At 42.2% G+C, this 263,198-nt stretch overlaps 3 protein-coding genes across 3 annotated transcripts; all 3 read left to right on the plus strand.

Annotated features, from left to right (window-relative positions):
* Positions 1-21,659: 21,659 nt before the first annotated feature.
* LOC139341535 (adhesion G protein-coupled receptor A3) lies at positions 21,660-175,730 on the plus strand. The gene is made up of 19 exons (XM_070978090.1): positions 21,660-21,877; positions 36,595-36,666; positions 48,859-48,930; positions 51,614-51,685; positions 51,854-51,925; positions 52,330-52,493; positions 58,915-59,128; positions 70,757-70,921; positions 74,907-75,126; positions 75,593-75,742; positions 77,177-77,338; positions 77,680-77,913; positions 124,640-124,850; positions 125,411-125,619; positions 144,955-145,082; positions 152,267-152,390; positions 161,754-161,899; positions 171,158-171,253; positions 171,544-175,730. Exons 1-19 carry the CDS (start codon positions 21,660-21,662, stop codon positions 172,967-172,969), a joined length of 4,155 nt encoding a protein of 1,384 aa, XP_070834191.1. The 3' UTR covers positions 172,970-175,730.
* Positions 175,731-191,505: 15,775 nt separating this feature from the next.
* On the plus strand, positions 191,506-229,660 carry LOC139341317 (kinase non-catalytic C-lobe domain-containing protein 1). The gene is made up of 31 exons (XM_070977793.1): positions 191,506-191,882; positions 195,753-195,951; positions 199,419-199,477; positions 201,432-201,578; positions 203,946-204,063; positions 204,156-204,295; positions 204,715-205,344; positions 206,404-206,518; positions 206,789-206,860; positions 207,049-207,110; positions 207,218-207,376; positions 208,546-208,623; positions 208,745-208,826; positions 209,119-209,311; positions 210,092-210,801; positions 211,680-211,818; positions 214,450-214,712; positions 215,757-216,112; positions 217,023-217,116; positions 217,212-217,309; positions 217,405-217,589; positions 219,581-219,691; positions 219,834-219,981; positions 220,307-220,462; positions 221,784-221,990; positions 222,151-222,233; positions 223,055-223,205; positions 224,527-224,649; positions 224,977-225,036; positions 225,510-225,667; positions 227,887-229,660. Exons 1-31 carry the CDS (start codon positions 191,778-191,780, stop codon positions 228,113-228,115), a joined length of 5,430 nt encoding a protein of 1,809 aa, XP_070833894.1. The 5' UTR covers positions 191,506-191,777; the 3' UTR covers positions 228,116-229,660.
* Positions 229,661-232,844: 3,184 nt separating this feature from the next.
* On the plus strand, positions 232,845-233,994 carry LOC139341715 (homeobox protein vent1-like). The gene is made up of 3 exons (XM_070978360.1): positions 232,845-233,161; positions 233,249-233,481; positions 233,591-233,994. Exons 1-3 carry the CDS (start codon positions 232,897-232,899, stop codon positions 233,831-233,833), a joined length of 741 nt encoding a protein of 246 aa, XP_070834461.1. The 5' UTR covers positions 232,845-232,896; the 3' UTR covers positions 233,834-233,994.
* Positions 233,995-263,198: the final 29,204 nt, after the last annotated feature.

Raw genomic sequence — 263,198 nt, forward strand, 5'->3', positions numbered from 1 at the left:
AGATAATTGAGGTTGAGATAACTGAGTGAACACGTTTTTAGATTGCTAGAATTGATTTTTGTTTTTGTTTTTTGTTTTTGTAGATTTTCTTTTGTTTAAAATTTCCAATCTGTTCGTTTTCAGGACATCTGTAGCTGTGGCTTTTATCTTCTGGAAATTGTTAGTTTTGTTTAGTGTTGTAGCTTAGAAACCCCATAATGTTCAGTATCAAATATTGAATATGTGGAAATGTATGAAATGTATTTAGTTAAATAGATGAATAGGAATACATTATTATTATTATTATTATTATTTATTTATTTTTTAAACTTTATATGTACAGCTCAAAATGCTTCATGTCTGCCAGCTCCTTATCTGCTGCCACTCTCTCCCTCATCTGCACACCTGCTCAGCCAGCCCACACCTGAAACTAATCACTATCAGTGCCATACTTAAGCTGCTCCCTCACGCTCACTCTTCACCAGATTGTTCTAAGCCCTGATGCAAGACTCCAGCAAACTCTCCAACACATATCTCGTTACCGATCCTGCCTGCTTTTGACCTCGCCTGCTCTCCAATCCCCTAATAAAGACCCCTGCTTTGTGACCCCAACTACGACTCTCGCCTAGCCCTCTCTGGTCCAGATTATCTATGTTCTCATGTGCTTCTCTGTCCAGTCAGTGCTGCACTTGGATCCTGGTTTCCCCCATTACTTCACATAAAACAAACAAACAAACAAACAAACAACAACAACAGCAAAAAAAACATAGAATGAACATAAAAACTGGAATAGAAAGTGAATGGAAAATAAGATACAAAATAAAACACAATGAATAGTTGTAATAAAATAAAGTTGATAGAATAGAATACATAAACTGAAAATACATTTTAAAAGAAGTGCAGTGGTGCATAAATATGAGGAAGGACACAAAAGTTCCAGGCCTGTATCAGGAAGTCATGGCTAGTCAAAGGCTGAAATGAAGAGATAAGTCTTTAGCTTTCTTTTAGAAATATTCAGTCTATCTGTAGGTAGTGTGTTCCAGAGCTTTGGGCCATAATGGACAAAGGCTGCATCCCTAATTTTTCTACGGCTGTTGCTGGAAACCTCCAATAAACCAGCAGCAGATGATCACACTGTTCTTGAAGGAAAATCATAAATGACGGAGTTAGTGATGTTAGCATGGTCCTTGTCCATCGGGGGTTTTGTAGGAGGTGAACCTCAAAATCCATCCTGAATGTTACAGAAGACAGTGCTCCTCTCCTCTTGGTTTTGGTTAATAGCCTAGCTACAGAGTTTTGAATGAGCTCTCAGTGTTTTTTCACAACACTCATAAATTGTGCGTTAAAGTAACACAGTCAGCTTGAAATGAAAGATTTATAAATTCTTTATAAATGGTCATACTTTAGGTGTGTTTCTAAGGTGGAAAATGGCATTTTCATCACCTTGTTGATGTGGGACTTGAAACTTAGTTCTGAGTCTCGGATAACGGCAAAACTTGTAATTTTAGTTTTAATCCAGGAAGTTAAATTCCTCAGATTATTAAACAGCATTTCTCCTTTTGTTTTAGGGCTGAGTCGCAGGATTTCAGGTTTGTCCTCATTTAACTTCAAGAAATGATTCCTCACCCATTTATTTATGACAGCCGTGGAGTCTATAGCTGCAGCATTATTTGGCTCAGCACAGATGGACAGTTGTGTATCATCTGCGTAACTATGGAAACTACATTGTGCTCTCTAATGATGTCCACCAGTGGCAGCATGTATAGAGAGAACAGTAATGGACCAAAGCAGCTTCCTTGTGTAAAGGAAGCTGCTCATGTTTTAAACTCAATGAGTTTGACTCTGACGGTTTGGTCTTTTTTGGTTCCCCATCTTATAAGGTTTAATTTTAGTATGAATGATACCAACAGTCTTCAAAGACAGAGGCAGACGTAGAAATAAAGACACTGCAGTTGAAATCTAAAAGGTTTTGTATCTTGTTGGCCACATGCTAGTGTGCACACTGTTTACTGCTTTCATTGTTGAGTATTTACAACCCAATATGTTACCGTTATTCAGTGATAGAATGATCAAATCCACACGCAATGGGTTTGATTTCCTGAAGAGAGAGCAGGTTACCACACCTCTCCCTCAGCAGCTCATGGAGATTCTTGTCCAACATTTCAAACAGACAAGATATTATGCAAATGATGCTGCTAAGTCAAGAAATGTTAGGCATTCAATGAAAAGTGACTCAGAGACTCAGATGATGTACCTCACCGTTGGGCTCTGGAGAATCATTGACCCTCTTCTTGAGGATCTTGATGGCTACGATTTCTTTTGGGTTTTTATGTCTTTGCACTCAGCGACTTCACGAAAGCAGCCGCTAAACCTGAAGCGCTGAAGCTGGTACTCCCTGATTCTGCTGTCCAGCACATCCCAGGGTTGTATATCTGAGAGGCCGGGTCCTTTGACAGAAACATGGACAGAAAATGTGCCGAGTTACCACATTCAGTCAGCTATCAGACGAGTAAAAATACAGATGATTCCCAGATCGTCTGAATGAGGACCACTATTCAGCACAGGCTATTCAAAACTGTTCAAAACTACGACAATAGACTCAAAGCACATTACTGATACTTCATCAATATTTCATTCTGCATATTGTCCCGGGTCTGCCTTCTCACAGAACAGCACATTTTTTGTTAACATCAAGTTTCTCTATCTGGAGCCTAAAAGCTGAGATTTGCTCATAAAACTGATGTAGCCTGATTGAGCTGAATACAGCTGGAGACCAATGTCTCCCTGTGTTTTGTGTCTGTCTGTGTTTTCTCTCTGTGCTCACCCTGATCTCACAGTTTTATTGCAGCAGATGAATTATTATGGTGCTTGCTGACTCAGAGGGCGCTTACTCCTCCTTTATAGGGTAGAGTCTACTGTTCAAAAGGTTGGTGGACAAAAACAAACATCCTCACCTTAACCTAAAATGATTTAACATTAATTGCATCACAAAAAAGCATCTTAAGAATAGATAAGACGGATTTTTGACTTTGTAGAACACAGTGTTGGGGAGGTTACCTTCAAAATGTAATTTTATTACATGTTATAATTACTTTCATTTGAATGAAATAAGTTACTTGCTTCACTTTCACCAGACTATACAGAACAGTGTTATAGTTCACTATATATTATGGTTATATTATGAATTTCTTATACCATAGCCTCAGAAGAACCTGGTCTCCATTTCAGTGTTAGCTCACCTTATGATTAATTTTGACAGGAATTTTGCTGACAAGCAGTTAGAGACCCATTTTTCCTACTTGCACGTCTCATGCAGATACACTCTCGTTTTAATCTATGCAGCTCTGTCTGCACAGGCTCCATGCAGACTCACGTTTCAGCTGTCTCATGAGCGGAACCGTGACCTGAAGCATTTATTAACACTTCAAGTCAAAATGCCAAATAAAAAGCAACTGTATAAATATATTTATCTGCATTTTGCAACCTAGCCGGAGCAGAGTGTGTTGCTCTGTGGTCAGAGGCACACACACACACACACACACACACACACACACACACACACACACACACACACACACACACACACACACACACACACACGTGTTTCCATCATTTTCATGGACATTATACAGAGATACATTATTTCCTGGAGACTTACCCTTCCCTTAACCTAAACCTAGTTTGCTAAAACATTTCCCATAATGCCATGCCGGATTGACTAATTTGCTAATGTTGTTGTGACATTAGCCTTGAACATGTATTTGCAACAAACAGGACATACAATAGATAAAAAGGTGCTGCGGCAGGTGCAACAAGGATTATAAAGGCACATGAATTAAATAATCTGACATTTATAGAGTCAGCAGAGAATAAAGCATCACCAAAGCAGACAAACCAGAGATGTATAAACAATATCAGACTCTCTGTCTCACTGTAACTAGTCCACTCAGCCTCTCTCTGTCCCCCTTCTCTAACTTGAGGGATAATTGTCTAAAACAGCAGAAAGTCCTTGCAGTCCTCACTTAAGGTAAAGGTTCCTCAGTGAAAGTAGAAGTCACCTGGAGGTGGACTACATGGGAAGCATTTTAGCCAGACTCCTCGTGCACCTGTTGATTGGGTGTGTTTGATACGGGTCAATGAGCTTGCTCGCAGGGTGGTGCATTAAATCAGTAATTAATATAAGTTAATTATGCTGCACCCCCCTGACTCTCGGCCAGTGAACATGTCGTTAAATTGACATGTAAGGCATGAGTGTTTTCTCGTGTCAGCTGAGTAGAGTGTCTCCTCTCTGGAGCTGTGCCCTCCTGCAGGGCAGACACACCAGCAGCTCCGTCTCTGCAGCAGCTCCTGACTCCTGACCTGTCTTGTATGCAAGGTTTTTGATCTGCTCTGAATTGTATCTCTGTTGGTGTTTTTACTGCTGACCTCATACATTGTGTTTTCTATTTTTTTTTTTTTTATTGTTGCTGCTTTTGGGTTTTACTGTCTGTACTGTGGTTTATAAGAATTCCTTTTAGAAAGGTGCTCTATAAATTGAGTTTCTCACACAGTTTATCCTGACTTTTTCATGTTTTTACTCTGGAACAGCAGTCTTGAAATGTAGTACGTTTCAATACTTATAATACTGATAAAAATACTCAAAAACATACAAGTAATGTTACAGTAATGAGAGCAAATGTAATTTGTTGGTTTCTTAGAAAAGGCACCTCCAGTTGAATCCTCTTTTTAGGGAATGATCACTTTTACCAATTTTTCAGTATTTCTTTTATTCAATGGACAAATCGCCGTTCATGAGACGTCTTCACTTCACAACCCTGAACCCAAGGCGATGTCTTAAAATTGTCACTAACAATCCAAAACCTGAACATATTCAACTTACAATAATAGGAAACAAATTTAAAGAGCTGGAGGCAGTGAATGTGTGACATTTGTGGTTTATAATTGCTTATAAAAATTGTCAATTAATTTTCTGTCAACCGTCTCGAGTAGTTAATGAGTTGTTCCAGCACTTTATTTCTGTGGTATTTTGCTGTATACAGATATTTAGTGTATTTTCATAGTTTGACAAGTTGTGTTTTCTCTGAACTTATTATGCAGTTTTTAATAACTGTGAGAAATGTCAAAGTGGTCTCTTAGATCATACTGATCAGAGCGGTGTTGGAACATGCGAATGTCGGAGACACACATGAAGGGTTCAGAGCTAAAACACATTACTTTAAGATCCAGCAACTGTGGCAGCTGCATGCTTCCCTTACATATTTCCAGTAGCAGTGGTTGTTTATTGTAAAGACTAATAACTTCACCAATTCCGTCTTGTCATTTTTTCTAAAAGCAAACAAAACCAATTTCCTCTGATCGAGCAGCTTGGAAAACTAAGTAATCTCCACCTGTTCTGTAATGTAGGACACGTTTGCATCCTGTGATATAGCTGAGCGGCTTCCACTGCAAACCGCCTGCTTGCCATGATCGTCATTTTCTGTGACACAGTGAACAGGAGCATGTAAAACTTCAGATATATAACAAATGCACAACACTGCCTGATAACGCACAACACATCCATCATGCCACGCTACACCAGCCAGCAGGTTAAATATCTCCCCGCTTGCAGTGAAATGAACAGCCTGGTGGATATTGTGGGATTGGTGGAAACAAATAGGAGCTTTACTGTACACTGTAAACTAAATTGATTTTCTCCTCTATAAATACAGGTAGCATCAAAGCTTGTTACAGCATCCACGATAAAAGCAGCCGAGCTTTCTGTGCCACAGTGCTAGATTTAATGACACTTGCTGGATTGACAGAACAGGAAAGCTGAACTAAAGCTTTCAGGGTCTGCGCCAATGGCGGATAGTGAAAGACTGAGGTGCTGATGGAGAAGTCATTTGTAATATACTGTATTTATCCCCTTCTGTCAAGATAACAACAAAACAGAGGGATGATGGGTAAAATAGATCTCACATAGTGTCAGCATAGCTTCCTTTGTTTGCAGTAATTAAACCAAGGTGTTGTAATTATTTTGGCAATAATGCATTCATCAGAGTTTCAGCTGTAATTTCCTGCTTTAAACTGGAGACAGTTATTTTAGATGGTATTGAATTAGCAATAAATTACATCATCTTGTACTGTTGCTCTCAGAAATAATCATATAAAATGAAAACTGTGACTAAATTATTTGCTTTCATTTTAAGCATATGTGATTATTACATTATTTTTGCAATAGCTGGAGACAAACATCATATTTGCATTACAATCTTATCCACCCTCCTGTTTTCTGACCCAGAGAAGCAAATCATCAGTCATCACTTCCACGTAGGCTGTGTCATCCTCCACTGTTGCTATCCAGACAGCAATCTAAGTGAGATTTGGCAGCCGCTGGGCTGCGCTCACCTCACCTCGCTGAATCATGATGTATGATGTTTACATAGCCGTAAAATCCCCTCCAGAAATGCAATGCTCACTGCTTCCCCTAATTAAGAGCAAGTGGATATAAACATAGACGCAACCTCAAACAGCAGAGGCACACACACCAGCAGAGGTGATCAGATGCGCAATTATATGTGCATGACTTAACACTCACATAGACACACACGAGGATCAGCTGTGCGTCATGCACACTTGCAGGAAATGCATAAAGACATGTTCACGTAACCTTAGATTAGATAGATATCAGACTGAGTGAGCATCAGGTTCCTGGTCTGTAAACATCAATGAGAACATGCTCAGATCAGACAGATGCCTCCCCTTGTACTCAAACATATAATATGAAGTTATTGATCAATATAAATCCTTTAATATTCCCACTCAAACAAATACTACCTGCCTGTTTCTTCAGTTCATTATATGGGAATGCAGGCATCTGAGGACAGTAAAAGCAGGGTCAGTGTCTTTATCAGTGGGGATGGGAAGGTGTTGAGAGAGCTATGATTTTATTGTCAACGCTTGGGGTGAAGTGTGCGTGCTGCACACACACCTGATGCAGACGTGTCTACACGTGCGCACACACACACACACACACACACACACACACACACACACACACACACACACACACACACACACACACACACACACAACACTCATGCTCAAAGAAGAAGAGGAGCCCTCTCTAGATTAACTTGTCAGTGAGTTTAGGACCACAGTCCTCAGGGCTTGTCTTCTCCTGGGGCAGGTTGGCCGGTTAGCTGCTCCTTTTTATTTACTGAGCTCTTATCTGGCCCTCTGGACCCAGGCAAGTCAAACTAAAATGGGCACAGACAGCTATCTCCAACATGCTGCAAAAAAAAAAAAAAAAAACAGACTTGATGCAGCGTTCAATCTCAAAGTCTTAATTGGAAAGGAGCACTGTTTGTAATGCAGCTGGAAAGGAGTATCCTGCATATTCCATTTTAAAAACAGTTTAATGCTGCATGTGTGTACATTTTAAGTTATTTAAAACTGGATGTTGTTGTAAATAGTTGAAAATTATACAATATTTTTTTCATATAATTGAACTGTGAATGTTTAGGTGTGTTTGGTTTAGTTTGCATTTTTTGACAGAATTTGGATATTTCAGCCATTTATCCTTAACTTTTAGATATTTCAACTATTTTGCCATTACTTTTTGTAACAGCAGAAAGAGGATATGTTCGGTACGCAGAGAGTCGGTTGGTAGATCAGGCAAACAAATGCAGCAAGAAGAGGACAAAGGCGAGGTCAAAGTAAAAGTAACAGAGATCTACCGTACCAGGAAGACGAGACACTAAAGGCTGGAATTTGACAAAGACAAACTGGCAGTCACAGAAGGAGACACACAGACTAAATAGATTAGAAAGGAAAGGACAATGTGGGACAGGTGGAATTAATCAGATTGCAGTAGACAATCACACAGGTGAGAAACACACAAAGGCAGGGAGTGAAGTAGTGAAGAGGACCTGACCCAGGATCCATACGGGTTTGGATCCACGTTTTATGTGGCTGGTGGGGTCCTGCTCAGTGGGCCCAGGGTCTGTTTAACAATTTTGTGTTACCTGAGTGGATCCGAGAAGACCCGGATGTAATCAGACAGCACTGATCACGATGGAGCTGCCGTGTTTGTGTGTGCATTGTAACTTCCAGCATTGTAAAAGTAGGATTAGAAAGTGGGGCCTGAAAGTAAGGTGAAAAAAACACAACAGACTCATCTCAGAGAGCACAGATGATGACAGCAAATTAGCAATGCTAACTCTATAGCACCTGTGGCAATGAACAAGCAATCATTGTTATAGTACAAAGAGGCAGTTGAAGTTATAGTCATGAGGCTAGATGCAACACAATTGCAAAGCTAATCAGCTAATAAGGAGTTGTATTTGTTTTGTGTATTAACAATGCTGTTTCAGTCAGCAGGAGGAATGAGGGAAAACCTGGATGTATTTTACCAGCTTTCTTGGGAAGGAGGATGGATTATGCACAGGCACAGGACAGAAGACTAATGTTTCATTTGGTAAGACACAAAGTTTTGTTTTGAAAACCTGCATGTTAATCTGCGAATAGAATCAGCTGAGAAATCAGTGCTGATCGGGTCTGTGACTCCCAGCCGGGTTCGAGTCCGGCATTTCTCGACTCCTCGTCCAAGCTTTCAAATAACAGGCAGGTCCATTCTGGTTCCAGGTGGGACATTTCCAGGTCTTACCTGGTTATTTGGCACAAATTTTTGGACCTGTGAAGACCTCTGAAGTGAACTATTTGAAATGACACTGTTGGGACCTGGCAGTTTTGTCTCACCCTTGTGTTTCCTTTTCCCTTTTCCCAGTGTGGATCCCAGTGTCTGTCTGCCTGTCTCCCCCCGTCTGTGCAGCTGGGTGTGTCTCACACAAGTGTGACTCCTTTTGAGTGTGCTTTTTGTTACCAGTCAATTTTTGTTGTTTTACTTGCCTTCTTTTTGGTCTGCATCCTTGGATTCAGTCAAAAACTTAGGTGTAAACCATAACAGACACAAGAGGTATTTCAAAATAAAACAGGAAACAATGAATTAATGAATGAAATGAAAAAAAAACAAACATAAGCAGGGCGTAATGTCACATTTAGCTATAACCATTTGGCTAACTATTTCAAACATTTCCTCTTTAATTTTTACTGTTTCAACTTTTTATTAATATGTTTTAATCAACATTTTGTATTACATTTCAGTCATTTATCCATTATGTTTAACTATATCCACTACTTTCAGCTAATAATCCATTACTATAGTTAACTGTTTAGACTTCCCTTTTTGCTCTTTAAGTAGTTTTCAGTAGTAGTTTTAAGTAGTTTTCCCCCCCAGCAATTAGCGCTGAAGGAACCATGGAGTGACACAGTCAAAAGTGGACTACATCTCATTTCAGCCCCAAGAGACAAGAGAGCCTGATGCCTCATGAAATACCTCAACAACCGCTGAGTTAAAAATGTGTCTACTACAGCCTCGCTTGAAACTGACAGGTGTCTGAAAGTGCATGACTGAGGCATAATAATAACATTTCAATGGAAGATGTGCAGCCTGAGTAAAGGTCAAGCTGAATTCTCCATCCCATCAACATAGAAGAGTTGTGCTACAGGCGAAGGGTGAATAAAATTAAATTTGAAAAATGAGATTCTGACCCATTTTCCTGACAGAAGCGGTGTAGCACAAACATTTTTAAATACTGGTAGGCAGCTGCTGCCTTTCATGGACTGGACATCCATGCTATCCAGTGCTACAAGAGTTCATGTCGTGTATATTTATCAGTGCTCATATAAATTAGCCCCATGTAGCAGAACAACATTTAAGCAGAACTGTTAAATTCAAAAGAAAGAGTGAATACAGCTGAGGGAGATACATCAGATGAATGCAAAATCAAGACAGATTAGAATGCATCTCATTTATTCAAGCACTTTGGATCAGTGATGCCTCAGATGTGCACTAGGTCTTAATTTCTCCAACTCATATGAATTAGCAACTTCTCTACAGTGCAAACTTGTTTATCCGTATGAGTCAGAGCGGAGACACAAAGAGTTCAGGGGCTGCTGGAGAGTTTCAGGACGCCTAAACAGGATGAGTAGATGTTCACACATTATGCAAAGCCATGCCTGCTTGTGACCCCTCATCACAGGTTGCATGCAAATGAGTTTTGAGCAGAGCTGAAGACAGATTTACTCATCTCAGATTGTTTCATTTGAATAGTTCTTAATGGTAACATGAAGTATTTCTAAAGAAAATAAATAATACATTGATATCAAATGTCCAAAAATGAATAGGATTTTGTGTCATTTTTTTAATACTTCCAATCCTGGTAATCAACATGTGAACCTTTGTGTGGGTATGGACTCCCAGGTCAATATTGAGCAAAACTGTCAGTTGTTCCTATCATTGTGAAGCAGAATTCACCAAGCGTTGGATTGTTCATTTACTAATAGGAAGGTGAGTGGGGTTTAAACCGTCGTGAGAGGTTAGATTCCCCCTACTATCATCATGATGATGTGTTGTCAGGATGTATACAGTACATAGAAATGCAGTACATCACTGTTTCTAAATGATCCCAAACACATCGTTTGGCATAAACATGTGTTGCATCAGTGCATACACTTCATTGATACTGATTCTAATACTCTGATCTCCTTAAGGAAATTAACAGAACTAAACCACTGACTTCAGAAGTAATAAAGCTTTGAAAAACTGATCATAATTTTTTAAGAAAACTGTGACATTTAGCTCAGTGACTCAGCTCAACATAGCAGTGCAAATTAGAAATTAGAAAAATGGAAAGATTTTCAGCAAAGTTAATTAATGGCTCTTGACTTCCCAAAGCAAAATGTCAGTAATAAAACGTAAGCTTTATCAAACAAATGGGTATTTACATTCACATTATTTTATTTTTCATAGACATAAAATTGTTTCAGTGCTCCAGCCATTCGAGGATAAATGCGGTTTGGCTTAGTGATGACTCTCAGCATACACAATTAGTCGCATAATGTCAAAATACAGTTTTTCTCAGTGTTTATCAGCCCATGACAGAGGCGAGCGGCTGTTAAGCTGTCATCTCATATGATTCATATGTCTGGACTAAAGTCTGTTCTTATAGTTTTCCTCTGATTGTAAGTTCTGTTTTTCTTGGTGGACTGAAGGCAGTCAGAGGCTTGACTGGGATGTTACAGGCCCGCTCTCTCGTCTGCTCAGCTCTGTCACACAATGACAGGATGTGATGTCACACGGTACCAGTCTCCAGGCTGCAGGCAGTTTGGGCTGAGGCCTGCTGGCATTCGGGGTGCCGTGGTGACCAGTTACCCACAAATGAAGAATCTATAAAGAGCTCAGTCTCATTTAAATCCGATGGAAAGAAATCAGAGGGTCAGATGGTTTATTTCAATCCATATTTAGAGCGTCTGCGTACTTCTCTGTGAATATGCTTGTAAAAATTCAGTACACTGTTTATTTTTGAGTGTTTTGTGAATTTTTTGATGTGAAATTTGTGGAATAAAAGGAGGCCGAGTGTGCTCATTTGGCGTCTTCCATGCTGAATGAGTTTCTTTCCACTGGAGGTTCTGAGAATAGCTTGACCCCTTAGTGAAGGACCATCAGGCACATTAGACATGTCAAGCCTCTTTGACGATAAATCCTGGTTGGGCTGTCTCCTCTGAGACTCAGGGACAGACAACACAGAAGTTACTTCAAAAAGTAAACCCATTTCTCAGGCCTAAAACAGACTTCTGTCCATTTTTCGATTGGCAAATCAGCAAATATGCTACCTGTTGGGTCTGAACAGCCAATCATAGGGCTGCTTATGGCCCTGCAGAACCAGCTTCACGACTGACGCCAGGGAATCAGGGTCAACATTTTGCTTGGCATGCGTCCAGTGTCATGAACTGGAGGGAGTGAAAGGGAAGGGAATGGAATGGGGGGGGACGAGAACAGGAAAAAGAGCTAATATTTTTAACTCCTGCAGTGCGTCACAGAGATGTATGGGCCTGTCTGCTGAGGACAAGGGCGGCCAGAAAGAGGAGTATCGTCAGCCAGGATCTTTCATCAGCCTCTGATGTCATTCACAACATACAGTTTGCCTCAGGTAATGTTTCCATAATGTCCAGATGAGGTAGTAAATATCTCCTTGTCTATTTTAATAGCCATATTTTTTATAGCTTTGCTCTTATATACACAGAGACTGAGATGCCGTGCATGTGTGTCTGCCTGCATGAGCTGCTTTCTGTGCATAGACTGTTGATTCAGCTGGAGCCTCCTGACTGCCTGACAGCCAACTGACATCCTCTGTCACTGGGCGCTGGTGTGCAATCATGACTCAATAAGCCCAGGAAATCAGGGGAGAGCAAGAGAGTGAAAAAACACACATCAGGGCCAAGCGGAGTGGAGAGCAGCGGAGCAGAGGTTAGCCGGCCTCGGGGGTATGAGGGCCCCGTCTATGAGCTTCAAGTTACATCCATCTTGTTCCAAGATCTCCCTGGAGAGTACAGTATGTGTGAACATGAGAAACCCTTTGGGGCGAGTTAACTTCAACTAGGGTTAATCTGCTCTCCATAGGAACATGCTGCCCTTACAGCTGCCACATATGTACAGTGTATTTGGTCAAAATCAAGACTGGAATCAGACTTTTTGTCATTTGTTTTACCATAAGGACAGTGTTACTTTCATTTGAAAGTCATAAGTTACTTCAGAATATTTATTTCTAAGTATGACTATCGTTATATCTGGCTATAAATTATGGTAACAGCCTGTTATGGTTTGCACTGTGCTCATTTGCCTCAGAATAACTTGGTTTCTATGATTGTTTTTCACAGCAATTTTGCTGACAAGCTTTGTCAGACGCATTTTTCCTACTTGCATATCTCGTGCATCAGACACACTCTCATTTTTTATTCATTCAGCTTTCTGCACCAGTTAACATTAGGCTAACTGCAAAATCGTTAAAAACCAAGACATTCTAAACAGTAATTAGCTTTGCTCACATTACCACTACGTTCCCCATATCTGTTATCTATAACTGAGTACTGTCTTTTTTTGATGAGCTAACATTTTTGTAAGTTGGTTTGTCATTCCAAATAACTGAATGAGGCAGTAGCTACATCCACTGATGGTAGAAAATAAAAACATAGTTTAGTGGAGTAACAGTTTATGGCAATGATTTCTGAGGGGCAAAATAAAATGGCCTAAAAATGAAGGCAACCTCGCTGTGTGTCACACTGTGTGAAGGCTGAAATCTGCAAACTTCTTTTCCAGTATCAAAATTTCCATTTTTCTTTTTAATCTCACCATTTCTGTAGGTCTAGTCAATGCTCTCTGCCTGTGTACGCCATCAGGTGCGTGCAGAAAACGAAGAGGCTGTTCTTCTGAAGACGTCAGACCCCATCTGTTGAAGCAGCTCTTGGATTCCCTCCTTCATTAACACCAAAGGTTTTCTTGCTAACCGAGTGCAGGACTAAATTAGGACTCATTTTCTTATGTGGGGTAAAAAAAAGTGTTATATGAGCTTGTCCGTGAGAAATATGTTTATTTAAAACTGCCACCCATTAACATTAAAATTAAAGTGAGGGCAGGGAAGGGGTGCTGTGCTCAATAATTCCAGCAAAACCCGGTCGTAAAAATCCTGCAGTTGCTCTGAGGCCCTCTGCTACCTCATCCAAAAACATGGGGGCTGAGATCTTTATTGCCTCATGACAGTTATGTAATAAAGGTAATAAATTCTCTGCTTATTCATGTGTTAAGCTCATGTGGCTATTTAACAGTACACTTGTGCATGAAGTCCGAACTTGTTGAGAGATATATTTCATTGAAACCCTGCCTGGTTTCTCTATATTTTGCAGAGCGACAGGAATGACATGACATGAACAATAAAGTGAAAGAACTTGGCTGATTTGCTTGTTGTATTCCAGTCAATAAAACTTGCCAATGATCTGGTAAGTGAAGAATGAAGCACTGTGGCTCAGACAAGGGTCATTAGCAGCTGCAGATTAGTATATAGAGACAGATGGGTGAAGATTACCTGCAAAAGATGCTGAAAACAGACAGTAGACTGTCACAGAGGAGTGCTTGACAATGGTTTTTGTAAATTTTCAGCAGGTGACAACGTCTGGATTTTCCCCGTTCATTCAGTCTCACCCGTCTGATTCTCAAGTAGTCCAAATTAATTATTCGCAACAGCACTCAAGTCTGTTTTTACCTGTAGTCAGTTGCCAAATACTCAACACGGAGTGCAGTGATGTGGGATAGCCTGGAACACTATCCAGTTTCTGTGCTGGAAGTGGATTTACTCTGCTCTGCCAGTGTGAGTGATTATTATTGGTACAATATATTGTTATGTTGGTTTCTGTGTAACCTTGCCAAGAGCTAACAGAGGCAGCAAATAAAATGCAGGTATGATAGCTGCTCTGTTTTCCAGCTGCAGAATTGGTCAAGGATTCGCTTGTGGAATAAGAAAACCTCCATTTTCTCACAGATGCCCTCGGATTTAATGAGCTCAGCTGTTCAAGGCTATCCGCTGTTTTAGCTAATCTGGGAATGCTCCATGTATGACCCTCTGGTTTTTGAGGTTGTGATTTTTTTTTTTCCCAGCCGATGCCAGCCACACCCCTCCTCCTTGTGCCCACAGCCCGCTGCATCCTCCCAGTCTTTGCTGTGGCAGAGCAGTGGAACATTCTGTCGGGAGGCCGAGCCACACGAGCCAAATAAGCGGTTTTGACCAATTAGAGAGCATTTTGAGCGCAGGGTTCGGTTTGGATGGCAGGCTGAGGAGCAAAAAAAAAAAAAAAAAAAAAGTGTGAAAGCACCGGAGCACTCGGACAGAGGCGGGGGAAAAGGCCACCAGCACAACCTGACCATGAAATATCCATCCAGTGTGTCGCTGCAAAGCTCAGAGTTGCTTCACTCACTTGGCGAACTGTCTCTTGGTGAGGCAGGGCTTAGATGGAGGTTTCTGTGGTGAGCGACATATGCTGTCTTGATTTCCTCCTATCCATCCTCTCTGATGTGGGTGGGAAACAGAAAAGAGATGTTTCTGAATGAAGGCCATGTCGAGGATGAGTGGATTTGCGATGAATTAAGGATGGTTAAAAAAAGAAGCACTTACTGGGCGCACACTGTAGTGCAGCCGGGATGAACTCGGGCCTTGATACACTCGCACCAAAGTGTCCAGCTGTAAGCCCCTCTCAGCAGCTATGAAAAAGACGTCTCCAGAATGAGCCAAAGCGTGTCGTTTTAATGGAGGGGGAGGCAGAGAGATAAAGAGAGATCCACCGACAGGCGTGAAATATCTGCCGTGGGAGAGCTTCGGCTCTGACTCTGTGATGACCTATCTCACCACTGAGAACAAGTAGCAATTATGCTACAGAACTGGGCATGATAGGGCAGTCTATGGGAGCCCTGCCTTTTACCCCTTGCTATTCTAAGTTTACAGCCATCAAGGTCAGAGTTCACATGCAAGCCATCCCTCAGGGCTGTTTTTAGATTCAACCTATCAGACAATACATCTTTGTTTAAAATAAGTCCAAAATAGATTCTGCTAATATCTGTTCATTTTCAACATGTTTTTGCTTTTCTGTTTCCTGTTCATTGTTTGTACTATAAACAGAGAAAAGCCAGTGAGCCAGTGCATAAATCCCCGGTGGTTTTTGTGCGCCATCTTCTAAAGAAGAGTATTATGAAGTGTAGTTACCCCCTTTCCCTAATAAGTCCCAGTATTGTCACTTAATTCCCATATCCAGGATTGGATCACGCCGGCGGGACTGTTTGGCGCATGCAACTCTCTCTCACTCTGTGTGTGTGTGTGTGTGTGTGTGTGTGTGTGTGTGTGTGTGTGTGTGTGTGTGTGTGTGTGTGTGTGCGCTTGTGTGTGTGTGTGAGCGTGCATGCATGTATCCTGCCCTTTCCCAGCTCTGTAAAATAGAGAGAATTGCACACAATCCAAGAAAGACTCAGATGACAAGTAAAGGGAAGCATGGAACTGTTTTTTTATACTACGAAAAATATCAATAGAAATAATCTGTTATTCTAAAATCTTTAAAACGCCACAGGAAAACTTCTTTATACCTCGGGATTGGTGTGATATGTTTTGAAATATTGTTCCTAGCTTTTGAAAAGAGAGCCGGTGTGAGCTCTAAAGGTGCAAGTGAATTTTTTGTGCGCCCTGCTGGTGGATTGTTTTCAATGTTTTGTTTTATGAAAATATATTATTTCAAGAATGGAAACATGATAAAAATGACTTGTTGAAACAGGATTTCTTTTGCAGTGCCCTTCCCCTCCTTCTGCTCTGCCAGTAAACCTTCCCATGGTACTTCATCTCCTCATTGGGTCCCCACTCACGCAGGCCGGATTATGGATGGAGACTAGAATACTTATCAGGCAGAATTCACTGCTGCACCACAGACAGAACTGGGCTACGTATCCTCTGTCTCTCCACCAATACTGTGTGTCAGAACAACAAAATAAAAGCCACAGCAAACAGCCTTGGAGGGCTCAGAGCCCACATAGCTTCCATTGGTGTCAAACCTATTGTTGAGGATCGGCAGACGGCAGTGGAGTGACCTCCATCAACGCTAATGATGACAAACGAGCAAGCTGATGGAATTTCACGATGATCATACTGAGGTGTGAGAAGTCAAAAAACAAGAGAGGAGGTTATGTGCAGCACATTTGTGAGACTTGAGGGGAAATGGGGATTACTAATGAATACTCGACTTATTGTTCGCAGCTTCCCTTGTAAACAATTTAGCTGGAAAAGCTGTCATGTGCATGTTTTGTAAATGAGGTGAAAACGACTGGAGCTCAAAGTCATTGTTGGCATGTGGTCTGTGATGCAGCGCTTATATTCTCAGGCGAGGGAAAATGGAAGAAGACTGCAGAGGCAATAACAATTCCACACTGTCATAATCCTCAGGGGATTAATTCCAGTAGTCCCTGTTTAGATCATTATACATGTTCCAAACCGTCACTGAAGTCCTTGTGCTGTACCCTGGTGGTTGGTGGTCAGTGGGTCCACCCTGCTGCTGTAGGAACACTAACACGCCAGCTCACACCACAGTGTCCGCCATTCTCAAGTTTAAAAGTAGCACTGGTTTCCCAAATCCTCTTGGCACCTTATTATAGTGAGCCGTAGTTTATTGATGGTAAATTCATCCCAAGATCCCCTTTAACCAGGGAAAGGAAGCCAGATTGTTCAGTGTATAACATGTAATTAAATTTGTATTTTATGTTGCTGTTGTACTTGTTGCTCTCTGGTTAGAATTAGCATTATCACTTTTTTGACTGGGGTAGCATGGATCAGATGCTAGCCTCTAAGAGATGTTGGCACAGTCACATACCACATCATCCTTTCCTCTGTTCTCTAAATAAAGTGATGAAGCACTTTTTCAAAAGTGCTTTAAATAAATCTGACTTGATTCAATTTGACTTTTCTTGACCAAAGTCCTCTGGGCCTTACGCTGGTTAAAAGCCATGGGCCCACACTGGCGTTGACTGTGTCACAACAATACATGTCACAGGTGCCCAGTGCCCACTCGCATATCATCAAACCTCCACAAGCACATGTTAACATGTGGAAAAGAAGGACTGTGTGCATATGTGATTACATGTCTGGACAGCTCATGTCTGACTCTGATGTGCCATGACCTTCAGGAATTTGGACATTAACCTGCATCACTTGCCCAAGTTGCAAAGAATGAACAGTAAAGTGCAATAAACTTGAATTAAATTAATAGATTAGATATGAAAAAAAGCATCAAGTTGCAGGCGTGCAAGTGTGAACTGACCAAGTGCATCAGACAAACAAGTGCAATGAAGTTGAAACAGGAAAATATTTTCAGGCTACCAGTGACGCAGGGGTCTTGTCCCCTGCATTGTGTCGTCGAGGACTCTGGAGATTTAACAGTAGGAACCTAAAGAAGAATTGATATCCTACAATATCACACAAATTACACTTGGTGGGTTCAGAAGGCTGAATTTTATACTTTCAAAAAAATCTTTCAACCTGCGATCATTGTATTTATGGCCACTTGGGGGCAGTGCAACAAGCTTTGACAGATGAACATTTTACCAAACAATTTGGACATTTGCACATCCAGATAATTGCATAGCAACATTTCAATAACATTCATTTAGACTCACATGCAAAATGTAAGTCCATTACCCCTTAGGCTTCAATTACTTCCTGAGGGAAATATCTGGCTCTTTAGCTCCTAAGTCTTCCAACATGCTGGTCAGGTAGTGTACAGAGTTTTATTTCAGAGTATTTGTACTAGAAATAGCTGCCAGGTGCACCAAAAATCAACACTGACAAGAGTGGCAAGACTGAGCCAAAAAAAAGTTGCAGGCTATAAAATCGAGCTGAAGGGATCCACAGCGTTGGGTGATAATTGTCTGTGGGTTCATTACTATGAACAACCTCTTTGACATTTCATGTAGACATGAATCCATTGGTCATATAGAATTTGTTCACAGCAGCGACTACAAATATGAAATAAAGGGACTGAGTATGAAGTGCCAATATGTGAATATTATGCAAAAACATTTGGTTTTTAAATGCTATTTCAAAGAATCTGACAGTTTTTTTTACATGGATGTTGATGACATCACATAGAAAACAGGAAGCTTCACATGTTCAGGCAGAAAACATATGTCATTACAGAGCGCATGCTTTGAATTGACATTGTTTTTTGCTTCTTTTTGTGAGGACATTTCAACCTCAGCTGACATTCTTCAAACAAAACACTGACGGAGCATTTCAGTGTCTTTTTACTATTTCACACCCTGCAGATAACACCAATATAAATGATTGTGCTATACAACCAGAAGCCACCTGTCAGGTTTACTAAAAGCCAAAACAACAGCTCTCACCTTCTTTCACGCTATATCAACAACACAGTGAGAACTCCATGAAACCAGAACAAGTTAAAATGCCGTGAGCCCTCATCCCAAAAGTCGTGGAGTAATAATGAGAGTCTGTCATCCTGCTGTAACTTGGCCTCTTCAAGTGGAGCAGGTAAATATTTAGTGAGGACTGTGATTGCTGCCGGCCATGGCCGATTCATCTCTGTCACCGAGTAATAATGGAGAGCCGTGAACACTAATGTGAGAGAGAGAAAAACATGAGAACATGCTCTGCAGAGGAATTGCAGAGCATTGCTTCAGTGCAGTTAACTCCATCCCTCCACTGTGCACTAATGAGTTTTTTTTTTCTTGAGCTAACACTGCAGTCTAAAGGCCTTCTAACACTAGTTTTTAACTGTAAAGTATTTTATAGTCCAACTAATGTTGTTTGTGCAGATTAGCGATCCCATTGAAAACATGTTGTCGGTGTGAAAATGCAGCCTCTGCCAGACAGAAAACCTTTGTAGAACGGGCTTGTGTGCGTGGTTCTGTTTTCCATTAAGAGCATACAAGTAGCTCAGTGAGCAGCCATGGCCCTCATCCAAGGAAATGTTTCTGCAGGCTCCATTAAAGATGGATCACTTCAAATGGTAATGTCAGATACACCAGGTGACTTTCCTATCGGCTCCCAGGGGTCAGCTGGCGGGAAGATCCTTCTCTGCACTTACAGGCACGAGGTAAATATACATCTGTGTAAACAAGCCTGAGTGACAGGTTGAGGGGGCGTCATGGGAGCACAATAAGGAGGGAATAAGGCCTCCATATGTGGATAAACACAGAGGGGAGGGATGTGTCCTGCCCTGCACAGCCTGCTCCTGTCGGGAGAATGTCCATGTTAGCCTGTCAGACAGAAGAATAGGGAACACGGATTGCTTGCAGGGTCAGTGGGAGCGGCTTCAAATCCGCCTTTGTGCTCTCGGGCTTGCGTCGGAGACAATGTGGATAATGAGGGAGGAATTTGGCGCAGGGTGCAGTGCACACACACGCACGCACGCACGCACACACACACATAAACAGGGGAAGCACCTCACCCCAGCTCCGGGGAGCCCAACCAGCCAGCTGTCTCAGCTTCTGTCTCCCCGGGGCAAGACACTTTATACACAGGATCCACCATCAACAGGCATGATTGATGTCACTGGATACACTGTGTGAGCTGTTCAAACTCTCCATCCTCTTATAAGAATAAATGAAACTTCTGGGAGAGCGAGACATCAGGCCTCATTGTAGTTTTGCGTCAAGAGTCATCAAGGGGCAGGGACCGGAAGGGCTTTTATTGGAGTGTTCATGAAAGCTGAAATTATATTTCTGTTGTATTTCATACTTCTCAATCATCATCTTTCATTGACAGACACAATTATTTTCAAGTCACACTCACTTTGTCAGGCACTGCAAGAACATGATGACACTAAGACAGCTAAAACTCTTTCTCCTCAGACCGTTGAAGTCTTTTTTAGTTCAGCTATAAAAAAAAGCAAGCCATTAATCATCTCCACGAGCCCAACATTATGTTACTGTGTCAACCTGGTCACTTTCCAACTCATATTCTTTATTTATTGCCATCATTTAAATGAATGTCAGGTTTACAAGTGTGTCCTTTGCTCGTAAAGGGCTCGATGACTGAAGCAGCTTCTCATTGCTGCTAATCAGAGGAGAGCAATATGGCTTTTGATACATTAACACTACACTGCAATGTGGGAAAGAAAACAGATTTTTTTTTCTCTCTCATTTTATTTTGGAGGATTCAAACGGAAAAAAAAAAGATGTGCATTTGATTTGAATATTTAGGATTCCATATAACTCTCCCAAAATGTAAGTAGGCTATAGAAGTTTTGGAAGCATTGTGGTGATTCAGAAGTGATTCAAGGTTTAGATCATTTTCAGTTTGTGTGCAGGATACAGAAAACGGATACAAACAGTTCCTTTGCAGCTGGTCTTAAGTAAATGAAGAGAATAAAACAAACAGAACTTTTCATCAGGCAGTGGAAATGTTTGTGTTTGAGAAATCATGCCACGCACTGCGCACTGCGCACTGCTGCAGGTCCCGAGGCGGGGCCCAGGGACCTCCAGGGACCCTTGGAGGTGGCAGGGTGGAGAAACAGTATAATTGTTATTTCATGCGGTGATTACTGTTTGGATCAGATTATTTACTCTCCCTTCACTGCAGATGAACAGTTATGTGAAGGGACTGAAAGGAAACAGTCTTTTCTGTTGTGGTTTACTGATATCAGATGTTATCAGATGGGCGTCTGTGGCCTCATGTATTTATTTGGGGTATGAAAGTTTAGGAGCCCACGGTGGAGTCTGTCAGGACTCAGCGGGGAGGGACTTTCTGGACACTGCGCAACAAGTCCGAGGGCGCAAGAAGTGGGTGATGAGAGTGAATGACAACACGGCCTGCAGTTTCTGAGACAAGACACGGATTTTCAGGATTTCTTTTTTTTTCCTAAACCACATATTTGATTTATGCTGCCGCTGGGAAAAGACGTGTCGCAGTAAAGTTTATCCGGACTTTGAGAGCGCGCCGTGGGAAGTTTTTCCGACACATGCCGCAGCACAGAAAACATTTTGGAGGACTTATTCTTTCTAAGAATGGCAAAGGTACAGCGTTTCACATCCCTGATGCTTCTCGTTTCTCTCAGGTTTAATCGCAGAAGTAGCGCTGCAAGTTTCGAGCTGTCAGGAACGCAGCAGGTGACCAGCAGGGCATGAGATGTGGACCGCAGCTCGATCACAGGCTGTACTTTAATGTAACGGAGGGGATGTGAAATGGTCCCGACTAGTCACCGAAGCTGGGAGGATATAACTTGAAAGGAGCGAGTGTTTAAAAGAATCTCGGTCCACCATGAGAGCGCTGAGCTTGCTGTGCGTCATTGTCGGGCTGTGGGAGTCGAGCCTGAGCAACAGAAACTGTCCGGACCTGATCGTTGACAGCTGTCACTGCTCGGCGGAGAGGTCCAAGGACCTGGACAGGCAGCACGTCCGCGTCAAAGTTGTGTGTGATGATGTGGACTTAATGGACACGCTGCCGCCCAGCTTCTTACCCAACAGAACTGTTTCCCTGTAAGTAGTTTATCCCACCACTGCCTACACGTCCTACCCACGGTGACACTAATTAGACACTAATTAAGCCATCAGTGCGTGTCCCAGGGACACCAACCACGATATGGACACAATTTTCAGCTAACTATTTGATCTGGACATAGGAAACACAGTGAGTCCAAAGTTAATTTTTATCTGAAATTGGGATTGTGTCTAGTGGCTGATTTTTTTATTTTATTTTATTTTATTTTTGGGGGGGGGCCTTGGAGCTCTCTTAAGTGCCCCTGGAGATCCTTAAATCCCAGTTAGAGGACCTGAATTCATGGGCAAGAGCATTAAGTGTAATAAATTGATTCCACAAGGTTAAACAGCTTTGCCACAGTTCATCAGGAAGTGTTTTATTCAGGATGAATAAGTTTTTGAGGGACTACACACAAGTGAAATTAATCAATAACTGTAGCTTATATTCTACAGAGTATTATCCTTCAGAAATATTGAGGGGCATACTGATTCCCATAGATTAAAATATCACAATACAATGGCTGAACTCAACTCCAATTTACTCCCCAGAACAATATATTAGAAGTACCGCAGTATGTCATTGAAAGAAAGAAAAACATGAAATATACAAGATGACTTTGATTAGCTTTCATTGAAAACAGATGATTGTCTCCATGCAGTTTTGTCTCTGTACAACATTACAAATAGACCCTTGTTAAGCCATCAGCTAGAATTGCATTATTTTATGTATACTGTTAATATAATTGACTCCCATAATTATTTCCTTGTCCATTATAGTTGAAGCAATTAGTCATGTAATCAATTAGTCCATCGACAGACAATTGACAACAGCTCTGATAAATGATTTGTTGTTTAAGCCATTTAATTAAGCAGCAAGTCCAAGCTGATGCCACGTCTGCTAATTCCAGCTGCTCAAACATGAGGTTTTTCTGCTTCCTCATTTTAAATGGAATATTTTTCAGTTTTGGACGATTGGTCAGACAAAATAAAATATCTGAAGATGTAACCTTGGGCTCTCAGACTGAACAAGTAATGGGAAAAAATAATCAACAGATTAATTGATCAAATAATTTTTATGAAAACCTTTATTTAATCGGTTAATCTCATTGACATTAGGATCTGTGTTGCAATAAAACCTGATTACAGTAGAAAAATAAGGACAGAAATAGGATGCACAGCCAGTCACACTCTAGCACATGGAAATAGCCTCAGAAACAAGCACAAATATCTTGATAAATGTTCCAAAATTAAAAGTTTGAACTCATCTAGTAGGATGTGATGTTACAGGCTTAAGGTCCTTGTAGTTCATTTCATTGATATGGTGCAAACAACTGGATGGTGGTCTTCCCAAATTCAGCCTTTGCTGGTGGGCTATCAACAGCTAACTGGTCCTGGGGTCTGTTCTGATGGACGGTAGTTTCATATGTGAGAAGAGGTGTAATGAGGCAGCTTCAGCAGGAGACTTTCAGAAACAAGAATGGTAGTGTGTAGTCCTTCTTCTGTCAAACCGCTTTGCAGCCATACTGTCAACACTGGAAGATAGTTGGCAGCAGCAACAAGTCCTTGTGAAATCTTGCTTTTTTTCACTGACTTACTGATTGAATTTATCTCAGTGAAAGCTGTAGCTCAGTGCGCCTTTGGACCCTTTGTAGTCCCCAGAACCCGCGTTTGAGAGCCACCATCCCTGCATGAGCCACACTGGAGCCTCACCTGTCTTGTGTTGTTACACTTGCCACCTCTGCATAAATCTTTGCCTTTCACCGCACTCTTTAGGGATATCATTTGCATTGTATTCAAAGTTATTCAAACATAGATTTTGCGATCCGAGGGGGAGAAACCTCCCTTAGTATTCATCTGTTCCTCTCTTGTAGATGAAATAGCACTTCAAACACTTGAGGGGGTTGATAACTTTCCCCACACGTCCCCCCTCTCCCTGCAGATGCACAGATTGACTGCTGGATTAATAGATTGTTTTATTCTTGGAAACTTGAGGCCTGCATTCGAAGTGTAAAAGCAAATACTAAATGTAAAGGCCCTTGACAAGTTACAGCCATCCACTCATTCTGAACTAAGTGCGCAGTTGATTAATGGGAGCACTTTGCTTACTGCAATTTATTTGGAGTGGTGTTTGCTTCCATGTGGGCAGTGGTGCTTTTGCTCTTTTATGTGGAGAACGGTTAAAGGCTTTGTTTTGAGCTCGACATTCATCAAAGCAGGGCTGTTTTGTAACTTGCAGGTACTAACGAAGTTTGATTTTTAAAGTGGTCTACATAGATAACACTAAGACTTGAGGTGTTCTGTAAAAATCTGCAGTAAGCATCAAACTAACTGGTTGCATCTTGAAGCTGCTCTCTCACAGAATGACACCTCAGGACGTTCCTCGGTTCACTTGAGAAATGTGATGTTGTGTGTATGCTGTGTTATGATTAGACCAGTAAAAATAAGCCTATTCCTCACTCAGTCCTATTTCTTGGTAAACTAAATCCTACAGCCGAGCTCTAGCTGGCCAGGAAGCAGTTTTCCTGCGTTAGGAAATGTGACCTTTGTCAGGCTGAAGTGGCCTCCCTGCTCGCTCTTTTGTTTAGATGTGCTGTACAAATAAACAGATATATCAAGGGAAGTATGCACATACCGATCTCTCCCAGTAGACTCCCCTACAAATCTCCTGAATGTCTCCCTCGTGCTCTCTTCATTTTCTCCTGCTTTCAACACCTACATAGACTATGAACTCCTTGTAGAGCCATTTCCTCAATGACAGCTCAAGCACAGTGTGTCAAGTTCAAGTATACTAACCCAGATCCAAATGCCACCTCTAATTAAAGGCACAGATTGAGCTCTGTTGCTTTTCTTTTTGCCCTTTATCGTTGTATCTATAAAATGTTTATGAGGAACGGACCCCACAGTAATGCAGTGCCTTTGGAAATGACAAGAAAAACAACTTAACAAGCGAATAAAAGAACATTAGCATAAATAAAAAAAATGAAAATGAACCACATGCAAGAGCCTGTCAGTAACTCTGTGCAGTACAACATCCTTGATTAACACCAACGACTGTTTTTCTTATCGTCCATGTGGGGGGACCGGAAGTTGAGGAGTTTGGAGCTTGGCCTGACAGCTCTGTTGACCTAGGGACCTATCTGGTGTAATGGTTTTGACGCCACCGAGCAGCAGAGGCACTGCCTCTCTGCAGAGAGCGGCAGCTGAAATTGCAGCCGACACCTGTCTCAGGCAGTGCTAACAGGACGACTCTCTGCATGTCCAGGAGAGAGGAGGGACAGATTGTGGAAGAGACAAGGGGATAGAGTGAAGTTGGGAGATAGACATGGAGAGGCAGTGAAAGAGCCATTAGCGGAACAGAGGGAGTGACAGAGAGGATGCTGGGAAAGTGGGGATGGGAAGTGTTTAGTAAAACGTCACTTGATAGCTGAGACTGAGGCTGATTGAGATGATGTGACAGATTGTTTGGACGGGGAGGCGCTTGTTGCAAAGTAACAGCTGATTGTAACTGCTGCTTCACTGCTGGAACCTGCATGCAGAGATACACACTGTGCGCTTACATAACTGGAAACTGACTTTAAAGTTCTCATAAAGTACGACAACTGCTGCTGTTTTCCCTCCCACTGAGCTGTTGTGTTGCAGCCAGACCTGGTGGCATCATTTGCATATTATTCTCACTACTTATTCTTACCTGCTGAGTTGAGCTGGTCCAGTGTGTGGGCTTTGATTTGACTTTCACAATTTTTCACAGCCCAGAACCTTTCTATAAATTAATTTACAGCGCTATGAATTTTGGCACCTGATTTGGATATTGCTTTAGTACTGTATTAGCTGGAGTTAGTGTTAGTCCTGATAGCAGCAGGTAAAATGCTGTATAATATTATTGCAGTAATATTTCTTTAGCAAACATCAAGCACAGAATTAAGACGGTTAACAGCAGAGTTATTGGACCTGTACTCAATTCTACCAGTAGTAACATGAACGATAGCTGACTAAAAGTAACGTTAAAGCAACAGTAACCAATATTTTTTATTTCAACAATTCATCACGTGACTAAATGTATATGAAAATTGCTTGCAGTGATAAATTTACAGACAATTATATCTTGACTTCGGCCTGTATTAAGTTGCTGTATTAAGTTATTGCTGATGCAAACTGAACATTTAACTGCTGCTGCAGCTTCACATTAAAAGCATTTAATGGGCAAAACATTTGTTGACTTTTATTATGAAATAGCCCAAGGAAATGCAATGTGCTTGCCAGTGAGATTAGCATTGACTGCTATTGTTCATCAAAGATGTGAGGTCATTTTCTGCATCTTTGACAGCAGCTTGGTTTGAAATATTGTAGGGAGTCATTTAACAAGAAGGAGCAGCCACAGAGAGCTGAAGGCTGCACACCAACTTCACAGTGAGGTAACAAACTCCTTTCAGTTTCACCGTGCCCTGCTGTCCACATGCTCATGCCATGTGCAGCATCAGTCACGGTTCCCAGTTGCTCACAGAATGTTGGAAAAGGGCCCATTACTGACTTGTAGTATTAACCCACATTTGCTGTTACCACCAGTAATTACAGGTGTCGCCAAATCAACCAGGAATCTTTGAGTTTGCCACTTTAAAGGGTAACAAAGGAAGTCAATGTTAAGCTTGTGGTTTGTTTCTGTTGCTCCCAAGTGGGAAAAAGAAATGTTACTGCAGGTTCAATGTTAGATCCCTCAATAATCTTAGCTTATCTTTTCATAAATGTCACTGGGCTGGCCTGTCTGTGTTCATGGCTTTCAGTGACTGTGCATTCCTGTAAGCCATTCATCTGCTTACCAAGAACAGCAAGCATTAGCTAACGTCATTGGCACAGAGGTAATGTTACTAAAATGTTGCATGCTGCATATTAGTGTAAAAGGCCAAAGTGGCCAAATCAGCTTCTGAGGAGGAGATACTTTTGCTTTGTTTGTTTTTTTTGCAGTCAGGGGCCACAATGTGCAATTCTGGAGGTTGATTCAATTTGTGGGAAAAAACATCAAAACATGAATTTGTTCATTTGTTTGTTTATATTCCTGTTAAAGCTTTTAAGATTTAGATTGCTTTCATAGTTTCCATCCTCAAAGGTTATTTAGTTTAAAAAAAAGATTGTCAGTGATTATTTTTTTGTTTTAGTTTTCACTGACATAATTAACTAAAATGACATTACTGTTACAGTTTAGGATAATTATATCTTTTCTTCAGGACTCATGAAAAGAAATGAAGCGTAAGCGGTCCTCAAAAGGTATTTTGTGCTTTTTGTTTTAATTCAAATCTATTTTGAATTCACCAAACACTGCAGGGGAGATGCAGTGTTTCTGATTTACTGTACTTTGAGCTGCTGAAAGTGATCCTCTTCTGGGTTTGTGCATGTACTCTCATGGAACCACGCTAAGCTCCTCCAAAGCCCTGTTTGAAGGAGAGAAAATGAGGGCATTTGGTCTGGGCCCAAATCTGGAGGTGTTTGGCATAAAGTAGCCTGCTCTGTGGGCCCTCATCATCATCATCATCCTTTCAGAGACAGACAGGAGGGGCTGTTTGTGGTGTCTAGAGGGAAATGATCAGGACGAGGCTGTAGCTTGCTCCAAACCACTACAAGAACGTGTCAGTCATCATGCCAGCGCAGAGAAGGGCCCAGAAGACACCACAGGAAGCATGGCTGCAAAATAACTGCTGGTTTTATATAATGTGCTGGTGCACTGTAGGTGAACAGTTGCGGCATCATCTGTAGCATGAACGGATGAGTCAGAGGTCAGTATTGATCTGTGTACATCTTTTCTGAACAAACATGGCACATCAGAACACAGTTTATTCTCCTCTTTCTTTTCCTCAAATGGCTTTCTGCATACACTCTTGTTTTTTTTGTATGGCTATAAATATATTTCTGTGTGTTCTTCTCTCCCCTCCTCTCATATTCACTCCCCCTCTCTTATTTTCCTTCGCTGTTATTCCTTTGGGGCTTTTTTCTCGTCTGCCGAGGTGCTGTTTGTGCTCTACCCTCTTCAGAGTTCTGAGTACTTCTACATGAATATTTCATTGACATGCACACATAGCCCGTCCATATTCTCCTGTGCATTACCTCACTGACTAACCCTGTGAGTGCACACAGGATCAAGACATTCGGAGCGTAAAATGCTCTAAATGATATGTCACACATATACATAGAGAGTTAATCTGAAGAGATGTGACCAAAATGACCCTGACACAGTATGCTGTATCTAACATCTCACGCTGTGAGGAGTCATGCCAATCTCTCTTTCTCATTCTGGCTCTCTGTTGGCGTCTCTCTTGCTTATCTCCAGTGATACGGAAGATTCTTTTAAAAAAGGCAAAAGGTTCATCTTTAGATGAGTGCATTCTCCAATATCAGTCGTCTAAGCCCCAGAGGGCGTAATACTTTTAGATCCCCAGCACTTTCCCCCCTGCGATAACTAAAGCCAACAACATTTGCCCTTGTGTTATCTGTGCACTCAAGAACCGTGAGGTCAGGGTCGATCAGTAATGTTGCTGCATGTTCGAAGCTGCCAGTCGACTTAATAGGCAGCTGTTGATTTATCTCTTTAACGCCAGTGGGTTAGTTTTGTCAAGGTTTCTTCCAGGCTTCTGTGAGTGTGTATTGATACATCACTCAGAGATGGTGCAGGTCCAATGGCCTTCAGATTGGCTGTGTGCAAAGCTCTGTATCCAGCGTTCATGTGGCGTGCTCTAAAGAAAAAGCTGATCAGTTCTGCTTTAGATAATAATGATTCACTGATCGAGAGTTCATGACCGCTGGAGGAGAGAGGAGCCTGTAAATTGTGCTATAGCCTTGAAAAACCAAGAATGTGTCAAAACCCAGACTTACCATCTAAAAATATTAGGTAAAGATAAATACAGTGTCTGCCAAGGATACTTCTCTGCTTTGCTATCCCTGCCTCCTCCCTACACCACTGAGTAAATACTAAAGTTACTTAAAGGGTCATAAATTTGAGAGAGCAGAGGAAGGCCAACTTAGAAGCCGGCTGCCTCTTCCCTGCTTCCTGACTCATTGTAGAACAAGGTGATTAAAACTCTGATGCATGTTGCAGGGTGTGATCGCAGTGGCAAGCGTAGTTCTGCTGCCTGTCACAAGATCTTTGGCAGGCCATTATCAGCTCCGTGGGCTGGTGTGTGTGCACATGCATGACTGTGTGTGTGTATGCACACTGTGTTCAACTCAGGAAGGCGCTCTGTGTGGGTGTGTGTATATGTAGGAGTTTTGACACATGTCAGCTTGCATGTTTGTCACTTAAAATGCCTCCTCACCTCATTCGCATGTTGCTCAGCTCAATCAATGGCAGTCATTGATATTATGTGGTCAAATCACATGATGGTGACATCCAGCCAAGTAATTAAATTCAGCTGTAGGGATTTAAGATAAGCCAGCAGTGTCTTTAAATGTGTTTGTTTGTCAAAGGGACAATCAACTTGTATGGTGGATTGCACTGTCCCCTTGCAGCTGGAAGGTGTTGGGTTGGATTCCTGGCTGGAGCAGAGCCCTGTGAAGTTTGCATGTTCTCCCCCTGTTGGTTTCCCTTATCATTAAATCATATTCTTCTGTCCGTACACTTGACCAAGACACCGCTCAGTGGCTTTCAACTGTTCCCAATACCTGAGGCAGGTTAAATTAATGGGATCAATAAAGAACAACTTAACTTATTGGGAGCTGTGTTGCTGTTATCGCTTGCGACTAAAAAAAATCTAGGGATAGTGTACAGGGATCACTTATCAAATCCATTTGGATTCCATCAAATCCAAGTGTAGCCTACTAACTTTGCACTCTTGATTTTTCAAAGGCTTGCTCCAAACACAAGGAAGTCCTGATGCAGAACTATTAAGTTGACATCAAACATGACAGTGATTTGATATGCGCCAATGTTAACCAGAAGATTCTGAGCATTCCGACATGATGCAAGGTTGTTTCACCAGAAATTTATGGATTTCCCTGTTGGTCTTCATGGCTGAGTACAGACACCAGTTTGCAGAGAGCACATCAAGCCCACAACTGGCAAAATTTTATCATGGCAGTTTGCCAAGTTACTCACGGCTAATATAATTTGCCAGTGATGTTTGTCATTCTAACTGGTGAAAGCCAGAGTAGATGCTGCCCACTGATATTACCTTAACATTATTTCAGCCAACTCAGGTGCAATAGATTGTATGGGAATGTATAATATGTGGTGTCGCTCCCTGCGAGGACACATCCGCACGGCAGGAAGTGGGGTGAACTGGCTTGTAGGCTGTGCTACATTTTCCTACATTGCTCATAATTGGCTAATAAAAAAGAGCTCAAGAGATAAAATGTTCAGTCAGGGATTAATTAGCGTGAGAGCTTAGCGATTGCGAGTGTTTTGCCAATTGGGATCTAAAATGAAACCAGCTATTAGACCCCACCCCTTTGCAGGACTAAATCTCTCATGTGCCCTCTTGCTTCCCACCAGGAGAACAATGTTGTTGCTTCTTCTTATTTCTGCTTTTTGATATCTCCTTTTGTGGCGTGAAGACATTCAGGAGTGGCACACCAATGTAAAGATGTAGTGTGAACTTTGAGCCTCCAGTCTCCTGAGCAACAATGAGATTTTTTCTTCACATGATGGTCTGCATGAAGGGAAGGGTCCATCGTGATGTGCTTCACTGTCATGCAGAGACCATGTGAAGCTCTATTAATACATACATCTGTAGGTAACCCCTAAAGCAATGTCTGGTTCCCATCCAAGGTCAATGTTAGTAGATATGAAATGTTATTTTGGTTAGCCGTGTCTAGTAAGCTGATCCTCTAAAATAACAGAGGGTTTGACTGTTTGAAGAAAAGTGGCCAGAAACCATGAGGCCAGCGGATCCAAAGGTTTGTAATAGTTCACATTGTGATCTTTACTCCATTTAGTCTTCATGATTGGTGCGTTGGATGGTGTCTGTTGAAGCTATTTTTGAGTCTGTTCTCCTGTAATAATATAGTTCGATGTCTCTGGTGCGTGGCAGAGCGATGACTTTTTAACTGGACCTCACAGAAATATTCCAGCTGTGGTGTGAAGGGAGAGGGAAAGCCAAAGCTCCTGTTTTAGGGAAGGATTGATGTGAATATCGCTCGCTATGTTCAATCACTGCCACTGCAGCCTCTCAGCCTGAGGACTGAAGCAAACTGTGTCTTTGGAATTAAATTTAGGGGTAAAGCTATAGATTGTTTTCATTATCAGTTAATCTATTGATTGTGTTGTTTCTAAATCTTCAGATTGCTTGTTTCTTCTGATCAACTGCTCAGATTTTTTTTAGTTTTTCAGTTTACTCTCATGTAAGACCAAGAAATGGAACAAATCCTCACATGTGAGAAGCTGGAAGCAGTAAATGATCATTTGTACCTGAAACAGACTTAAATGGTAATCATTTATCAAAATTTTCAGTTGCAACCTCACAATTTTGACCTCACAAAAAGCCAAATTTGTGAGCCCCCCAAGATATGAACTCGTGGTCAGAGGTTTTGTAGGTTTACTATACTTGCTGACTGTAGCTGGCACTGAATCACAGTAGGCAATGACATAAACCATTTGCTGCAGCCCACAGAGACAATACTGTCTCCATGCACTCCTCTGTCATTGAAAGCAGCTTATCCACAGAGAACATAATTGATAATGTAAATACAGAGTTGGACGGACGCTCCAGAAGTTTGTCACAGGCTGTTTACATAATGTTCAATTTTGTTTTTCCTGTGATTTCCTGGACGTTATGCAGAAGCCTGAGATAGGCATGCAGAGGTCGGCAAGCAGACGCACACACACACACAAACACACACACACACACACACACACACACACACACACACACACACACACACACACACACACACACACAGCATAGCACAGCACAGGACACGCTTGAGTTTGCACAAACAGAGGCTGCCTGTCCCTGAGTGGGACGTCCGTCCGCAGAGGGAGGTGTAGCGGTCTGGGGAACAGAAGGGAGACGTGGGACAAAACACAGTGACAGCATTGGTATCCCATGATCTCAGTGTTGACTACCTTCACTTCATCACACCATCCATATGTGGCTTTGAAAAAAGGGCCACTGCAGTTTTCCAGAGCTTAAAGTGACAGTGTTTTTGAATAAGGAAATAAAAGCAAAAAACTCCACCTGGCCTCTGAAATGGAAAATATTGTCAGGGCTGTGGTTATTTTTCAATAAATCTGTGTGTGAAATATTGCGAAATTGACCCACTCAATCTTGCAAGCAGTTTCTCACCATGTCCAGTTGACTCCATGCTGGCTTATATCTGCTGCAATTTTCTGCTCTCGGAGAGCTTCGTGTCAGGACGAATCCAAACTGACAGAGCCCCAGCAGGATATTGATGTCTGGATCAACAACAATAAAAATCCATATGAATTGTTGCTTACACACTTTTGCTCCCTAAATGACCGCCTGTAAATCTCATGGTCCATTCCTACACAGCTTAGGTATTCTGATTGATTTGTGGCAAAAGAGAGGTACTTTGCACACTGAATTTCACAGGCTCCCACATGTTTCATTCCTGTTGGCTAAACCCCACCCCTAATGAATGATTCTCCAATAGCGACTGTAAATAAAACATCAGGCATGTCAAACTTTGGATTTCTCCACATGCTGACTGGTGGACAATGGGCTGAAACAATAACACTAGGGTGATGTCTTTATTATTACCTTCCAAAACCAAAAACACAAGACGCGATGCGTAAGGAATGGATTAAACAGTGTGTTTGTCTGCTCTAAGCTGCAAACATTAGCATGCCTGGCCGACTAACTTACTTCTTACAGTAGTAACCTAGTGTTATTTACAAAGATAAGCAGCATCTTATTGGCTAAGTATATCATTATATGGGATTACTCTCAACCTTTTAGCATTGTTACCAGTAGGGACAATCATGAGCTTATTTAATACATTTACAGGCTTAAAACGTCAGCTGCAGAGGGAGTTTTCAACTAACTCACAGAGTTTTAGCTTCAGCATCACCTCACACTCGCTAAAGCTGCTATGTTATAGCAATAGTGGTCATTTGTGCTGATAAAATCCATGGTCAACGGCTTGAAATAAAAAGCCTGCTTTTGTTTTACTTCTGTAGGAAATTGTTAAAACAATGACTGTGAATTTTGAGCGGCACTGTCTGTTTAACAGGCGTAGCAACAGTAACGAAAGGAGGCAGGGCTTAGTGAACAGTCGATTATCTCATCTAATACTGTTCTGTTCTATGGTATTATACTGTTTGTATCTTGGACAGGCTCTGCTGATTTTGTCCTGCACTCGCTCAGCACTGTCCGTTTTCATTCAGACTGATTTGGCCTCAGTTTCTTTGTAAATGTGTTTAATTCTCAAAGAGTTGAGACGTGATATTCTCAGAAGTTTGCTCTTGGGGCAGACCCAAATGTAAATACAATCTTGGATGTTGACATGAATTTGCTGACACAAGTTCGTGTCCATCCTGGCCTTTTCGCTGAGAGGGGACTTCCTATCTTCAGTCCTGCTTTTCCTGCCAAGACAACTGTTATCACTCTGGGGAGATATGGGTACTTTCCCCAAAGCATATGCATAAGCAAGCTTGTTAGATTGACTAAGAAAATAAACTGCCACAAATGAAAATTGTAGTCTTTACACAATTTTCAAACTTTATTTTTCTTATACTTTTGTGAGCAAATTTTAAGTTCTTTTTGTGAATTTATGACTAGTTTGCATGTCCGTCTATGCAGTGTGTGAGTCTTCACTGTCACATTTTCACTGTATACACTTCCGCTCTGCTCCCTAGCAGTCTGGCCAGCAATCTGCCCATTCAGCACAATGCATTGTGGGATTTCACTGCTTTATCCTATGGTTAAAATTGAGCATACAGTCCCTGCAGCCATAACGAGTATGTCGTCACAGAAGAGACCAGTGACACATCCCAATTACCCGTCTTTCTCTCGACCTGGCCAATCATTCCCAGAACCTTATTAAAAGAAGATGGGAAGATGGTGGAAGAGGGTGGGAGATCTGACCTTGTGGATGAGGTTGTGTGTGTGCGTGTGTGTGTGTGTGGGGGGGTGGGTGTGGTCGTATCTCCTAACAGGAGATACACAACATCACACATGCAAAGAAGGTCTTTTGCCAGATGTCACATGGACATGCAAAAATCCGCACAGACACAGAGCAGCCCTGCAGCGGATGATTTAAGAGCTGGCTGAAGCAATCAATATTTTAGCAGATGTGAAATCCAGAAAAACCATCCAAGGTGTATTTAAAATGATGTGAATCTGGACTGTAGAATAAGTGCAAGATAAATCATTAGCTGCTTGCGCTGTTGTACTCTAGCTTACAGCTCTGTATGAAATTATATGTGTGTGTGTGTGTGTGTGTGTGTGTGTGTGTGTGTGTGTATGAGGAAAGGGAAAGCAAGATATTACATTGTTGAACTTTAAACGACAAGACTAAACCAATAGTTTTGGACAGTTGAATTACAAATAATCAATGCTTCACCTTGATTTTTTAAATACACTTGCAAAATATCTAGTATTGTGTCAGCTAACATATGTTATTTGCATCATTAGCATTCATTTTACACAACAAAGTCAACTCTCCATTTAGTTCTGTTTTAGTCTTCACTAAACTGCTAAATGGTGTTTATCTGTCAGTCTCTAACATTGTGTGCTGGGCCATGTACACTGGGTTTTTATAGCTTTTTTGATTAAAACAGCTGCCTACTGTCCTGATTAGATGGTTGAGGATGAATAAAAACAGCAAAGTTGCTGGTTGTTAAATGAAAACAATGTGCAAAAAGGTGGTTAAACTCTCCATAAACTGCTCAGTTATTTCTCCCAAGTAATGCCACTACAGACAACAGATTTCTTTCTGTCCCATGAAAGTAGGTGACATTACCTATTTTTAACTGGACCCCGTACTTCAAACCAGTGAGAAGAGCGCAAACAAAACATCACAAACACAAATTTCTCAGTTGAAACTGGTCTAACTTTGGTAGGAAAAATTGTGTTTATGGTGGACCCCGCCACCCATAGTGGGAGGCTGATTTGAATAATAAATGTAAAGCCCTTTAAATTTGGGGTAATTTCTGCATACACTCTATTCCTTGTTTCCTTTTTTTTTTTTTTCATTTCATCTATTTGCCTTATGTAAAGTAAAAAATGTTTGAAAGGGTTTTCACAAACCTAGCTTCCCTTGCCTTTAACCACACAAAACAATTGTGACCCGCCACGAGAAAACCAGCAACAAGTCGGCCCAGCACAAGTTGAGTAAACAGCGAAAAATCGCTTTTTTTTTTTAAAAATTAGTGATTTTCATTTTTTTGCAGAGTATGTAAGTTGAAATCATGAAGAAGCCACTCAATGTTTCAAATAACAGTACTGGGGGCCTTAAAACCGTAAACTTTGTATTTGAATTTGGGTTGTTTCAGCGGAAATTCACAGTCCTAGTTGGGGGTGTTTTAATCCTCATGTGGTATACTGCACTACCTGCACTGCCCTGTTGTATCACCGTGTTTCCAGCAGTAACTGACTCTAAGGTGCTTATGTGCGTCTTACTGTGGTCTGGTTATACTGGACAAACATTGTGGTAGTTATTAGCTGGGTGGTTCAGTAGACTTGATCTCGCATCTGAGATGTCTCTTTGTACTCAAGCTGCAGGTAACAAGGGCATTATGTGGTCTAACAAGTCACTGTGGGGTTTTTTCTAACATAACACTGGACTGTGCTATCATATGTGTGTGTGTGTGTGTGTGTGGTTACTCTTCCTGTTACATCAACATTTTTTCATTGTCATTTCTGCAACATTCACGTTAAAGGTTAAAGTTCACCATAGAAGAATGAGGATTAAGGTCGGGAGGTTTTGGAATAAATACTGTCAAAGGAAAGATCGCACATAATAGCAATTTAAGTGTGTGTGTGTGTGTGTGTGTGTGTGTGTGTGTGTGTGTGTGTGTGTGTTTATGTAATGTATTCTTGTTTTTGTTTTCACTCTGCTGTCTTAAGGTGTGAAGGAAAGCTCAAGTCCCAAGGCCCAGTGTGGTGAATAATGTGTGTGTGTGTGTGTGTGTGTGTGTGTGTGTGTGTGTGTGTGTGTGTTTGTGCCTGCCAGTGACATACTCGGTGTGAAGTCCTGTCCAAGCTGCTTTTCGTTTCTTGCCAGACAAATGCATCACTTGAAGAACATATAGTTCCTCTTTCTGCCGTTCAGCAGAGACATAATTCATCTAAAAAAGTGACGACTGTCAGTGAAATAATTCAAACGGAGGCACTGCATCGCCTCTGAATATTAATTCATCACTTTATGATCCCTGTGGTGCGTTTCATTGATTTGTTTGCTGTTGTAATGTGAGCAATGGATGATTGAATTGTGCTGAACTGGCATTTCTTTAAGCTTTTCTATTTAGGCCGATATTTTGACATGGAGGAGTGGAGGATGGGGGTGGGTTGGATCATTACCTATCTTAACCACAAACGGCCATAAACAAGACAGAGACGTGGCTGGGATGAGTAATTTACAGCCACAATCTCATCAGACATAAATCCTTATCTCTTGCCAACATATTGACAGTCAGAGGATAAACAATTTATCAGCATTTGAATAAGTAATTTCCCGCAGCTCTATTTTTGTGAGATTTACAAATGTGCCTCCCTCCACTCGTTGTGTATGCTCACCTTGTCTTCCCTCCCTCGTATCTTTTTGCCCCCAAACAGAAACCTGAGTAACAACAAGATCTCCCTGCTGAGGAATGGCTCCTTCTATGGCTTGGCTGCCCTGGAAAAACTGTGAGTACTTAAATCAGGCTCTCTTTACTGTTTTGTCCTCCCCAGAGTCCTAATAGCTGTCATCACAGGAGCTGTATCGCTCTGTTGCAGGCAAAAGGGGGACATGGTGGGAATTAGGAGATCCTTGTCGGGGTTTACCCTGCACGAAGCTTGCCTGTGGTTTTCACCTTTCAGCCCTTGTGCTTAACCTCAATTGCCACAGTAAATGTCTTAAAATGGATAATATATAGCATCATATAAAGGCATAATGTAGTGCAAGATCTGGGAGCTCTGACAGATGGAGTGACTGCGCCGAATCCATGTCGATGAGCCGCACATCATATGCAATGTCCCAGAGGGCTGTATGCGTGCAGCCTGATGATGAGCTCTTTGATGGCTGCCCTGGTGCTTCCCACTTGCCCCCTGAAGTCAACTATTGATTGCTTTCACCTCCATCCAGCCTACTGATCACTGCTTTTCTACCTGATGGTGACACTGACATTGGCTGATGATGAGGAAATCAGAGAGGGGCTGAAATCACACAGGGAGGATGGCTTGATAATTCTCTCCCTTTCAGTCAATCATCCTCAGATGTATGCATGCACGCTCTCGCTGACACTGAGAAGCACACGTAGTAAGCTCACACACGCACACACAAACACACACACACACACACATACACACACACACACACACACACACACACACACACACACACACACACACACACACACACACACACACACACACACACACACAAGCTACATCAGTAATGGCTTTGAATATTATTACAGTCAGTTGGCCCCCATCTCCCTGAGTACTTGACAGTTAAATTCAGACTGGAATAATGTCAGTAGTATAATTCTACCCCTTTTCCACTCCTTTCTGGGTGGCTGTGACGCTGGTCGACCTATAGGATGATGTCACCTGTCTCCTGGGCCTTATTAGTGCCATTAAACCTTTCTACCCACATCCCTCTAGCTCCAGAGTGATGGAGAGATGATTGCAAGGCTTTAAGGATGCTCTGCCAAAGGTTTGTTGAGGCTGACCTCTTGGAGCAGCAGTTTGCGTGCCCTATCCCTTCCTTCACCTCACTCTCTGGGTACAGCCTGTCCATCCGTCCTGTCACATGCAGCATTTGGCAGAGATATGTTTGTTGCTAGCGGTTGATGCCAAGCCAGGTAGACTCAGTGAGTTGAAAGTGGCAGCCAGATGTTCCCTCGTCTGGCCCAGCCGACTGCCTGCCTGCATGCCTGGCTGGCTGAATTGTGTTGTGGTGGATTGACAGCCGATTGACAAGCTTAATAACGCATGTGTATGTGTTTGCACCACTTGGTCCCAGCTAAGGACCTTTTGGCTAGCATTGAAACATGGTGAGTTTAAAATAATGGGAGAATGTGTTTTATTCATTAAAGGCTCAATGTCAAAACTACGCAACATATTACGTATTCATTGCTGGTAGTGTCTCGCCATGCAGATAATTGTGGTTTCATTTGTCCTGGTTTTGAGACATGTTTCTGCCTTCAACCCAATACAGTGGAGGTGATAGGAATTTTATTGCTCACAGCATTCAAAGTTACTTCTCTAGCCACACTAGCAACTCTATGAAACTGTACATGTGCACAGGCTGCTTTGAATCAGTGGTTCTCAACCTTTTTGGGATGAATGCCCCTCTACTCAGTGCCCACACCTCTTGCTGCCCCCCATCAACGTGAAAGCCATTTGAACCCCTTTATACTGATATTTATGATTGAATTTGTGTATATCACTGGCCTGTTTGAGATGTAGGCCTAACATAGTAGGCAGCTGAACCGTGCTGCTCATGCGGGCTAACCTATTAACATGGGCGCCATTGTGTTGAGTCCGAGTCAGTCCAGGGCTACTCTTGCTGGAACTTCGTAAAGGCATGGAAGACCATTAAAAATACTGTGGTGGTGAATGACTGTTACTGTTGTTGAAACGCCCCCCCTTTGCACCAAAACGCCCCCCTCTCAGCTATTTTGCTCCTAGCACCCCCTGATGAGAAACCCTGAGTTAAATGCTGCCGTCAGCATGCTAACATGCTCACAGTGACAATGCTAACATTCTGATATTGAACAGGTATAAGGTTTACTATCTTCACCATCATCCTTTCGCCAGTTAGCATGCTAACATTTGCTTGTTAGCATCAAAGACTGTATAAAACATGGGCAAAGCCTCTGTGATGTCACCCACAGGTGAGGAACCATTGTGAAGCCCAATGACAGTGGCTCTGACCGTTCCACCTTGGCAGTGCCTGATTCCATCTAACTCCCGGCTAATCCAAAAATGGGCAAAGAGGTGGAGTGTGGGTGGAGCTGAGGGGGTTGAATGATGCCTGATTGCTGATGGCTAGCTGTCACTTTAAGCGGCCATTCCCATAATTATGCAAAACTTTAGACCTGAATATAATTTAAGCAAATAAGTTAAATAAAAATTCAACCCCTGCACAGTTGTCATGAACAGGGAAATTAATTATAGAGACCAAAACCAATTTTTGTTGGCTTAATTTTTCAGCCCCAGATTTTGCCACTTGGGATGAGGGTCCTTCATCTGGAGACCACAAATTCATTAATTTTGATTAATTTTAATTATATGGCAAGGCAATCCATCCATTAATTGTTTAGACATCTCATTTAGAACAAAAGTGGTGGACGAACAAACCGACATTGACATTCCCAGAGCAGATGAAAATTCATTAACAATGCGCCTTTCCAGTTTCTCTGGAGATCCTCAGAACACAGTTTTCATAGGAACTATGTTTGGTAAAAGCAGTCCCCGTGAAAAGTGTCCACAGCTTGTTGTGGATCTTAAATTTCCCACAATGCAACCAGTAGCTTCTTTTTATTAGAAACCTTCCTGCCTGGAAAATGCCCATTTGCCTCACGTTAGTAACGCTGGCTTTTAGTGGGAAATTCAAGCTTAACCAAATCTGAGAAAATAACCCTGGTGATGTGAGTAATTTTCCAAGACTTTAGGCAGCTCCCCCCCAGGAACCTGGGTACATAAAACCAAAACAACAGTATCTGCATGGCTAGATGACACTGAGGGTAAGGAAGACGTGTTTTTCTGTTATTTGGGTAAACCGACCATTTAGTCAAAGGTCAGAGGGTAGGAAGCCATCCATGATGTTGCATCTTGGGCTTTTTTTTTTTTTTTAGCATTGCAGCATATCAGACTTCGCTGTGCGCTCCATCCTAATACTGCCATCATCATTGTGGCATTCAAATAAAGCACAACATCAGCAACTTTATTAATTCCCCAAGGAAAACCCTTTTAATGTGACTTGCCTCAACAGCCCAGATAGTGTCCTCTTAATGGATCCCTGTATGTTGGATGATGGCCTTGATCCCCCCATATGGACACAAGCCCATTACCGTCAGCCAAACTGGGTCCCATGTGAGCAAAGCAGGAACAAAGCCCATCACTGTTCTCCAGGCAGGGGCACTGAATCTAGCTTTTGCCGCTTCATCATGGGTTCCCACCGCAGAGGCTCTCAGCGTGTGAAGAATCTGTGTGAAACGGATGAGGATGGCGCATTTTTCAGTTTTCACACTGATTTCACTGCATCGAATTTGACACCGTGGTGCGATGATGTTTTTTATGGATATATCGGACTGAAAATGCATTTCATTCAGCAAAATCAGATTATTCTTTAGTAGCCGTACATACAATATCTGCACGATCCACACAATGAGTAGAGTCGGAAGAAGAAGAAGAAGAAGCGCTGCAGTCTGTTCCGTGTTTGATTTACACACATAGGATTAAAAACACAAGATATAATTAAACAGACTGCTTTCAGTGTCATACAATGCCACAATAAAACTATAACAATAAACCATTATTTATTATTTATTTATTATTATATAGGGTATTTTCAGATTGTCAAATATACACACTGTTCTCGAAATAAGTCCATTTATATTGTCCACAGGCGCACTGTGTCTTTACAGTAGTGGTTATTTTTATTGTTATGACAGTAGATGTGACAGGATCTTTATTCTTAGCAGACTGTCTAAATGTTTTTTATTGAAAGTAGTCGGTGTATTTTTTAAATGTATTTATTCATTTATTTTTTGTCTGTTTGACCAAACGTCATTTGTCTAGCCTGAGGAATTTGGAGGCAGGCCGGATAGACTGAGTGGACCTCGGCTCAGGGCAGAGACAGTATCAGAATTCAGAATGGCATCTGCAATTGTTCATTCTGAAAAGTAGATGTCAGAGGTGTGAGGAGGTGTCCTTTAAAAAGTTTTGCAGCTCCTGTTGTTGTTGTTGATGTTGTTCCCATCACGGAGGTGACGTTTATTCAGCTTTCCTTGTGAACGCGTCTCCCTGGAGGTGATTGATGAGGGCGTGGCACAATGCTGAAGGACACATCCTCTGGCTGTTTGTGCATAAGAATATATGGCAGGGTGCCGTCCAGACTCTGAGAGCAGACTGCTGGTGAGAGAAGCTCAATGATCACATGATTATAAACCACAGTGACCCCGAGGTTAACCTTAGCAGGTCAAAGGTCAGAGGTTATTCACTGGGACAGCAGAAAAAATGAGAGCATTATTGACCTGTTGGAATCAATAATACTTGATTAAAGAAAAAAAAAATCACTCATAGCTTTTAAATACATATTAGGATGTCTATATTCTTATACAATGATGAAAATTATTTGCTCTTAACTGAGCTTCCTCATCATGAAAATAGAAATGAAATATTTTTTTTGCTCTAAAACTCAAATTATGGACAACTTCATCTTGTACTGATCGAGACAAAAGTGTGTGCTCATTAATCTTTTATTAAGAGCACTGAACAGGTGCAATTAATTCATCTGATTAAAATCACAGAACATATTCTTGGTTAATAGTACAGCTACCTTTTCGATCTATTTTAATTTGTTCAGTTATTTTATAATTATGGCGTAATTGAATCATGTATCTATGATAATTCGGCCTCAGCATGTGCGAGCTTCACTGGTCTTGTGATGCTACAGAGCAGTTGGTGAGTCATTTCAGTAGCATCCTGCATATTTCAGTTTCCTTTATTGACCAAATGTATGTTTTTTCTTGTTTGCCAAAGAGAGGACATGAAATAAGATGAAGCCTTTAATGGATCAAAGCACAGTCTTGAAATATGAATGGTGTCATTGTTAATTAACAGGTGACCGTTGCTGGGTCACAGTTGAGGCAAAACATGTGAGCATGGGTAGAAGCGATTAATTGACCAAGTTTAGAGAGACAGAGAAGACACATTTTTGTTCTGTCTGTACTGTGTTTCACATACAATTAAAAAAAATGACAGATGGATGCTCGAAAAACTGACTTCTGATAGAAGCATTTACAGTATTTATTTCAAGCTTTGGAGTATTGGGAGTTCTTTCTTATTTTGTTTTGTTATGCTATTTGAATAATAGCAAGAGAGCAAGAGGCTTCGCATCAAAAGCATCTCTTGGAAGAATTTGTTTCACACTCGCCTTGAACTTTTGCTTTGTTCTGATAGAAATATCTCATACTGATAGAACAATAGTTCCAAAATAGGATGCAGTTGCTTCACTGTTAACCAAGTAAGTGTCTTCTTCACAGTTTAGATTATCTCAGCGCTTTTTCTCCATCTGCTGTAAAATTGCTTGTGTTGGTGTCATGTGGCTCTTTTAATTTGGAGTGTAGGCTGAAATGAAGGTGTTTTTATGTAAGTGACTTTTCAGCTCCTTTCTTTTCCTCTAATGCTACAGAGGAATCTAAGAAAATCACAGCAAATATCCCATAAGCACTGCTCGTCCACCCACTGGGAGAAAATTGCACTCCAGTGGTGTTTGAGAGATGTTAATCATCGCCCCAACTGGGTTCTGACTGTGGAAATCTTTCAGTGGCAAAGACTCACATCATTTCTTTAAAAACCTGTGGGATTTTGTGTATACTGTAAAAACATGTATGTAAAATATTACCAGTTTTACACTGATGAGTGTTGACTGTTTCAAATGGGCCATTTGATTGTGCTAAATGTCTTACCAAGAGGGTCAGAAAGTTAATTTATGCCTCCTGGTCTTGTGGTGCTTACTGTATGTAACATTTCCATAATGTGCAAACACACACAGTTTGATGCTCTGGCAGCAGTAGCTACAAGCCTGTCACAATGTGTATACATTCAGTCTGTTTAATTGGACTGAACTGTCTGACCGTCCACCTTTTTCCCCTCCTCACTGAGCTTTCAACACGTATTTATTTACAATCTGGTCGGTGTGTTATGTGTCTCAGTGAGTGGTGTAATTCAGAGTGTGTGGTCAGGCCTTCCCTCAAAGCATTTGCAAACTGACCCATGAATATTTAACATGTGAATAAATGGTTTTAATAACAGATTCCGCATTAGCATCAGGGTTGGTGCCAATATACGTCACACTCAGTCTTGTTAACAACAGACCCAGTTAAAGAGTTTTAAAGGGAGACAGGGATGTAAAGTAAGGAAATTTTCTGCATGCTTTTCAGTTGCACTTCTATGAAAAACTGGCTAAAATGCTGTCTGCCTCTATCATGCTAACTCCATTTAGGCTGCAGTAGCTGATTGGTTTAAATAAACGATTAATCTGGAAAATGTTTTTGTGATTAATCATTTAGTTTATGAAAAGTCCATAAAGAAGTGGACCAGACTACAGCCATGCTAGCCACGGTGGATCTGTACTTACAGCTAAATGCTAACATGAGCAACATGCTCACAGTTATGCAGATTTGTAGCAGGCATGACGTTTATGGTGAATATCCTTTGAGTACAAAGTACTGCTGAGGTTGATGGTAATGTTTTTAGTTTAAAAGTTATTTGGTCATAAACCAAAGTTTTGGACACATGCAATTGTTGAACTGATGATGGTCCTAGAAGAAAAGTTAAGGGGTCATCAAAGTTATTACTGTTCATTCTTTGGGGACCATGAATGTGTTATCACATGTCATGGTCGTTCATCCAATAGCTGTTGAGACATATCACTCAAAACCACAAATGTCAACCTACAGAAGAAAAGTAGCCAGTAATCATGAAACTTAGCAGTGTTCATCAGATAAATAAATGTCTAATTTTTATGCCAATATAGTCAGTAAGACGTTGAGATGTTTAATTGCAGAAATCCTCTTTTCATAGAATGCCAATCACAAGTTATGACAACTCAAGGGGCTGTCTTCAAATGTTTTGTTTTGTCCAAGCACAGCACAATCCACCAAATATTCCATTTACAATAATATAAAAAAGAAAAAAGCAGCAAATAATTGGCATTTTTGCAAGTTTCCAAAATTGGTGTAAAATGTCAATTGACCAGTTGTTTTGACTCTAAGCTCCACTTTCTTGTATAAATATAGTAAAGGCATGTGTGTGTGTGTGTGTGTGTGTGTGTGTGTGTGTGTGTGTGTGTGTGTGTGTGTGTGTGTGTGTGTCTTCACTGGTCTGACCTAATTATTAGCCCTCGGATCGGATACTTTGGGATTCTTCTTGTTTACTGAAAACAAGGTGCCTTTACATACACACATCCTGCTCAGGACACCAACATGCCACTGAGAAATATGATACAAGTTATACTAATGAATGTGTGTCATCGTCTCATTTCATTAAGTGCGCATACAATGGAATATGTCATGCAGCATCACTTTCCATTTGGATGAGTGCCCAAGTGGCCGCTGCAGTTTATTTGCTTATGTACTCCATGCAGTATTTGACCTTTTGTGAATCTGATGGTATTTTGATAATAACATCAACATTGAGATCCGTTTAATGAGACTCTGCATGATTAAATACTGTTTGCTATCAAAGAGAAAGCTGTGCTCTGTCTAGGGGCTGTGCCTGGAGCGTGTGTGTGGTCTGGTCAGGGTTGGTGTGTGCATTTGGACTCACACTGAGCGTATGTGTGTGCACACCTCCGTATCAGTGTGATTGTGTGATGTGGTAATCATCTAGTAGATTCAGGGAGGAATCTGCCCATTAGTGTCACATGGTGAGCAGACAGATATCCTCGGGGTCACATGGCTCGGGAGAAATTGAGCAGGCTGAGATATACAGTGCAGTTTAAATTAATTGGGAGGCACTTCAGTAGCTTTTCAAACATTAACCACAAATGTTGGAGTTTATACTGAGGGCTGCTCCTGCTCTTCAAACATGTAGGGCTGGGGGAGTAGAAAATGGTTATTGTTTAAACATTCATCTCATTTGAGCTGCTCCAGCTGTGTCTACAGTGGATATGTGGGGCAAGTCTCCCCAAAGGTAGTTATCATTTGTTTGTGCGTGTACCATAAATTCCCAAATAGTGGCCAGGACTTTTGTTTACCTCATCTGAACAGAGAGACCTTTTTTGAAGCAGGCTACCATCAGAGCCAGTACTTAGATTTTATTCCCCCTGTCAGTATATTTAATATACTGTATATTGAAGACTCTCTGGTTTCTGATTTGCTCCATTTGATGTGCTAAAACATTGTTGATGTGTTCTTTTACTGCAAATTCCGTGCTTTCTATCTGTTTTACATTAAAAGCCTCATAACTTCCTCTGTTCCCTGTAAGGCCTTCATAAGTGAAACACTGGAGGTGAGTACACAGCAAGTGTGTACACATGGCAGCATACAACTATATTATTTTCTGTTAAAAGGACAAACTCAGACCATCAGAGTGATGAGTGGGGCATTGCCCTTTTGTGGCACATATGGAAATAATGTTGTGTATTATGTATGGTACGGTGTGTTTTTGTACAGGGTCCCATAATAAATTGTTGCGGTCACAGGATTGTGAGAGGATCACAGGAAGATAAATGGAAGAATCTGGAGTAATGTTTGCTGCTGCACACTACAATGCAAGTACAACCTAACCAATAAACGCACGCTCGGTCAGTCATGTGGTCTTTGCCTCGCATGTTGTAGCAGCCCTCCCGCTCCATATCGTGGCTAATCATAAATGGGACGTGGAATGTTTTAAAGTAAAAAGCTTTTCTTTTTACCTATAAGCCTATTTTTAGGTTAATGTGTAAAAGCAGCTTCAGAATTAATTTGTTTAGTGGTTAACACAGCAATGAGGCTCCGGGTTTGATTTAGTATGCCACCTGAATTTTCTGTGTAGTGTTTGCAGGTCCTCCCACAGTCCAAAGACAAGCAGGTTAGGTAAACTAAAAGCTCTGAACAGACAATAGGTGGTCATCCTGGTGACCTGTCCAGATGTACCCTCACTCAGTGTGCACTTGGTCCGACTCCAGCTCCTTGTGACCCTGAACAGAATGGATGGAAATAAATCTGGATGGATTTTAAGCTATCTTATGTATGGACTTCGACAGACAGGGGATATGGATCCCAAGGCTAGACCAGTTAGGAACTCATGGCTGTGCCCTTGTTTGTGTGTGTGCATACAGAAGAGGGGGAGAGGGAAACAGACAGGGAGACCTCTTGAACTTATCAGTGCTGCTCCTTCCTAAATGCAAAGGCAGTGATGAAATAAGGGCAAGTGAAATATTAGTAAATACTAAATTCTTCCCAGGGTCCAAAAAAAGGCCACTGTGACACTGTGAAGCCTCTGATGCACTTCAGAGGTGGGTTCCAATACAAACTTCACAATTTGATGTATGCACTGCAAATAAATCTTTCAGTTTGTTTCATCCTGTTTGGAGTAGCAGTGTGTAGAGCCGACTGACAGAGGACATTACAGATCATGCCAGACAGGCAATCACAGAAAGGGATGCTGAATCGACTTTCAAATCGTTTCCTCTGATTGTTGAGACTTTTTGGCATCCATTCTGTTGTATTGTGCAGCAGACCCCTCCCGTCTGGAACTTCAGCATTTTATAACACACCGCGGTAATTCATAACATTTATTTGCAGATACTTGTTGGCTCAGGTCTGTGTTGCCCCCGATGCCGTCGTTTGTTTTATGTGGCTTTAAAAATGACCTCATACAGGAAGCCAGTGAAACAAACAAGGCTACAGTTGGCACTTAATGTAATTCTTTTAAGATAACAATATGTGATAGCTAGCAGAGGGTACATGTTCAGTTTTTAATATTTCAGTTTAAATGTTCTGTTCATTGATTTTCTTGCTTTAGGATGAAAGTTCGGGGCCCCTACAGGCCATTGGAGTTCTCATAAAGGTGTCCTGTAGGACTGTCTCTGCTTTAGGTTGTTTAATGTGCGTTCTAGATATTTTTTGTACTGGAGTATGTTTCCTGTATGTAGACTCACAAAGCAGTGACCTCTGGCCCGTGATAGGCCATCAGTCATAAAGTGGAGAGTTCTGAACATTCAGCAAATTCAGAGATGCCAGAGCAGTGAGCAGCAAGACTGTTCTGGATAAAAGGAGGTGCTGCAGGCACAGAGGATGACCTCCTGACCTTCACCCTCCACCCTTTCTTTTGTAGTATATTGTACATGATCAAAGAGAACTTTGGAGGAGAGGGAGATGAGAGGTAGCCGCCGGCCAACCTGACTGGACCAGGAGGTTAGCCTGTCAGGAAGGCAACTTCAGCGCTCTTCCTAAGGCGTGCTACACCTCGCTGTGTGAATGACGAATCCTGTCTACAGAAAGCTTCATTAATAATTCTGATCTTAAAAAGTCAGCAGAAATAGAATGCTGTTTTTTTTTTCAGGTGTTGAGGTCAAACCAAGAGCACAGTTTCATTCAAATACCAAATCAAGAAAAAGGAAACTTCTGTGAAGTGAAGAATAAATGAAGGAGGTGTGTGCCATTTCTGCTTTGTGGGCTTCCTTTTTTGAGACAAGACCTTTTGTCTGGCCACAACCTGATGGGAGGGTTGTTTGGGAGTCCTAATGGTGCAGACAAAGTGTGTTTTAACCATGGGGCGAACAGTTTAACACAAGATACAGATCATTAACCCGAGATGAGAGTCATTTTTCTGCCGCTAATGATGGCTCATCTTCTGTATATGTAACTAATGCTTTACATTGAACAAATTAGCGCCAGTGACTGCAAAGCAACCACAGTTGAGGCTTGTCATCCAGTACATCCAGTAGTAGTGATGTACACGTCCATGCCTCTAATCTCTAGAGACAGTCTGAATTACTGTATGGATACGAAATCTTTCATTCTCTATTGAATGTAGTATGATGAGTTATTTATCTTCTGCCTTGATTAAGTAAAAGGGGGCATTTTGCTACCAAACGGTCCCAAGTGTCAAATAAATAAGAGTTCTATCATTACTTTTATTGTCACTTTGGGACAGTGGCTTTGTCTTTGATAGTCCCTTCGGTCTTGTTTTGTTTCTCTTGGCTGCCAATGCACTGGCCTGTGTCACTGTTAATTAAAAAAAAGATACGTTTTGGACTGAGTTGAGCTACGTTGTTGCTCACATTTGGAAAAAGGCGCTACCCTTCTTCTCATTCTCATCACACTGGACACACAGTACAAAGTTAAAGGAAACCAAGGACACAATTTCAGGAAGTTTTCTTTGGCCTGCAGAGAAAACCAGAGAGATTTTTTCGAGATCCATTTTTAGTAGCGTCAGAGGTTTTGGGGTGGGCGGTGGGGGTGGACAAGGAGTGCCTTGCTGAAACCGCAACATGTGTGTTTTTGCCTCTTGGCTGGATGTGGTCTGAGTCTTAAGCATGCAGGAAATGGTCTCTGCTGTCCAGCTAACAGGTGCAAGTTAGCTTACTAATGAGTGCCCCCAGTATTACCCCATTTGAAAAATACATGCACAAAGGTGAACATTTAAGTATAAGATAGATTTAAAACATAGCACAAATACTTAAGGTGTCACTTTAATTTCTGTCATTTTGAATGCTTCAGTCTGGACGTGATATTGGTTAAAGCTGTCCTTTATTCAATGTATTGAATCCTTGATTCTGAAGCTGTCCTTCAATCAATTCTCTTGATTCTGCTAGCTTGAAAAGCAGAGTCCTTCTCTTTTAAACTATTATTCTGTGAACTGCACTTGACTGTGTGAACAATATAAACATCCTCATTGTGTTTTGAATTAATCATGTTTCCTTGGAAGGCGTGGGTTTCTCCAGCCAGTAAGCAAGAGCTCAGTGAATTTCACTTTCACAAACTTAATTCCTACATAACGTCTGTGTGGAGAGCAGATAGATAGATAGATAGATAGATAGATAGATAGATAGATAGATAGATAGATAGATAGATAGATAGATAGATAGATAGATAGATAGATAGATAGATAGATAGATATTGCTGACTTTAACTGTCGTCTCTGACTCTGTCTCCCTCTCTGTCTCTTCTCCAGGGACCTGAAGAATAATTTGCTAAGTACAGTGGAGCCCGGGGCCTTCCGTGGCCTGCTGGCTCTGAGGAGACTGTAAGTATGATGAAGCCTTGTAACACCCTTCTTCAAGGGACACAGAGACAAGTTCTCTGCCTTTGGAGACAACATGTGGGAGTGTCCAAAGTACAGAGTGATGAGAGGACTGAATTGTTTAAATGAGGCAAAAGTGCTGAAACTACTATTTGAAGCTTTTCTGAATGTTTTTTGTCCAGGAAATGCAGAGCAAGGGCAAGGCCTTGCTTCACGTTGATATAGACACATTCACAAGTGAGAGCTGCTGGGTGTGACCACACTCTGCGGGGTTTGGGGGTTTTCATGTTTTTGCTAAAGGGCACATCATGTTGTATAAAAGGAGAGCATTTGTCATTCACTTTCTCTGCAGAGATTTGGGGGATTGGAATCACTGATCTGCTGCTGGCTAGTGTATTAAAGCAAGGCTATGTAACCTTTGCTACAGGCACATTGAATTTCCTTCTGTTTCCCATCATTCTTGAGTCAGTCCATTCAAAGCATAGCTTCCTAAAGTGCCAATGGCAGCCCTCAGAAGCATTTTGTGCAGCCCCTGAATGTGACATGACATGCATGCATTATATATTAATCACCTGTGGTCCACTTAAACTCTCACTTTAATGGTTAGAAGCCATGATGAGACCAATCACAAATCCTGTGACAAGTTCATGGATTTTCTTATGCTGCCCTCAATCATATGCTGGCTTCCTGAATTGGCAGTCAGTCTTCAAAACTTTGAGACCCTGTGATTTAAAGACACAACCCACTAGACTGTGTGAAAATGTTCAATAGTAACGCAAGCAGAGAAAAGCTCTAAAGTCAGCACTGATACAGGTACACTGCAAAATGTTTGCTAGCACTAGTCACCATAGTGACTCCCAATGGACTGCTACAACCTGCAAGGCGAGGGTCACAGGACCAAGGGGGTTAGCCGAGCTAGCGTTACCACTAGAGCTAATCTGCAGCTGCTCGACCTTGACTGGCTGCGTGATTAACAGGGTTGCGTAACTTTTTTTTTAAAAAAAAAAAACAATAAATGTTCAAAATCGACACATTTCAGTTGGAACTGATTCTAGAAAAGAATCTTCTTGGTCTATTTGTTTCTGTGGCATTGAGCTGTGCCCTCTTCATCGTGTTTTTTTCTCCACAGACCTTCTGTACAGAGCTGCTTTTTGCTGCGTGACAGACTCACACATTTAAGAACCTGAGGGGAAATTCAGTCATAATTCAACTGTAGCACAGAAACTGAAAAATATTAGCAATCCTTAAATGTGGTTTTCAAAAGCTGTTCTATTTTGAGCTATTTTGAAGCTTTGAAGCAAACTACAGATCTGTAGTTTGTTCCTCTCATGAGCATTGTTTTATATTTGAATAATTATACATTGTTCAAAAAAAGAAGAGGCAAAAGAATAAAGAAACATGGCAGGTTGAAAAACAAACTTTACTGCAAGGAGTTTTACTAATTATTCAAAAAAGCTGTATTATGCAATTAAACCTTCTTCTAAATACAAGTACACAAGGCTAACGAAAGCTAGCAAACAGACACGTTTGAGTGTCAGGTGAGCCTTGCCTTCAGGTTGCAGCAGTCTGTTGAGAGTCTCCCAGTCACCATAAACTACTGGTCATACCAAAACCAAGTAAGGCTGTTACGGCAAAACCTGGAAGTTTATTGAAGAGTGTGTTCTTATTTATGAATAAATCATCATTTGTAAAAGGAAGTTGGCATAATTTCCTCTTTCAAAAGTTAGATGTGTAAGTGTAAATATCTCCAAATGAGTTATTCTAACAATTTTGTCCATCTTTTGTACATCTGAACACTGAGTGAGCCTCACATGTATGGAAGAAGAAATCTACATTTTAGATAACTGTGGGACATTGTTAAAAAATAGGACAGTATGCATGTAAATTGAAACAAAGCTTCTTTATTTCTTCTGGGTTTTATTAACAATATGCAAAGTTACATAAAACTTGAAATGTCTGACAGACTTGCAGCATAAACATACACAAAGTAATGATTTTAGCCACAGAAAAAGTAAAAAGGTTTTTTTCCTTCTGTTTTTGATTTCTTCTACTCGAGTAATTTTCTCGACAATTACTCTCATCCTGGCTTTCTACATATAGGCTTCAGAGTGAGTGGCATGATTGCAGCCTGATAGTTAGTGGGATCTGAGCTGGCAGGGATGCAAGCGGTGAGTTAGCCGTGCTGATTCGGGGCGCGTGTGCGCCAAGCTCGGGGAGCAGCAGAGGGCTAATTTAAGTGCTCCCCAACTGGTGATTACTCGAGTGCTCTGCTTATTTTCCCACAGCTGCTCCAGCAAAGCAGCTCTTTAATTACAGAGTGCAAGGGCACGGAGCCACGGACGCGACAGCGCTCAGCCACTCGCATACGGAAGCCCACTGTATTTGCATGTGTGTGTATGTAGGGCTGTGTGTGTGCCAGCATGGTTATATGAGGAGTCAAAGGTTACAAAAGGTCAGAACAGATATTCCAGGAAATTGAATAGGTGCATGACGATGGTACTGGTTACTAACATAGCTGTCACAGCTGTTTAAGTTCTGTTTCAAGAAGGCATGAAAACAGACACAACACACCGTTTTGCAGGTTATTCCTTTCTAAGTTTTGTTCTGACTACAATATCAGTAAAATTGATGTTCTCCATTTGAACTGAAGGATGCTCTTCTCTTTTTACCATTTTTGTCCTTATAGGGACCTGTCCAACAACAGGATTGGCTGTCTCTCCCCTGAAATGTTTCTCGATCTGGGCAACCTCTCGAAATTGTGAGTAATCTCTAAATTGAAAACATGCGTTGTACTGCTTCAGGCTTAATTTGCGCTGTCTGTACAAAATATTGTGTTTGATGTGGATTTAATAATGTATAGCAAAATTCAGTGATGTGGTCTTCACGCATGTGAGGACTGACCTATACTTTTTTTTTCCACAAACAGGAATTTATCCGGAAACATCTTCTCCACTCTGACTGTGGGACTCTTCACACACCTCGTGGCTCTTAGAGTGCTGTAAGGCAAACACACAAACATCGCGTACATAATACTGGACAGAGTTATTTAAGTTGTGGTTCAAAAAATACATTTAGACTCCAGGCTGCAAGAGCACGGGTAAAAGCCAAGAAAGGCAGCTTTCACTGACTTATTCTAGCGTGAAAGCACAGGTGTAACTAATGACATTAATGATGACTTGCCAGTGACTCAGCATGTACAATGTCTGCACCATGGAAGTGGCACACACAGATTAAATGAAACCATCATTAATTGAATCAATTACACCTGTGTTTTCCCTGTTATGACATGCCAAAATGTCTGCTGTGACAAGCGTGTATGAGTTGAATGAAGTCAAGGAATGGTCGCTCAAATCCAGTTAAACAGGCTCACAGGTTGTAACTGTTGGTTTGTTTTCCCACCAGGCACTTCAGCACTGAGACTTTGTTCTGTGACTGTCAGCTTAAGTGGCTGCTCCTCTGGGCTCGAAGCAGCGCCGTGAGGATTGGCAACGACACGGTGTGTGTGTTTCCCACCCACCTCCACGGACTGGAGTTCCGCAACCTACGTGAACAGCAGCTCAGATGTGGTAAGGACTTACTATAATGCTGTGAGGTTAACAAACCGGGCACTGGGTGACATTTATTAAGCCATAAACTGATGTAGATGTAAGCAGAAGGATGTTAAATTTAAAAGAAATATCAATACTAATATTAAAATCACCTTAAAAGCACTAATTAAAACGCATAAAAACATGTAGAAATGTGTAGAAATAATAAAAAATGAAAATTAACCCACATTATTAGCATTCCTGAAGTTCACTGTATTTTGTTGCTAGCTTTACACCTGATGAGCTGGCACTAGCCTGTAGGGTTAGCCTTTTTGCCAGTAGGAAAGTAACAAAGCTACAATCATATCTATTGAGCTAACGTTTGCTTTACCCAGATACATGTAGCATAGCTCAAACTCAGCATCACATCACCAATAGTCACTAAAAGAAGTAAATGTAATGTTACTTAAGCAAAAATGATTGCCAGAGTATTTAATCTTTTCCTCCATCAGGCTGAATTTGTACCATAAGAAATGATATCCAGAGCCGCCGAATAGATGGCTTTATAATTAGCTTTTTTCTTAATGATTTCATTAATCGACTCTACCTGGCATCCCAGGTGTAAATCAATCCTAGAGTAGAAGACCAGAGTAAAAAGCAACAGGTTTTTGTTCTGAAATGCCTGAAAAGTTTACTTTCTTTGGGGGGAAATATTGTCACATTTTATCAAGTGAAAAAAGAGAATACAGCATATAAATGCTTTTTGGTTTTGTTTATCGTTCAGGAGAGAGGCTGCAGAATTTTCTTGATTTTTCTAGATAAGCATGTTGCCATTGTCAGGACAATTAAAGTACTGTAATAAATGACAACTCCTGAGGGGATTAAGCTGTCATGGAATAATTAGCTTTACTTTTGAAGAGAATGAGAGGAAGTGAAGTGGATCCTGTTACTTATGTAACACCAGGGCTGCGAGGTTCAGCTTGGTGTTTGCTTACTCACTTGAAAACCCTGTAAGAGTACATGATGAAAACTCATTAAGTTTTCCTCTACATATGTGAATATCAGTGCAGCCCTTCACAACCAAATGTTTCAGGCCTTAAAGCCAGATTTGATGGTTTAAGTTTCTTAGCTCTGACACATTCCCATAAGATACCTTAACACTTAAAGAATGCCTCCTGAGACTTCTCATTAGCAAAAAACAGCTTCATTTCACTATCATTGTGTTTTCAAGTGGTTGGCACAATGAGAAGATGATTAAGTAGATTCATTCTGATAATAGGTTTCCCTCGCCACTGTTATCTCTCCCCTGCTGCGAACTGTTTGACAAGCCTAATATAAGGCAATGATTTAGTGCAAAATTGCCAGAGAAAAAGCCCCTGGCCAAAAATTGTCTCAACATTGTCTACAGTCTTTGCCCTATTATGTACCACCTGTTATGGGGGCAGCAGCAGGCTTAGAAGCCAGAGGAAGGGGCATGTGCTTCAGCAGTTGCTGGTTCAAATCTTCAGATCAGCTGACGAGTGTGTGTGCTGGGAACATAAATGAGATGTGCTCTCCTCTGCCTCTCAGATTTCTGTCAAAGTGCTTTCAGCAGAGGATATAACATGAGCTGGTGGTCATTATACTGCAGTTGCTCAGTGGTCAGTGGTAGAAGACTAGAGTTGATCTGGGCAGTTGCCAGGTGTGGAATTCTGAATATGCAGCAAGCAGTTGGGGGAAAGATCAGGTGTGCTCAGCAAAACCTTCTGTTTAATTATAGTTTCCCTTCATGGAAAAACCACACAGTATGATGTGAGTTTGCTCTTACCTGCAGCAGTCGGAAAACAAAGAAGGAAAGACGGAGAATAAAAGGGAGAACACACATTGTAATACTCAAACTCATTCGTCCTTGTTTGATTTTTAAAATGCTTGTGCTCGTTATGTTTTCTTTCAAGAGGCTGACACATTTGTGGAAAAGCAGTTTTAATATGCACACAATTTGCAAAACGAACTGTTCAATCTTTTAAGACTAAATGAGTCTGAAAACATAAGACAGTAGTGTCTCTCAGCCGTGGCTGCATCAGTTTTTAAGCAGAACAAAATGGCCTCTTTACCAACTGGAAGCTGTTAGCTACAGCAAAGAAATCCAAGACTCTACTTTCTTCTTTTCTGAAAGACTGCTTACAGACAGGCAATCTCCACCTGCCTCCCTCCCCATCTTGCCTCTGTTGGGTTCTCCCTGCTCGTGCTGCAGTCCACAGGGGAATTGTATCTCATATGTGATAGAATCATCCTCCTCTTCTCCTTACATCTGGTTCGCGCGGGGGATATTACTCTGGAATGAGAAAACCACTGGTTGGTAGTGGGCTGTGTATGTGTGTGTTTGTGCGTGTGTGCATGTGTGAAGCGAAGGGAGATTACATGAAGATGCGCTGTATGCATGATGTGACACAGTTTGCAGGAAACTAATGAGGAAAAATGTGGCTGAGCCTGCAGCATGTACGTCTTCTCCCCCCTCCAGTTTGTGTTTTTGCATATAGAGACAGCATCATCCTGAGACGTCTGCACCGCAGACATTCACTCTATGTAATCCTAATTGTATGTGTTTTTCATTGACACAGAACAATCCAAAGCAATTACAGGGTAATTCTGCGCAGTGCACAGACAAAGAGCCATGAGTGGTATCCAGAAGCAGGACGAGGAGCGTTCTTTTCCAGCCCTAAAGCATCCATTATGGGATTAACAATGACAACATTCTGGGCTCCCTGCTCTCGCCATGCTTGGATCCATCCGCCTCTCCACAGCACAACTCCATCTTACAATACTGTATTCATTCACTTGGCAACAAGCAATTTTCAATTGGTTACAGTGTGGTGCTCTAACAAGCATGTTTTTAATGTTATTTGATGGTTGTTTTTTCATATGGCTTCATTTTGTAAGAGAAGGTCATATAGCCGTGAAGCCGCTAAGGCTGTGTGGAAGGGATTTTACTCAGCACCTGATGCTAGGCTTTTGTTATCAAGAAAAATGATGGGATTGCATGAAAATATCCCTCTTCCACACTCACATACCGTTGGAAATATTAGTGTTTCCCCTCTGAGGTTTTCCCTCATTGTTTTTATGAAGACGTGTCACAGAAGATGCATCTGTTTCTTTCTCCAGCAGCTCCAGCGTGATGGCTAGCAGATGTCTGCACCATACATTCCAGCAATGCGCCCCGTCCCTATTCAGATACAGGTCGTGTACTGCCTGCAAATGAGGGGGAACGAAGGAGTGTGTGCAGCTTCCTGCCAGGATCAGGTGCTTCCTGTGTTGAGGTCAGGGCAGGCGTCTGTTGGACTCATCTAGCCACGGCCCTCTGGTTCTTTAAAACTGCTGGGATGAGAGCCACAGCACAGACAGAGCTAACATGACATGTTATGCACTGCAGGACAAGCCTCTGCTTTCTAAAGCAGTATTTATTGCATGATGACACAGCAGTGCAATTGCTCTTTATGGGCATCATGTCATTAAATTAAGTTTCACATGCAGGCCCATGTCTTTCAGCCTGTGGCTTGCCTCTAATGATTTCATGCTAGAAAAATATCATGAAATATAACTCAATAGAGTCTGTCATATAGGTCTTTGAAGTTCAGTCACACACCTCCTTTAAAATCAGTTGCTTTGAGAAAGTGATAATGAAGCTACTATTGAACCGGGCATGGGAGCATCAGTCTGAGAATGAGAGTGTCTGCTCGTTTTTTTTTTCCCCAAATAGTTTTGGTCAGGATAAAAATCAGAATTGAAAAGCCAAGCCTTTCACTGTGGAACTAAACAAGGAAAGGAAATATCTGTCATGTATCACATATAGTGTTCTGTCCCTGTCTGACATCATTTGTACAAAAAGCTCTCAGTTGTTAGAAGACTTCAAAATCATGACAGTTACATCAATAACTTTGTAAAGCTAACAAGTGCTGAGACATATGGAGCCTGGCGTTTGCCAGTGAGCGAACAAGAGACTAGACTTTTACAATTAGATTTGATTAATAAATTGATAGATTTAAAGTGATTTTAAAAATTGATGAATTGAATTTGCATTTAAATGATGCAGCAGTAGGGGGTTGCCTTAACTCCCACTGACACAGCTGGTCAGTTAAAGAAGCTGGCCAATCACAGCTCCTGTTGTCTCTCTCAGGGTTGGATGTGCAGTTTTTAGGTGACACAGTGAGTCCACGTAATGTTAAACATGTGTAAGCATCAAAGCAGAAAACGAAGTGTGAGGTGGAGCATGATAGACATACAACTGAGAAAATCAAATAACACAAAGTGAAATGTCTTTGTTCTGATGTTTAAAATTCAGTCAGCAGTTCATCATTCAGACAGAATAAATGAATAAAATGATTACCTTTAATTCATTTATTAATTTGAATTTGACAAAAAGCCCAAAACAACAGTTTGCAGACTCTTATTTGATAGCGAATCGCAGACGGGCCCACCCACTGTAACAAACATGTTGCATTTCCTGTGGCTGCTTCACAACCAAAGCCTCCCTCTGTTCGGCCAGCTGAACACATTTATTGTAAAGCATCAACAGTAGGATGTACCAGTTGCATAAGCGGTGACTTAATACAGCTCTTGGTGTGAAGGGGGTAAACAGTGAGGCTGTTATCAGTTAGATAGAAACATGTTGGATTACCTGGATCTTTTTCCTGTAAGCCCTTCATAAGTGTGAAGGCAGTCGGAAGCCAGTGTGATAATGGCAGACTCCGCCTCTGCCAATAAAAAAAATCCATAATTTATTATCAAAATGAGTTTTAATTTCATTAACAATTTGAAGGAATTTAAGGAATTTGCTGGTCGAACCCTGTAAAAGTCTATACAAAGCCCTGGTGGTCAGGGTGCATCAGTGTTTGTTCCACATGCTGAGCCACACCGCTAACGTACCCTCATTGTCACGCTCTATGTGACATACAGGCGTACGTATCACCGTGTCTCTGTCCCTGCATCTCCTCCTCTCCTCCTCCACACACACTCACACACGCCACCAATAATTGCATTTTGCTCTGGCAGTGTCCAGCGGGTGAAGGCAAGCAGCCACACTTTGATCCTTGGCTCAAAGCATTGTTTCAACAGTATCAGCATCAGCCAAGTCAACAGTCGATGGCCCTCATGCTGTGTCTGCTGTGTGTCACCCGCAGGAGATAACAAAGCCACAGCTACTGTTGCTGAGGACTATCATGGAGTCTTAACGCTCTAACAGGGTCAGCTCCAGTAATTACACAGAGATGTCATCATGAAAAATCCAATATTCGTGTCAGATTTTTAATGTTACTCTTGAAGCAGGGCACTTTTGATCATGGACCTATGATTATGAATTACTTATGTAGAAAATCGAGGTCAATGCTCTGCATGTGTTGATAGCCATGGTTGTTTAGTGGGTTATGTATTACCATAAGTAGTCATGCTAACTACTCTTCTGCTCAAGGAAAATGATAAGTTGTGCGCTGTAGGCACATCATATGACATGAATCTTTCAGTTTTTTTCTTTCCAAGCAATGCACGGCGCAGTAAAAGACTTTATGACCCATGTATCGGATTGCCTGTCAGCAGCAACATCCACAATTGATTGGAATACAAGCAAAGGCAAGGCGCTTGCTTACGCTGCTCTTTGGAGCATGTCCAAGAAAATGTCTTGTACGAACGAACACACTCCAAATGAATACCCAGGGTGGCACGGTGAGCTGGTAAGGCACTAATCCTGAATATTAAAAAACAAACAAGCAAACACATGACCAGTCCATTCTCGCCAGACCAGGCAGCACTGATACATCTCCACGGGTTCATCATGATTAGAGACATTCCATTGTCCATACTTTATCTGCAGTGTGATTAGATCAGTCAGATCAGATTTCTATAAAAATCAAACCCACTCCTATATTCCAGCACTGGACTTAACACTCTCCCCCATCTTCTAATCTCATCTTTATCACAGCCTTATTCTCTGACAAAAAGGCTTGAGGACTTAGCCAGCTGCTAGGTAAGTAATCCTATCACTGGTGTTGCGGCAGGCTTCCATTGTGAACATGTAAGGAGTCAAGGAGAGTCCAGGGGAGCGCTCAAGGCTGTTCTCCTTTATCAGCTGCTGTTCATCTCACACAGCAACAGCAGCTACATGTGGGAACGACGGGGGGAGGAGTGTGACCTTGACAGAATGTGTGTGTGTGTTGACAGTATTTTGGGGGCATGCGCATGTGATGTGCTCATGTATGCAGGGTTGATATGAGCTGATATCAATAATTCTGCATTCTTAAATATTAAGACTGCTGGCAAATCCTGAACACTCAACGTGGAACCCCTAACACATCCATTCTGCCTCTACCTTTTTCTCTCAAGGGATGGAAGAATAACCTTTCGCTCTCTTCCTCTGCCATCCCTCCTCTGGAAGGGGGATGGGAAGGTTTACAAGCTGACCTTCCTGTTTTATCCTCTCCTCATCTTCCAGATGGACCTCTGGAGATGCCCCTCTTCCAGCTCATCCCCTCTCAGAGACAGCTGGTTTTTCGTGGAGACCGTCTACCCCTGCAGTGCACCGCCTCCTACCTGGACCAGTCGGTGGAGCTGTGGTGGCGTCACAACGGCCACATCGTGACCACACAGGAGGACCGGGGCGTCTACGTCGAGGAAACCCTGCTTCACGACTGCTGCCTCCTGACCAGGTACACGCAGAGGAGAGAGGAGGGGGAGGTGAGGAGGGAGGGGGTGAGGGAGTGTGAGCTAAGAGCTGATTAGCTGTTGACTGGCCTGTTGCACTGACTCACATACACACACTTCCAAGATGAAGTCCACCCATGCAGATGAAGTTAAAAAACACACTCAGATAAGCTGCTACATTCAACATGCACATCTGTAGAGTCACATGTCCATTCACACACCCCATCTCTCACTCACCCATTGGAGCTGTGATTTACCTTTTGTTATTGGAGCCCTTGATAAGGATCCGAAAGGACAGGACAGAATTGGCTTGGCAGCATGCCAACACCTCTGAGCAATCTGCGGCTCGTCTCCAGAGGTTGGCCGTCCAGCCGCTCCCTCTGCGCCGGCAGAGCGCAAGCTGATCACACGCTAAGAGGAACAGATGCTGAATCATAATTGCGGCGATAAAGTAGACTGGCAGCACTGGCTTCGCACATTTTTCTGATAGAAGACGCTGCCGCGAGCCTCCATCCTCTTCCTGCCTTTGTTTTGGTGGTGGTCTGCGGCGTGCATGGGTGTGCATGTGTGTGTGCTACAGTAAATGCATTTGACGTAATGCTGTGGCAACAGGGCTCAGATGCAGGAGCACATTGCTGTTGATTACTTTAACTGCTGCCTGTTCTGACTCGACCTCTCTAACATAAATATTGATGGAGTGCTGACAGAAATATGTATTCCTGTGTCAACAGGGCCAGAACGCCTCTTGTTTTGCGGTTTATTTGGCAACAGGAATGCCAGCTGCTTTTCCGCTCCGTATCAGGAAAGGTACACCATTCCCCTGACTGCAAACGCCGCAAATAGTCAATATTTTTTCTTTTCATTATGTACCAGCTCACTGTTTGACATTCTCAGTGATCCCTATGGTGAATGCACTGCCTTGAATAATTGGATTATAGGGTAGAGAGACAACTTTTACTGTCTTTGTGTCTCAGGAGTGATGTTTCTTGGCATGGTTTGTTTTTATTGAGGTATTCATCAATAAGGGTCAATGCAATACTTTCACCACTCAATGTCATTCACTCCTCATTGCCTAATATTACCAACAACGTGGAGACTTACTGTGCTTAAGTTCAAATTTATTGACTTGCACTTCAATAAACTTTTATGCTACTTTATACTTATAGCTCAATACATTTCAAAGATAAATATTAATTCATCATTTTTACAGCAATAGCTGCTAGAGCATACATTCAGCTCTGTAAAAGCATTGAAACGGGAACATTTGCTCGACAGCTACAACAGTAAAATGCTGTTTACACATCACAGCATAAGCAACAAGACATGAATAATATAATATAATATAATATAATATAATATAATATAATATAATATAATATAATATAATATAATATAATATACATTGTACATTTATAATAATGTAACGCTGTAAAGGGTGCTTTTGTTGATTTGGCATTTTCTTGATAATACTGTACTTACTTTAAGCTGCACTAATCCATATTATTACTTTAACAATGGATCAAAAGTGTGAGTAGAAAGAGGTCTAACCAACAGAGAATTATCCACAGTGCTAACAAAGTAAAAAGAAATATTGGACGTTGTGTTGATACAAACACAACTGAAAATGAATGACAGTGCTATTGTTTGCTAACACATTTGTCATATCAACTTTATATGGTCCTAATAATGAATGTTGTCTTGTTCTCTTTTGTGAAAGTTGCAGGGCTTTTATTTTGAATTATTTTTCTTTCTTCTGACTGGTATCAAAAAAAGACACCACGGCATCAACAGACAGACTTTCACAAACACTTTCACCAAATGATGCTATAATCAATACATTTCCGCACAGAGTAGCTTGAAGTCAACGGTATGAACACCACTTCCAACACTGATTATCAATAAACACACAGTAAAACGCACAAATATCATGCAACTTAGTGGCACTGAGGTTGAAAGTCTTTGAAGCCCATCAGAGAGGAAATCCTTGTTTTTCCTTCTAAGGCCTCGTTGTAGGGAGGATCCTGTCTGACACTGACCCTCTGTGTTGGCTGTGTACTGGCTGGTGATGTCTGTCAGTTCTAGCTCCCCATCCCCCCCTCCTCAAAAACAAGCCCTCCAGAATCTTGACTCTACTTTTCCAGCTCCGTGTCCCAACAGAACGTGATGAATTTCTCGTTCCATTCTGATCAGGGCCCACCTCACAATTGCCCACTGCTCTCCTCTTCTGTACACAAATAATGCGATTTTCTCCCCCAAATGAAACCCATTCAGGTCATGTTGCTCTTGGCACCTAAAATGTCTCTCTTTTGTTAAAAACCTGCAAGGAGCAGACATCATTTCCATAGCTGATGAGTGTGTAACAGAGCTCGGTCCAACAAAAACAATCTGCTGTGTCTGGGCTGAACTTCACCCTTCGCCCTGAGCTGTATCTTAAATTGCAGCGTTGAGAGAGACGTGTGGGGGAAATTAAAGTCCTGTGACTTCACTGGTTCAGCACTCGTTAAGTCAAAAAAAAAAAGGCAACTAATGTTCTGGCCTTTGACATGCCAGACGCTGTCGATGCTCGTTTAGCCGCGGCGGACAATATATTAGTCATTATGGCCCGTGTTGATGTCGTTCACCTTGGATAAACGTGCTCTGAGTCAGTCAGCCTCACCCTGCATGCCCCATCAGAGGGGAAAGACTGAATACACAGGATTTAGCGCATGGTTTTAAGCCCTCTTCTGGATTTGTCGCACAGTGTTGCAGCAATGCGAGCGGAGATGCCAAAGCCTCAGTGAAGTGACCTCTTTGAAGGTGAACCCAGTTATTTTCTCAGCTAAATTCTGCTTTTCCTGCTTTAGGCTGCATCAGGCAAGCGGCCAGTGTAGACATTGAAAAAAATGACACGATCTTTTCCTTACTGAAACAGGCATAACGTTATGGAATGTGTTTTGTAACATTTGTTTTGCTTTGTATTTCTGTGTCTTTCAGCTCTCTCCCACTTTCACACTGTGCTGTGTCATTATAGCCTCTTATTTGCTGGCACAGGTGGGCCGATAAGCTGATCCGTTTACATTGCTCACAGTGAGCAGCAGCAAAAAACCAGGCCCCATGAGGCCTGATGATTCTGCGATGTGGGCCAGACTCCTGCTGAGTAATGGTGTCAAGCCAAACTCCCAGTATTAGCTATGCTAGCGGCAGCAGTGGGACCAGCCTGTGATTCATGTTTCATTAATCAAACATTTTAGAGCCCTGTAGCTAGCTACCGCAGACACTTTGGATGTATCGTTCTTAATCTTTTCCATTTTTAATCAGGCTAATCTTGCACAATATGAAGAGGCTGGTTTGGAAATGTTGCTGAAAAGGGAAAGTGTCTCTCCCTGTGTCTCGCTTTGTGTTTCTGTTTGGGATCCCTCTCTTTCTTTTTTTTTTCATATGTATAACTCTCTGCTCCTGCTTCCAAAAAACATTTTTTTTCCTCTTTTAGTGCATTCTACCATGTTTTCTCTAAATCCCTGAATCTGTTGCACTTTTTTGTTGCCGTGACTCATTTTCTCTCTTGAATCTGGCGGACTGTTTACAAGCTTTTGTGCAGCATCTGTTGCTAAGGAGACCAAATTTGATCATATCCCCACATGCAGTTTTACCTCTGGGATCATCACTTAACTACTCGCCAGTTTCAGTCAATAAAGAAGAATAAAAGTTCTTGGTTATATCAGATGAAGTTTAAGTGTTTAAGTGTTGATTATTGGTGGCCTACATAATGTAGAGTAATGGAAAGCGTGTATTAAGACAAGGTGCTAATTGATGGATGCTGCTGCCACAGGAATATGTATATTATGTCAGGGTGAGTTACGGCCCTCTGTGTGTATGTGTGTGTACATATTGAACATATACATGTGCACCTGCATATATGTTTATACAGACAATGTATTGCTCTTCTTGGCATCGAAGTATTCAAGAACACAGTAAACAGACGTAGGCTCAAAAGTGCTCATTTGTAACGCCCCCATAAGCTGTGATAAAACACAAATTCACACACTGTGATCAGCAAGCCTGCATGAAAATGTCCCAGCTCTGGAACATTTGTTGGGTGAAGGGGACAGATTGAAAGTTTACAGTCTCATAAGCAACATTATGTAAAACAAATTGTTAAATATCAGCCCGCAAGCATAAATGTTCCTAATGAGTCCTTGGGGAGCTGCTCCACAATGGTGCAGTGTTACTGTGGATGTAGGTCAGTGCTTTGTGTATGGCTTATGTGTGCCCCTGTCCTACTGCTGCTCACATACTGGGTGATTTCTTCGTATGTTTATTATGTGAGGACAACCTTTTCCTGAAAGCTGGACGGGCTGTTGGACGATTTTCTCCGCTCTCCTTGTTTTGTCTGGGCGCAGCGGTTCACCGGGGACGTTTGTGATCAGGCTGCAGCAGAATTCGCCTTCAGTGGTGAAGTTTTCCGTTGTGAGGCAGGGAGGGAGTAGCAGAGGGAGAGGAGAGGCGGGCAGTTGGGTGTGTTGGGGTGGGTGGGTGTTGGGGGGTATTTCCCTGTGTATTTCCCAGCATTCAGACAGTTGGCCCATGTTCAGCGATGATGTAACTGTCCCCTCTGCAGACTATTCATGAGGAGGTGCAGCAGCTCAGTCTCTCTCACACACACACCTGCATGCATGTGATCACACAATTGCAAGCACACACCAACCCCACCACCCTCATCATTACATCTTCATCACCACTGTTTTATGTAGTGTACAAGGACATCTATTCTTCCAGTCAGAATTAATTATGTGAACGTTCTCGTAAAATATTAATAAATGACTGATAAAGTTTAATGACTCTTGACCACCTTTTTTGAATACAAAGTGTTCTGCTCAAACCAGGCCACTTTAATTTAACAACGATAATAATCTCAAAATCTGTCTACACACCTGGGGGTCCCTTTAGTGACTAGCAAGGTGATGAGAGTTCATCCACAAAGTGCCAAATTATGAGCATACTGTTAATTGCCTACATTCACTTTTCTCGCAGGGTCCGGGGCCTTGATTATTCAGTAGTGCGGCTGTTGAATTTGCAGTCCATACATTAATAAACAAGGCTCTGTGTGGGCATGTGGCATTTCAAAGTCTATCTCAAGTATCATATGCCTACTACAATCACTCCTCGTGATTCAGAAGTGAGACAATAAGAGTAACAACTGCAGTGCTTTTTAATTCAGAAAACATAACATAAGACACAAGTGTGGACAGACGATGCAGATGCAGAAGCAGACAGCAGTCGACTCTGGAAAACTGACATCGAGAAAAATGTGAGAGAATAGCAACAAACAACAACAAAAAAAACTGCCCCGCTCATATCTCGACAAACAAGTAACCCAGGCAGACACCAAAGTAAATGTCGACAAAAGGTTACATCTTTAATGACAGGAAATGGAGTCCTGCTCATAGCAGCTCCAGTTGCTGGCGTCTCTTTAGTAATGCTAACAGCAGTGCCACGAGTGAGCAGCATCAGAGGCGCTAACGTTACTGTTGCATGTCACAGGTGGTCTCTCCTCTCTGTCCTGTTTGTGTGATCAGTGGCTAACTCCACCAGCCCCTGTTCTCTGACGAGGCTGTCATGGTCGATGATGCATTTTCAATATGAGGCTAGGACACAATACAAAGTGAACAGCAGTTTATGTAAAGGTAACCTGTGGAGGTTTTGACTTCTGGTAGTGCGTTTTTCAATGAGTGTGCCCCCATTTTCTTGGTGTCACTCTATTCCACTAATATATACGTAGTGGTGATGTGGTGAGATATGCAGCAATGTGCCAGCAAAGGCAGGAAATAAGAAGACTTATTTTGACATTTCAAAGTCCCATTTGTGATTCCAGTGCACAGAGGGTTACTATGGGACAAGGGGCTGATATTGGACCAGATCAACAATGAACAATGGGAGAAACAGCAGCCAGACAGTTATAGCTCCCTCTAGCACGCTGCCTAAGCACACATTTTTTAAATTTTATTGTATTTTTTTGTGAAAACAGATTTCCACTGGTAATCCTGTGCAAATGATCTTCTTGTTTTTTTTTTGTTTTGTTTTTTTTAATCTAGAGGAAAGAATGAATGAATGCTCAGATTTCTTAAGTTCTGTATTACTAAATCAATATGCAGTCTTCAACTTTCTCCTTCCATTCCTCCCAATATGCTAGCTATATTATCCGTTTAGATTAGGTTTGCAGATGGCACACGTCCTCATTGTGGCTTGTTATGTAACTGTTGCACTGTAGAGATAGCTGGACTGAGCCCAGAGGGTTTCGATTTAAGGCCCATCCACACTTTAAACTCAACTTATGTCCAGTGGAAGAGGGAGGATGTTGTTTTAAAGAGGGAGGTGGAGAAAGAGGCCAAGAGGGAGAGTGAGTGATGTTGAGTGTAAGGTTTAGAATCTCATCTTAAACTACATGTTTGGGTCTACAGACATCATCGCAGTGGGAGCAAGATTGTTGTGAAAAGTTTGCAAAAATTTGTCTCAATGACAATCCTTCAGTCCAAACTATTAAATGATTGGTGCAAAAATCCTTCTAAACTATCTAAAAATGCCCATAAGAGCTTTCCGGACAACTGAAAATGTACTTAAAGGCATGCAGAAACCCTCACATGTGCTCACAGACAGTCACACACACACACACACACACACACACACACACACACACACACACACACACACACACACACACACACACACACACACACACACACTCACACTCCTTCTCTCGCCCAGAATGTCATCATCTCAGTCAAGCGTTCAAATCTGATTTAGGGCCTTTTAGAAAAGCAATCAGAAAAGAGAGCTTTAGTGGAACACAGAAGATGAAATCAGGACTTATTTTATTCATTTTCATAACTCGCCCACAGAAAGTCATTGGAGCAAAGTCACAGGTCTGGTCAGTACAGTGGATGTTCACAGCATTTTCTGATATCCGCTGGTCTTCACTTACAAAACAAACAGCAGTGGAGTCGAGTCAAGTGCAAACCAGAGCACAGTGTTTTCAGTTGGAAATGTTTCTGCATACACAGTCACCTCTCTGGGAGATTCAGAAACGTATTTGGTGTAAGCTTATAGACTGAAGGCCTTTCACTGACAGACTTCATTCAAGGGTCATATTTACTTTCATTTGTTGGCATTAGTATTTTTTTTTGTCATGTATTGAAAACAGATCAGACAATTTTAACCTTAATTCTTACTTAATTTATCAAAAGAGAAATGTACATGAATGCTTTCCAATTGTAGTGATTACAGTAGTTACTTCACTACGACTGTCAGCTCTATATTTAAGTTACATGGCAGTGCCGTTCCCAGTACGTTCTAATGTTCAGCCATGTTAGCATTGTGGCTTCAGGGATGGCAGCGTCGCTCATTCTCTGCATCAGTCTGCCACTTTGGCCCAGACTGAAACATTGAAACGGTAGATTGCATTGTTCCCAGAGGATGAATCCCACTGATTTTGGTGATCCCCTGCCTTTTTTCCTCTTGCACTACCATGAGGTTGACATTTTAGGCTCTGAGTGAAATATCTCCACAACTATTTGATGAATTGCCATTAAATTTGTTCCCCTCATAATAAATTGTAGTGACTTTTAATTGAGTGCCCTCATAAGGTTAAAGAATTAATTTCTGTAATACTTTGGTGTCTGACCAAATACCTACAAAACTGATGGCATACCCATCTCCCTTGGAGGATTTGTGTTTTTGGCTAATTAGCAAATGCTGGCATGCAAATATCACAGCAGCCTGTTAGCATTGTCATTGTGAGCATATTAGCATGCTCAAAGCACCGCTGTGATTAAGTACATCCCCTCAAAGCTGCTACCACGTCTGCATACTCTTTGTCTTGTTGTTGTCATGAATAGCTTGCCGAATGCATCCAACATGGCATTACGTCAAGATAATGCAACACAACTACAGTGGAGATTTGTCAAATTTGTTTTTGGCGAAGGTCGTGTTTGCATGTCAGAATTAAAGAATCAGAAGCAAAGTCCTATTTGGCAGAGGAGGAGGCAAGGATGGCAATTTTTGCCCTCAATAGACCAGAATGCAATGCAGTCCTCTTTTAGATGCTCTTCTTGTGTTCATGTGGGTTGGGCGCTCCCATTCTCTTTCGTATTCCGAGCACATGCAGGTCAGGTGAACTGGAAACTGCCAGCAGGTGTGAAGGCGTTTGTGTTAATGTGTCCTGTGATGGTGTTTCACCCAGTACATGCATGGGCAGGAGCAGGCCTAAAATTATTGTACTAGTAGTAAATATATTGAAATAGAAAAGGGGGGTGGAGAGAGGGGACAAAATGAAGGCATTTAATGTTTCTGAATAAATATTTCTCTCACACCCTCCGAGAAACATTTTCTGGGATTACAGCTTCTCCACATCACAGCCGCTCAGCTGCTAATCATCTTTACTCGGAAAGATTTCAGTTTCTTGTCCAGCCTGTCACTTCTAATTTTAATGTCAACTGTCACACATTTCCATTTTCGAAGCATTGTTCCCCAAGTCGCATTTAAAAACTTCATACAGCATTGTGTGGGTATGCTGTGTCTAGTATTATGAACACAGACAGCTTAATTAAATCACAAAAAAGGCATTAGATCCTTAAGTAGACAAACAGTAAAGTGTGTATTTGCCTACAACTGGATTGCATTTGGAAATTAAACAGTTGGCATTTCTCAAGGAGGTAGCATTTCCATGGTGATAATGCCCGTTGCTTAGCAATTTCCACTGGCTTTTCTCCTTTTTTTTCATGAGGAGTAAAATCCTCAAGATTAGTCGCCTTGGCAAATGGCCTGCATTGGCTCTTTGTCACTGTTTCACCATCCTTTGTTTAATCAGGCATTTTCCATTGAGATAGCAATCGCTGTGACAAAGTAGGAAAGATAAGCACGAGTAATGATCATCTTAACTCACGGCCAACATTTTAAACCACTGCATACACATGCATGCACACGGATTTCTGCAATGAATTAGATATTGTGGGTACAGGTACATGCATTTCCCCTGCAGCTTCCACTGGTTACAGATTCCTCAAGATGTTGCCCTAACCTTAACCCTCCCCACTGCATGACTAACTTAAATCAATATTAATTTCAATTTTCAATTTTATCTATATAGCACCAAAACTAGTGCTGTCAATCGATTAAAATTTTTAATCGCAATTAATCTCATGAATGTCATAGTTAACTCGCAATTAATCACAAATTAATCACACATTTTTATCTATTCTAAATGTCCCATTAATTATAATTTTAATACTGTTATCAAAGTGGATTGGCTTGCTTTGTGCAAATATTTTTTATTGAAAACAATGTGTAGTGTTTTATTTCACACTAACATTCTCACTTTGAGCAGTCATTCACATTTGAATGAATCAAATCTCACACATTTTAACACTGTCAATAAACAGATGAGAAAAAAAATAAATACTTGGTTACAAAAAAGCCCCTTCAACAAGCCTTTCTAAGGGATCAAAACAGGGTGATACAAGATAAAGTTACAAAGTGCACATCATTGTAAACTAGGATTCAGCCTATAGTGCAGTTCAACCATGGCTTAAACTTCCCTTTCTTAAGTTTCCTCTGAACATACAAGCAGTCAGACTATAATGCTCTTCTATTTATTCACCAGAGGTTTATCAACGCAGCCTCTTAATTCTCTCCAGAAAGAATGAACATTACTTGGCTGCAGTAAGATTGTTCTTAGTTGTGGTATCCATATGTCTCTGTCGAAAGCCATCCATTGTCACCTGGTTTTGACAAGGAGGCGGCGGAGCATTCGCCGTGTGTTTGGCCATCAAGTGGTATTTCAGACTGGATGTGCTGCGGTGATAATTCAGTTCACACCGACAATACACACAGATAACTTTGGTCTTGTCAGTCGACCCATCTGGCAACTTTTTGAAACTAAACTTTCCATTCAGAATCTTGTTCGCATCCATTTTGGTGATTCATACTTGACATCCACACAAACCGGTAGCCTACTCTTTTACAGCTAGCAAGCAGGCAAGACCAAACACGTGCGTGGGGCGTGCCAATTGTTTGTTTACAATCGGATCCTGTAGTTTTTCCTAACGTTACTAGCAGTGGCCACAGCTTATGAAAAACTACAAGTTCACTAGGTCACAAAGAGCGTTAATCACGTGATAAAAAAAATGACGCCATTAAAATCGATTTGCGTTAATGTGTTAATAAAGCAATATTTTTGACAGCACTAACGAAAACACAACAGAAGTTGAACAAAACAGAACTCTTTTATCTACAAAGACACAAGAATTCCCTCATGAGAAAGCACTTGGACACAGTGGCGAGAAAAAACTTCCTTTTAACAGGCAGAGGCCTCAGGCAGAACCAGGCTCTGGGTGGGCAGCCATTGGCCTCGACTGGTTGGGTGAGAGAAAGACAGAGAAAAACAGACAGAAATGCAGTCACGTTAACGGTGACAGTGGATGAAATAATAGTAGTAGCAGTTGCAGTGGATGCCAGGCAGGGCCACAGCAGGAGATGTAGCTGTAATCCACAATCCAGATTCAGCCACTGTCCATGGGAACCTGCGAGAAGAGAGACTCCAGGGAAGAAGCTAAGTGAGTGTGTGGATTTCTCTTTATTCCAACACTGTTTAATACTGGTGTGAGTTTGTAGCGCCCCCTAGGGACGGTGGTCCACCGCATATTGTTTCAGTTGGTGGTTATTATTATGACTTGTTGTGCCACGTTTTGACCGGTGAAGCCGAGCTGGTGAGTTCATTTGTATAATAATGTTTGTGTATGATGATTACGAAATGGATAATGTATCTGTGGCATTAATGTAGTGATTTTGTTTACATTTGTGTTTTTCAGTTGATTACCTGCTTCTGTAGCCTACTACTGCTACCTACGGCACGTTCAATGTTTCTACTAGTTCATAGCATGTGTGGAGTTACTAACGAAGAAAATAAACACCTGGAAAAGGACAGAGATTGTGTCGGAGCTGAGTGTGACACTGTTTCATTAGTCAAGATACACCCCGTGCGGTGGGAGTTATTAGATTAACCAAGTTAGTTTAGTAAAACCGGACAGTGAGTAACACGCCATGGTAGGACATGAAAGCGTGCAGATGAAGAGGGAAAGAAGGACAGAGGAGCTCGGTTTATCTCTGAAGGTCCCCCGACAGTCTAATGCTATAGCAGCATAACTAGGGGCTGGTCCAGGACAAACCTGAGCCAGCCCTAACTATAAGCTTTATCAAAAAGGAAAGTTTTAAGCCTACTCTTAAATGTAGAGACAGTGTCTGCCTCCCGGACAAAGACTGGAAGATGGTTCCACAGGAGAGGAGCTTGATAGCTAAATGCTCTGACTCCTGTTCTGCTTTGGAGACTTTAGGAACCATAAGCAGGCCTGCATTCTGGGAACTCAGTGTTCTAGTGGGGAATAAGGAACTATGAGCTCTTTAAGATAAGATAAGGAGAATTTTAAATTCTATTCTAAATCCTTGGCCTCATCCAAAAATAATCCAAACCACCTTAGATTGAAGTCCTAACAAATAGACAATCCTCAGTGTACATTAACCCTAAACCCAAAACCAAATCCTAATCCAGCAGACTGTACTAACCTTTTAATCCAAACACCGCCTCTGTCCTCCTCCTCCTCCAGTGAGGTCATCCTCTCCAACATTGACTTGGGCATTGCTGGCATCTGGGAGTGCCTGGTGACCAGTTCCCGTGGCAACGCTTCTCAGCAGATGGAGATAGTTGTTCTGGAGACGTCGGCACCGTACTGTCCAGCTGACAGAGTCACCAACAACAAGGGAGACTTCAGGTGAGTCACCTCTCAGCAGTCACGTCCGCTCAACCACGTGGGTTTAACTGGTCTCAGTGTCAACTCGAGCATGTTGGTTCAGTGGAAGTGAAAAGGACTGAAGGGGATAGTTTGACATTTTGGGAAATGTGCTGATCACTTTCCTGGCAAGAGTGAAATGAAACAATCAATATCCCTCTAATATCTGTATGGTAGCTACTGTTTAACAAACTGACCGGAAATGGGAAAACAGCTGGCCTGGCTCTGTCCAAAGGCAACAAAATCCTCCTAAAAAAGCCCCCTAAAGCTCACTAATTAACATAATATCTCATTTATTTAATCTGTACCAAAAGTGTAAAACTGATTTCATGAGGGTTTATATGCCAGAAGACATAATCCAGCACGTAACCCATCATAACACCACAACGTGTCATCTTTACAAATGAAACAAGAGATATAATGTGTTAATTAGTGAGCTTTTGAGGTGTTGCTAGGCAGATGTTGTCTGACCTTCGGACAGAGCCAGGCCAGCTGTTTCCTCCTCCAGTGTCTGTGTGAAGCTGAGCTAACCGGCTGCTGCTGGTAGTGTCATATCCATAGTTATTCAGACTATGTTTCTATTTATCTCTTGGAAAGAAAGCGTTTAAGCATATTTTCCAACATTTCTTCTTTTTCTTTTCCTTCAGGTAAAACCATAGCAAAGGTTATATAAACCATATCTGCAAATCTTGAATCTACTTTTCTTTTACCAGCTGTGTAATTAGTGGTAATTGACTGTAATCACTGGTTTTCTAAGCTGCTAAGCAGGAGGTTTCCAGCAAAATAAGGTGATAGTTTAACCTCTAATTTAAGTCCCCAGAAATATTGTCAATTATAGACTCTGCTGTTTAAAATTAATACTCACTCTCTCTGTTATCATCTCTCCATGTACACCACAGTTGAGGTGTAAGTCTTGCCGTTGTTATGCTGCTGTTTGTTCCACCTGGCAAAGATCTGCCCCACTTGGCCTGCCTTGCATCAGATGCGGCTCATTAACTGTCAAAGAGCATATACAGTAGAGTTCTGGTAGTTCATGTATTTCAATAATAAGCAGAAATGTGACATGAAAACCTTTACATACGTTAAAGCTCAGTGTAGTCCAGCTTTATAGCAAGACTACAAAAAAGCACAGGACTTGTTCCTAAACAGAGGATCAAACACCACACGCCTTTATCCGCAGTCAATCCTTTTTTTCTCCTGTCCTCCACTCCTTGTGACCACCTTGAAACCTTGCTGTAGCACACGCTCACATCCTCCACCTCCTCTCCCTCGTGGGTGTGCTGTTGTCATGTACGATCCTTTGTAGCCGCCGTACTTTACAGCCCACTTCCAGTGCAGCAAGCACACAGGCTTTGTTTCTGTTGGAACATTGGAGTAATGGGCTGTAAAATGAGCCCCCTTTTTTGTTGGGGGCGAAATTAACGCCATTTATTACTAAGTAGCTGCTGCTCCTGCTGCAACAACGTGGATGGAGAGAGAGGAGAAAAAGAGAACGGGGTGGGGAGTGGAGAGATGGCAGGTCTCTACCCTCAGAACAGATTACCAGCCTCCTGAGTGCTTTGCTCCTTTATTTTCATTTAGATGGAGTTAAAAGTGTTGCCACATTAAGCATTACTTCTGCTACTTTTCTGCAGCAGGTTTTTGCCGTTGCCTTAAGGAGAAAAGCGCAAAACAGAAGACACATGTTTCTCCTCTGATTGTAGACAAATTGATCAATATGTGTGAGCACAAGAGCTCTTTCCTAAGGCTGCAGAAACACACAAATAAGACATTTAATCCACAGCAGCACCAAGAAACAAAACCTGGACTTCTTACATTATCTGGGAAATGGAGGCTAATGTAGTGGACTAGGAATGTTTGGCTGCCTTTTTACACTCAAATGAGCTTTATTTTATTGAAACACTAACAGGCATCGCCCAGAAAATGAAAGTCCATTTCCCCGTAAAATCACACCATAACAGGTTGGCCAGTAGTGCAGCTCCAAGACTTGGCCCTTGATGACATTATTGACACAGTCTCATTTCTTGCTTCAGAAGAGACTTCACTGAACTTTGCATGGCCACATGAGCAACACTTAAAATGACTCTTTTAGGTTGAATTTCCCATTAAAGAAGGAACAGCCAGGAACAGGTTTCCTTTGCGTATATAGTTCTTTTTCCATCCAAGTTGTGAGATTTATGAGAGGTGAATTAAAGAATCCTGGTCAACATTTAACAGCAGAGGCCGAGATATCCGAACTCGTAGGCCTTTGTAGCTCCAAAACACTGAGGGCTCTATTTTCAATCTTCATAATCTTTGTAGATAACATTACGCCGCCAGTGTGGACCAAAATGGACCGACAATCCAAATCCGCCGGCTGATTATGTTGACACTTCCCCCTACTGCGCCACAACGTCCATCCTGGTGTACCTCTGTGCGCCTCAGTTTACCAAAATACGCCCACCTGCGCTCCCCGAAAAATACGACTGCGCGGGGTGTGCACCTTGTGACCCGCCAACACCCGCGGGGACGAAAATAGAGCCCTGAATCCTACAATTCCCATGGTTCAATTTGTCTTTCTTTACACCTTCCCTGGCTTTCACCCTCCATGCCCCCTAGTTTGTCACAGAAGTTGTCTGCTAGAACAGTGCTCTTCAAAGTGGGGGCCACGGCCGCCAGGGGCCCAGGGGGCACTAGGGGGGCCTCAGAAAATTGGGGGGAAGATAAGAAAAAAAGCAAAAAAAAAAAATTTATTTTTTTTAATTTAATTTTTTTAATTTAATTTAAATCCAATCCTAACCTGCATGACAAAAAATAAGAAACAATGGACACTGCTGGCAGGATATTGTGAACTCAGTAACTTCCATCCATCCATTATCTATACCGCCTCTCCCTTTCGGGGTTGCGGGGGGCTGGAGCCTATCCCAGCTACAATGGGCGAGAGGCGGGGTACACCCTGAAACGGTCGCCAGCCGATTGCAGGGCCACATACAAGGACAAACAAACATTCACACTCACACCTACGGACAATTTAGAGTCATCAATTAACCTAATGAGCATGTTTTTGGTCTGTGGGAGGAAGCCGGAGTACCCGGAGAGAACCCACGCATGCACGGGAAGAACATGCAAACTTCACACAGAAAGGCCCCGCCTGACCCGGGGATCGAATCGGCAACCTTCTTGCTGTGAGGCACGCGCACTACCTGCTGCGCCACCATGCAGCCCTTAATTGAAATCATCATTATAAAATATAATTTAGAAACATATATCATATAGAAAGGTTATTTGTCATGCTCATCTTTCTGATTGCCTGCCAGTCAAAACATCGTTCATGATGTCATGAAGTTGCGTGTAGCCCTTCAATAATTACTGAATAGTGATTAAAAGTAAGAAAATCATTCTAAAAGTTCATGTTTCTTTACATATTTTGTAGCATTGTCGGTGGGTTTGCAAAGGGGGTCCCCGGCCAGAAGCTAATGCTGCTTGGGGGGCCATGGCATGGAAAAGTTTGGGAACCCCTGCGCTAGAACACTTAACCTCCAAACCAATAAGTATATATTTTGGCAAAATTACAGATTTAAGAGAAGCTCATCCAGAATCACAGAATACATTATGCACCAGGCTGAGTGTCACTCCCCGCTGATCTTGATGTGTAGAATTGCTAGAATGCTCCTTTAAGTGCATTCTGTCATTAAAAAAAAGTTTAGTTTCAATGTGCAAAAGTGTGGAAAGACAATAACGTTGATTAATAAAGTTCATAAGTAAAGTTAATTAAGTCAGAATTCATTAATGAGACAACACATTGTTTCACAATCAAGTGTCAGAATCTGGCAGTCTTCTGCAAAAACAATTAGAGCTTGCTTTAAATCAAATATGTAAATTGATCATTTCCAAAGCACAGGGAGTATGAAATTGCCATCTGGTGCAGCGAGTTTAGATTCCTAAACTCACTTTATTCCTGATAATTTGGAGATATCTTGTGTGGCAGGTGGCCAAAGACTTTAGCTGGCATCCTGGCCTTCCTGCCCTGTGTTCCTGCCACCTTTGGCTCTGCCCCCCACCCCTCTGGCAGCGCTCCCCACTCCTCCAGCCAGCGGGAGAAGAAGGCATGGCGGCGCTGCGACCGGGCTGGACGTTGGGCTGAAGAGGACTACACTCAGTGTCCGTATGCCAGTGAACTGACCCGCGTGCTGCATGAGCTCACACAGGTATCACAACACGCAGAGATCTGATTCCCTCCCACATTCTTTCACATCGTCACTGAGGCGCTTTTAATTTGACATCACTGTGATGTTCAACATGTATTTGGCAGACTCCTCAGCCTAACAGCAAGAGTTGATAATTCCTAGAATACAGAAACTCATCTCCACTGATTCATCTGTAGCTTGCAGGTATTTGCGGATCTGTACATGTAAGCCTTTATATACATAATGCAAACTGACTGAGGATGAGCTGTTTCATTCGTCATTACTCACGGGATTACTGTACCACATTAAAGCAATCAAATTCACAAAACTACATGCATGGAATGAAATAGCGTGGCAGTGATTTATTATTTATTGTATGCTGTCAAAGCTGTTTCATGTTATGTCTCTGTTGAATTGTGATGATGGACCATGGGATCATCCTTTCTGAGTATTACTATATGTCCTCTTCTTTTTTTTAAAATTCCAGATAACTATTAATGCCACCAACGCTCAGCCCTTAGGCCAGCAGCTAGTGGCCTTCACCAGCAGGGCGGCACACTTCACTGATGTCATGGATGTCATCTTTGTCACACACCTGGTGGAGAGACTCACGAGGCTGGTGGAGAAGCGTAGAGATGTGAGATGACACAGAGATACATCACAGCCAGTTTACTGATTAACATCTGTGGACCCCTCCTCAGACAACATCCCCTGTGGACTACGACTTGAGCCCAGTTTTTAGCCTGCATTTGTTTACAAATTGTCACCATTAAAAAATGCTGAATTAGCAATGAGCATGTTGCGCAGGGATGCACAGAAAACTACCACGTAAAAATGGGACCTGGAGCTAAAATGAGCGTCTTTATGTGAATTTATCTGTGTCTGTGTTTCACGTGTGTGCTCAGGTTTGAATGAGGTTTGAGTCCTAGAAGGACTACAATTTTTTAACACGAATTGTGGCTTCATGCCTCTCTTTGTGACCACCCTTCAACTCTCCCACTCCTGCCAGGGAGGCATGCATCACAGATTGAAGGACCCACTTATAGTACAAGTCTTTTCTTTTGGCCATCGTCCCACGTTTTTGACTCCAGCTTTAGCTCAGTTTGCAGTTAGCCCAGTGTTTTACTGCTTTATCAAATTGCTAACATGCAGTTTAAGGGGAACTGTACTCATACTGCTACTCCTATTATGACTCACATTTTAATGTGGTCATTCACAGTTGATTTGCCGTTGCGTTAATAAAGGACGAGGTTTATCAGGAAAACTGTTGACTGGCTCACCTAGAGGTAACAATAGTCTCTCAGAGCCTGAATTTAGCAAACAAAAAAGGACACCTCAGTGGTTGTCAGTGATAGGCAGCAGGCAACATGCTGTTGTTCTGGCCTCAATCCTTCAATCGATTCCAGACAGCTTAACTTTTCACCTCATATGCTTTCCTCTTGCCCATGGCAGCGTTGGTCCTGAATGACAATTATGGTTATGAAGATGCATCTCTTTTTGGGCAAGCCGTGTTTTACCTTAAGTGAACTTCTCTTCTGTCTGTGGCCAGAGGCAGTCGGAGGGCTGTACGTCACGCTGAAGGTCAGGTTGTACGAGGGGAAGGGTGTTGAGCTTAGTCAGTGAAAAGAATCAATATTAGCTCTCACTTGTCCAATTACTCATCATAGGTCACTCGGGAGGAGATATTACTAGGAGATACTTAGAGTTTTATCATTCCTAAGACAATGCTGATGAGACCACCCTCATTCATCCAATAAAGAACAGTTGAATGAAGCAACAATGAGAAGTACAGTAAGTAAATAGTGAACTGCCATCCCAAGGAGGTGATTATGCCTCATTGGAGCTGCTAATCTAAATTAAATCTCCCTATAATGAATGAAGCCACCATTGCCTCCCTCACAATTCTGACTGGAGATTATAAATGTGCCTGTTGTTGCGGATATGATTGATGTGCATGATGAGTCTGCCTCCTCATGTGTGTGTGTCTGCGTGTGTCTGTGTGGGGGCGGCTTTGTACTTATGGTTTGTGAAGCTGTGTGCAGAGCACCCATGTCTGCTTGTCTTCTTGCAGCTGGGGGACTATATATCAGACATAGCCAGTAACATGATGCTCGTGGAGGAGCATATCCTGTGGATGGCGCAGAATGAGGCCAGGGCGTGCACCCGGATCGTCCAGTGTGTGGAGCGTATTGCCGACCTGGCGCTGACTGAAGACAATCAGGTCATTTCTAAGGTATGGCTGGACTTTGAAACAGTAACACCGACACTCGCAGCCACAGTCAGACAGGGCAAAGGTTGATTAATTGACTAAATGTCCCATAGCTTTACCTTTTTTCTCGCAGCCTAGAATAATGAGAAGTTAATCTGGCTCAAGCAGATAGCTAGAATAAGGCAAGAGAAAGATAAATTGCTTCCTTTTGTTTCTTCTTGCTTCCGTCTATTTTTTAACCTCCCTGCTGTCACTTGGGATAAAAGCATGTGCTAAATGACTAATATAAAAATCTCTGCCCTCTCTCCAACCCTTCCCCCTCTCTCCCCCACTCCTCATCCTTGGCGTACTCCCCCCGCCTCCAGGTATCTGCTAACATAGCTCTGGAGGCCTTTCTGATCCGGCCATCTAACTTTTTCGGTCTGTCCTGCATGGCTCTTCAGTGGCCCCCCTCGTCCGACACGTCGCCCCTCCCTGACAGCCACTCCCACGCTGACAGGGACAGGAGCAGAGAGCGTGATGCCATGGGGGAATCGTTGCTCAACTTCAAATGCCACACTGTCAACAACAGCGGCTCACCGGCCAGTCAGCTCAGCAAGGTAAGGCGCGAGTTAATAAATGGTGTGAAACTTTCTAAAATACGCTATTCCACTCTTTTGCTTGGCTCTGTTGGCGAAATCCACCGAATTCAGCCTGAGGTCAGGAAACAGTGTTCTTTGAGTGTTTCTCTTTCTCACTCCCAGCGGGTTTTCTTTTTAAAGGCCACACACTTTAGTATTTCTTGACACCGTGTTCAACTGCAGGAGTGAGAGACGAAGGAGAGAAGATGTTCTAACAGAGGAGAAAGAAAGCGACAGAGAGGAATAAAATATGGGAAATAGAGTACAGCTTGTACAGCAGCTCGTGGGCACCATAAAATGAATTCTCCAACACCACACAGGTGAGGCATGTGAGACGGATTACCACCTGCCCTTAAGTCTGTTGTTACCTATTTGTCGCGGCAAGATGACACCTTGTTTGGGTTTGTTGGCATGCCATAGATCAGCTGGTGATAGGTGGGCTTGCACTGGGGGCAGGGCCTGCAAATAGGACAGTAATTTGGGAGTCAGTGAAGGTGGGCCACTTTCCTGTGATGAATAAGATGGCCTTGCATCCCTGTTGCTTTAAATCAGCCACGGCCCCACCGTGGTTCCGGTTTTGGCTGTCCCAAATGACAAATGTCACGTCAACAGACGAGGGGCACTCTGCATCTGCAGACGGCAGGCATAACATTCACCTCCCCTGGCACTTAAGTGGCATAGTTCTGCGGCATTTGAACAGTTTGCAGCCTCTAGCTATTCAGTCCGCAGATGAATTCATCAGCGTGCACGTGAGCATCGCCTCGTCTGTGCATGTAAGTGTGTAAGCAGAAGAGAGCGTATGAGCGTGCCTGCTTATTTCATTTCCCTCCTCTTCTTCTTCTGTGGTGAGACGTTGTCAGGTCTCTGCGGTTTTGTCAGCAATTACAGCGCTTAATTCTAGCTCCAGGCAGTGTGTAGAATGTGTGTATGCATGGATGTATGCATACATGGACAAAACTGCAGCGTTGGAGGTCACTGCACGAATTTGTTCAAAATCACCCATTGATGATTTCCAGATGGGCTTTGTCAAATTAGGAAGCAACTGTGAGGAAGAGAAAACATTTATTTTGGTGAAGTGAAAGCACATATCCATGCTTGCACTTCATAGTTTCGACAGGTTTCTCTTCACTCGCAAAATGAATGCAGACAAGAAATCTGTTGATTTCCCAATGCTAAAACCGGTTTGCTGGGCACAACCCCAACTCTTAGCACTGTGTGTCCTTGAGTAGCATACTTGAACATGAAACTCCCAGTGCGATGGATTTGGCTTTTCAGAAATTCTAAATACAAGAGTATGCGATGATGTGTACTGCACTCAGCTTCTCATCGTTGCCTAATCTCAAGGAAGTGTCTGTGTCTTAAAGCAGCCTAGAAAAGATTCATATTTAAGAAAGAAAACTTCTGTTTGGCTTCTTGGTTTGAGCAACTCTGTTCCTGCTTGCCTTTAATTGCACAAATGTGATGTTTTGCCATATCTTTGTATTAAATGCAGTAGTGCAGTGTAAATATTTTAATTATATATGACATGAGACAGGGGATTCTATTTTCTATATTGATCTATATTATCATTTTTGATTTGTGCAATTACTGTGTGTGAGCTTGAGCTATATGGTGTTTCTCCAGTTTGTTGTTTCTGAGCAACAACAACAACCAGTTAACAAATAAATGGGGTTGTCATCGGGCTAAATAGCAAATATGTACTGCACGATAAAACAGTGAGTGAGGCGACAAACCTTAATTGCGCATCTTCAGGTGCAATGTATAAAAAATCAGCAGTCTGTTTAGTTGATACTAGCAGAATGAATATCATTCGCAGCGTGTCATGCTTATTTCAGCAGTTACACTGAAGAGTAAGTGGCTTCTTTTTCTTGCAGAAAGACAAAAAATGAGGCAGGACAGGCTTGAAGAATGTCACACAAAGATGAAAAGTTATAAATATATAGATACAATAATGAATTGAGAGGGAACTGAATTTGACAACAGCTATCAAAACTCTACTCTAGGAAGGACGATAATGATTGAAGATATGATTGGAACATCTTTCTTGTCTTTTTTGCATGTATATCCAGTTTGTCATGTGAGTCCTGCTCGAAGCTCATTGGCTCTCGCTTTCCTGCGCCAGAACAGTTTCTCCCCCCAAGCTGAAGCTGAGAAGTTTTTACTTGAGCTCTTCTTCACTTTAGTCCACACTTGTATCTATCTCAACTCAATTCATCTCCCTTACATTTGACTTTGCATGCGTTGATGCTGCCTGTAATCACATTTTTCTCTGACTAAAGTAAGACAAATGTTTGTGTGTATGCAGCAAATTTGCTATATTTGAAGTTTTCCATCATGTTATAGAGAAAAAATGTGTTGTGCAATTGCGTCTTCACACAATCACTCACATCCCGACTGCATCTCCTGTATCACCAGTACAAGACAGTGCTCTAAAGTATACATTACAGACTCAAGAAGTGACTCAGGGAGAGTTAGTGTATCACTGGCTAGCTGGCCTGGAGAAATCATATTCATTGTACGGCTGCAGAACATTAGAGGCTAAAGCCACTACTGTATCTCCATTAAGTTAATCTTGATTTAACAAGGCGCGTTGACTGAGAATATCACATAAATGAAGTGCTCAATTTACAGCAGCAGTCTGGGGGAGTGCTTGTAGGTGGACAAAAGGGTCATACATTCAATTTCAGACTCAATAGGTGCTTTATTTGATTATTGCTCAAGTATGTGGAGAGCAGACAATATGCATGTAAACATACTGATGTATTAAGAGGACGACACTTGAAAGAGACATTAATGCAAAGTCATCCAGCACAACAGTCCTTAATAAAAAGAAATTTTATTTAAATGAGTCTTACTGGCAAACTTGCTCTTAAAGACTTGATATATATGGGTCATTTTTAGAAAAAAACATCTGAAAAGGTCAGTTTTTGGGCATGAGATGAAAAAGTGTAATACTATTTCCACCTCATTTAGTGTGCAGAATGAACACAGCTCGTCCTCCCGGGGCAAGTCACACTCTCACACCTACAAGAAGCCCAGTATTCACAGCTCCTGCTCCTCTGGAACAGTTGTAGGGTGAGGAGCGGCGCCTTGCTCGAGAGCACTTTAATGGTAATTACTGAGGGACACGAAAGTGACTTCGACAACCCATAAAGGGCTCTGTTCTATTGAAGCTATCACCACCCTGCAACAGCCTCTGTCTATTTCTCCCCCCTCCTCTGTCTACCTTTCATTGGGCACGTGGGAAAGACTTTGCCAATTACTGCTAATCTGAAAAAGTCTCATTGGCCGAATACTTAAGCACATTCTCTGGCAACCAGTGTCACAAGCAAACACACAGACAAGCATACACAGGCCAAGAATTCATATCCAGTTGGGAAAGCTGACAAAATTTGTTGACAAATGATGAAATTGAATAATGAAAGGTATACTCACCCACCACTTTATTAGATACAGTTTGCTTGTACCGGGTTGGACCCTTGCCTTCAGAACTGCCTCAATTCTTCACGGCATAGATTCAGCAATGTGCTGCAAACATACCTCAGAGGTTTTTGGTCCATGTTGGCATGAAAGCGTCACACAGTTGCTGCAGATTTGTTGACTGCATGTCTATGATGCCAATCTCCCATTGCACCCCATCCCAAAGGTGCTGTATTGGATTGTATTCTGGTGACTGTGGAAGCCTATTTGAGTACAGCGAACTCATTGTCATGTTCAAGAAACCAGTTTAAGATGATTTAAGCTTTGCAACATGGCCAGTAAGCCCATTCACAGAACACTGTACAGTACACCAGCCCACTGATGCATCAACCTACTGGGATTTGTCCCTGTATGCCATTTTGAATCTTTAACACAGTTTTCGACTAAAATATCATGCTGCTAATGTTGACATAATAATAATTTAAGTTGAGGTTTTCTGCTAGTCTCCTACAAACTGTGTGAAGTAAGTCAGGATTGCAAAGTTTTCACCATCAGGAACTTCACTTTTGGTTGGTGCCTATCTTCGATCTTCAGCATCTTGATGAGTTTGTTCTATTGGTTTACAAAACTGCAGCTGAAGGTGTCTTAACCCCGCATGGATATATGGATTTTGTATTTGAATGCTCAAGGTATCAAGTGTTGCCATGACAATAAGTAAACAGCCTCTCAATTGGCTGAGACATATCTCATAATTCAGGGTCTCACAGCAGGCTGCCTAAGCCAGTGTTCAGGGGGAGGACACGTCTATGGAAGGAAAGCTTGTACACCAATTAGTCTTTAAATATATCCAGTAAAAACCACCAAGTATTTGACTGAAGCAGATGTGTAGACGTAGGAGGAGATAGCAGATGTGTAACATCATCTGGGGTTAAAATAAAAAAAGGCGTGAGTAGCCATTCTGAATAAAGAGCCATCTTTTCTCCCAACAGGAAGGCGATGTGCGTGTTCAGAGTGTGAACTTTGTGCGAGATAGATATATTTGGTGTATCAGGAGCACAGAAATAAATGCACCTAATGCACACTCACGCACACACTGACACACTACCCTATGACTCATCAGTTTAACAGCACACTGTGAAGACTGCAATAGACACACAGCAACATTGTGATTAAGCATCAAATTCCACAAAGATACAAACAGGCAGGAAAGAAGGGCGAGTCGGATGCACACTCATGACTCTCCTATAAACCATGCTGTGTTACATTTGGTCGTGAGTTAAGTTTAAACCAGCCGTTTAATTTTTCTTAAAGAGAAAGCGGTGCGAGGAATGCAGTTATTATTATGCTTTGTTAAAATGTGTCAGAAGTGGTGAAAATGTTTGTGTTTAATGGGATTCACACACTGGTGTGGCAAAATGGCTTGATAGCACCCCCTACAAAATTTCAGTGAGGTAGCCCTCACTGTATGTGTCACCTACATGTACAAAGTCTGGAGTCACACGTAAAATCCCAAGACTCAAGAAAATCCTCCTGGAGCCATGCCCTAACAGGCTGTCAGCCATTTTGCCTTTTACAGGTAAAATTTCAGGTAAATTAAATTACAGGTAAATTCCTCGTGGACAATCAGATCAGACTGGATCAGCGCAATGTAAAGACCTCACCAATGAAAAGTTATTATGCTTTTGAGTTGTTGTTGACATGGCTCACAAAACGTGGCATGTCATGGTGTGGTATACACTTGCTATACTGGAACATGACATATAATTTGTGGGTCTTTTTTAGCACCATATAGACAGAGGAAGTGACATTGAACTGCTTTGTGCAGTGTCCAAAACTCTGCTTGCATCTTTAATTCTGGTGATCGTCGCCAAAGCTGATCAACTTGTATGAGCTTATGTGATGTTGACACATGTCTTCATTGACTTCCAACAGCAGTTGGGTGCCTGAGTGTCATTAATAAGAACTGTTACACACAAACTTTTTAAGAAGGGCTTTAAAAGTGATTAATGGGCTTGCTCCTGGAAGCCCTGCAGACTTCCCCATAAACTCGGGCTGCTCCCTCCATCCTCATGTAAGTGACTGACTGGCTGAGTGATCTGCTCTCTGTCTCACTCTGGCAGAAGCTCTGCACCATTTAGAGCCATTTTGGGGCCAACTGGACTAAGACACACAGCATATGGCCCTGCTGTGCCAACACATTGCCAAAAAGTGCCGCAATAAAACATCAGCACCTTACGTAATGTTCTCTATTGCTAAAGGATTTGCCTCCTGATTGATCGTCTGTATTTTCACAGATAGAGTTTGTCAAATGTGAAATTTAGATTGTTATAGAGGAAGACAGTGCAAGTTCTCTTTAACATGGACATCAGTAGTACAAAGCCTAATATTGTACTTGTACACATAGTATAGTAATAGTATGCATGAAGGGGAAAATTATTGCTCTTCAATAGAATCCATAAATCACTCAGGTATCATGAGCATTGCAGTGGCCCAGCGGTCTGATATAACGAGTCCGGCAGGGACTGTGTGTCATCTCCATTTCTTTTCTCAATGTTTCATGTTGCTCACTGTCAGAAACATCAAAACGCAGCAAAAAAGGCATTTTATATTACTATTTAGACCGGGGGTTCTCAAACACATCACTCAAAGGTCCACATATTTATATTTTATTCAAGGTCTGAGGTCTAGAGCGATAGGCGATAACAAAATACTATAAAATCAATTAATTAAGGTCACATCTCTTGTGTTTTAGCCAGCATGAAACCGAGGCAGACAAGACTCAGACAGTTAGTACATATTTATTTCTGCCTCAGACATTTTCTTACAACACTTATGCTAGTTGTAGAAATCATGTCCTAGAGAAAAGGAAACACATTCTGTGTCTGAGATTTGGGAGTGACACTGTGGGAGCTGATAGCAAATTCTCTGGTGTAACGTTAATGTGTGATGTTACACCAGAGAATTTATATATATATATTCATAAGCCCACAGTTCAATTACCAATGAATGAGTCTTTATTATTATAGTAACATTAAATGCACATATTTTCAAGAAAATTCATTAATATTCTGCTGGCTGGATGTGACCCACTGGCTGATTGATATGCTGTTCGGTCCAGATGTCGACTGGAGTTTGGTCTTTGAGATTCTCTAGACCTAAAAATGTACTGAAGCAACCTGGAGCAACTGACGTCTTCGCTGTGTAGGCGCAGGCTGAATGTGATCAGGTCTATGTGACAAAAGAAGGGGGTCCAATCCTGGCTGTGTTCAGGCCCTCTTAAACACGATTGGTATTTGAAAGCAAGACCACGACTCCACAGCCGCACAAACACTTCTCTTTCTGGAGCTAGAGAAAAAATCAGGAGATCACCAAAGTCCACACCTGCCAACACTGAGATTTGAAAATGTTCCAGCACCCCGCCCTGAGCTGTCCCACCACTCTTACCACACACACAACACAAAAGGGCATATAAATTCAGCACTTAATTTATGTATTTATTACTTGAAGGCTATGTACACATGACTTACACATTATGAGACATTTGTGAGACAAGTCAGACAATTGGCAGGAGAGGGTGATTATGAAAATGGATGGCAGAGATACTACAGATACACTCATTGGTGCGCCATGTTTCTGCACCTCTTGAGCACCTCTTAATGATTTGTCACTTTTCCCTCTATACCCAAAGCCATTCATCTTCTGGGCACAGAGTCCATCCAAAAATTGTTGGGGTATTTCAGACTGGACCAGAGTGGTGGATCAACATCCAACCAACCCACCAGCATTTCCATCCTTTACATGCCTAGAACCATGAATTCCTGTGTCTCTTTATGTCGCTCACACATTAGTGCCTATTGACCTTGTAGATTCTCGTATTGTTGGTGATCACACAAAACCAAGTGGCATGATGTTCTGTGTATAGACAAAGAAAGCAATCAGTGTCAGGTTACTGTTCAGTCATTATCTACTTGCTATGAATGCATCAGAATAAGATAAGCGTGCATTCGCTCAAATCGTGCCTGAATATTAACCAAAGTATTCCACTGCTGACCTGATTTTCCATTTAACTGGGTTACTGAATGAGGTGGGGCATTTCCACTTTCATGCTCGATATTTGCATGTTTTATAACCTCTTACACCAAACAAATGCGACAAGCATGTCTTTTTTTCCCACTATTCCCACTAGAGCTTTATATTCACATCTGTGTGTGGTGTATCTCACCCACATATTAATATTACAACATCGTACAGATGTAGAATATGCAAATGAACATTCCTTTTTCTACAGTCACTTACTCTGTGCCATTTGATTGCAGACAGCATTCTTATCTAGCACAGACTTTTTCAAATCTGACATAGCGAATGCTTTGGTTCGTGAATGTTTGCAAAAATCGCCTTAGAAAATGTATGTGTTCTCTGTCTTCTGCCCGGCATCTCAGCTACACAGCTAAAAAGATGCCTTTGACGTTTCAAGTATTTAAAATATGAATACCATCTGCAAGAATTTGAGAAAAGAACAAATTTGTGGCACAGATAAAAATTGTCACACTTTTGAAGCCTTTTTGGGTACTTGAGCTGAAAAAAGATCAGGTTAAGTGATATTTTCAACACTAGGTTGTGCAAATTTAGGTGATTGACAGTTCCAACAGGGTGGTTATGGTGCAATTGCCAGGGTTTTATTAGAGTATTTAAAATAATAACACATTGTACCCTTTAATACAAAGCTATTTCCTTTGGACCCTTTGTCCCAGTTTGCATATGGCCGGTTTGTCTCCAGTCCCCACCAGTCATCGTGAGTCTGTTCACATACAGTATCATCAATATCATCCCTTGATTGCTGTGAAATGGTCATGAAAGAGGGAACATATCTTTCAATTAAATCTACAGACATTTCCATGAGGGGAAAAAATAAAAATAAAAAATCACTATAAATCTCACCTAAGATAACCTCCATCTTGCACTATGAACCTCCTGACTGAGGACATGGCTGAGGCTTTGAATGCAATATTTTACCAGCTGTCAGCTCACTGCCATAACATTCACACAGCTCTGCTTTACCAATGTTAAATAGGAAGCTATGCTATCACAAGCCACAGCTGGCCTGATTGAGGGATGGCTACTAGCTGGTACAGGCCAACTATCTTGCAAAGATTCGAGTAGTCTGTATAACTAATTCCATTTTATTTTCACAAAAAAGGCATTTATGCCCTCCGAAACACTTCAGCAACACACCTTAAGCTGTAGCCCCACATCTCCGCCAACACTGATGTATGATGAGTGGTGTGTCTGTGGGGGAGCACAGACTACTTGGTTTTATCCTGCGACTTTTGGACAAAACCAATACCATGGGTGTGTGACTTTCTGAAGTATGATATATGATAAGTAATTATCTATTTATAATCAGATTGACTCAAAGCATAAAACCATCAGAACTACAAAAATAATGGTAATAATAGTATTTCTATATATATATATATCTGCCTGTGATGATCTCTGCAGTCATTGAAGAACTTTATTGGGAGTCATTGCACAATACCAAAATTAAAATATGATACGACGAGCTATGAGTCATGAGTCAAACTCAGCACATCTCTTCTAATGATAAACGAACTTCAAACAATTTCAGCTTGCGTCCAAAGCTCAGCAGACCTAATGTTAAAAATCTGTACAAAACATCCCCTCAGTGCCCATTAACAGCAGCTCCAAGACAGTTTCAGCTGGCACACAAAAGGCCTGTGCAGCTCTCAAGGTCATGCTCATGTTAGAATAGGCGCCCGCTATTTAGAAATACTTACTGTATAACTTCTCTTTAAATTCCTCCCAAATGCCTCATTCTTGCTCAGGAGGTCATATTTTACCTCCTAATACCACCATAGGTTCTGCAGTTAAAAAACACCTTGAGTATACATCATTAATTTCCCCACATTATTATTTCCTATGTTTATTTGTTATATAATACATTAACTGCACATCTCGTGCGTGTCAGTATATGCTCTGCTGGTACACCGCTTGTACGAATAATTACACTGTGAATTGGGAAGACTGTACTGCTGTACGTTGTGTCCTGTAATCAGTAGTGTTACTTTTCTATATGTCAACACTTTCTGTTGTTTATCTGCTTCTCATCCAAAACTAAATCTTGAAATTTGCAATTAAAATGAGCTTTTGAAAAAGCGCAGTTTTCAACATCTTTTCAGCATCGAGCCTGGTTATTGAGTGTCTGCCGGCTGACCTTTAGCTGGTATCACACTGTTTAATACCACAGTGTCACTCTGTTTGGAACAGATTCGGAACTAATTATCCCTAAATTACACAAACATATGGCATCTTATCCTATTTCCCAAGTCAGTGGGCATTATCCTTGAACTGAATTGCAGAGTGTATGGTTCATTGAGGATGACAGTTTGGGACAATATTTACCACTTTAGATCTCCCTCTTCCTTGTCATTGACAGGTAATTAGTGGATGCCTTTAGGCTGAACGGGTGGAGTATTCCCACCTCCCTCTCTCCTCAGATAGCCTCTCCCTGCTCCACAGAGCTCCACTGCTTTTTAATTACAACCACCCGGCTCTGCGTGGGTGTTTGTTTGTTTGTTTGTTTTTATTTTAGGGGGGGTGTATGTGGATGTGTTTGTGCTTATTGGTGTGAGGGTGTGTTTGGATGTGTGTGTGCGTCAGCTGCCCCCCAGGTTAAGACTCTATCTGGGGACACTGTTGCAGCAGAATAGAGCTGGGGGCTGCCGCACAGTAAGCGAATCCTCTGTGTCAGCACAGGCATCTAAGACACCCAAATATGACCCAGTTTGTCCTTATTCAGTAAACACAGCGCTTTATGAATGTGAATGCCTAATGTCCTGATCATTTTCTTCTAATTGGAATATGTTAGAGATGCCTTGTGTACAGTTCTCTAATAAGCAATGGAGGATTTAAAGTACTTAACTCCTGCATGAACAGTGCAAGGCCTCTTCATCAGCTCATTGACCTGTGTCTCTGTGTGGAGGGGGCACAGAGGAAATCTTCCCTCCATATTTGACATGCAAACAACTGGAGGTTAATTGTATGGGTGCCAGTGTCAAATGGCAATGGCCACTGGATGGGTAGTAAGGTTTTATTAGTTGACATTATGCTTCATAATGAATAGGTGTGTTGTGCATGTGTGCATGGGTGGGTGTACAGTATATATCTGAAAGCACCCATGCATGCTTGCATGTCATTTTAAGGCGCATACATGTACACATGCACACTTGCATCATGTTGCAAAGACGTGACTTAAGCATTTGCAGCTCACATATGACTGAGGCTGCACATCCATGCGGCTGCATTCTGCTCCACAGTGAGAGGGCATATATAGAAATTTTATTCCGTCCCCGAGGAACTGCATCTCTTTTCTCTCTTTGCAGCTCGGTGAAACAAACAGGCCTGTGATGCAGCAGTGAGAGGCCTTGAATGCTAAACACATCATAAGAAAGGAAGGCAGTGGAGAGGAGGAGGAGGGCGGAGACAAAAAGAGACCTGGAATTGAAAAAGAACGAGAAATGATGCGATACAGCAAAAAATGACAAATTAAGAACTGGAAACAGACAGGTGGATGTATCCATGAAATAGGGAGTGAGAAGTGAGATGGAGAGACTTAGCAGAGAACAAGGAATGGTGATATTAAGAGCAGGAGAATGAGAGAAAAATAGTCCTATCAGTGGCTGGAGATCAGCAGGCCTTGGGGACTTCTGTCCATTTCCACAGAATGAGAGACAGAGATTTATTTCCCTTTGTAGAGGAGCGGCGGGGTTTATCCTTTACTTTCTTTGTAGAGTCTTTGCTGGACAAGTTGTCCCTAACTGAATCATTTGTCCAATCCCATCTTTTCTTAAAATACACCCTGGGAGCACCTGGGTCACTTCTGGCTTTAATCGAACCCAGGGAGCACCCACACCTTCATGTTCCTTTTTGCTCCACCTGATGTTTAGCGCAGTGCTTACCAAGCCTGTCTGTTGGCTGCGTTGTCCAATGCAGTCTTTTACTGCTGCACCACGCTGAAGAGATGAATGGAGGCAGTTTCTCATCTCTGACTCTCCTTTTTTTATACATTTAGTCAAGATCTCATTTTCTCTGTGGTGTGCCACACTCTTATCAGGCGAGCCGTAGCGTACTGTCAGCCAGCCACGTCCCGACAGATACTGTAGAAACGACAGCTCCGGCCGGCCCACTGCTTTAGGAAAATAATCCTTTGAAAAATAGGTCATTTTCAATTATGTATTGCATTTTAACAGTGTCCTCTGTAATCATGTCAACGGGAGTATGGTAAAAAGTCTCCCTGCCCGTAGCCACACTGTAAACCCACATCACGTGTAACAGCATCACCTTAAGTGAGCAGAGAAGTTTCACAGTATAGTGTGAAATGGAAAAATCAACCCTCCAAATAAACTTTTAAAACTGTTTTAAACTGACAGAGGAACACTATTTAGGCTCTGATTTCACAAATCAAGGTAGAGGGAGTGAAAAATTTCGGCTTTCAGTTCAGCGTTGCAGTGTGTTTACGCAGGTTGGTGCAGGCCACAGAGCCGACTCCATTCAAAGTCAGACTGTTTGCAGGATTCTGTTACATGGCAGGCAGTGAGCCAAAAGGCCAAATGTGGACTACATATTTTAAGGTTCTTTTTCTTTCTTTTTTTTTTCAACCATGTTCATTTTGTTACCAGACCTCATAAAGGAAAATTTTAGATACTGGTCTGTTGTTATGCCTCTGAGCTGGACGGCAGCATTATGTTTTCAGGTTGTCCGTCCATCTATCCATCGGTCCATCGGTCCATCGGTCCATCGGTCCATCGGTCCATCGGTCCATCGGTCCATCGGTCCATCAGTCCATCCCATTCTCGTGAAAAACACTTTTCTGGCCATTATTCAACTCCATAACTCAGGAACAGAAGGGGAGGTTGTAACCATATTTCACATTTGCTCAGACGCTGAATTGGTGACTCTAATATTGGGTGTCCACCTTCAAACTGGGCTCATTGTGTAGATCTTCTGTGCTGCCAGGTTGAAGGTGTGTGTGAAGCAGCCATGTTTTAGAGTTTGTAGCAGCAACGTCCATATTTGAAGCATTGTGGTCCACCATAAGATCATTGGTTTTGCTGATATTGAGCTTCAGGTGATTGTTAATGCACCATGTGATGGAGGACAGTTGATTGGAAATTCCTTTAAATGCAGCACAGGGCCTGTGTCTCTTAGATTCAATGCACGAATTTTGTGTTTTCTCATGTTCTGATTTCGTTTGATGGCCAATAGTTTTGAAAAAAGGAAAAAAAAAAATATTGTTTGCAGTGCAACTTGCAATGTTTTGGTCCTTGGAACTTCATAAGGTTAAAATTGATTAACGCATTTTGTGTGTGCATGCATGCGTGCGTGTGCGTGTGTGTGTCTGCTGGATTTTTTGGTTCGGTCACAGTCAGAGTTTATGATCCGATCCACGTCTATCAGACTTTCTAGAGTGCAAGAACTTTTTTAGGAAGTATTCCCTGCTGGGTGTTACTGGTTAAAGTTAGAACATGCTGGACTGGGATCTTCAAAGCCAGTAGCAGCACCCTTCTGTGTGCACACCAGCTCTGCATTACTACTAACAAATGCCAGAGTTGAAGCTGACCAGTGAGGAAGAACATTTGCCAGTCAGTCACATCCTGTGAACTTAATGCTCCATCTGTCACAACGTTAAGACTCAGTGAAGCCTGGTGCCCTGTGCTGTGTTCACTGCACCCTCTGAAAATGGGGAAAATATCAGTAATGAAGAAATCGTCGGCAGTGTTATCACAATCTTTCACCATAGTGTAAGTAAAACTGATACACTGGCACAATTACTCTGCTGGTTTAACTTCACTTGCAGGATTGCATGGCCATCTAAAATTGTCTGGCTTCTGAAACCCTAAAGTTTAGAATGCAGACTGAAAATTTGTCGGGCTAAAAACAAGGCAGTTTTCCTGGAAAGTTGAAGCTGATAAAAAGGTTTTCTGCCAACAGTAGCAATATGGTTCATGTCCTAGTGTAACTCTGAAAGTGAATGAGCAACATCTTTCCTCCCTAAACCACAGATGACGCCAGCAGTAGAAGACCGGCCAACATTGGAAGAAGCCTGTTGTAGTGGGCGGCTGCCAGCTGTTTATGTGTGTCACAAAAAAAATGAAGCAAGGCTTTGCTGAAAGCTCCCGCGTGTGCAAAGCAAACCTCATTGAGATAAATAATATAGGTCTAAATTGCAGATCTGATGATTTTAACAGTTTAAATGGCTTAACTTTTGTGACAGCTGCTGACATTTCAGCTCTGAAAGCAGTTAACTGTGCCTCCCGTTGACATGACATTGGGTCATTATGGCCTAGTTGGACTTCCTCTTTCACTACAGTCACATGGCATTCATCATCCTGAGCCCTCTCACTGACACTTATTTGACCCCTCGCTCCAGTAATAAAGAAGTATGTTTTAGCATTGGCATTTTCCAATCTAGACACCAATTACCCCCCCCCCCCCCCACACACACACACGCACACTTATATTTTAGATGCAGCATATTACTTTTTTTTTTACATGAGATTCAAATGTTGCAGATGTTAAAGAACAAGAAGTGCAGATAATAGTGCTAAACCTCTAATATATTAGATGCCGCCCAGAACATTAAATAGAAATATTAAATATATATTGCTCTGCTGCCTACACAGACTATTCTGCCTTTAATATGTACTATTCAATAGCATAAAACACACAAATCCAAGCACATACACACACATACACACACACACACACACACACACACACACACACACACACACACACACACACACACACACACACACACACACACACACACACACATTTTAACTATTCCCCTCACTCGCAGCTCTCCCTCCTCCTTCCCTCATCCTTCTTCTCTGGCTCTTTTCATATGGCTAAAAGCAGCCAACGCTGAGCCAACTGGCTGAGTTTGCCTCCCATGCCTCCCATGCACTACTTAATCTCGCCTGTCCTGCTTTATCTTCCACCTTTGCTTCTGGTCTGCAAATCACCACTCAATTGACTCCCATTTCTATCCTCCTTTCTCTGCCTCTGCCCTCCTCTGTGTCCTGCAGTAGGCGCCTCCTTTCCAAAAGTAGGATGCAGCAGCAGGGAGTCCTTTGCAATCCGTTTCCTTGCTTCCCTGTCTCAGCTTCATACACCCACCCCCCCTTCTCTTGTGTTTCTCTCCATCTGCAAGCTGCTGCTTTCATCCTCCATTCTGCACTACGTGGGGTAATTAGAGGTAAATTAATAGGACATTAAGATGCTCTAAGATCAGGTTGCCCCAGGCCAGGACTCATATGACAGGCATACAGAAAAATGCAAGAATTAACAACTGACTGTTTAGACCTCATATAATGCACACAAAGATGTTCTGGTAAGCCACAGCGTCCCTGCGAACTCAAGTGGAGCAGCTGTTGATATGACAGCATCCATGTAAACCTTGCAGCAAAATGAAAGTTGAGAAATTTAGGTGGTTTATAGCAACCACATGCTTTTGAAACTAGGACCCTGATATCTGTTTGACATCAGCTCGTGTTGCTTGGTTGATGCAGTTCTTTGTTGGAGCGAAATATGTGGAGCTATGAGCATACATTTGTACCTTCTTGGGTAGGAAGCACTGAAAAAGCGTGCATGCTCGGCAACATTCTTTCTATGAACAAAATCTACAAACTCACACAAGAGAAACATATGTTTTTCCAGTAGATCACAGTTTTACAGCCCCCTATGACTGTCATTTCAACATGATCTCTCCTCCTGCGTCCCCCTCTGACTTCCCTGTCTTCTATCGGCTCCATCCGCCTCATGTTTTGAGGAAACGGTCTCCTCTTATACCCGTGAGAAAGAGAGGGAGACATGTCTTTTCTTAATTGCACTGCAGTATGTTTGGATGTTGCACCATCTGTGGAGCTTCTGCTGTTCCCTCAATTAGAATTCTTAGATCAACGAGATTGGAGTTTTACTGCACTGCCAGTGTTTGCTCAGATGGAATCTGCTGCAAGAGCACCGGCTCTCACAAGTTATAATTACAGTAACACTGTGCTCCTCTCTCAACAGTGGGATATCCGTCTCTCTCCCTCTGTATATTTCTCCCTAATTATTGTTATTCCTCATGTGGAAATGGTAGTTTTCTCCCCCCTACTGTATCTGTTACCGCGCTGTGCAAAGCTGTAAATTTGGCATAGCAGTTACGAGTCCTCCCACAGAGTGTCCATAATTTTGGATTTACTGAAACAATATAAGCTGCTTAATTTTGATGAAACGTGTGTGTGTTCCATTCAGGAAGAGTGGAAGAGATAAATATCCATGCTGTGCACACATAGACACAAACACAGCCTGTAACCGTTGTATGCAAGGTTTTGAAGGTATCCGTGGGCATTTAGAGACACTTTCATTGAACCTATATGTACTCTACCATACGCTTCAAAGAAACCCTGCTGCATTTGCTCATTCCATTTGCTTCATTTAGATTAGTGTGAGTTTTGTGAGGGCTAAACTGGCCTGGCTGTTGTCTAAGCAGATTTGTCTGTCATGTGAACTATTCTTGAATCCATGCGCTCATCAACGAGCAATGGTACCACGCAAGTTTTTGAAAAGGTAAATAAACACAAAAGGTGCAGCAAAATGCTGCTTGGCTTACTGTCAGTCACCAGAATTTGATTCCCATGTAGCACTGATGCCTGGATGAATGCAGAATGACAAAGACCAAAACCTTCCAATGAATGAGTTACCTGTCAGTGTATGTAGCTTCCCGTTTCCTGCTCTGGGCTCATTTGTAATGGAGCAGTGTAAGTGCAAAGAAGACCAAAGCTAAAAATGATCTTGAAAGGAGTGTGTCCACATTCAATGCACAGTCTGGAATTCTGCAGCTGGAGATCTGTCAATCAAAACAGTAACAAAGGACAGAGTTTGGTGATGTCATGAAGTAGCATGGGATCATGGGAGTTGTTGTCTTCATTGCTAAAAACCACCACTGAAGATGGAAATTTATCTGATTGTGTTTTTGTTTGCTGTGTTTCCCCAGAAGTTATAGAAACTAGAGAGGGTTAAGACAATATGACGCCATTGTCAGGTGACCAAATGAAACCCACAGTTACCTTGAATAATGTTACAGATTAGTAATAATACAGTCATTTTTAGCATTGAAATGTTCTCTAAAGTGGTGCACTGAGACCAAGAATGTCGGTAGCCTTCCTTATGTTTGGTGTCTTTGGACGGCTGAGGACAGTCATTTAGATTTTTGTCTAAGTGATTCTTCACTTAGTGAAGAGAATGCAATCTGAACAAATTCTAACTCTAATGTCTTTGGGGTTTAATAAGAAAGATATCGACTTCTAGCAGCCGGTAGTTGCTTGTTCTTGGAAAATTAGAAAACTAAGGACAAACCACAGTCTAAAATCCATCATGCTTAGATTAAGGTTACAGGCGCTGGAATCAGATTTGTTTTGATTCCCTATCTGGTGAGATGACAGCTCACCCACACTCTGTCCAGTTAATGAGCTTCTTTTGAGCCTGTGGACCTGTTTACATGCACTGCTGTAATTCTAATTGTGATCCTAAATGAACCAAGCATAAATAAGTTCTGTGCTTCAGGCAAAGCAAACAAAGTCTTGGAATCACTGCATGTTTAGATTAATGCAGAGCATGCACCTATTTTCTTTAAATAGCACCATGTCTGTTAAATATTTGCTGCTGTTATAAATGTTTTACAATGTATATTAATTCAGATGTTGGCTAGTTTACTGTATCTTAAGTGCATTGAAAGAATTTTAAAACTCATAAAGTAGGTTTTCCCAAAGGTGCAGACAGTTATGGTGCAGTAATTTACAGCTGTCTAACAAATCTCCACCTTGTTTTCCTCTTAGGACACCTTTCAGCCCTGTAGCACCATACATTACACATGCTGCATCCACAGTATCCACAATACATGTATTATTCTCTGCTATGACGGCACAAATAAGGAATCCTCGCTCCTCATTCAGGCTCACCTCGTGAGTTCATTGCTGCATCTGCCCACCCACTCCTTCTGCAGTCTTCTTCTCCCACACACTCCTTCACAAACACCCTGTCATCACTTTAGAGTCGGACTCAGAATGCACATTAGTGTAGCTCTCCTCATTGAATTTACTGTAGCTTATTTTGCAATTTCATTGGTTGTCCAAAATTCAATGGTCAGTACGCTCTCGGGCTGCACCAGGGGAATATAAAATGCAGCTAGGAAGACATATAACACATATTCAGCAGTACATTAGAACTTGCCTGCCAACATGGTTCATTTGGGCAATCACAACAATTTCCATCACAGCTGCAGCCAGGCTCTGCATTGCCCTGTTCAGTTGCTCGGGTTTAATCTGCTGTTTATTGTGCATGCCTCTGTAGTAGCATGTGGCCTCTAGTTTACATTTTGTAGGTATTTTGTATTCTGATCCAGATCCCTTCTGATTGGATTGATACCTGCATTGAAATGGCTTGCATGTTGACTCTGTCCAGTCTAATAGCTACCTGCTGTAGATATGGAGCAGGGTTAGGGTTACTGCAGTAATTACAACAGAGGAGAGTGATCCTGCTCCACAGGCCTGGAATGTTAATGGCTTATCAGGCCTGCTGCATATGATTGCAGCTGTAAGACAAGGAAACTGAACTCTGATGTATTGTATGTATTTTAGCTTCCTTCAAGTTGGTTGAAATCAGACTGAACATGTTTGGGTTTATCTTGTCAAAGCTGCATTTATTTGCTGGTTTGTTGTTTATCACGAAGTATGTGTTTCATCAAAGGACAAAAAAAAAAAAAAATTCAGTGCAGAGAGATAGCTCCCTTTGTCTTTTCATGCAAATCAAAGACAAAGGCTATCACATATTTAAGGCAGCAGCACGGTGTATGTGGGATTGACTCAGTAGTAAACTACAGTACCCATGGTCATAGTAATGGAGGAACAGGTCACCCCATTCAACAATGTGGCCCAGTGATGTGTTTTGATTATTTTGACCATCAGTGGAGGAGGGGTGGAGTTTGGTCTTTCATGGGACACAAACCTTATCCTTTAATTCACACATTCTCTTCCTCAAAACCATACTGGGTGGCCTTTAATCACAGATCCATCCGACTAATCACATGCCTGACTCTAGTCAAAGAGCTCATTTTCTTTGGTCTGTGTCTTGTCTCAGATTCACTGTCTTCACTGCATCCATTATGTCAGGAATGCTATCATTGTATTATCCTTGTTCATTAAGAGTATAACTGAATAGCTGTCTGTACTACAGTATCTATTAAGAATCCAGATCACCTGCAGTGTCGAGCAACAGGCCACTGTGATGAACTTCTTTCTAACTGCTAATTAAGGCCAGAATCTGATGCACACTAATTATCAAATGACAGGAAATACACAGGAATTTGTCTTGACGACATGAGTGGAGAAACATTGCACATATGAAGTAAGGGCCAGGAGATGGTTGTTTTATCCAAGAAGATGGAGCACAAGTTCAAATAATATTCCCATCCAGTCTGCATCTGAACACCTGTGTGTCTGTACTGTCAGGAGGAGGGAAGGTAGACTTCCCTAATTATCTTTGCTGCTGTGAGCTTGTTCTTTCTGTTCATCCCTCTCTCACACGCATTGAAGTGTGTCACCTTTTCCCCAGCTGTGTAATCCAGTGTGGCGCTGCTCTGTGTTCTCCTGAAGAGCATAAGCAACTCTCAGCCCCACTAATCCATACTGGAGCTCTCAACTTTTTCTATGCACAGCATCCGACTCAAATCCTAAGACGAGAGATCATCTGTATGTATTTGCCAGCAGCTCGGCTCATCTCGTTAGCTGACTTACTTTGCATTCACTCCGCTTCCAGCCATATTGTTCTGCTACTGTCTGATGACATAAGGTACCTGACAGCCTTCCTCACAGGGCCAGGATGAAAATCCTGGTTGGGAAATACAGAATTCTTTACTTTTGCACTGACCTAAAAGTAGACAAATTTAGATATCATCAGTCTAAAAATATTGAAATTGGCTCATAAAATAATTCAGAGTGTACTTTATAGGATGTTCTCACTGGTAGCTGCAGCCCTCACAGCTAGAATAGCAACTGCTTTGCACTGTAAAGCAGTCCAGCAGATTTCCTAATACGTATGACCCCGCAGCATACAGTGTATGCATTGTGCTTGTGAAGTGTACAGGTATAAAAGTGACAAAATTAAGGAAAGAAAAAAAGTTTGCATGCATATTAAATGTACTTGATTTTTGACTGTGCTGTTCATAGACACTGATGTCCCTCAATGAAGTGCAAAAATGAAATTTAGTGAACTATTCAAGGCTGAAAAGAAATTCAATCAAATTGTGAATTGTGATGATCAGCAAATAGAACAAACAAATAAATGAAGCGTTTTTCTGTGTTTTGTTTGTCAAATGCACGTACACACATGCACAAGTACATGTATGCTCGCATGCATGCACGCACATTAGTGACATGATACAAATTTTGGTTTCACACTATTCTTCCGAAACAAGGCAATGTACCAGGAGAGAGAGACGGGGAAATTAGATTGCTAGCCAGCAAACATAAACAGTGCTGAATTTAAAATACTTTAAAAATTGGCCTTGCAAATGTTGTATGAGGGAGGAAATGCATAGATTTGTTAGTGCTCGATACTCACAGTGCATTTTAGTGAGTAGCACTTAATGTTAACATTCAGGAAACTCCAGAGGACACCTTCAGTTGGCAGCTGCATTTCAATGTAGCAGTATGATTGACACCAGGTATCACTTTCTGGTAGTACAAAAAAAAAAAGAAAAGAAAAGTATAGTCATCTCTTGGATAATAACTATAAGCAGACTAAGAGTCTGCAGCCATGCTAGCGGCTCTTTGAGGCTGTGGGAAGGCACATCAGTGCTATGAGCTAAATACTAATGTCAACTAGGCAACATGCACACAGTGAGAGTGGCAGCATGCTGATGTTTCAAAGGCTATATTAAAATGGTCACCAGCTTAGCTTTCAAATGAAATGGCAATTGTGAGCATTAGGATGGACAACCCGCCATGTTTCACTGCAATCCAATCCAGTTTTTTGTGTGTGACAGTGGTTTCAATATGAACCAAGGTGGCGGCTCGACCAGCCAACTTTTCCACCTGACAGCTCCTGATTTCATTTAGGGTTACCAGCAGCTTGAATTGTTTATCTGTAAGTAAAATGTCTCGAGATTTCCATGAGGTTTGCTCTCATCCCTGCCAAAACTGTTTGATATGAACATCAGAACATAGAACATGTATGCTAATAGTATGTTGTATGGATTTAGGGTGGTAAAATGCTGTAAGACACTTCTAGATTAATCAGCTATCGTTCTGATACTGCACTTGATCATTTACATTCATTATCTCAGAATTAAAGAAATGTGGTAAAGATTAATGCACCAAGTGAAGTAGGGCCCTGTGGATGGACATGGATGGAATCACAGAACTCACCGAATCAGCTGTAAAATGTAGAAATATCTGAAATATGGATGAAGTTTCTAAAAAATTGTGTTTCACTACCATTGAAAGTGTGTTTTCACAGCACCTAAGCTGAATGAACAGAAAAAAAAAAAACTATGTCGCAATGCTACACGCATACGCACACATGCACATACACAGTCATGTGTAAGATGTCCTAAGAGAGACTGAGAGGCTGTGCGCTAGTAAGAGTCACTTCAACAAACTCAGAAGTGCCACCACATCGGCAGAGACATGACCCGAGTTTGTTGAAGACTTCTTGGCTGTGTGAGTGGAGTCACATGGTCTGTTAGACAAAATTTAAAAAAGCTACGTCAGTTTCTGGTCAAGCACTGTAAACAAGGAGGAGCGTTGCCTGAACATCAGACCCACTTACCGGTGTGTTCGAGCTGCACATGGAGGCTGTCCTGCACAAGATCTGTTTGATTAAAAAATAGTGCAATGTTGTGTTCCATCAAATTAACTGATAGTCTTTGAATGTTTTATATTTTTCACTGAAAAATAAAACAGAATCTGGAAAAGATAAAACGGGTGTCACAGGGCCCTAACTGAGCATCTAATAATGAATGAGCTGCTACAGCACGGCTTCTCTTGTGAAAAAAACAACAGAATTATGAAACAAGAAAGTAATGCTTGCGTACTGAGTCCAAACCACACATTTATTTGAATAGACAATGTTTTGATCCCAGCTGAATGTACGTCAGGTGAAAGGTTTGACCCGGAGTCAGTCTGCAGGCTGTGCTGACAAGTGATGACAAGGTTTCTCTTGTGACAGTCCTTGTGGTGCATTTAGGCTGAGGTTTGGCAGGTGGATGGGTGATTTGTGTGCGTCACGCACAAGTTTAGGGGCAGGTGGGGGTCACAACAGTTTAAATAATTCATCCCAAAGGTCTCCAGAACAAGGTGTTTCTGACTGGATTGCAGTACCTCTCCTTTCTGAGCTGCTTCAACAGAGAGGCAGGCAGACAGGGAGATGTGTTTCTGTCCTGGCCAGTGGACAGTAAACGTTCATAATTCATGAGAGTTTGATAAGGAACTAAAAGCCTTCCCTTACTTAGACAAAAAGCAGGTGACAGAGAGGTAGAGTGAAGAGGAGCCAGATGGCAGACAGAGAGGAAAGTCCATCAGGCAGGGATATTAAGGCGTACAGAGCAAAGACACCGAAAGGCAGAGAAAAGGTGAGAGTAATTATAAAAGTGGAGGACTGAGAGGAAGAGTCAGGGTAAGAGATAGAGACAGAGGTAGACATAAATAAAGCATGAATGAACGAGGGAGAGAGAGCGAATTTTAAATGTTTTTTTCTTCTCTTGAGAAAGCTCAGGTTGCCGTTCCCACCACATATCCCAAGATGCCGTTTGTGCCACAAGAGAGTTTTTGAGCAAAACAGTCCAGTACTTAGTCATCCTGCGCAGAAACATGCATAAACCTGGACCAGCAATACTTCAGCAGAAAATAAATTTTTCTCAAGTAGAGGGATTCTGAAGGACATACCCATCCTATAAAGATCCTCTGCTATTGAATTTAAATAGGATGATTATTGTAGACGAGAGATAGGTGGATAGCTCTCAATGCACTTCTGAAAAATACAGAAATTCAGATTTTTTTCCCCTCTTCTGTCCCCATAAGCACTCTGGTTTTTGCAGGTCTTTCTGTGCCTGTGTGTCCCTGGCTCTGCTTCAGTGGCAATGGGCGATCATTAGAGCTCTTTGCTCCTGGCAGCCGCACAGTGGTCCGAGGATCTTACTGTTGTCTGGAAAGCACGGAGCAGCAGCCAATCCCACCGGACTACAGGAGGAGAGGAGGCGCGAGCCGTGCTCCTTGTGCAATGATTGGTGCATTGTTTCAAGGCGCTCGCTGCCTGGCAGATTGACAGCTTGGGATGCATTGAAGGAGGGCGATAGGAAGGGGAGAAGGTGAGCAGTGAAGGATGGAAGGAATAAAAAAAAAGAAAATGCAAGCGGCTGCTGTCTGCTGCTCTCTTAGATAACAGATTTCTTTGCAGTTTTACTTAGTTTTAGTGGAGATTTGATGAGATCTGAGTGATTCTGCAGGTAGAGGTGCGCTTCCATGATATGTAAGGTCTCTCTTGAGGAAACAGAAACCAGAGGTTACTAATTCCAGTTTATTGCAGTTCATGTGTTATTTTCGTAGTTTCGGCCACCATTTCTATCATTGTGGGCATCAAAGTAATTCACTTTCTTAAACCTCTCCCCTGAGCAGGGATTGTTCAATCATGGCTTAGCATTCATGACAAGGCAAGGCAGGCTTGTCAAGGTTTGGAGGGTTCGGAGGGTGGTGTCTCCTTTTTAAGCCTTTCCAAAACAAAAGAGAAATTGTAAGGAATAGATTAACCAATGTGTTTCTCTGCTCTGACGTTTCCTTGTTCCCATGGTGTCTATGCAGATGATCAACAGGAGGGGATGTTGACTGTTGAAAAAGTCAGTCAGAGACAGCATTTTAAGCCAACTTTTAGATGTAATGTTAGCTTAATTAGTTGGCTAGCTACTAGATATGGTAAAATGTGCAAGCAACAGTTTCAGCTGGGAAAACTGATGGTAGCTGGCTAGAAACGAGAAGATGCTTTTGCCAATTAATGTCTGAAATCAAGGTTTACTGTTTCACAAGAGCTGCCGGTGGTACATCAGCCACCGTTATCACTGTAATGTGTATGTACTGTGTGAAAACAGAAAGCTTGATGGGTAACAGTAACTAATATAAAATAGGACTTAGCCAAACAGTTGCTGGGATGCAGAAGCACTTTCCCAATGGGTACACAAACAGATGCAGTCACACAATCAGAGACAGTAACAATCAGAGGTAGTAAACAAGCCAACAGTTCAGTTGCACTTCCAAAACCTTTTCATTTCGATGAGCAGAGCTCAGTTGGAAAAAGTGTAACATTACCTGTTTAGGTTAGCAACAGAGAAAGACTTGGTGATTAGACCCCACTGAGCATCTTCATGGACACAGGAGATACAGGACAGGATCTAGATGTTCACTGTGGTGGTGTAAAACCAGCAGGCAGAAGATGGAAACTCTCAGTTGAGTCACCCTGAACATCCTGATGGGAATGATGGTGATGGGGAGGTGGTGGGTTGCACAGTGGCAGGTGTGACAGGATTGCACTGGTATTTAAAGAACAGCATCCAGGGAACAATTTGCTCCCAGAACGTTGACAGAAAGAAACAAGAATCCATCAATGAAGAGGACTGTGACATTGTGGAAAAGTGAAAGTGGCGGAGAACATCAGAGCGGAAAGAAACACCCTGAGAGGAACAGGCAAAACAGGAGAGAGAAGATTTATTGAATTTGCAAAAGATTCATTTGGAGGTAAAGCTTAAAGGAAGTGCATCCAGACAGCTGCTAAAAATCCCTCATTGCACAGGGAAGCTGTGGCTGGGCACAGCCGTGCTCGGTACAGTACACTGCCAGCTGTAAGCTGGTGGATGATCTTAGTTGATTAACTTGGTTGGTACAAATATCTTTACTGAAAAGGATCAATGGCAACAATAACAAAAGTGATCCTTTAATATAGCTGTCTTAAAGCATATATCTACTGGTATATAAGAGTCTTATACACTGTTTTAATTCTGTGCACAGTTTAGTGTGTGTGCCCAGCTGCGCCATGTGTTGATGGGGCAAGCGGCTTTATGAAAATGACACGGGTATGTGACATGGAGATCTCTTATTTCCTCATTCCTTAGGACATGCATTGTCACATCCCATTATGGTGCAGCGGTATTGGGAATAGAACGGGCCCTGACAGACTGAGATGAATTTAGATGTAGCGATCTTGTCCGGGATAAGCTTTAATAGATTACATTTTATGGTGATGCGGCCTGTCCCTTGTCGCTCAATGTGCACTTATCCTCTGAGCTTTACACATGCATGGTTGCACAAACACACAATCCCAAACAAACACACACACCCGCCCTCTCTCATCAGGACTCTATCCGTCCCGATCGCTTCCTCACTGTCTATTACTCTGTCTCTCTCTTGTCACTTCATCACAATATTTTGTTGGGTGTTTGGCTTTCGCTCTCCACCTGTGTCTCCTCTCTGAGGAGATTTGGAGGCTCCCTGAGTGATGCTTCTGTTTGCTTTGGCATTAAGGATTCAGATGGGCTAATGCTAACGGCACCATAATTGCGAGGATTGAATACGGTGTTGTTCTGATTCGCCCTTGTCTCTCCACTCTATTTTTATCAGGACAGGCCCCGGAGCAGCAGGGTTGTTAGCAGCTAATGGTGGCAAAGCAACAAAAACCTCAAATTACGTTTGGCACTCGGGATTTAATAGTTCAATAAAAATCACTTTTACCCACCACCGCCCTCCTGCCCACCCATCCTACCAACCAACCTCCTCCACACCAATGGTCTTTTTCCAGCTCCTCACATCTGTGCAAGTGCACTCCAAAACCACTCTCCATGTAGGTTTAAGCTTTTTTACGGCTGTGTTGCCATCCACTCTCCAGATAGCTTTCCAGTTAAGACAATTGGCTCCAGATGATGTGGCTTTAACTTGCTGGAGCACTGACTTTCAGCTCAGTTCCTCCTCCTCCTCAGTTACCCATCGTTCACAGCAAACTTCTTTTGATTCTGGTGAGCACCACATCAAATCCCAATCGGTCCTCCCTGCGAAGGAGCCTCAGTCAATATTATTGTGGCGAATGATTTTATTCTAGGGTGAGTGACTTCACGCTTGTGTTGTTTCACTGTACCTGAGTGACCTTGATGAACATGGTTGAATCTCTATAGTGGTTTGATTTATGTCATTGAGTGTATAATATGAGCATGTGTATGAGTCACATTTTAAACCAAATTTGGGGGACAGATATACTCAGACTAGATCACATACGTTATTCACCACATTGTTTTCAGAACTTCTGAATATGAAGCAAAGATTGATGCTTCAGCACTCATTCAAACCTTTTCTGCCTCCTCTGGGAAAATCCAGTTCCTCCCAATCCAGCCAGTCATAATTTATTCATTAAAAGCCGTTATCTGATTATCTCCATTAATCAGTGGCGTGTGTTCCTGTAAACAGAGCGTGAGGACAAAGAAGAGATCCACCTGAACTTGATTCCAGCTCCTCACGCCTGCGGCGCAGGAGGAGAGCCAGCAAGATTTGGGTTGTGAGCGAGCGCGAGCGTCGATTAAGAATTTATAATGTGAGAAGTGGGGGTGGATAGGGCCCGTGTAACAGGGGACACTAAACAAAACAAGCCAGTGCCAAACATGGAGCCAAGCCTCTCCTCAAGCTCATGAATAATGTAGCAGAGGAAAACACTACATTCTGTTGTCACACCACAGCAGTAAACAGACAATTAACATAATAAGACACACACACATGAACCACACAGTGGAAGGTGTCCCCTTGCCATGCTAATTGTGACAAAGCTCTGCAAATGAACTGAGTTGCATACAGGTGAATCCAAATCTCACAATACAGTACGGAAAATAACTTTTGTTTTTTCTCTTTGTTGGCCCTCTTTGCAGACTTTCAGTTTACCCTGCTTTGAAAATCTGTCCTCCAAAAAGTATCTTTGTTCTATAGTTATCCTAATGCCCTCATTCTTATTCAGTCCAGGCCCTCTCATAGATTTCCTTATTCAGTACTTATTTGAATGGGATTTTCAAGGCTGCTCTCCTCCCACTGCAAGTGGAGGATTTACTTTAGTTATCATCACTAGGCGGTGGTGTAGTATCACTGATGTTCTCCTCATTTATTTGGGCCAATTAAGGCATTAGCCTACAAAACAGGGTCAAATTTGGGGCAGGGTCAGATTCTCTTGAGTCACGGTCTGCTGGCTTTTGTTTACATCTTGGAGGTAGCACATCTTACCCTAAACATAACCCAATTTTCTTACCCCTTTCTCTTATACTGAAGCGCTTTCAACTTTTTTCTAATGTGAAGCACAGGTCCCTCTTGTTCTATTGTAACCATGAAAAAAGTGTAAAATGATACATTGACCGCAGTGACAAATGCATTACGTTTCTTGTGACTGGTTAATAATGAAAGCCACCCCTTGTTCTGCCACTTGAACACATATAATGTGAGCCAGCTGCAGGGAGAGTGAACAGTCAACAGTGAGTCTGTTATCAATAAGATATAATTACGAACAGTATCTCTGGATTACATTCATTGTTTCCTGTGGATGCCTCCTGTGTGTTTGAATGCAGTTCAGGAATGGCGGACTCCACCACTAACAATGAAAACGTCTACAAAGAGATAATCACAGACAGTAAATACATCGAACGCCATTACTGAAGATCTGTAGACCATAAGTATGAAGTATCACAAACAGGGTTTATTTCTTTGTCAGGTAACAGTGTCAGTTTGCTCAGGAGCCTCTGGCTAGTGAGGAGGCCATAGCAAAGAGAATGTATTGATAAAATATCTTACCATGGTTTTGCACTGACAAGAATCTTGTTCCCTCCAGGAGCACTGATTGACAGAGGTGTTTACAGACACTGGACTCTTTGGGGCATTTATCTGGGTCCTGCAGCCCCTGGAGTGTACTTTGGCCTGGATATGCAGCTTTGGAAGGAGCTGTAGTTGTAAATGAGAAGGTAGATGTGATACATCGTGGCCTTGAGGAAAGCGATGGATAGCAGAGTGTGTTAGGTTAAGTTTTGTAGATATAGACTTAGGCTGGAGTTCCCATGGGGAGACAACAAAGGTCGATGGTGTTGGGGATCGCATGAGGAGTCAGTTGTGTGTTATCCAGCGCACCTCTCTCTTTCTCTCTCCCTCCCCTGCCCTGGGACCAGGGACTGAGGGCTGTCTATGGAAGGTCATGGAGATAAGGTGGAATGTTGTTCGGCTGGGCAGATAGGGAACTGCTGCAATTACTGCCACGTCAATGGAAGGGCCTTTAAATATCTGCTGCTTACTGAGGAGGGGAGGTGGGGACACCTCCTGCCAATTGCTCCCTTTGTTAATCGTGAAAAATAAATTTTCAATGAGATGTTTAATTTTATATTCATTTTTAAACCTTGTTTTTCCTTCAACCATGTTGGCATGACTGTAATGTTCTTCCCAAATGTTGTCCAGGCTTTTCTCTTTAAACAGCTCTTTAGTATTAGGTCATTTAATTCTATTTATCCTAAATTTTATCATGAATTATCACTGAGAGGAACAAAAAATGAACATATGATATGAATATACAATTCAAAAACAGTCTCAGTGACACAGTCCAAAACACTTCAAAACACTGGTACCACAAACCAGTAAAACAAAAAAGAGCAAAAACAAAAAAAAAGATCAGTAGTCAGTTCATCGTGAACATTGGTGGGATTTTCTGCAACAGCTGCAACATTGAGCACAATAAAATATGGGTATTTTCTTCAGTGGAGAGACGTTCACAGCAAGAAGGTCACCGGTTCGATTCCCAGGTCGGGCCTTTCTGTGTGAAGTTTGCATGTTCTTCCCGTGCATGTGTGGGTTCTCTCCGGGCACTCCGGCTTCCTCCCAAAGACATGCTCATTAGGTTAATTGGTGAGTCTGGTATGAGTGTGTGAGCGTGAATGGTTGTTTGTGTATATGTGTTGCCCTGCGATCGACTGGCGACCGGTCCAGGGTGTACCCCACCTCTCGCCCGTTGACAGCTGGGATAGGCTCCCGCGGCCCTGAAAGGGATAAGCGGCATAGAAAATGGATGGATGTTTATTAGTTATTGAAACACTTTTTTTTAAGCTAGTTGTTGCCATGGTGAATGTGACATCAGGTAATAGCTGTGCGCGGGGTCCTTTCACTGTAGCAGATCTGACGTAGGCAGCAATGAAATCAGAACAAAAGTGGTCAGCTGACACCTTGAAGACGCATAATAGACACAGATGTGAAGACTGATGCATCTCGGCTGTCAACTTGTGATCATGTCACCCATGACACGTGTTAATTGCAGGTGTAAAAAGGGTCCTAGTGACTGATCCAGTACCACATCCAACATTCTCTCACATTTGCTACGTCATCTTCTAGCTTGTCAGTTAATATATGCTGTTTAGATCATTAACACTGATCAACTGATTATGCTGTAATATTATAGTAGGCATACAGTAAAAATACATAACAAAACCTCTTTGGAAACTCATCAGGCAAAATTAGGTCTTCTCTAAACCTCCATATTGGTGTGCTGCTTACAGAGGTTTTTTCACATCTGAAGGTCAAACTATTGGCTGTGTGAAATTACATTTGATTCCTCAGTGGTGTATGTATTGTGTGGATGAAGGACAGCAGTGAATGTTTGGTGCATTGTGGTCAAATGGAACAAATTACAGGTGATACAGCACCTCTACAGTATGCACAAGTGCATGCCTGGACAGATACATGCAAGTGTATTCACAGATTGTCTCACACTGATTTCATTTCTCACATCGTCTCTGTGTTTCTGTCTGTCCCCCTCTGACTCTCACTCTCACGCCTTAATCCGGGATCTGAGGCGAGGAGGTACCTGAGGTGCTTTAGCTGAGTGAAAATTACATTTACACTGACATGGAAAGGCAGGTCCATCCCTGGAGTGGAACTAAAGTCTGCCTGGTACTAGCCGCTGTCAAGCAGCCATTCTCATAGAAATCTCCCTGGAGCCTGCAGGTTTGCAGTTCACTTTTAAGCAGCTTGTTTGAGGGAGACATGTCACAATTGCCACCATGGTCTCATTGAGCTGCTTTTTCATTGTCTCATCTGCTGCCTTCCTGCACTTTGGTTGTGTATGTATGTATGTATGTATGTATGTGTGTGTGTGTGTGTGTGTGTGTGTGTGTGTGTGTGTGTGTGTGTGTGTGTGTGTGTGTGTGTGTGTGTGTATATATATATATATATATATATATATATATATATATATATATATATATATATATATATATATATATATATATATATATATATATATATATATATATATATATGCCTGAAGCACATTCTGCTCCTCTTCTCTTGTCTGATTTGATTGTTGGTGATATCACCTTCTCTCCTGTCTCAGCTGGAATCTATTGTGCACATGCGTGGCATACAAGACTAAAGAGTCCTGATAGCTGTGCACCAACATGTGATAATTCATATCTGACCTACGAAGAGTTTTATGTTACAACAATACAGAGGGAAAACCCAGCAGTTCTTAAGCAAAATGAAAGACATCTGATGTACATGCAGTCATTAAAGATGACCATAATACTGTAGTGGTTTGCATTTTACACACACGCTGGGACTGCAGTTGCTAGCACTGGTTTTAAGCACTAATATATATTATTTACATGAACAATGGATCAAATGATTTGTGTGTAAAGCAAAAGTGTCACTTGTTACAAACCTACTGAGAATTAGCACCAAAACTATGTAGAATCTGTCAATCTATTTTGAATCATTTTGTTTTCTATCAGAAAACAGCGACTGCTTATCATGCTCATCAAATGCTCATCACGGCTTCTTAGAGTCAAAGGTTTCATCAGGTGTCTATTTTGTCCAACCAACATTTGAGAAGCTGGAGCCCGCAAAGTTTAGCACTTGTACTTGGAAAAATAACTAATTAATATCCATTATGAAAGTGGTTGCAGATACAATTTTCTGTCAACTAATCAACTAATTGATTTTTCAGCTATTTGTTTCAGCATGACTGGACATAAAGAATCAGAAGAATAATTGCTTAGTTTGCATGAGCAGTGATGACCACCAAGGCTGTATAGACAAAGAAAATAGTGCCACCTATTGAAACACAAACTTTATCAATAGATAATTAAAGGGAAAACCTCACAGTAGCCTGTTTGACTGACAACTAAACTATTGGAAAAGCAGTTCACAAACTCAACAGGAAGCACTTTGCTCAGTGCTGTCAGCAGTATTTTTTTTAAAATATCATGGGGACGACCTCTTTCAGGACTCAGAACCCTAAAGTGATATTGTTTGAGTAGAGGAGCACTAAGTAGCCAGTTTGACTTTTAAATTAATCTGAGGTCAAAGCAAGGAGCAAATCTTTGTATCCACCCTTACACTGCTGCTTCGGTCGGTTCTCTCACTGTAATGCCGCCTTGATGACAGCGCTAACCTCTTCTGAAAAGAGTGGCTGAGACAGACTCACTGCCATAAAGTGACCAATTAGCTCCCACCCCTGAGATCCATGTAGCTCGGATGCTGTGGCATGGCAGCGCTCGCTGGGGGCATGTGGCAGGCTCTTTAGTCTGATGGAGCTGGAGATGACCAGCAGTGGTAGCCCGGGGTCAAAGGATCGCAGACAAACAGCTAGATAGTATCTCCCTCAGGACAGAGGGCACAGCAGCAATGAACTTCTAGGTATAAATCACCTTCCCACACACACCCCCATTCCCTCCACTATTACCACAGCTTAATCCCACTCCAGTTGTGACACTGGAGAGGGGAGTCAAGGTGGAGTATGTCTCGTGCCTCTTCATTGAAATACCACACCGTATGTCCATGCATGCCTTATGATGTTTATTCAGCCGAGTTAAAAGAGCTCTCTCAGGATGATGGATATAATCTTGTACAGATTATATATGTGATCCAGTCTTATGATATACATTTTCTTTCAAATTTACCAATGGTGCAAGATAATTGAATATTTTATTTGACAGAGGTGTACGTGAGAATGACGTGACACCTCTCATGAACATGAAGGAATCTTTATGAATGTTTTGGTCAACTGTGCCATTTTGAATGCAAAGTTGACACTGACGTGTCTTTGTTACAATAACACGACATGACATGACCCAAGACAACTATGTCTGACACTGAGCAAAATGGGACCTTGTAGCACCGGGGAGTGTTCGTGTTTCTTTCCAAAGAGCATGCTGCAAGTGTATCTGATGCTGCGTTCAGTCCCAGTCCGGCTGTGTTCACTGGGAAGCTGCTGAGCCCGGTTCTGGTGCCAGCTCGTCCTTCTGAGTCCTTCTGAGAACTTCTATCTACACAGCTAACTGAGCTAACTAGCTAACCGCTCCGATGCTGTGTCACGGTGGGGCTCGCTGAGGGCATGTGGCAGGCTCTTTAGTCTGATGGAGCTGGAGATAACCAGCAGTGGTAGTCTCAGGTCAAAGGATCGCAGACAAACAGCTAGATAGTGTCTCTGTCAGGACAGAGGGCACAGCAGCTATGAGCTTGTTGGTATAAATCACCCTCCCACACACATTTCACCACACGTTGCATCACCACAGCTTAATCCCACTCCAGTCTGACTCTGGAGAGGAGAGTCAAGGTGGAGTATGCCTTGTGCCTGCCGTGCTGAATGTCCATGCATGCATTATGGTCTCTATTTAGCTGTTGGTCTTGCTGGGTTAAATAAGCTCTCTCTGGATGATGTTGTGATGTTTTCATGTTGTGCTTAGTCTTAAGATAGAAATTGTCCTTCAGCTTTACCAATAGATAATAAAATATTTGACACTTTAGTCTTGAGTCAGCTAAGAGGACTGCTATCTGCACAGCTAACTGAGCAAAACTAGCTGCAGCAGTGCTCCACTTGTGCAGAGGCGCTAATGCAGGAAATACCATTTCTTGCATAATGTTACTTTAAATTATTTAAAAACATTTTACAGTGTAGTAAAAGTTAATGACATCTTTATGACAAGTACCAAATTGTGGCTAAGGTCAAGGAAATTATTCATGAAACAATTATAATGGTCTCATGACAGCCAGTGTCAAACCAGCCACATATGACACTTTAATGTGATGTTAACACATGAAGCTAAATAGTTTCTATAAATTTGATTATTAGGCCTGCAACAGCATTGTGATGACAGGTTATATTGTCTTGGATAATGTCAAAAGACATTGACAGGCGTCGTGTCAGTCTTATGCACATCCTTTCAAATGTAATGTTACCAAATATTTCCATTGAAATAAAAAAATTATTTCAAGAAAGTTCTCCTTTAAACAAAAGGTTTTTACCCACTTATTCCCTCATCTCTGTCTTCTGACACACACACGTATGTGTGTTAAAACTAGCGACCAGTGTGCATACAGAGAGTTTACATGTAGCAAACAGACAGTTTACTTGATCTCTTCTAGAGAGTGGAGTCTTAAAGAATGGATGGTACTCAGTGAAAAAGATCCAAACTGCTGTATATGCTCCTGAGCTAAGGTGGAGAGGTAAATCATTGATTGCACGGTCCAACTTGGAACAAGCACAAAAATCAATCAAAAAGCATGCCTTCAAATCTCTTTGTTCTACCTTTTTTCAAGACTCTAAAGCCTGAATCAAGAATGATTGTAGCATTCTGAGGCAAATGTTAAAGGTGTGCTGAGACAAAGGTCAGTGGGTTGTTAACACCATTACTTTGCTTGTTCCCTAATCAGTGTGAAAACAAATCTCTGATGAATGACTTCTCTCCCTCTCATCCCTCTGTCTCTGTCTCTGTGGTCACTGTGTACACTAAGTGGAATGGCTAATAAGTCCCTGTTGGGTTACATGGCTTATTCCCACCTAATCACTTTTTGAGACAGAATCTTCAAAGTGTGCCCTCTTGTCTGATGCTAATCTGGGCCAAGTGGGGGCTCTGTAGATGGATGAGCGTGGGCTGTGGGTAGATTGGCTCGAGTTAGCCCTGCTCCATCCAAATCATCTGTCCGTTTATTTCAGTAATGTGGGATGGGTGAAAACCTGATAAATGATATCTAACGCTGACATTATGATGTGCAGCCAGTGAATGCAGATCCTGACCTTGGGCCTGGTCAAAGAAGTAAAATGATGCATTTGATTTATGTGTTTGGTGACAAATCTGGAGAAAAAAAAAATGTGTCAGATTAACTAGAAATGAAAAAGACTCATGATGAAATGGATTAGCAGACAGTGCTATAAGGCTCCCATCAGAGTCTCAATATAAACACTACTTTAAGGAATTGAAGACTGTCGAGACACTTTGCAGTACTTTAGGACTTGCAGGGCTTTATATTTGTGTAGTATTCTTAGTCATCCAGACAGCAGGACAGCTTAAAACACTGGACCTGTTATAAAATTAGCTCTGATGTTGCATTCCTTTTTTCACATTTGCAGATGTCTCATGAATAACTTAGTCCTTCCTTTTGACACCTTTGCAGTGACACATCACTTGGTGAGGTGATGACCTGCACCCTCACATGGACCAATAAGCATAGAAAAGTGCAGAGGCACTCATAATTTGCATTACTTCTTGGTGCATATTGTGGCTCGATGTAGTCCTTATATGTAGCACATACTGTATGAGACCCATTAAAATGACATAAAGAAGGTATTTATACCTCCAATCATCAACTAAGATCATTAATCATCAAGATCATTTAGGTAATTACCAACATAAAGCAACGCAAATACAGCTTCATGTCAGTTTTATTCAAAACTTGACTTAGAAAGTTCGACAAAATAGAAAAATTGACAGTATGTTCACACATTTCTCTATCAAATCTTTTCTTAATTTATTGATTACTTGTTTGGTCCAGAAGTGTTAGAAAATAGACAATCACAGTTTCAGCATCATCATCCATCCACCATCCATCACAGTTTCACAGAGTCCAATACGATGTCTTCAAATGTCTTGTTTCATCCAGACAACAGTCTAACAGGTTGATTCCACCGGGCATGGCTCTGTTCCTTTTTGTCCACCCTCCTTCACTTCCTGTGTTTTCCCGCCTATGTGATTGTCTGATTGCTTTCACCTGTTCCTTGTTAGTCTTCCTCCTCTGTGTATTTCAGCCCGGCTTTTTCAGCTCAGCCTACGTTTACACGTAACAGGGTATTTTGGAAAACGGCCGCTGATCTTAAGTATTTTCAGTCGCATGTTGTGACGTTTCAGAACCTATAACGCTGTTTAAACCTGTTTACACGCCAGCACAAAGCCGGCATTTTCAGAAATCTCCACTTTGGCTAATGTTTTTATCGTTGTCCGTGTAAAAAATACTGTTTGCGTGTAAACAAGGGGCCAAACCGCATGAAAACATATGTGTTTTCCCTAATTGTAAACGTAGGCTCAGTCTTCACTAGATCGTCTTCATACCTCATAATTCAAGTGTTCCTGCCTCCAGTTTCCCAGTCTTTTGCAGTTTTTTTTTTTTATTTTGTTTTGCTTGTTCTACAGATTTGCTGGTTTTTTGTTTTTTGGGGGTGGGGGGTGGGGGGGTTGGATTTATAGACTCTATGCCCTGTTTCTGTAGATTTCTTTTTCTTTTCTTTTTTTTTTTTTTGAATTATTACTTTGGTTTCAACTTTTACCAGCCTCACCCTCCTGTAAGTCTTTGTTTGGTTGCCATCTTGTGTTCATAAATCTATTGAATGGCACCAGCTCCTCTGCATTTGGATTCAGTCCTTTGTTTCCTTTGTTGTTTGTTGATTTGGTCAATTTGGTTTCTTGATTTTCCTGCTTCTGTGTAGTTAAATAGCTTTTTTTTTTTTTTTCCGTCTGTTTTTACAATTCACTTTATGCACAGGGTGTTTTATTTTGAAATTGACTGGATGCTCTGTGCTGCTCCTGTGTGCCAGTTCCTGCCTTGCTCTGTGCAGCTTGATGTGGCTTCTGTCAAAAATAGGTTAGGCGCATATTTTAAGAGGAGAAACACGGAGAGCCACTTCTGGGACACTTCTGAAACTCGGTGCGGCACATCTGGTGGAATCACAAGCGTGGCCACGTCACAGCCAGAACGTAACACATCAAGCCGTAAAACCCAAAGATGTTCAGCTTATTATCATAGAATACAGAAAAAGCAGCAAATGTTCACATTTAGAACCGGCAGAGAAGCTGTCAACTGAGAATTCAGTTCAGTATTTTTTGCTAAAAAAAATAACGCGATTATTGAAGTACTTGCCATTTTCTGTCTGTCAACTAATCAGTTAATTGACTAATCATCTTAGCTGTGTTTGCTGGTGTATAGTAGCCACATAACTCCCTGTCCAGAGTGTTGTGCCTCATAGAATTCTAGAATTATTTATTCCTGTTGTCCATGACCTGATAACACAAAGCACATTCATGCAGGCTGAAAGTGAGAAAATAATCATTGGCCAAAAATCTGAATTAAATGTGCTCTGTGTGAAGGGGCAGAATGGCAGCTCAGCGGTTAGCACTGCTGTCACCTTACAATGAGAAGGCTGTCATATCTGTTACCTCTCTGTGTGTGGACCCAGGGAGACCTCCAGGTCTGTTGGGATAGATTTCAGCACCCAGTCACTCTGATCTGGAATCGTTTAAGGGTTTAAAATGCTTAACATGTAATCTCAGTAGTAGTAGTAGTAGTAGAGTCCTGCCGGGGTCCTCTGTTGCATGTCATTCCACATTTCTCTCTCATCATTTACTGTTAGCTGTTTAATAAAGTCAGCCAATTCTCCCGTGAAGGAATAATCAGCTAAAGAAAATTGATGTTTGGATGTGCGTCTGTAAGCATGTGCCTCCTATGGTGTATTTTTAGCACTTTATGTAAAGTATACCTTTGGGCTACTGCCTACACAGTGCATTTGGAATTTAGCCTCTTATTTAAGACACTTTTAAGTCACATGCGCATATCACTAGTTCAGACCACCTCTACTACATGGCTCTGGGCAGCGTTTTGCTACGATTGTGCTAAACAGGCAGTCAATTGACGCCAGCTTATTACCCCTGTTTAACAGATTAAATGGCTGACAAATCGAGTGCAGATCCCAGGGGATTTCATTTGCTCAAAGTAAGCTCAGATCATCATCTTTTTATCATCTTATTAAGGGAATGGCATTTCCCATCATGGCCATCACCATCATGGTGCTGCAGAAACTGCCGCCATCATTTTCATTGGACTTATGGTCCTGATTGAGAAATACAAGCCTCCCTCTCCTCTTTTCACTACATGTATGAGTCTATTGGCTCTCTTCCCACTGTAGCTGGAGGAGGGTGGGGGGGGTTGACTCTGGATGGGACCTTCATTGATCAAAACATGGAGGGGGATGGGGGAAAGCTGAACAGCTAGAGTGAGCTGATTATGGTAATGCTTCAACAGATCGATTAAAGGGATGTGCGTTTGAGGCACAAGAGCGCTCCAATAAATCCTCCGTGCTACCCTTGCTTGCGGTGAAGTGTCTTGGATTTCTCAGCATGACCAAGAGTGGCAGACTTGCACAGAATACCAAACAGCAACTGTGGACAAACACATCAAAAGTGCCTGCATTACACAAACACTAGATAAAAATGAGGAATAGTTGATTTCTTCTCACATTAACAAACTCGTATCAATCCCTAAAACAATTATGTGTTTCTGTCAATTGTGAAAAATAAAATAAAGCATGCGCACAGCTGCAATTACAGTTCCCTCTGTCTTATGTGAAAAGACAGTATGGTTATACATGTGGAAACCTCAACTGAAATGTATGTTTTGTCTCAAATGCTAACCACCAGTTTGGCATTTTTGGAAATATGCTTATTCGCTGTCTTGCCCAGAGTTGGATGAGAAGATCGATACCACTCTCATATCTGTCTGTTCGGTATGAAGCTGCAGCCAGGAGCTAGCCTGGTTCTGTCCAAAGGCATAAAAATCTACCTCACAATACCCACCTTCCTCGTTTAACTCTCAGCAAGAAGGCGAATGAAGTTATTTTCAAGAAGTCAGACTACCCCTTCAAAGGTGACTCTGAAAAGTTTGTAGCTTGCTCCACTTGCGGAGGACAACAGTAGCTCAGGTTAAGCCCTGTCTACACAGGAGGCGTTTCAGGCGTGGTTTTCAGTCATCATTCTCACACGTGTCTGACAGAACAGATAGGCGACTATATCAATCAATATGGCTGTCTACACGGGCCATGTAATGGCTCGCGTCATATGCACATCACCACAACCTGAGGCATTTCTTTACCCTTCTTTACCCTTCAAGTCAGTTTTTCTTTTTCTTTTTTTATGTGTATAACTGCACTGTTCGCGTGTTGGGCCCTGAGTGCTGCCAAAATGTGGGTGACCTGCACTCAGCATTGTGCCTGAATGTTTCCAGTGTAGACACAAACCTCTGTCTGAAGCTATTGCTGCTGCTGCTCTGCCAACATGCTGTAGACAGTACGTTAGAGGTCTTCACGGGTCCTAAAGTTTGAACAGGTCTCAGTGAAAACCGACCAAACGAAGGTGCAGTAAAATTCATTTTCAACTAAAGGGAACCAAACCAAGGTCACATCTGCTGCAAGAGCTGAGGATAAGTAGATCAGATTCAAAATGTGGTCAAACCAAACAGACCCAAATAGAGAGGAAGCACCAACACTGGCAGGGGGATGCAGAGGTGGAACAGACTGAATTGTTTTGTTCCAAGTTTTGTGAAACCTGAAGTCAAGTCCTGAGTTCAGACCAAGTCCTAAACAAGTTATTATTTTTCTCTCTATTTATTTTCAAATGCATTCACTTCAACTGTTCGTCCTATTTAAAACAATACTTAATCCCATTCACATCACCATACCCTCTCAGACACACTCAGCAACTCTTTTTCTTTGTTCCTAAAACTAATAAAGAATTTGGCAGACATGCTTTCAAATTTAAAGCCCCTCAGATTGGAACTCTCTATCCAACAATATACGCACAATCAGTTCATTTAGCTTTTTCAAGAATTCCATATTTTGTCTTCTTAAAACATCCTGTAACTGCTTTTAATGGTTGTGATGTATTTTATTGTGGTTGCTGTTGCTGTTACTATTCGTGGCATATTATTGTATATTAGTGCTTTTGCTGTACTGTGGACAGTGTAGTAATGGTGTGTTATATTATTGATGTCATTACATAGTATCGCTATTACTTTTAATACTGATATTAATGTCGACATTATTACTATACCACGTGCTTTGTGTGGGTACTGTGGGTCTGGGGAATGATGTGGGGATGGGGTGGTAACTGAGAGCCTGTGAATGCTGTTTGTGACTGTGTTGTTGTATTGTTCTGTATGTTTTCTGTTGGACCCCCTTGAAAACGAGATGGTTCATCTCAAGGAGCTATCCATTAATAAATTTTCGAACTCTCTGCTGTTCTGCACCTCCAAACACACCTTTCTCGCCTGTTCATGCAAAATGATCGGCTGCTGTTGGATTCTATGGAATTTTTTTTCGAAGCGATTGGAATCCGTTAATCCACAGCTAACATCCTCTGCTCAGACACAAGTTGCAAACATTTCAGAGCCTATGAAATAACTGAATAACATGTTTCCAGCTGTGACTGTGTGAAGAAACACAACCTTTATTCACTTAAAAATGTGGAGGCTAACATTTTAATAAAGCCAATGTTATGGGTCTAAGCACAGTGGGCGGAAGCTTTACTCTGGGTGGGTTTGGTGAAAGCACAAACACACACACATCCATGTACAGGAACCGCTCAGTACATCCTTGTCTTTAACTGAGATGCTTGGTGCAAATACTTTTCACCTCCAGATCCTGACTTCTAAACCTGCTCCATGCTGGCCATCTGTTACCAAAGACATTTCTTCTGCTCTCGGCTGTTTCAAGCTCAAGCTATCATAAGTGTACCTTCACAGGCCTCATGCAATGATATCTGACACACAGAGACAAACAATATAGGAGCGTAATAAACTTTCATTTTTGCCAGTGAGTTCATCATGAGCCTGATGAGATAAAGATGACCACCAAAGCCATTACAGTTTTATTTGGTGCAGCTGAAGGATTAGTGGGAAGGGATTAATATGGTAAAAGGAGGCCATAAATATACGGCCCTCTCCCTCTCTCCTTTTTCTGTGCTTTAATTTCCTTCCCACATCCCCTACATTTGTCCTGGCAATGCCCAAGGGCATTTTCTAGACAAGACGTTTAAATGAAAATGAGAGAACAGGCCATTGAAGACAATCACATCTCCACACAATGCTAATAATACCTTAAATACACTTAAGATAAGCAACATCTCTTTTTGAATTCTCATGTATTCATATATTTCATTCATTTGAAATTGCTGGGTTGGTTAATAAAATGGCTCCATAACTGACAATTAAGATCTCTTTTTAACTGTGCAGCACCACCTGATTGTTCTTGAAATCATTCTAGTATCAAGGCTTTTATGATGACTTGCCAATCAACGTTCTGAGCCTTTGCCTTTACACACAGGGTTGCAGGATGAATTTCATGTTGTTGTGTTGGTCCTGGCTCACAGGACGTGTGTGTGTGTGTGTGTGTGTGTGTGTGTGTGTGTGTGTGTGTGTGTGTGTGTGTGTGTTGTGTTTGCATCTTGATTGGTTCACCGCCTTCCTGCTGCAGGGTTCAGCAGAAAGCAGCCAGCCTGTTGCATCACATACCTCGATGATGGGACCACAGAAGCCCCATTATGCTGCTTAGACGCTTTCTTCTCCCCGGCGTGATTTGTCTTTGCTATGCAGACAGCGACGACCCCTGGACCCCGGCAGCACCTCATTCATTTACACGACGGCATGTGTGTGTAGGTGCAATGCAAGGGATGATATGGTCTGAAGCTCAGCGCCGCCATGTAGGAAAAACCCTATGGAGCCGCTGCCTCTGTTGAATTACCATTAACAGGCAGCTCTCAAACTACATCGATAAATTACATCATGACGCTTGCGAGAAAATTACGCTTTCCGAGGGCCTGATCAAATCACATATAAAAATTTCATTGCGTCTGCTTTTTTTTTTTTTTTATCTTTTAAATCTTAACAGTTTGATCTATGCTGAAGACAAGGGTGAGAGGGTGGTTAATCATGCTCCCAAATGGAGGTCTGCAGCCAGCCATCCCACTGTAGCATGGTGTAATCCGGTTTTGCTGATGAATGACCCCCAGCTCCCCACAGCCATGCATATTCATGCATACCCATGTTAGTGTAAAGGCACTTAGCACATGAAGCGCCCGCTAGCCCCCGACTCTGCCACTGTGGAGGAAATTGTTAAGTCAGATTCATAAGCAGGTTTCCATGGAGACACTTAGACAGCACTAGCTAGGTATAGCTTCTAGCCACTGAATCATAAACGGGAGGCGGCACTATGGGGTAGCATATCTCACTGGTTATTACTACCAGCTAATGCACACTATACATCATAGACAGGACGTGTGTGTGTTTGTGTTACAGCAGTTGGATTCATCACAGCATGAACTTTAGGGTCACACTCGACAGCTTAATTATTTCATTCCAGTTAATTTGCAGAGTTCACCTTCTTCCCTCAAACTGCAAACTGTTTGATGGCATACGTTTATGAGATCAATACTTGGCCTTGGCTTGCCAAAACTGAGAGCTATGTCATAAACACCACACGTGCAGAAAATCAAATAGCGACTCAAAAGTAATTGAATGATTCAATCTGCGGAGCACACACACCAGTTCACTTTCATTTCACCTCCGAGCTGAATCTCATATTACAATCTGAAAAGGCCCAAAGAGACCGCAATTGTCTACCACCTCTCTAAAATGGAGATCTGCTTTAATCACATTGTTCAAGTGGAGTGAACACCTTCTGGTTAAATCTACGGTTCTGATGGCAACGCGAGGGACAGACAAAGTAGTGACATTTTGATATCAGTGCAGTACAGTTGTCTCTGGCTCGGGACGCACTGTGTCTGAAATAACACCGTCCGACAGGTGGAACAAAAGTGAGAAATCTATTGATGAATCTGTGGCTCAACATGACCTTGATTGTATCGCTTTCTTGTCATTTCTTCCCGCAGGCCCACTGACCCAAAACAACCGTGAGCTAATCTGGGAGTAATTGAAAAAACTCTTAGATGTACTGAACTAAAGGGAGCTCATACATTTATCCATCCAGCAGTCCAAATAGAGGGGACAGGACCCCGCAGCCTAATCCAGAGTTATGACTGTCTTTCACCTCTCAGGCAGCGCTTGCACACCCACTTTGTGTGATCGCCAACTGTTATTGCTGCACCAAATGATCGCCCATTAATCCTGTCTCCCTGCCCTGCAGCTGAATCAAACTTGAGAAGCGTGAGCGTGGGAGAGAAAATGTGGCGATAGTAAAGCACGACTTGGGCCGACTCCAAAAGGACCACGCTGCTGTTTGTGCATGTGTGTGGGTGAAATCCTTCCTCAACCGACGGTAAAAAGGTGTATTGTTATGGGCCGGATGCTGACTCTTTTCTTGGGATTCCAGTCATGCCAGTTCAGTCTTACTCTGAAACAGGCCAATTATAGCTCGTTCAGCAGTATTCAGGGTGAGCATGTTGGTGAATAAACAGGTAATGAATGGTTTAGAGACTGAATGAATACATGAATAGATAAAAGACTCTGTCATTGGTTCTCTGTGGAGAGCATTTTCCTCACCTCCAATGGACAAGAATATGAATTTACTTAATGAGGCATCCAAACTTTTACTCTATTCATTAACACTGAGAGAATAGAGACTCACATGTCACGTTCTCAGTATTGATTTCTTACACCACAACATCTGAAACACAATTTTGGAATATTATTTACCTGCATTTCCACATGTTTGGTTCACATTGAACTGCTTACAGTATATCTTCTTAGCCAAAGCTTTTGAAGCTAAAACCAGAGAGGAGACCTGTTCTCATCAAGACACAATCCCTTTAGGTGTGTCAGCTAAACTGGAATTTAACTGAAATGAAATTGAAGATCACTGATAGAGTCAAATTTCCCCTTTAAGACATTAAAGACTGGGCGATATTGAAGGGCTGGGTCATCCAAATTGCAAAATGACATATTTTCTCAAATACCATCCAGCAGAGGATTCTCCTTATCAGGCTACTGCTGTATTATGGTATTACCTGGAGAAATAAAACCCAAACTATCTGCACGGTTTGATACCACCAGAGGTAAATTAGAATATGTTATTTTGTGATTTGGGTGAACTGACCCCAAGAATAAATGGGAGATGACTCAGAGGAGTGTTTTTTCTTTGTGTGCCCAAATTGTTTTTTACCGTCACAGCGCCGCATGAAAATATGCACTGAGTCACAGTTGTCTTTGCCTTCACCAAGAATGGGCATGTACTGTTGGCTCCGCTGACGTGGCATCAGGAGACTGATGAGACAAACTCTGATGACACGTTTCTGGTTAGGGAGGAATATGAGAGAGAAAGAGTCATATATTTGCATGAGTTTGTGCTGAAAGTGTGTGGATTTCCCCTCTAAGATTTGTTCCTTGTCAACGACTTGGCTCCTTCTGAATCACCCTGCAGCTAATATATTAGTTATGGTATTACACACAATAAATCCATTAATTTGTAATCCACAATGCCTTTTTAATCAAACAATGTTGTCCATCTGTTGCAGCCTCTTGGATGTTTTTGCTAAGACACAACCCTGTGATGTGACAGTTTGAGTCAGAGCTGACTGAGAAGAGTGTAGCTGACAGCTGAAGCACAGCTCTGCCTCTCCAAAGAGCCTGATTTCCTGCTTCAAATCTGTTCAAATTGTCCCCCCACCCCCACCCCCACCCCAACCAACACAACCTGTCTGGAGGAAACAGACTCTTGTTGGCATGGCAACCTCGTAGGACTGTGTTTAATTTCTCTTGATAAGTAATGCTAACAACGCTACAACATAATGAAGCTCAAGAGGAAAAACGCCTTTTAAGCTGCAACCATGGCAATCACTTTTGTAGAATTATGTTTCCTTTGTTTATATTTTTAATATGGGGCATAGAAACATGTTCAAACCTCAAAAGTAGCTCCAGCAGAGGAGAGCTCTTTGCTAAATGTTGCTTGTGAGCAAACTGTGATTTATTTTCAGGCTCCAAAACATCATGGGTAGAAATGACCCCCTGAAGTTTCCTGATGTCTACCTATTTGTCATGGTCGCTGTGTCTTTGGCCACGTCGGCGCTGACAGGACTGCCAGTGATTACAAAAAAGAAATATGCAAATCTCCCATCGTGCTCGTCAGCAGTTCCTCTCGGCTGGGGCCGAGCTCAGCAAGATGCCCTTTGAGCTAAATTCATTTCATTTAGAGTTAATTTTCAAGTTGCCGCCTGTGCAAATAAATAAATGTATCTCTCCCACAGATATATCAACAAAGGCACAGAGCTGTAGCTTTTTCTAATTTTGGATTACACAATAAAAGAAAAAAAAATACTCACCAGCTTCCTTAATTTTCACCTCTTTGTCTAAACACATTCCACAGTAATCCCCTGAAGTCAAGGAGCCATGTTTAAGCGTGATGTTTATGCTGTGATTTGGTGGCTGCCCCGGGTCAAACACCGCTGTTGTGTTTTGCCCTGCAGGCTGTTATGCAGCTTTGTGGTTTCGATCAGGCAGGGCCGCGCATCACGGAGCAGGTGGAGGAGGGCGGCGGGAGGGAGGTGGACGAGAGGGAACAGCCTGAAATAGGAGGTGACTGCCGGCATTCACCTGGATGCCCTCTGTAAGGAAAGGAATAAGAGGGGAAAAAAACGGAAAAGCAGAGTGATCCTGAGGCTTGAGCGAGAGACGGAGGGCAGTGTGTGATTATGGTTACTAAGGCTACAGCATGCTGCCCCACTGGACAGGGAGGGGCTTGGAGGAAGGTCAGACGGCTGAGGTACAAGCAGCTAAATCAACTCTGAAGTGTGAGGTCCCTGGTGGCGTTGGGGCTGAGGAAATGTAGCTGTTTAGGTTGCTCAGGAGGAACATAGATTGTCGCTTGGAACGGGACCTTGTGCACGCTGAGGCTTGTAGCACACCCTCTGGGCTGTAAATCCCTTTGATACACCACATAAAAGAGGATAAAAGATGTAAAAAGAGATGAGGAGACAAGTACACAAGATAAGATTTCTTTTTGTGAGCTGTACGCCGTGAAAATGAAGGCGACGACAAAGGTCGCCTGACATTTGTGTTCGATGTATGAGAAGGGGCCCCTCGGACAGCTCGCAGGGCCCTCTCACGAATTGGCATAGATGCTCAAATCCTCCCTGCCTCGATCCCTGATGTCTGTATCCAATGATGCCCTGGAAACAGACTGCCAAGCTTAAGCTGTTTGGAGAAAGGAAATGATGCAACATAAATTTCGAGGCGAGGATTCTCTGTCTTTCTTCCTCTTCCCTCACACACACATGCTGCGGGATGAAAATCAATAGCCTTCAAGAGTGAGTCAATGCAGAAACTAATAGCTAACAAACCCAATGCTGTAAAATCACCGCTGGCTCCTCACACACGATGGGTGTAATGTAAAGGAATAGTGCTTAAGCACGCCGTCACTCTTTGTCACCTATAGAATTATTTTCCGGGATAATAGAAGGGCCGGGAGGATCAAATCAGCTCATCTGAGGGGCCCATGAAGCCTGTCATCGCCAGGGCGCCCACATTTAACAACCACCACAACACTGCAGCAAGCGTAAGAAACATCAGAATTGACAAAGGCGCTCTTTTTTAACCCGATGAAGAAATTTGGCCATCTTTCTCCCCGACATTGATTGGGCTGAACGTCTGACTAAGCAGCTCCCCATTAACTGTAAGGGCACTTTATGGGCATCCACATCCATCTCGGGCAGGAAGCTTCCCTCCCCTTTAGGCTCAAAGTGCTGATCCTCTCACGCTGGAGGGCGACGCCACTGAAAGCTGGACAAAACAGTTTTCATTTGAAAGGCGAGCCGCCGTGTAACACGCTCATTACCTTTATGAACATGTATCATCATCAGCCTCATTGTTAGCATCGTTCTGGTTTAGGGTCACTTACTGGAAAAGTTAGTTTTTGTGTCTTCCCAAAAATCTGTGATACAGGAATGTGTTCCTGGTCTGTGTTGTTTGTTTAATCACTTCTTATGAAATTAATAAAAAGGATGTGAGCCTGTTTTCCATAAAAGGTTTCATACCCACATGAAGTTCAGTGACCAGAAGAGCAACACTTTTGTGAATGAAGCACAGCTGAGATCATGTGTATAAAAGCCTCTTCTTTTCAACGGAGTGTTTATGTGCCCCTGCATGAACACTGTAGTGCCTGGTCTATTTTTATGTATGAAATATTGAACAGATTAGAGCCTGTGCAGCTGATAGGATGCGTGGAGTGGAGCGTGTGGCCACATGCATAGGTCTTTTACGCTGACAGTACCACTTTGGAAGCCTTTTTTTCTGATTAGACTTGATCTTGTGGCAGGGTTAAGTGCTGCCTGTCCTGTCCTAAGTGCAGGCAGTCACCGGTCCACACAACCTCGAACAACATTTCTGTCCACCAGGGGCGTCGATTCACTAAAGCCTGAGCTGTGGCAAAGTTCCTGCAGCTGTTGTTATCATGCAGCCTCAAAAGCCTTGATCCTGATTTGAGCGCAGATGTTCTTGGGACAGGACGGGCATAGACTCCTGCTGAATATTGTACTTCAGTATAGAAAATGATTGGCTACAGGTCATAACAGATCAGAGGGACTGTGGATCTTGAATGCAACTCTGATGAGATTTTTGGGAATGGCTGCCCAGGGGATTTTTTTTTCCCCTTTGCAGTTACAGCAATAAAAAACTAGTTTACAAGATCAAATTGGATTCACTTGTGCTCAAAGATGGCGTGTGCCTACACCTTGACATACCCAAGCCATGCCATTTCTCCCAGAAACCCTTTTTCCCCCTCAAACGATGCCAGGGATATTTTTCGGGGGTTCTCCAGTGTTTATAATCGGTGAAAAGAAGATAAAGTCAGACCGGTTGTCTCTTTAAATCAAGCTGCAGTGTTGATGTGCCCTCAAGCTGAAATGGTAAGAACCATTTCCACCTCTGCGGCAGGGAGCCTGACCAAATAGGCGCACTAGAGCGCTTCAAACGTGATTCTCATTCCCTTGGTCACTTGTGGTCTATGGTCGCCTCCACTCCTGGAGAGGAAAGCAGTTTGTCAGTCTTTTTTTCTATGGGAGTTTTTTTTTTTTTCTGCGCATCTCGGAGACATTATTTAATTTTTATTTTCCTCTCTTTTTTTGTTCCATCCGCAGAACTCAGTGGCAGTCGCCTCAATCCATTTACCGCTGGCTGGTACGCCTATCTCCTCCTCTGCGCTGCAATCTGTTGATAACTCCACTTGCAAGCTGCAGTTTATTGTGTTTCGCAATGGGAAACTCTTTCCTTGCACGGGGAATTCGTCAAATCTCGCAGATGATGGGAAGCGTAGGAGCGTTTCAACACCAGTTGCTTTCACCAAATTAGGTAAGAGGAAATCCATTTTGATCACCGTGCCCGTGATGTCAACGCTGTACTGTATTGCCACTCGGACTACATGTTTACACACACACGCGCACACACACACACACACACACACACACACACACACACACACACACACACACACACACACACACACACACACACATTCTCAGTTTGTTCTGCGCAACATGTTGGCACACAAGCTTGACCGCCTAGTGTGCATGTTGCTCGAATAAATCCAAACTCAATGAATCCGTGACTGTTTTGTGTCTTTTCAGTGAATGAAATAACACACTGCACTTCACTGCTACGTCCCTGTTTCTGGGGGGGCTTCTTTAGGTTTCTATTTGAGATGAAAGTTTACCTGCAACACTTCACACAACAGTCTGTCAACTGCAGTAACAGTCTGACACTTGAGCAACATAATGCGCGCGCGCTCGTGTGCGTTGTGCATGCAGGAGTTTGTATGTGAATGCGCGCGCCCATGTCCACGCTTCTTTTGCCACAGCACTTACAGACTTTCCACTTGGTTTCCTTAATTGAATGTCTTGCTTTTCTTGCAGATGGGTGCAGCCTCGGGAGCGCCGTGCACACCGTTACTATTGCTCTCAGGCACTTCGCACTGGGTGTAGACCCCACCGCAGCCTATTGGGATTTTGACCTGCTGGATGGACACGGTGGCTGGAGGGCAGAGGGCTGCCACATAACAGGCTCCGGGGGCAACACGACCACTATTCATTGCACCCATCATAATAACTTTGCTGTGCTAATGGTGAGTAGTCTACTGTGTGGTACCAGTGTCATTCATTTTAGCACAACCATGCCCCCACATAACGTGTCTGCTGCTGCTTAGGGTGTATTATGGATCAAATGCACCATGGAATAGATGGAGTCACGTGTTTTAAGAAGCACTTCATGCAGGGACCTTTAAAAGCTTCCTTTATTGTTGCTCTTCAGCAGAGGGAAAGGATTTGTCAAATGCGCTACGGGGATTTATTGGCTTTGGAGTATGCGCTACACTAAATTCCCTCATATCCTGGAAATGAGAAGTTGCGTGTGTTGTATAGTCTGCCACCTTTTTCCAAAAAGCAGCACAGCAGCTGAAATAGAAGCGATGCTCAAGAGAAGGAGCGCCGTGTCAGGAGCTATTCGCCTCCGAGCGCAAGTGGTGTGCTAATTGGCTGCAACCATCTCCGAGCAAAAATGTTGGACTGGAAAGCATAGCATCGTTCATCTGTATCGCTCAAGTTGGTCTCGTCGCCGCCGAGATGCCTTTTCCTGACGACGTCCCTCTGTTCAAATTGATTTCATGAGGATAATACCAAAAGCGCAATGGCATCGCATCGCCCAGTCGCTCCATAGAGCCGCTGCGCCTGGTCCGCTCTTTTGGATGAAAAGAAATCCTCCGGATGTTTACCGAAGAGTGGGATTCGTTAGACTGGGAGGTCAGTTCTCAGTAGAGCATGAAAAGTGTTGTGCTTGAGATGTCGGTGCTTTCCGAGTTGCCTTTTTACCTGCATATTTTATGAAGCCGCTGTTCAATTCCGTTGTTGTTCGTGTTCCTAAGCTGGCTCGAGAAAAAAAAAAAAGCCGCATAGGAATGGGAAAGAGTTGGGTACAGAGAGAAAGCGGCATACAAAAACGGCATGGGGTACTCTGAGGGAGAGTGGGGCGTCTGTGGAGAATACTAAGCTGTTGTCAGAAGGAGAGCAGATGTCAGATTATCATTGTGCATGTATTTTTCTATCAAACACGGGCTTGGGAAGGCGCACCGTCAATAGGCACCTTGTGGCTCTCGGAATAAAGCGAGATCGGCAATTTTGTCAAATTTGCTGGCAGCAGATTGATTTGAACTTCAAGACACGTCCGACAAGTAGAAGGCAGTGGTAGCGATGGTGGAAAGCCGTCACAGGATTGTCCACATTAAGGTCTTACGTGAGCGTTTGCACCGGGGATTGCGCGTCTACTAATGCAGTCACCACACCCGCCTGGTCTCTGCAGTGCCCGAGAAAAGGACCCTTATTTACGGACTCGTGACATCATTCTCCTGTTGGCCTCGTCTAAAATTCTGTATATTGCAACAATGACCCTTTTAGCCTAGCTTCTGCAAGTACTAGACCTGTTGCATAATCTTTTCATGTCAAACTGAGAGGAATTGCTCATCACTGGCTGACTGCAACTTGTCCATTTTTAATTTACATTATTTGCAAGTAAGGAGCCTCCATCAGTGGAGCTCTCATTTGTAACTCATGCAGTGAACGCACTGGAATAACATTAAAGCCACTGCTGTGGTGTTCTGAAGGAGATACAGGGTGGCAAGTTGCAAAGTCTATATGACCAAAGTTAGACAATTCAGCTGCTGTGGCAATGTTACAAAAGGTGACAGAGGTGTTTGCATTTTGTGAGTGTGAAGTGTGTATGTTGTACCCTGATGTCAGCAGTTACACCGACGTCTTATACAGCTGTATCACCTTCCTTGCTTCTAAATGGTGGAGCTGAATTCCTCCTTAGAACAGCTGTCTGCAGTATACAGCGTAAGAATCCATCTCATGATGCATCTGTGATGTTGAGCAAACTGACAGAGGGTTAGCCACAAAGCATGACAGCTTTGAAAGATGAATAATGCAACAAAATCATTTCAAAGAATATGGGTGACGAGGGGGGGAAATGATGCCTGAAAGGCACAATGCAATATCCAATTCCTGTTGATCCAGACTCTTTCACATTCATTTCTTATGGGGCTAGTGAGAGCCTGTGTGTGTGTACGACAGTGAGTGTGCATGCTTGGCCTTGTGTGTGTGTGTGTGTGTGTGTGTGTGTGTGTGTGTGTGTGTGTGTGTGTGTGTGTGTGTGTGTGTGTGTGTGTGTGTGTGTGTGTAGATGTGTATTACTCCCATTGTGGGCACATAAATGTGTTTACACAGTCACATTTTGAGGACTTGCCTTCCTTATTGGAACCAACTACAAGTCCCCATAATGTGAAACATTCAGTTTTAGGGTGAAGATGTCCAGGAAAGTCAACAGAATGTCCCCAGAAGTGATGGAGACACAACATGTGTGCGTGTGTGTGTGCGTGTGTGTGTGCGTGTGCATGTGTGTGTGGGGATGATTAGTCCACAAATAGCATGACAACCTAAAACAATTGTCCCTGGGGGCGGAGGTTTCAGATATAAAATGTGCTTTAATAAGGATCTTTTTGCCTAGGCTCAGAAAGAATTACATGGTGGAGAATCTCCCTCCCCTGGCTTTGTGATCAGAATGCCGAATAACCGACTTGGGACAGGATCTGTGTCGAAAAACTCGACAGCAACAGCCTGTAAAGCTTTTGTTTGGGCATATCTTACGCTCCCCCTGCTGAACATTGGTAGGTGTGGTACATGCATCATGCTATCTTTCTGTCGTCCTTGCATTAGAGAGCAGGGGAATTACTGACCTGTTACACTGAAGCTAGCGCTGCAGATTGTTTCACGCGTGAGTCAGGTATTGAAAGACGCCATGCCTCTGTTGGGGATTATTTTTTTATTTCCTGCACTGGGCTGAACTTGAAGCTGTGAGAAAGCAGCCGTTCCACATTTCAGCACCGGGGACAGTTCCCATGCATTTCCCCGTCTCCCTCCCACCCCCCCTCCACCCCCCGCAGGCCTGTGTCTGTCTGAAGGGAGGGCTGACTCACTCGTTTACAGCAATGCAGCCTCATCATCTGTCTTCATTGCACTGACAGGCCTCACCCCCACCCGCCACCCTCCTTTAACCCCCTCCAAAACACACACCTCTGGGATCCCACTGTGTACTGTAAGTTCTTGCTGTCTCACTTGCAGGTAATTCTATTTATTTATTTATTCATTGAGGTGATAATGCAGATGAAGGATTAACATTTGATTGCTGCAACGCTCCACACTGTTTAATATGCAGGAGCAGACCTTTAGAATGAGAGACACATGGAGGGGGTGGCTGGCTTTTGTAAGTATCCAATCATAACAAAAGCCCTAAGGCCACGGACCAATAAGAAAAGAGCTGTTCAGAGATGTATCCCACACACTGTACGAGATAAAATGAATATGTGAAGTGAAGTGGATTCCTGGAAACAAGAGGCTCCTCTCATGATGGCTCTGCATCACAGTTTAGAGCTGAGAACAGGTGATGTGTTGAGCACGGTCTCATGCAGTGAGGATGTAATTGTGGATGAAGGTGTCTACATTTGATATTGGATATTATTGGTTAGTGTTGATGGTGGTTTGCAGGGAAAACAATGAAAAAGACAAATAAACAGAGAGAATAGGCCGTGGTGCAAAAGTATTCAAATGCTTTACTGCAGTAAAAGTACCAGAAAATTACTGTAAAAATACAACTAGTAAGATTTCTGCATTCAAAATCTCATTCAGGTAAAAGTATTATTTGCAAAATGTGCTTAAATATATGAAGTATCAGAAAGTAAAAGGTCATTCTGCAGGAAAATGGCCACTGTGACTGATAGTTTGTGAAAGATGTGGTAGTGGCATTTAACTGTTGTAACTGACTGAGTTAGAGATAGTTTTAACTATATTGCAGTGCTCAGAATTCAGTTTCTTAGTCCATTTGTTCCCTGCCTGGGGACTGAGCCCCTCCAAAGTGTCGCATGATAAATAGATCTGTGGGGTTGTGAGATGAAAGAATAAAAAGCATAGTGTCAGTGTTTTCTTTATTTATTGATTTCTTTATTTTTTTAGGATACTTTTACCTATTTGGAGCTCTAACAGGTATTTAAATGAGTCCATCTGACAAGTCAAGTTGTGAAATGTCTCTTTTGGATGATCTGCTGTGGTGGAAATGTGACAAGACGCCCTAACTACTGCTTTTCCAGAAGTCTGTCTTATTGCAGCCGTGGTCAGTGAGGCCAGTAAGAGAAATCATGTGGCCTCATTCAAGAACCACTCAATCAAACAGATCTGTTGTTTCTCACAGAGGAAGCCTTTAATGCCCTCATCTGAATCAGCGTTCATTCAAATGAGTTCCTGAAATCGGCTGTAAAATTAAGATTTTGTTCATTGACCTCTTTTCTCAGTCTGAGGCTTTGTGCTCTCAGTAGGCGTATCTGCTGTTTCAGAATCACCAAACAGACCACAGTTCACTTGTCTTTGTGGCTGCACCTCCATCTTGAGCCAAACCAACCAAGACAGGATCCCATCTTGATACATTAGTTCTCATTGGCTGAGCCTTCTACGGGCTCGATACCCGTGTGACATTACTGCTGACTGCTGAGGCTGACCACAAGGTCTTGTCTACCACACAGAGGAACAAAATACAGGAGAATTACTATATGAATCCATCCATCAATTCTCTGAACTGTTTATCCTGATGACTGTGAGAATGCAGAAATAATCAGGCTGCTCTTTACAAACACTATATTAGCTCTGCTTTGTTTATTTCTCCAATGTTTATTGCCTTCTGAATCACTATCATTGTCACTCAAAAGGTAGTAACTGAGAGGAAATGAAGGATGAATGGGTGGAGGTAGAATCAGAAAGCCAGAGGAGACGCCAACTGACTGGATTACTTTCTCAAAAAACATCCTTTAAAGGGAGTTGTTTATTCAAATTCAATCTACATGTGGTGTTTTCTTGTTTAGCAATTTTGTCTAATACACACAATGTAATTTGTGCAGGATACGATATGTAGCTAATCGAAAATAACCTCCTGTTTTCTTGTTTATGCCTCCTTTTCTCTGTCTATTTTTCGGCATGTGGCAGTTTCAAAGTTGTGTGTCCTCATTAGTCTTTTGTCCACATGCTTGCTCAGGGCAGACATAATGAGACAACAAGCTGGTTTTCAGTGTTCACCCACAAGCTCCAGCTTCACTGGGGTTAACGTCTCCCTCATGCCCTGGACTTTTCTATCTCTGAGACATTTTCATACTAAAGGAGCTTTGGTGTGTGTGTTTAAGGAGATGAAGGGATTTACAGTGATAATGACGATGACCTGTTTAGATATGCAGCCGCGTCTCAAAGCACTGTGTTGGCATTTTCTGTTGATATGCATTGTAGTGGGAGAGGAAGAGGAAAGGGGTGATGACAGACTGTGATATCAACAGAGGAGGGAGATGCCTTGTGGGTGTGTGTGAGCTGGTAGTGGATTAAAAAAAAGGAGGTCTGTGTTAGAAGAACAGGCCACCATACAATACACACCTCTTAGCCTCTCGAGAGCCTTTTTGATACAAAAGGGCTCTTGCAAGAGCAGTAAAGTGGCAACCTGACTGTGATAACAAGATTCCAGGAAGTCACTGCTTCCTGTGACTGCACATAACCTGCCATAAAATCACAACCTGTCATTTTCTTCAGTTTTTGGACACGTTAAACAAAGAGATATGACATTTTAATTAGTGAGCTTTAGATTATGGATCAAGCTGTTTAGAAGGATAGCAGTTTGCAGTCTTTATGCTCAGCTAAGCTAACCATCTGCTGGCTTTAGCTGCATATTTGCCAAACAGAAAGCAAATGAATGTATTGATATGTACTTGGCGGTGTATGGACTTGATTTTGGGTGGCATCCATGTAGTTTTAGTTACAGATGTTGATAAAATCATTAGAGAGGCCTCTTCTCTGCAATGTGACGTGATGTTCAGTGGTTGTAGAGAACCACAAACGTAACCACAGCACGAGTAAGCAGTAATGCGTAATGTGTGTTTGTGTTCAGCTTTGTCATGATTACGCAGCTTACGCCAATTCATAGAGCGAATGCTAATTGTTTGCGGCCCACTCATCATCAGCTACCTTTCACCCTTTACCTCACTTGCACTCGTTCCAAGCGCGGCAGCTGACAGACGAGCACTAATCCACCTCCATCCGTGAGTCGGCAGCCACGCAGCCTCCTCACCATCCTCTGGCTTCACCAGCTACACCGAGGCTTAGTTCTGTGCTGTGCTGTGTGAACTAACTGCACATGAGTTGAGGTTTGGCTTAGGTTAATATTTAATACATGCACTCATGTTCCATTTGTAAGCATTAACTGAAATTTGATGTCAGGCATGATTACTTTAGCACATGGGGACTGCTTTGTGTCTGTGTGTGTGTGAAGGGTGTGTGTGTGCTCGCTGCAACCACATCGCCACTGCAGACTTTTTTTTTTTGTTGCTCCTGTTCTCATTTAACCTCAGTGTTTGCTGACTGCGGACTTGCTTTGGTGTGAAAGCGGAATGGTCTGGCGCATCCAGCAGTTCCCCCCTGTACTCCCAGAACAGATTGCTGCTGGCCAGTAACCTGACATGTGATGCAGATTGTTTTCTCCCTGACTAATGAGTTCAGAGCTCACAAACCACCATTTATCTCAGACATCAACAGTTTTGCCCTGGCATTGCCAGAGTAAGCCAATACTTACTATTGGCCCTTTTCCCTGACGCTCTGTATTGAATGCTCTATTTTTAATGCAGTGTGTATCCCACTTTTAGCCTGCATACAAATTGCATTGCTTTAACCTATTGTTATTCAAATTATGTATGCTCCTCAGCTAAGTGTATGAAAGATTATAATAGTGCTCCTTGCAGCAGAAGGGATTGTTGCACTTAAGGTGTCTGCCTACGTGTGTGTGTGTGTGTGTGTGTGTGTGTGTGTGTGTGTGTGTGTGTGTGTGTGTGTGTGTGTGTGTGTGTGTGTGTGTGTGTGTGTGTGTGTAATGAAAGTTAATAGGCTATTCGGGGGTCTCACTGTTTTGATGTTGTTTATATACAGTCAGTGATTAATTGGCAGCTCAAATTGTGCTAGGCTTTTCACAGAGAGGCAAACTGCTTGCTTGAAATGTAAAACTGTCCTTGCCGACGAGCTGTGTGTTTATGAAAGATGATGATGTAGATGCATTTTGGTTTTATTTCCAAGTTGATGATTTTGGCACTTGGATAAGATATAAATGAGTTTTTTTTATGGCAGTACTGCGAGGACTCGCATACATCTACTGCACAGTCTATGATTAGTCAAAAATTATTAAAATGAAACAGTTCCCACTTGTCCTTTTGCATGTGACAGCGGGCAGTTGACATGCATGATTCATGTCCTGGAACACTGTTGGTACACACCGTCTCGACCAAACAGCGCTCAAACAAAGAGAAAAAAAAAAAAGAAGCGTTCACATCATAATATGGCATCTGATCTGAAATTGTCCTTGTTCAAATGTCCCCCACCCCCTCCACCACCACCACCAGCTGTTCCCTAGTCGACAGTGCGACCCTCTGTGAACCCCAGAGACAGCTTGGTAGAAATGAGGGCATGCCATGTAAACAGCCTCCCTCTCTCTGTCTCTGTCTTTCTCTTTCCCTCGCTCTGCCTCAGTTTGGAGTTTCTGTCACTGGTCTTCAATTGGGTGCTGTATTTGTGCGCTGCATTTAACCGAACCGGACAGCACCTCATTTGCACAATGCTGGCCGGTCTAGACAAACACATTAACAGCTTATTTTTTTTCTCTATTAGGGAAGTGTAGAAAGTGATCCAGCCCTGTGGCTGGCTGGATGTTTGGCTGGCTGGCTGGCTGCATGTCCACCTCAGTTGTCAGCCAAGACGGTAGCTCCCAGAATGCTCGCCTCTGCCCTTCCATTTCGCTGCTGCTGCCAGGCCCCGATTAGCAAAAGTATATCACCAGAAAAGCAGAAAAGGCCAAGGGTTAAAGGCAGCCGTCATTTTCATAATAGACTCAAATAAATTAAACTCTTGCACATGGCTCATTGTACATCATGGCATTTTCTGTCACAACCAATCATGATCACCTAGACCTTTGACATTTAACCTCATGGCCTAATGCTTTGTTAGAGTACATTCCTCTCCTTAGCACAAGCAGAGTACAGCCATGGCCTGCAGTTGCGTCTTTTTTTAATCTACTGTAAGGGTGTGGATGTGCTGCAGCAGCTGATGCTGCTGCTGGTTGCTAGGCATGTTATTAGGCAGCAGCTATTGATGCAATGTGGCCCCCTGTGCACTCCTAGGAGGAAGATAAGGACAGCAGAAAATAAGACTTGCGTCATTTGAAGGGGGAGCGATAACAAAGCAGGTCTGTCTTTTGGCAAGGTCTATTAACAGCCCTTCAGATATTAGTCAGAGGTCTCACAGTGTTGATTTTTTTAGGATGTGATATTAATGTACACATCTCACTGTTTCATGCAGGACAGTATTCTCTTGTTAGCTGTAGTAGAACTGCCAAGGATTTGCTAGATTACACCCAACTTCGCAAAGTATTCACAATTTTCAATTTTTTTTATATTCAATCATGCACTACAAGACCACCTGATGATATCTGGCACAGACAATTCCACAGACAGAGCAGTGCAATGTGCATTTTCCACTCTGTAAGGATGCACCAAGAACTGGTAAGAACCATGCATTTAGCAAGAAGAGAGCAACCTTACATGATAACGCTGGTGATATTCATTTTCTTTCCTTTTGTCTGCAAATTCAGTGGAAAACAAAAAAACAAAAACTAACAGTGTGTTCATCCATCTAACAAGTACTCCCTGTGTAGCCATGGGTGACATGTTCCTGTTTCAAATGCACCGTCCTGATACTGTAGATATTCACTCGTGCATATTAATCCGCAGCTAAAATTAGTCCCAATTAATGCAGTATATACTCCTGAGTAACATTTGGTAAAACCACAGTTCCCAGCTGTTTTCAGGAATTACTGAGCCCTTTTTGAAAAATACATTTTAAAGATTTACATCTGCATTAAAAGCAAATGGTCTTGGGACAGATTACCACACACGAGTTGGGGAAGTAGGATTACTGTGGTTGTGGTCTTTTCATGGGATTTTGTTGACAGTAAGAAAAGCACAAAATAATGCCAGCCTGATCCTTGAAGGAGGATTGGAACTAGTGATTTTACTACTTCGATCTTGGCTCATAAGGGGGGTCGATCATGCAAAAACAGGGCTGCAGCTATCATCCAAGACTATGAACTGACTCCTGACAGTGGTTGGTGGAAGGGGAATGGTAGAGGGTTTAAAATGATGGAAAACTGCAGCAACATCTAAGATTAAGTGTCAAAAATCTCAAAAACCTCAAGTCACATTTCTTTGCAGAGCTCAATATCACATATAATGTCTTATGGTGCTTTACAGGCAAGCAACAAGGAATAACTCCTCAAACAACCTGAGCACATGAAGAAAAAAAAAAGGAAGAAACCTCAGGAGAGTCCATTCAAAGAGAGATTCTTCCTCCTTGGACAGCAGGGTGTGCAAGCTGCTGTAGGTGGAAAAATGGCTTTTGAAAATGAACAGAAAATCAGAATAGTAACAGAAAGAACACAATACGCAGCAAATGGATTAGAATTGAACAATGCGATCATACAATCTGTAATCTGAAACAAGAAGTCCAATTAAGTAAGTCTAAGGAAAGGCTCCGGTGAAATGAGACCAATAAAATAAGTCCAATCTAACAGATCCACAGATCTAATATCAGGTCTTCAGATTGTTCCATGTCCAACACGGCAGCTGTGGTGCGGTCAGTGGGCAGTTTGGAGTGGCAGCAAGGTAGGTTGAAAGATTGTTGGGAGCCAGCTCTTCCAGACACTCTGGATTGTTTTTCCTTGATGCTGCAGAACATAACAATGTTAGCCTGATAGATCTCAACAGAGATTCATTTAAAAAGGAAAACAAATTCCCATTTCTCTCTCTGTCTCCATTTCAGCATTAGCTCATGTGTACTGTCACCATGCGTGTTCAGGAGTATGTCAGAGTGGGTAAGGAAACAGGCATGTCTAAAAATACATGTCAGAGTGACTGAATGAGTGAGTGAATCACAGATCCGTAGACGGGCCTTTGTATCGCCGTGTTTCAAATTCAAAACTCTGAGCGATGCACTCAGTTATCAAAGGTGAAAACTAATCTTAGCACTGAAATTTCCTCCTCCTCCAACGCCCCGATGCTTTGCCTTTGCCTTACAAATGGCCCTAACGAAATGCAAACATGTAAATTGCCGGTGGAGGAGATGGAGCGTCCGCTTAGGTCTCAATGGCACAGATAGCACAACTGTCAGATGGTAAAATGGAACTGGGCTGAGATCACGGCAAGCAATCTGTAATCAAAAATGGAGGAAATTGCATCGATGGGGGATGGAGGGTTGGGGAAAGAGGCTGAGGGAGAGATCTGAGTCAGGCATACAGTAGCTTCCTGGGCTGAAGAGGTAATGACTTACCTATCTGTTCTTCTCTCTCCATCTGTCTCCACAGTTTTTGTCTATATAATCACTCTTCATATCCTTATCTCCCCTATCAATGCTTTCCGTTGTTGCCACTGCTACGTACAAGCTGTTTTCTGTTAGATGCACTACATAACATATTCTTCATGCATTTAGTCTTTGCACGGTTGGCTGCATTCATTCAGAGCATCCCTCACCCCTCCCGTTCCCTTTCAGCAAGTCTCTCTCAGGGGGCTAGATGCTGCCACAGTTAGAGAACATGGCAGCAACAGTCCAGCACTGGTTACACTTCCTGACAGCACTTCAAACAGCATCTCTACAAAGCATTCGTTTTTTTTTTTAAAGTGTTTGTTTTTGCTTTTCAGGGAGGTGGTGGCAAGACCCCTCACTGGCAAACATGCATTTTATTCCAAAGAGATGTGGTAACAGTGCGGCTTCTGTTGCGATACAAATAGAGCCATTAAATGCCCAACATTACACAGTTGCTTTTTATGTAGTCTGCCAGCACTAGAAGGGCTGTTAGAGGTTTGTAGTGGAGACAGAGAGAGAGCCTCTGAAAATGGTGGACAGCAACAGATGTGTGTGTGAGAGAGAGCTCTGTAAATGCACCAGCGTGGTGCTGTTAAGCACCACACAGACAAACCTAAGCTTATTTACCTGCTGAGACCTCCATTGCCAGAGTGCAATGCATTCTGCTAGAGGCTGTTTGCATTGTGTTGCATGCAGAGGATGGGTTTACAGTGCATCCTCTCTGCCGCGCCGTCCTTAAGTGTTAACAGAGCAGAACCTGTGGAGCACTGGCCTATTGTCATTCATTGTTACCGGACAAAAATGGCACGTTTTGGTACAACGTATCGACCTGCATGGGAACGAGGTGCGGACCGGTGTAATGTATGCTCCCACTCTGCGTGCTGAACAGCATGCCATCTCAGGGAGCTGAGAACAGAGCGTGAGCAGTGTGTGTAAGAGGGCCAAGGTGTTACAGGCATGTTACTGGCACTGTGTGTGTGTGTGTGTGTGTGTGTGTGTGTGTGTGTGTGTGTGTGTGTGTGTGTGTGTGTGTGTGTGTGTGTGTGTGTGTGTGTGTTTCTCTTGTGTGTGCTTCTGTGTTCATGCCTGTGACTATGAGTGTGCGTGTATGTGCACACTTGAGAGCACACACAGAGCACCATCCATTGAACATTCTGTAGTGTGTAGTGATTGGAAGAGATGAGTCACCCCGCTTAGACAACACCTAGTAACCATTGCTCTCTATGCCTCTGCACACATACATGTACAAAGACGGTGAGAGGCATGATGTTGGCAAGGGTTTCAGGTTTGTTCATATATTCACTCTAAAACAACAAAAATAGACTCATTCCAGCCGATTCCTCCTCTCAGATTTATTTCTATTGATTCACGTTTCCAGACTGAGAAGATGGAAGGTTTTGCCATCTTGTTTGGGGTAAAAATCTCAGCTTGAATCAAGGGTTGGGTTCTTGTGACTGCTGTGTAGTACTGTGGTTTATAACCAAATGCCTGCAAAACTGATGGCATTCCCATCAACATCAGCTGTGTTGAATGCTTATTAGCAACTGTCAGCATACTAAGATGATGAACTGAGGTGGTGATCATGGTAACCACTGTGTCGTCTTAGCATGTTGGCACTGTCGTACTGAACATCATAGATATGGAAGTTAGCATTTTGCTCAAAGCACTTCTCTGCAGCCTCACACACTCGTGGCTGTATACTCAGTCGTTATTATTCAAAAAATCATTTATATGTTCCAACTGATGTCGATCAGTCTGAAAAATGAATGTTACAACCTTCATGAAGGGACCATTGTATTAGACATTAGTTTCAGCTGGGTGTACCTAATAAACTGGCTACTGACTGCATATTCGATAAGCAGTGTGAAAGCATTTGGATTCAGTCTCAGCTTCAGATCTACTAAAAGGCTATTGAGGCCTTCCTCTACATTAAACATATCAGTGAAGAGAAAGTTGGTGCTCCTCCATAAACACCAGTCAGCTTGTGGTCAGACTGGGTAGCTCCCAGTCGCGAGTGTGTTTACTTGCATGAGAGTGAAAGGAGGCATCTTGCTCAGTAAATCTGTCCTGGATATATAGACAATTCCAGCGTCTCCACCCTGTTATTAACAGTTGTCTTCTCCCTGATTTCACATTTGTTTCTATTGATTCATTCTGCAGACTTGAGTATTCACGTCTCTTTCTTTGGGGGGGGGGGGGGGGGGGGGGGGGGTATGCCTACAGTGAATTATGAGCTTGTACTTTGTTTGCAAGGTTGAGCCGTGCACAAGGCTCATTTATTTGATAGTCACACTTTAAATATCTCCACGGAACAGCGATTACAATAACTTCTGTATAGGAATTTGAATAGCCTAAAGCTAAATACAACACTTCTAATCAGAGGCTCCACAGAAATTAATGCTAATGAAACAATGCCCCCTTGATGTTTGAGGAGATAGATACAGCACGGCTGATATGTCTGAGCCTCAAATGACAGTGCTCATCTAGAGGGGCTTCATCTTTTATGCCGAGCGAGGTTCCTCATCAGTTCATAATGTTTGTTGATTTGATGGATGTGTACTTGATTCTGTGTGATCTGATTACTCATTTTGCGATGAGTCTTGTTTGCCTCCGCTGTTAAACATTCGCCGGGCGAGGTGCTGATTATGAGCATGACCGTATCTCAAAGCTACGAGCTGAGTGACAGCCACAAGGTACGGCTGAAGCATTGATGACCCGCGTTAATGGTGCATGACCATTTTTCTGACTGTTGTCAAGTCCAGAGGTTATTCTGTCGTGCCGCTGTCCTGTCTCTCTCTGTTATCCGGTGGTGTACGGGCAAGCTGGAGTGGGTTTGATTTGCACACTCACTCCAGTTCTGTTCCAGCGTTCGCGCGGCCACTCAAGGATGATGAAATACAGTGCTGGATGGGAGCTGGGAGCCCGCAGGCTGTTCACTAGAGGATTTTAATTTTGTTTTTCTCTCAGTCCCTTTCTCTTCCCTCTCTCCCACAATGTTTGTGCATTCTTGCGTGCACCAATGTGATTACAACAGGGAAAGGAGCACATTTGCAAGGACATATGTCACAGATTGTCTTACAGATTCTGCGGTTTCAACAGCATCAATTAAAAGCAAAATGCATTAAATTCACAAGAGTCTGGGAATTATTTGCCTGTAAGTTCTATAGGTTGTGCAGCTCATCGTCACGGCTAAACGCCAGCCTAAAACAAGACACTGAGCCTGTAAGTCCTCTCAGATCAACGGAGTATTTGTCCCATTTTATTTTGCAGGCCTGATAACCTTGCACCCACTGTGCCTGTGCGCTGAGATTATGGATCAAGTTTAATTGACTCTGGTAATCTGATTTTGGCATGGGGAGGGAGGATCCTGGATTAAAGTTGTAACTACAACACAAACAGGAGATCAGGGGCCTGTTTAGCTGCTGAGGCTAGGGGACAATGGAGGCATGTTTAGACATAACATGCCACTGCTAATCCAGAATAGGCTAAGATAAAATGCCCTATATGGTAATACTGTTGCATCTCTGTAATGAATTGCGCTGTCAGAGAGCCGGTCACATTGTCCTGCTGCACAGACACAGTAATAAAGTAACCACAGTGCTGTGATGTAATACAATAGCAGTAATGACAATAACTGGAGTGGAGGAATCACATTTGAAGCTGGTTGCTCCTGTCCCTACCTCACTTTCTGCTATTGGCTTCTGCAGGAAGAGTACAACAGGGAAGAGTAGTTTAGAGCATGCTGCGAGCTACGCCAATGGCCTATCAGTCATCATGACAGCCAGACCAACAAGGGAATTGCAACTTTACAGTCTGTATCTGTTGCACAGCACAGAGAGATCTATACATAACTTGAATATACAAGATAGGAGTCAATGTAAAACTCAAACATAGCAGCAACCGTCAATACACATATACAAGAAAATCTGCGTAGGCTGAAAGAGAATGATTAGGAAGTGTATAATGAGAAGAGTGCTGGAAAGCTGTAGCATTTGAGTCAGTGTTCTGTATAAGTATTGTGCATTCATCCCACTCCAGCCTTCTCTTCTGAATGTGCTGCAGCAGTTTGGCCCACATCACCCCAGGAGCATAAACACTGCATCTAGGAACCATATGAACAATGTGTTCAGGGCACCCTGTCGTCCGCCTCCCCGTTTTTCTTTGGGCCCATCCATCTGCTGAAAGGGACAGTCTCCCTTCATCCTTCTTCTTTTTTCCTCTCTATTCTCCCCCAGCTCTGCCTTCTGTAAGGTCTTTTTTTTAACCTTTATTTGTCCAGAGGAGGGTTCTGCTGAGCATGCATGCTCTATTCCAGCTTTGCCCTTCTTCGCTTTCATTCTATGCCGCTGCATATGCTGCCCCATAAAACAGCAGTTCCTCTACTGTTGGCCTCTGAGCAGCTGCTCGGCACCTTGCACAAAGGTACCTCTGTAGTAGTTGTTGAAGCAGGGTTGTTAGTCATTCACTTTCAGGCAGCCTGGCTCTCCCAGCCAGCCAGCTTCTTCTCAGACCTTTAGGCTACTGCTGTCCTTCTTTGTCTGGTCTGGTCCACCAGCACTTCTGTTTGAAATGTTTGTTAGCCTCATGAAATTGGCTTGCATAGATTTTGTGGTGCTCCTGTAGGCTGCAACCAATGATTACTTTTTTTTTGTCTTTGATAAATTGATTTTGTTATGTATTATTATTATATTATTATATTTTTGTGTGTATAAAATGCCAGGAAGTGGTGGGAAATGACTGTCGAAGCCTAAAGTGGCATCTTCTCTTTGCTTGTTTAGTCTGATCAACACAAAGGCATTCAATTTATAGTAATACAAAATAGAGAAACGGAGCAAATACTCAAGTTGGAGAAGCTGGCACCTGGTAATGATGATTTTGCTTGAGAAGTGACTTAAATTCTAAGCATATAGAGTAGATGCAGATTGATTTGATGTCCATCGACTAGTCGATAAATTGTTTCAGCTGTGTATTTGTCTGCTCCAGGTGTTGATGGAGGTTAACATGTTACATTTCTGTCACATCACTAATAGCTCGATTGTTTTGCCTGTTTATAGGTGCAAAAAAGTATCTTTTAAAAAATCCTCCCTGAATCCTGCCAGGAGGTAAATTTGGAAATACTTGAGCTCACCGAAAATAGCACGTATTGAGTCATCACTGAATGTGTTAATATCTCTTACAGCAGTAAATCCAGACCTCAGCAGGTCCCGTGTGTAAATGTCCTGTCCTACTGTTCAGATATGATATATATATCGACAGCCCAGCTTGGACGGTGATGTTAGCCTGGGAACAGTGCATTCTGCTGTGAGCAGGGCTCAACGCACTCAAAATGTGTTTCAAGTATGTCCTAAATTAAGCATCACTTAAAACACTCTCACAATGCAGTGTTTGAGAGAAATGGAAGAGCTACTTGAAAGTGCAAAAAGTGAAAAGATAAAGAAATTCTTAAAAATGCAGTTTCTGTTTTTTTCAAAGTTGCAGTTCATTTGACATTTGTCTGCCCAGCTTTTGTGGCCACTGTATTGATTTCATGCATAGTGAAAGCCAGTATACAGCTTTGTAGTTATAAGGCACAGGTATGGTTTTGTGAGTAAACACTTCCGAGATGCATGACGTCTTATGGATTTGGAGAAAAGCAGCTCGGTGCTCAGCTGTGGGCTGCTAAGAAATGGTTAAAGACTCCGGAGGCAAGAGGCTGACACTCTCAGTCAACGTTATAAGCCCGGTGATGATGATAATATGGTCCATGGGAATGTTTCACTTCCTCCCTCGCACCTAAAACCGTTTAAGCGCATCCGTCACTAGCCACGAGCTGCTCAATATGTCTGAGCACGATTTTATTTTCACTGATGCATTAACTGATTCCCATGGACACGTTTTCTCTTTGACCTTTAGTTAAGTTTGTTTGTGTGAGGCTATTTTTCCTGATCTAAACTCCTGTGAAGAGTTATTCGCTCTTTAATTATATAAATCAGCTTACTGACTTAAAAGCTTCATTTCAGATGGAGTTTGAGCTGAAGCTTCAGGCCATGATTTTTTTTAATTTTTTTTTTCAAGCAACATCAATTCATTGAGCTGTAATTAACACCAGTTTTCATTGTCCTTCCGTGACATCGCTCCGAGGACAAATGCAAGTTTAATCATTCCATGTAAATCTCTAACTACCAAATTATGTGAAGCTGTTTTTGGAATTTTTGGAATATGTTTGTCATATGTTTTCCTCTCTCGCTGCTTTCTTTCTTTCCTCCTCTATCTGTCTGTGTGCTCCCGCACTCTCAAACGATGGAGCATTTTATTGCTCAGGTCTAATTACACTCCTCTCTCCAGCTCTTCCCCCATCCCTCCCTCGTGTCATTTTTTTGATTTTCTGACCAGGCTAGAAGCTGCAAAATCATAAATGTCTGTATTTTTGAAGATCGATGATCCCGTAGATTTTTCTTCAACTCCTTTTCAAAGTTGGCAGGAGTGGCTCTTTAGAGATATCATGGTTAGAACATTAAAACTGGTCTAATCAATATTTTTATATTATCAATGGATCAAATGGTTACATGTATGTAAAAGGTTATCACCCAAAGGTTACAGCTCTACAAAAACTCTGGTAAGCCCACTGTACACTACTGTTAGCACCAAACAACAGACACACAAAGTTAGCAGCTGGGTAGTGAAGAAAGTGGAGCTTTTAACAGCTAAAGAGGGAGACATTTCTCTCAGGAGTTGGTGGAGATCAAAACAGAACTGAAAGGAAAGTAAACATTCATCAAGTGGACACACTTCCAAATCAGTGTTGTAAAGATAATTTTGACATTTACATGGATTAAATTATGTCCCACAACAAAAATCTACTCAGATTTGGGAGGATCTGCATTCTGATGTCAGTGCAGCATCAAGATGGCCAACAGGCTGACAAGGCAGACTCAATTTCTGTGTACATAGGTGTGAGACCAAATGTACAAATTATAGGCAACATGAAAAGTATATTGTATGTGTGTGTTATTCAGTCTGATTTGCCTAATTTTCCAAGCTTTAGAAACAGAATTAGCTCATCCTTTGACTCAGGCCAACAGTCTCATTTTCATCACACCAAAAGAAATCAAGATTTTGTGTCACACAGTCTCACAAAGGTGCAAACAGGTTATCATGTACAGTAGACCATCATCTCCCAGATCACACATCAAATACACTCTACCGTCTTCACTCAGGCCGAGATGGTCATGGAGCTGTCCAAAGAGTGTTTTTAGGGGGTCCGTGTGGAAAACACCTTCACCAGCTGACTTTTTTTTTTTTTTTTTAACATTTTGACATTTTTGACATTTTTTGACAATTTTTTCTTTGACATTGCAGCGGACTATTTTCAACCACAACCCTGAAAAATCTTGTGAACTAGTTCGGAGGGCATGCTGTCATTTGCAGATTATGTTAGAGCAAATAAACATACTGTTAAATTTACAGCTGAGTACTGCTCCTACTGTAGGTGTGAATGTGAGACTAAATGGATAACGTGCCCAAGGTGTACTCTGGGAGCTGGAAAAAGGCTTCAGCCTACCATGACCCTGTCCAGGGCAACTGGGTACATATGATGGATGGATGGATGGATGGATGGATGGATGGATGGATGGATGGATGGATGGATGGATGGATGGATGGAGAGCAGGCTTTAGTGTATGAGAAGTGATGTATTTCATGTTCAAGCAAACATTCAGAACAACCTCTGCAAATTCTGAATCTGTGGCAATCAGCTATCCAAGGAAGTACAGAGGGTAATGACTGCTTGTACCTCCAAAAAGCCCAACTCTTTCACCTCCCATTTCCATTTTCCTCCTTAAATACACAGGAAAGGCTTTGTTAGACTCAGCGATGTGGGTTGGCCTTAGCGTCGCTACACTCTCCTGTGCGACATCCCCCCAGCGTCCTGTTCCGCAAACCTTTTATTCTGTCGTAGGCCACTATTTTACAACTGTACTCCTAACTGCCCAGCTGAAGGTTACGACCTCTCGCAGGGCCCGGCTGGCTCATCGGCCTTTGGATAAACATGGAATGGAGAGAATATCCCACTTGGCTACTCACCGAGACAATGATGGAGTCAGACAGCGTGTATGCGGATCACTCTCGTAGACACAAACTCACACTGAGCTGGCGGGGGTATGGAGATAAGGTGTGCTTTATTTAGCAGCGTCAACACAATGGAGCCTAAATCGTGACATCACTGTTGGCTCCACACAGAGCGAGAGCGGCGGAGTGCATGTGGGAAGGGTGTAATGGGAGTTTACACTAGCTTGTTTTGTCTCTTAATACAACAGATCTAAAGCTTCCAGAGACAACGATAAATTATGTAGTAAAAAGTTGAAGCTGTAGCTGTCAAAATATGTGCTGTAAGAGTTGAAGAAGTTTGTCTTGTAGAATAAATTACAAAGCAAATTGACTGTGATGTTGATAAGGGCTTAATGAGTGTCTGTGAACAATGTGTCTTTGAGAGACACAAAAAGCGACTTCACTTTTTGTTGTCATTTTTTTCTTATTGCCTGGCTGCTATCCATTTTTGTTTTGCTTTTTATGTTGGCAGACTATGGAAGATTATACTATTGTTGCACTCAGTCGCTCTGGCTAAGAGTGTCAGCTAAACGCCTGAAATGCAAAAATGTAAATGCAGGGGGAAGAATATTCACTCGACAGGGTTGTTACTCTTTTATGCTGATTTGGACAGTGTTCTAACTCGAGACATTTCCTTGACACTCATTTGTATTTTGCTTGCATATCTCGTCAGTGCAGTATACTGTGCCTATGCATATGGAGAGCTCATCAGCTTTGTCTTGGGGTGGATTGTCGGAAATGCTGTCATTGTGCAGGCCGAGGTCTTGCTCACTGATTATTTTCATGATACTGTATTCATGATGACTTTTGCCTGATCCCCACTTTCTCTCTATTTTATGCCTTAGGATCTGAAGAAGGTGCTGTCTTTCCCCCCATACCCTGTGGAGTTTTTGCACCCGGTCGTGTATGCCTGCACAGCGGTCATGTTGCTCTGCCTCTTCGCCTCCATCATCACGTACATAGTGCACCACAGGTAAGAAGAGACGCACCACTTCAATTCCGTTGAAGTGTACATTTAAATCTGAAGCCTCTGCTGCCTGTCGCGCCCTAATTTCAAATCACAGCCATCAACTTCATTTCCACATCTGGACAGTTGGGCAGATGCTTATGTAATCTCTTCATTTCTTGCCCTTTCTCCTTCCTGGTTTACAGTTTGCTTTTGAGTCCTCTGTCATAGATCCTGGGCTGACGGTGGTGTGAGTCAGACACTTTAGGCTGGCGTAAAGCACTGCAGCCTGTCTGACTAAGAGGATTTAAAACACACACAGATGTGTGTCCATGTGTGTGTGTGTTTCAGATAGTTGTAGGAGAAAAGTATGCTTCTAATGGATTTCGAAGTGGTGCTCTGGGCACCTTTCTTCCTTGTATTCCATGTGGAGATAAGGACAGTGGCTTGACTCTGTGGCATCTGTCTGCTCCTCTAATGTTCCTCTGCAGTGGATGCTGTTATTTAAGCAGGGGGGAAGCTGCCATATCATCTCAGCACGCCAATTCATCATCTGTTGTTCTTGTAGAGCATGAGTCACTTTGTCATGTCTGTGGCATTAATGTGATATTATTGTAATAGCTCTCCATCCATTTTAATATAAACGTAAAAGTCTCAAATGTCTCATGTTGAAAATAATGTTGTTTTGTTATTAGAATGACACTCTTTACTGATATTTCCTCAGACAGATATTTCTTTTTAATTCATGTCCTGACTGTGACTAAAGCAGAACATATGAAACTGTGAATGCGCTGCAGCTTTCGCAGATTGCATCCATCTGTGTCACCTGGGACAGAGACAGGGTGCGTCCTTCTGCAGTCAGACAGTGATGACAGCATCTGGGGCTCCAAACAGCAGCATCACTTTCTGACGTCTAGCACTGCAGCACCGACTGAAGAAAAAATTGGAAATTGCAATACAGACAAGGAGCAGTTTCAGAAATGCTGCAGAATGAGATATTTGATTCAAGTGAAATGTAAACAAACAGCAGTGGATATTCTGCTGTGCTGTGCAGAATTAGTGGCCTAAAAATCAAGTTGTAAGTAATTTTTTAATTGTATCTAATATTACAAGTGAAACACAATGCAAAAAATATACACAGCCATTAGGATTAAACACATGTTTGTTAGGTAAAAATCCCCAACTGGAGGAAATGATAGTAATGCACCACTGCCTGCATGAAGGAAAAAAAACAAACAAACATCTTCCTTTTTTAAATTCATCTTCAGATAAACATTATAGGTGCTAAACTGTAGTGGTTGTAAAATAACACAGTTCTGAGCTGATAAGTATATAAAAAGACTGTTTCAACAGGTATTGTACTCGACTTTCAAGCATATTTCACAACTTAATCAAATCAAGTCAAGGAATTAGGAGAAAATAAAATCGTTACGTGTGTAATAATGCAATGATGCCCTCTTATAGTTTTGCTAAATGTGTACTTTGAGAGCAGACATAGTGAGTACATGTACGTGCACATTAGTATCCCTGGTTTTGTTCATATTTGAAGTGTGAAGCGTGAGAAACCTGGTTATTCATATCCAGTATCCAGGTTCGCGATTGTCTGCCTGCAGGTGCGTCTTCATTCCTGAGCAGCTCTGTCAGTTATTGCTTTACAGACTTCAGTTCCCTCGGCTGGTGCAAATTGTTTGGTTGTCTCAACCTGCATTGAACACAGTGCTGGATTTAGCTTCTTCACCACATCACCGGTAATGAAAAGTGAGAGCGCCAATACCATTTATGATCTGCATTACTGAAGTCAGACTTTCCTTTTATTTCAGTGTGTTGATCATCATTACATCATGTGCCTTCATTTTTTTGACTGAATTTCTCACTACTTAGTTGATGACGCACCTGTGAGCCTGGCAGAGAATGATCAGAAATCTGGAGAAGGTGTTTACACATAACAGCATCCCAGTTTGCATGTGGTTCGTCAAACTGGGACGAGGTTTGAAGAACCTTATCCCAAGGCAGATTCCTGAAACCAGGATGAATAATATGCTTTTCTGGGGAAAGCATAACCAAGATATTCTAACAATCTGATTGCAACCAGGATATTTATGCTCACGTAAATGCACTCCTTCATCACAAAGTGCTATTCAGAGCAAAAAGACATTAATTCCAGTCCAAACTAGAGTGAGAGCAAGCCCATATTTAAGATATGAAGCCAGAGCTTTTGTCTGTCACACACAGGGGACGGTTAGAGGGTTTTCTTTCAAGTGTGCTCACATTAACAAACTCCCAACACCTCCTCGTCCTCCACACCTCCCTCTAGGCACCCCCCAGAACTAAAACACATCTCCGTTTAGTAACACTCGAGTTGTGTAGTATCACTCCAGCTGACTGACAGTATCCAACCCGTGAAGGACTGCGTGTTAAATGGGCAGAATGCGAGGGAGGCTAGGCACAGTAGATTGTGCATGCTTGAATTTGTCACTTTCTCACTTGAGCTCACTAACACAAACACACATGCATAAATATATGCATACAGTATGTGCTGTTGGTTCGCTCTCTGCCAGCGAGATAAGCCAAGAGAGAATCTGTGATTATGGGCACAGAGCTGATGCATGATGTATGAGCCTAGTAAAGAACATAGTGGTGGGTATCGTGTCTTTGAACGCAGAATCCTTTGAACCCAATTGGCACAATTTACGTCAAAAGTATTCCCAGTGTTATGACTCAGTCAAAATAGGAACACACTGATGTCATGCACATACTGATCAGAGGAACTTAGTTTTCCCAGTGGTCATCTATGTTCAACGAGGATAATCTTAGAATTCATATGAAAAGGATGTTTTTCGTATAACTTCAGATCACATCACAGTTAGTTAATTGATTGACTTTTTCTATTGCGTGGAAAATAATGCATTTGATTGTTGTCTGTAGATGCATTATGGTGCAAATGACTCTCCATGGTGCAAGTGAACCAAAATGTAAACACATGCTGTATAGGCTAAAAAATCCAGGCTCAGATAGAGCTTTAAAAGGCATGCTTGTGTTTTAATTTTTGCAATGCAGCATGCTTTGTTATTTTTTGGTAATGACCGCTCTCTCCTCTTGTCTCCTCTCATGATATGTCCTTGGATCCATAGAGCACCTGTTTTCTGATACCTGCTATCGTAAAGTAGCACTCATCAGCCATTCTGCTGGCATTTGCTCTCTCCATAAACATTACTCTGTTTACGTCAGACAAAGCATGATGGGAATGTTGGTGGAAAACCCTTAAATAACCTGGAATTGAATCCCACAAAAGGAGAAAAACAATAGGAAAGAAAAATGACAATTAGTTTTTTATGTTTTGCACTATCCACACAATCTGTGACAGGAAGGAGTTTCATAAGCCTTTGATTAAAGGGAACAGTTAATAAAGGCTATTTCAACATGTGTGCTGGCTGATTATGTTTATTGAAAAGTAATGGACATAACAAAAACACAAGAGAGCAAATGTAGAGCTGGGTGATTATACCATTTATCAGTTTTTCGTGGAATCATAATGACAGTATGTTGTTAAATTAACAAGTAACAAAATATAACACTTAAAGCTGCTCTTCGTAATATTTTATCTTAACAATGGATCAGCTGACTATGTGCAGTGCAGAGGTCACTGATCCAACTGTATTTCCCCTCAGTTCTGCAGAGGTTTGTAGCGTCTTTCAGCTAGTTGTTTTGGTTTTACAGCCTGCAGTTCTACTGTTTTGGTTCAGTCTCACAGCTCTCATCAGTGCTTGCAGCCACAGCAGTCTGCTGCTTTCTATGAAAAAGCTCAGATAAACCTACTGAACAATGCCTGCCCAGGGCTAAACATCAGACACACAATGTTAGCAACTTGCCAGTGAGCATAGTAGAGCAATTAGCAGCTACAGAGCCATTTCCCTCTGGAGGTGGTTGAGACCAAAAATGAGTTGGACTTATACTTATATCTGTGAGTTTAATCTCGTATGATAGAGTGAAACACAGTTAATTGCTCTGAACATGACTTATTATATGCTATTTTATATGTGACTTACCATCTTGTGCTGTACGGTGGCACAGCAGGTAGTGCGCGTGCCTGAAGTTTGCATGTTCTTCCCATGCATGCGTGGGTTCTCTCCGGGTACTCCAGCTTCCTCCCACAGACCAAAAACACGCTCATTAGGTTAATTGGTGACTGTAAAATTGCCCCTAGGTGTGAGTGTGTGTGTGTGAATGGTTGGTTGTTTGTGCCCTGTGATCGACTGGCGACCGGTCCAGGGTGTACCCCGCCTCTCGCCCGTAGACGGCTGGGATAGCGCCCCCCACAACCCCGAAAGGGATATGCGGTATAGAAAATGGATGGATGGACTTACCATCTTGTCAGACATCTATTGGTACTGGGAATATTTTTTATATGGTTATCATGCTCCATCATAATTAGCATGAAACCACTTCCATTTCGCCATTGAACAGCACTACTACCTATGGTTTATTGGACTTATCAGCATGTTTGGAACGTGTCTCCCACCAATGAAACGGCTTGGCTGAATCTACCCATTGTATAATGTGTCATATTATACTGTCCATAGCTTTATTGTCCTTTACATTTGGCTCAGCTCTGGGTACTGGGTGAGAGAGTAGATGCAGAGAGAAGACAGTTTTACTCCCCTTCTCGCTCCGGGAGATGGGGATATGGAGGGTTGCCAGGTTAATGTACTTGACCCAATGAAAGCCCAAAGCAGAGCCTATGAAAACCCCCTTCCAGGGAGGCCAGGAGCTGGCCTGATTTATGGCCTCTTTGCTGGATGGAGTTCAGCACTAGGACCGCGGCAGAGGCATTGACAACAGCAGTTTTAACTCTCCCTCCCCTTACCCAGAGCAGCGAAGCCCGGCCCCAGACACGCCTCATAGCTCACTGCTGAGCCACTGCTTCATCTACAGTTGGCTCACGTGCAGCCGGGGCTCCACTCCTCCATTTTGGGGAGTGGAGATTTCCAGCACTGGGTTATATAATTTCAAATGGTGACAGTGACTGTATGTATAAAAAGGAGGGAACTGACACAGGAGAGTAATTAAAAGAATCGATGGTGTGTTAATTCACACAGCTCGATAAATATGTTAGTATTGTCTGACCTATTTAGCCTATTTTCCAACAGCCTGATGGAAATGGTAATGTGGGTTAAGTGCCCTGCCTAAGGCTGTGCTACCCGCCGGCTGATGCCATATTTCGTAAAGTGGATATGAGTGCCTAGTTTTACATTGTGAAAACTTCAATCGGCCCAGCCAACTGGAAGCAATCTCTTTTTATTTCATCATCAAACCAGCAGATTCCTGTTTGTGTGCATGTACCACAGCGTGTACAGTATGTGAGAAAGTGTGTGAGAGAGCTGTGTAGGACAGCTGTACGCTGAATAACACCCTGAGTTATTACTACGAATCTGTGAATAACCCTTTGCCTGAGGTCCGTCATTCTAAAATTATACAGCGTGTTACCATTTTGTCAACTGAGGATTTGAATTATTTGGAACCTGTTTTATGCTACTGTGTCATCCACTGTGTGACTGTAGGATTTGACCTTTTGAAAAGGTGCATGCATCTGAAAACTGATACTCTGGATTTTTTTATCACTCTGTTTTCATTGAAGATTTTAAACAACATCCCTGAATGCTAGTCCTCTGAAAGTTCAATCACAATGAACTCAAAAGCAGTACATGTCTGTCACTCAGTCAAGCATCTAGTATAGATCTTCTTTGAATGTTTGTTTTGTTTTAGCGTTTTCACAAAGGAAGTCTTATGAGGAAGCCATTTGTTTCTTGTAGAAACACATGCCGGGGAAATTCTGTTGTTATAGACAGCAGTAATGGATAATAGAAATATACTGTCTTGTGCGATGCACAGTAGAGAATATATAACACAGAAGAAATAATAATGTAAGCACAGTACAAAATTATGTAATATTGCACAGGATATTTGCACACATGTAATTAATATTAGCAAAATGTTAAACATGAATAACCCAGTGGTGCAAAAACAGTAGGTTTCTGAAACAGTGCTATGTTAAGTGATGTTGAGAGCTAAATGTTAAAAGGTGCTGGAGTTAAACAGTCTCACAGCTGCTGGAATGAAGGACCAGTTTGTCCCGTCTTTTTCTGTCCCTCTCAGAGCTCCCACAGCCCCAGCAGACCACTGCGTAGAAAATTGCAGATGCCACCACGGTGTTGTAAAATGTTCTTAACAGTGTCCTGCAGACTCCAAAGGACCTCATTCTTCTGAGAGATGAAGCCGTCTTTTGCCTTTCTTGTACAGGGCCTTTGTGTGGTCAGTCCAGTCCAGTTTGTGACAAAAGACATGATGTTGTTATCGTAGTGTGACACTGTAGACAATCCTCTCAGCGTGCACCAGGACCACAGACTCATGAGCAGAATTCACAGGCAGTGTTGTATGTGTTCTACTGTGTTTTACTGTGATTTCTACAATGTTCCACAATGCCATTTTGTAATACAGTCAGTTATTGATGAGTGAATGTGGTTAGAAAATTAGTGATGTTTGCATGATTGATGACAAACCCAGGCAAAGGTACCTAATCAAATTCGATGAGTTGATGGCAAAAATTCTGCTCTTGTTGAAATTTTTAAGTGTTTCCAGTGAGACTCAAAACCCCAAAGTTACCTTCCACAAGCTAAAAATAGTGTGTGTGAAGTGTGGTCTGGTGAAAATACAACATGGTTGTATTTGATGTGTGAACAACCCTTTGCTTCCCTCTGCTAAATGTTTTGCCTGAACTTAAAGAAAGTTTCTGTTAGATGAAAAGAACAATGTTGACTCAGACTTGAAACTATTTAGCAGGAATCACTGCTTCTTTAAAGTTGAGCCAAGGTTAAGACATGTTCAGTGTACTTTAAAATATTCTATTATTCAGCACATGTATTGGCAGTGGAGTATGTAATAGCTTGTTTGCACTACTCAAACTCTATGAGCAGCATTTCCCAGGCTCTCCTGTGGCTGTTAATCTATATGGCAGTAGCAAGGTAAAAGAAAAGGGCAATTTATGCAGACCTTGTAAAAGACTGGCTTAAATCACACTTGAAGTGACTGATGGGCAATGTACCTTGAAAACTGAATCTCAATGAGATTTTACTTTATGATAAATCACAAAACACTGTGGGATATGCTATGTACGTGCTAATTTGTTTGATTCTTGGTCTTTTTTTTTTTGGCAGCGCAATCCGCATCAGTCGGAAGGGATGGCATATGCTTCTCAACTTCTGTTTCCACACGGCTCTGACCTTTGCTGTGTTTGCCGGCGGCATCAATCGAATCAAATACCCCATCATCTGTCAAGCAGTAAGTGCATTCCCTTTTCATTCATCCCACTCTCAAAGCTTTTCAGAAAATTGACTGTGAATGTATTCAGGTATTGGCAACCAGAGCCCTGATTGCAGTACGTGGATGTATAGTAACCCAGCTTGTCTTTCATGCCTCAGCGGCATGTATGGCCTGGTCACTCTTTTAGTCATGTGTCAACACAATGAGCCCTGATGATTCAGGCTTTCCGATCATGGATGAACTCACTCTCTGTCTCTCTATTGTCTATTTGTGCCCACATTTATTGCCTAGGGTCAGTGGTGGGTGTGACAGTATATAACACATTTTCTGGTCATCAGAAGTTCAAATGAATATGTTTCTTTTTTCAGCTCATGTTCATGAAATGACAGTAGAACAGGTATTGATGATATTTTTATTTGGAACACTCGTGCACACAGAAATAAAAGGCTGTCAGTGGTCACACTCATGCACAGTTGGCTGTAGGTGTCAGTGAAGGGTCGATGGTGTTCCCACGCCCTGTCCAAAGCTTGCAGATGATAGTTTCAGTGCTCACTGTTTGAGTTTCCTCACCAGATCCACTTGTGTATTATCCCCCTTTTTTTTTAGCCATACGTGTCTCTAGGATGTCAGTTTTTCACTTATCTTGTGAAATATTTCACATCTGTTAGAAGGATTTGGTGCAGATTTGGTTTTCTGATTAAATTTAGCAAATCTGAAGACATTCAAGTTAACCTTAAATGTACTTTGTGTTTAATGGCTAATCAGTAAATATTGGCAGTAATCAAATTAAGATATTGAACATTATACTGCTGAACATCAGCATGTTTTCATTGTCATTGTTCATTCTGTCGCCTTTTGGTTGAAGATTAGCTTTACTCTCACTGTCATCAAGCTTCGTCTCTCTGTATCTATATGGGTGTAGCTTGTAATTGAGGCCTTTTGGTGGCACGGTGGAACAAGTGGTAACAGTGTCACCTCACAGCTAGAAGGTCCCAGTTCGAATCCCGCTGTGGGCGCTGGTGGCGTGTCCTCCACCATGCCTTCAGTGCCTGCTGCTCGAGGAAAAAGAGCCTTTCTGTGTGGAGTTTGCATGTTCTCCCCGTATCCTCCTGGGGTATCCTCCATAAAATATACCCCCACTAAAAAAATGACGAATGAGAGTTGGGTCCCCGGGCATGATGTCGGCTGGCAGCCCGCCGCTCCTGGTCTGCCGCAGAGGAAGGACGACTCACTGTGTGTTGTGACAATAAAAGTTTCTTTCTTTCTTTCTTTCTTTCTTTCTTTCTTTCTTTCTTTCTTTCTTTCTTTCTTTCTTTCTTTCTTCCAGCATGTTTTCAGCTCTTTCGTACATAAAGAGAAATAGCTGGCTTTAAGTTTGCACAATATGAATCAACAAAGGGGAAAAAGTGCCTGTCTAAACCCCCTCTGACAATACCATCTCGTGCTGCCTTAGATGATGGATTTAGGGAAGCCAGCTCGATCTTGTGATGCAGCAGTGCGTCCCTGCAGTTCGACTTTCTGACCCTTTGCAATCAATGTGTGGTCACATGGGCGATGCCTCCATCTCTGCAGCCCACAGTTATGAATGAGTGAGCCAAACTTGAGGAGGGACATTTGGGATGTCATGATAGGTTTGGAAACAGGTCAGAGAAAAGCTTTCTCGCCTGCTGGAACCTCGCTATTTTTAGGCTATTATAGCACAAACATGGAGGCATATGGAATGATAATGTAGATTTTAAATAGAGAATATAGAGCTTTGCAAAGGAACTGGGAACACCAAAAAGATTCTTGTTATTTGTGCCTTGCTGATAATTGGAGTTTGTTGTTGATGGAAACAGCAAAACCATTTTGACGTGACAGATGAGAGATGGCACGTGTTTGAGGAAGTCAAAGTCTGTGTCAAGATAAGAGTCAGTGTCAAAAAGAGAGAAAGTGAGAATAAAAAATAATATGTATCTTTTTTTTCTTTAACTTTTTCACATGGTTGGAAAGCCATATGGTCCTGGTGGATTTCCTTTCCAGTTGATTGATGGTTGGACCTGTGCAGGTTGTGAGCATGAAATATCAGCTGGAGGAGAGCATCCTCTACTGTCAGCTCACCTCAGCAGGGAGGCATTTACTGTATGTAGCCACAAAGAGATTGATGTACACCGCTTTTCTACTTCTCACTCACCGTTTCAACCGCCTTCACTCACTTCCTGTTTTCTATCAATGGGCCTTGTTTGCTCCCTTTATTGTGAGCTGCAGCGCGTTTGGGGCTCGGCTTCCTCTCCTGCTGTCACGAGCACTTTAGGTGGCCCCTTATTCCATCGTGTAAAGACTGCACCTCTACATGCTGGAATGCAGAGCCTCATATTTCATGCCAGCCAGCTTTGCCTGAGCTGCCGAGCAGCCGGCTCACTGACAGGGAAGTCTTTAAAAAGTCACCACTGGTGTCACAGCCATCAAGTCTTCCTCCACGACTGTAGCTGACACAAAATGGCTGGTGTTGTCGTGAAATGCAGCTTCTCTCACTCTACCTGCTCCTGCCGTTTAACATCACATTAATAACTTCACCATATATAGTAGCAATTCAGCTTGTCGCTCTGCTGAGCTTGAGAATGCGGTTCATGCTCCTCACCATTGTTTACATAGTGTATTGATTAAATTAATTAGAGACATGCTTTGTTAAGGGTTCATAAGTTGTGGCTAGAGCTGAACAATAATTTGGAAGTCTGATATTAACAGTTGGCATTTTTTAAAATCGCATATCAGCTAATATGTGGCTGAAAATTAACAAGAAGTTGCAGAACAGAAATGCCAAATATATCTGAAGTAATAATAGTAATAATAATAATAATAGTAATTGATCTATCAATATTGCCTCAACAATCCAGTATCACTTGAACTCTAGTTGTGATTAATGGCCTTATTGATGGTTAATTAATTAAGCAATTACTAAGAGGAACTTTTGGCTGCTACTCCCTATAAAGCTCCATAAAGCAGAGAGGAGCGGCAGAGTCCGATGATAATTCTCCATAGGTTCCTCTCACATGTCTGTTTTCACACTGTCCCTTGATATGTTGTTACTATAAAAAAAATGGATTATAGCTGCTTTAATGCTTTATCGACCAGTAGGAAGACATCATGTGGCTGGTGTGTTGTCTCTGTTTTCCAGCTCTTCAACAGCTCATGATTGCTTATTTAAAATGAGAATCCAGTTTTATTAACTGACTAGCATTTATTACTGAAGTTGATGACTAATCATAAAGTAAATCATTTATAACTGGTAATATGTTTTTCACTGTGTAATAATAAGCCATCAGAGACCTGCAGTTATAAATGTCAATAATTCATTGTTAAATGACTACAGTGATCCATCAGTTTAATCAGTTGTTAACTGATGTATTTTGGTTTGGATATTCTCTGTTTTTTAAAATATAAATGATTGAACTGTTCGTTGAAGTTGTGATGCATTAAAGATCCGTCCAAAAGGACTTCTCACAATGACTGAAAGCTATTGCTTTTAAATGCTTACTACTGTGATCTATACAGCATTATTACATGATTAATTAACAATAAATAAATCCATTGCCTACAGCTTATGCTATTCATATGGTGTGCCTATGTCTTATTAGAGGAGTGGACCCTAAAAAAACCTGAGTCATTCAGTGGGTGTTGGTCCAGGTGTTGTTGACAAAGCCATGTAACGCAGTTGGCCCTGCTCTTGCTCTTTAACTTATTTAGCATTCATTCATCTATCTAATTTTGTCCCAGGGCCGTTGGGTGTTTCTCGCTGCTCCTCCTTTACCCAATCACTGCTAACAGGACGACTCTCTGCAGAATTGGGCAGGAGCCCAGATTGTCTGCTGTTCCACTGGGATCGAAGCAGGCCCCACCAGAAACAATTTGGGATAATTACAGGACTGCTTGAGGAGATGTGTGATCGCACGGCGCACACAACATTGGCCTACACACATTCAAATGCACACAGTCATACACGCAGTGCCTGCTGAGTTCTCTGTACTCCCCCCAATCATCCCACCTCCCCTCTATGCACACACACACACACACACACACACACACACCCTCCCTCCTCCTCCCAGGGGGACACATAAGTACATGCTCTCCCTCCAACAGGAGGAACTTCAAGGAGCTCTGAAACTAGCTCTGGCAGCTCTCGCAGCAGTTCAAGCATGCACTCCCCACCCAGCCCTCCGCCCCTCACCCTCCTCGCTTACCATCTCCACCTGCATCCCGCACTCATTTTCCCTCTCTCTATCTGTATGCCACTCTTCGGTCTCGCACCGCCTCCCCGCCCACTGTGGCGCTGTCGCTATGCAGCATCCGACGTCTTTAAGTCAAAGTCATCTCTGATCTCTATTTCTATCTTTCTCTTCCAGCGAGGCTCGTTTTGTCGTTGATTTGAGCAACACCCCAGCTGTCACACCACAGTTTCTGTTTGCCTGTATTAAGCAGCGGAACAACATACAGTATATCCCCTCACCTTACCTCACCTTGCCTCAGACCATCAAAGTGTGGATCTCAGTTGATTGTTCAGTGAGTCTGACCACCGTTAAATAACCCATTAATTTAGCAAAGAACTTGTCTAAGGATGTTGGCCTAGATCTGAGGTTACATCCAACTGTCAGCTTAAAGATGCTTTACAGAGGATTTTCTCATTAGTGTGCCACTGTGAAATTAGTTGTGACGGCAAACGCTAAGGAAAAAAAAAAAAAAAAAGCTCTAGACATTACAGTATCTGCAGTGATTTGCTTTGTGCTTGCAATGGGTCCAATTTGAGTGTTCCTGAGCTCATTTCCCCACATGTAAAAGGCTTCCGGTAGACTGGTTACTTATGCATCAAAAACAGTAGGGAGCCAATATAATGAATATGCCCATAGAAGACAGCTGGACTTTTGAATTTAGCACTGTTAGCATATGCAAACAATTCATCTGACAGTGTTATTGTTACAGAAAATTCTACTCCTCACTCAAGCTAAGAGGGGCCAGTCTAAATCCAAAAACTGAGTATAAAGCAGAAGAAAAAGGTCGGATGCACACGTCAATTAAATAGCTAACAGGTTAGAATTTGACTCCTTTTGACTAACTGAACATTTGAGGTCTAGAACATGCAACCAGGTACAGTTTTCTCCTCCTGGCAATTTGATTTACCGTCTGGTAAATCTTCCCTGAGCTTGCCATCTGCACTCCTCTGTTTTGTACTCTTTAACTGTCTGCTCCAGTTATTACACTGTTTTTGGATTATTTTACAGTGTTGGTAGTGTTTGTGTTTTTACTGGTGTACATCATTGCACTGTTTAGTGTTGCCTGACTCACTCTCTTTACACTGACTTACACTGTTGGCAGACTTTGAATGATATTTGGGGCGCTTAGTGATATCAGGTAACTGTTTCACACAGCTGTCACAGAACATCTCAGATTTCTCTTGTGCATCTGATATGTTTCATGATTATGTTGGAATTGTTTGAAATGAAAGAAAAAGGAGCAGAATGTATGAATGAGTTAAATGAAGGACATCTGAAGGAGATTTCTTCATTTCTCATCGTTAAAATTCACATTTTCTCTTTCTACTGATAAACACACAAATATTGAAGGTTAAACATACACTTAGTTGCCCATTGATTACTAATGAATGCTAATACAACAGTCCTGCAATAAATCCTCCCCTCATGGAGCTGTAGTTTATGTTGCTGTTGAATTCTATTGCATTACCCCAGAGCTGTAGACGTTAGACTTGGACTCAAGTTGGACTCGAGTCGCAAAAATCTGAACTAGCAACTCGACTTGGACTCACCTGCTGTGCAACTCGGCCTCAAATGGGTGAAGACTTGAGACTTAGGGCAAAGATCTGAGGAGTTTGACTTGATAAGTATTGAAAAATGCTGTACTGGATGTAGTTATGTCTTTTGGAGGTCTAGCAAACTGTCAAGAAGAATTAGCATAACCTGGGTGCACATAGCGTCTCCACGCACACACACCTTTAGTTGCAGCTGCTGTCACAGAATAAATGAATAAAACTCTAAACTCAGATATGAGAAATTAGCCTTTAATTCCAAAAACAAGTAGTCTATGCATGAGTAGCTCCCCCTCTTCTTATCCAACACATTGTCGCCTTACAGCTGAACAAATGATGTATTTATGATTATTCTTGCTTTTAGTTGTCAAGAGCAACTTTTTTAAATATTTATTTATATTTATATATTAAAAATATATTATTAATATGCTTTAATTTATCTACTGTATTCATTATTAGAAATAACTATCCTCTACATGAGGGATGAAAAATACTTAAAACGACTTTCTATAAATGCTCCTACAGCTGAGTGATAAATTATCTTCACTGCTGAAAAGACCGTTTGAAATGACAGAAACCTACCTGCCACCCATGTGTAATGGTTCCTGCTTCTTGCAGATCATAATCCTCAGAGCACTATCTAACTATTAAAACTGAACCATGCTAGTTCAGTTGAATACAGTGCGATATGTCTGTGTGTGCACTCAACTAATGATGGTTTGCCTTTCAGGGCTTTGGATTTAATTGTATTAAACATGACATCGTTGTCACATTACACAGGTGAACATGAAAGGGCACTTACCTTAAAGCACCGCAAAGCTAACTAGCTAGCAATGGCTAACAAGCCGACTGTATGTTGTGATGTGACACATTAGAGTGCTAACTTACTAGCTTACTGCTCTGCATTTGTTTTAATGGCCCCATGTGTATGCAAACTGTTCAAAATTACTGTTTGGCTGTCACAATTCCATGAGTCTGAATCAAACCGCTCGTTTAGGATTGTGGGTGTGCAGTTTCATTTATTTATGCAACAGTGACACCCATCTAAAAGAGGGAGGCTGAGGTGACAGGAGCTGTGGGGGCTTAATGGGAACACATTGATCAGGTTTTCTGGGGCCGATTCCAGCTCCTGTTTTGTTAACTGTGCCGTCATTGTGCTGCTCACTGATCCCATCACTCACTGAAATTATGTATTTACGCAGATTGTCTACCAACAAAGGCACATCAGGTGAAAGCACACAGCAACTATGAATAGTAAAATATCAAAATGCGACTGTGTTTAGTAGACTGTCCTAATCAACCTTCCCATGGGTTGATTAATTACAGATCTCATCTATGCTTAATTCAGTTAATCCAACATTTTCCTCAGGTATGTACCTGCTTATATAGACTGGCAGTCTCGTGAAAAAAATATGTATGACAAGTTCAGTGGAAGATCAGCAAAAAGGGGTGTGAGAAAACAGGCCATTTATCATTTCCTTTCAAAACATCCCATACAAGCGTTTTCTGATCCAAAACCCTGATCAGCAGGATGACTTTCAAAATAAAAATGATTCCCATGACTGTTTTCTAATCTGCTACCACTACAGTCAAGGTTTGAAGTTGGAAGATTAACTGAAATGGCATTATTTTTCAGGTTAGGTGAAAGTGACATTGACTGTTATTAGCAGGCGACAGGATGTGAACGGTGGTCTCCGCTGTCAAAGTAAAACGCTTGGCTGACCTCCACCAGAAGAGATGCCTCAAAGAACAGTCATTCAGACACTTACAGAGGGATTTGTGTCGAGAAAATGTAGATGTGTGTTATTTTCAGCACATAAATAAATAGAACTTTTTCTCGTCTGACTGGCATTTTGTGATTTCCCATTTGTTGTTGGAGGACGATGGTGGTTTTGGCTTTGGCATCATTATTTGCTTGCTCACTAGCCTAAAATACATGGGTGTGTTCATCATGGGATTTTGTATTTGGCTTGTATTGACTGCCTCATTGACTATCTCTGTGCAGGGTTGTTCCAACAGGTAATGTGAGGCGAGTGTTATTGCTAACCACACTGTGATTTTCACACCAGAACTGTCAGCTGGTGAATTGAGAGGGCTGACTGGTAAAGAGCCACTTTCTCCCACACAGTCAAGATCTGACCCACCACTCTGACAGGAACTTAGAATGGCTTTCTTTCAACCAGGGAGATAATTGCATTGTTGCAAGTTGCCTCTGAGGGCTCTTTGTGAGTGAGGATGTCCAAAACCTGACCTAATGTCAATCTAAATTACCAAAGAGATTGGATACATAGGATAGGCCACTGAAATTTATGTATATAGCTAGAGTCCCTGTATCGTGACTCACAAGCTAGTTTCACAATGAGAAACTTGGACTACATTTTATACAGTATTTCATTGTAATATATCAATGCTAGAGACTTCCACGAGGCATATCCAACTTGAAAAATGGGACTAAATGGGTTAATTGCAGATTATTACTGCATGCTTGATGTGCAGTCTGCTTTATGTGATCTGCATGAGATATCTTGACAAACCGCCAGATGGACAACATGGCTGTATTATTTTATGCTTCCCACATTAGATGTTTGTTTGATCAGGAAGATGAAACTGTAAAACAATGTGTGAAGACATTAATCATCCACCCTACAGTCCCATTCTTGTTCATTTGAGATCCCATCCTCCCGCCTTATTGCCATATTACAACACATTTCCTTTCTGTCTGGTCTTGGCACTAATGAAGCTCTGAAGTGTGCGGACTCTGCAGCAGTGATTGACTTACCACCCGCTCTCTGCTCTCTAAGCAGCTCAAGGACACTTCCAATTAGCATCTGGACTCTGGTACACTAGCTTCGGTCCCTAGGCCTATCAGGCTGGAGAGATGCTGTTTGATTGGATATCTCAGGTTGTCAGTACGTCATGAACAGAATGGCTGGGTGGAGAAAAGGCTCAGTGCATTTTAATTTCCCCCCTCCATTCTCCTTTGTCTCTCCCTCTTTTTTTGTAACCCCTGTCCCTCCACTCGTTCTATGAGCTGGCAAAGCCTTTAAACAAAGTTAGATCAGTTCCCTCATTCAAACACAATTCATGAATATTAAAATGAGGAAGAGCGGAGATATGTGTACAGTGTGTTTTGGAAAACAATCACGCGCTGATAGTTGTCAACGTGACTGTCATTTATATTCAGATTTATTATTCACAGTGCGCACTTTGTGTCCTCTAACTCAACTGATAAGGAGCTGCTCAGTATCCACAAGTATAACCTCACCATAATGCTCTTATCCCAAACAACCTTGATGATTCAATAGCACTTTTTGAACTTGTCTTCCCATTCTTGTATTATTGTCTTTTAGTGAAGGATAAGACAAAACAGGCAGGTCTAGAAGGAAAATGTCTGTGGAGACACCCTTGGATTGACATTGATGATGTTTCTGAGAGAGGAGTGGCAGCTCTTCCTGAACATCTTTTCTTTGAGTTACAGGAATGTAATGAAGTCTGACATTTTTCAGAGAGACATGCTGTACAGTAAGCAAAGTTCATAAAAGTCAAAGAAATAACTTGATGTACCTTCTTTCACCCTATATCAGGTCGGGGTCGTGCTGCACTACTCCTCTCTGTCGACCATGCTGTGGCTCGGGGTGACGGCCAGGAACATTTATAAACAGGTGACCAAGAAGCCTCCGCAGAGCCAAGATGGTGACCCGCCTCCGCCCCCTAGACAGCCCCTGTTGAGGTAAGCACAAATGCCTACGCAGCCCTCCTCAACCCTGACTGCCTCTAGATGGAAAAATACGCACACCAGTGTACGTGTGCACGTGTTTTTGTGCCTCTGTGTGTGTGTGTGTGTGTGAGCAGTGTTTTTGATTTTTATTGCACTCTTACTGCCTCTTGCTGTGTGTGTATCATCAAAGGCCAAGGGCCGCTCCACTGCACAATTATTTGCTTTCTTATTTCATTTTTTTGTCAGTGCACGACCTGACTGAGACTGTGAGATGTAAGTAGAAGTCTTATACAATTACAGGCTATTCCTGTCCCAGCTTCCAGTTTTTATTTTAAGGTGGAAAAAAATATTTGAAGGTTCAGTATTCAAAATTATGGACAAAAAAAACAAAAACAAAAACATGTGCAACTAATGCATCACATAAATTACTTTTTTAGATCGCTGATGGGGTTGGACAGAAGAAAAAGTTATATAAGACAAATTTATGTACATTTTCTTTGAACTGAATCTTTGTGTTCTTTGTGATCGAGTGCAGAGTTTTACCTTCTTGATCCCACAAATATTATTTAAATGAAACCATCTGAGAAATTTAAAGGTGAACTCACTCTTTGCTAACACCTCACAGAAAGCTGAAATGTGAGAAGTGGCCTCAAAGGGTCACCAGCCAAAACTGTTGGAGACCCCTCATTTAATCTATAATAATGTATTTTATTTAAAGATTGTCATATGTTTTTCATGTAAAATCTTAATCTGAAAAGAAACTAGTGGCTCCATCTGAAAGGTAGAAGTATGAGCAAGCATTTAATGGAAGTGGTCAAGTACAAGCAGTCAGTGATTTATTACATTTTAGCAGCGGGGATGGCCCAATGGGAGCACCCGCTGCTCCCACATCACCAACCAACACCCACCCATGTACACCTCCCAAGCTTGGTCTGTGGGTGTGTTTCAGCAGCACAGATGCTGCTGAATGATGGTGGAAATTTGATAGCAATGTTGCAGGAACACTGCAAGCAGCAGTGTGTCTGTGTGTGTTCCTCTTACTCTTCTGCAAATACACATTGGTAGTCGTCACTTTGATCATGAAGGTTACACTACTCTGTAAAGTATATTAGCTACATTATAGTATAGATTGGAGTATTTAGAGTATATAGTTTATAAAAGATTATAGATCCGAGACAAAACTGACAGAAGGCTGAGACAGAGGGAAAAAGGCACAATTACAAATCCGTCTGCTACCTCAGCACCACGGACAGCTCCATGGATTTATCAATACGCAGCACAGTTAGGCGACTGATATTTCACAGCCTTGGTTGAGGCCATTGATTCTAACTTGCACAAACCTCTGTCAGATAAGAATCAATGAGTCAGGCAGACGAGACTAATAAATTAAACCAAAAAACCCCTCTGCCCCTTCACTCTCTGCTACTGGGGGATGGAGGGGAGGGATGACAGGTGAATGGGGGGTGAAGGGGGATGCAATTTGGTTATTTTGCTAACAAGAGGGATGATATCTCCCCTCATCCTCCCTCAAATTGCCTTCTGAGTACAAGTGCTTCAAAATTATACCACAGTACAATACTTGAAAAGTCATACTTAATTACTTTCCACCACTGATTTTAAGCTACATAGCAAGTTTTTACCATAGAAATGTGAAACGTCTTATTTTTTTTTTAATTGCAGATCTCAAAATTTGTGGCCTAAATGTGTATTTAGTGTTGTGTGCATTTTACAGGTTACTTTGTCCTTCTCTTGCCTTCATACGCAGTGGAGTGTGTACTCAGCTATGTATTTTAACACATTGTTGATTTATGCTATCTTGTGTATTTTTCAGGAGTTTGCTGGCTCATGTTTCCTTTAGAGGACAACAGTAGCTTTACACAGATGAGCACACGTTTCTCTGCACAGACATCCACGGCTAGTTTGCATTCTTTTAAGCATCTGGCTTCGTTCACTCTGTGGTGACATAGTTGTCTGGTCTTCCTGTTTATACCATTTGGCTCTCCTTCTGGATTTCTCCCATGTTTGTAATTCTCATGTTAGGGAATTACATTTTTAATCTGAGTCACTGTCTGCCATGAGGAAAAAAGTTTGGGTTTCAAACGGTAATGATTCATTTAATGTGAGAATTAATCTCCAATCTCTGGCTGCTAACTGCTGCAGATTGGAGGAGTCGAGTGGATTCCTTTTAATCAGTCAAACTTCTAAATTTAGGTCTTTTTTAGCTCATTCAAGGTACAAACTGCTGCTTAGCAACAATAACTCTGACAGATGGGTTGTATAAGACTGACAAGCATCTGTCTGAGGTCTCTCTATAACATTCTCGATATCAGTTAACTTAGTATGAATAACTACAGTATTAATGTCACTCATCCGTAGCACTCAGTGGAGCTTTCCCGTCTTTCTCTGCTGAGCTTGTCTGGTCTTCTATTTTGGGATTCTTATGAAGTTCAAAAACAGTTTAACTGAGGCACTTTAAATAAAGCAGCGATGGGGTTTTGGGAGCTGTGGAGAACTGACTCGCAGGTAATGGTGATGGCAACGCTCACCATGAGCGTTGCCATCACCATTACCTGTGGCTTTTAATACCCAATTAATCATCGTTATCATGTGTACCTGTACTTGTATTAACTGTAAGAAAATAGAAAAAAAAAAAAAAGTATATAATTTGCAAAAATCATATTACATATTTGTGTTTAGAATGAAAACAAGCATCCATAGGACTGTAAATTAGTATGATACTCATCTCAAGTAAATTAATAGTCACAATAAACAAGCTATGATGCTCAGCTGCACCATCTGCATCAAAACTAGTTAGCAAATGAGCAGAAAACTCAAGAAACTCAAAATACTGAGCTAAACAGTTAAACCGTTGAAATGATTACCTAAAATGCATAAATAGGTGAAATAAAGTAGGATAAGCATGCTTAAGCTCATCTGATGGGGATGTAGACATACATCATCCACAAAATGTGACACAACTGCCCTCACCTGACAATGATTTGGATTTTTTTTTGTCATTTTTATATATTTTCTGAAATATATTGATACACACCAGGCATTTGTTAGAGGATAATATTTGGAATGACTGAACTGGGTGTGTAGTAAATGTCTTTGCTCAGATGTTCAGTTTGAGGCGTCTTACTACCCTCTGAGGTAAAAAGAATGGAGGGCAGATGAATGTCAGGAGGAGGAGGAAGGATGAAGAAGCGATTGACTTAAAACAACCTGTTACTATGGCATCACCTCAAAGCTATTACTACCCAATTACCTCAATCACCCAGGAGGCTGCTCAGCCAGGAGCTTTATCACACATCTAAATGTATTTAACCTTTTGACCCGTTTAATTCCTCCTCACTGAGACGCACACATCAGATTGAATTTCTGCTTTTTGTCATTTTTTTCTTCCACGCATTCTCCATGTCATTCCTTTCCTGCTTACTCACAACATTTGGCATGTTTAAGAGGATCGGCTTTTGGACACATACAGTCCGCGCTCTTCCTCTGCGGGGAGAAGGTGCTGTGTGAGCTCTTCTGCACATTGCAACTGTGCCGCAGGGCTGAACTCCAGAAGCTTCAACTAGAAATCCTTTTAAGGGAAGGTTTAAGAGCAGAGATACGGAGGCAAACAGAAGGTTAACCATAACAAATGCCTGTTTGTCATTTAATCTTGTATTCAGTTTTTGAGTGTCATTTTCTGAAAGCAGCTGGAAAATATCAAGTGCCGTTTCAGTTGCTTGAATTTTCTTGAACTTTATGAAATATTTTGAAGATACAGTGGATGACCCCACAGGAGAAAAGAATTTAAATTTTGGGGAGTTGCACTGGATATGAACCCTGCTGGAATACCTTACCCACTTGTTTTCTATAGGGTGCTTTAGAGGATTATTGTAGCACAAGCAGCACTCACATGGACATTTATCACCCTGAAACTAATATCTATAAAAATCTATGAATGAGCTGTATCATATGTCTGACGTTATTAAAACTGCAATCTGCTCAATAATGCATTCCTGCAGAGTTGCTGCAGAGTTAAAGTCACTGGGGATAAGGACCCCACCAGATAAGGATCCCCTCAACCTATAAGCAGCACTTTCCTTGCAAGACAAATCCTCAGACACCTGCGTGATTGGATGGTTTTAATATGGAACATTCTCGAGGCTCTCCCATCATGCACCGCTTGTGAATGAGATAATTTGTCTGGGGGCAGGCGAAGGGATCGTGTGGCGCAGCAGTCGAGTTGATCCACAGTGATTGACTGTAATGCTCCCTGTCAGACAGGCTCATGCAATGAGACTTAGCAGCTGGAGACAAATCAATTTCTCCTCCTAGCATCCCCCCCCCCCCCCCCCCCCCCAACAGCCACCCTATTCCTCCTCATCTAACTCTTTGCCTGTCCCTCCACTGCTGACAGCATCTGATGGCATATCCAGCAGACCATCACACTGACCTTTGTCAGAAGTCTGCTGCACTGTGTTGGACCTCACACCTTAAACGCCTCTGTTCGTACTATTAAGTGACAGTCATCCTGTGGGATGGGTGCAGATTATTTCTCTAAAGCAACACTTTTTCCCCTCTAGTATAGAATTTCCAACATGTGTTGAATGTCACCACTAGCATGTCTTCCTAGTCGTCGTTATTGATAATTGCAAAGAGCCAGATTCACTTCTTGAAAAGCACAGTCTGAGATGCAGAATAGAATAATATTGCATAGATCTGCTTCTCTCTGGTTATGGATGTTTTTGGAAGAGCTATTTTTAGACTAAGCTTTTGAAAGGGAAATGGCTAGTATTAGTGGCTGGTGATGCATAACCTATGAGATACGCGTATTCAAAAAATGAAATGGTCTAGTGAGGTGGAACATCTCTCTAAAATCATAAAATGGCCCATCTCCTCTGGAAAGAACATGAAGTTAATACTAGGCCGCTACATGTTGCAGCTTTAAAGCAAAAACTCAACATTTTGAGAAATGCTGAGTCAGATGAGAATGACACCACTCTCAGTTAGCTTCGCTTAGACATCGAGCTTGACCGTGTCCATAGGGTCGCAATATGTGCCCAGCCAAGAAACTGTTTTTACAGATTAAATGTGATATAATATCTTAATTTGTGAGCTTTAGGATTGCTATTAGACAAATTTTGTTACCCTTGGACAGAGCCAGACTAGCTGTTTCCCGTTTCTAGTCTTTATGCTAAGCTAGGCTGACCGACTGCTGGCACTAACTTCACATCTCACAGCAGTGATGTCGATCTCTTTATTTAACGCTCAGCAAGTGAATGAATAAGCAAATCTCACAAAACTATTGCTTTGAAATGAGCTCACTTGTTCATTAAAGGGCATTCAGACGTGACAGATTTTTGTTTAAAGGGGTGCATACATTAGTGTTGCATAGTCCAGCCTTGCCCAAAAGCATTTGGCCTCTGCTGGAGCTGTATGGCCATCAGTTGTCCCCAGCTATGCATATCCTGGACCAGGTCCAGAGAGAGGACACTTCATAGCCACAAAACAGAGGACAGTGCATACGCAGAGGAACAAGGGTGGGAGGGGAGTCACAGTGTAGCTGCTGGCTGAAAGGCACTTCAGGGTCTATTTATATCAGATGATTGCTGTTCCTAAACTCACTCAAAAGCACAACTCTGCATACACAGCCATTTTGTTAGAGTTTGAAGGCCTTCTTCAATAGAATGGCAACCAAAAAAAGTGCTTGAGTGTGTCAGAGTGCAGGCATTGTGTGTGTGTGTGTGTGTGTGTGTGTGTGTGTGTGTGTGTGTGTGTGTGTGTGTGTGTGTGTGTGTGTGTGTGTGTGTGTGTGTGTGTGTGTGTGTGTGTGTGTTCACCCAAGAGCAAGTGCATTGGCAAGAATTTTAATGGGAAAGAAGTGCCTTCCTGCATAAAAACGGGGGAGCATGTAGACAGTAATTTGATCACACGTGCCATATATTTTTTTGCATGTACACTACATGTGTTTTCTTGAGCAGAGGAGCTGCAGGAAACACAAACAGGCTTTTCTAGAGGGGATAAAAGCGAATGAGGGTTATAAAGCACAGGGTGCTTTACCATCCACTAGTTCTTCTCATTTATGCTTATCTGGCTGACGGGTGTGTAAATGGCTTTCTGTTGAAGGAGAGTCCCCTGGGGGAACCGTTCCACTCAGAGACAGTGACAGGCTGGTAATGCCGCCACCCCCAACCCCCCCTCGCCTCCCCTCCAACCACCCAACCACCCCTCGCCAACCAGCCCAGACAAACATCTTGATTGTAATTGAATTTTTGGAACGGGCACTGTGTGACGGAGGACAGATTGGGAGAGAAGGGATGGAAGTGAGGCAACTGAGGATGAAGATGGAGGAAGATGGAGTGGTGGAAAGGTTAGAGCAGTGACAGAGGTTGAGATTGAACAGGAAGGAAGAGGAAATAGCACAATGTTGTAGAGGAAAGTGGATGACAGTGCAGAGAGCGAGGACAAGGACAGGGCAGAGAGGGAGCTGCTGGGGATTAGCTTTGTTTCTGCAGGGGATTCTTAAGGCTCATGATATGTATGGACTGTGATACTTGTCTGGGTGCTTGTGTGTACTTGAAGAATTTAAAAGTATTTTCACTTGGTGGCAGATCAGGGCTGAATCATCCCAAGCTAACATCAGAATACTTTCCTCGATAGTTGAGGGGGTTACAGTAGTGTTTTTGTTAGGAAAGCAGCAACTTATTAGTTTCTCATCAAAACTTTCTGCCCTTGTTCTTGTCATTCGTTCAGAGTCTGCAGCTGACATTACTTCACATTCTGATTCACTGCCCTTGCTGTTCATGTGTTTAATTGCGTCTTGCAGACGTGCATTTTTAATATCTGAGGATGCTCACAACCAGCGCTCTGAAGGAACGTGTAATATGCTGAGCAGCAATGATGCACAGACAAATGTGCAGCTGAAAGTCAGCATCTGCGTTTTTGAAGCATGTTAGATGTCGTTCGCTTGTCTGTTCTACAGTCTTTTCTACAGACAAGCAAACTGTACGAGTCTGTTCTACAGAACAGACAAGCTTCAGATTTATCAAATGTAACAATCCACAGTGAATCCGAGAGATGTGGTGATTATCAGACTTCGGCTGCAGCTGTGCAGTGCAGCTCTGAGTTTTCCTGTCTTGCAAAGAGTCAGGTTTTCTGTCTTTCCCACATTAACCTATAAAGGCCTTGTTAACCATCTATAATAATCTTTCAAGGCGCACACTTTCATGATGAACTTTACAGTGTCACTGTGAGCATATTTTATTTATTTGATTTTATTTAACCTTTATTTAACCAGGAATATGCCAACTGAGATTCAAAATCTCTTTTATGAGAGAACGCTGGCCAAGACAGCAGCAAACAAGTTTCATATAAAAGAACAAACAACAGACAAAACAGAGAGCTGAAAAAGTCTAAAGGTACAGTGTACAAGGAATCAATACATAACAACAAGGCTGTTTTGTACCTGTATATTCCTCATAGAGTTTATTTAAGATCTGGTTTGTTCACTGAGTTTTTGATAACAGTGAGCCTCAAGGATCCTGTGCTGCACACAGGACAGCTGGTTCTGAGGACAGTGATGCCATTACGAAGTCAGTTTTGTGTTTTTGTGAAGGATCCACACTTCAGACAGTGAAAAAAAAATCATTACAACAGCTTATGAAGTCTTCAGTATGGTTTATATGAGAAGAGGAGAACTATTGAAAGCATAAGCCTACCCACATGAATTGTTTGTTGTATGCTGGTGTGCCATTCAAAGTATCTGTCGTCTGTATGGAAGGAGAAAATATGCCAAACTAATATGAGGGTACAGTCTTGAAATTAAAATTTATGTCCATGTTATACTGTTGTCAGAAATGTCTGATGCTTGGGAAGAAACACTGACTTTACATTCAGTAAGATAAGATAAGATAAGATAAGATAAGATAAGATAAGATAAGATAAGATAAGATAAGATAAGATAAGATAAGATAAGACCTCATACGATACAGTATGATATGATATGATATGATATGATATGATATGATATGATATGATATGATATGATATGATATGATATGATATGATATGATAAGACTTTTTTGATCCCACACCGGGGAAATTAAATAAGCAAGAATAAGCAAAAAGGGTCGAGATAAATAGAATCAAGGATACAGAATAAAAGATCAACTATGTATATGTACATTCATGTACAGATTATTAAAATACTAATTTCCATTAAAAATACCACTGCCCATAAAAATACTATTGCCAATATTCTTATGAGAAAAACTATCAGTGCCATATGTTGAAATTGTACTTGAGAAATACTGTTGCACATATGGATAATAGAAACAGTGTTATTGCACAGTTGAAAAAATATACAACAAATTAAAAGTTGCACCAGATGCAATGGATAATGTGAGCATGTATTAGCATAAATAACAGTAGTGCAAAAAACTGTAGGTTTATGATGTAGAATTGGGGAAAACATCACATGATGCTGGAGTTAAACAGTCTGACAGCTGGTGGAATGAAGGACCTGTGGTAGCGTTCTTTCTTACAGACTGGATGCAGCAGTCTGTTACTGAAGGAGCTGCTTAAGCCCCGTACTGTCGCATGCAGGGGGGGATGGGGTTGTCCATGATCAATGTCAGCTTGGCTAACAGCCTCCTCTCATCCACCTCCTCGATGGTGTCCAGAGGGCAGTCCAGGACAGAGCCTGCTCTCCCGACCTGTTTGTTCAGTCTTTAGTGTCCCCTTCTCAAATCCAGGCTTCTCTTCACGTCTCCTGAGCTGCTGTGAACAGCAGATGTTGTAAATTGCAGCAATGAGCGCTGACAAGTTAATCATGCTTACATTGACAGGAAACAGATTTGTTTTCATAGTGAAATTCACGCTTTGATTTGCAGCAAAGAAAACAAACTGTAGGTGTGATTGCGCCCATTGAGAGCGATCACAGACACATTGACAAGCTCAGAAGTAGCACGTTGGTCTTCTGATTTTTTGGGGCCGGTGATATTTGAGGAGAGGAGAAAGGAGAGCTAACGCAGTTATTCGGGGTCAACCAAGAGCTTCACTCACTGCACAAGTCTGTAATCTAATCTGTCACTTTGTCTGTTTGGATCTTTTCTTATTGTCTCTCGCATGTGTCTAAATCTGTTTCTGAGTCATATTTTGATAGTGTGCTGTTGCAATCTAGATGTGAGATACAGGAATTGTAAATGCATTTTCATGGCAATGTTCTTGCACTTTTTTATTCTCTTTGCCTCTGTTTGTCCCTCTATCGCCTCTCAGATTTTATTTGGTCAGTGGTGGAGTGCCCCTCATCATCTGCGGGGTCACGGCAGCCGTCAATATAGACAACTATGGCAGTGGGGAGCAAGCGCCATAGTAAGTCTAAGATTTGCTTCTGCTCTCAAGGTTGAATTACACCCTGTGTTTTCCCCATTAGATGTTAATTATTTTCAGAAATAAACCTTCATTTATGTGTATACATATGACATGCTTATATTAATGCTGTTTGAACTGTGTGTACAGTATACCGTATGCAGAGAAAAAGGTTTCACTGGAAACATGTTAAAACAAGTGATAGAATTTGTATCATTTAGGATCCGCTGATTTAAATGAATGTGAACATAAATCAATGTATTACAATGCACTGGTATTCATGTGTGTTGCAGCTGCTGGATGGCATGGGAGCCCAGTCTGGGAGCCTTCTTTGGCCCTGTGGCCTTCATTGTCCTGGTTACATGCATCTACTTCCTCTGTACCTTCATCCAGCTGCGGCGGCACCCCGAAAAAAAGTACGAGCTCAAACAGCTGACGGAGGAGCAGCAAAGGCTAGCCGCCGTCGACGTGCCAACCCACTGCCACCAGGGAGCTGAGCCTGGGGCCCTGGCAGCACCACCCAGTGGGAGCCACTGCCCCGCCGGCTGCCCTGGTGTTCCCATCAACCCCGCGCTGCTGGCCAATGAGCACTCCTTCAAGGCTCAGTTACGAACGGCAGCCTTCACCCTTTTCCTGTTCCTGGCTACCTGGACTTTCGGGGCACTGGCCGTGTCGCAGGGTCACTTCCTGGACATGATCTTCAGCTGCCTTTACGGTGCCTTCTCCGTCACCCTTGGCCTCTTCATCCTCATCCATCACTGCGCCAAGCGTGATGATGTCTGGCATTGCTGGTGTTCCTGTTGTCCCGGACGACGCGCCAATGCCTGCTCTGGTGCCCATGGGCCTGCTCAAGCGCGGCCCAAGGTCAACGTGAATGGAGATACCCCTGGGCATGGCCATGGTCACAGCCACTGCCACCACGACTCACCATGTCAGGGAAAAGCACTGATAAGCTGCAGTCACGGCAGTTTAGGTCATTGTAAACACGCCGCCCTTCCATCCTCGCAAAATCATGTGACGTGTCTGGCACCTGTGACGCCGTGCTGCGCCGCCCTGCATAGCCAGCAGCTCATGGAAGAGGAGCCAGCAGCTACACATGTGCTGCTACACGCTGACCCAGAGGGTTACCGGCCAGGGATCCAGTTGCACCCCTGCCTAAAGAGCAGCACCAGGACTAAAGGCCGTCACTTGAGCCGCCGGGCCGGGGCCGGTGCTTGCGGAGCCGGGAGTGAGAGGGAGTACGCCTATCACATCCCGTCCAGCGTGGATGGAGGCAGCGTGCACAGCTCACACACAGACAGCCCCCACAGCACACATGAGCGCCATGCCCACATCTGTCCACATCTGGCCCACGAAGGCCACCATGATGGGCATCACACATGCCACGCTGCTGCAGCCACCACGCACGAGGCCCTGGCATGCCATAATCCCTGCCACAGGCATATCTGCTGTGCCAAGGCAGACCTTTTCCCTTCTCTGTGTCCGGCAGAGGCTGGCGACACAGGCGTCTTCCTGTGTGGCTGCGGCAAAGTGGCTGAGCAGGACCCAATGACAGCACATCATCTGGAGATGCACGCCCCGCGCAGACAATCCTTCCCCCAGAACCCGCCCAATCAGAATGGGATTCTAAAGGGGGGCCTCCACGAAGGACTCCTATACACCTCGGACAGCACAGGGAATATACGCACTGGACCCTGGAAGAATGAAACTACTGTGTAGTGCGGGTAGGAAAAACAGGGGATAATAGGCAGCCGTGCCTCATCCCGCCAAAAATAAACTCCGGCCTCCCTTTCTAGAATACAAAAAAGAAAAAAAAAGAATTGAACAGCATTTTAAACATCACAATCAGCGTGGGATGTTTTTATTTTAATGTCCTCATGTTTTTATGTGTGCTGTTTTACTGTACAGATATCTCGTAAATGCTCCCTGAAGAGCCTCCATACACAGAACAGAATCTCTCTAAACCAAGAAGAATTTGTGAAATGTGTGTCACATCATGCCATCAGATGTAATTGAAGGTATTTCCACTGTTCCATACTACTACAGATCTCTCTATATATACAAGAAAATGAATGGTTGTATGTATGAATATGTGTGTTAGTGCTCAAAGGCAACACGCTGCAAGATTTTTTTACACTTTCTGAAATCTGAATCCATCAAATAGTCCACGATGACAGTGAACCTTCAGTACTTTTGGCATCCATGTTTTAGACAACTAAACCAGCAATTTTAGACTTCACCGGTATTTTTGCCATTCAGTCAAGCAACTGTGAATATCTGCTAGAGATTTTCTAAATAATATACAGATACTGTCGCTTGACAGAGATGTGTGGATGCCAGTTAAGTTGTGAAAATTCAGAGAAACAGAAAAAGAGAAGTGAAATTAGGCATCCTCTTCCAGGTTGGTATTGATCGTGCTGTCTGTATGTTGTCTTCACTGTTGTGTTCCTTTTTTTTCTGGAGAGAAGTAAATAACAGCAGCATCAACAGCAACAGTGTGGCCATTGTGAAAAGAGAGCTGATGTCATTGAGTCATTGGATCCAGTGCGATTCTTCTGAACACTGAGCCAGGTCCTCACAGCGAGCTCATTGCCAAATTAGTGTGCAGCTTTTTTATTCTCCTCAGCTCAGCTCGCACAGGCTATCAAACTTTTTTAAAATCACTCACATGTTTTAGGAAAAAAATGTGAATGTGATTATAGAAGAAACAATAAGCTGATTTGGGAAACCTGCCTGTGACCAATGTCCTATAATTTTCCCTCTTATTAAAACTAATAAAACATTTTAGCCAACTTCACCCACTCTTAGCTACAGCCACAAAATGACACATGGCAGAAATGAGTGCAGATGCAATCCCTTTATATGTTATTTATTTTTAATTTCTCTCTTAAAAGCTACAAAGCATGCATGCCTTGCTTTATGTAGCTGTGCGCTATATTTTAATAGTGTAAATGAATGCTCTTCCATGAACATATTTGCCTCGACCTGATAGGACTGCTGCAGCTTGCCATGTGTCATTTTTCTCACACTCTTGGATTAAGCCTAGTTCCCAACAAATGCTGTATTATTTCCTACTCGTAATCTCCATTTGACGACGCTTTAAGCTTAGGTTTATCGTAAAATCCAGACCAGAAAATCGTAATGCTCTTGGATCTGCTTTGGTTGATAGCTTGTGTCAGGAGAGGCCAAGGTTGAAGTATGGATCGTTTTCTTTTTTGTTACTATGAAGGTCACATTCTCTTTGAAGAATTGCTACTCAAAAGAGGAGAAGAGGCTCTGTATTGACTGAGAGGCACTTGTTTGTTTTATGAATGATATTGAGTATGATACTCCAGACAAAACCATCCTACATTTCATCAGAAAAGCCAAACTTAAAAAAATGTACACCCAAGCAGCGCATATAATCTCACAGCAAACCCTGCTCTCGGCATGCACACCATCTCTTTATCCATCTTGTGCACTCTTGTCTGTGTATATAGAACCAGTTTCTGATTAATTATTTTATATGAGATTTAAGATATTTAAGAATAAAAAAAGTCTATATGTAAAGAAAGTTGTATGGGAAAAAAAAACTGACCTCTCAATGTTAATACTCAGTATCTGAGTTTAGAAATGTCCTTTTTGTTTTCAAATGCCTTTTTCTGTTGCAGTTTTAGTTGATGTCATAAAGTATGCAGACTCGCCGTGTGTTGTGAGACTTATCCTGTCATATCAGATCTAGAAATGCACTATCCATAATAATAACATTTGGCCTGCCAGAATAGAACTGGTCCCTCACAGTCTGTTTATTATAGAAAAGTGTGTTCAGACAGAAGTATTTGAATTAAAAAAGAGACTTCTGCAGACAAGAAAAGAGCAACATCAATGTGATACTCCCTTTATTTGGACGGTAGGCTTTGAATAGTGAAAGGAGACATCAAGGATGATGCATGAACCTCATAGCTTTGCACAGGGCCACTGGAGTTATTTCCAGGGTCTAGGACAAAATGGGATGTTATGGGCCCATCTTATGAGTCATAAAACACTGGCCCACAATTGATCAAACAATATGGGCTCCTTTGAGCCACCGTAGATGCGTGCAGTCAGTGGCCCTGGCTTTCTAGTTATTGGAAAGGGATTTGTAACAGTATCACAACAAAACATCTCAAACCAGCCTCTCCTGCTAAACCCACATTAAACTGAGGGAACATTGGTCTAGGTTAATTGCTGTACAACATGTGTATTTGCTGGTGGTGTGTTTTAGGAGCAGCCTGGGCTTTGCAGTGTCTGTGAGGCGATGTGTTTGGTATCATAGGCCACTGTAGGCCAACTTCTTTGTTGTCATCAGTAGCAGATGTACTGCCCTAAACAAGCTTGCTGACTTAGTTTCAGCTCACCAGACGGCTGCTGGAATATTCACCTGTGGTACTGTGACAAAACCTAAAGCCAGTTTTCACTTTTTTCTACATTGACACAGATTCCAATAAATGTATTTTTTCACCATGCAATGGATGAGAGCATCTTTGGTTTGTGTGTGTGTATGTGTGTTTGTGTGTGTCTGCCACGTGTGTGCAGAGAGTGCATTTAACGCTGATGACGATGAATGTGAGTGAAAGAAAAAGCCTGTTTTTATTTCTCAATTCTCGCCGTAATGTGTTTATTTCTTCTGACGGCATGATGGAGATTGAGATGCCTTACGGAGCCACCACAGGGGAGGAATTCAAATGATAGCAGGCTTGACTGCTGCTGTGTGCGTGTGTGCGTGTGTGTGTGTTTGTACACATACATGCACAGGCATCCACATGTGCACGCGTCACCCAGAAAATGAGACAGTGTGTCTTCCGTGCATCCCAAATCACACCTAGGTTTGGCAGGCCATGAAATGCCTGAACACGTTTAATATGCAGCTGGAGGTTTTTTTTTCTTTTCCGAGGCCACACGACTCCCCCTCCCCACCATCAGATTATTCGTCTGACTGAAAGCCATGTGAAATGTCAGACCCCATCTCTCCTTCTCTGTCTGCTGTGAAGACTCAGACTGAACATGTACTGCAGGGTGTCCATGAAAGGTGAGTCCTGGACGTCTGAAGCCAGCATCTTTCCCAAAGCACAGAATGATTTTGTGTGCTGCACTGCCAAGTGAGCTGCAGTGGTGATTAAATAGATAATTAGTATAAGGCTATGATGGCTTTAATTACCAGGGGTGTCTTTGAACCAATAATGTGCTTTTCCCAGAAAGTGCTGTCGCTTACAGAGAGTCAGTAAAACAAAAGGATGCTTCACTATGAGGTTTTAAGACTGCAGGCCGTGGTAGGTTGGACCAGTGGTTGGTGAAGGGAGAAATTGGCCCAGGACGGCATCTGTTTCATTAAAAATTTATCTGGTTTAAGTAACACAGATGTGTGTTTATGATACAATTAACTGTGTTTTAATTTCCTGTTGTAATAAATGGGTTTGTAAATAGAGAGTATGAGCAGAGAGAAGGCGAGATGAAGAGACAGTGTCCCACTTTCAATGCATACATCCTCCTGAGGAGACTAGATGTTGCATGTATGTGGTTGTTTTTCTGTGTGCAAGAGAAATCAGATGTGGAACAGGGAATCCATACGTACAGTCTGATTTGATTTCATTGAGGCTTTCATGTAATGATGGAGGAGGTTCACGTGTGATCGAGTGCTTGATTTTTGAGTCTCTTTGTTGGCCCATCTCTTGACACTTGTGGAAAATGCTTTTGTCTTTCACTGACAGGTTTCTTCAAGGGTGTAGATCAATCCGACAATGTATGGCACACAAATGGATGATGTTTTTCCTTAATGTGGACACATGTATGCTTTGTCTTAAGTAATCACAAATCATATTCAATTTCTCACAGGCTGCGTTCTCCTGTCTCTGAATGCCTTGGGCTCCCTCGCTCCGTTTTTACCCCTCGCGTGTTTAGTAATTCTCTCTCCACCCTAATAACAAAGCCAGCTCTTTCAGCACCAGCCTTGGCAGACAAGGCTTGCGATGGAAGGCTGTGATCGTCATGCTAATGCCGTCCTTGACTTAAATAACATGCGGGAGACTGGCAGTGTGGGAGAGCGAGGCAGGGCGGGAGAGCAAGGCAGAGCTGCAGAGTGAATGGAGGGAGGCAGAGAGGGGGGATTTGGATGGATAGTTTGAGGCTTATGGGAAGAAAGAAACAGAAGGAGTGAGGTGGAGAGATCAAAGAGGAAGAGAAGACAGAAAGAGGTGGGCAAAACTTCTTATTAGATATCATCACTTGGTTTCTTGGAAGCTACGTTTCTAATGGGTGTGTGTGCGTCCATGAAATTTCTCTGTGTGTTGGAATGTGTGTGTCTGACTTAATTTCTGTCTAAGGCTACGGTAGTGATGGAAACTATTTAAGAGCATGAGACACAGATTTTTAGCCATTTCCTCATCTTTGTTCAGCCTGTGAAAACTGTTGTAGGCTATGATTGCTTCTGCAGTTCAGGTCCAGCTTAAACAGGTCAGAGAAAACAACCCTTGTGATGTCATAATGATGTCATCGGGGTTATCTTGCTTGCATTTGGAGGCTTTAGCATGTGTTACAAACTGGGGGCATGGAGTTTAAAAGACGTGGGCATTTACGAGGCAGGAAGGGCCTAATGAAAAAATTAATTTAATGGCATTATGGGAAAGGGTTTTGAAGCTTTACCCACAGGGACTAAAATACATCTCTGCTAGCTGAGCTCTTCTTCATAGAGATTGACCATTTCTTAAGTCCTTATACTTTGCAGGTTTATAATAATACCTCCATGGACAATTTTTAGATACTTATTTTCTATTTTATGCTAGAATATCAATTATTGACACTTTGGCTGCTCTGGCCATCCAGCACATTCTCATCTCAGTGATGCACAAAGCCTTCCACACATAGTTAATGCTGTGAAACATCACAGTTTGGTTAGGTTTAGGCACCAAAACTACAGTCTCCTGCTTCTTGCTCTTTATACTACATCACCTCACTCTGGGCATTTAATACTCCTGTGGATGGGTTTACAGCGGAGTTCGATGAAAGCCTGTGAGTCTCATACAGATGCTTAAGGATACATTTTGCTTCTCTATGACACGCAGAGGGGTGTGACAAAGCATCAGTATTTGACACTCTGGGAATGACACCAGGCTCGGTGTTGTGCATGCTGGCTCACTGTCACACTGTCATGCCTTACAGGGACACTTGAGTAGCACAGAGCCTTCATCAGTGTTATTAGTAACACCTGTAATTTGTCCTGCTGCTGCTCTGGTAGGTAATAGTAATTGCAAACTTAATCAGCAGTTATTTGGACTCGTGTCTTCAGTCAAATGTAAGTCCAATATTCACTCTTCTTTCAGCTCTTTTTGGGGTCTTTAATTTGCTAAATGCTCCACTATCTTTCGCCTGCCGTGGGTAGAAATGACAGCACTAGTGCAGTCAGCCGATAACTTTCTGGGTTTGTCACTATGAGTGGCAGTTTCAGCGTTACAAATTGTAATTTAATCTATTGTTCATATAAATACTGATTGATGCTGCTATACATAAAGAGCTGAACACCACCCTTCGACTGTATGGTAGCATTAGTGATGATGCAGTCATAGTGACATAGCAATTGACAGTGATGTATACGCCTATGAAGCATATTGCTCTGTCATCCATTATTCACTTGGAAGAAACCGTCTACTTTTCCTTACTCAGACTTGTAGTTGTTTGCCTGCCGGGCAAAGGATAGGACGTATGTTAATGCAGCACACAGGGGCTCCAGACATGGGAAAAAAACCGGTTCTATTGGTTTATTTGGTTGTCATAGCTGTGTTTTGCCTCAGTATATGCCTCTCTGCAGAGGTTGCCTTCCAGCCAATCGCTATCTCTCAGCTTCCCCACAAGAAGACCTCTGAAAACTTACATCACTTGTCAAAGCACATGAAAGTAATGAACAAAAACCCCAACCTATTTTACCGCGCTCAACCCCATTCTGCTATTTCACAGTGGCTTACTGTCAACACAGCCACACCTGATTCCCAGTGTATGATGTGACAATCTGAGGTAGCTCCTCATTCTGAAGAAGGAACGGCTGAGTGACATGTCTGAATATTCCCTGTAACTTCTTTTCTTGTCACAGCCATTGGCCCCTGCTGCGATACTGAATTTCTTAATGCATCAAATCCTTTGTGAGTATTGTGATGCATGCCAAAGACTGACTCAGGTAAGTGTGAATACTACCGCGCTCTCTAACTCAAAGCTGTGTGTTGGGTTCGGAAGGAGCCAGCGACTGCCAATCTGTGTTGTTCTATGTGTTTGATAGTCCTGTATCTCCCCTCCCACCCCCGCAGCCCCTATTTGTTATTTATAGCTTCCTCTAATGGTGATGCAACATGGTACAACTGGAAGGGAGCAAAGAATCATGTGATGGTTTTAATGCAACAATCCAGTGGATTATGGGGGCCTAAGAGGCTGCTACTGCAGTCTGTAGCATCAAGGCTCCAACATGACAGTCAGGCTGGGCTGAAGCCGACCAGCTCCTTCCCCTCCTCCCCCCTCGTCCTCCCTCCTTCAGTGGAGAGAGAACAGGACAGCTGGGGACGGCATGGTGGGCAGAGGACCAGGGAGCAGGGAGGAGAATGGAGAGGATGGAGAGGGAGGAGGGAAGCCAGGAGATTATGCTACAGTAGCTGTTTGTTATGGCTGTGTTAAATCCTACACACCACCTCTGTATCCAGACAATGAAAATTCATCCTCTGAAAGGAGAAAGAATCATTTATAAAGAGCAAACTGATTGGAGTTATCCCCTATTTGATTTTTTTTTTTTTTTTTTAAACACTGCAACAGCTCGACAGTTTGTCATGTTTGGAATCACACAACAATTTATTTTTATTTTTTTTTACTTTAATTGGTTGATAAAATAAATAAATGTGTCTTCACGCACGTTTAATCATTTTCTGTGCCCTGTTTTCCCCAAGCAACATTTCCAATTTCCCTTATTCTTCCATGATAATGAGAGCTGTGAGTCCATGTATGTGTAGGGCAGGTCTTGGTCTGGCATTCAGATTGTATAACATCAGCTGTGATGCTATAGAGCTGCAGAGAGCTTTCATCACACAACTACATCTGACAATGCAGGGAATGTTAATAGCCAGTATAAAAGCTTAAAGCTCCCCTCCAGATATGTGTTAAGATGTATATATATATAAAAAAAACCCACTGTACTTTGACTAATAGTGTGTTTCTGATCTGATTTTTCCATAAAATAAATTCTATTTTGTTAAAATTCTGAACATTCTGAAAATTCTTCCTCATTAAACTCATTAAGGAAAATCCCAAATCTATGATCATGCAAATAAGTGTCCTTTCTACTTTAGAGAAAAATCCCTTCTCAGTGTTTGTGTATTGGAGGAGTCAGGTTTCCATGTCACTTTTGGACCAGGATCAGCTCCCAAACTATTTGTGATGTCACAAATAATGCTTGTATGTCCACCGCTGAAAACTGGATTTTCAGCACAGTTCATTTTTTTCCACTAATGAGTTCTGGAAATCTCAGATTGTACTTGTGCACTTGACTCTTAAAGGCTTTAAGCTTGCAGCCAAATGTGCAAATGTGAGTTCTGACATGGAGAAACATTCAGAGAGCTCCTCATGCTTTTCCTCTCGCTGTGACAGAAATCAGGGCCTCGCTAAAATGAAAGTCATGCGTTGTAGGAGCTGCAGAAACTGTTTCAGTTCACTCACAGAATGAAAACAGTGATGTTAATGCATGATGTAATGTAGCTGGTAGCGCCTTTGATTGTCAACAATTTAAGCGCACTGAAACATTTGATTTCCAGTCCTGTCTTTGGTTTCAAATTAGTCTTTTTCTGCTCTCTATACAGGAATGCCATCTAGTGGTTAAAACTGGTAACTTGAGGTGTTGAAGGACAAGTGGATGTCAGTGGATAGCCTTTATTTACAGCATGTGTGAGGTGATGACAGGTCATCAGGCAGATTAATGCATGAGCTGGTTTCCTCTTTGTGGTGGGAGAAGGTTTTCTTACAGAAAGAGAAACTCATCATAAACCACATGAGAGATGATCTCTGCGACTGCTACTGCCAGACAAAAAACACAAACAAGGATTATGCAAATGGTTGAGTTCAAAACATGAGTCATCTTGAAATTTCCACATGTATGGGAGTGTAATTGCAAGACTTATCTGCGAGGCACAAAATATTGTCTTGGCCAAGTGCAGCAGAAACATCGGGGCATTGATCTCGGCTCTCCAATTGGCGTCCTGCTTATGCCGAGACAGGCCTATTTAATAGATTTTTATTAAGTGAAACATTAGCCAGCTTAAGTAATTAAGTGTTGAGATGGAGATGAAAAATGGCGAGTCTCGCTGAACTCCAGCCCCCAGCCAAATGCAAATGCATGCAGGGATACACTCAAAGTCCTTCCTTTCTCTCTTCCTGTGAAGCATTATCATGTGGCAAGTCCATGGGCGACGTTCATAAATGTTTGTTCTGCTGTAACAGCTCAAGTTTTATTGCAGCTAGTTAACCTGCGTTCATAGCCGAGATTATGCCGGTATATTGTTTTGTCTGCAAGGCCTGATGAATATGCATTTCTTTCCCTCCCTGACTTTTATGCCCAAGTGCTTCCTCACCCTCACGCAAGCACACACACACACACACACACACACACACACTCAAATATGCACAGGGCACTTTCGGCAGCAGTACTGATCCACACACATACAATGCTGTTTACACACAGCTGCCTTTCAGAATTGCAAAGCATTCAGTAACTCACCTCACTGGAGATGCATTTTTCATTCCTTTAGACATTTATTGGTATGTACTGCAGTGATGTTGCTGCTGTGGCTGATGAACTAACTAACCTGCTATTTGACATGTTTTTTAGGATTTTATAAAGCTTTAGTTGATGGTGAAAATATTCTAATTATAATCAGAATTTTTGATAATCTGAAACTAAAGCATTGAGCATTATATCCTCAAGACTGTAAATTAAAAACTTCACTGTAGAAAGGACAAAAAGATCAGTCCACAGTATCACACAGAAATGCAATAATGACAGAGATGACACAAAACTGATGAAACATAGAGAATTACATTTAAAAGAAACAAAAGTTAAGGAAGCACACACAAATTAGCAGTTAGTAGTTCTATTTTGTGCATGCTACATTCTAATAGGCTTCATTATTTGTTTATCCCATTGTGGCTTTGCCTCAGGACCTAATCAGAGAGATCTTTGCACTCACTGTCCAATCAGGAGGTGGAAATCACACAGTATAAAACCCAACGACACTCCCTGCTCATCTCCCTTTTTCACTCAGCCACCTGTTCTACCTCACCTCATGAGAGACCAAGCTCTGCTCCATCTGCACCTCATCATTGCCATCCTTTGATAGCCGTAACGCCTGCTTATGCAGCCTTGGCTGGTGGCACCAAGCCCACTGGAGGATTCCTACCCTCACTTCCCCATGAACGACAGGGGCAATTCGTGATCCTTCCGCACTAGACGGGTGCCAGCGTGGAGGCAGCAACAGCTCCCTGGTGCTCCAAACTCTTGGGTGAGTATGATGAGGGTACGTGAGGAGGAGGACCACCCATTTTCCATTATAGCAAGCACATTTCTTGGACAAGCATGTAGTGATGCTATAGAGGCTAATCTAGCATGTAGAATTTGCCACAACAGTGACAGAGGTATCCTGATCCCGTTTGGCCTGATGTTGGCTGCTCACTTGCTGGTGCTCCTTGAGCTGCTGCACATGAGAAATCTCCAGCGGTGGTTTATGTGGCTGAGGTTGTATCCAAAAAATTATAAACTCCGCTGGCTCTGAATCCTGTGCCAGGTGCTTCCCAGATCTAGTCCGAATGACAGTAGTAACCCCTGGTTAATCCCAGAGCTGCCAACAGTATGAGCAGCTGTCCAATCCTGGGACAGTGCTTTGTGGTTTGGTGGTGGAGAAGGTGAAGTTGATTGGTTGATTTATTTAGGCGTCCTTGTTGCTGTGGTCTTCACAATCCAAAACAGATGGGCCCCCTCCACCTCCGGGGTGTAGGTCTGGTACTCGTGAGCTTCTTTTGTCCCTGGCTATGGCTAAGAGAGCACCTTATTTGTGCGTCCTTCATGCATGCCTGTCAGTGGGGATGAGGGAGGGGTGGAGCTTCAACCAAACCTGTAGTTCCAGCCTAAGGTTATAACCTCCGCCTTCTGGTCCACAGGTCCAGGGTCATTCAGCTGAGGGCCTCCCCTGTCACCGAAATATGGAAGTCCAGGAAGCTCCATTGTTCGCTCAACAGTTTAGTAACTCATTGCATACGTGTTTCTATTCATAGAATCTGTGAAGCAATAGGTCCTGCCCTGCTGACAGGACTCAGGGAGCACTACGGCGGGGACATTGCCTCATCCATTGTCCTGTTCAGAATCCTTTCAGTGGAGGTCATCTGCCTGGCCGTGTCTTGGTCCTCCTCGTCCCCCTTGGTGCAGTCATAACTCAGGGATATGACATGTGACTCTGTGTCTCAGTCAGTGCTTAGTGCTATGTGTGTGGAGGCACTTGAGTGAGTGCAAAGGTCTGTCTCAAGTGCCAAGGAGGAGCCTCGAAGGGAACAAACAAATAGCAAAGCCCGTTACAGGGCTATGCTGTCGCTCATAGAGCTGGAGTTGCATCCAGTAATTAATGTTTTCTGTTTACAGTGTATCCATGGACGAACTATGACTGAAGGAGTGGTAAGCTGAAGAAAATTTAGAAACATGATGATTGTCAGGTATGTTCTGCATTTTTTTGCAGGATTTCTAAGCAGATTTATAGAAGTTTATTTGTGATGGGATTCACAGATAATGATACCTCTGGAAACATGTCTGTGTATTCTGATTTGACTGATTACTCGAATGCTTACACTTTTGAAGCTAATTGCCAGCTGAATCAGCTGGACGGACTAACTTCCTGGCATGCACCTTTACTGTCTCTCACCCCTCACACAGTAATTTAGTCTTCCTGTTAATCTTTTCCACTGTGTTTCTCTAAAAGGTTTACTGGGCCTCTGGGTAAGAGGTAATAGCACGTAATGTTGTGTTTTCCTGCCTCACTTTCAAACACTGTTTTGATATTTGAGTGTGCAACAATGCTTGCTAAAAGAAATGAGCTTGACAGCAAAACTGGACTGCAACCAGCAGATATTAATACATCCATGACTAAGGCGTACAAGGCACACAGCCATTCTGCAATAAGGACAAGGCTGTTAGCGATTCGTTGTCACTGCACTAACTAATTTGTGTTTGATAAGTGCTGGCCATGGAGCAGCCACAGAAGCCTATATATAACAAAGTACAACATGTAAATAAACATATTGTTATTGTGAGTCATGGAAAAAAAAAATGATATTGGTAACTATGTATTGTAGGTTTGTTTAATGTAAATGTTATGAATTACCAATCTGTGTTACTTCAATGACAAAAGTCTCTGGAGACCTGAGGTACTGCATGTTTAACTGAACACCCACACACTTAGAATTCAAACTGAGTCACTGTGATCTGATTCACTGAGCTGAAATGTGTATTTTAAGATTTTCTTTTAAACCGTCAACTGCCCTCCACCAGCTGCAGAAGCAACATAGAGACCTAAAGCATCTCCCCCACAGCTCTCAGTCCTGTCCACGGGGATAGCTTTCAACTTCCTGTAGTAACTACAGGAATCAAGACTGTTTCCATTTCTTTGCTTTTGCTGTGTTTCCTTCTGTAATCCCCAGATATTACTGTAGGTCAACCCACAGAAAGCTTGTCACACTTAATGAAATTGGAAGAGTTACAAGTCAAGCAAAGTTGCCTTGTAGCAAGTGTTTTACTGTGCGCCTTTGTGGGCGTCTCCATGCTGTTTCTGTGCACACGGTTTGTGTACTTCCTCTTTCGGTCAAAGTTAGTTTTTCTACTTTTTAACAAGGTCTGGAAAACAGATGTCACCATGGTTTATCAGATACATCTCTCTTTGTGGACGTCTGAACCCTGAACACATATTTTAAAGAGGAGCCGATGAGTGTGAAGGTGAGAGCACGACAGACTTTTGGGAATGCCAAAGCAATCTGTGGTAAAGCTACACCTTCAAAACACTGCAGGCTACAACCTGCAGCGTAACATCACTGTGATTGGCCCCTATGCAAATACTTGTTCTTTCTTTCATCAGCATTTATGGCATTGACTACAATAAATACCACAGGACAACTTTGATGTATAACATGTTTCAGATGTTTACAGTTTACGGTTCCATTTTTAGCCGTCTCCTGTCAATACCTGCTGACATGACAATCATCGCTGGCAGATCTTATCAGCTGCAACCTGCTCGCTAATTAAGCTAAAGTTAGCTCCCTGTGGTGTTGAAAACATTGTTTCCAGTTGACTTTTTAATGTTTGCATGGCTCATTTTACAGTGAGTCTTAAATATATACACTTGAAGGCCACATACATGATAACATTTCAGGGGACTGAGGCTAAAGCTGCAGGCAGCATCCGCATTGTCTGATGATCCATGAAGAAAATATGAACATAAAGCATTGCAGTCCAGAGTTAGTTAGTACAGTATTCAAAGCATGACAAGGAACATACTTGTTTGCAGGGTAGAAATTGAGATTTGTGAGGAGGTGAAGCCTTAAATGATCTAAATGTTGAACATCACATTAGAAAAGTGAATAAAGTGTCACTCTCTCCTGTAATGTTCGTCTGTCTGGTGTGTGTAAGAAAGGTATCGGTAAGTTACAGCTCGTACAGAACGCAGCAGCGTGTGTTCTGATGAAAACCAGACAGCGAGCCCACATTACTCCCATCTTAAAATCTTTACATTGGTTTCCTGTCTGTCGCAGAATTCATTTTAAATTTCTTCTATTGGTTTTTTAATTGCTGAATGTTTGATATACAAATGAAAATTCACATAAAAACAGGTTGATGGAAACGCCATAGAGGTAACATTAGAGTGCCTAGTTCTAGTGTACACCAGCAAACATTACACATTTCCTTTAACTTCTCTTTAGCCTTCTATGATTTTGCTGCCACTGGTATAAATCTGAAATGTAAAGAAAAGGACTATGGGGATAAAACATTTGCATATTCGCAGCGTAAAATCAATACTATATGCTGCTATGGTTTCAGCTGGTTCCACACTTCGCTCTTGCTCATTTAAAAACAACGCTCCAGTAGACTTCATGCACAGCTCAACATCCCAAAGCCTTTCTGCTTTGCTAAGTCACATATTCTCACAGGAGCTTCACCGCCGAGACTCAACCCTGAGCTACTCTTTTGGAGCATCATATTTGAACTGTCGACTCTTGTCAAACTTTTGATACCTCACAGGGGGGTTTTTTCTGGGCCACATCTGCCGGTATTCACCGTTCCCCAAGGGCAGACAACTGTCCACACGCTTGACCTTCCAGCTTCGTCATGGCTCTGCTCTCTAACAATAGTGTCCAGACAGCAGAGGTCAACCAGCCTGGGATACAGCCCTCTTTTTCTATTTGTGTGGGTTTTGGTGTCTGTTATTTACTGGTGTGCATTGGCTTTATCAATAAATGAGTCCAATAAGCAGTGCAACTTTAGCTTTTTAAAAACGTTTAGTTCACTGCTCATTGCTGCATGGAAATGATATTTACTGTCAGACAGTGCGGCTCAGTGCGGTCGACACATTTATCAAGACACATACGACCAAATGTGAGTCAGCTACGATCCATGTATTTCATGATTTGGCCAGATTTTGGAGGTGCAGGCAATTTTAGGTAAAGACTCAGCTCCAGCCAGCAGGACGTCTGCCAGCTTTCATAATATTTTGCCAGATGGAACTAGATCACTGTACCTGGGTCAGCCCTGGGAGATATTTCATCAAAAGTCCAATAATAAGGCCACCGTTGTTCCAAGCTATTTTGGCTACTTTTGGATGGATTTTGGATGAGGTTTCTGCTGCGTCATGTCTCACTTACATCACCCTCTGGAATCATTTTGCAAACTCTATTGAATTAACTAGTGTCTGACCCTGCTCCAGTTAATGTCACATGTGTAATTAGAATTGTTTTTTGTTTTAGAAGTGAGACTTTTATTTTGCACTGATTTGAGTCCCAGAAGTAAAGCCACTGTTTTCATTAAAAAAAAAAAAAAAGCAGGTTTCACTTCAACACAACATACCCAAACAAAAAGATGAAAACAAAAGATGCTTTGTTATTATCTCAATCCCGTTTTATGTTTTCACACCCTTATCTTACATTTCTGCTACGATGGTTAAACATTTTTGGACCCAAAAGCATAACTCACAGATGGCAGATGGAGTGTTCTTGCTTGACTTGTCAGGCAGACATCTGCAACAGGTAGGCAGTCAAAACAGGCAACCAGTTTCCAAAGTGCAGAAACTCACAGGCAGATTATTAAAAAAGGGAGGCAGGGGTCCACAGCAGAGCAGGCAGAAAACAGGGAGGAAACAGGCTGGGAAGCTGTGGTTTGGATGGCTCGGATCTGAAATCTGATCAGCGTGTAGCAGGAGGCTAAATGAGGAATGAGAAGCAGGGGTGGGGGTGGGGATCAGGGCAACTGCAAGATGGGAGTGACATGATCTGGAATGACAAGTGAGTTTGTGACCGGCAGGCAAAATAAACAGGAAAGAGAACAATGAATCAACAGAGGAGGAGGAGAGACTCTGGGAATGATCTCAAAGGATGCTGCTCACTCTCTGTTTTACATTTTTAATCTTGCATCACTGGCTGCACTCCAGTGCATGATATCACTGCTCCCATCCGCTGTAAAAGACAAAACACCGGCTCTGACATCACTGATGGGGGTGTGGCATAGAGTGCCCACAAACTGAGAAGAGCCTTGGGAAGAAATCTAGCTAAATTTGAATGGATGAAAGTTAGAATTTAAAATCAAAAGAGTACGTTCATGTCTAAAATATGAGAATAGACAAAACTGACTTTGAATCCAATGTCAAGCTCATCTCCACTGAGTGCCGCCTCACTCTAAATGATTCAGCCGTGCAGCAGTGAAGAGTTGTGAAGTATTTCCACAATCGGAGCTAATCCTTTTGAAGATGAAATACCTCTGAATGTATCTCTCAGTTGGCTGCTGTACAATGCCAACAAGGATCAAACAGTGCCTTGTTCTCCAGTAATAAGTCATTGAGGGGATATGCCAGAATATGTATGATCTCATTAATTGCCTGGCTGCTGAAGTAAAAGCATTTTCCTCTATTATCTCTGCATGCCAGAACGCAGAGCAGTCAACAAATCTAATAGTGGCTCCCCTCTGCCTGACCAGAGAGGCCTCTCTATCACTGCTCAGCAGCCACAGGGCACCGCCGGCATAATAGCAATCTCATTCCCTGCCACCCCGGGCTCAGCTGGCACCCAGACAGGCTCTCCATCATCACTAGCATGCAGCACAAGATCATATTCAAACAGAGTGGGCAATTAAGATGGATCAAAGTGTATACAAATAGTATTGATCTGGAACAAGTGCGCAGGAGTGTGACTGCATTAGTAATATGAAAGAGGAAGGGCTGCTTTCCTCAGAGGGCTGGCATTCTTTGTACCGTGTCAGTAAAATGAAGTACATCTGCAGGATGCGACCAGGTACTGTCAGGGCGTTCTCCTGCTACAGACCAGCTGGTTTTCTGAAAGTCAAGACTTTGCCTCCAAAGTAGGTCACCAACTCAGGGCTGTGGCTTAAATCTAGAATATGACAAGACTGAGAAATTCTTCAAAGCCTGGACACATATCAGTGAAGCAAGAAGACTGGGCCCATTTTTCATTTAATAATCAGTGTTTGACAGAACGTGTGGGAAAGACTGCTAACAAGTAGATGGTCAGCTCATCTGAATTAGAATAAATGAATAGATAAAAAGTCTCAACATCAACAGTGCTGTGGAGGTGAATACAATTTTTTGTGTGTTGCTCAGAACTTAAGAATGACATGTCTTCAATAAACAATAAAAATCAATAAAGCCTCTGTTACTCTGTATAATTCACAGAACAGGCTGTCAGCAGTTTCCATAGGCTCTGCTTATATAGTAGCAGTAGGAAAAAGCTGAAATGGAAATTGTGGAACTTTGGAAATCGTTCTGTACTCAGTCTGAAGATTTCAAGATAAACAGTATCTGAAATCCAAAAATATCCCCATGGCTACCAGCAGGTGTCATGATGGCAGCCAGTTCATTATAGCTTTGTGTCTATCAGCTGCTAACATCTCTGACATGCGTTTTCCACAGCACACATTTGGACTTGTCACGCCTGGAGCAGCACAGTTGTGCAATTAATGCAATTAATGATTGCTGCATTTGATTTAGGTGTTCATGCCACATTTATGTCATATAGACACTACAGTGGTTTTGAGATTCCAACTTGTAAACATGGTTTCAGTCAACATCCAAGTCACAGTTAATACAGGAAAAGCTGGATTTTCTAAAAGCTCTGACATATACAAGTTGTTGTTTCATAATAGACCTTTTTCATGGCAGACATGTTAACTTGTCACAGCAGGAAAAGCACAGGTGTGATTGATAAAAATGACTGGTCCTGGTGCTGTGCATGATGGCGCTCTGTCATGGCTCAGTGCAGTGGCTCTCACACTGGGAACACAGAGCCACTTTGAGGGGAGAGGATGATCAGGGGAAAAATGTGGATTGAAACAAAGTTGAAAGTATGATTCATGTAAGGAAATCAAACCGCAGCAGTTTGCTGATGTTGTCCTGCTGGCCTTTATTTCAGAAACATTCAGTTTGGATCCTTTTGTATTAGTTAGTTTCCCAGTTAATGATTGTTAAAAACTGTGAGGTAGGTGGCACGATCGTTTTTCTGTTTCTGAAAGGGGGACACTTGATGAAGCTGAACCACGGTAATTGAAATGTGTTTCACTTGACAAGTTAAAATGCCTGCCATGAAAAAGATCTATATGTCTGAAAACCAGACAAACATGGACATCTAACATCAGGCAAAAGGTGTTCATTACGGTTAAATCCAGACTGAGGGTTACATTGTCTGTGGAAAGTATTTTTAACTCTAACACAACCCTTTCTGTAATCATACATCATACTCTGCTGTGAACGTGGTCTTAGGCCCTGGAATTGTGCATCAAAGCGTGCTTTACTTGACATTTTACCAAGACATCATTAATGGTATTGGTTTCAAAATGTCTGCTGTGAAACAGATAATTCAGACCGCTGCCTCCCTGTCCAGCTTTTGTCCCCAGTGTGTTCCTGCCTTTAATCATGAGCGCCACACATCATCACACCTGCTCCTAATGCCCTCATTGGCTCCCTCAGTATATGCCTGCCTTCCAGCACCAGTACTCTGCCATACCAGCCCAGTGTTCCAGTCTTCTGTCTAACTTTTTGGTCTTTGTGGACTGATGGTTGCCTGCTTTTGTGTCTTTAGACATAGTGGTTGCCTGTTATGTCTGCCTGTTGTTGAACCTCTTTCCGTTCAGCTCCCCCTGTAAACTCTACTCTTACTTGACCTGTTCTGCCTGCGAGCCTTTGAATCCACAACCTGCTTACCTGAGTTGCTACACCAGGCTTACGGAGCACCTGCTTGAATGGTGACACCTACACACTTTCACAGTACTCAGATCCTTTACTTAAAAGTAAAAGTACTAACACCACACTGTAAAAATACTCAATTACAAGTCTTCCATTGAAAATTGAAAATACTGAAAGCATAATCAAGAAAATGTTTTCAAAGTATAAAAAGGTAAAAATACTCAGTGCAGAAAAATGTGCCCTGTTACTGTTGAATATCTAGATTTTTATTTCTCATGCATTCATGTAAAAGTAGGATTTTACTGCTGTGCTTGGTTGAAGTGGAGCTATTCTAATCTATTTTGCATCAGACTCTAAGTAATGAATATTTTAATGATGGACTGATCTGCTGACTATTTCCTCCATCAATCTGTTGGTGGTTTGGTTTGTAAAAATTGTGAAGAGTGAGAAATGGCGTCACAGTTAACCTTGTTTTGTCCAGCCAATAGTCCAAACCTCAAAAATCTTACAAATAAATTCAAATGCAGTACAGTGGACTAATGCAGCTAACAGCACATATTAAGGCCATCACCCCCTCAGTGAAAGCGGGCAGAGTAAGAGGAGATAACGAGCGCTAAGTGGAGGCTGTGAGTCACGCTGTGGACGGAGGCGTGCAGCCAGCTGGAGCATGCAGGCAGCAGCTCTCTCCGCTCAGCCTGCACCGGCTGCTCCGCGGGGAGGGCGGCAAGCAGACAACTGCAGCTCATGATCGCCCTCCACTGTGTCGCCTGTTTCTGTGGAGGAGTAGTAGCCATGACAGCCTCAAACACCGGTCAGCATCCCCCTCCACCTCCTCCCACAGCACGCTGGAGACGGTCGATTCAGGCGCATTGCTGTGCTTCCCCCGCTTCCCCCGCCGAGTGTCCCGCAGTGACCATCAACTGACTGCCGGACTGCAGCGACCAGTCGAACCCCGGTACATTTATACCCAGAGATGCCACCTGCCTCTCCTAGAAACATTGCTGTCTGGGCTGAAATTCTTCGATTTACTTCTTGAGGGAATCAAAGTTGCTGCAATGGAGACTTCGGAGAGTGATGCAGCGGTAACACACTTGGGGAGAGCTGAGGAAAGAGACGGGTATTATGATCTGGAGCATCTGCCCCCACTGCTGGAGGATGAGGTGAGACAGAGGGTGATCTATGAAGAAGTGACATTTACATGTTATCATTTTTTTGTCATGTTTTTAAAAAAGGTTAATTGCCTAATGTTACTGCAAGTTTGCATGACAAGAAACCTGTTTCATCACAGCAGCTTGTCGATGAAGTCCCCAGTGTTCTTGCATGTCTTTCATATTGAGTTAAAGATAGATTACATGATTTTCATAAATGCACCATTGATCTTTTTCTTCAAAAAGTCAGTGGCACGAGCTTTCCGAAGGCCCTGGAGCATTAGAGTATTTGATTTGCACATGAGCTGCATCATGACTTAGAAGTTGTCAGTTCATGGTAAAGGTCTGCAGCAGAAGGCAGTGACACTGCTTGTAAGCATTTCGCTTAAAAAGCATATAAAGAAAATAAAAGCACTTTAGTAACAATTTTAGACACACTTATTAAGTTAAAGTAGTGCAGTCTAGTTGTTCCAAGAAGGATCGGGGCCCCTCTGAAGCCTCACAGGATAAATCTGGGGGGCCTGAGAAGGTTACTGTAGTTCTGCTACATGGACTTGTATTCATTCTTTGTTCTTTAGACTGCATCTTTGCTTCTTTTGTGAAATATTGCTTCGTTTTACCTCTTTGAGACTTGAACAGCTACTTAAATGAAACTGTCTGACAAGTTTACTGGGCAGATCACTCTTTGGTTGAACTGCTAACAACTCGTATCACAAATGAGACGAGGGGCTCCAACCAAACATCTCTTTTAAGGTGTCACAAGCTAAAATCAAGCCAGTGTCTTGTGTTCTATAAGCTCATCATATGGTAAATGGTAAATGGGATGCATTTATTTACTGCCTTCTTAGTCCCCCGACCACAGCTTTGACACATGCAACGTTCACCCATTCAGACACACGCACACACACACCGATGAAACAGCATCAGGAGCAATTTGCAGTTCAGTATCTATAATGTAAAATCTTACAGTAGTTCTTAATTCACGAAGTTAAATCTTAATATGAATTGTGTCAAATAAATGCAGTATAGTAAAAAGTACAATATTTCCCTCTGTTATATAAAGTCACAGAAATACTGAAGTGGAGAATAAAAAGCCAATAAATTGTAGATGTGAACTTTTGTAGGTAGCTTTTTTCAAATTGTAACTTATTACTTGGTTAATTGAGAGATGCAAAATTTAGTTCGTAGTTTCATAGACATTTTCAGCAGAAATGTTGCATGAGATCAAGGATGAGACAATACCATGCACTGACTGTCAGTAAATAAACAAAATACAGAAACTTCAGTGAAACAAACAGATCAGTCCCAGCGTGCAGAGACGGGAAGCCTCATCAGAACCTTGGAGCTCCGAGGCAAACTTATGTAGGACAGCACATTTAACTTGAGGGGGGTGAGAGAGATTTCTAACTTTCCTCTGCACTGTTCTCAAGGGAAACCGTCTATTTATGGGGCCGGTGCTGCTGCTGCTGCTGCTTGAAGTGGCACTTTCCTGCCCTGTAATTGTGCTCTACCCTACTAAATCCCATCGATATGCTTTGTTCACAAATGGCTGCAACTCTCCCGCACCTGTGTGAGTCAGAAAGCAAAACAGATGCAGCCACTTGGGATTTTCAGTAGCTGAATGTCAAAGATCACAGGCAATAAAAGCAAAGGGAATAAGTTCCCATTCACAGATGCTCTGCTGTGGTATAAATTATGTCATGAGAGGAAAAAAAGTTGATGGTAATGGACATAGTGTTTGACAGTTGCTGCTTTGTGATGCCCCACACCCCCCGCCTCCACCCCTCTGTCTGAGTCAAGGCCAGCTTTTGTGTCCACTTGCAAACCGAACAGAAGATCCTGTAATTATCCTGCATGCTGAGTGGAATCTCTGAGATCACTGCATTTGCAGAGATAAATGGGGCCTTTTGGTAATAGTGGATCACAGATGATGTAGTGTGTTCATGGGGCTGTGCAGAGTCACTCCATGGCATAAAAAAAGTGTGTGTGTGTGCAGGATGTAATGTACTATGAGTGCCAAATGCCCTTCTTACTGAAGAAAATTTAGGATTTTCTGCTGGTAGAGAAGTGGGTCGCTGTTCAAGGTGCCGTAGTTGATAAAATTAAACATATCTTGTGATGCCTTCAAATAAATGAAATGCCTCCTATGGCAGGGGTACTCACAGTGTCTGTAAATCCAGACCATACTTTTATCTAATAACTTTGCTGTCAGTGCTGTAAGCTTACATGTCCCTCTAATGAGATCATTTCCACCAAACTAAGACATTTTCCAATGATTTTGTCCTGTTAGTTTTATTTTATGAAGTTTTAGCCCACAAGTGTTGTCCTGAAAATGCAGGCCAGCTTTTTTATAAGACTTTGAAATGTGTTCCTGGCAGCCTGTTGTTCACTAATGAAAATCAATCTGTCAGTTTTTATTTTAGTAAAAAGGTCCACATGTCTGATATTGCAATTTCATGCAAACTGCCTGGCTCATGCTGCAGTCATGTGTCACACTGTGCATTAACCCGATGTACAGTTCATACAGATGTAGGATTCTTTGTAATATCACTGCTTAGGGACCACAAACTACCAGCCTGTGACACAAATTCCCAGCATGTTATGTTGATGATTTAATTTAGCATGGCTGCAAATCAGAGCAAATATAGGCTCTTTATTTAACATTGACAACACTGACCAAAAACAGATGTTCCCATTTGGTTACCTTATCTGCATTTTTCTGTGTCGTCCTATCTGTATCTTTGCTTCTTTAAGCTGCCGTGCTGCTGCTGCTGCTGTTACATCACTGCGTTATCACTGTGTTATGTAGTGCCCTTCTCCATCCAAGAATCCACCTGTAGGGTCTAGTTTCTCCAGGGTTTAGGCAGAACTTTATAATCACTCCTCAGTGTCCCTCTGTGCTGCAGGGAGTGACGAGGTCAGAGCCTTAACACCACACTTTGCTTTGCACACTCTGTATTTACATTTTAATAAATCCGCTCCGCATGAGTGAGCTGACTGAAATGCAGCTGAAAGCAGGGACGTTTTTGTAAACTCTTCTTTGATGGTGCATTTAGGTGCTGATGGAGTTGAAGCAAACATGAATCCTCTGCACTTTGGTCCCATAATTAAAATGGATGATATGCTCTGAAAATACTCAAGTCAATTTTATTTATATAGCACAATATTACGAATCACAAATTTGCCTCAGTTGGCTTTACAGTGTGTACAGTACTACACCTTCTATCCTTAGACCTTTGATTTGGATAAGGAAAAACTACCCCCCAAAAACCCTTTAAATGGGGGAAAAGGGCAGAATGCTCCTAAAGAGCAACAGTGGAGGGATCCCTCCAGGACAGACGGACGGACGGACGGACAGACAGTAGATGTTGTGTGGACACAATAGAACAACGCAAACTCTCAACATGGACAAACAGGATGACAAAAGTTTGAATAGATTGTAAATATATATGAAGAATATGGATCCCAGAGGCTGCTGAACAGCTTCAGTGCCTGCAGAGTCCTCACTACACTGGAAGACCTCTCTAAAGTGGCTGAATCCTCATGTTAAACTGACCTGCCAGACCAGACTTAAAATGTAGTTCCTCATTAACATTTGTACCAGTACCAGAGCAGGCCTCCCCTTTAAATTTGTTAATGGTCTAAGATATTTAAACAACCTAAATTGTTTTTTCAAACTTGCACAGCACAAGCGTGAATGTGTCTACACAGTGTATGTGTGTGTGTATGCTTACCTGGACGTACTTGGGTGTGTGTGTGTGTGTGTGTGTGTGTGTGTGTGTGTGTGTGTGTGTGTGTGTGTGTGCGTGCGTGCGTGCGTGCGTGCGTGCGTGTGTGTGTGTGTGTGCGTGTGTGTGTGTGTGTGTGTATGTATCTCCACAGGAGAATGTGTCTCTGGCAGACATCCTCTCTCTGCGGGACAGCTGTCTGTCTGAGGACGAGGTGTGGGCTGTGTGTGCAGAGTGTGTTCTGGCACTGCAGAGCATCAGACCCTCCCACCTCTTCCACACCCTGTGTATAACACCAGACACTCTGGCCTTCAACGCCCATGGGAATGTTTGCTTCATGGAGCAGCTCAGTGGTGAGTCTACAGCATGGACACACTGACATTTATATATTGGTGCAATATTCAAACCACTTTGAGGACATTTTATACCCACTGATTCGCACTTACCTTATTTACCTACATTTTTGCAGCTTTTTGCATGATATTAGCCTCAGCATATTGTGACTCTCTATTGTTTCTTCCTGTAACCAATGGCTGGGCTGTGAGATCTGGCATGCTACTGATCAAACAGACTGGCAACGTTTAAACATATTTTTCTTATTCTATTTTGAGACACAGCCGATTAGATCAGATCTGCATTGCAGATTTTAAATGTGAACTTAACTGCAGTTTAAACTGTGGCTGACACAGATAGAAGGCACCTTTTTCTCTTCAGTGATTAGTTACCCTGATCTTTATCAGTCTACATTTGCAAGTTCCTGCTCGATAATACTCTGTCAGCATCTCACTGGATCTGTCAGGCTGGCCTGAGGTCTGCAGGTCTGCTCTGATTTGCACAGAGGACATGATTCTTCTTCATAATGCTGTAAGGCGAATGAAAAACAGCCTATCAGGAGTGATCGTCCCTCACCTCTTCTCCCTCCTCCCTTTTTGTCATTCCTCTCTGTCTGGTGTTTTGAATTTTTCTTTCTCATTTCTTCTCTGTGCAGTCTCCATCACTTACACCAGCACTTGTGCATATGTGTATACACACACACACTCTAGCACGCACTTACTCCATGTCCTGATGCCACACATCAGAAATTGATAAGCATTGATTACATCACACTAGAGTTGCTAGGGGGAGCGTTGTTGTGGTAACCGCTCAGTTAGCCTATCAGCAGTCAACCTGCACTCTCACACACACGCAAACATGCACACACACGTACATATTACGCAGCCAGCATGGCCTGCTTTAAAGTGTTGCATCCATTTATCTCCACACAAATCTTCAATCAGTAATAGAGACACTTTGAGGAGATGTTTTGATTACGGTGTCAGATAAAATCCTTCGCAGCCTCATTTGTTGTCATGCTTTATTGGATTGTGTTCAGTCCATCGGCTATGATTCATCCTGTGGAGAGAGAGAAAAAAAAGCAGTGCCCACGTTACCCCTCTTGTGTTAGTTGTTCATGCTGAGCACTGTGCATTTATATCATTAATCATAACACTATGCTCTCCACTTTACTTGCTGTACAGTTTCCTATTGATTCCACTTAATTGAAGTCTTTGTGCCATAGCGATAACATTTCAAGCTGATTCACACTTCAGCAGCCAATCCCATGCTCACACACAAACAGACTCTCCCTGTAAGGCTGTGTACTAGAGTGACCTTGAGGGCTGTGGTGATGAATCTCTGTTGCTGCACCGACTCATCAATAGAGTTCATTTCAGTTAATTAATTACTGCAGTAATAGCAGGAAGGTACTTGTATGTGACTGTGGGTGATGTGGCAGGGCTGGCATCACCGAAGTACTCAGCCAGAGCAACACAGTGTCCTCTAACGGTTTTCATACGGTGATGACGGAGAAAAATTGCTAATTTTCCCAAGAGGTTTAGCAATGCAAGCTGTTCCATTTGTGATAAATTGGGACTGGCCGTGCTCTGTGGGAAATGTGATCAGCCTATTTGGAAAGTGCGTTGAATCAGTAATATTGCTCAGCTCATACTACCTGTTGTGTTGAAATGCTGTAGGCATACATGACTCACCAAGCTCTCACCATCACCCTGGAGGCATCTGCGTCACTGACAATGGCTGTCTTTTTTTCTCTTCACTGCCTACTTCACAATGTTTTGGAGCTTCCTGACTACATAGGGTTTAAATGTCTTATCCTCCTCTTCTGCTCCTTTTATGTTTGTTTGTTTGAACTGGCAACCTCTGTGAGACAAGAGGAGATGAAAAAAAGCAAAAGAGGGGAGGGAAAAAGATGTGCGGAGAGGAATGAGGAAAAGAGGAGAGAGAAAATATAATGAAAGGAGAGAAGAGGAGGGAAAGGAAGAGGGAGCATAGGTGAGTAAAGGAAAGGAAAAGAAGAGGACACCAGATGAAAAAGGCTGAGGAGGAGAGGAATTTAAGGATGCAAGGAGAAGAAAAGAGAAGGAAAGGTTGGGACTGATAGGGAAAGGAAATGAAAAGGTGAGAGGAAAGAAATGAAAAAGGAGACAACGATGTCAAAGGGGCTCAGGAGGAGAGGAGAGGAAAAGAATGGTAGGTGAAGGAAATAAAAAAGAGAAGAAGGAAAAGAAGGAAAGGAAAAGACATGGAAGGAGAGAAGAAAGAAAAGAGGTGAGGAAATGAAAATAGGAAAGAAAAGGAATGGCAGGAAGGGAAAGGAAAGTGGGGAGATGAAAGGAAAAAGGAAAGGACAGGATAAGAACAGGAAGGAATGTCAAGTATTGAACAAGAGGACAGGAGAGGAAACTAATAAGGTGAGGACAGGAGATCAAAGGGAGGGAAAGGAAATTAAAAAAAGGGGAGGAGACAAGAGGAGATGGGAAAACAAAGATAAGTGAGTGAAGAGGAGATGAGTGGAAAGGAAAGATTATAGTAAAAGAATGGGAAGGAGGGAGGAAAGAAGTGAGGTAAGCAAAGGAATGAAAGCAAGGGAATGTGGAGAGGAAAGAGATGAGAGGAGAGGAATGGGAAAGAAATCAAAAATGGAGAGGTGAGGAAAGGAAAAATGAGATAAGGCTAAGGAGGAGAGGAAGCTAAAGAGTTGAGGAGAGGGGAGGAAAGCTAGGGAAATGGGGGAGATGACTAGTAAAGGAAAGGAAATAGAGACAAGGAGAAGAAAACAAAGATGAGAGGAATGGGATGAAAAAGAAAAGAAACAAAGAGAATGGAAGAGAAGGGACGAGGAGAGGAATGGAAAGGAAAGGAAAAAGGGAAAAATGTGGGAGGAGAAATGGACACCTACACCTGGGAGGGGATATCACAACTCCAGTAGACAAACCCAGATCTGTCATGACCCACTTTACTCCCTTCCTTCCCCTTTTTCTCCTCTCTCTCTCTTGCTCTCTCCCCCTACCTCTCCATGTCCCCCCCCTCATCCTCTCTTATCCTACGTCCAGCTGAGGGAGCTCATGTTTGTGACCATGTTTTCATGTATCTGTGTGTCCTGCTTGTTGCCCGTCTGTGCAGTGGCCTATTTCAGGAGGAGGCTGCAGCACTGCTCCTCAGTGGCTGCTTCATGTGCTGATCTGCAGATAGCTCCTGTCTTGTTTGTCTGGGATTATCTCTGACACATGAATTATGCAAATGGTGGGAAGCGGTTACGCTAGCTCACTGGACTGTTGTGGTTTAGCATGTGGGGAACATATTCTTCTGATTTGCATCTCATTACAGTGGATGCTTAACAAGTAGGTTACAGTAGAGATTTGACATGGCAGTACATCAGAGTGTTAACATCAAACGACGTTTGTTCCCTTTTGATGACATTATGGTATACGCCTTTTCACACATACTTAATGGTGTAGCTAATTGGTATGCTTCCATCCTGCAGATGATCCAGAAGGCTCCTTTGTGCCTCCCGAGTTTGACAACACAGGCAGCACGTTTGAGGTGAGAAATATCAAATCTTATAGATTTGAATCTGGGCACAGTTGCACAGTCACCCCTGGGAGTTCCTCAGGACAGCACACAGTGACGGGCACCTTGGTGATGTTTGCTGAGGCAGAGGAGAGCGTTGCTCGCTCCCTTTCCTCACCTAAATTTCCCCACAGAAGCCAGCAATCATTCAGCTACAAGCTGACCTCTGCCACCCCCATCCGATCACGTGGATTCAGGAAGAGGCAGTACTCTAACAAAGTAACAGTGCAGCACTGTCGGGTCCTGGTGAGTGATCACCTGGTGTGGGCCTTAAGCAGGGCTCAGTGTTTCTTAATTAATCAGCTCTACAACCAGGACTTTTGAAGTGATATACAACTGAACTTTTAAATGCTTTCAGTGTATGTATAATAAGAAGTCTTCATGTAGTCCCACATTGTTATGACCTTCTGTGGGTAGATTCTTCCTCATTTTCAACAGAAACAGTCTGGATCAGAGTTACTGGAACCTTCCACTAACTCTACTCTTATCTCTATTTAGGTCGATCCAAATTTGGACAGTGGAGGAAAGCTACTAAGTACATTTGCTCAAATACTGTGTTCCATTTTACAGAACTTTATACTTCTGCTCTACTACCTTCAGAAGGAAATGTTCAACAGACACCTTATGATGTATTAATACAGAATTAATACACCCAGCGGCATATTAAGTAATGAAGACCTGCCCCACCTTTACTGCAGCATTAAAGATAGACGGTATTCACTGTTCAATCTGCACATCATGTCTCACAAGAAGAACACACAAAACAAACAGAGTGGACGTGCACTGTGGTCATGTAAGGACATATTCACTCATGCAACAGTAATTATAGTCTAATAAAATCATACATATCATTCTGAAATGGGCCGTTCTGCACGATGAGTACTATTGTGATGCTAATTCTGATGCATGCATGTATGATGTATGCATGATTTTCAGTTGGAACAAAGCATTTCTAGACGTGTATTGATATCTAAAATACCGTCCTACTCTAATTTTGGATCAGGTCTAATTATCTCTCAAGTTTGTTTGGATCAGCAATGACTGTCCTGAAGGCTCTCTCTCCCTCTCTCCCTCTGAATATCTCATTATTCTCAGTGACTATGTGGGTTTAATAAATGTTGAAATCAATTATTTATGCTTTTTCAGAGTGGGTCTCTGTAACCGTTATATTCCTCTTTAGTGACCTCTCTATACATCTTGCCTGTACCACCGTGCTATAGGGGCAGCCTCTGTGAAAAGCTCTGATGTGACTGGATTGAAAAGCCTTCAGGTTCCACAGCAGAACTGCAGAATCAAAATGTGAAGCTCACACGCTGCCACTGAGTGGTGTCACTGTTCACACCATCACATGAATAAATTTGCAGTCGACTTATGTAACCGAATTTCCAAATAAACAGCGCGTTCTGATTTTGTTGCATGTCAAAATACATGATGTGTGAAACGACGAAGCTCTCCTTCACTTGTTTTTCTCAAGTGTGTTTTTCTCAAGGGAGATATTACACAGAGTAACAGCATGAGCAAAACAGGAGTTAAGACCTTCAGCTGAGTGTTTACTCTTCTATTTTGGTGACCCACACTGGGATCCGCCTTGCACATGTGTTTACCACATAAGTATGGGTGCAGTCCACTTCAATTGTTGGAAGTGATCGTTACGTCTGAGATGTGAACTCAGAAGCGCCTGCTTCAAATCCACTCCTGCCTCAGAGCCGACCATAATATCCAGTGTCAGTGTAGCAAAGCAAAACAAAAGCTCCGTCATATGTACAATACATGACAATTACTGGCCAAAATGGGAAGAGGATCCTGTATTTTTTGGCTTTCTCTCCAGTCATTCACAGATTCAGATCCCTGTACCTGCTGTAGATTCACAGCTGCAGCTGGTTCCTGGTGAACATCGTATTTTCTCCTCCTTTCTTTGTCGCTGCAGGGCCACGTTTACTCTCTGGGCTCTACGCTTTCTGCCGCACTGAACTTTGTCATTGAGCCAGAGCTGGAAGCAGAGCTGGGGGAAGAAATCCAGAGACTCCTGGAGCAGATGCAGGAGGAGAAGCCAGAAGACAGGCCGCTCCTGCAGGTATAAAAACCCTGCCCGCTGTTCTTTACTGCTCGGATGATTTATAGAGAGCTGCATGGCTTTAACATCAGGAGGCAGGTGTAGAATGCTGAGTTTAATTCGCTTGAACAATTGAGTTGTAATGTTCAGATGAAAGAACATTTTCTGTAATAAAGTCATTAAGTGTTTAGTTGAGTGTTAAATTAAGTTTATTGCAATTGGTTTTTTTGGGGGGGGGGTTCGGCATTTCAAGAAAAAATTACTTAAAAGTCACATTAGAAAATAATGCGTAAATAAGTAAAGTAGAATGTGATCAGTCAGATATATTCTTAGAGTATTTGTGATACATAATATCTCCATTTTCTTTTTAGCAGCCACATGGGGAATCTTCAGTACCCACAAATAAATAAATAACATGGGCATAAAACAAACTGAGATGAAGCCCTACAGAAATACATGAATGTAATTTTAAGATGATCGTGTGTATCAGCCATGATAATGTCCTTCCTGTATAGCACAGCCCCCCCATTCCTTTTACAGTCATGAGGGTCCTTTTGAAGATTTAAATGTTCTTACAGTTAATTATGGCTGAAGCATTAATTTAAGTCTTTTCTCTTATGACTGTTAGATAAAGTATTGCAGTGAGTCGGTGCTCTTGAGCAGCATCAAGTGGAAATGCTGTGTCACTGCAAATTACACACAGTGTGAGTGGCCTGCACTGTTACAGTCAGACAGTCAGAAGCTTCGCTGTCAATCAGTCCCAACAATATACAATGCAATTCCAATGATATGTGTTATTATAATTACCATAAAGTTAATGATAATGAAAACAGATTTCTATAACCTTTCATTCAAAATGCAGCTCCAAGTGCCCAAAATAGAAAAGAGTGGGGAGGCTATACTTGTACTGAACAGTGTCATAGATTCTAACATGACATGAAGATATGTGACCCAAAAAGAAATAATGGCCCAATGGGAGGGTTAGTGTTAGGGGCTAGTTGGCTAACCTGAATGCTTCCAGGTGTGAATGTGTGACTGTGATCTGGGTGTTCTTAAAAAAATAGAGTGCAGCTTTCAGTGAAACCCCTCTAAATAAATATATATTTAAAAAGAAAAATGCTTTGCCACTGTAGCCTCAGCAGAGCCTGGTCTGACAGTGTTAGCTTACTTTATAACAGGTTTTGAAAGGAATTTTGCTGATAAGCTTATTGGATGCGTTTTTCCTGCTTTCCTACTCTCTGGTTTAAATCTTTGCAGTTCTGTCTGCACAGGCTTCATGCAGACTCACGTTTCAGCTGTGTCTCACAGGCATAACCCTGACCTGAAGCATTTATTCACACCTTCAACAATATGCACAAATGGGATCACACACACACACACACACACACACACACACACACACACACACACACACACACACTCACTCACTCACTCACTCACTCACTTCTTTTACACCAAGTTTGTTGATTGCTGGAGCTGTGGTGACAGCCTACATTTCCCATCATACTATGCTTCTGCTTATTCCTGTGCTGGTTTATACTTTTAACCTTTAGTGAGGTGATGTTATTAATTACAGAGTTTTTTGAGTTCTTGTTCTCTGAATTTCATTAAAGGGTTGACATTGGACAGCTGCTGAATACTTGATAGGTGGCCGTTATGTGATATAGTGATAACATTAACAAAATAATTTTAGTATTAGCGAGGAGGGATGACAGGTTAACACGGGGATGGATTCTCCCCTTTCCCACCCTTAAATCGCCTAGTGTCAGTAGTTCACTTAGTAAGTGTGTTACAAGATTCACAGAACACCGTTGCACATTTTAGATTCATTTTCATCATGTGGGGAAGCAATTAATCAAATACACAACCATAAAAAAAAGAGTGATCTTTGCACACAGGTGTGCAGACAGGTTGGTGTATAATAGAATAAGTGATAAATAAGAGCAACAGAAACCAGCTCCCACACACTGTTGACACTTACAGTAAATTTGAGGGGTTCAAACTTGTCACCTTTCAGCAAAATTTGCCAAGAAAACAAGTACTAGCCAATCATAGGCAGAGTAGGCCAGGTCGTGACTTGTAAATGTACAAATGTGAAATCACTCATTCCAAATTATAATTGACTTTGACAGCTACATGCTCGAGTCAGCATCCATTGTGTTCTGCCTTTCTTAAAACACACAAATGCTTCCAAAGGCAACTGGACTTGTTAGTGCTTTCTAGAAGCACAAACAAGTCCAGTACCATGACCTTGATGAATGAGAATCTTCACAGACCTTTCCTAAAACAACACAGATTTGTCCAGAAGTATTTTTCCAAAGTAGAACATAGTCATTTTATGTGTTTTATTTAGAATACTGTAAACCTGCATGTTTAATACTGCCACAGGACATCCTCTCTCTGGCTGAAGCCCGGCTGTCTCATACCTCCTCTGCAGCCGTGTGCCGGAAACTGTCTTCAGTTGGCCGACGGGTGCTCTCCATCGAATCGGTGTCAACCTTTCAAGGTCAGTTATCATCAACTTAATTTACGTATGCCACTGTTGGGTATCTGCTGTGTTTTCTCCCAGTACTAATTGCTCTCTTTGTATATCCACAGATGGACAGGAAGGCTCCTGGGAGGCAAGATGGCAGCATCCCAAACCCAGATGTCTGCTTAAAAGACTGAGCTCAGATGACAATACCAAAGACCTGTGTGCTGACAGCTCTGTTAAAGCAAATGGTCTGTCCCGGCAGCAGGTATGTGACATATGTGTTAGGTAGCTGCTGCTCTGGAGGAAGAAATATTTTAATACAATTCTTCCTCATTGACGTCTGTTATCCACACCTCATTAAAATCCAGGGTCAGAGTGGATCTCTGATGCTAAAAGTTAATTATACACTGTTTGGTGAAAGACAGTTTTCCATCTGGAGACAATAAACATTGGCCACACATTAATGTTCTGATGTGGCACAAAAACATCTATCAAATATATCATTTAAATTTGAAGTAAGCTGATCATCTGTGGCTTCCATGAATTAACCAAGGTTAGGGGGTTAGGGTTAGGGTTAGGGTTATCTAGACCTTATTCTTTGTTTGTGCCATAAATGTATAATTGAGATTATTCCTGCATTCAACAGCTGGCACAAATGAGTGTGTACTAAAACTGAATCTGCAGGTGTGCGGAGGCTGGGATTCCTCTCTGTGGGCGGAGGACATGGATGGCAGTGAAGAAGACGGCATGATCTTGGCAGATGACTTCGACTGCAGGTCCCACAATAGCTCCCCAGTGAGGAGGAGAGCCCAGCAGAGGCTGACCCGGGTGAGGGGGGCTCTGAACCGCTCCTGCTCTGTCCCAGACTCCAACAACCCCCCTTGTCTTTCCCACCCAGCTCACGGAGATATCAGCGTCCCTGTATCTGACCTCACTGAGATAGGAGCGGATGAAAGCTTGAGCTGCAAGTCTGTGTGGAGTAACAGACTTCAAAGACTCAACAAGTCCTGTGAGTCTTACCCATACAGTAGCACTGAGGATTGTGGGAACTCAGATGTGGATAACCAAATGTCACAGGGACAAGAGAAGGCTTCAGAGACACTGTGCAGTGGAAAAACAAAGATTCAAGGATTCCATGAAAGTGAATCTAACAACTGCACCCAGGATTCAGCATCTTCCTGTACTTCCTGTCAGGAGCTGGAACTGGAACAGGACTCTCGTTGGGAGCAGAGCTCAATGAACCACAGACTCTACATTCCTAATAACCACATGACCAAAAGCATGCTGTGCCTCAATGAAGAATCTCAGGATGAGGTTAGCCAGTGCCAGATGGCTCTCAGCTCTGAGTCTGCAGTTGCATCTCAGATTATTTCTCACAGCCATGTCTGCTGCTGTTATGTCCACTAAAGAGTTGACTGTCTGTAAAAAAAAACCCAAAAAGAGTAGCTTTGAAAGCGAGAAACATGAAAGGGGTTCTTGTGGTGGGGTTGTAGGTCAGTTCAGAAATGGCAACAGATGGATTAACTAGATTTTTTAAAGACGGTATCCTCTCAAAAGTACTGAGTCGTCAGTTGAAAAGAAGCAAAGTTAAGATGAATAAACAGCTGATAGACTGACAAAATAATCTTAACTCAAGGTCCACGCTTTCAGCCATATCTCACAGTCTTCATCAGCAGACTGAGTTTGCGGGCTTGACATGGACATTTTTCTGTAATGTGTAATGTGATAACATTTTAAGATTAAATTTTGTCTACTAGGTTCGCTACCATTTCCAACGTCATCTTCAACTTTCACTCTCAAGCTGTTTTTTTAGCTTTACAGGTAGCCAGCAAGCTAAGTAGCTAATGTTAGCGAAGGAAAATATTGCTAAGATCAGTCAGTAAGTACATTTGGGTTACTTCACACCTTCTGACTGCAAAAATAAGTTTGCCTGAGACATGATGCTGGGCTCTGCTTAGGTTTTTTAAAATTTATTATGGCCATTAAATTCTGTTTCTTCCTGTTGTGAAACTTTTGAACATACTGAGTAATACATGTCTGTCAGAACAGTTACTCAGAACTTCTTGTCTGCATGAATCTACTGAATTATGTATGAATGCATTTTTGCAGGGAAGTGTTCAGTCTCAAAGAGACAGAGTATTCAGGTGCTCAGCGTTAATACGCCAAAGCAATCTGCAAAAGTGGAGGAGTGGGCACTTCCTTTAAGACAAATCATCGCTGAATGTTGGAACATTCAAAAATGGAGTTTGAGAAAGTCAGGTTAGGGATTAGTTCAGTTTGAGTTAAGTAGGCCTTCTGAGGGATCATCTTAAGCTCCGAAGTCTGTAACTCATTCCTTTTTTAAAAGAGGTTTGTTCTTTATTTTCTATCCAGTGGATCTCTCTAAGAGAGTTACTTACTCGGTGTGGACGGAGGCTGACAGTTAATGAGCTCTGGGCTCTGTGCTACACCTGCCTGTCCTCACTGCAGACCTACAGTGACTTTCCAGGTGATTTCAACCCCTTCATGCATGAAATCAGCACTCAAGTGTTTCATATTAACTGCTCTTGAAAGAATAATTGAGATTCCAACATGGTATGTAAGAGCACACATCGTATTGTATACATATATATTTTATTGAAGCACCAACTCTGACTATTAATGTTGGACTTATAGAGGGAAATACTCAGAGCAAAGAGGAAAAAGAGGTTATGCTATATGTCTTGCATTTTGTTGCCCACAATGTTTCTGTGCAGCTGATTTCTCTCTTTTCCATCAGCCTATTTATGCCTGGACACAGTGCACGTGGGCTGCAAGGGAGAAGTACTTTTCTTGAAACCTAAAAACATAGGTAAGTTTACTCAGCTCTTATATTGTCTGTGCTGCTGTAGAGCAATCAAGCCCAGCAGAGTAACATTCTTCCATTTGTTTAAAATGTGAATGTTAAAGGATAGACACACTCCTCAGTGAAGTATACAAGCAAACAGTGTCCGGAGGCTTTTGTTGGCTTCAACAACTCACTTTCGTTGTTCTTGGCAGGATCCCGAGATGACTTTTATCTTGCTCCTGAATATCAAGAACATGGAATTGTGACTGAAAAGGTCTGCCTGTCCGAACTGCTTATGTCTATTTTTAAAACTAACTTTGGCTGATGGCTTGCTGTGGTAGTAGCTTTCTCGCTCTTCTGTTCTTTTCTCTATTGCTCCAGGTTTGTGTGTACGGGGTTGCTGCTATTCTCTGGGCTACAGCCAAGTTCAGTTTATCACCTAATCAAAAACTGGCAATGCCTCGCAAACTGAAGAGACTGCTCCTGGAGATGGCAAAGAGGACGCCCATTGAGAGACCTTCCATCATCATGGCCAAAAAAGTATTTTTATTGAGCATTTTCTCTTCCCATTGTGCCTGTTTATCGCCTTTAACACAAAGTGGGCTGTGTTTTGAACTGAAACCTGGTTGAGAAAGAACAGGGCGGCAGGTTAAACAGACACCTCCACTCCCACTTACCTTTCATACTCTGAACAGTGTTGGAGATAGAAGAAGTGGAACTGCAGGAGTAGAAGGATACAGACTTGGTGGTTTTACCTGCCGATTCATGCCCACTAAGTTTCTGAAAACCCTTGAACCGTAGATGCTAGATTAGTATAGTGGAATTTGTCCAATATGTTGTTTTATGAGCACACGCCTGCAAAACGAATGGTGCTCCAATCAGCCTCAGTTGTGCTTTATGTTCAGTGCTGATTAGAAAATGTTTAGCTAGCTAGAGTTAGCTCTGTGAGGTCGTACTTTGTTTTAAATGTTAAATGCTAATGTCAACATGTTAACATGGTAAATATGACCTGCCAAACATTGGCATGTTAGCATTGTCATTGTGAGCATGTTAGCATGCTGACATTAGCATTTAGCACAGCCTCACAGAGCTGCTAGCATGGCGGTAGAGTTGTTGATTATGTGAGGAAGGTTCTGCTTATTAATTGTTTCCTATGATTATGCTTTCATGTTGAAAGTAAAGAGGAAAAAAAGGATTCTTAATCATTTTACAGTTCTTTTTTTTTCTATTTATTTTCTATTTTTCTGTTCTCTTTTGCAATGCTGGCTTACTTTAATTTGCCCTCCTGTCTTATGTCTCGCTCGGGAAGGCACTTTGAATTACATTTCCTCGGTTGAAAAGTTCTCCATAAATAAAGGCCGATTTGATTTTGCATATCAAGGTGCAGATATCACAACTTCAGAGAAGAGCCCCATTTCAAATGGGCATATTCTTTTAGAAAGAAAATCATGTGTCATTGAAATAGAGAGAATCCAATTTGGAAAAGTGCTTTGTCATTTTGCCTCCTAAAAGATACCATAATTTACTTTTATTGTTATGCTGTCAGTCATTTTTTAAAAGTAGCTGTTAGTTTTCCAAATCCTGTGTGTTTTATTTTTAACCAAACACTTCAGCTATTTCAGGCCAGAATTAATTCCAACATTACTGGTGATTGTGTGTGAAGTGTCCTCTGTTGTTATCACTCTTGTTTTTATGTGGATCTCCTCCAGAGCTGTCGTGACTACTTATCACGTCAAGGGACAAATGCTGAGACCGTCTGGAACAACCTGATCAGCCGAGTTCACCCGGTACAGCTTCCTTTAATGTGTATTATTTAAGCCTCTTTATCAGAGTGAGTCAGTTTATGTTTGGTCTCCTCTGGCTGCCTTCTACGATTTCTCTCTATAGTTAATCTCCATTTTCTTTCAGCCAGCGTCCAGTGATGCAGATGATTTGAGTGCAACTGATGCTCAGCAAAGCTCGTATGAAGAGTCTGCACAAAACAACAGTGGTAGGACAGCTTCATTTTAGTATGGATGACCCTCATGCAATATAGTTTACCTTGAAATGAACAATGAACATTTGTAAACTAAATGTGGCAAATATTAGGAAGAGCCTTTGAATTGTGCCATGAAGAGGCATAGCCAGTTTCTTTATACACCTAGCATTCAGGACAGAGGAAGTTTCAGTCAAGAAACCAGTGTGGCTGTCAGCTGGGATCATATTTTGTGTGATTTACCAATGTGCATTGCATGAGACAATATCACTGATATTGTATCTGGCATTGTTGTAACTGTGTGTAGGCTTTGTGCCCATGGCCACTGAGAGCCGACTGGCTCCTGTGCCTGGCCCTGTTCCCCACAGCTATCCAGCCAACAAGGAACTCCAACTCCCAGAGGCCTTCACTTCCACTGCCACACACTTCACCCCCATCATCCTGACCAATGAAGGGGACTCAGAGGAGGAGAGCCAACAGCTTGGAACTGCTGTTGAAGGGTAGGCTGTTCCAGAAAATTATACCTACCTTTTTTTTTTTTTTTTTTTTTTAGTTATTATGCCACATCTGTTTTAAATAGCACTTTTCCAAAAAAGTCATTTCATAAAAATTAGAAGTGTAGTTTGACATTTTGAAGCAGCTGTGCCAGAACCTCTAATGCTTACTAATTAGCATGCTGTGTTTCATTTGCTTAAGTACATATACTGAAGTGTAAAATGACAAGTTATGGTTTTACAAGGCATTGTGTGCTGCACTGTTTCTCAGCCAGCTGTCTTCCTGCTGGCGCCACAGTGTGGCCACTACATCAAAACAAGGCCTTAAAGCCCAACTCTGGTTCTGGGAGTCTAGGCAGGGTGCAGTGACTTCCTGAAGTCTCCACTCGTTGCCTGGCAACCTCACAGAAACAACAAGACTCCAGCCAGTCACTGTGGTAGCCAAGAAATAGTCCAGCAAATCACCCACAACGGCAAATTGTTGTTTTAACACTTAAGCTATTGTACTAATAAGAAAAACAAGATATAATGTGTCAAATAGTGAGCTGCAGCTTCATATTTAACGACAGATATCTCATAGATCTGATACAACCCTCAGCAAGAAAGAGAACAAGCATCTTTCCAGAACTGTTGAACTATTTCTTTAAAGGACAGAAACAAAATGAAAAGGAATTTAAATAATTAAAAAGAAGAAATGAAATAAAGGAAACACAGTAATACTAATACCTACCCGAAATGCTTCAGAGCTTTAAAGGAAAGGCTTATCAGGCATTGTTTATTTTACAGGACTGTGGATGGATTCACAAAAAGCACTGAACACATCGAGGAAAGGTGTCTTGATTTCACCTCACCCTCTGATTACCCATATCCTACACAGACTGAACCCAATCTACATACACAGGAGTTTCCTGTCAGTCAGGCAGCTGGAACTACAACCGCCAGTGACAAGATGCTGGTCAACTCTACTTCTACTCTCCCTGATATTTCCTGTCTTGAAGTCTCTCTTCCTCAGCCATTATCCACTAACCTCAATGGATGTAGTGTTTTCAACAATTACCTCTTCCGTCAAGATCCCACAACAGGACATCTTTCCCTAGTGCCTGTGCAGGTTAGGGCTCCAGAGCCTCTACTTGGCCTGGATATAAATCTCTCCCTGGTCCCACAGCCTTTGCAGGGACTAATCACAGTTCCAGAGAACTCTGATGGTCCATTTATTAACTGTCGAAATGTGCCTGTGAGACCTGAACCCCAGGATTATGGCCCACCATCATCTTATTTCAAAGGTAACTCCATCATCTCAAACAGCCCCTTGGAGCACAGTGTTCCCAGAGCTGACAATGGACAGACAAATCCAGGAACAGAAGGTGAGCACCAGCCGTCCCCCAAGTCCACCTCGCCTAAAGTCCACCCTGCCCTGCAAGAGGTGATTGACCTGCTCAAGGGAGAGTTTTCACTCGATGGGTATTTGGACAATGGGCATGAGGACATTGTCATGGGTATGTATCTTTAGTTGACTGGAGTATCATTTTATTATTGCTTCATTTGCTTCACACTGCAAGTGTGCAGTAGATGTAGTTAGGTGTCCGTACTACATCTACTGCACACTGTATTTGTACATCATGCAGTGATTCCCTGACAGGGGTTCTGTGCAGATCCTAGGGAGTACACGGAAAGATAATTTAGTAGCTAAAGTGATAAAAAATATCACCATTCATTACAAAGAAATCAGTACCACAGGCCTACTGTATGTGCACTCACTCAAACGTTTTCCCTCTGTAATAGGTTCTTCTTGATTATGATACATATCTAGGAATGTTTACATTCAGTTCACTAGTTCTGCAAAGATTCCAAGAATATATTCACACAATATACCCCTATGTTTACATAAAGATCTAGAGAATGTTCCTGTAAGTTTCCATTAAAATAATGTTCTGTGTGTCTGGCTCATGATGTAGGCTTGTATATACACACACAAACATATACACAGTATACTATATATAAAATATATACGCACATGTGTTCTAATGTCCATTGCAGAAAGAGTATACACTGTGAAGTCAGACAGTTCTCCTCTCTGATAGCAGACTGAGCTGTTGGGATGTCCCTAGGTGGAGAGAAAAGATAAAGCTCTATCTCATGTACAACTCTCACAGTATCCATTGACGTCAGTAAACGATGCAGCTGCGATGTTACAGAGAACAGACACCCTTTTGTCTAAGAAAGTTAAAAAAATCTCCATAATGTTGCTTTAGCAGGTTGAGCTCCTCGACTGCAGGTATTTTTGAATGTAACAATACAGCGTTGACTCACTTCATAATCCAGTCTGGATTACAGACATGTTCGTGTAGAAAATCATCTTTTTCTCTTTTCCGAGGGGAGTACATCTTCTCTTTGAAGGACCTCCAGTACCACACGTTTGCCAGTGTTGTCAAGGAGAGGTTCAGTGATTTGTACTGGGAAGACGACTTGCTGGGTGTATTGCACTGCCTGGTTAACTACAGCCCATCCACACTGTGAGTAGGACTTGAAACACTTGTGTGTGTGTTCGTCTTTCAACATTTCTTCAGTACAAAGGAAATACTGTCAGTGAAGCCAGTGTCACAGCTTGCTGCTTTGGTCCACTGTTATCCTCAGTTTCTGTTTACTCAGTCAAGACAGCAGGTTGAAATGTCTGTTTGTGCCATTAGCTGTACATCCTGCTGAAATGAGATATAAATTGGTAACACCGTATAATACGGGTACAAAACACATGCTTAAATACTGCACTGTGAGTGTATGTCTTTATTTAACACTTAATGGATCGTCAGTTACTGAACATTAACTAACCTTTACTTCATACATTGATTTATATGTCACAATTAGCTGAAATTCTGTTGTATCCAGGGGTGCACGTAACTTCTTACGTCAGGTACTCAGGTGAGTATCAGGAGGCAGTACCAGCTGATTGTTACACACCCCATACACACATGATCTTGATAAACGCTTCAACTTCCTGCATGGTAGATGATGGGATGCACTTCCCAGTCCCTTTTGAGCCTCCGATTAAGCATACAGCTGACTTTGGGTCAAATGTGTCAGACGTGACCTGCACTTTTTATAATGTGAAAATCCCCTCACAGGAGAAAAACATCACACAAAGATTGCTGTTATTCTTCATTCAACTTGTTTCACCATGTAGCACGCAGGCCACTCCTTTTCTGCCTGACTAGCTTGTTTGTTAGCGGTAGCTTGTGGCACTTTCCTGTGCTCCTTACTCTTTTCATGTTTATCAAATAATGGATGATTGAAATTCCTCGAGCCTGTATGAAACACACCTGTTCTGTCTGCTAGATGTGGATGTGAACAGCATGTCTTGCACCACATTTCAGTGGGCTCAGCTTCAAGCCACAGCACATGTTGCAGCCACTTTTCAGAGAAAAAGTCTTCCCCTGTTCATTTTCCATTTGGCCTTTCCATGTAGTTGGCAAATGCTGAAAGTATATGCTTAATATTCCATTGTTAATTGGATATCTGTGGAGATTAAGAATGTGGAGGCATCACCTTTGACAAAAACTGTCATGTGCATTTCTTTTTACTGTTTTGACATTTAAAATATTGGAAGGATTAGCTGCAGATCAGCTGACTGATAATTGATAGCTGCAGCCCTAATGTATATGTGACTGATATGTCATATGTCAGGAGGATCGCAGGTCACAGTTGCATCTGATTATTAGTCTGGTTTCAGACATGAATAACTGCTAATACCTCAGATTTGTCAGAGATTTCAATACTAATGGAGTGAAAATTAAATGTCAATACTCATCAGGCTACCTGTACCTGATAATGCCAATAGAGCCCTATCAAAGCGGGACCAGTGCACAGTAAATAGCATGTTTCACACTCTATTTTCACACATGCGTAAACCCAGGTGGAGCACTCTTTGTTAGCACTGCAGCAGCTCAGTTTTACAGTGAGTGGTTTTAAATAGTGACAGGCTTCTTTATCTATTATCTATTATCCTTTATCATCATTTTACATATTACAACATGTGTAAAGCTCCATGCGTATTTGTTTTAATGACTGAATCGTCCACAGCTCAGATTCTGATTCAGAAGTTCTTTTCTTATTACCATGAATTTGTTTTTAATCCTCAGAATAAATGGATGTTTTCCAGTGGGTGGATTGTCTAATAAATCAAACCAGCACAATGATCCTACATTATGAGTTAAAGAGATTATCTTTGGTGTCAGAATAATTACCCCAATTTAAAAGGGATATCTTGTTAACAGTAAAACAGCCACTGCTTCTGTCTAAACAGTGAGATGCCCAAATTTGGCTGCTTGTGGTCAGATTTTCTCTTTATTTATGAATGTATTTTTAATTTATTCTAATGTGGGTTCAGCACAACAGGCGCTCACAGTGATCCGGTCCTCAGTGAACATGACCTTTCCTCTGCTGCACGCTTACATATTGCACTCATACGCCGCATTCAAATCAGCATTAATACAACATGCACTTCATACATAAATTTCAGTGTGCATCTTAAACCGTCCCTATGGTAACAGCTTTGCAGTATGTTTGTTAGTGCCGGGGAGAATGTCTGGCTACACTAAAGATGTTGGGGGGGTGAAGTGTATGACTGAATAGACATGTGAATGCAACAATGCCATGCCACGCACTTCTCTCTTTAAACGTACACTACACATAGCAAAGCCTGTCATTTCTCGTCTCTTTATCCAGCTGTTGCCATGCTCTAATGCTCAGGGCAATGTGTGGAGAGGCCATTCATCTGCTGTGGTAGGGAGACATTACAGCTGACAGACACTCTTATTCTGCCAGTGGGCTTGTTCACAGGGCACAGCTGTGGAGGGTTATTTTTTCCACTGTTCCAGGTTCTCTGAGGGGATAGAGGGAGGGGTGGTCCACTCACACTCTGCGATTGGTGTGATGTGCAAGTGCATCTGATCTGCAAGATGTCTGAAATGAGTCTTTGATGGCTTTCTTGTTCTCACATTAAATCAGAAAAGCTGCGTTGCTGTAAAGGTTGTATGCTGTATTCTTCTTCCTTGTTTTGCTCATTTCTTCCATTTTTCTTCACCTAAGTGCTATTTGTCGCTAGCTTTTAACACAGTGTGTTTTTCTCTGCCCTAATGTGCCTCCTGCAGGGGCTCTAATGAGCAGCCTCCATCAAAGGCTGTGAAAAGGGCAGTCCTTACCCAACCCTTGATAGCCACCGTCTGGGCAGGGAAGAGGGAAGTTTGCCTGCATGGTTGTCTCGACCTGAATGGAAACATTCACACGTCCAGTCCTGCTGCTGCTGTGGATTCATGGGAGGGAAGCGAGGCCCAGTCGTGTCATGGAGAAAATGAGGCTGCGCTTGAAGATTTTGAATTAAGATCGGAGGAGAGTCAACACTGCATCTGTCAAGGTAGGAGATAGACTTGGATACTCAATCTCAGTCATGGGGAAATCCATGTGTTGGGTTGAGTTCTGTTAGCCGGCAGTTAGTCAGCTAAATATATAATACACAATCTATGAGTTTTATATTCTTTTAATGCTAATATTTGAGAACTAAAACTTTAAGAAAGTGCTTAAAGTAAAAACACTCAAAATGCAGAAAAGTGGCCACTGTTTTCCTCTTTTATATATCATTATTACTGATGCATTATGATACTACTGAGCAGTAGCATTTTACTGTTGTTGTAGGTCAATGTGGAGCAAATCTGTTATGCTGTTGGGTAGTCGCATCTATAACAGCGTGTCGTATTTTAGAATTGGCTCATATGACTCATACTTTCTTTTTAACTCCTCAAGCAAAGTGCCTAAATAAACTGCAGGATTTTTTTGGCTTTGATTAGTCGATTCAATACTGGTTTCTACTTTGAAAGAAAACCTATTGAGTCCCAAACCATCTGTGATGTTTTGATATATTTCACTTTATTTGGCTGCTGACTGAAGTCATGAGAGCTGTGACTGGCTGTTGGACGCTGTTCTTAAGACTGGAGCACATTCATAAGAGTCCAAGGCATGCTAGCAAACTAAAGATTTCTTCTCCTCTGGAACTCATTCCTGGCCAGTGACAGTCACAAGCGCACACACACGCAGACACACACACACACACACATCTGCGGTTTGCACTTTGCATTATGTGTTGCCATTCTACACTTTGATCTCAATTTGTTGTGCCATTAAAATATGCTGGAATGGGGTGTTTTGGGATCTTTATTAGAACAGATAAAAAAGATACTCGAGATAAAAAAAATTGAATTGCCTTTAAGCTCATCTGTTAAACAGTGGATGCATTGTGCAGCCAAGATAGGCTTCGCAACAAATACCCCCAGCCCACCCTGGGACCTCTCTGTGTTTATTCTCCACAAATCCACTTTGTTTTTTTGCTGTCCATGTGATTCAGTCACCCTCTATTTCTCTTCTCTCACCCTTCTCTCTCCACCGTCCCTGTTAACTGGTCGAGGCGTGAGCACTGACGGTTCGGACACAGGGGTTATGGAGGGAGGAGATCATTCAGCAGGGGGCAGCGATGAAAGCCCCTCTGAAGCAGAATTTCTGTCGGAGAGAGAGGAAGGCCCGACTGGAGCCCAGTACGAACAGATGAGTCCCGACTGCTCGGAGGACATGGAGGACAGTGATTCTCTGGCGTCAGAGCAACTCCTCTTGCCTGGATCCAGAACAGAGGGATCGGGGCTCAGCTTCAGTCCAGCCTGGGCCCTAGCCTTCTTTGGAGAAGATTGTTTTAGTCCAGAGGTGATGCAGTATGCAGTGAATCTGGGGCAGCACACAGGATCTCCGTGTCTGGATGTGAAGACACAGGTGGGTAAACCTGTGAAGCTTTCTGCCTGTGAGTCATGTTTGACCTTAACCCTACAGCACGTGGCCGAACAGCGGACTGCGTCAAGCTTCTGACTGATATGTTATTTTTATTTCTTTCATTCTATTACTCTGATCAGTTGTCAAAATTGTTTTTTTGTTTGTTTTTTTTGTGCGGTGCATGTTGCAGTAGGATGAGAGTGAGTTGTGTGTGAATGCAGAGGCTGATTTTCATCATGGAACGGATGAAAAGGTTTTCAGCAAAAAAAAAAAAATCAAAAGAAAGAGAAAAATATATATTCTCTAATTTCATTTCTTCTGTTTCGTGACTTTATTTTTCTTAAATGCAGATTGATTTGCTCTGACTTCATTAAGTGTTTTCATTTGTTCTCTATGCATTTTATTGATGTATAATGTTACATCCTAGATTGTATTCAGCTCTTCACCTAAGTGCAGGAATTATCTTTCTATTTGCAATGAAGTGGGACACAGGGTTTGGGCTAAATAGGATGAGAACATGTGGGGGGACTCTAAGATAATTGGCGTTTTATTCTCTCCAAACTGGATCTGAATATTAATATGTTGAACTTAGCCCTTGGCAAAGGAAGTTATTATAATTTGTAAAAGAATATTAATGAATAGTCTTTGTGTTTGCACACTTTGATGGCACCACTGCTCCTTCAGATGGTTTGTGTAACAGCTAATAACACACGTTAGCAGCAGCGCTGCCGCGACTTCTCTCTCATTTCACTTCAAAAGAGTTGTTGCGTTCTGTTGCCACGGTGAGGAGAGCGAAAAGGAAACAAAGCGCTGCTCCACACACACTGGAAAGACCCGAAGGCTTCGTTCAGTGAAAGGCATGTGGTGTTATTCTCGGGCCTTTTGTATGATTTGTGTGATTTCCTTTGAACAGGAACTGCAGCAGCAGCTGATTATTGAAACACGGAATCTAAAGAAAACCAGAAATTTCTACCAAAAGCTGATACAGCAAGAGAGAAAAAACAAAGGTTGGCTAGCCGTTTCATGACTCTACAAGTATACATACATACCTGACATGTGTCGCTTCCATTATGATCTTTAAAACACTGTATGCGTCCTAAAGATTCTGAGAGCAAACTGATGCTGTCCAAACTCAAGTCCCAGTTTGAAGAACTCCGTTCCAAAGTGGTCTTCCTGGATTGTGTGAAGAGATATCTTGAGGTACTGACAAAGCTCGACTTTTCCCAACACTGCTGTTTCTCATTCATTTCCCAGCAACTTCCATCTATTTGATATGATGTCCTGTATCCCTGCAGGTTCTGAGTGTGGACCAGTGGGGATTAGAGGTTTCGTTACTGCCGTCTTTGGCTGTCTGTGGACCTGGATCCCTGGACCTCCAATCCTCAGAGGACCCGGCTGTTCTGAGCTTTGGTACGAGCAAAGGGAAGACCACTCTGCAAGCTGGCTCTCCTCTGGGCCTCATGGCTTACCTCTACGCCAGGTACTACTGATGAGGCTGTGAATTAGGAATGTGCTCGCCCTTCTCTGGTCAGTTGGTCGTATGAGTTGCAATGATGTGTTGTGCAGCCTGTGTGATCAGTCTTTTATTTCAGTCTATTATTTAACCTCCCTGCAGATTTTGATCCATCCAGCAAATGGATTTCACAAGAACTCCAATCAGAAAATTAACAAATTACAGCAGGAAACTGAAGAAGGCTTTGTATTATTGTTTGTACAACAGATGTGTTTTTCCTAAAATAAGGACTTCCATTATACCTCATCTCACACCAGTGTTTTACTGGTATCTTGGATGTTTTTGGCAATTTTAACAGCAACTGAAATATCTGAACAATTATTTGATGGATTAACGTGAAGTTTGGTATTGACATCCATGGCCCAAAGAAGATGATCCCTGGACTTTTCATCTACTGCCACCAGCAGCTCAGCATTGACTCGGTTTGATGACCATATAGCTTCCACCAATGCACCAATGTGCTTCAGTTCAGCCTCACAGAGCTGCTCCTGTGGCTGTACACCCTTAATCTTATTTATAAACTGTTGAAGGATAAAGATGGCATTAAACTATGTTTTCTTATTGTCAAGATATCCCATGAGCAGACAATGTGTCACTAATTTCTAACTTTCCTGCCCACATGGCACTCATTTCCAAGACCAGTCATTCTTACTGAAGAAAAAAATCTTTAAAAATGAGACACAAATGTATATTTCATTTTTAAAAAGGCTCATTTTCCTAAATAGTTTTTAGCAAATATTACGTTTGTTGGTAATTATTTCCAGCTGCAGATTAATAAACATTAGCTCCAGTGAGTATTTACAGCAGCAAGACAGAGTGTGTGGGATCGTCTCAAAATAACCTACAGTTAGTAGGTGTGTGTTCATGGTAGTGAAGGAACACACTTCTGAGCACGTCAGTGTGGTAAAATACACAAAGCTGCGCATTTACTGGAAACACAGTCCATAATTTTGCTATTAAGCTTAACAATACGAGTACAGTAAAAGTCTTATTCCTCATACAGTACCAGATACATTTAGGTTGTAATTCGTCTCTCCAGCTCTCCACTCCACTGCCGTTCTGTCTGTCATGCTCTCTGTGTGTATCCTGTATGTCTGTGTTGAGGCTTGTGGTGTCACTAACACAAATCTTCTGTAAGCAACAGTAACACTATCACTGCTGCTCTTAAGTCTGACATTTCAGCATCTGGTTTGTATCTGTTGCCATGGGAAACGGCATCAACAATCAGTGAAACAGGGACACCACGCGTAAATGTTTGAACCACTTTTGGTTCCCTCTGCCTCAAGCTGAAGCTGTTCTCTTTGATAAGGCTTGTTTAGCATCTTGGGAAATATTCGTATTATGACTTGTGTATGTGCTTTTCCTTGTTCTGGCCTCTGACATTGTTCTGTTTTGTCCTGAGACCAAACCACTCCTACGCGCCTGAACATTGCGTATCTTCATGAATTCCCATTGTGCGGCAGCTCACATGAGACCCACTACCACCAAAAGTTGTCATGATTTGGGAGGACTTTGGTATGATACAGCTCCCTCACACTGAAAGGGGCCATTTAACAGTAGCAAGGATGCCTGAGGCACATCTCTTTTATGACCATGTGGTCTGAGAGTGCTTGAAGGGCCCGCCAGGAGGATTACTAGTAATATGTTACATTTATCTGATGCATTCATCCACAGTGACTTATAATAAGTGCATTCCACCAGGAAGATACAACCCATACATTGCAAGAAGTACATTGCTGAACTGCTTTCAGTGCTGCGTTTAGTGACACTAGGAGATAAAGAGGTTGTTTTGTTTGGTGTTAAAGGAATATGCTAGGAACTGGATAGACAAGATGTGTTGCCATAGGCTGCTATATTCCTTAATTTGCAGTGTTTCACAATGAATTTGATTGAGGAGTGTTATTAAACTGTGTTGATTTCTGAACCTTTCAATGTCACTCTGTTCCTTTTCCTAATAGAAATGCTGCTGTGGAAGGCTACATCCAGCAGTTCCTGTATACCTATCGTTTTTTCTCTACTCCTGAGCAGTTACTGCAGTTCATCATGGACAAATTCATCAGCGCTGCAAGGTACTGTACACGTAGAGCGTCATGATTACACAGAGAAACATCCTCGTATAGTAGAGTACGTCAGTAAAACCCATGAGAATCTCCATTGCAGCCTCTCCTCTTGCAATGATGATATAACAATGATGTTTGTTTTCCTTGCCAGACAAGGTCCAAACATGTCCGGAGACAGTGAAAAGATCTTCCATCGCAGTTTGGACGTGCTGCAGTTCTGGATCACAGACTGTAGACAGGTGGACTTCACACCAAAGTCCAGCCTTGTGGATATGGTCGAAACCTTCCTTAACACTGAGGTAAACATATAAGCATGCATTTTGCACAGTTCTTTCCAGAGATGCCTGAGTTTTCTCTCTAGGTGATCAATATAATCAGTGTTTGAAAAGACCTTCGCCCACTGGATGTTTAGAAGGTAAAATATTTCATGTAGTATACAAGTATACAACTCCTCCTGTGCAACGTGGTATTACATGACAGATCATAGCAAAGTGCATCAGTTTAAATGTGTTTTTGCTCTAAGATGTTGGAGATGTTTAACAGTGACCGGATTTTCTTACGCGCTCTCTCATAATGAAACGCGCAGTGGACATTCTGTAGTTGCCTCATTTTGTTTTCGCGCAGGTGATTCCAGTCGACAGCCGAGGGGAGGCCCTCCTTGCTGCTCTCCACAGCTCTCCTTGTATGACTTGGAGCCAAAGAAGAGGAAGCCTGATCAGCTTTGAGGAAGACGATGATTCTGCCTGTATGCATTCATCTACGGAGGACCTTGGCAGAAAGGTCAGTGTGCTGCCAAGTCATGTGCTTTGTTTGGATTTTGTGAATACTTTCTTCTAACTCCCAATGTTCTAAGGCTTTCTGTAGTGCTCAGCTCCGATACAGGACAATGGAAACAGTATTCATTTTGCACTTGGATGTTATGTTGTACCAGCAGGTCCTTGTTTATTAGTCCAAGATTTTCTGGCCTGAGCTTTTACTTCTGTTGGGGACAACAAACTCACAAACACTTTCCTGCCAAAATCTATACCCAACAGCTAAACTTAAGTTGGGCACATATGCAAACTCTGTTAGGTTTTTGTTCTGACTCTGCGCCAGCGACAGCCGTGGCCACAGGCATTATGTTTCCTTGTTGTCCATCCCATTCTCATGAGCACAATATCTCAGGAGCATATTGAGGGAATTTCTTTAAATTTGGCACGAACATCCTCTTGGACTGATTAAGATTTTGTGATCAAAGGTCACAATGACCACACAAAACACGTTTTTGGCTTTAACTCCAATTCATATGCTAATTATGGCAACATTCACACAAATGTCTAATATGATAAAATTATGAACTGATGGCATTTTCTATCCAAAAGGTCAAATGCCAGCTTCACTGTGACATCATAATGTTCTGCAAAAACACTTTTTTGGCCATCATTCAACACCATAACTCAGAAACAGAAGGGGAGTTTGTGACCATGTTTCACATTTACTGGGCTCATTGTGTAGATCTTCTGTGCTGCAGGCTTGAAGATGTGTGTGAAGCAGCCACGTTTTACAATTTGTAGCTTCTTTGCAACAACATCCATATTTGAAGCATTGTAGTCCAACACAGGCTCTTTGGTTGTGCTGATATTGAGCTTCAGGTGGTTGTTGTTGCACCATGTGATGAAGCTCTCTATCAGTCCTCTGTACTCCTCTGGAAAAACAGCCTCTAAGTGAAGACAACATGTTTCTCACTGGAAATTATTCACTGGAATAGTGATAATTTCTATTCTGCCAAAGAATACGTTTCATACCTTTTCATTATGTTCCTTCACTTCATATGCTGGAGGAGTGTGGACTGACATGGATGTAAACTGCAATTTAACTGGTTGATGGAGGCAGACATCATGGTAATTGTAGTTTAGAGAGTATCTGTTGCACCCTGACTTTCTCATATTAAGTAAACTTAATTTGAAATATAAATCTCATTTATTGATTCTACTGTCTTGCTGCTGTTGCAGAAGAGCACTCTGCATGAACTACAAATTCCTCCATTACTGTATTATCAGTGTGTTTTTCATTATCCAGAGCATTTATCCTTGCTTGTCACATCTTTTTCTCAACTATTCAGTGGAGATTCTCAAGAGTAGTGGAGCCTTCTGCATCGCTGCCCAAAGAGAAGGCCTTCAGCATTTCCGCAGCCCTGCCCATGCCTTGCTACGGCTCGATGGTGGATGACCTCTCTGGTGTCTGTCTGCACGGTGAGGAGCGACTCCCCTTCAGCCAGATTGAATGCAGCGCACAGCACGCAGCCCAGCAGCTCACCCTCCTGCAGCAGGTGAACATACTGCGCAGTCTGCTCCTCCACCTTGCACTCAAATTGTTGTTGTCTTCTTTTACCACTAGAGGGAGACATGCCTCAGTTAATGGAGAGTAAAACCCATTTTGATACTGTCAACTCCTGATCTAATGTTGGAGTTTTACCTTCTGTAACACAGGAAATGTTCCAAGGATGTCATCCAGTGCATTTCCTTAACTCCAGAACACAAGGAGTCAGGGACAAAGTCTTGACCCCAAACAAGTGAGTATTTTTTACTTGTTTTACATACAGACATGTCAAAAGAAAAAAAAATGCCAGAACAGCATTAATGTTCCTTGGATTAGAGTCTCCGAGTCTCTGAAATCTGCTAGAGGGAGGAACACAACAAGAAATCTTCCATAACATATCCCTTCATTTGGTATTCTGATGATGGAGCTCATGCCACTCCAAAATCTCCCACTGGTGTTCACTTGGGTTGAGAGCCGGTGACTCTGAAGGCCACAGCACTTGATTTGTGTCATCTCCATTCAGTTTGGTCTTTGTTCCTGTTGGGAAGCATCTGCATTCTTTATGTTTCTCCACTGACTGATTCTAATTTTTCCTTTAATCTGTCACATGTCTTTATGTGTGGAGTCTACTGTCCTTCGTACCTTTTTTCCTCTTCTTCTGCACAGTATGTGAGGTCCTGTTGACATGGTAACGTGTGTGTCAATATGTGCACAGTGAAGGGAACAGTGAACTGTCACTATGTATCTGCAGCAGCATCTGCCAGACTTATACAGCATAATGTGTGTCAGCAGGATAATCCAGTCACTATCATTATAACAGCACTTCAGTTCCACCATAAATGATGCAGACCACTGGGTTGTTGACAACCTAAAGTGACAGTTTCAAGTTGCTTTATTCCAACCAACAGTTCAAACCCCAACAACATAAAAAAGAGAAGGCAACTCTTCTTGATAAATGACTGAAACAACATTTCTGGCAATTAATTTTCTGATAATTAACTAATCAATTTATTATTGTTTCAGTAATAATTTCTGGTATCAAATTTTCTGCCTCCGTGTTTCCCCTCCTGCCAGGAATGTGTCTCAGCACGTGTCGCCAGCAGAGGGCAGCAGTCAGCCTGTGACTGAGGGACCATCAGACAGCTACCTCCAGCAGCTGCTCACATATGCTGACAGTGTCTCCAACTGGATCTCAGCTGAAATAGTCATCTGTGACTCCGTCAAGGTGAGAAGAGACATTTCTCATCACAGTAAACATGGTCAGCTGGAAGAGAAGGCAGCCTTTACCGTCACAGTCCAGGCTTTGATTTCTCATCGGATATGGACTCTCGCGTCAGTTGCAGAATTTCCCCACATGTGCATCTGTTGCTTCTCCAGTCTCATGGTTGAATGGTTTATAGACAGTTAGGAACAAGAACATATGGGTCTGAAACCTGAAACGGCTCTTTATTGAATGTTCTTTTAGAGGCTTCATAAGCTACCATTTGTGCCTTACTAGATTCTGATAAACCCATACAATAAGTTCTTCTCCTTCTTCTCCATTATTGTTGTTGTTATTATTATTATTATTACACTGTACAATAGCAACTTAAACAGTTAATCCACCAACCTCACAAACCCCAATATTTCGCATATTATCTGCACTACTGCAATACCGCACATACGGTCTACAGACTACATTTATTTATGTTTAAAGTTATGTTATGTTTAAGGTTTATTTATCATCTGAAACTGCACATTTTTTATTGTAAATACTTGTTTGTATCCTTAGTTGTATTGTATTTTTATTATATTATATTATATTATATTATATTATATTATATTATATTATATTATATTATATTATATTATATGTATTATACATTATAATACATATTATCTAACTGTATATGTAGTTAAATTCACTGCTGTTATTCCTGTCTATATTTTTTGTCACTTTTTTGTTACTTTTTAAAAAAATTCTTGTATTCTATGGTCATCTGTATGTTTAATTGCTACTGCAACAAAATAATTTCCCAAATTGGGATCAATAAAGAAGCAGTCTAAAGTCTAAAGCTTCAGCTTCGGCTTAAATGTCCACTGCCTTCATTACGTGTATTTCAACTGCTTTCACCTCTTCCTCTTTAGATGACATTTCAATTGCTTACATTTTGCACACTTCACCTGACAGTTCAGCTGCTTTCAGTGCTGCCACACAAGCTGACAGTTGACTGCTTACAGAGCTTAAACCTGAAATGAACACTCTAAGTGCTTTCAATGCTTTACCTTAAACTGCAACTCTTATTCAGCATCTCAGGTGCAATTAACATTTAAACTTTTTTTAACCTGTTCACACTGTTTGGCCCTTTGTCAGCAATAGCCAAGCACACTTGCGTTGAACAATGCACTGACAGCACTGACTGCTCGTTGTGTTTTTCTTATTTTTCCGGTGGACATCATTATGCAGCCTCCTGTAGTCCCAGGAAAAGCAGACTACTGTAGCATTTGCATTTTGCTTCATTTAGCATTTTCTCATGTTTTTCATTCAAAACTCTCCTCTCTTTCAGACACAAGTTGCTTTGCTGACCAAGTATCTGTGGATGGGGAAACACTGCTATGAATCAAGGAACTTTGCCACAGCCATGCAGGTCCTCAGAGGTCTGGAGAATGTGATTGTCAGGCAATTACCAGTAAGGCTGCATCTCATAAATTCCCCCTCACTTCTGTGATAAGTCAGATGCTCTCAAGCTAAATGTTTTCTTCAGCTGTGATAGAATGAGGTGGTTTTTAATTAGTCTGACAAACAATAAATTAGCATTAATACATTAAAATAAGAAAGTGTGCGCATAGTGAGGAGACCCATGAATAGGAGTAATTTTAAAAAACTCACAATTACATTTCCATATTTCCAACTGAAGGCAGCTTGTATTCATTGACTCTTGTGTTGCCATTGAAACCAGGCTGTAGTTACTCTTCATTTTGGAGCTACTAAATAAAACTTCCTCTCTTGCCAACAGGCTTGGAAACATCTGTCTTCCAAGGTGTGTGAGATCCTGGAGGAGCTACGAGCAGTGCAGGTGTGTGTGCGTGTGTGTGTGTGTGTGTATGTAGGCATGTTTGAGAGCAAGCACACACGTCTGTTGTTTGTAACTGAAGGCTAGGCTGGTCACATATTGTGAAACTGGGCTGCAGGGCAAACAAATCAATAGAAAAACAGCTTCAAGCAACTCGCCTGTGTGCTGAGGGCTTACAGCTGGCTCTGCTTCTCAAAGTTACCTTCGAAAGTACCTGATGCATCAAACATTATGCGTCACACTCTTACCAACTTTGCTATTTAGCAGAAATTAAGAGAAACAATTTTATGCTCTCTTGGTTTTGAAATGCAAAGACGCTAAATTTGTTAAAAATCCTTGATGAGTCTTTCAGTCATATTACACCGCTACATTGGACATGCTTTATTACTACATCAGGCACCTGGGACTTTGGCTTAATTGGAAAATTTATAAATTTTCTATTCCAGCAAAAACTAATTTATTTGCTCTCTCCGCAGGTGTTTCTGAAGAGTGACGACCTGTGTCTCATGAGGGGAGAACACACGAAGAGGAGGCCCACCCTGCCGTCGGTGCACATATTGGCCATGCACGTCCAGCAGCTGGAGATCAGAGCCTTCACACTCACTACGGGAGCTTACAAGTGGACCAAGCTCAGGTGAGGGGAAAGCGGGATCATTTAGTATAGATCGTACAGTATAGACATTCAGCTGCAGGAACCAGAAGCAAAACGTTTAATTCCTCCTTTCACACAATTGCTCATAGTTGGAAATACGTCTAAATTTGAGGCAGATATGAGATTGGAAGACTATCTTTAGTTTTGATAAGACAAGACGAATTAAGATAGAAATTTCTTGACCCAGTTACAGCAGTAATGGCAAGAATAAACAATGAGATGTGGAAAAAAGTGCCATCTTCGACTGGGTTACTTTATTGTGGAGCATCAGCTGAATGTTTCTATCATGAACGTTTTCTCTAGTATTGATGGTTGATTTATCAGTGCGATGATATTAACATTATTTGCACTCTTACTGCAGCTTCTCTGATCTGGCTGCTAAAAAGAGAAGCACAGTATACGACTTGGATAGACAGAGGGCAGAAAAATGAAGACAACTAATGATCAATAAACTAGCTGATTATTGCTTAGTTGGTCTCATTATTTTTATTATATACATATTCATTTTTATTACTATACATAATAATAGTCACAATTAATGGGTGACAATTAATTAATTATTGTAATAATGAGTCAGTTTCATGGGAAACTGGAATGATGTTGTTTATATCTGGTTTAATGAACCTCATGAAGGCATTTGATAGGAGAAGAATGAGCCTTCCATCTAACAAGCCTGGAAAAGCTTTGGTTGGATCACAAAAACTTTCCAGTCCACTCTTGTGAAAATCATGCATAGTTCAACAGTAAAACTACATTAAATACAAAATGAGACTCCACTGTGTCCACCAAACTCAGACATTTTCTGTCATGATATCATATTTTTATGTATGCACACTGACACGAGGTGAGCACAAGCATCACTTTTCCAGCTACAGGACTCAAAACATGCCTGTTCCCAGTGGAGACAGAGAGTTCAGACAGAGGCATGTTCTTGCTGCTGAGAAAGATGAGGTGGATAGATACCGTGCATGTATAAACCACAAAAAATAAATAAATAATATTAAAAAAAAAAAATCCTGATGGGAAGCAAACTGGTTCCTAACCTGGGGGTCCTGATCTCCACTGAGGGTTGCCAATGCTTCACAGGGAGGTCACAAGGCCTTCTTTTTATTTCAGGGGTGTTGAGAAATGTGCAATAGGCCGACACGTCTCAGCTTTTCATTTATTTCTGGGAAGAAAAGTAAATTAAATAGTTAATTTTCAGGTTTGGATTTTTATTTAAGACATAAGTTCACATGGTAAAGGCATGATGAGAGACCTGAACACAAGATAAATTCATAGAGGCTTCATTCTCGTCCTGCATTAGAAAAGTACACAAGTAAAGTAAACACTGAATTTGTCAAAAAAAAAAAAAAAAAAAAAAAAAAAAAAGACTATTAAGGTCTTCATGTATAAGTTTTATAAATTAAAAAAACACATAATATTAAAAGTTCCTAAAATGTTGTAAAACTCACCTCGGATGCAATTTTACAGGAAGTAATCTGTTCAGAATTCATCCAAATGGCTCGTTTTACACAAACTTCTGCAGTTAGTTCGTTTAGGGATAAAGGCTGAGAACCACAGCTCCATCATTACAACCATGATTTGCACTGATTTTCTTTTGTTCGAGGTGTGATATTAATGAAATCTGCGTACAGCCAGTGAAATTACCCTGGTACCTATCCCTGCAGTGACACCATATATTAACAGTTAGTGTCATTTACCGATAATTAGCTCTCTCCCCATCCTAAGCATCCATCTATGACGAAGTCGGCCAACTCGCTATGAGGACGCGTTTTCCTGTGTCCTTCTCCTTCACTCCAATATGTCTGACCAGATGCTGAGGTCACAGCGAGTGGCGGTTGGATGGTAATGGCACAGCTGTTGAATTTGGGTTGTTGGTAGGGGTGCCAGTGTTGCACCAGATGGCGCCTGTGGGATGGGGTTTGATTGGAAAAGAGGTTTCAGGCCAGATGCTGAGAGGCGACTGGCTGTATCCAGATGCTGGGGTCAGGAGATCTAGCAGGGAAAGGCAGAGACACAGCTGGTTACTGTGGACCCAGAGTTATCCCCACTCTCTCCAAATTAGGTCACAGACAAAGCGGATGATACTGCTGAGAAATTTCAGGTGTAATATGCACCTAGACATCAGTTCTTTTCATGTTTTTACATTTCCTTTTGTTATTTCAATTTCATGTCACTCTCATCCATCTCGGCTCAAGGAGCATAGCAAAGGTTGTGAGTCAGGTCCACGCCTTCCAGGAGGCTGCATGCTCCTACACCCCTGACCGGAAGCTGCAGGCCTACCTTCGACAGCGCATCGCCCGGCTCGCCACCTCTGACATCCACCTCTTAGCCGCCGACAACGATGCCAACTTCCAGCAGTCCAGCGAGCGACAAACCCGGCGGATCCAGGACAAGCTGAGGAGGGTTAAGGCCACGTTCCAGTGAGCTGTGCCCCAGTCACATCTCACTGCCCAGAGCCAGACACCACCAGCAGGTCAACACCCCGCGTCCAAACCCAGACTGAGGATTCATGCTTAAGCCACGGCCCACAGATGCCTCTGCTGTAGTGGCAGCAGAGCCTTGTGGGCCGGAAAACTTTTTTCAGCCGTTCACTCTTTGTCAAAGGGGCCCCTTAACTTGAGTCAATAATGTCACTTTAGACTTTCAGCCAAAACTTTATTTAAAACACGTAGTTTCCTTTACAAATCTATACAGTTTGATATTAGCCTTTTTCTCCGCTAACGAGAAGGAATGGGCTTGTTTGTAATTTGCGATGATTCTTCCTCGGCTCATATGCTATTTTTTAATCATCACTTGTGAGTTGACCTTTAAATGTAGCTGTTAAAGCCTCTGCGTAATTGTACATGGGCTGAACGTGACAGCAGTGCAGAATGCCTCTCCATTATCATGACTGGGTTACTTACATGGCTCAGCAGGCAACTGCACCAGGGCCCAAGACCCCCATTGGCCCCCAAAAGCCACAGGTCCACTGTGTAGCAATGTGGTAATACAATCTGATTCCAAAAAAGTTTGGACGCTGTGTAAAACAAATAAAAAGAATGTGAATATTTGGTAATCCTTTTTGACATATACTCAGAAGATGAATCTCATTGATTTGACGATCTCTGACATGGCCTCCAGTGCCACCATGAGGTTCACATTTGTGGTTTTCAGTGAAATGTCACAAAAACCTTTGAATGAATTGCCATGAAGTCTGTATCAGATAAACATGCCCCATTAGGCCTGAATTGTGATAACTCTGGTGAACTTCAATCACAAGACACAAACATTTAAAAAGGAGCACCCACTCAGTGAAAGGCATTCATGGTTTTGCACTTGTTTGTGGTTGCGTGCATATTCCTTGATTGGACTATATTACTTATATTGCCACACAGCAAACCAGAGGACACATGTCATCCCAGCAGAAGAATCCTGTGCACACTGCACAGTACTGGGATGGAATGTGGGGTATTGATCCAGCCATATCAAACATCTGTTCAATGCTGCTGAGGTGTGTCTGGCTTGTAGGAGATAAAGTAATGCACAATGTATTAAATTAACAGTTTATTGATCGCATATTTTGCTTAACCTACAACACGTAGCTTCTGTTTGTTTATCCATTAGGAGTTCACCAAATGAGATTTATATGATTAGATTGGTTAATTGATTTCCAAAATTAATCCAATTTAAACAGCACAATGTGGAATGATAGCATTTATTGTCAATAGTATGTCATGAAGGGCCAAAGCTAGACAAGCTTATTGTCATGACCGTACCTTACCATCAAACAGAAAATGATAAAACATAATGGGATGTCAGTGTGCAAAATGTAATTTGAGGGATGATGTTCAGTCCGTGTCTGTTTTTCTATTTTCCTGCCCGCTCTCTCTCGTCCATGGTCCTCTGCCGTGAAACACACCATGGAGATGGAATGTGACGTGCTATGAAGATTTGCTTAATTTAGCCAAATAAATGAGATTTTATAAGCCCCGTCTTGCCAAAGCGTATTCTTGTCAGACAATATCTGTGATAGACTGGCTGTATGGCAGGTTACACACTGTTCATCCACCGGGGGATGTGGAACGTGGTGGCAGCTGCTGAGACTGGTCCTCCTCTCCTCCTATAGGGAATTAATGATAACAACTTCAGAGTGAAATCAGGAAGCTTTCTGGCATTTGCTGTGGTTGAATGGCTGTGTTATATTTTAAGCCAGTTCACAAACCTGAGCGTGAGGACACTTCATTACTTTGTCTTAATATTTGAATATGTGCATCATCCAGGCAAATGTAACCCTTGTATTTTATTGACATTGGCATCATTTCCTCAATATTTGGGGCTCTGCAGACTCTGCAGCTATATGTGTAAAAATAATATGAATAATTTCAAAATAGTTTTCCTTTTTTTCTTTCCTTCTCGCCTTACTAAAACCCTTTCCTTTGCCTCAAACAAGGCTTGCACTTTTGACGAAGTTGTCTAAATATTCACATATGGATTATAATTATATAAACTCAGAAAATATTTCATGTTTTGTCTGTTGTATGGGCCATGCAACAAGGAATGTACAGTATTTTGCCATGCATAGTGATATTAGGTATATGTTTGGGGTCATGTAGTCAGACCTCTTTGTGTGTTATAAGGCTCCAATCAAAACAGATTTGTTTGTGATTTGTAGTGCTGTCTGAACAGTAAGACTGGACTTAATTTTCATAAAATAGTATGAAGTTCACTTCAGTATTTTCATTTCATGCTACCTTACACTTCTGTTTCATTACATTTAGGATGAATGTTTCACTGTTTAGCCCACAGCATTTATCTGACAGCTATGCTTGCTTTAAATTTTACAGCCAAAACCTAACCATGTCATAGAAGACACACTGGTATAGATGACTCTGTCCAGCTGTGTATCAGGTATACTGATGCATTTGCATCACTTCAACCTTCTACAACATTAAAATGCTGCTTACACGTTTATTCATTTGTATTAGAATCCAAAACAATGCTGACAGAGGACGCACTGCCCACTGAGCAAAGCACAGCAATTAAACGTATACTTGATGAAGGACTTGCACTCATAATTGAGTATTTATACATTGGTATTGCTAGTGTCATTTAAGTCAACGTCTGACTTCTTCCACCACTGACATGGGATCTCCAGGACATGAATACCGTGGGAAGGCTCATAAAAGAATATCTAGAAACTTGAAAATGTGTTGATTTTATTTATCATGGGAGCTATGAAAGACACCTGATTACTATGCCATTTCCAAACAGCACAAAAATACCTATTAGATAACTTGCTCTATTCGGGCTCTGAGGTCCCAGTAAATCAGAAAACAGTCACTTGTTGCAGCCTTTCCTCTGGCAGAGCCCAGGCGAGCATGAGCTGAGGAAATAGGCGCAGTGTGAAGGCGGCGTCCGGGCGCTTTTTATTGTTATCTAACGGGATCAGGGCGCATCTTCAAAGCTTTAGAGATAAAGAGCCCCAGAAGGCTGAAGGGACTCCTGCCTCCACAGGCGACAGGTCACCGATAAAAGAGACAGCTAGGACCGGCCTCTTATCGGCTTTGTCATGACTACACGATCAGTTAAGTGACGTTTAGCCTGAGCGGCTGCGCGCTGCCCGGTGGAGGGACGCGATGTGATCTGTCAGTCAGCGTGTCTCCAGTTTACTCACAGGCTGCAAATTTCAAACTTGAAGAAAGGTCTAAGTTCTTCATTTCTCTTCAGTGACTGTGTGAAGGTCATACCTGCTTCATTGCTTATGTGATATGCATGTGCAGCCATTGGTATGTCAAGCAGCGCATTGAAGGATTACCTCATCTCTCTGTTGGCTTGTTTGCGCTCACTCAGCTTCCTCGCAGCTTGTTTTAGCATATTTACATTTGAAGGGGTCGACAATCAGCCGTAATTGTGTTGCTACTCTAATACCTTTGATCTGTAATGTATGCCAAAATGCTGGCGCCGGCACTCACCAGGCTATCAAAGACATGTCAACACTGACGCACGGAGGCCTCCCTGTGTCTCTGCGTCGGGCTGAAGATCTCACAAGTAAAATGCGTTCAGTGTGGGGGGCCTATGAAACGATCACGATGGCTGTATGAATGGCTTATATCTCAGTCTCATATCTCACCCCAGATCAAGTCACATGTTCTTACAGAATGAGTTGCGGTTAATAGATTCATTATTAGGAGCAGCTCCTGAAATAATGTCATAATATTCCGTGGTGGTAGAAATATTCACATCATTTACTGTAAGAGCAACACCACCCTGTAAAAACACTAGTCCTATAGTCCGCATTTTAAAAGTAAAAGTACACAATATATTGGCAATACAAAGTACTTAAGCCATTGGCAGTGATGATGCCATGATTGTTGGGTTTGTAAAAATTCTGAAAATAGAGACAAACGCTGTCACAAAGTCACATCTGAGAAGCTAGAACCATGAAATATTGGGCATTTTAATCGACTATTGTCAGCTGGATACTTGGATCTAGAACAGATAAATCAAGTAAAAAAATCATCTGAAATGTAGTGGAGTAAAAGTCGAAAGCAGTATAAGAAAAGACGCAAATAAAATATAAGTACTTGAGTAAATGTTATATTCATGTTACATGTTTTTTTGAGTTTCGTCTCTAGCAATGCAGCCTGGCCGTGTCTTGTGTATAACGTTTCAATCTGGGAGTTAACTAATCATTAGATTTGTGGAAAAAATATTAGCTCCTGAAATGTAATTCAGTTAAAGTCTAAAATGGAAATAAGCAAGGAAAGCTCTGAATCAGACACCGTCAGGCCGATATTGACCTCTACTTTCTATTGGAAAACCTTTATTGTTAAAAATGAGAGCGTTAACTGAGCCAGTCTAACTGGACATGTTAACACGTTTCCTCCTGTATGCAGCAGCTACTTGAAAGTCTCCACCTCTGCAAAGAGATGCAGCTGTTTCTGCAGGGCCCCCAGTTTCAGTCGGGGCAGACAAATGTATGAGCTCAGGAGGGTTCTCACAGACTCGGCGGCGCCAGGTCTTCACACACTCACAGGATATGTAAAGACTTCAATAACGAGCCATTAACCCCTAATCATCGGGATCGATCAGGCGTTAACAAGGGCCTATACATATGCAAATCGAAGGGCCAGGGCCCCATAAAAGCCGAGCCTCGACGGGAAACGCCACCACACACTCCCTCTAACATTTGGTGGATTTACAGGTCACCGAGCAGCGCAGTGAACATGGTGAAATACTTTTCAGTGGACTGGCTGGCCCAGAGCCATCACAGCACCGCGCCGACAGAGGACCACGGAGCTGGCATGGATACTGCGCCGACCTGCAGACCCCATATTCCCTGCATGGTGCAGCCGCGCCCCCCGACTTTTGGCAAGAGTTACCTACAGCCAAAACTCAAAGCATCAAAGCCCGCTGAACACATGGAGAGCAGCGGACAGCAGGACTCCAGCCTGTGCTCACCTCTGCATCCAACAAGCTGCGCCTCACCAAGTAAGTAGCCCGAGGCTCCGAACTTTAAACCAGTAATTCAGACTTGACGCACACGCAGTGTTTGTAACCGGACGTTTACTTTTTCAGTTTCAGAAATCAGTGGATATTCCTCCGGTTACGAGAGCGAGGCTGCTTCCTCTGAATGTCTCTCAGTGGATGAGGGAAGCGAGCTGGAGAAAGACGGAGCGCAGCGCCGTGTGCGCACCAAGTTCACCCCCGAGCAGATCAGCAGACTGGAAAAGATCTTCAACAAGCACAAATACCTGGACGCTGGAGAGCGAGTGAAGACGGCGCAGAAGCTCGGCCTCACAGAAACTCAGGTAGGACGAGATCTCTCAATACAAACACGCCACTGTTTATTTTACAGTTCATGGCTGAGTGTCCATTCTGCATCGCTCCAACACTAACTTTATTGTTGCTGTCTCTCAGGTGAGGACCTGGTTCCAGAACAGAAGGATGAAGCTGAAACGGGAGGTGCAGGACTACCTCGCTCCCCAAGTCCCACCGGCGATGTTTCAACCTCTGCCCCCGGTTCAGTACTATGGCATGGGCGGACAGCGACCTCACTACCCCGCCACCGGCCAGGCCGTTTACCCGCAGCTGGTCCTCCAGCAGCAGATGCCCCCTCGCCACCCTCCTCATCGCATGATCCACGGCCCATATTTCTACTGAAGAACTGTTGGATTTTCCCACTGAAACACTTACAATCCAAAGAAGTGCAATCCAGAGTTTTATTCGATGTGCGATTTTAATTATATTTTATATATTAAAAAATGTATATAATTTACACAAAAGTCTATTTATCATTGAATAAAGTTTATCTTCTATACTGTAATACTGGACTCTACGTATTCATTGTTTGCACACACAACATTTAAGCTAGGAGATGTAGGCCTGGCAACTATGCTGCCAGCATGGGATATCTTATAGATAAAGCTGATGATATCATCTGTATGGCAGGATTAGTTCAATGGGAGAGATCATCCCGACTTTCATCTGAAGGCTTGATGAGGCTGGAAGAAAGAACTGATAAAGATAGCAGTTGTGCATTAACCTTAAGTGTTCCTATCAGAACTCATTGTATGGATCTCCTGCTTTGATTCTCACATAATATCGAGCTGGTGGGAGACCAGAGCCCAGTCAAATCAATCCGTATCAACAAATCCTGCAAAATTAGATCACTGAGGATTATGCATTGTGTATATACTTTCATAACACAGTCACCACAGGCGCAACATCAAATTCCTGATGAGCGGCTCATACAGACATTGTGGGTTTTGCCTCACCTGTCAACAAAGACCGACCATATGCTCGGCTTTCATATGCGTCGTTTGTCTCCATCTCTGCACTTCAAACGCCAGCTAACGGGGAGATCATGGTCAACAATTAGTCCTAATTAAGGCGCTCATTGATGAGTTTACACTTCCCGCAGGAGTCCTCCGGCCTGGCTCCAGAGAGTCTGGGGTTTTGTGAGGATAACGAATCTGACCTCTGGTTTGAAGCCTGAAACCTGATTGTGTGATGAGATTTGGAGATAGCAAACTTGATCCACAACTACCTTAAGATTATTAGAAGCTGCAAATTGAAGATCCTGTATTCACAATTAGTCTCTGGATTATTTTAGCTCAGGATGTTATTCTAAAAGCCAAAATACATGTTAGACAGATGCAGAGAAATAATTGATACAGTTAACATAATTTTGCTAGAAATACTGAACTTTTAGCTTTGCAGACTAGTTGTTGCATGAGGTTTGAAGGTGCCCAGAAGCACTTCAGCAAATGTCTCATTCAGGTTAGTCAACAAAGATCAAACGCAGCTTTCTCGCTTTCTGACTGCGGTCACACCCACCCGGTCCCACCATAACAAAGGCTTTATCACCAGGTCGCTTGATGCTCAGCTGGGCGCGTCTGGCTGCATCAGCAAAACATAATCACGGATCTGACAGCCCGGATTGAGAAATTTTGACTGGGGGGGGGGGGGGGGGGGGGGGGGGTGAAATTGTTCCATGGTATGGGAAACGGAATTCTTAAAACCTTTATTTGGCCAGTGGCGCAATATTAGTCAAAGCCTTCTAGAAACAGTTTCATCTGACAGAATTCAGGAGCGGATGTTCCTCCTGAATCACTTTATGCAGAGATCTTTTAGTCTGAGATGCCAGGTAACTGATACTCAGACTCACTGGCGCCAGAGCATCTCAGCCAGCCATGGACGTGAGAAAAACCACAGCCCAGCATCTATTAACCTCAATTACAACGACCATCAAGCTTCTATCGTTCCGCTGAGATCTCTTTGCATATGCAAATAAAGACATGTGTCCGTCCTATAATAGCGTCTAAGACTCACCCGTCGGGCATCAACACGGACCTACACACTCATCAAGATCATACGACAAAACAGGATGGCAAACTTCTCCATTGAATGGCTTTCCAAAAGTTATTATGAAGAGGTGACTTCTCATTCAAAAGTTCATAGAGAAATGGAGGAATTTACAAAAGCACCAAGGAGCCAATACTTTCCGACCTCGCCAAACAGTAAGTTCACTGATAGTTTAAGTCTTCAGATCAACGGCCTGTTGTGTGAGTGTTCATCGTGACTACATGATTGAAATGCTCGGTTCTTCCCTCCAGATAGTTGCGGTGACACTTCGGGGTCTGAGAGCGAGGTTGGGGATGACAGCGAGGGAGAAGCCACGCAACAACGACGGATGAGGACCAAGTTCACCACCGAGCAGATCAGCAAACTGGAGCGCACTTTCAGAGAGCACAGATACCTGGGAGCCATGCAGAGGAGGGCGGTAGCTGAGAGGCTGAACCTCTCCGAAACTCAGGTGGGTCTCCAGGCCTCCAGTGACATATCCGAGAAAGTCACAACAAAGTGAGGAACAGCTGATTTTCATTGGTTTGGGTTCAGTTGCTCTTTTATAGTTATGCACTTGGATGTAAAACATCTGTAAAGTACAGTGTGGGCTCCGGGTGTGTGTCAGTAAAAGCAGTGATTATAACTCAGCTCACCACAGAGTACATTCATTACTGTCTGCCTTGTATTTCCCAGGTGAAAACGTGGTTCCAGAACAGGCGGATGAGGCTGAAGCGGGAGGTCCAGGATCTGCGCCCTGACTTTCTGTCGGTCCCGGCCGCTCTGCTGCCGCCTCTGCTGTTTCAGCACCCCGTCCTGAGTGGACAGCTCCCCGCCAGCTGCGGCTTCTACCCGCAGCTGCAGCCGCCCCGCAGGTCGGCTTTGCCCGCTGCTGCGCACCGGCACCGCTCCCTCCCAGTCATCATGTCCCCACACTTCTACTGACCCTTTTTTTTTTATTTCCCCCCAAAAATGTTCGTCTAGAATCTAGATGTTGTTCCACTGCTCTCTCTAAAGGAGGGGATTAAAAGCTGTGGATGTATGTAACATGTCTGAAGCACTACAGTATAGGCCCATGTACTGATGTAACTGTATGATTAAAATAATGTAAATGTATTTTACGCATAATTAAAATAGAATGAAAGAATACAAACGGAAACTTTTTTGTGTTTCAACCAAAATTGCTTGGCATTTTCTCCAGCTGCTATCCAGTACTTGAATAATCTTACCATCAAAAATTCCATCCTGAGTCATGGCATATAACGCACACGGACTTTTTAGTGGCGCACTTTGTAGGCGATCTTTGGAATAGCTTCATTATTCACTAAATGTTTTTATCCTCCCTCGAGAACTAATACGAAAAATAAGTGAAAACACAGGGTGGCAATGAACTCTGCAGGTGAACAGCGAGGTCACATCAGAAGCCAGGAGATCCAGTGTGTTGCCATCTGTTACGACACTGACGCTCCCTGTAACAAAGGAACAAACGGCGCACCATACTGTGATCATATTGTGCTTTATTCACTCTTTTTCTTACGCCGCCCTTAAGAGATCAGTTCTCTCCCACCCAGGACACCTACTTGTGTGAGTAACAGGCACATATAACGCTAAATAGATCGATAAATCCCAGGAGCAGATTGGGGTGTTCCAGGCCCTGACGCGCCAGGCGCTCACAAGATCCTGTCTCCGCCTGCTTCAGGCAAATATTTTCATTTGGCGTCCGGTGGCATGGCTCCAAGCTGTGATCGCTCTCCTCTCCTTGTAGATTTGCATCTTCAAAGGGACATCAAAGCCTGGATAACTGCTAGATCATTGAGATCCATTGAGCTCTATTGTCTCCCGATTGAACAATTCGCACTCACTCGAGAGACGCGGAGGAGCGGCGCCCTCCAGTCTGCTCAAGGTGTATATTGCCTCACGTTAAAGTCATTAGGTGGCACCAGCTAAAGAGGCAACTGATTGAGTCACTCTGTCATAAAGCGGCTATCCCTTGTTCACTTATGATTTGCAATTCGAATTCAGAATAGGAAAGGCCTGCTGCTGGAGTGATTACATTCACTGCAGGTTATCAGACACTGACATATGCTGCTGTGTCATTCAGATCTGAGCTCCGTTGGCAGATTTTATGCTCTGCAGCCACACATCTGATTCAAAGGTGGTTTGGGGTTATTCAGCAACGCCCTCTCTGTATGTGCAAGTACACTCAAGAAGAAAATACTGACACCTCCCACCAGGAGGCACAATTATCAAAGGAGAAGATTAGAATTCCATGCATCAGTAACTCCTATAATGAGAGGAACATTATTCATTTAAAGGCTTATTGGACCATATATCCATTTATGCTGCACTTCTATACAAAGCACCAGACAGTGCAAGGCCTCCGTCTGCAGCATTAGCTGGGTTTGTTCCTGGCACTGATGGCAGCATGAGCGTCGATAAATGATCCATTGTGAGAGGGCAAAGAATCAGTGGCTTGGATGACAATGAGTGTTTCACTGATCCCTTTGAATCAAGTGAGTGGCCAGGTGAAGAGGTGCGAACAGTATCACTAAAGCTGCAGCTGGATGGCAGCAGACAGACTGGAGCCAAGGCTGGATGATGGGAGGAGGCCAAAGGTTGTTCAGTGAGAGAGCCGCTAATGACATCTCCAAAAGCAACTGATGATTGTAGTGATGGAGTAACTCTGCTTACAGTATATTGGTTTTCAGGCATGTGACTTCAGCTGTTCTGCATGTGGAATTAGTTTTAGGATTCTGTGAAAAATCACTAAAGTGAATGTGTAGTCAATTATGAAAATGATAAGTGGTGGAAGGTAACTAAGTACAGGCACTCAAGTACTGTACTTAGCACAAATTGAAGATAAATGTACTTTATTTGAGTATCTTCTTCTCACTTCTGCTCCAGTACATTTCACTGGGAAATACTCTACTTTTTACTTCTCTACATTCAACTGACAGTTTTAGTCACTAGTTACTTTACAAATCAAGATTTTTTGCACACAAAACAGCTGAAAGAACGGGTTGATTAATCAATTTACAGAAGATTAACTAATGGTTTACGTGTGGTTTAAGTAATTTTTCGTTCTAAACTACCAAACATATCATGGTTCCAGCTTCAGGAGTCTGGATCAGTGGCTGGACAAAACAAGCATTGTGAAGATCAATCAATTAATTGAGAAAACAATCAGCAGTTGAAACCATAACGGAAATGATCATTATTTGAAATCCTACACAAAATCATTAGAAATGAGCTGCACCTCAGCCAGCTACAACAGCAAAATCCTGCTATTAAATTACTGCATGAGCAACAATAATCTATACTGTATGATAGTCTAACAGTTAGAGGGGACATTTTTCTCCATACTTTAAGTCAGTTTTCCTGATTATACCAAAATTCTTTTACTTAAGTAACAATACAATGCAGGACTTTGATGTGGAGTGTTTTGACAATGTAGTATTCAGACATTTGTTTAAGTAAATGATCTTAATCCTTCCTGCACCACTGCATATAAGAGTTTGATGAATGAAAAGTTATCTTTTGTCACTGGTGTGAAATGACTAAATACGGTGACCCAAGTAAGCTGAAGTACAGTTTTGAAGTACCCGTACTCTTATATTCCATTACATTTCAGAAGGAAATGTTGCACTATTTACACAACTGCATTATGTCCCAGACAAAGTCAGAAGTTACTCTGCAGGTTAACATTTTACATAAAAAAGCCCTTATGATAGGTTTATATGAGAGAGTATACTGCTAAAGATTAAACCAGTGAAGCAGACCACCAAGATAACATTTCCCCTCTAAACTCCTCACATGGTTTCATTTGAATGACTGTAAAACAATTCAGTATTTCACGGAAAAGCAAAGATTCAGTCTAAAAATGTTCTCTCCTATTGGTCATCTCACCCCTCCTGAGATTTATCTTGTGACCCTTTGGAGGGGCCTGACCTGTAGGACGGGAGCCACTGGACTAAATCACCTAACTGTGTATACAGTAGTTAAAACAAGCAGCACCTCCAGCAGCTGCAACAGTAAAATGCTGCTTATGCACGTACGCATCAACAATCAAAAAAATTTATATATAATATCAGTCACAAGGATCATTTTCCTGTAGAATGAGTATTTATTTTAAAATGTTTGATACTATTTAGCTGCTAATACTTTTTACCTTTTCACTGAAGTACGCTTCTGAATCCAGAAATGTACTTGTAAAGGACTATTTTTATATTTTTGGTATTTTCACATTTTGATCTATCCATGAGGAGTGAAATGGATCATTTATAGCATAGTACTGACAGTCTCATGTTTGGCTTGAAAAACATAGAAGAACAAATGGAAGCTTTACTAGACCATAGACCAAAAGGCTGTGGTGCCTGACTTCATGGAGTTAAAGCAGCAATACTGAAGCAAATTTCTTGGGCACTGTTGCCCATCAGAATTGCCCCCCCAAAATTGCCCAGTGTATCAGTACCCTAAGTCATTTATGTGCATGTACAAATAATCCACTCATATTTGCATTTGTGCCAAGAACAAATGGTTCAGATTGTCTGATTCAGCCTCCTCGACTAAAAGACCACATTACTAACAGCCTAAAGAGTCAGAATACATAAATGTCAAACCCAGTATTTAATGCCAAGATTTCTTTATTCAAACGCAACAGCAAAAACAAATTATTCAAAGGTAAACAAATGAACAATAATGCATCATAAATGTGACATCGGTTCACTGCACACACACAAAGTCATCATGGATGAATGTGATCAAATTTGAGTTATGATATTACATAAAAACAAATATCACAGAAATCACATCTAAACAGGAAGTCCATGGCAGGCTGGAGCCCACTGTGCATGTGTGTGTGTGTGTGTGTGTGTGTGTGTGTGTGTGTGTGTGTGTGTGTGTGCGTACGTGCTTTGAGGTCAGCTGTCATGCGGAGAGGCTGATGAAATGGCCGTCTGCCTGGTGGAATACCTCTGCAGCCCCATTTTCCCATGCCCTATGCCTCTTTAAAGTTACATCTGAAAAAGGTATATGCATAGGAAAAAGGAACAGCGAGTGCAAAGATCCCTGTTGCCCTGTCGCTGCACGCCGGAGCCTGGAGGGCAGGGATGAGAAAAGCTCGTCAGTTACAAGAGTGCATGAACAAGAGAAATAATAACTGACATATTCCTTGACTGTATGCGTGGGTGAGATCGCTTGACATCTAGAAGCAGCAGGATTTGGCTGCTGGATCTAAAAATGAAACAAAATGCATATTCTAGCTTTAAAAATGAAATAAATCTGTTAATAAAAATGATATTAAAAAATAAAATAAAAATGAAATATTTGATTGACATTTTTCTAGTCTCTGACTAAAACGAATGAAGCGTGGAGAGGACTTACCCTGTAAGGCTCCAGATGAGTCTGCCCTGGGAAGCCACCTCCACTTGGCCATTTATCCCTCCTCAGGGACCTTGAAGATGTTTGAGAAAGACAAAGTAGCTGTTGTATGTGCTCATTCAGCACTTCTCCTCCCTTTTGGTTTGAAGCCATGGCGAAACACCTGTGGACACCACAGATGGAGTCTGGAGAAAAGACGAAAGAAAAACAAAACTGTTGACTACATGACGCTGATACACACAGCTCTGATGGCCGTGCAAAGTTCATTGTCTGTTATGCCCAAATCCCGGTAGTTAACGGTGAACTTGTTACACTTATTATCTCCTGTGCTGCAGACGTCAGAGCAGAGCGTGGAAGAAAGGAAGCGTTCAGGACGGCTCGTTCCTGCTGCTGGAGAAGCTTCTTATCTGTTCAGGGTTTTTTCGCTCTCTTTCTCTCTCCCACAAGAGGGGCCCCCATGCTTTTTAGCACTCAAGGTCTCCAGACAAGGACTCTCAGGGTGTGCTGAAGTGAGACTCTGACACACACATGCAGACACACACGGGCTGCGTGCTGTGTAGCGCAGGGAGTGTTATGGCATGTCAAGGCCAGTGCAACCAGCCGAAGATGAAACTGTGCTCTTTTCTCTGAACCTCTGAGTTTGCACCATTAAGAGCAGCAGTCATACATCACAGGCTTCAGTACAGGTGGATCTGTCTTACACCATCATGGTGGCCAGGTTGAGGTCATCTCACACCGCGCTGTGTAGAAGTACAAATCTCAAGGTATCTAAAGATGCTGATGATGAGCAGGAGAGTTTATTGGAGTAATATCTGGGTTGCTTTACTTTATTATCGTCACATATGTTCATTCATAACTGAACTTAAATGTGCGCTGCCCAAACTTCATTCATGCAGGAGGCTGATGTGCTCTGAATCAACAGGAATCATCAGTGTTACGACGTTAAGAAGCTATTCAAGTTTGAACAGAAATGGTTTGAAAATATATCTTATAAAAACCAAAATGAATGGTGTGTATGCGTATTAAACAAGAGTAAGCCCGTGAATCATAGGTCACATCTCACCTATTTAAAAGTTTCGAGATTCAGATTGAAAATTAGAATCGGGAGGAAAACAGATTATGTGAGCTGTCTGCATGTACTTGTTGATTTAAGAGTCAGTTTTCTATGAAATGCTGTGACAAAATCCTGAAATATTCTGGTGTACAGATAATACACAAGCTGAGTGACTGCTGAGTTTCGATGTGTTTAAGTTTTTCCTTTAAAGCCTGGAAAAGAAGAGCAGACTGTTTAACTAATGCACTCTAATTTCTTCAGTATGATAATTATACAGTGAGTGTTAGGGCATTATACATTCTGCTGTAGATTGGAAGCCTGATTGGAAAATATATTTTAACTGATTCACTTTATTTTTAGTTTCTTCGTAGTCAGTTTGAAAAAGTGTATGTGGCTTTATGGACTTTGTTTTTATGAATTTGTCAGATCTTATAAGCCCATGTGGGCCAGCAAAGCTGCATACATGACAATAATAAATCATTCATTCATTCATTCCTTTATTATCTGTGTTTCAATAATAAAATGTTTTCTTTTTAAGAGTGTAAGACCGTAGCTTTCCTTGTAGTACGCAGACTAAATCATAGGAATGATATGCTGTCACTACAAAGAAGCTCAGCCTGGCAGACATAAATTGACGTCCTCCAAACAACCACTTGGTGGCAGCAGTTTCAAACCCTGATTGGGGTCAAACACTATTTGTATACAGCATATATAGCATCTATAATGTACTTATAGATTTATGTTTTAATGTAGAATCACATTTGGGTAAGGTTTGTAGTGTATGATGCTGCAATGAGTGGCACAAACAGTGACTGCAGTGAAGTCAAATACCCATCCTGACGGTATCTGAAGGACGCTGTGAGCCGTGCCCCTTCAGTGAGATAAACAGAAAACTATTTGATCAAGGTCTGATGAGCAGCGGCACGTTGTGCTCAGATGGTATGTAGTATGCAGTAGTCATGGAGTGTTTCCATTTTGTGCAACTTTATATTTCAACTCCATGACATCTCAGAAGCAAAAGCACTTTTTAGAATCCATTTGTCTGTCAGCTTTTAAGCAATGTTTGTCCCCTTCCTTTCCAGTGAAAACCATGTATGTCCAAATATGTTGATTTTGAATGTTTGCGATAAACTGAAGGATTAAGTGTTCCTTTATGGGTTGAGAAAATTCTTCTGCTTCTTAAGCTAAATAAACTATTTAAAAAGCCTCTTGGATTAGCTGGAAAATGCATCGTCTCAAAGGTGGAAACATAGCAGTTTTTCAGAGCTCATGAAAAAGAGACTTTTTAGAAATGTGAGGGTCGCACAGGACAGCAGCGCTACAAACATGTGACGATCTTAAAGAATGTGATGCATTGCTGTGGATGAAACATATATAAATGCCTGATAAGTACTTTTACTTTTGATACTTCAACTACATTTTGCTGAAAATGCTGACCTGTAAGTAACTTTTACTTATAGTGGAGTATTTTCACAGTATGGTATTAGTACTTTAAATGAAGTGAAGGATCTGAATACTTCTTCAGCAACTGTCAATATGTACAATACTTAATCCAGCATCCTCCCATCTGTGCTCTTTTGGGCAATCTGCAAAACAAATGGCTAAAACCAACAATGCAAACAAGTGTACTCTGTTTCAGCACTTCCCCCTTCATCAAAATGTTGGACTCATTTGCGCCACATCTCATGAGGGACTGCTTTTAATTAGGTAGACTTTAACATGCAACTTTGAAAATCTACCCCCCCACCCCCTTTTTTTATTTTCCAGAGTGTTTCATTTCAGCGAGGCAATTTTGCAGAGTTAAGCAGAAATGTCTCACTCCACAGAAAAAAGGCAACAAAAGCTGCTTGTTCATCTAAACACATCTGCCACTGAGCAGGAGCGAGTTCACTCAGCACAACATTTCAGAGGCAAAGTGTGGTTTAAGAATTTGACACTTTGACAGGATGAGGGTATGATATTTCCTGAATTGCAACACAACAAACACCTGTAGTTGTGTTCAGGAGTGAATTGGCAGTTTGGGGGCTCTATTATGCTCATTAGCAACAAACGCAGGCTCAGCGTGCTCTCTGAATGCCACGTTTGACTCAGGAATACTTGCTGTGCAGTTTGGTATGTTTGTAGTAAAGAATATGGTGCAAATTACTTTATAGACAACATGCAGTATTACAAGCCGGCCACTTTGGTCTAATATTTCTAGTTCTAGTCAGTTAGTGTAGCCATCGTTACATGTTATCTCTAACAACTACTGGATGAACAGCCATCACAATTTTTTTTTATTGTTATTACTATTATTATTATCATCAATACAGGAATGATCCCCCACTATCACCATGAGGTAGACTTTTTTGGTTTGTAGTTTGTAGCCTGGATTATGTTCAGAGTCAACGGGTCCTTAAATGCATCTGCTGTCATAGGAAGGTGGTTGGGGTGGATGGTGGGTGTATGTAGATCCGGCCCGTGAGACAATTCATTAAATAAATAAATAAATAAATAAATAAATAAATAGAGAAATTACGTTTGTCAATGGTAAATTAAGAAAATAAGATAAAATAGTTGAATGGCGTTCTTACGAGCGGTCTTGAACGCAACGCACGTCAGGGAGCAGCCGATATCACGTCAACGCATCATGGCGCCAGGCAACAATACGGAAGTAGATGCAGATTGTCGTGGTTTTCAAGAGAAATGGACAAACAGTTTCTTTTATGTTGAAGTAAAAAGCCGAGGCAGCGTGTTTGAGTTAGTGTGAATGAAAAAAAAAAAAAATCTCAAGAGTCATTACAGCTACAAACATGCTAAACTGGTTGAGCTACGAGATAAAGCTAACACTCCGGTGAAGTTTGGATGCCCAACAAGCAGCTTTCACAGACCGCAGTCTGACAGGGACACTGTTCTGCAGGCAAGTTTGTGGTGAGCGAGCTAACAGCTAAGAAGCTGGAAATGTATTCACAAGGAGACTTTATGCTGGCAACCAAAGTACATTTATTCCAAAATGTCAGTAGGTCTGGAATAATTCACAGAGATGAAGGAAAGCCTGACGTGGAAAAGCAAGTGTTTGTCTGATTTGACTTTCATGGTGGACATTACCAAGAACTTCAGAGCTGAACCTCAAGCTCCAGCAGCTTCTCAGCTCTCTGCTTTCAAATGGGAAATCATGTGAAGTGAACTTAAAGCAAGTGCAACTGGAAAGAGTCAAACCTGGAAAACCAGCTGTGAGTAGTATCATCATCATCATCGTCATCATCATCATCATCTCCATCTCCTCCTCTACCATCTGACATCAGACAACAACTCATCAAGGAGAAGCCCTTCCAGTCATCACAGAGGTTAGTTTGATATATGTGTTCAGTAACTTAGTATGGCCAGAGGCACTGCCTAGGGAGGACAGAGGGGCCAAGGCCACCCTGATGCACATGCTGGTCCCCCATGTGAGCCCTGTCCTCTACTGTCAGCGCCTAAACATAACCATAAAAAAGCTGAATAATGCTGCAGACAGTTTGAGTGGCTAGTGGTTTGCAAGAAATGAAAAACCTTGACAGTGAACATACATTCAGTATCAACATGTTGGCAACTTGCCAGATGCATTAATGAACATTTCCTCATTATATCAACACAAAACGCAATTCTGTTGGCTTTACGCATCCCTCCAAACATATTTGCTGTTTCTAATTAGCTGTATGTAAACATCATTTGTTGGAGACAGGGCTGCCAGAGGACGAATCCCTTGACTTTTCATCTTGTGTCCCCAGGGGGTCAGAAATTGTACTTTGCACAGACATTCACAGTCCCTAGACAGTCTTTCTTTAGCATCATCAGCAGGGCTGGTTACTCAGTGATAGGCTTTAACTATGGCTTGCATCAGTCTAATAGTCAGACAGGTGATGGCCCCTGTGGACTGTTCGCACTAGCGGTGGCAATTGCTGTTAGCAATAATTATTCTTTCAAAGCAGCTATTTGCACATCCAGCTATCTCACATGCAGGTGAGTTGGGAAGCATCACTTCACTGTGGAGAAAAGACGACGCGCACACTCTTGCTCAGTATCAAAATTTCTTCATCTTACCAACATTTTGGTCCCTCTGGACTTTCATCAAGGGTGTTTCAAACAGTTCTTCCGAAAATAATCTTAAACAGATGTAATTATTCTCCTGTGGGAGTGTTTCTCAATAATTGCCAGTGAGGTGTACAGTCTGCCTCGTGTTCCACATAGGGCTGGGCGATATGGTTGAAAACTCTATTGCGATATAAGTGTTTTATATCGGTCGATATCGATAATTATTGATATTTTTTATGACCTATTTAAAATAAGGACCAGGAGAAAAATACATTCAATTTAAACATTTTTATTTTAAATTTAACCTTCCTCTGATTATAATCCCCTCAGCTATCAAGGCAGAAAGGAAAGGAAATGTCAACACAACAATGGAAAACACTCAAATAATAAATGTAAAAAAAAGTGTAAAAATGTAAACAGAGAGAAACCTGAGAACTTTTTTTCTGCAGGTTTAGTGCAGGAAGTTCACAAGCTGATTCACCTTCTGCTGAATAAAATGTATTCAAATATGTGCAGTGTTTTGTAAACATAGCAGAAACTGAGGTAGACTTGACATCTGTAACATACAAACAAACAAACAAACATGATAGACAGGACAGTAACACTGAACTATAAAACCAGCCTAGACATATGAACAACTTTAGTCACTCTTCTTACTCTAAACATACATGAACTATTCAATTATATTTTTATTACAAGTGTGTTTAAAAAAAAAAAAAAAAGCACGTATAAGAGATGTTTGTAACCTGGCTTCTCCTCAGTGCTCAGTGAAGCATGTCTTTAGCTATATGATATGCCGCTGCCTCCGTTACGTCTTCGTGCCTTTTAGATGATTTGTCATCAGGCACTGAAGCAGATACCTCTGCATGGTGGTCTGCTGCTTGTGCGGTGGTGCTGCGGTTGTTGGACGTTGGCGAATACGGCTGCGTTCCAAAGAGTGAGCGCGGCTAAGGTGGTTAAACAAGTTTGTGGTGTTACCGGTCTTGGTGGGGACGAAAGTCTTGCATAAGTTACAGACCACATTGGTCTGACTACGGTCCGACTTAGAAAATCCAAAAAACTCCATACTGGCGAGCTGACTTTCCCTGTTCTATCGACAATTTCTTTGCTCGCTGCAGGACTCACTTTCTATTTCTCATCTCTTTCGCAACTTCAGGTTTCTTCCGACGAAGAAAAAAAAAAAATTGAATGCTTTATCGAACACATTTTATATTGATATTGATGACGTGTCTATCACAAGACATATCGCTATCGTTTTATCGGCCCAGCCCTAGATCCACATATAAGAAAAAGAAAAGAAAAGAAAGACTTATAAAAACAAATGGCACATGACTCATAATTACAGAGGTTATTTACAGATATTATACTGTCTAACTTGCATTTTACTGAGAGCAAAACCGAGACTGACCGAACATGAAGACCAGTCTAAAGTACCTCTGTCAAACTGGCTCCGAGTCATGAGTTCACTTTGTCCAGTATTTAGGTTTTTGGACAAATATCTGTGAATGATGATATTCACATCAGCCTCAGCTGTGCTTTGTGTTTAGTGGTATGTTAATGCTTTAAACTGAAATACCAGATAAAGAGAAAGCTATTCATTTCTCATCTCTAATAACATACTAACTCTCCTACAGCCAAGGGCTGTGTTTTGGGGCAACAAAAGGGTCTCGAAAACTTATTCAAGAGCAGAAGCACATGAGCTGAACAGTTCCTGTTGGCAGCAAAGCATTCGCCATTATTTGTAAATAATCTGTGCGTGACTTCCTGCTAAAAATCCTGAGCTTTTATCAAACAGTTTGGTTTTCTTCACAATGAGAATTACAGCCTCACTGAGCTGCTGACGCGTGGTCTTGTTGACTAAAGCTGCCCTGGGAGCCATGGTTTCAAATGTTGAGGCATTAAATATTACATTTTTAGCATGTAAAACTAATAAGTTTCTGAACAGTGAAATATAACTCCCCTCATCTCCTGCGTGAACCAGACTGGTCCAAGGTCATTTAGACACAAAGAGTGCTTTCAGTAGCTAAGCCAATGCTAGCCCTTGTTATTATCATAACATTCTTTGTGATGTGAAAAGGCGCCATTGTTGCCAACCTCTGGGAGGCTGTGAGCCAGGATCCCTGTGTCTCCTTCTCCCAGCAGTTAGCAAATTTTAACTTCCCCTCCCTCCATTTCCCTCGCTGTGTTGTGCGGGATGCTGGAGATGCAGTTAAACAGATGGAGACGGGGGGCCTCTCTGGGCCCCTCATGTAGGGGCCAATCTGCGGCAAGCAGGGGGGCTGACAGAATAAGGCCACGGGGAGGTGAGACAAGCGCCTCAGCTGGGTCCTCTGGGGAGTCGGGCCACCGTGCTGCCACCTCTTTTCATCTGTTCAGTGTGGTGTGCGTCTGAGAGAGGAGGATGAGGATGGGAGGAAGAGGATGATAGAGCGCGACGAAAAGCAGTTGAATAAAACAACGATCACAGGAGGTCAGATGCATCTGTGAACGCCAGTCTCTGCTTCTGAAACACAGCTAAGCCACACGAAACTGAAGATACAAACCGATGCAAGCCAGCATTGCCGCACCACGTCTGTGCGGCACGGGCAGTTTGAGTGCATAACCTCATTTTACATTTAAATGAATTTCTGCGGCTTAATTTCACTGCTTGCATCTTTGCAAATTGTCTTTCTCTGCTCTTTTGCAATCTATTTGTGGTTCAGAGTCAAGCTGTAATGGAAACCAGGCAGTGTTTGACCTCAAGCGTTCTCATGACTCTAATTCATGTGCTCATATCATTCAAGGCTGTGGACCACACTGCCTGCAGCCGTCTCCTCTCCTCTTTGACTCCAGGCGTTTACTGTATCTGACACAGAGGAACTGACAAAAAGAAGCAACAGCAGCGGGAGCTTTGGATCTGTGATTGCAGACAGAAGCTTAAAAATTATTGGATTTGTCTGTTTTGTTTTTTTTTAATAGCAATAGATAAGCTGTTTCCATGTATCCTGGAGACATCACAATTCAAAGCTGGACATTTTGTGTATGTGAAAATCATACCATTAAAAGACTTACAGTAGCTCGGGGTTAAATCCATGAAATACTCAATGGAGAACTGACAGAATTAAGCTTGTTGCCCCCCCCCCCCCCCCCCCCCCCCAAAAAAAAAAGAGAAACACCCAGCGTTGCTGCTCTCACTTTCTCTGCCTATGTCTCAATCTCCCGCTCTCTTCCTCCATCCCTGAAGGTGGCTCAATCACACGACAGCAGTGGCTGTCTGTTGTCGTCAAAAGACATTTCAATTTGGCGACCCTCCCACGGGTTCAGGCAAATTATCACTTCAAAAGGCTGCGACTACCCAGGTCGCTCCCAGTGGGGTCGGCACAGTACGCCTCACTATCTCCCGCTCTCTCTCACCCCGCTGTTCAGCAATGCTGATGAGGGCCCAGTCCCCCTTGAGCATGCTTGTCCCTCTATACTAAACAAAACTCTCTCCAGGAGAATAGGGAGCATGCTTCATTATTCTGCACGAGCTGCATAATGTGTTTAATTTGTGCGCGGTGGAATGTGTTGGTAGCTTCTTAACCACTGGAAATGAGCAAATGGGAAACTTGTTGGAATTGCTTAATAGAAGTTTTGACAGGAGATATGCATCACACTGATTCAGAGTTTTTGTGTAAATGATGCACTCTTTTCATTTAGTAGGATAGTTTAATTGTGCAGCTAATACAATTGACTGAGTGGCCAGAAACACTTTACAGGTTTAATCTCAGCTAAATCCAGGTCAATAAACAATGTCTGTCTGACATAATAAATGCTAAAAGCTAATAGAACAACTCCTCTCAAACCTCAGTTTCCTCAGTTTTCTACCCTCAGACAACACCAGGCTAACTGTTTCCCCTTTATGCCAAAGCTAAGCTAAGTGTCTGCTGACTCTAGTTTTATAATCAGCCTACAGGCATGAGAGTGGTATTAATTCTCTCATTTAACAGTTGGCAGGGGAGTGAATACTCACTTTTCCCCAAATTTCAGTTAATACTCAGACAAAGTGGACGAGCTATGTGATGTGCACAAAATAAATACCTGGATGTAAATACGTGAAAATTGCAAAAGCTGCAACAGAAATGAGCTCAGTGAGGTTGTACGGTGCAGGTTATGTCATCCGTTTTCATCAAGACCACATAGTGTTATGTTGGACAGCAGGGACGTTGAAAAGTCACACCGAACTGCTTATTGTCAAATTAATTTTTCAGTTGACTAAAGCTTTTAACAGGCATTCAATCTAATAACACCCACAATGGATCAGGTTCATCCTGGCAACTGTTATTTGTCATATAGCTCTCCATTTACGCTGTGAAATGAAGGCCTTTTTTCATGAAGTGTTCACTATCCAGAGCCCGTTTGGTGGCCAAGGGACATTCGATACACTGCAAACAGTGTCAGTTATGTCATTTTCTTGTTGTTTTTTGCGTTGAGAGATCAGAGTTGAGTCTGTTTCGCAATATTTCTTCCAGTCTGTACCATCATACTGTCTTCTATCTTGAATCGGAATCATTAAAATCACACTCCAGTGAGACATTTGTGTATATGGGGCTTGATGTGAATTGCCTTCCTCAAAGATTAACCCTGAGGCTGTAATACTCTCAGGTAGCAGGTGTGAAAGAGGGGTAAGACACTAAAATCCTTCCTAGTCATTGTAAGTCACCGTGGATAAAGACATTAGCTAAGACCCTAAAATGTGATATAAAATGGAAATGACTCGAGCTATTAACTGCAGTATGAAGCTATGAATTGAAGGACTGGCTTCATTAACGCAGTGAGAAGATCGGCCTGTGTTAGCAGAGACTTAAGCAGGGCTTCAGCTGTTCCACCCTGTAAGTTGTTGTTTTGTTGTTGAATGAATGCTGACGATCCCTCTTTCAGCACGTGTGCAGCTTCTTGTGCATTATTGGAAGGATTGTAACAAGGCTTGTGGTGAGTAAAGCAGACGGTGTTTGGCGGGGAGCTGATAGAGTCATGAGTTGACTGACACAGACTCACCACGGCTTTAATGTGCCCTGCAGCTGTTGCATGGCTGTGTTTGGTTTGATCGTTGTGCGCTAATATGGCAATTCAAGATCAAGCGCTGTTTTATGAAGCATTTAGTGTTTGCGTATCGTTCAGCCCCACCTCTCCGGGTCGCATCTCTGGACCTTTGCTGCACCTGCTGCTGCACGGAAGTTTTAATTAATCAGATTAGCGCAAAATGATTGTCACAATGTTAGGCCTTTTGGTTCCCAGAGAGTTTGAGATCCTTCAGAAGTTGGGACAGGTCATCCACCTGACCACTGGTGACGACAAGGGAACTGGTCCCCGGGTGCCGGTCGGCTGGCAGCCCACCGCTCCTGGTCTGCCACGGAGGAAGGACTGACCAAGGATGGGTTAAAAGCAGAGACAGAATTTCACATATGCATGTTGTGTTGATTGTGACGAATAAAGGATGTCTTCTTCTTTTAAACAATTTGCACGAACAAAGATCGGAATTAAAAAGATGTCTATTCTAATAAATGTGCTGTTTGGAGTCAGTGTGCAGACCTTCGTCTAAAATCAGACATGAAAACATGAGATTATTCATCCTCATTCCTAATCTGGGGATATTGATAATTGAAATTATTTCATTTAGAATGAAATCTGGCTTCATTCAATCAGCATGATTTAAAGGATCTGAAATTCTTATGCAAATCTGTTAAGCTAACTGCAAGATGATTCAAACCAGATGAGAAAATTCAGTTCTCATTAAAGTGATGAGCCACAGTCCACACTCAGGACCGCCATGACAGACACGCACAGCTCGACACAGCTGCAGGTTTGCACATTCAGGCAAGTTTCAGTCAGAACCTGATGAAAACTGGAACAAAGGGTCGGCGTTGCGTCACGTCATTACTGTGGCAGAAACCTTACATTTAGTGGATTATCACCAGTTCAACATTGCTTCTTTTGTGTAGGGTTACTTCATTTTCATCCACGACCCTCCCATCCCCCGTATTCAAACACTTTCACATCACCTTGTGCTGACACACACTGTATGCACACACTCAAACACAAATGGTGTTCCCTCTAGTGCTGCTAAATTAACAGCATGTGAATGTGCTCGCTGTGGATACATGTGCTAAGGGATGAGCCAACCCAGACACAAATAGTAACGCACTACAGCCGCTGATGGAAATGGAAATGCGGCGCTCTGGCTCTGCCTTTCTACACCTAACCTCATGTGGTGGCGTGCTGTGCTGGGGTTGCAGAGGGGAGATGTGAGGGTCGTCAAGCTGCTTCTAGGTTTTGACATTTCTCCAGTTTCGTCTCTCTCTTCCTTTCTGCGAATGTCTCACCCACCGACTGTGGTGAGATCTCTCTCTCTGTATTCTGCTCCCTGGCGTGACTGATGATCAGATGTGGGCATGGGAAAGCGGGGCTGTGGCCTTGCGCGACGGGGGTCTCTCACCTCCTGCCTCCCCCCTCGTCCTCCTCCCACCTCCCTCTCTCCCTTCTAGTCTAGTGATAAGAGTTGTATGAAAGACCTTCCTTTCCGCCGGTGGTGGGAACTCGGAGATAAGGTGGGCGGCGAGGAGACTGCTGGGCCTTCTCCAGGGAACAGGGAGTTCCCAGACTCCTCTGATACTGCTGTACAGAGGGGATGAAGGTTGCAGGGTGTGCATTTTGCGCGGGTGCGGTTAGTATTTGAGGTCCCGTGTTCGCCTTAGTGTGCGCCCCTGAATGCATGTGGTGTTTTTCTCATGCAGCATTATCACAGCTTGTTCAAAGAAAACACCTTTGCTGAAGTTTTCATCAAACAAATGTGTGCTTCCCAAAATACATACCATGCATACTGTCAGCCTGAAACTGTGTGCTGCATCCTTGAGAATCCTGTAGTAGCACAACAGCGCCTAATATCTGATGAAGGTTAATCAAAACACGGGTCGCACTGACCCCGCGCAGAGTAAATTGCCTCGGCCTTGACTCACCGTCTTGCTGTAGCTTTTCGTCTTGGACCACTGTAGTGTATTGTGAAAGAAAGAACTCAGATACATTTTTCTCAAGTTTTAGGAACAGTCAAAGTAATCACAGGCGTCAGAGAGAGGAATAAATCATCAAGATTTATCCCTCAAAGATTTGCCCTTGAACGACTAAGTGGCTGTTGGAAGCAAAAAAAGTTGGCAGTGATCCCTTTTGTGGTCTTATTAGCAAAAATACAGACTCTGTCATGGGAGGCTGCTCATAAATCTTATCTCTTATCTTAAGAAAATTAAAGTTACAGAACATAAATCCAATTGGCCAAAAGGGGAAAGCATGCCGCCATTTTCCACCTCTGCGCCCCCATCCCTCCTCTTCTCAGCCCAGCTCGAAGAAAACTGAAAAAGAACAAACCTGGACTTGATTCCTCCAGCTTTGCCTCTATTTTCCAAGGTTGTTGTCTGTGTTAAGAGGAGGTTAATGAGCTGTCAATCAAATGACCAGGCTTTGATTCATGGGTAGCTAGGGAGGACAGAGTTACTGCTCCAGTGAAACCTGAGCTGTGGTGACAGCTGACGCTTGCAGAAAAAGAAACAAACAGGCACATTTGCATCGCTGTAGTTTTTTTTTTTTTTTTGCTTTTCAGAGCTGCCATCACCTATTCAGTTTGACAGAAAATATGATTATCTCCCTTCCCCCATGTGGTTTATGGTAGGAAAAGAGACAGGATGTGTGTGTGCGTGGTTAGGTAGCAGGGTGGGGAAGGAGTCTGCGGGCGTCTTTGTGCACCTCTCTCCGTTGGATGCACCTCGTGTGTCCCTGACACTTTCTCTCATTATTAGATACACGGCTTCCTGCTGGGGAGGCCAGGTGTTGCTGGGGCTGTCATACATACACCCCCAATCAAGATGCCTCATGCACACAGACACATGCACGCAGACACACACATATCACACCCACACACACATAAAGGACAGATATCAGCCCATCACTGCTACACACAGGAGGTGTTAGATTGTGGTCTGGAGATGTGGAACCTAAACTTCAGGACCTGCTTTTCAGCTAATAGCTATCCAGTCTGTGTGAAATATCAAGATGATGAGGACAGATGTAAAGGGTGGGGTAGCTCAGCATTATAAAGAGGCCTGCAGCATAGAGGAAATCCTCTTGGTGTAACAATACCTGTCTGTAAGGCGAAATGTTTTCTTGACCTTAACGATGAAAGAAGCAGCCTTTAAAATAGTTAAATCTGAGGCCTCCATGACTTATGGCTGTTGTACGTTTTTGTTTTTGTTTTTTTAAGCTGTGTGCAGTTGTGGCGCAAAGTGTTGCGACGGCAGTGCATAGTTGTGATGTTGTTGAATTAGAAAAATTACAGAGGGAAGGTACAGCAAGGAGCTCTAACCTGGCCCCTAAAAGGCCCTCTGGTTTTTGTCAAGCTCATGTTCGCTGACGGGCTGTTCCACAGTACAACCAGTACAAAAGGAAGCCTCTGGCTACATTATTTACTCAAGACATTTACATGAACACCAGGTGTTACGTTGTCACGGTGGACCATTGTTTCCTGCGGACACAAATATTCAGCAGCATCATATTGTACATATTATGCAGCTTCTATTGTTCTAGGCTGAGCGGTACAGGCAGCAGGTCAGCGCTTCTGAATCCATCATTACCAACGTGGATTTGAGGAGTCTTCTGGTCTCTGAACTGGTGTTATTGATGGTGGCGGAGTCTTCCATTTATTCCAATTTATCTAATTGATATCAGCCTCACTGTTTCCTGTTCTGCTCCATGAACAGAGAAACCAGTGGGGCTCCTGTTATATTTCTTCTCAACCAGTGTTTGCTATTGTATTAACTCACACCCACTGTTGCCACGGTAACCACAGGTGTTGCCAAATCAACCAGGACTGACATCTTTAGGATAACATCTTTAAATACATATTGGCTGTCAGAAGATCCAAGAATAAAATGTGCATTTACGATATGCAGAATGGAGGATAAGGAGGTTATTTATTTATTTATTTATTTTTTTGTTAATGTGCGTCAAGTGCTCATATTTCAGTAAAACTCAGGAAGAATGTGCAATGTGTTGCGTAACCCTGATCCTCAGGGAGGCTCTTCACTGTGAAGTCGTCGTGGATGAATTTCTATGATTTATAAATAACAACAGCACAGAAGAAGATTTGATCATAATAACCAGCCTGCGAAAGTGGAGGTTCTTATGCCATTTCATCAGGCCATTTACTCCAAACCCTTCACAGGAGGATGAGTTCAAACATCTCCAGTGGTCCCAGCGGAGAGTAAACAGCTTAGACTAGAAGAGGCAGCGCCACACTCTTCCCATTGAAGGAGCTCTCTGTGTCATTATCAGTATTTCAATTAAAATGTGCGTATTCTCATCTTCAGCACTGATACCAAATCTATTTCTTGCTTCTTCTTTTTTTCACCTCCCCTTCATTAACTTTCTTTTCAAGTCATTTCCCACCAAGGTTAGGGTTAATTCATAATCTATTCAATTAATTCAAATTGTGGGCCAAAATCGGAGTTTGTAATTATAGGGCATTAATTATCTCTTAATAATCTTGTATTCATTAACAGATTGAATGGTACAGCTTCTTCATGCCAAAAAAGCCTTTTTAATATTCAAATTTTGAATATCCTTCCTCTAATTGAAAAAGTTCTGAAATATTGTCGCTCTTCGGAGGGAATATTCTCGCACTGCGAATTCTACTCTAAACTCTAAAAATGACCCTTTTTTTGCCATGGCTGCTACATCATGGAATTATTTCATGGCCTTATTTTGCCTTATTGAAGGGGAACAATCTTCTGATTGACGTCATGCAGCGTTCAGGCTCTGCGTGAGCAAACTTGCTATGGGTCAGGATGACAGGCATCTTAAAAGAATCCCAGCTTGGCAAAGAGGTTGTGATTACCTTCATTCTTGTCATTTAATGTTCAGAGCAAAAAAAATAAATGCACTGCCTTCAACAGTGAGTGTTTCCTACCAGCAATTGTTTATGGTCTGCTAAATTAAAATCGGGTCCGCATTAGATCAGAAGCCTCGGGCCGCTCCGTCTAATCAAAACATCAAAGCAGAATAACTGGAGACTCTCGCTGAGGACAGGCCGCTGAGCAGCGGAGTGATAAACAAAAGTGCGTGCGCCCATAAAGAGCAGCAGCCTCCCTGTGCACATCCACAGGCCGGCAATTACAGCCGACTGACTGTTAGCTACTTTTCCTGCTCTGTCGAAATGTCAAGTCTGACAGGACTGAGGATGAAAGGACAGGTAGTGGACAGCTGGCAGAAGGAAACAGCAGCAGAGTTGCGCTGAATTCGGCTTAGTTTCGGTTACTCGTGGCATGGATTTTCTGCACTGTAATATTGATTTTCTTTGGGAGAAAGACATGGCTATCTAATTCACATATAGGCAAATAGCTGAGGAGCACTGCTGCATTGTAAGGCTACACATGAGGCACCTTTTCCCCCTCGCACATCCCTCCTGTCTCCTGACTGAGGAGGAACGCTCGACAGATTTATGGTCTGTTTGTTGCCATTTCTGCTTTAGGCCCTGTCCCTGACAGTGTCTGTGGATGCCTCTGGTCGACTGAATTGAAATTGCTGCACACACAGCTTCAGCAGCTAAAGTGTGTGTGTTTGTTTCAGATTATCTCCACTGCCGTACAGTTTCAAATCCTGCCACAGTTTAGCAATTCTAAACTCTTTCGTCATGAGGAGTGGAGAAGATTGGAGAGCAAGTGTGAAATTGTAAATTGCGACAGCTTGGTTTGATGTTGAATTCAACAGAAAAGAAAGCCATAATCTTGGACTCAGACTCCTTTACCTTCACAGAGCCAGACTTTGCCTATAAATAATCCTTGCACTCATTCGCTAAGGCTGCTCGCTGCCTTGCAAGCGAAAACAGCTGCCAGGAGAAACACGTCTTTCCCCCCCGTTCCTTCTTTGTTTCTCTTTAATTGACTTTTTAACAAGGCTGTGTTCAAGTTGACCAGTTACACCCCTTCACTCCCAGCCACCACTCACACACATATACACATCTCTTATTGGCTGAGGTTGGAAACTCATTAAAATTGTGTGTGCAAAATGCTCCCAATTTCTGAGTCAATGAGCTATGTGCAGAGGAGCATAAGTGAACAACATGTTTATATGCATGATAATGCTGACCCCTCAGAGGAGGTCAAACTACATAATGTATTCTGACTTAGATGAAAACACCCCCTTGGGTGGATTTGGGGCAAATTATTTCAAGCCATTGTCATAAAGTTTGAGTGAGAACCTGCACCAGGAGCACAATTTGGACCAGTAGTGTAGCAAACACTCTGTGGTTAGAACATTAAACATGAAGGATTTCATCGACTGGGTGTAGACTGAATCTCTACTTCATTATATCACATGGGCAACAGATAAATACACACTGACACTGCACATGGAAACACCTCAGATTATTAGCTTTAATGTGGTGATTTAACTTTTAATGTTCAGCGTATTGATCTTGTTATGGTGGGCAAACAAATACACTGATGCACACTGAGGGCAGCAATGCAGAGATCTCACATCAAATCACTTTTTTTATCTTCTTTTTCAGATTTTTCACTAAGTCTACTTCAGCCTCTGGTAATGGAAATCAGTTTGAGCATGAAAGTTAACTGTTGACCTTGGACCAGTAATTTGATCAAAAATGTCTAGATATGGATTGACGGTGGTGATGACAGCTGAGCCTTGACGGCTGATCGCACTGAGATGTGGTTGAAAAGCTGCTAAATAGATTTTTTTGTGTGGATAAAAGTTTCATTTTCCTTGATTTTAAATTGGTAGCTCTAAAGGTAAATCTAAAATCTGATGATTTGTACATTAGCAGCTCAACATATGAAAGTATGAAGACTGTTTGTGCCATCATTAGCTGCGCACAGCCAAGCCTGGCTGGTCACTTGATGATACCAAATGGACTTAGAGGCAAATGGTCGTCCAGTACCAACGCTTTGGATCCAGTGGCCAACATAAAGCGTATTTGAAATCCTGGGAATAAGACTCAACAGTCATCTGGCTCCGATTGGACGCTTTTGTTCAGGCACTGTACTAGCTCTTGTAAATGCTAGTAGGAGCGCTAGGGGAACCAGAGGAACCTGACTTTTTCACAAATGATGCGTCTCGTGTTCACTATGTACTGCTGTCAGTTATTTTTCTAAAAAGTTACCTACTAAATCTTTCATTTTGGACAAAACTATAAATGTGTGCCACCCACAGAGGGATGGTGGGAGTCCCTTCTCTGTTGCTGCTCCACTTTGTGGTGCAGTCTGATAAAACAGGGCTAGCTATCTTGCCTCATGCAGCTTTCATTGAGTGGCACTTGCTGTACTAAATTCAAATAATTGTGATCTTTTATGACACTAAACTCGCATGTCATTTTAGTGACTGGTTAAATTTAGCTCCGCTCTTCTTCAGTCAGCACACTGGGTATTTCTTGGAGAACTTTTTCTTCTCTTGCATTCTGATTAAGCAGTGGGACAATGCCAGCTATTTGATCCATCAGTGGCAAACTGTGAACACGCACTGTTCAAATGCAAGTGTTGATGTGCTAAATATATAGGAATCATACCTTTTAACATGTCTGAATCAGAAACATAATTGGAGAAGCATTTTCAAGAAGTGATCCTGAGAGATTGTTTACGTTCTTATTGCTTTCCTTCCTGTCCTTCCGTTTGTCTTATTTACCTGTTTTAGCTGCCACGAGGCTGGTGGATTAGCAACCACCCCGAGGGGTAGGTTGTTCACTTTGCAGAGGACTTCAGGGGGACTGAGCTGATGTTATCGTTTCCTCTGAAGTCTGTGCTATCTCTTTGAACACACTTTATCTTCACATCTCTGTACTCGCCTGCAAATGGAGCAACACACAGGGGCTGCTTTGAAATGAATTAGCAATAGGAAGGTGCCCGAGTCACTTGTGAAGCATACTTAATTTATATAACATAAATTAATGTTCTAAAAATAAGAAGCTCATCCACCCTTTGAGTGGGCTCACCGTGAGCTTGAAACAGTGGAATCCAGACAGTGATGAGGGGCGACATTGAAAAATTAGCAGAGTCAAAATGTCACCTTGCCCCCTGAAGTGCCGCAGCCAAGCAGCCATTAAAAAAAAATACAGGAAAGGAAGATGAATGAACAAAAGAAGCACCAACGCTAGCTGGGATCCCAGCTGACGGAGAAAGCGAGGCAAAAAGACTGACAGACTTCAAGGGAGCTCCGAGAGACCTTCTCGCTTTTGTCTGGTCCCTCTTGCCCCTTTCTGCCATGGCAGGAAATAGCATTTGTGTGACACTTGGCTCCTGTGGGCCCGAGCTGCTACAATCCAGCAGTGAAATGCGATGCTTTCTGCCATAGCTGTGCACGCCGACTGTTGTTGTTGTTTGGATGTGGAGGAATCAGAGCGGGGACTCGGGGCTCTACTGTACACCCAGAGGAGAGTAGATTTCATATTCCAGAGTGAAATGCCTTCTGGCACTCTTCCGCCAGCCCTTGATTTGAATAGACAAGAGCTGCTGGAGAGGATTGAGGGATAAAAGAGGCTGAGGGAATGAAGTGACTGGAGCCTCTAGAACAGACACGGAGTCTATATGCTGCATCAGCCCTCAGACGTATGGAGAAAGGCAGTGCTGAGTGTGAAGTGACACTGAAAAAGAGAATGCATGGCTTGTTAGGTCTTGGCTGGAAAGCACCACCGATACAGAAAATAATCTGTGGAGGTCGTTTTTGCCTTTAACTGTTTCACAGTGGCTCCCAGCCACGCGGGCTTGTGAGTCTTTACAGGGGCTTGCTTGTTTTTTGTAGTGTTTTTGCCCATTCAGTATTCCCTTTACAAAATGTTCTTTTACTGATATCCTCATTATTAACATGAAAGCATGGGGCCCTACTGGACGACGTAACAACAGTGTAGGTTTATGTTACGGCCACCGGTTGTAATTATATCAGCTTAATTTCTGAGAAATCATGTTTTGTCCATCATTTTGACACGGTGGGCTCCAAATACTAAAAAATTCATCCGACTTTTTTTTTGTTGTTGTTGCAATTGAGAACAAAACACAGCAATCCCAAATCCAAAACTGACCCAGAATCCAAAAGCGAATGTATTTCATTTAACTTAGCTTCTACCTTATTTTTAAGCTTGGAGAGTGGATGTCTGGAGTCATAGTTAACTTATCACCTTACATTTTCATCTACACAGACTACCTTGGATTTGTTATCAAAGAACCACATATTTTCCAACATATTTGTTCATCTTGTGTACTGATGATTCAAAGCAGAGCGATCCAGGCCCATCCAGGCTGTGGAGACGCCACCCCTCCGCCTTACGTTGCAACTGTGTAACCACACTGAACCTCCTCGTGGCCCTTCATCAGGTTGCATGTGAGCAGTTCGACCTAAGATTGTTCCTTTCTCTTATATACATTTTTCGAAGGTTGAAAAGGTAAAAAACAGATCTTTATCAATTAAAATGCTGGTTTGAGAAAAGTAAAAAATAAATATATGAACATCCTTTTCTAATATGTTTCTTTTCCCCTTTTCCTTAGTTATTAATCACCTTTCGATGGTTCTTTCCACCTCCTCATGGGCCCTGACCCATAGTTCTAGTCTAATTATATTCATGTTTGCAAGCATTTGCTTGCACAGAGGCCATTTTTTTAAACAATGAATGTGAAGTTTGGAGTGAGGAAACTGGGAGGTGTTCAGAGGAGCTCTGAAACACTGCACCAGTGACGCTCTATTGGCAATCTGTCTCCCGCGGAACAGCAAGAGGTCCGCTAACATGTGGAAGTTCATTTTGCCATGTTTGTCACAGATGCCTTCACAGACAGTTTTTACAATGAGCTGTGCCTGCGTAGCCTTGATCTCACCTTAGTTTTTTTTTTTTTTTTTTAATATCCTTCTCTTTTCATCATCTCGAAGGATTAATCAGAGGCTTTTAGAATGCAGCCACAAATAGGCAGACATGTCTCTTTCTCCTCCCTTTGACCTGAATGCAGAAGCAGCCTTCCTTCTCCTTTTGTAAAGACTGCCATGAGAGCACATCAAACACATGCCCTCTGCACCCGAGGCAATGAAAAATAAATCAACAAACAAATGAATAAGTAATCACAAAGGGAAATTATGTGCCTTTAAATTATGTGCAAAAAACAGGTTTATCTGAACAGTTCTTGTGTTTCTGAGCCTTTTGTGTTTGTGATAATCCAAAGTGTATTTTGGGATGCATGCCGGTTTCCAGGTCCCCAATCTCATTAGATTTACGTTCATTGTTCTTTTTCTGATCATGCAAGATGTGAAAAGGCTTCAGTGGGTTGTTTTTTTGTGTACAGCATTGTTGGCTATATAGTATGCGTCACTCCCCACAGGCCTCTTGTATTTGAGCCAGCAATAAGGAACCAAAAACCCCCCTTTTCCTGCTGGGTGATGTCTTAGCTGCGAGAATGGAGCAAAAGTGTTATTTTTTTATCCTGCAAAGGAGCCACCTTGATGTTTTAGAAATGGCTTCATAGTGATGAGAGCTCAGAGGCATCGTCCAGATGGTCACACCTGTTTGCACAGCTGTGTGCAGGAGCTGTGTATTTAATAGAGAAATAAACATAGATATACTCATTCAGTTGGCAATAAGGCTATATTTGAAATCCTATAAAAGGACTGTATCGTCATTGAAATTCAGTGTGTAAATAATTGCTTGTAGAGACACTGCACATCCTGCAGTGTTCATGATCTTTTTATAAAAAGCACCGCCTGCATCTTATTTGAGCTGTAGCCCAATTCACTGACCCGTGCTGTTTATGTAGACCTGCTGAGCCATGTCAGTTGACTCTTAATGTGCATTAGGTCCTGCTTCTAATGTTGACACGGAGGTCATTAATTCACATCAAGGACACCTCTGTAATAGACTTGCATCACGCAAATACGGCGGCTGTTAGTTTGCAAACAGCTTAGCAAGCAGCAACCGTTCCTTGTGCTTTGATTCGAGGCTAAGTGCTTCATCAATCACAATCCCAGACAGATCATTAGAGGCTTCTAGGATGACAAGACCAGCCAAAACATCTACAGCAGATTGCTCCAGACCACCCCTCAAACCTTTAATTATGCCCGAGGTTGGCAGTTATCAAAGACATGCAGTGATAAGTGACTCACTCAATAGTAGCCATTAGTTAAAGCAACTTGTTAGTGTCAAGGGTTTTAAATGACTTACCTTGCAGTATAGTATGTCAGTCCCAAAGCAGTGTGTGCATACACAGAAAATGTAGTTCTGAAAATACTGTAAGCCACCGAGCAAACATCTCACTGCACAACACATTGCAGTTTTTAATAACTGGCTGGTTTTGGCTTCAGGTTTAAACGGCAGACTTTGTAACCAGACGGTTGCTGGGTTAAATCCCCTGTCAATACGCTTTAAAGCAAGGTACTTAAAAAAAATGAAGATAATGCTGGCTTCAGTTCAGTTTAGTTGATAACAAAAAGCAACATTTACATCTTGCATTGTATTTAGCCACGCCATCAATGTGGCTCTAGGGATGGCAATGCCTAAACTACTGCAACAACTTTTAGATGGATTGCCATTAAATTTAGACATTGATACTCTTTGGGGGTATCTCATTAATTTACTTTTTAGTGTCACAAAAAGGTTTATATTTGCAGTATTGAGTGAAATTTCTCAACAGCTGTTGGACGCTTGATGAAATCTGGTTTGAAAATTTGCTGATTTCATTACCCCTGACAGCTTTAGCGATCTCATAGCTTTCCATCTAGCGCCACCATCTGGTCAAAAAAGTCAATTTATCTCATACATTTGTTAATGAGAAATACCTGCAACGACATCCCATTGAGCCTCAGATGTAGAGCTGATTAGCAAGTTTTAGCATGCTAAGCTAAACTAATGCATTTTATCATGTTAAACTAAAATGGTGAACATGACAAACATTATACCTGCTAAACATCAGCATGTTAGCATGCTGACGTTAGCATTTAGGTCTTGAACACAGCGTAAGAGAGCTGCTAGCATGGTGTAGACTCAGAATAAAGATCAGAATCTCAATGGTGGTCTTGATATATTAACAGTGAGAATAACAACAGATTATTATTTTATAATTTTATTATCGTCAACAAATCCCACAAACAAACCAAACCCAACACTGGATTTTCTACAAAAAAGCTGGTGTAGTCACAGCTGACATGCTATATAAA

Source organism: Chaetodon trifascialis, chromosome 13, assembly GCF_039877785.1.
Source record: "Chaetodon trifascialis isolate fChaTrf1 chromosome 13, fChaTrf1.hap1, whole genome shotgun sequence".
Classification (NCBI taxonomy): Eukaryota; Metazoa; Chordata; class Actinopteri; order Chaetodontiformes; family Chaetodontidae; genus Chaetodon; species Chaetodon trifascialis.

Coding starts and splice junctions, on each gene's coding strand:
- LOC139341535 (XM_070978090.1), top strand. CDS start 21,660: ATGAGAGCGCTGAGCTTGCTGTGCGTCATTGTCGGGCTGTGGGAGTCG. Junction 52,494..58,914: donor TGAACAGCAGCTCAGATGTG/GTAAGGACTTAC, acceptor CTCATCTTCCAG/ATGGACCTCTGGAGATGCCC. Junction 59,129..70,756: donor GACTGCTGCCTCCTGACCAG/GTACACGCAGAG, acceptor CTCCTCCTCCAG/TGAGGTCATCCTCTCCAACA.
- LOC139341317 (XM_070977793.1), top strand. CDS start 191,778: ATGGAGACTTCGGAGAGTGATGCAGCGGTAACACACTTGGGGAGAGCT. Junction 208,624..208,744: donor TGATCAGCCGAGTTCACCCG/GTACAGCTTCCT, acceptor ATTTTCTTTCAG/CCAGCGTCCAGTGATGCAGA. Junction 219,692..219,833: donor AAATTCATCAGCGCTGCAAG/GTACTGTACACG, acceptor TTTCCTTGCCAG/ACAAGGTCCAAACATGTCCG.
- LOC139341715 (XM_070978360.1), top strand. CDS start 232,897: ATGGTGAAATACTTTTCAGTGGACTGGCTGGCCCAGAGCCATCACAGC. Junction 233,162..233,248: donor AACAAGCTGCGCCTCACCAA/GTAAGTAGCCCG, acceptor TTACTTTTTCAG/TTTCAGAAATCAGTGGATAT. Junction 233,482..233,590: donor TCGGCCTCACAGAAACTCAG/GTAGGACGAGAT, acceptor GCTGTCTCTCAG/GTGAGGACCTGGTTCCAGAA.